Raw genomic sequence first — 288,358 nt, 5'->3', positions numbered from 1 at the left:
ACCCGCTCTGCTTACAAGTAAATAATATTTGGCAGTTGTCCGGGTCTAAGGCGCGCAACCGCCCCATAATGTCAAGTAGAGATGTAACCCTCACTAATTGTAAGCGTCGCCTGAAATGGCATAAAGTCTCCCAACAAGAAGATAAGTTACAAAGTATTAGGGAGGAGGTTGACGCCAAGAATAGAGAATTGATGTCGCTCTATAGTGGTATGGGGAAGCAATCCAATTTTAATAGTTTTTATCAAGATTCAATAGATAAGCTGAGTTCCTTTTTTATTGTAGAAGGGAAATCCGCTAGAAAGTACGACCAAGCAAGGTTGAATAATCCTTGGTACTCCTCAAACTGCAGGGAAAAAAGGGCGGCTTTAGCGCTCGCAATTAGGATGAAGGACCCAATCGCAATTAAAATAGCCAGGAAAGAGTATGCGAAGGCTTTGGTGGAGGCAAAACGAAACTGGGAGGAGGCTCATTGGCAGGAACCGAAGGAGGCCTCGATGCAGAGGGATGCCACCCTATTTTGGAATATAATTAATTGAAGGGATAGGAAAATATCAGACCCAATCCCCAATCACATTACAAGCCTGCAATGGCAAGAACACTTCTCCCATCTTTACTCAGGGGAAGAATGCTCTGTGCCTACAACCACTGAAACTTCCCCAGTTCTTCATGGAGCCTCTGAGATAATGGATAGGTTTGAGCCCCACGAGGCAGAGCTAGCATTAAATAGCATTGCTCCAGGAAAGGCAGCAGGACCGGATGGACTTCCCGGAGACCTGCTTCTGCATGATCCCAAGCCTTAGGCCCAATTCATCCTACTCATTATGAACCTGGTAGTAAGAGGATTTGCCGTTCCAGATTCCTGGAAAGGACCAGAGGTAGTACCAATATTTAAAAAAGGGAATAGAGAGGATCATGCCATTTACCGGCCAATCAGTTTGATCGACGTGATACAGAAGGTGGTTGGCAGGGTTCTTCTCATGAGGATTAGAACGTGGATAGAGGATGGAAATATCCTGTCCCACTTCCAAGCAGGCTTCAGGCAGAAGGTGGGAACAATGTGAAGAACCGGGTATTTTAGAACCCGGCGGCGCCAGGGGCACGCCCAAAGTCTTCGGGTTCACCTGTCTTAGAATACAGAGACACAGGACTCTTCGTGGTGACGTCAAAGATCGAATTTATTGACTGCAGCCAGTAACAGAAGTCCTAGAAATCATCATGGTATGAGTTCTCAGGAGACTGCTCACTTTTACAAAGCAAGTCATCCCTTTTTATGCCAAAAATCACATTCCAGACAAACACCTAATATTTATGAACTGTCCAATCACATGTATCCACACCAAAAAGTATCGCATGACGGTAAAACCCACTTTTCAGTTGTCCGGCCCATGATCAATCATCGGACATACCCAACATTCTTCTCTAGACAGGCCGAACGAACCCATAATAAAAGAGGCCACAACCCATATCATAAATAGACCATAAAGAAAGAAACAGAAACAGGTAAGAGTAGGATAAGGCATATTTGTGTGTGGTAAAACTTTACGATGTCCTGCGCTCTGATTTTAGTCTTGATCAGCTAGAGGGCAAGAACTGGCTCAACACGGTCGGATTCAGGCAACGAGGTCAGTTCACTTCAGGTCATGTAGAAGTCAGCACAAACCCCAGCTAAAGGGCACGCGTCTTAAAGACCCAGTCAGCTGCAGTCATCGGCCTATGTGAGGGCAACCACAAAATGGCTGCCTTACACAGAATGAAAACTATGGTTCGGAACGGAATCTTCAAATACACTGTGAATCCTTGTGTGTAACATGGCGAAAACACTCGTACTTGCCGAACTCATTAGTTACGGTTCCTTGTTACCAAAATCGTAACGGAACCATGACATTTAAAACACGGGTTCAGAATTCACGGAACCTCAGCCCCTCCTTTTGCCCTTACATAGGCAATTACTCAGTCTATATCTGAGTCTATGTCGATTTTCATCAGATCACCAAGGTGCTGTTGAAGCATTATCTTGTTTCTCTGTGCATCTCTCGAGACAGGCGGTCTCCTGACACACGTAGTAGCACAAAGACCACATATGGCAGGACCGCACTGTACACAAAGACAACATGAGAAAAGAACCGCTAGAGCCGCACCAATGATTATCAGAAGCTTCCATCCCCAAACGGATAACAGTCCCCAAAACCATCCAGTTAACGACTAATCTCCTTCGTCCACATGTATAGACTCGGAGATCTTATGTAACTTGGAAATGGCCTCGTATACCGTCGGAGCATTATCTGGGATAAAAACGCAGCAACTCGATTGGATCACTTTACATACTCCACCTCGATCTGCGAGTATGACGTCTAAAACCATACGATTCTGTAACGTCATAAGGCGATCTGCTTGAAGCTCAGCTGTCAGATTACTAAGGGCACCGGAAGTTTTGTTTATGGTGGATTCAACCACTCTCGTCAATTGCCGTAAGCCTCTACTGTTAGCCATAGGTCCCCAAAACGGTAAGAAACCCTTAAAAAAGTCTCCCACTTCCTGTCCAGCGGTATCTTCCCGATCGAAGACACCTCTAACAACTCTTGTCTTGTGGTAATCTGCAGCGGCAGTATACGTAGGAGGCAACAAGTATCCAACATAACACGTTCCTGAAAAATCAGGGGGCAACCATGTATATGCTCTGTTGTAACAAACAAAATACGTGCCCTTAGCTGCCAAAAACAGCGGGGAAGATTGAGACGTAAAAACATACGTCTGAGTACAAACACTCTTCCCCAGCTGAGCTTTCGGATTTTTGCCATTACCTTGCAGACAAAATTGACCTCGGTGGGGTACGATCCAAATCGGAGGTGACCTCTTTCGTTTCTGCTTTTCACTCAGACTAACACTGTATCCGGTCGTGTTCCATTCAACATAAGCCGATAACTCTACCTTGGGAATACTCCTGTACGTATTGATATCTCTGCTCATATTCATAACTCCCTTCACCAGGGCTTGATTACTCAAGTTATCTGTCATGGAATGCAGAGGATAGACTTCCAGGGCATAAATGAACATCGTCTGAAAAGCCCATAACGACCCATTCTGACTAAACGGTAAGATCAGATAGGGAACAACTCTATCTGTAGTATGTGGCATAAGACCACACACCCAACAATTAGTAATGTTCACTACCAACTGATGTTGATGCAGTAGCTGTACGAATGTGTTATGTACATATTCTGACCTTCTAATCTGCTTGTGTTCAGGTAAAATGTGAAAAGAATGCAAAGAAGTAGTAGTAGGAAAAGTCGTAGGTTGAGAAATGGGTGCAGAAGACACTTGAGTAGTAAAAACAATCCAACCCACCAAAGTTAACGTCATGCTAAAAAACATCAGAATACATGTAATCAGAAAGTACTTGTTATGCATTATTTTACATAGTTTCTTCTTAAAGTTCATTTTCTCAGCAACTCTCTCGATCCCAAAAAACTCCATCCTCTAACTGGGCTGTTCGCGGCGGTTGGTTTTCTTCTGCTAAGGAGTGCGTCTGTCAGTCCAGGGAACGCCCTAAGACCAACCAGAACCGTCGACCTTGTGTCTACACGGCTGCAATGCCAAGTCTTTACACCGCGACCCTACAGCTGAACCCGGATGGCGGTTGGAAAAAGGAAAAAAAAAGGATTAAAACAGTTTTTTGGCTGAGAGAGTGCAGTTCTAAAATCAAAAAGGAATTACTTGTTCTTTATTAGTCCATTATTTCTAGATCGTAGATTATAACAGTTTTTACCAAGCTCTGTCTGGTTTTGAAATAGCAGTTCAGGCTCGGTGGTGTCCAATCTCAAAGATGAAGGCACAGCTGCTTGTAAGACATCATCGTCTTCTTTCTCAGTCCCTCTCCATACCAACTCAGCTTCGCTGAACGGTGTGAATTTTGGCAACCTTTCAGTCTCGGTGTCCGCAATACCTTCGAGGATCCACTGGTCGTACGGCAGAGGTAAAGATACCCTCTTACAGTGTACGCCGTGGATCCAATTTTTCTTCCCAAAGACTTTTACAGATGTTCTTGTAGACAGCAACACCTGATGAGGGCCCGTCCAGCGGGGCTGGTCTTTCTTGGTCCGTTGAAAATTTTTCACGAGAACCCAGTCACCAGGATTGATGGTGTGACCTGGGTCCACAGAGGCTGGTGACAGGTTATCGTGAACCTGTTGATGCAAGACACGCAATTTAGCCGTCAGGTCATACAAATAGTCCACCAACACAGGATAGTCAATATCACTAAATTTTGTTGGTCTCGGCACTCCCCACACATTTGCCGGTCGACCAAAGACAATTTCATACGGACTAGGTCCGATTCGGGAATGCACTGTAGTTCTAGTTGACAAAAGTGCCAACGGCAAAGCATCGGGCCATTGGAGACCAGAACTCGCCTGAATTTTGGACAACTTCAGCTTCAAAGTGCCATCCTAACATTCCACTAATCCAGCTGATTGGGGATGATTCGCAGCATGGAATTTTTGTTTTATGCCCAAACCCTCACACACTCTCTTCATGATCTTCCCCACGAACTCACTTCCGTTATCACTCCACACCATCCTTGGCAACCCAAACCTAGGGAAATATTCTTTGAGCAAGACTTTAGCTGTGGATACAGCAGTGTTATCCTTTAGGGGATAAGCCTCTACCCATCTTGAAAAGGCACAGACAACCACCAGGACGTATTTCAGATTGTTACATCTCTCCATGTGGATAAAATCCAATTGCAACACCTCGAACGGATACGTTGGAGGTGCGAAGTGACCGACTGGAGTTGGGGTTCCCTTGCCAGGATTATGCATCAGACAAACCATGCAGTTCTTGACCAGATTCTCAGCACACTTAGGAATTCCACCATTCTGCCACACTGGAGCCAACAACTTACAAATCCCTTTCGCACTAATGTGAGACAACCCGTGTGCCATCGTAACTACGGCAAGCACATATGCATCCGGCAACATCCATCTTTGGTGTTCTGATAATTCAACCCAACAACCAGTCGAATCCAATCTACCCGTAGTTTCTCTCCACACACTCTTTTCATTTTCAGTAGCTTCAGCCTGGATTGATTTCACACTCTCAATCGTATCTTCACACATTCCAGCTGCACCAACCCATCTCGCAGGGCCTGCAACGTACATTCGACTCATCACATTTCTTGCTGTTTCTTTCGCAACTTCATCCGCAAACGCATTACCACGACCAACATCATCCGTAACCTTCCGATGAGCACTACACTTCACAATCGCAACTTGCTTCGGCAAAGTAAGTGACTCAAGAAGCTCATTCACCAACTGCCGATGTTGGATCTTAGTCCCATGCGATGTGAGAAATCCTCTTTCTTTCCACAAGCGTCCAAAACTGTGTGCTACACCAAACGCGTACTTACTATCGGTATACACATTTACTCTCTTTCCCTCAGATAAAGTACACGCTCTCGTTAATGCAATCAACTCTGCTGCTTGCGCCGAATTATAGCTCACTCGTGCAGTTTCAACGACCGTACATAATGTCGTCACGGCATATGCCGCGGTCGTATCGCCATTTGGGAGCTTGTAGCATGACCCATCAACCCATAGCGTACCATCAGGATCCGAAAGAGGGGTATTTTTTAAATCGACTCTCCCCCTTCGTTTCCTCCTCCGTCCTAAAAAAACAATCATGCTGTTCCTGACCATCTGTGTCCACAGAAATTGGCAACAATGTCGCTGGATTCAATATATTACACCGCTTGATGTGCACATGACTAGCCAAAAGCGTCAACTCATAGCCCGACAATCTCGCACTAGTAAGGTGCTGAGTCTTGGCTCTATTTAACAAAGTATCCACTGCATGTGGAACCATCACAACCAACGTGTTATCCCTCACCAATCCAGCAGGTTGTCGGATAGAAACAGCCGCTGCCGCTGTAGCTCTTAAGCAACTTGGCAATGCTCTAGCTACCGGATCTAAAGTCGACGAGAAATAAGCACATGGACGCTGCTTATCACCGAATTGTTAAAACTGACAATGCACAACCCTCTCTCTCGTGGACATAGAGTGTAAAAGGCTTACTGTAGTCAGGAGTACCCAACACTGGAGCAGAACACAACACATCACACAACTCAGAAAAACTTTTCTGACAATCGTCAGACCAAGGAAGAGGGTTCGGTATATCCTTACAAGTCAATGCCAACAGAGGTTTTGCCAACAAAGAAAAGTTCGAATCCACTGTCTACAATATGACGTGATACCCAGAAAAGCACGTACCTCTCTCTGCGTATTTGGCACAGTCATTCGAGCAATCACTTGAATTCGTTCTGGGGTCAACCTTCTTCCCTCCTTCGACAAGAGATGACCTATGTAGGTCACTTCTTGGCGACAATACTGCAACTTTGAAGGTGACACTTTATGATGCAAGTCAGACAAATGTCGTAACAAAGAAATGGTAGCTTCTTTACAGGTTTCCTCATCATCAGGAGCCACTAATAAATCATCAACATTCTGAATAAGAGCAGTATCAGCAGGCAATACAAGAGTATCAAGCTGAGTTTTTAAAGCCTGGCTATAAATGGAGGGACTTTCGCAATAGCCTTGAGGAGCGCGCTTGAACCGGAAGCTTCGGCCTCCTAAAGAGAAGCCAAAAATATCTCTACTCTCTTCGGCAATTGGAATACTGAAGAAAGCATTCTTCAGATCTATAACCAAAAACCAGGCAGCTGAGGCAGGAATCATAGTCAGCAAAGCGGTAATGTCTGGAACAACAGGAAACTGTGGCACGACAATTTTATTAACCTCTCGAAGGTCGATCACAAACCTGTAGACAGGTGGCTGAGAAGAGTCAGTGCGCTTCAGGACAGGCAAAACGGGACTGTTACACACACTACCTCTCGTTTCTTCAATCACACCTTTCTCAATTAAATCATAAATGATTGCTAAAAGCGCTCTTTCACCATCGCTAGAAATCCTATATTGGGGAATATGTGGCAATTTAACATTCGCTTTAAGCGTTACAAAGTAAGGTGGAATCTCCAAAAGACCCAAATCATTAGGACCAGTAGCCCAAAGAGTATCAGGGAGAGAACGCAATTCCGGTGGAAGCCGATCTTTAGACAAATACATCGGAGAGATCACTTTCTTACCCAATGTAAGCTGTACTCCCGAAGGAGAACAATGCAATGTTGCATTCAACCTTTTCAACAAATCCAAACCCAACAAATTCTCACCACAACCTGTCGTTAAAATGAGAGGTGCTTCCAACTCACAAGGCCCTATAGAAAGAGACAAGGGACTAGAAACTGGGTTACGAACTGGGGCGCCAGAGAATCCTACCGAGACATTCGTTAAGCCAGACAAAGGTGCGCCAGGGAGTTTAGAGTGCATGATAGAACTCTTCGCTGCACCGGTATCCAAAAGAAAAGGCGCTACCACACCTGATGTAACTAATGCAACATAAGGCCCACTCTGATCTACTGGAACCGACACTACTCCCTCTCTTTGTCCATGGCTGTCCTAGCAATCATTATAGTCAGCATTCTCACTCTCAACATAATAGTCATCAGCATAGTACTGAGTCGACTGGCCAGACGCAATTTTCTGTTGATCAAAACAATTCATAGAATTTTGTGGGGGAAAGGAACGTTCGTTCTGAGGAAACGCACCACGTCCTCTACCCCTAGACACTTGCTGAAAACCACCACAACCTCTCGGGCCGGTATACTACTTGCGCGCTGTCGTAAAACAGGACACTCATTTTTATAATGACCTTCCTCCCTACAATACGCACACTGATTCAAGCCCAAAGGTGGTCTTGGAGGAAAATACCCAGCTTTCTGTTGCGGTCTCTGAAATGATGGAGGTTGCTGAAACTGTGGGCGTTGCTGTAACTCTTGTTAATTTGAGCGAGGCGGATACGCCTGCTGCAAAAGAACCTTTGTCTTTAAGTGTTTTGTCTTTTTCTCTACTCTTTCTTTCTCGTCCTTATCCATATTCTCGTAGTACTGTGCAGTCGCCAATATCTGGGCCGACGAGGAAACAGCCCAAGAACTCTCAGAATCTTTCAACTTATTACACAGTTCAGGAAGTAAGTTAAAGACAAACTTATCTACGAGCAATCTTTGTCCACCTTCCGTACTCATATCCTGACCACTATGATCTATAAATGTCTCTTCAAACCTAGTGAAGAAATCAGATACACTTTCGTCCTTCTTCTGCTTGCATGCTGCTAACTTGTCCCAATTTACTCGTAACGCTGGCATCATCGTTTTCATAAGATCTATAATTCTGCCAGGTAGATCTGCCACTAGAGGCTCAGGCTTAGAACCACCAACTTGTCTAGCGTCCGCAGCCGCAATATTGGCCCATGAGTCACCTAATTCAATCGCATGATCCTCATGACGAATCTTTGCCCATAGAGGTTGAGGTACTACATTACCCAACAGCATATCTATGTCGGCTAAATTCATGATGCATGCGTCAACTGTCTGGGACAATTCTTTGTAATAGCCAGCTGGATTCTTACGGGGATCAGGTAGACTGTTTAAGGGCCAAAACTTCTACTCTCTTCCATGGCACATGTACCCATACTCTCTGAAAATGAGGCAGAACAGGCGGATTAGCGTTTGCGTCCCCTTCTCTCCAAACTGGGGGAACCTCTCTCATTGGATATTGTCGTACCTTTCTCCTAACTGCGGAATCAGGCTCAAACAGTCGCTGAGAAGGGAAATCGCTCCTAAACGCAAGCACCATCGCAACCGCATCCTCAATTCCGGGACCCACTATTGTCCCTTTCACAAACTCAGACTGGACATTTAGCAACCCTACCGGGACTGAACCCAAATCATTATCTGCCCATTCCTCACGGAGGAAAGTAGACATTACATCAAACACATATCTCTGCTTGGGTGCTTCCCACTGCAGGAAGACATCCATAACTGACTCTAAATTATACCTTGAAACATTCGAAATCCACCTGCGAACCAGGAGATCCAACACCGTCCGCTCTTCGGGACTAGGTAACTGACTACGCAATTGTTTACGCGCAGAAACGGGGGTCATACTCGACGACCCAAAGAAAGGAGACAAAAGACCAGTAACAGTTTCGGCCATCCGTTGTCGAGCAGAAGGAGAAGCCGTCATAAGGACAGGAGACAAAGTATTTTAAGGCAAAGTAGCAGAAGTCAAAGGTAAAGGAGAGTAAGGCAAAGAAGGTCCGGACAAAACTGATAGCAAAGTTTGCGGCCCAAGAGGAGGCCGGCCGTAGGAGGAAGGACCAGCTGAAGGGGAGCCGGTGGGTGAGCAGGACCAGGAGGTGGAACAACAGGAGGTGGAGGAGGTGCCGTAGCGTTCTGTGCATAAGGGGGTGGTAATCTCAATAGATGCGACATTAAAGGGTCCTTTTCAGGGTCCTTTGTCGCCTTCTCAAGAAGAGGTGGCAATGCTGGATAACATTTATCAATAGCCATATTATGTTGCCTATCTGATACCTCAATTGCTTTATCTTCTTCGTCTTCTTTAAACTGCTTGGCAGCTTGCATTATCGACAACCCCTTTTCTCTCTTATCTTTTTTAGCTTGTTTGATTTCTCGTTGTCTGGCTTCTTTACGCCAAAGGCGAAAGGAGTCAAACATCGCCGGCCGGGCTTTCTTTCTAAACAATTTCGTTTCTAAATTATCTAAAATCTCAGTCTCAAAACTACCATATTAGGGCCATCGTAAAACCCCATCTTTCCTAGTATAACGGACCCATACTTCATTGAACGTAATGGGACCCACGCCATGTTTAGAATAGAGTTCATAAGTCGGTGTTCCAACTGGAGGTATCGGACATGAATTCTCCAATTGGGAATCCCTGTTACAACCACAACAGAATATTCTCCTAATTTTGCTAAGACTAGGCATCTTCGCTCACTAATCTAGCTTCAACCTTCAAGGGATTATCTGCAACGATAGTCTCGTAAATATACGAGTCCCTCGGCTTTGGAAATTGCAATACCCAAATCAAAGACCCAAAGAAACCCAAAACAAAGGACTGGGAGCGACCCACGTATACTTAACTAAGGTATCAGTCACGTCACCAGAAGACCCGTCTATCGTCTCGCCTTACAAAGCTGCACAAAGGGGGGTCCAAGACAGGGCGGCAGTCAGGGCAGCGGTCCTTCGTAGCCGTCTAGAAAGCGGGAAACCTTGCAGCAAAGACCTTCAGTCCACGTTCGACATACCGGGGTCGATGGAGTGGGGGCCCTTCTTCCGGAATTTCCTCACAAAGCTCCTCACGATCTTCAGGCTTGGACCGGTACCGCTTGATGTCGCCCCGCGTTGGGTGCCAACTGAAGAACCGGGTATTTTAGAACCCGGCGGCGCCAGGGGCACGCCCAAAGTCTTCGGGTTCACCTGTCTTAGAATACAGAGACACTGGACTCTTCGTGGTGACGTCAAAGATCGAATTTATTGACTGCAGCCAGTAACAGAAGTCCTAGAAATCATCACAGTATGAGTTCTCAGGAGACTGCTCACTTTTACAAAGCAAGTCATCCCTTTTTATGCCAAAAAACACATTCCAGACAAACACCTAATATTTATGAACTGTCCAATCACATGTATCCACACCAAAAAGTATTGCATGACGGTAAAACCCACTTTTCAGTTGTCCGGCCCATGATCAATCATCGGACATACCCAACATTCTTCTCTAGACAGGCCGAACGAACCCATAATAAAAGAGGCCACAACCCATATCATAAATAGACCATAAAGAAAGAAACAGAAACAGGTAAGAGTAGGATAAGGCATATTTGTGTGTAATAAAACTTTACTATGTCCTGCGCTCTGATTTTAGTCTTGATCAGCTAGCGGGCAAGAACTGGCTCAGCAAGGTCGGCTTCAGGCAACGAGGTCAGTTCACTTCGGGTCATGTAGAAGTCAGCACAAACCCCAGCTAAAGGGCACGCATCTTAAAGACCCAGTCAGCCGCAGTCATCGGCCTATGTGAGGGCAACCACAAAATGGCTGCCTTACACAGAATGAAAACTATGGTTCGGAACGGAATCTTCAAATACACTGTGAATCCTTGTGTGTAACATGGCGAAAACACTCGTACTTGCCGAATTCATTAGTTACGGTTCCTTGTTACCAAAATCGTAACGGAACCATGACATTTAAAACACGGGTTCAGAATTCACGGAACCTCAAATGGACCAGGTCTTTAGATTCTTCATGATCTATTGGAAGTCAGTGCTTTTAGGGAAAGGCAGTTTGTACCTGGCTTTCATAGATCTGAAGACTGCTTTTGACCTGGTGCCTCGGGACAAGCTCTGGCAGGTGGTTCAGCATTTGGGTATCCCGCCCTATATTCTTGATTTTTTTAAAAGGTTGCATATTGGTAATTATGCAAGAATCAGGTGGGGATCCCAAGGAGAGGTGACAGAGAGGATCGTGGTAAACAGGGGGGGTATGCCAGGGATGCGTGTTGACCCCCACCCTATTTTCACTATTCATTAACGGGGTGGTGGGTTACCTCAATGAGGAACCAACATACGCTCCCACATTGGCGGGGGAGAAGACACCAACCCCCTTGTTTGCCGACGACACTCTCTTGATCTCCAAGTCACCACGCGGCCTCCAAAAGCTCTTGAACAGATTTAGCTCATTTTGTAAGGAGCAGGGGTTGACTATTAACACTAGCAAAACCAAGTTAATGACTATCAACCCCTCCAAACGTTTTAGGAATAATATTACTTTAAATGATGCCCAATTGGATGTGGTTGAGTCCTTTGACTATCTGGGAATCCGAATTTCGAAAAACATGAAATGGATCTCCCATTTGGACAAGATGCTTCTAAACCACAAGCGGGTGTCCCGGGCGATTGTCAGAGAACAGCATCTGTCTGCGAGCAGGCCAGTCGACCGGCGCTCGCAATCTATGATGGAAAAGCTTTACCTTCGGCCCTCTACGGGGCAGAACTTTGGGGTATGGAGAATACTGGCGAATTAGCTAAGTCTGAAAATACATTTTTAAGAGACCTTATTTCGCTTCCCGCCTCTACCCCTTTGAAGACCTTATTTTATGATACGGGAAGGTGGTCTATTCGAGATATTGCTCGGTTACGCCCCCTGCTTTGTTGGGCCCGCCTAAGGAGGACCATTGAGCTGTCCAAATATGCTGCTGCCCTCGATGAATTGATGTCAGTTTATACGGGGAACAGAATAAAATGGTTAGCTGATCTTAAGCATCTTATTGGTGACATCGGATTAAGTGAGGCATGGGCCAGCCAGATCCCGCCATCTAAGCAGGATTTAAAGCGTGCTTATTTGGATTGGGTGCAGATGCGTGATCTATCCAATTCAAAGGCTGGGAAACTCACTGAAGGGTTCTTTGAACATAAAAACATCTGTAGACTAAAACCCTATCTTGACTTCATCCAGGTCCCTAGGGACAGGACCCTATATATGAAGATGAGATTTGGGACCCTGCCACTTAACAACGTGATAGCATCATGGAAAGGGCCAAATTCAGTCCCTGCCCCTTGTCCAAGCTGTGCCCATCCCGATGAGTCTATTGCCCACTTCTTCCTAGCATGCCCGGCTTACGGGAAAGCTAGAGCGAAATGGCTCAAACCAGTATGTAAAGTGCTGGGTCTTATGAGCCACGTTGCTGCATTACGCATCCTGAAAACAGATATTTCCTCTTTGAAATTGGTATGTGGATGTAACTGCGGGACCAGGAAAGGGCAGGAGACGTGTTTTTGTGATACCGCTTTTTAATTGGTCGAACAGTGCATCGGTACAGGTTTTGCGAACAGCTGCTCTTCTCGGCGATCTGCTTCTCTCCTTGCGTGTCTTTCTGAATACTCCTTCCTCTCTCCTCCTGACAGGACTCCGCCGTCTAGGGGGCTCTGGAGGCTCCGTGCCGTCCGCCCTCGCCGCCACCAACAGGGGGAACAAAAGGAGAGGCAGATGTCAGTGAGGCGCACAAGGTACTTATCTGTTAACACAGGGAAGGGGGAGTGAGGGATAGCACACCACACAGTGAACCCAGTCGGGTACTTGCTTTTAACCAAACGAGGAGGAAAGGTGCTTGTGACGTCCCCCTGGGACCCGTCCCTCAGGCTTCTCCCCCCCTGTCCGTTAGCCGTCTGGCTCTTTTAATGAACCACTCTAGGAAGCGGTTACGTACCTCTGGGGGCCGTACCCCTCCTGGCGTACGGCTGGGCGGCTCGTGGTGTTGGCCTCCAGGCGTTCCCTGCGCGTCCTCGGCTCTCTCGGTGTCTCCACTCGTCGGCAAGGCGGGGTCCGGGCTGTTCTCCGCGTTCAGCTCCCAGCTCCAATCTCGAGTCGTCCTCTCTTCTCTGTCCGTGAGACCGGCTTCGCTGATCCACCTGCTGCAGCCTGGCCACTCGGTCTCTCGGTCGTCGCGTCCTGTCCTCCTCCGCTCCGCTTCGCTGCTTCCACGTCCTTCTCTTCTCCTCTCCACCTCGCTGCTTCCCGCCTCTCCGCTCTGCTCCACTCTGACCGCTCCTCCGGTGTATAGACACACCTGGTGTTGGGCGTCGTCCTTCTTTATCCTGCTGCTGGGCCCCTCCTCCGAATCACCACCTTGTAGGTTAAAGGGCCAGGCGTCCTCCTCATCGCAGCTGTAGGAGTCGCGGCCGGTCCACTCTGAATACTGCGTGGGCTGTGAAGAGAAGAGGGGGGGGTCACAAGTGATCAAGTCGTGCCCTACAGCGGGGCGCTCAAGGGGGACCCCGTTACAGTGGAGTAGCTAAATATTTGGGGTGAGCCTGGCTGATACGAACAAAGTCCCAGGCAAGAATGTAATAGGTCTTCAAATCTGACAGACATGGGGCGACAGACCTGATGTAATACCCCCTTAAAAGAATAAGAATGTTAAGCTGCTATTCCCTTCTTTTTTAGACTTGTGATAATGGATTCATGCATTCAATCGTCATTTTTAAGCTTGTACATATTTTTGTTTTTAATGGTTGTAACTCAATGAACATTACGATGGTTTTAAAGGATGGTTGTTTATTCATTGTAGATTTTATATGTTATGCTTTTATGATAAACTTTTTATCGAATAAAGCTACTTATAATGCCATGAAGACTTCATCATCATCATCATTATCATTATAATCTTTATTCGAATTTAAAGATAAAATCATAAAAGACAAGTCAATAAAAAGAATAGAAATTGTCAACCACAAAATCACACTTGCTTTAAAACTCCGAGAGAAAACGTGTAAGAAAGAAACAAACTGTGGATGAATTTAATAACTGTAAATACAGTAAAGCCAGCCTGACTTGAGTAAAATTAATTAATTTTAAAACTGGTCGCAAAAACTTATATAGTAGGATATAGTATTTTGAGCAAATCATAACAATGTGTAATGTGTCATTGACCGCGACATTATCACAGTGACTTAGAGACCAAGCCGAATCCTTAAAACAACCATGATTGAAAAAGACTAATCACGGAAATAAGTTCAGCCTGAAGACTTGATTGGTTTGTGGTTGCAAATGTGGTAACAAATGTTCAGAATGAGAAGAAATCTGACCCACCATCTGCAAAAACTGGAGAGCCAAGATGACCAGGAGCTGTAGGCACAAAATGTAAATATCCTTGTGAGAAAGTGAATTTTTAATTGGAATGGAATGTACCTGAGCTCAATCGCTGTTAGCTACAGCATAGAGCAGACAAGCTTATTTTAGAGAAAATGTGTAAAGCATTTAGAAGAACTAAAACAGTTAAAAAGTCAAAACAACAACACAATGAAAATTCTACTACAATTTATAAAACCATAGTAAAATGTAATAAAGAAAAAGACACCAAAAAGATAAAAATCCAAAAAAGGAAACCGGAGATATGATTTTGAAAGATTTACGAGAAAAAGCACCAAGAAAAAGTAAAGCATCAGTCAGTACTCCTTGTGTGCGTGTGAATGGGACCTGGGTGCAAATTTAGCCTAACCATGGTGGAGAGCGGGATGGACATGCAAAGCTGGTTCATACCAGTGAATGATTTTACCTTAGGTCTTAGTGTCTGATATAGAAGTCAATATCCTTCAGTGGGGTAAAGTTGCATTTTGTGCTAGAGGAAGACTCCTCTCAAGGCTGGATAGTTGTTAAATGAGGTCCTGCTGAAGCAGTTGGTTTTAGCTGGATAAGCTCTGAGCTTGAAGAACCGGGATTTAGAACCCAGCGGCGCCAGGGACACGCCCAAAGTCTTCGGGTTCACCTGTCTTGGCAAACAGAGACACGGAATACTTCTAGGTGGCGTCAGAGATCAAATTTATTAGCTGCAGCTAGTAACAGTAATCTCAGCAATACAACACGGTGTACAACTCAAGAAACTGTTCAATTTCATAGAGCAAGACATCACCTTTTATACACAATATTCTCATTATAAATGTACACCCACTGCGCAAAATTCTGACCAATAGGACACATTTTCTAACTGAGTAGCACATTAACAAAAACGCACTTTACAGTAACCCAACCCAAAAGTTAATTATTAGGACTGTCCCAAATTCAATCTTTGCAAGCCGGAAAAATTTATAATTGAAAAGCACAACCCATGTAATGAAAAGTCGTAAGGAAAGAAACAATTCAGATGCTGATTAGGATAAGATATGTGCAAGGAAACTAAAGGTTAACGAGGTCCTGAACATTGATTGGCAATCTCAGACAAGAATCAGCCAAAGAGATTGGCTTCGTGAAGGGTCAGTTTCAGGTGAAGAGGTCAGCATCCTGCAGTTCACTCACAAGTCAGAAAAGGACCTGTTTAATGCATACATGAACAATGAGGCCCATGCAACTTTGTTCGTTCGGTTACCTCCACGGCCTACGTGAGGGCAACACAAAATGGCGTTATGAACAACGCAAACAAAATGGAGTCCGGTCCCGAAAACCACAGAACCTCAAGCTGGAAACACATACTTTCACGCCCAGGGAAGCCCTCTCAATGGTCCGATACTTTTGGCTTACTTTGCCCCGCCAATATTTCTCTGTTCAGACTTAGGGGCCGATTATGATGGCGGACGGACCTGAGTCCGTCCGCCACCATAGAGTAGGGGGGAACGTCCGCATGGGCAGGGGCGTTCCCCCCGTGACGATTAGGATGTGACCGCCAGGGTGGCGGTCACATCCTCTATCCTTAACATTGCGGCGGGTGCAGCTTCAAGCTGCACCCGCCGCAATGTTAAAAATGCATACTTTGCATTTGTATGCAGAAAGCGGCAGGCACCGCGCGGTGCCTGCCGATCTCTGCATACAAATGCAGGGGGGTACCATAGGTACCCCCCATGTGCACCCTCCCTTCACCTAGGGGGCCCGCAACGGGCCCCCGCAGTGAAGTACCACATGCTTTTCCACGGCGGAAAATCCGCCGCGGAAAAGCATCTTTTCAGGCATTTCCTAATATGGTGGACGGTGTCTGAGAGACACCGCCACCATATTAGAGCTTTTCCACCGCGGGACCACGGCGGAAAAGCTGCGTACGGACTTCCCGACCCCTCTGCCATCCTAATCTGGCGGGGGGTCTTGTGAATCACCGCAGCGGTGAATCCGCATCCTCGGGGCCGGCGGTGGCTTCCGCCGGCCCCGAGGATACGGATTCACCGCAATCATAATAGGCCCCTTAGTCTGTTTTTTAAAATCAGAATCCTCTAGTGGGGCAGAGCTGCAGGCTGCATCCGGGAAGGTCACACCAAATTTAGATAGGCTTGCTGCAAGGTTCTTCTGAACAGGTTTTTTGAGTGACAAAACACTCTGATCTGTACTAACTTGATTTTGTTGCCTACTGAGGTTGAGCCTTGGGCAGAATGACTTGAGTGATTGGTCCCAGTCCTGCAGAGGTCTGGAAGTCCCAGCGTTTTAGAGATTGATAGAGAAGTCCAGTTAGACAGAGCCAAGGGTCCCATGACCTGTGGGCCAGCAGTAAGGCAGACGCAGGATCTTGTCCAGGGCCAGTTGCAACTGGGCAGGTAGGCACTTCAGAAAAAAGGTCCATTGCAGCTTATGCCCCTGTAGCCACACAGTATTTCAGCCAGCTTACACTTAGCATCCACTTCTTCGTCCTGGGTAAAAGTGGGAACAGGTTGAGGCCTCCACGTCTCCTCAGGTTTCAAACAGCAGGTGCAGTCTTTTGTCTGTTCTTCCATAAGTTAAGAAAGTGTTCTAGGGAGCTGATGATGAGGTATGTTTATGGACATTTTATTAACCAGTGGATGTTAGAGACTCCTGAACACTACCTACCCAATGGGGGGATAGTTGTCAGGGGTAAGCCTTCCCACGTTTGCAGTACATCTTGTGAGTTTTACTGAAAACCTGCCCAGAATGCACTGTTGCAGGGTGAATCTGAGATGGCAAATGCCTGGGAGAGAGATTGTGTTCCAAACAGGGGTGTGTTTAGAGAAATGAGTAGTCCCCTCTACCTGAGCTACACCAAACTGGTCTGGAGCCATCTCCCCTTACCACTGGGCAGGTGTCAATTTGGCTTCCTTTGGCCTAAAGAACAATGGCTTCCCCTTCCTTAGGTCTTCCCTTACACTAAGCTATGAATCAGCAAGCTTCACCTCTGTCCCTTTCAAGTTAATGAAGTTCTTGGAAACTCCCCAGCTGTCCTTCCTGAGCTGATAGGGATAACATGCCCCACACCTGGCCCCTCCTCTCACCAAGCCTAAGCCACTGTATATGCTCTGGGGGCAGTTTTCACACCTCAATAAGGTTAAGCACTGGCATGGCAACTGTTGCCAGGCTAATGCAAATAAGCTTTGGAGGAGTTTCATGCAAGGCAAGGAAAGGTAACTTTCTAAAAGTGAGAGTGAAGTTTAAATCCCTGGTAATGGCGCACTCTGCCCTCTATGGCCATGGCCCGGCACACTTAAGATCAAGATTCAGTTCTCACCGGCCGGGCAGCTTCATCCTCTATCAAGCTAATGGCATGCATTCCTAGGGTCCTCAAACAAAGGGACGGTGCCAGCCCCTGTCACGACTTGAGGCTGTGGCTCGGAACCTACTTCCAGTGGAGCTTCGTGCTGTCCATGATCCAAGTGCATTTAGAAAGAAACTGAAGACATTTCTTTTTAAATAGGATCTCCTGAGCCGTTTAACTACCTTGCAAGGCACACGCAGGGACACTCCTTGGAGTAGCTGTGCGCGCTACAAGTGCTAATAAATAACTTTTCCAAAATGTTTATTGAAACTCTAACTGCACAATTGAATTGGATATGAATAAATATTAAAAATAGTGGTTGAACGATTTCTCTAGCATGTCCCAAACCCAAAAATCTGAATTAATATGTTAATCTGCACTCTAGTTTTCCTCATTGACCAGCCAACTTACCACAGTGAAAATAGCTTTTGGGGCCTTGTCATAGTAAAGGCATGGTGAAATTGCTGGTTACCTGTCCTATTTTTAAATACCATACACCCTACCTTGTGGGCTACTAGGCCTACTTAAGTGTCACTTACTAATATTTAAAAGGGAGTTTTTCCCCCTGTCAAAACGGTTATTTTAACAGGTCAAGCTGCAGGTTTAAACTGCAACTGTCAGGCATCAATAGCTGGCCTGAAGCCATGTTTAGGTCGAGCCTGAGTCAGCGTGCATGCACTGTCTGCTAGACTTGTTGTTGTGGAGCATAGAAGTGAAGCTACGCCCACTCTCCACTAATATTTTTCATTGGTTTGTGTCATTGTCCTTCCTAAACGCTGGCTTGCGAGTTGTTGTTAGGGTTGTTAGTCCCTCCTTGGTACCTCCTTCTCTGCATTTGTAAACACCCATGGCGACTGACCTCTTTACTTCGGATGCGACAGGGCATGTCTTATTTCGTTTTTAAGCATCTTTTCTTTAATGGGTTTCTCCTACTGCGTGGACGGCGTGCTTTCCCCGCCATGCCTGCTTTCACTTTTATGCAGTCCGGGACAATGGCGGGAGAGGTCTCGCATTTACAAGAGTTTGAGATATTTCCATTGAAAATGACAATAGCTTAAACTCTCGTAAATGCGAGATCGATTGTAGTGCAAATGCTTGTTCAGAGATGTGTGTGTCTGTTTAGGCTCTGAGAAATGTCTTTCATAGTTGAGTTTCTTGGAGAGATTTCTGAGTCTTTTTAGCTTCATTGAGAAACAACTGCCCATGATTGTTCAAACTCTGAGAGGTGTCTGATAGTAATTGTTGTATACCTTTGAGAGATGCCTTTTCAAAATGATTTAGCTGCCTAAATCGAGGTCTGACCGTGATTGTTAAACGTCTTTGAGAGATAAGTCTTTGATTTTTTAAGCTGCCTGGGAAATGGTTGTTTCATTGTTTAGTCTCTTTATGAGATGCTTCACACCAGAGAAGATCTGTACACATACAAGAACAGACAAAGATAACGCAATATTGTGAATTAATGCGGCACTTGGAGAACATGGGTTGTCGCCCGGAACAACATCCCTGTCCTCAAATGGCACAGGATACTTGTGCTCCCAATCATGGGCCTGCCTTTTTTGTGGTAACTGAATAAGTCCATTTGGTGCAATTGAAACAGACAAAGAATACAACTCCAGGAATGCTTCGAGTTGTCCAATGAAAATGGTGTCCTGTGTGACATGGTCTAGCGTCAGCTGTAGAACAGGACAGACAGCTGTCCCGGCAGATTTCAGAAAATTAAGCACATGTCCCGGTTTTTTGAGAGGGTCGTTTAAAAAGTGTGGGAGGTATTTTTTTATGTTTCGCCAAGCAGGGATAGTTAGTTGTTATAGGAAAGCAATTTAATTAACAGGCATGCAACTGGCTTTAAAAATTGCATTTTATGTATTTTCTTACTGCCTTTGCTGTAATTTTCTGCTAAGGAGCACTGTCATTCTGTGCACTGTGTTGAAGTCAAAATTGTAGTTAGTCTTCTACTTCTGGGAAATGTCCCGGGTTTTTGCTGTAAAATTCTGGTCACCCTACCTCCCCCTCAATACCATATCACCTCAGACTCCCACCAACTCCTGTTTGCCATCCATATCCTCGCGTTCCAGACCTCTCGTCACAGGCTGCTCGCCGTCACCTTTGGTCTTTGCAGACCCCCTTACTCTCCACTACATTCCCTCACCCGTCACCCCGACCATCACAGAACTTCGCCTTTTCTTCATACACCCCTCAAAACACTGGACCCGTGGCCCTAGGTAACTACGTAGATCCTCGTCTCCCCTCAAACTACCCAGACTAATTCATCATAAACCTTACCCTCAGACCTTGCTCACACCTGTCACACCTCCATATCACCCCAAGCTCCTTTAGACTCCTACAGTATCTTAAAATTCCTCTCCATGCATTAAATCCCCCCATGCTCCGAGACCCGCCAAAACAAAATTAGGCTCCATTACAGCAGCCTACCTTCTTACATACTTATCCTATCCTCTTCAGCGCTTGGCACGCTTAAGACGCTACACAAATGGTTAACATAGATATGATATGAAATGAATTTGTACTTGTAAAGCGCACTTATACCCCAACCGGGGTTTCCTGGCGCTGTACGCATACCGCTGTGGAATCCTTCCTGGCTTTTCCCTGTGAAATGTCCACTCCTGGGCACCCCCAAGGTGAAGCCAGGCATCCCAGCGCCGTTGGGGCCATTGTGGAGATTAAGCAAGCTATTGCCCAGAGTTGCAGAGTGGGGCCCACGATTAGAATAGGCACCGAGGCGAGAATTATCAGGTCCGAGGAAATTGAGCCCAAGACCCGCCGAGGCGGAAATTGAACCCTGGTCCTGGGCCAGACCTCTGCATCAGGGTCTGCCGCTCTAACCATTGAGCCACACTTCTCCACAACCGATCAGATCATTTCAGATCTCCTCAGCCCCTCCAAAACTCCCCTGCCCATTCTCTTGAAGACTCCTCTGGTTTAGTCTATCTACAAACCCACTCAGGTTCCTTCTAATCAATTCCAGTCTCACATATTCACACCCACACTACAGATCGCTCAAGTCCTCTGAACCCACAGACCAGTCACACAAACCTTCTCACCTAAGACGCTTAGGATAGTCTTAACATAGAAACCAGACTCCCTCAAACCATATCCGATCTCATCCACTCCATACAACCCCGCCCCCCAGTTCCTCTCAATGTTCAGCCCCCTTTATACTCTTTCATAACGTCATAGCTCTCTCTTGCTCCCGCCCCACAGAGTCCAAGACCCTTTCAACTACAACTCCACCTTCGACCCCTCATAAGAACTTAAACCCATGCCCTCTTGCACTCTCAATCTACTCAGCAGTAGCCTAACACACTAGCACCTCACCCCCTCCTTCTAACGTAACCCTCCACAGACACCCCAAGCTCCCCTCTTCCACCCTTTCCTCCACACTGCCGGTCGCCCCGGGGCTGGGAGCAGGGCATGGACCTGTCGATGCAGGTGTACCGCTTCAACTCCTCACCAGGAGCCAGCCTCAGCACGGCCCGTGAGCATGCAGCCCCCGGCGGTGACTGCCTAGCACCTCACACCGTTCATTGTCGAAAACTGGAGAAGATGGTGTCTGTGATACTCCCACCTGTTGCCCCTCAACCCCGTGCACTCAATGTTTATAGGAAATAATTAGGCCCCCACAGTTTTATGGTATTTATATTTTGAGTTTATATATCTGTAATTTTCTATATTTATTTTTTATTCATATATATATATATATATATTTATTTTATGTTCACGAACCAATACAATCATACCTAGTGTATTTCCATATTTCCACACCTTCCAACTCACACAGTGCCACTCTGTGTCACATCATATATCGGTCCCTTGAAACAGTCACCCCATGGGGAGCCCCTATCATATGGTGCACATAAAGTTATCTGGAAACCCCTGCAGAGAGCAGGTGTCCAGCTAATTCTTTGTAGGCTCTGCTCAGCTGATGTTTATACCAGGATGTGAAAGTTGCTAGGTCATTGGTCGCTGCATCAAAACATTGTTTTTTATGGTGTGGTAAGTGGGAGGCAGTGACTTAAAGTGCATCAGGTTGTGCTCAGCACAAAACCCTGCCCCCTCCAGAGCCCCCATGCAGTGAAAAAAATGGTGATTCTGTAAATGTGTACTCCTACTTTGATGTCTATTAAGTTTTAGCATTATAATCACCTAAATATATCAGCAGTATACACTCATGATAACGTTAGTATTATAGTATAAGCAAGAGCCCATATAAAGTAGTTTAAGAATATTTCGACACTTTTTACTATCACCTACTCGATAGCACATGCGCTGTCTGTTACAATACTTCTTGTCAGCTTAGTGGGGGACTTAGAACTCACCCATTGCTTACCATTGGTTGGCTTTATTGTCACTCTCATTTGCTTGCTTCTTATTGGTTAGCTTGTGTGACCTTTACTTCTGCTTCATGTATTTGACACTCCCAGTGTACTTCCATGGTTTACTCTCTGTGCTTCTCCACCCCCCAGTGATGTGTCGTCATTGTGTGCTATGACCCTGCATTTGTTTCTTGCTCGTCTGTTTCTCTGCCACAGGCCCACATTGCACTGTCTCTTCCATTTGCTTCCCCCGCTACACGTTCCTCTCTCTCCTTTTGCCACCGCCACTGCACCCTCCATGTTGTTTCCCTCAACCGGGGTCCCCCAGTGTTGCTCCACCCCACCATTCTGTTGCTTCCTTAACCTAACACTCCATGATTTCATCCGCGCCTCCCTGTTGCTTCCCTTCCCACCCGCTTGTGCTTTTTTTTAGGTCTTGCCTAGGCAGCGCTTTCGCTGTCTCTTTAAAACATGCTGTATTCAAGATATTCAAAACACACAAGATGATGGACGGAATGTTGCACAATGGCAAAACATTCACCCCCAGTCACAGATCTGGGTTTAATCCATCATTATTTTGCTCACCAAGCCACCCCAGTTCAGACATGGCCATATGCAAATCAGCCTTGCCCCTGTGCCTCATGGGAACAGTCCGGACCGAACTGCCAAGCCATGTCTTCCCTGGACCAGAACCAAGCATTCTAGGACCTTTTTCTGGCTATCAGCCGTCTTCAGCCAGGATAGCTTGACTCCAGTGGCTTAGTGAGCATGGGACCCACGTCTGGGCATACCCTTCCCACAAAGGGCGAACAGCAAAACACACAAGATGATGGACGGAATGTTGCACAATGGCTAAACATTCACCCCCAGTCACATATCTGGGTTTAATCCCTCGTTATTTTGCTCACCAAGCCACCCCAGTTCAGACATGGCCATATGCAAATCAGTCTTGACGCTGTGCCTCATGGGAACAGTCCATACCAAACTGCCAAGCCATGTCTTCCCTGTACCGGAATCAAGCATCCTAGGACCGGTTTCTGGCTATCAGCCATCTTTAGCCAGTGGCATAGTGAGCACGGGCTTGAGTTCGGGCTTGACTGTTCCCATGGGGCACAGGGTCAAGACTGATTTGCATATGGCTGGGTTCAAACTGGAATGGCATGGTGAGCAAAAAAATTATGGATTTAGGCCCAGATCTCTGTACTGGGGTGAATGTATGACATTGTTCTGCAATCTGTCCATCACCTGTTGTTTTTGCATTTGTCACCCCGAGTGGGACGGGTATGCTCAGACGTGAGTCCCGTGGTCTCCATGCCACTGGAATCAAGTTATCCAGGCTGATGAGGGCTGAAAGCCCGAAACTGGCCCTTGGATGCTTGTTTCCAGTCCAGGGAGGACCTGGCTTGTCAGTTCGGGCTTGACTGTTTCCATGGGGCACAGGGTCAAGACTGATTTGCATATGGCTGGGTTCAAACTGGAATGGCATGGTGAGCAAAAAAATGATGGATTGAGGCCCAGATCTCTGTACTCTGGGGTGAATGTATGACATTGTTCTGCATTCTGTCCATCACCTGTTGTTTTTGCATTTGTCACCCCGAGTGGACGGGTATGCTCAGACATGAGTCCTGTGGTCTCCATGCCACTGGATTCAAGCTATCCAGGCTGATGAGGGCTGAAAGCCCGAAACCGGTCCTTTGATGCTTGTTTCCAGTCCAGGGAGGACCTGGCTTGGCAGTTCGGGCTTGACTGTTTCCATGGGGCACAGGGTCAAGACTGATTTGCATATGGCTGGGTTCAAACTGGAATGGCATGGTGAGCAAAAAAATGATGGATTTAGGCCCAGATCTCTGTACTGGGGTGAATGTATGACATTGTTCTGCATTCTGTCCATCACCTGTTGTTTTTGCATTTGTCACCCCGAGTGGGACGGGTATGCTCAGACATGAGTCCTGTGGTCTCCATGCCACTGGATTCAAGCTATCCAGGCTGATGAGGGCTGAAAGCCCGAAACCGGTCCTTTGATGCTTGTTTCCAGTCCAGGGAGGACCTGGCTTGGCAGTTCGGGCTTGACTGTTCCCATGGGGCACAGGGTCAAGACTGATTTGCATATGGCTGGGTTCAAACTGGAATGGCATGGTGAGCAAAGAAAAGATGGATTTAGGCCCAGATCTCTGTACTGCGGTGAATGTATGACATTGTTCTGCATTCTGTCCATCACCTGTTGTTTTTGCAGTATTCAAGATATTGGCATAAAGCTCAGCCCACTTTCTGCCCATCTTTTTAATTGGCTCCTGTCCCTGTCCTTTGTAAATGGTGGCTTTTTATTGGTCAATAGGCTTAGCAGTCCCTCCTTAGTACCGCCTTGTCTCTTCTGGTAACCTCCCATGAGGACATCCACTGTTACATGTGTTGTTACTCCTTAGGTTTTAATTACAGCCTCAAGGCACTATTTTCTTAAAGGACTTCAGGCAGTACACAGGCTTGGTCCTAAGCAAGACTGGAAGTGGTTACTTTACTCGGTGAACAACCTTTACAACGAAACTTTTACAACGCACTACCATTACAACGCGGTCATTACAACGCAAACCATTACAACGCATTGCGCTGGGGGGCGCTCTAGGATAGGGAATAAGTTTAATTTTCTATCCAACACCTTCCCTAGTGTCCACGGGGACTGGAGTTGGAATAGAAAATTAAACTTACCACTATCCAGCACCTCTAAGCGCTATGCGTTGTAAAGGTTTGCGATGTAAAAACCGTGTTGTAAAGGCAGGCGTTGTAATAGCCTGCGTTGTAATGTCATACATCCACTTTACTCACTAGCACATCTCACATTTATATGGGACCTGCACAATGTAATTAATTTTGTTTATTTATTTATGTACTTACCTCCATTCAGCAGTATTCCGTGGTTTACTACCCCCACCCAGCCCCTCCCCCGCCTGCCTCTCCGCCCGCAGCACTCCCACCAGGAGCCGCTACTGTATGGAACAATTCCTGGTGAAATCCGACAGACACCTTACTATACCTGACTGAAAGCAACTGGACCCAACTATTTACCAGCAAATTGGGTGTAACACCCCAAACACTACCTCCCCGAAGCTGTTGCCCTGGCAAAGGGGGCATTCCAAGTCTGAAGTCAAAATCTTAAGGCAAAGTTTATACATTTTAAGAATCACCATGAAGGCATTGCCGTGACCTATAAGGAAATGTTAACGTCTGCATTTGTTTAGCTCAGTATGGCGCACAATATTTTCAAAACCGCAGTGAAGCACATACAATAATTTGAACATATTTACTTTGTTAAAATAAAAAGTCAAACTTATAACAAAATTTGTAGGGATGTACAGAAAATGTATGTAATGTCATCTCATATTCTGATTCAAACTTAGCAAAGAAAATCATAACGAGCTTCATTGTAGAATGCAGAGTACCTGATGTCTTTAGTTAAGCTTGGTTTCTGCACAGCAAAAGCCAGCTCTTTACATTTGATCCCTCAATGACAAGAAATATGTCTGCTTGTGACAAAGAACTGCACTTTGCCCATGCAGTCCTGACACCAGTGGTATCTCTAAAAGTGACTTTTGGGGATGGCACACAATGGGCCACAGATTAAACTGGCGGGACAGACTACAAATACATTATAAGCATAGGTTCCAATTGTTCAGACTTTAACTGAAACACATCATGTTGTACACGTGTGCATAACTTTTGATTCATATCATAAAAAATGCATGTCGTATGAACGTAGGTGGGACTTCAAGGTTAGTAATATACTAAAACGTGCAGACGTTACATATATATACATTTTTTTTCATTTAGAGTCCCAGTGGATTGTCACAGATTGCTTGTTGACCTTACTATGAATATGGGATAGCCTTAATCAAACACTTTTAGCAGTTAGTCCCCCAATGCCAGAGCATATCTAAGGGTACAGCCATTGAAGTCACTTAGAAGTAGATAATGGAATCAAGTCCATTGAAAAGAACAACCACGGTCTAATGTGAACGAGGGCAACCGCATGTCCAAGGCCTGAGCACTGTTTCGACTTTTTACATTGATTCACTTGATTTTATTCTTTCAGTTGCACTTATTGATGCTCCTTCTGCCTGTTGGCCCTTAAGAGGGACAACATAGGCCTTGGACATGAAGAGCTTCCCTCGCTGACATTAGACTGTAGCTGATCTTTTCAATGGAATTGATTCTGTCCCATCATTTGAATGTGCTGCCCCCAGGAGGCATGGGTTTGAAGCTGCCCTGGGGGCAGTGCTGTAATTCAATAGGTCACACTGTCCCTGTCAATGGGTACATTGAGGCGCAAACAGGGACAATGCACCCATTCTGTAAGATGGGCCCAGCTTTTCATAACCATATTTAGATGATCACAGCAAAAACATTGAAATCACTTGAAAGACGAAATTTACAGACTGAATCACCTAAATAGGAGAACCTACAAGTGATTCATAATGAGAGGCATTGGCAAAGCCAGCATCTCTGGCTTTTTTTTTTGAAGAACACATCACATGCCCTTGAAAAGCTGTAGATCATCCGATCTAAGCTTCAGTACCTTTACCCAGTTCTGGAGTGAACGGGGTGAAAAGCAAGAATGATGGAACGACAGAGGAAATGACAATGGAGTGAGAGTGATAAGTTAATTGAAAGGGGCATAATAGGACAAAGGATGATGGGGTGAGGTTAAGCAAGTGACATGGGATACATGGTGAATGTGGTCCGTTTGTAGCCCTGCCCTATCAACAAAACCTACAAGACCGCTATGCTTCCTGTAGGCTTCCAGTGTGCACTCAACTATGTACAGGTGCTCAGGGCCTCTGCTGGGGCATGCATAAAGAGAAAGACTTTCCAAGATTTTTAAATCATTAGCACTAAAGAAAGCTTTACATTGGTGCGGGCTGTTGCAGTAGTAGTAGTACTATTGCTCTTCCATAACAGCTTTGATGGTGACTGCTGGAAGCGGGAAAGTGTGACTTCTGGAGCAGGCGACGGTTTGCAGTGCTGTCTGCTTCCCTGCTGGTGTGAAGTGCATTATTTAGATGCACTTAACACCTTCAGAAGCCCTTTCAAACACCAAATGTTATCCATTTCGGTGATGCAGTCTTTTTTGCATTTCATATATTTTACTTCATCTTTTTAAGTCACAGCCTGCCAGACAGCTCAGCTATCTTGCTCTGCTAAAGACATCTTGAGGAAATTATGAAAGTTGACCTGGGAATACATCCCACTCGTTGCTTACCATTGGATTTGCGGTTTGTAACTCTTGTTTGCTTGCTTTCCATTAGCTGGCTTTATTTGCTTTAGGCTGTCCAGGTTCAGTTAGTTCCTCCCTAAGGCAAAGCCGTGTTTACTGTATTCTTCTGCTAACTCACTTTCTGTATTAAACAGGCCTTTAAATCGTGTTCTTATCTCATAACATTTGCTGAGCATTCAAAGACCGAGATCAAATGTTAAGCTGTGTCTTCGAGGGAGCCTGGCGTTTATTATGCTTTCGGCTGACTTCAAAGTAAGGGCATTTACAGAAAAGGGGCTCCAAATTGTTTTCCCCATGGATCCCGCTCGTGCTCCTTCTATGCTCCATTTACAAGGCTGTAACATAACTCTTAATAGCACATGATGTAACATGTATATGAAGGACTTTTTTTAGGCACGGAGAGATGTGACTTGCCCAGAATCACAGGATGTTGCAGCGGCAACACTGTCCCTGCTTGTCTATTATACCAACTGCTAGCTGCATTGATTCTGGGCGAGGGGCATTTTAAATTTTTCATGAGAATTGAAGGTTGTTATATTCTGAAACACAGAAAAATGTGTCCAGCACTCACTACAAAATGCATTTTTCCCTAGTTTGCACTATGCAACAGGTGATGGTGACAACAGTAGGTGATGGGATGAAATAAATGCACACTTAATGCTCAGCCAGCACTGTCTATAAGCACACCATCAATACATACATAGTTAACCCCTTCGCTGCGGCGGCAATTCCGCCGCAGCGCTAAGGGGGTGGGGGGCCGCACGGCACTCCGGCGCTTGTGACGGAGCCGCTCCGTCACGAGACGCGGTTGCGCTGTGCTCATGACGGAGCGGTTTCGTCACGGCCCCGCCCGCTCAATAGAACGCTCAGCGCAGGCGCGAAATCGCTGCCGCGCAGGCGCTCCGAGCGGGCCGTGACGGAACCGCTCCGTCATCAGCACAGCGCGGCCGTGTCTGATGATGGAGCGGTTCCGTCACCAGCAGGGGAGGGGTTAAACACTCCATACAAACCACACTGAAACATTGTCCTTCCTCCTCCAAACCTCCTTACAGTGCCTAACAGGCAGCCTCGTGGCAATGTACTAATCTGACATTAAATAGCCCAGTGGGCTCAATTCATCTGACAGAGACCTGAAACTGCATTTTCTCACTGAAAGCACCAGTAGACGCTAGACTTCTGTCACACTGGAAGCATCCCAGTGCATTGCGCTTTCTCTTGATAAGCTGCCCTGCAGCACCCAAATTCTTCATTGGAACACCTAGTCTTTGCAGCGCTTAGAAAGGACAAAACACTGTAGCACTGGGCAATGCATGCAATCATGTTATTATCATTCTGATAAACAGCTAGTCCAATATGTTCAAGCTTTCCGATGGTCAGATAAACAGCATCATGCTGTATAATAACAAACAACCATGTGACTGACCCTTGCTATTCTTCTTACTAGCAACCAAGCAGCATTTGACTTTCTTGTAACATGGCGGATCCCTTGCCCCGGGCTGTTTTAACAGTAGTATTCCATTCCTTAAGGATCTGGACTATTACACATTGCAAACAGCAAAACAAGGCAAATGATTTTCTCGTTACCTAAGAATGCATTCACGTCTGGCGCTTTCTCTTGTGAAAGAGCAGTTTATTTTCACATTTTATTTAAATAAGAATGTTGTTTATTTTTAGGTGGGGGTGTTCCAACCAGCGATTTAAATTGACTTCTGGCACTTCCTAGCTTGAGTTAGAGTGTTACTGTATAGATGGCATAAATGCCATGGGGCCTCACGCGCAACACCGTCAGCCTGAGATAGCTTTCTAGCCAACAGGACTTTGCCATCTGGAATTAGTTACCTGCCCTATCTGTGACACCATGCACAAAGTTGCCAAATGGCCCCACATGATAATGAAACCCTAGGCTACTTTGGGCTTCAGACACTTCCCATTATAAGGCAGAGACTGCATGCAATAATGCAAGATTGGATCAAACATATTACGGCGTTAAATGTTCAACCCACCATCGTGGACTCAGCTAAGTCATTAGGAATAACCTTAGACAGTAACCTCAACATGCAAAAACATATCAGCAGTGCCACAAAGGGAGCAAACTTCCAGATAAACACACTGAGGAAACTGAAACCCTTCCTACCACACAATGACTTCAAGCAAGCTGTACAGGCCCTGGTTATTCTTAGAGTGGAATACGGATGTATCTCTCTCTGTGGCCTACCCAAAGCTTCAACTGCACCACTAAGGGCGTCTATCAACGCCGCAGCAAGACTCATAACCCAGTCTAAATGCAGCTCCCACATCTCCCCGAACCTACAATCCCTGAACTGGCTACCTCTGGAGGCTAGAATTCAATTGAAAATTGTGTGCATGACGCACAGAGCCATGCATCACAAGACACCCAGCTACCTGGCACAGAAACTGATGATCTCAGGTGGATCCAGATCCTCAAGAAATGCGGAAAAATTACTACTGAAACCACAAATATTTCATAAGAAAAAACTTATAACAGATGCTTCTCTGGGATGGCGCCTAGAATATGGAATGCCTTACCCCCAGAAACCAGACTGAACCCGTCCACTACCTCTTTTAAAAAGGAAGTAAAATCCATCCTCATGGCCAAATTCACATGAGTATGGTCTTTTGAAACCCTGTGACGAGATGCAAACACGCCCTCAACTACAAAACATTTTTGGATGTTACAACTTACTATGCCGTTTTTACAATATGCTTTGTAAATATGTGTGGATATGTTATATTTTCATGTATAAGTAACTTTTAATGGTTGTATATCGCTCTGATATCCGTCAGGATCTTGTTTGCGCTCTATAAAACTTTCAAAATAAAATAAATAAATAAATAAAATGTACCAGAAAGCAACCTGCTCTTGGGAACAAAGCCAGGACATCTTGTCTAACAAGGGTTGCTTTTCGCTTAGTTTGGTCCTTTGGAACGTGAGATTCTGTGTACCAATGCCTGTGCATACATATTTATTTGAGTTTTCTTTGTGTACTACACAGGAATAGATGCTGCACTGCACAATAATATATATCCTGTCCTGCAGAGCAGTATAATTTGAGCACAATGTTAATAATTAATCCCACAATTAATGCCCACCCGCTATTTGTATTATTGAATTTGCAACTCCATGCTGGGCATCCGCCAACTTGACACAGTAAATTAGAAGTAAACAAAAATGACCACCCCAACATCATGACACATATGTATGTGTGCATGCATGGTAACGAATATATGCATACATCACAGGGGCGTAGCTTCAGAGGGTGTGTTTATGGTGTTACAATCACCCCCCAAATAAATCTAATGTCTGGTAAATAGTTGGGTTCAGGTGTTTTTCAGTTGGGTATGGTGATGTGTCTGTCAGATTTCAATAGGAATTTTGACAGACACACAGACAAAAGCGCACACTGTTTCCCTCTCTCTGGTTTGAAAGTCTTACATTTTTTGGGTTAGTTTGTAAAATATCGTGTTTTCCCTCACTTAGTACCCATACCAATCTGCATTCCTCTCTTTTTTTACTGCCCCTTAAGCCCCTCTCATGAGCCCTGCTTGTCGTTTGTTACATTTTAACATTATGTGCCTGCATGATTGTTGGAAAATCTGATGGTTACTGTCCCCCACAATCTCACTGACCAAGCTACGCCTCTGATACATCATCACACTGAGACAGAACATGTTGCAATTTTTTTAATGCTCTTCTTTTTCAACAATGACAATTTTTCTTTTTGTTGATGCTGTTCATCATAAAAAAGAAATGGTGAGAATAACTCAATATCCTTGACATGCAACTCTAACATGCTAATATAGACAGGACATGAGGAGAAAGAGAAGAGCCCTAAAGAAAGGAAGGTTCGTTTAAATGAAAACAGCCTGTGACCAGGAATGGGTTCAGAGATACTGAGTGACCGTCAAGTCTACAAGTTTCTATTCCTAAGGTCACACTATATTTATCCCCTGAAACATTTTAGCTGAGATGAAGATGCTAGACACACTGTAATACTATACCACTGGTTCAGCACAGGATTCTCTCGAGACAACTTTAACACATCACAAAAATCTGTCTGCAATGGCAAGTCAGAGACTCACACCCAGGAGTGGCAAACAAATAAAAAAAGCACAAAGGGACATGTATGACATCTGTAGCATGACCTTCTGCATAAGAGGCATTAACAGTACATAGCTTGTAATTGATTAAAAAGCATAACCATCCAACTACTACAAATGCAAATGATGCACCAGCCTCAATGCCCTCTTAGTATGGACGCACACACATGTTTCAATGCAGACTCTCACTGCTTCCTGGGTGCCTTCACAAGGATGCCACAGATGTTTTGCCCAAGGGTAGTGACCCTACTACAGTCGCTGTGTAATGCTTGAGGAGTCAAAGTGATCAGGGCTAACCCTTGAAAACACAGTTAGAAATGTCACACCTCAGTCAACACCAAGGGAACACAGGATTTACATGAGTACATGTTCGGATCCAGCCACTGAAGGCCGGGTACTTGCTGCAGGTCTTCCTTAAGCACCCAACAAAGTTACCAACAGATGGCTATCCCTCCTGGATGATCGAGGTGAACCCCTGTTACAACTGCTCAGGCATTGGATGGTCAGACTATCCTCTGCTCTGGCAGTTTCCACAAATACTGCTAGATAGAGGAGGGTGGTTCTGGTCTGGGGTTGGCATTGCTGACACATAAATGCGTATGGACCGCACATGGCCACACATTGACCATTGAGAACACAGTGAGTACCACATTTTCTCCAGTGTCTCTTGGGTACTGGTGTAACACATATTACCATGCATTTGCTTGTTCCCACAGACTCTTTAGCCACGTCAATGCACTCAGTAAAACTCACTGGGTCTTGTAAATGGGTCGAAGAACAGATGCCAGGGTAAGTGTGGTGGACGCAGCACTGTTCAGACCAAATAGAATCGACAATTACAGCAGACGCCAAGAAGATTTGGGTGTTGCTTACAACCAAGCTTGCACACCGTGCTGAGGCTGAGTGCTGGAGACACTATCGCCAACAGTCTCAGAGTGGAATAAAACAGACCCACAAATGACTGCCCAATACCCATGCTGTCACCAAAAATATCTAATGGACATCTCCCAAAAACAAATAGTATCATACATATCTCTGCTCCTTGTGATCATGCACGGCCAATCAACCGCTGCGTAACTTCACATATTTCTTCAGACTTTTGATTGATCAGCCAACGTTCTATTCGTTCCATGCCTATTACCCTTCACTCTGTGAATTGTCATTTAGTGCCTTCCGCAGCATGCTCATTTATTCTGCTCTGAGATGCATGTTGCTGGTGGGTGCATATGAAACACATAGATGTAGATGCACATTGTGGGGCTCAAGAAAGACCCTAATATCATATGGCTCCTTTTATGGCCATGGCATTAATGGAATGAACCAGGATGGGCTATTGACATGTTTGCAACTGCACTGTTGCCGTCCATCACGGATCAGACGACTCTGTGCGGCTGGTTTGGCTAAAGGTAAGATGATTTTAGGTCAACCTTCTCGTCGTCCAGTTCCACAGGCCTGTGGGTTCCATGATGTACCAGTCCCAGCTGGTTACCCAAGAAGCTAGACAGTGTCTTTAATTGAACAGTGGAGTGTGTCGGTGCTGCTTACATTTTCTTAGAGTTACAGAGCGCTAAGCATCTTTACTGCCACGGTGCATACAGTTTATTTCAGGGTTGCCACACACAAGGGTGGCTTCTCCGCTAATATGGAGAATCGTCGCTCCACTGCACTTTGAGCAGGAAAAATAAAACGATAATGTAGTTATTATTGTTTATTTTTCTCAGGTTCGGGGCTGGGTTAGGGCGGGGCGGGGCTGGAGGCACAGGGGGAGGAGTGGTTTACACACTCCAAGTGTGCATGACTGTTTGGCATGCCGTCTAGGCCCGGACAAACAGTCCTGTGCATTTTGTATGTTTCCCACCAGGCTGCATAACACAGCCTGGTGGGGAACACGCAAAGGCCCCCAGTTTCCATCTGAGTGCCAATCCACAGCACTCAGACCAATCACAGTGCTGCATTGCAGCGTTGTGATTGGCTTAGGGGGAGCCAATCAAAATGCTGTATTGCAGCATTGCCTCCCACCGCCTGATATTGCCGGATCACCTTTAGAGGTTCTGATGCAGGATTCCAGGATGGATGCATTTATCTGTCTTGTGGCTGGATGTGACCAATTTCGGGGTCTAACAAGTCAGTAAATAAATGTGGTAGTGGGTTAGCCTCCAAACTCATGTATAGCCCCCTGTGCTGATGTGAATGTCAAACTGCACCAGTTTTACAAGTTATTCAAGGCATAAACCTGGATTCAGCAAGTTTTGCTTATGTCATATATTAATGTATGTGGCATTGAGGGGAGACACGTCTTTAGGCATTCATTGTCAATGTGTCCGGTTCGTTCATTCATTGACTGGCACTGCCACTCCTCAAAGGTGGACATGTAAGCTTGGAGTGTGTAATATGCCCCACTGCACACTCATCAATGAGATGGAGGCGTGCCTCCAACACAGCATGTGCTATTTATAACAATTACACAATATAATAAGCAGATATCACGATTTAAAGCACTACAGCTGGATAAGCTTCCCCAGGGATCACCCTTGCCTTCTGCCTGCATATACTTATGCCCTACGGGGACAATGTGTACTCAGTGCCTGATGTGGTCAGGATTAGAATGTAAACCTAAATTGTGCAACATACATCATGCTTAAATTTGATAAAGTGTCTTCAAAATTAAAAAAGTGTGTTTCCTAAACACGGAGTAGCATTTTACTTGAGTGTATCATTTTATATCACTGTATTGTGGGAAGTTTATTAAACGAAAGTTTTTAAACATGCACTGACAAACTGACAAGTGCGCTCTGTTGAAAATTTTATTAGTTAACCCAAATCAGGATAGCCTATATTTTTGGCCTCAGTTATTACACATGGAAAAATATTATAGGCTATTTAAATAAAGACAAGGGGGCAGATTTACAAGCCCTTTGCGCCCCTTTTACGCTGCCGTTGCGTCACTTTTGTGACGCAGCGGTGGCGCAAAAGATGTGCCATGATGCAGGGTACTTACAACGTGACGCATCTGGGAGATGCGTCCCGTTGTAAAGCCCTGCGCCAGAAGGAGGTGTTCATGCGCAGGTGGAGGTGTTCCTGCGCAAGCGGGGGCGTTCCGGCGCAGGAACGCCTCCTAAAAGTGGCTGAGTGAAATCTACAAGATTTCACTCAGTCAATTTTGGGCCCATGCTGCGTCAAAACCCTGAGCCTGCTTGAAGCAGGTGTAAGGATTGACGCAGCATTAACAAGATAGGGCCCCCCCGGGCATTGCTGGAGCTGCGTCGCGCTGGCGACCCAACTCCAGCAATGCGCTGCTTTTACGGCACAGATGCGTCACGCATCTTTTCCGTTTTTGCCCCATGGTGCGCCGCATTATAAATGCGGCGCATCCATGGTGGCGGAGGCACGGCGCACAATAACTGGCGCATCCCTGCAGATATGCAGGGATTCGCCAGTTATTGTAAATCTGCCCCGAGGGGTTTTTGTACAGCACGCAGTTCAATTTAGGCCATGCCCCTAATTTTTCAGGCCACCCCCCCTTTAGCAGTTACAAGTTGGGCAGCCAGACTGCAATAGGACCGCAGCTACCACCAGGGATCTGTGATCCCTGGCAGTCTTGCAGCAGTCTGAGGCCCGCAATATGCTGGTGGTGCCGCACTCGCACCGCCGAGCAGATTACGAGTTTCCTCACTGCCACAGTTTTCATGGCGGTGAGCCCTCCATGAAAAGTGTGTTGGTGAGGAAACTTAGGGGGTTTTACAAGGCCACCTGGTGGCTCTGTACACGGGGGTGCATGCAGGGGTGCACATGGTTTGCCCCCTGTCCCTGCATGGCAGGGACTTCTCAGTCCATGCCATGCAGGAACGCACTTTGGTGGTCCCTCTGCAGTGCATTTCTAAGGCTCTGCTTTGAACCTTACAAAGGCACTGCAGTGGGACTGCCATCACAGGACTGCCGCAGGATTTTAAGTCATAATCAGGCAGGTAATTCCGAACAACTTTGATGGTCTTGGAGATGGACATTGGCGTGGCAGACCGCTCCAAGACAACCAAAGTCGTAATCTGGCCCAACGTCATATTCATGGGAATATAGGTTTGAATTGTAATGGGCTCAAGTGTAGTCTAACCTAATACAACAAAGTTGCACACTATTTTGTGTAGTCTATTGTATTTCGTTTGAGACGTGAAGGAGTAATCCTGTTCCCAGGAGAAAAGCTGATTGGATGAGAAGAGGAGAAGATGCAATATGGACTGTAACATTTACTTTGACGGTTTATAATAATGCATGTTCTTATAGTAGACACAGGCTCTTTTCCCTACCACTTTCCAGACCTTTTTGCTGATTATAGTTGCTACTGCATATTTATCCTGCCTTATTCCTTATTGCTTTGAGACTCTGCAGAGTTTTCCTGAACCTCTCTTTATGGTAAGTTCTGTTTTGATTTACTTGACCTTTGAATATTTTTTAGCTTTGTGCTTGATTTCAATCTCTTTTGGACTTGAACTCTTTATGGGTTCCTACTGACACCCTTTGTTGGCCCATTCTTGGAAAAGGGATTCTTTCCTTTATGAGAAACGCTTAATGCATTGAATTTTGATTGAATTAACCCTTATTTATTTATCAATTCTGTAAAACATTGATTATATTGAAACTAATAAGAATAAAACTTATGATTCTGAATAAATATGATTTACTTAACTTTGATTACTAAAACCCTTAAAATACTTAAATGCACATTATTGACTGAACTTACGATAGTAAAGGGGATTGATAAAGTATGTGATGATTCGCTTCTGACCTTCTCAACCTCAACATCCAAGGGTGTCAACCTATTGAACAGGGTGAACAAGAGGGGATTAGCCCTCTGTGAAATGATAAATCCCATCATTTATTTAAACGTAACTTATCTAACAGTGGATTTGAGGCTTGATTCTCATTGTTCCTTCCTGGCTTTGGTATAGAGATTAATAATGCCTTCCACAGGGAGGATCAGCTCCACAAGTGCAACACCGTACAAGGTTTCTAGGCGCAGTGCAAGGATATCAGCAAAAGCTAGGTAAAACTCCAAAGGGAGCCCATCTGGGCCCAGGGATATGCTCGTAGCCAAAGATGGAATAGCTTCTGTAATCTCTGCAGCAGTGAAGGTGCGCCTAGGTCTCAACATTGCTCAGGAGTAATTTCGGGCAGGGGGGATAGTATCTAGGTACGCAGAAGCAGTTTGGGATGTTATGGGGTTGGTTGTGCTATATAGTGTTAAATAATGCATGGTAAATGCGTCTTAAATTTCATGCTGCATGAGGAGCAATGTGTCCAGGCCTGTTCTGATAGAGGTGATAGGGCAAGGGGCCTGGTCCCGTACCCGTCAGGCCAAGAGAGTGCCTTGGCTGTCTGCCTCAGTGTGTGTACATGCTATGTATGCCTTAAGGATGACCCTGCACAACTGTTCAAAAGGTTCTAGGGGGATAGATAAGGGAGTTTTCTACAGTTAGGTGTTACTGCTCATGCTTGCAACATGCTCCTACTGCCACACCAAAGCAGTGCCCTCTAATTGTTACCTTGAATGCATCCCATTAAAGTGGCATAGATGATGCGGTACCTTAGTTTATGTCAAAGAATTCTATAGCCAATCTTCTGAGCTAGGCGCAGAAAGCCGCACCCTTAAGTACCTCCAGTTGCATGTGCCAGGTAGCATTTGGTGAACATGGTTAGCCCCAGCTGGTTGCACCTGCAAGGAATTGTGTTCAGATATAGTTTTTTTTAGATCATCTTAATTTTCAACCAGGGGACCTAATATGGAGGAAAATAAGATTCTGTCCAGGCCCACATACAGCCCACGAGGAGGGGAATAGAATGAATGAACCCTAAGGGTTGGGTTGTGGTGCCACTAGATGTCTAAAATGCTCCAGTAATTGACCCAATGCGAGGGGCTTATAACGTTGCGAGCAGTGGACATTTGTGGGAGGAAAAAAACCTGTCAAGTGTTGTGTCAAAAAACTCCCCCCCCGACCCTCCCCCAGTATTCAGGGAAAAAGTACCCATTGTACAATCTGTAATGACAGCAAAGCCTAGAAGGTGGTCTGTTCAGCGTTCAGAGCATATAAGCAACCAAGAACCAGGAGGGGCCTGTCGAAGAACCCGTGCTGTAGCTCATATGCACTCCTTGTCGATTGCTGAAGCTAATAACTGATTCAAGTGAGCTTTCCCTTGGTATAGGCTGAGTATCCTGCAGAACTGACCTACACCCTCCATCTCTGCATGCAGAGGGCTTCCTGACTCGTTATGTGTGCCTCTTGTAACAAAGACATGTGTGTGTCTCTATGCTTCAAATAGGTGTAAACAGAGTTCTGCTTGCTAGCTGTGCTCATCCCTTGTATTTCTTGCTTGCCCACCTTGCGGCCAAGTATACAAGCAATGAGCTGGCACTAACTTTGAGAGAAAGCATCCTAGCCCGCAATACCTATGAAGTAAGGGATAGTAAGCTGATAAAGGGTGCGGCCCACAGTACTCACTCACATAGAATAGTTATTTTGGGGTGTGCCTATGTGTGAGGGATGGTGGAATAGCCTTTACTGTAAGAAAATATTGTCTAGAAGGTGTACCAGTCCATCTTTCTTAGTACTTGCATCGATAGCAATTCAGCTAATGTGTTCACTCCTAACTGTGAATAGCATGGTGTCTACCCCGCTATGTTGCTGGGTTTCTGTGAAGTAGTCACTGTGGCCATTGTCCTGTTCTGTTTTTGTAGTAGGGGTGGGCGGAATTTGAGTAGCAGCGCTACGCAAAGCTCCACAAAACTGTAAAAAATCTCTGCAAGCATGCAAAAGTTCAGTAAACATAGGGAATTGCTTGTTCCGCCTGTCCGCGATGCTTTTTTCCTGTTCGCTAATGCTGTGTGCGTGATTGGGGAGAAATATCTTGCGAACACGCATTTTCAAAGCCCAAACATGCAAAAAATTCTGCAAAGCTGCGGATTGGGAAATTTTTGGGCAATTTGCCTTTTCTGCGGAACGTGAATTTACCCAAATTCCACGAGTGGAAAGGATTTTACAGCCCAAGCCCACTTTGTAGTAGGTGCCCTTGGGCAAATAGCATGTCATCTGACTTTTTGGTCTGAATGCCACAGCAACTTCACATGGGATCATATCTCATGTGCAAGGTTGAGCATTCCATCTTATCTGACACTGAGCATCTCGTTAGCTTCAGCCTAGCTCCTTTTTGTAATTTTCCTGGTGCACCCATCACACACACAGTGTATGTTGTGGTGCTGCTGGTGGTGTAGTCTCCGGCAGTTGTGGATGCCTCCTAAGTTTCTTCAGCCGTTGTGACAGGCAGTAGTGGCTTGCACCGTATGTGTAGCACTAGAAGGCGGAATTCAGTTAGTGGGTCCTTCGGATGTCTGGAACTGCTGCTTGCAGTTGAAGTCATTGTGGGTGCTGGAAGTCACCAGCTCCTGGAGATTTTTTTATAACTCTGTGCTTCAAGCTACTCTCCGTGACACAGGTGCCTTAGTATGTGGAATCCACTTGACATATTGTCATATAACGTGCAGCCGTGTAGATGTTCTGAACTCTTTGCTCTTACTTGGTGGCAGTTGTGGATCTGAGTGGCTTTGAATCCGGTTTGCAGGTGTGTTTAGAAATGAGATTGCTTGGCAAGGCATAGGTGTAAAATTAAAGCTGGTATAATCCCTCTTTGTGTTGTGTACCACCTATATTTGGTTAGGATTTTTAGCTATTAGTTTATGCGCAACGAGCACTGCATAGGGGACAGGAAGTGATGATGATGGAATTAGGTTAAGATGCGGCATCCCAGGTTTACAAAAGCTTGTGGTCTCTGCCTGTCCTGGTTCGATGTCTTTGCTATAAAACTGGTACAGAGGCCAAGTGCTTGGACACTGCTGACTTTCCAGATATGGTAGTGAGTATCTTCAAGTGACATTGAGCATCATTCTTGACTTGGTGCTGGAGCCAACACTGGACGATGTGTATGGAAAGACTTATTTCCAGGGGTTCCTACTTGCAGTCCAGGTGTCAGTGTGATGGTTGGTAGGTGGGTGGAATCTCATCAACCCTGTGTGCTAGTTTTTACTTTACAAGCAAACTCCATGTGTATTTGTTATGTTGGTAGCTCTGGCTCCTCTACTGTGTACCCTTCTGTGCTCTTGATGGAAGGACTGCTGTTTTTTCTGTGAAATTAATGTTTCGGATCCATGAACTCCATAGGTTTGCTTAGAGACAAACTGTGAAAGACCTTTTGAGTAGGACAGAAACATATAATATAATTTACCTTGATTGACCTATAGCTTATATTCTTTTATCAGTAAAAAATAAAATGTACATTAATTCACACATAGCTAAACACAGCCCATATATTAATGCATACATAAAAGTCATAAAAAATGAGATCTCTCTAGTTACTCTAGAACTAAAGCTTTGTGTAACAATATAATTACTGGTTTAAACACTGTATAGCCCCTTCCAGTGTATACAAAGCAGAACTCATGCCTACAGGGCTTACCCCAAGTTAATAATGCCCAGACTTTTCCTACTGTATTTGTGGTAGTGTTGCACCACATATACCCTCTTCCTATTGGCTTTTGCATAAATGGTGGGAGAATCAATATGCAAAAGCACCAACGAATTAGTGGCACAGATCTCTCACTCCATAGTCCCTCCTTCAGGGCACGCAGTCCCAAAAGCAGTGAGAACTATGCAATTCCAGATAACTGCCTCCCTCAAAGGCAGGGAGGATTCCTGATGGTGTTGCACTGTGTAGATGAGACCGATACCTTAGTAACCCAGTTAAACTCCACACCATTTCAGTGGTGTCGACTTTGGTTATTGGCTGATCCAGCTTAAGACTGTCCTACAACAAGACCGCACAAACCCAAATGGACAGAAAAGCCCACCTACACCAGAGCACTAATTCACAATGAGAAAAGGGTCATGGAGGAACTGAGCAGCAATCCTTGGGGTACTAAAGATGTTCCTCAGGCCTGGACACAAGGTCAGCAGCCCCAGAGGAAACACCACAGTTACAGGTAGTAGTTAGTATGATGCTGACATTGAGAAGCCCTAGAGATTCCTAAGCATATGAGAAGTCTAGGGCGGGGCTGACTGGCCCAGTATCAGCGCGATGGACTGAGCTTTAGGAAAGCTGGGGTCTGGCAGGGGTATACAGCATTTACAACGAAACTTTTATAACGAACTACCATTACAACGCAACTTTTACAATGCAAACCATTACAACGCATAGCGCTGGGGGGTGCTCTAGGATAGGGAATAGGTTTAATGTACTATCCAACACCTTCCCTACTATCCACGGGGACTGGAGTTGGAATAGTAAATTAAACTATTCACTATCCAGCGCCCAAAAGCATTATGCGTTGTAAAGGTATGCGTTGTAAAACTTGCGATGTAAAGGTAGGCGTTGTAAAAGTATGCGTTGTAACATCATACATCCCTGGCAGGGGGGTGTGTTGTTGGCCCTGTTACTCATTAGCATGGAAAGCTGTACATTTTAGAGCATCTTATGTGTTGTTTAAGTTCTTAATAAACCCATCAATACGTGTAACTATCTGACTCTCACTCCACACCTGCCTGTGATCCCCTCACCATATGTTTGCCAGATCCAGAATGATTTCTTTCCATTGGCTAAACGTTAATCCAGTAAACAGAGTCAGATCTCGGGCTTTTTAGGTTGCTTTTCTAATGATACCTTCTGTAAAACAGTAACAGCCTGTTTGCTCTTTTGACCTCGTGTGCTACTCTAAGAAAAGCCTGGTGGTGAACTCTTGAAACAGTTGCAAGTTGGAACTGTGGGTGTGCCTCTCTGCTGATGAAAACGCTCAGATGACTTGACTGTCAAATGTGCTGCTGTTGTAAAAGGCCTTTTCATAGGCTGAGAATCCAGATAGTGGCCAGCAAATGATTAAGTACATGCAAATATATCTTCCAAATTAAAGTGCGTGTTCCTTAATTATCTGTTTGAAATCGTCTTTGGTAAAAAATCACAGCAGGTAACCTCTTGCATATAGGTTCCACTACACTCGTCATTTTTCACAAGGTCCTACACATTTGGCATCTGATGGGCTTTTCAAACATATACAGAACAGAAAGTCACGCCGGGGTTTGCTCTTCTTAATAGCGAGACTAACTCAGACCTCTGCTGTAATAGTAAATCAAGAGACACTGAGAACTCTATTGGGAATAACTCTTGGACTCGGTCTGAGATGTGACTGATAACAATCACATTAACTCAGAGCTCTCCTCCTTCCAATTCAGACTGGCCTAGTGGCGAATGGGCTGGTCTGAGAGGTCAGTGTGTAGGCCAGTTTTATGGCCAGGTAGGCTGGTTTGTACAGTTGATTTCCCTGATATTACTACTTTTGTAGCTATCGCCGAAGGTGCCCGCTTTTATTTTGGTGCCCGGGTCAGAGTATCCAAACTGCAGAATGCCATCACGCTGCAGCCAGGGAAGAAACCCAGATTTTATTCCTATATAAATTTGTACTCGTTTTTCAAATCACGTGCCATTTGACAGTCTTCGCCTGAACACAGTGCAAACCTACGCGCAAAAACAACACATCGCAATATCTACAAATTGACTATTTTCCAACTTATCTACCTCAAGGTTACCTGCTCTGCGTGCCCATTCCAGCGACTCTACTGTTAGCACAACATAAAAAAACGCAAAGACTGCAATAATCTCTAATGACCACTAGATGGCAGTGTTTCCCAATTTTATGAAAGCCTGTGCCCATCTGGACTCCGGCCAATTGATACTTATGGCCCGAAGAGCGAATAACTTAACTTCACGACAAAAAAAAATGTTCCTACGCCCTACGCAGAACTAACAGAAGTATCAGCTCGGAAGTCGTTTGTTAGGTCTGGTCTGAAGACAACCTCACGTTAAACAAGCATTGGCATAGCAAATAGGTCTCTTCTTTTGGACCTTATAAGTGTTTAGCCAGAGCTATTGGCTTTGCCAGTGTCTTTAACCCGTTTGGTGCTGCGGAAGGCCCCTGGCCGTCCCTTGTGATGGTGGGCATTGGAGGAGGACGGCCAGGGGCCGTCCAAACCCCGCCCACTGATTAAATTGCCTGCACCGCGGCGAAATTCGCGCCCCGGTCAACGGGTTAAGCTATGTTGTAGAGCATTGTGGTTGCTGTGCAGCATGTTGAAACGTTCTAGCAAAAAGGTGTTATAAGCATTTTTGTTACTTTATATATAACCAAGAAGACATTATGTACAACTGAACGACCCTATTAAAAAAGAATTCGCTTGAAAAATGTCTTCTAGTTTTTTTGTTCTTGCAATGCTGGCAACTTCTTCCTGCCTGTTCTAATGCTTGTTTGGTATAGCTTTTTTTTTTTTATTGGGGTTTGGTGACATAAACAACGGAAGAGTGGAGTTTGGTAAACAGTAACTGAATTACAACATGAGCAGTGGAAGGACACTAGGGGAGAATCAGCTGATGCCAGATTCCGAGGGATGACTGAGGTGGTGCTGAGTGATGCTGAGGGAGTGCTGAGGAGGTGGTGTGCTGGTGCGGAGGTGATGCTCAGGTCAGGTGATGCTGAGGTGATGCTGAATGATTCTGTGGCGCTGAGTCATGCTGAAGTGGTAGGACTGCAATTGTGCTATGGTGGTGCTGAGTGATGCTGAGCTGGTGCTGTGCTGAGGTGATGCTGCACTGATGCTGAGGTGACATAACATAATATATAGTTAAATAGCATAACTTATGTGAGGTGGTGCTGTGATGGTGCTCAGGTGATGCTGAGTGATACTTAGGTAATGCTGAGTCATGCTGATGTGGTGTTGAGTCGTGCTGAGGTGCCGAGATGGTGCTCAGGTGGTGCTGAGCTGGTGCTCAGGTGGTGTTGAGCTGGTGCTCAGGTGGTGCTGAGTGATGCTGAGTTGGTACTGTACTTAGCTGATGCTGATGCCAAGGTGGTGCAGTGCTGATGCGGAAGTGGTGCTACATTTGTGCTGAATTGCTGCTGAGGTGGGGCTGTGCTGGTCAATAGGTGGGGCTGCGCTGGTGCTGAGATAGTGCTACGCTGATGCTGATTTGGTGCTGTGCTGGTGGTGGGACACTGATGAGTAGGTGGTGCTGTGCTGGTGCTGAGGTGACATAACTGATGCTGAGGTGGTGCTGTGGTGGTGCTCAGGTGATGCAGAGTGATGCTGAATTGGTGTTGTGCTGAGATGCTGTGCTGATGCTGGGATGGTGCTGAGCTGATGCTGAAGTGGTGCTGCATTGGTGCTGAATTGCTGCTGAGGTTGGACTGGTGTTGAGATGGGGCTGTGCTGTTAATGAGTTGGGGCTGCGCTGATGGTGGTGCACTGATGCAAAGGTGGTGCTGTGCTGATGGTAATATGGTGCTGTGATGGTGCTGAGGTGGTGCTGTGCTGATGCTGAGGTGGTACTGCGATGGGGCTGTGCTGGTGCACTGATGCGGATATGGTGCTGATGCTGAGATGGTCCTGTGCTGATGTTAAGGAGGTGCTTCACTCGTGCTAAGGTGGTGCTTTGCTGGTGCTGTGGTGGTGCTGTTGCTGATGCTGAGTTGGTGCTGCGCTGATGCCGAGTTGGTGCTGAAAGGATGGTGGTGCACTCATAAGGAGGTGGTGCTGTGCTGGTGCTCAGGTGGTACTGAGTTGGTCCTGTGCTGAGGTGATGCTGCGCTGATGCTGAGGTAGAGCTGCGCTGATGCCTGAAGTGGTGCTGCATTGGTGCTGAGTTGCTTTTGAGGTGGGGCTGCACCGGTGCTGAGGTGGGCTGCACTATTGGTGGTGTACTGATGTGAAGGTGGTGCTGGTTTGATGCTAACATGGTACTGTGCTGATGTTGAAGTGGTGCTGTGCTCATGCTGAAATGGTGCTGTGGTGGTGCTTTACTAATGCTGAAGTAGTGCTGCGCTGATGCTGTGCTGGTGCTGAGGTGGTGCTGCACTGGTGCTGAGTGATACTGAGGTGGTGGTGTGCTTGTATGGAGGTGTTGAGTGATACTGAGAAGATGCTGAGGTGATGCTGTGTGAGGATTTGGTGATGCTCAGGTAATGCTGTGCTGTGCTCAGATGGTGCTGAGTGATGCAGAGTTGGTGCTGTGCCGGTGCTGAAGTAGTGCTTCATTAGTGCTAAGTTGCTGCTGAGGAGGTGCTGTGGTGGTACTGAGGTGGTGCCGCACTGATGCTGTGGTGGGGGTGCGCTGGTGCTAAGTTGGTGCTTTGCTGGGGTGGTGCACTGATGCAAATGTGTTGGTGTGCTGAACGTGAGGTGGTGCTGTGGTGGTATTGAGTAATACTGAGGAGATGCTGCACTGGTGCTCAGGTGATGCTGAGTGATGCTGAGGTGATGCTCAGTGATGTTGAGGTGGTGCTGAGCGAAGCTTTGGTGGCACTGAGTGATGCTGTGCAGGATGTGCAGGATCTGCACAGGAGATGCTGCACTGGTGCTCAAGTGATGCTGAGTGATGCTGAGGTGATGCTCAGTGATGTTGAGGTGGTGTTGAGCGATGCTTTGGTGGCACTGAGTGATTCTGTGCAGGATCTGCACTGATGCTGAGGTGTTGACACTGAACTAATGCTGAGGTAGTGACACTCTGGTAGTGAGGGGGTGTTGCACTGGTGCAGAGGTGTGCTTGTGCTGTGTTGGTGCTGAGTTGGTGCTGTGCTGGTGTTGAAGTGGGTCTGTGCTGTACTGATGCGGAGGTGGTGCTATGCTGAGCTGAGATGATACTCTGCTGATGTTGCGGTGATGCTGTGTTGTGCTGGTGTAGAGGTGGTGCTGTGCTGATGCTGAGTTGGTGCTGCAGTGATGGCGGTGCACTGATGAGGAAGATGTTCTGGGCGGATGAAGAGATGGTGCTGTGGTGGTACTCAGGTAATGCTTTGCCAATGCTGAGGTGGTGCTGCGTTGATGCTGAGGTGGTACTATACTGATGCTGTGCTGGTGCTGTCCTGATGCTGAGGTGGTGCTGAGTGATACTGAGGTGGTGCTGAGTGATGCTGAGGTGGTGCTGAGTGGTGCTTTGGAGGTGCTCAGGTAATGCTGTGCTGGTGCTCAGGTGGTTCTGGGTGATGTAGAGTTGGTGCTACACTTATGCTGAGGTGATGCACTAGTGCTGAAAAGGGTGCTGTGTTGGTGCTAAATTGTTTCTGAGATGGTGCTGTGCTGGTGCGGAGGTGGTGCTGTGCTAATGGTGTGGTGGGGTTGCTCTGGTGCGGATTTGGTGCTGCACTGGTGGTGCTGCACTGGTGCTTAGGTGATTCTTAGTAATGCTGAGGTGGTGCTGAGTGATTCTGTGGTAGTGCTGAGTGATGCTGTGCTGGATCTGCCCTGATGCTGAGGTGGTGATGCTGCACTGATGCTGAGGTAGTACTACGCTGGTAGTGAGGTGGTGTTGCACTGGTGCTGTTATATTCCATATAGGTACTATAATATAGGCTTCTATATACATGTTACCCTTCACCTATATTCTCTCCCTACATTACACTTGTCACGGTTTACAGGGACTGACCTTTTACCTAGATATTACACTGCATTCAGAACGCGGGTTTTCCCTAGTTCGAAATCTCATACATTATGCATGAGGGTTCTTGGAAGCACAGCAGGACTGCCATCTCCTGTATAAAATCAGGGGCCAGATCCCAGCTTTCACTACCCTTTTTGACTGCTTTGCCAATTAAGCAAACACACTCAACGCACTGAGGAACAATTCTCTCAAACCATGGTACTGTTTGCCAGCATCAACATCGGGGCCACAACACCGTAAACATGCATAACACATCATAATACAGGCCCACAGCGATGATTGGCTCTTTTCCAAACAGATGCTGAATCCCAACTCATCCATTCAATTCACCAATGTCTGCACGGACACCAAGCAGCGCGCCTTTGCCCCAACAAACATAACACATATCCCCCGCTACCAAGCAAGTTCGAATAATTCACCTGACTGGCCAGCATAGAAACTGTCTAATTAACAAGGGGAACGGCAACCAACAAGTGAAAGAAAACAGGATGAATTACACAGCAGGTACTTTAGAAAGAGCTCACCTGTTAGAATGGCCTTCCAAAATCACTCTTCTATGTCAATTACTGCACGTAGTGGAACGGAAAACATCCAAGCAGTAAAGGGTCAGAACAAACATGCCTTAAGATACCACTTTTCCAGGTGAAATACGCATGCGCGGGCGGCCGCGCATGCGCATTTCGATGGGAGAAGTCGGCGCAAAATAGAAGAGGGAGCCCCAGGACGCCGCAGACCAGGTAAGTGCTTTTATGTACTTTTATTGTACTCGTTACTTAAAATTATGTATGTAGAAGAGGGTGGGAGGGAGGTGGGTGGCGGGCAACTTCGCTCCGTCCACGGAGCATGCGTAGTGTTGCCTACTACGCCTACTTTGCAAAATGCAAAGTAGGCAACACTACGTACACTCCGTGGGCGGAGCGTAGTCTTGCGCCCAGGGTTAGTCTATTGTATATCACATGTTACCAGAGTCCCTCACCCGACCCAAAACGAGTTACTCTGCACCACTATGAATAAGCTCAATATCATGGTGATGACAGATGTAGTGAACAAGGCGGACTTGTCCGCCGAAACGCATTTGGTTGTTTTTTTTTATTAAAAACCCTTGATTTCCAATCCATGGAGTCGGTGCCTGTTCTTTCAAAGCCAAACCAGGATTGGATCCAAAATCTATGTATAAAGTTCATCCCGACGTCATCCTTAGGCCGACACAGTAACACAGCAAGGTAGGACCTATGGGGAGGATCACTGGCAGAATATCGACAACACTAATATCGAACCACAGAAATATTAGGACATAAATATCATTGTAAAAAATATCGACCTCCTATCTTCATAATGGTAAGTACAAAAATATAGAAAAAAATATTGTTGTTAAAATTATCAAAGTACCAAAGATAATTTTTTTATATGTATAAAAAATACCATAAAATAAATTAAATAATACATTTAACTTAAACAAATATTTACATTTGTAAATTTTAACAATTATAAGTAATACATGTGATTTAAAAATAAATTAAACACATTTATAAACAGGAATATATATATATATTTACTTAAAAATAATTAATAATTAATATTTTTAATTAATTATAAAATGTTAGAAATGTATTAAAAAATCTTTAAAAATTATAATATACATAAAAATATTAATATATGTAAAATTATTGAAACCTACATTTTACACTACATTTAGTGCAACCAACAATAGGGCAAGTGTTGGACAGCGGAGGGGAATAATTTACTAGTCCCACTCCAGTGAGTGCAACAGTAGGGAAAGTTGTGGATAGCGGAGAAGTATAATTTACTATTCCCACTCCTGTGAATGCAACAGTAGGGAACGTGTTGGATAGGTGAGGGGTAAAAATTACTTTTCCCACTCGCAGCAAGTGCATCAGTAGGGAAAGTGTTGGATAGCATAGGGGTATAAATTATTATTCCCACTCCTGCGAATGCAGCAGTAGGGCAAGTGTTGGATAGCGGAGGGGTAAAAATTACTATTCCCACAGAACAAAATTAAAATCTAAAAACAAACAAAATATCAACTACAATACAAAATGTAATAAAAGAACCAAAAACAAAACATGTATAAAAATTTACAAAACATAGAAAAATATTATAATCTTTCAAAAATCTAAAATTGACATACATAAATGTAATATTTATTTTCCTTCCCTATAACACCACACAATTTACAACACACATCTAAATTAAACAAAAAAGTGTACCTCCAAAATTAACACAATTAATTACCAATTAAACAAATATTAATAATTAAAAAACAAATTTTAAAATGTAAAAGCGAATGTGCTAACCAAACATTACAGCTATTGAACCTAAAGCCCCAAACTAAATAAAAATCAAACAATTACCAAAAATATTTATCAATTAATAAATTAATATTAATGATTAAGTAATGATTAATTAATTTAAACTAAATTACTTTCCACCCACCTTCTACCCCAATAAACACCAAAACAGACACCTAGAAATATTTACACAATTTCCATAACTAACTTTACATTAATAAATTAATATCAATTAACAACAAATTATTAATTAATTTTAGGAAAATTACTTCCCAACATTTACCACTATAAACCCCGCAACTCACACATCAAAATTATTACACAATTGGCATATTTACATGTTAATGAATTAATTAGCATTAATTGCCAAATAATTCATTCATTATAAATAAATTCCCTCCCACCATATTCCCCTATAAATGCCACCACCAATTTTGTAAAACAATGCACAAGTAACATAATTAATTACCAATTAATTAATAGCAATTACAAAGGAAAATATAAATAATTATTAATAAATTAATTCACACAATTAACACTATAAAATAAAAGTAATTAAATATTCTATCATAGAATATTATTAAATGCATTAAAATGAAATTACTTCTCACCCTACTTCCATATCAACTGACAAGCCGCTCCTAAAAAAATAACACAATTAACATAATTACCAATTAGTTAACAATAATTAAAAAACAAATAATAAATCATTATTAATAAATTAATTCCTACAATTAACAATGTAAAAAATAGAATACATAAATATGAATTAATAAAAAAATATGAATACATTAATTATAATTAAATTACTTTCCACCCTACTTCCCTATCCCGCTCCCAAAAAAATGACACAATTAACATATTTACCAATTAATTAATAATAATTAACAACCAATTAATACATAATTAATAATACATCAAGTCCCACAATTAACCATATAAAATATTAAATAAATAAATATTAATTAATAAAAAACGTATTAATAAATTAATTATAATTTAATTACTTCCCACTCTATTCCCCTAGAACCCTACAACCCATTCCTAAAAAAATGACACAATTAACATATTTACCAATTAATCAATAAAAATTAACAGCCAATTATTACTTAATAATAAATTAATTCTTACAATTAACACTATAAAATCACAAATAAATACTAATAAATAAAAATGTATATTCAATGTATTATGCTTAAATTACTTCCCACCCTATTTCCCTATCAACCCCCAACCCGCTACCGAACTAAAACGCAAAATTTGATTGAAATAAAATTATTAACTTCTAAAACTTTTAACACAGATATTAAAAAACAAATGTATACTTAGACAAAAAATAGAGCACATACATTTAAAATACATACTAAAATACATAACACTAACTAAAAAAAATTATATTTTTTACAACTATATTTTTGCAAATGATATTAATGACTTCGATATTTTAGAAAACAATATTTCTTACCTTAAACTCGATATTTTTGACCACTATATTCTTGCAGTCGATATTTATGTATCTCGACATTTCCAACTCGATATTCTGACTCTTTATCCCTGGGGAGACTTATGGGTATATATACATCATATCTTGCTAAGATAGATAGAGGAGACTGAGACTTCCCGGCCGACACACAGACCAGAAACACTGAGGTTCCTGCATGCAGACGCTCCAGCTTGCAGTGGTGTAACATCCCTCGCAGGGTGTCCAACTCGAGACCATGACGGGGTCCCACAATCTCACTTAAGGTAATGGGGTTGACTAGATCCTAGAAGAATTCTTGGCTTAACACCTACACCAATGCTAGGTACATTTAGGTACATCTAGATAGGGAAGCATCATAGGATTACACATCTTTTATCATGTGTTTTATATACTCAAATGTATTCATGATTTTAGTAAGATGGTAGAACTATACCATCCATACACTTTCATAGTACTGTTAATCATGTATATCTTATACTGTCTAACAGTTGTTGTAACACACCTATTCTAGACCAGAATAACAACTGTTCAATAAATGATTAATGGAAACGCTCAGCTTGTTTCATTCTATGTATCTCTCTGAGACAGACTAAGTAAGCACGATGAGCTGAGCGAAAGATAGTACATTGTTTCCACGGTCCTGAGGGACCAGGGTTGTCATGTTCTGAGGTTGCCAGAAACTATTCTCTCCTTGGTAAGAGCAGATTATAGTGGCACTGTGAACTAGCTGATACAGAAAGGCCAACATACCTGGTGGGGGTGATCAGAGTTCGTCTGACACTAATCCTACAGTGTATGTTGTCTAAATGTGCATATCCTGTATATTTTTTATAGTAACTACACAACATGGCGCCACCAACGTTGGTTGGGTACTTATTTAACAGTAGAATCTGAGTAGTACAGTCGTGCTATTCCCAGAAGTCCCTATTCACAAAACACCAGAGACTTCTGGAGTGGGTAGGCTAAATTCCGCCACAGCTGAGTAGGCAAACATCCTATTTATTTGGCTGTAGGTTAATCAAGCTTGAAGGACACAAAGTTCCTAAAATTGTGCAAACACCTTCTCTTAAACTTCCTGGAATAGTTCTTCGTCTCTAAAACAATGACTGAAGACGAGGATAATGCTGGAGAAGTTGTGACAAAGACAATGCAAATGCAATTCTGATTGCAGGGAATTTTAGAAACACACTCACCTTGAAACTGCTTACACATGTTATAACAGCCAGGGGTGGCACACAAGCTTTTAAGAGTGAGGCACACAAATCTAAAGGAACAGAGGTATTTTATTCATAGGTTACATTCCCAGCAGTAAATTCAAGAACAAAAACATTTTGCTTCTACTTCTACACAGAAGGTGATGCACCTGTGAAATATTGTCAGTTTGAGGACATAGAGTTTCCGCTTAGTACAAGGAACACTTAAACTGGATTAAAGGTGCCCTACCCCAAGAAGATTAAGACTCGGTCCGCTTAGAAAGAATAGGAGCGACATTGCCCATATTGGCAACTTATACACCACATTCTGACATTGAAACAATGCCAGGACCAGACTTATTCATATTTCACAACGAATTAATAAAGCTTTACACAGAAACATGACGCAATACGCCATAAGGACATTCACTGTCCAGCCAGCAATGGTAACAACAAATACATCTCACGCTCAAAACAAAGTGACTAAAATTATACCACAAACGTTACATGCAGTACTTGGTAAAATGCCCGCAAAACGTGAACAAATGCCATTCTGGATAGCACAGAAAATAACACAGCTAGAAGCAGTATCCCCGAATACTAGTGCTTATGAAAAACACAGAATGCTGACAATCTGCTTACCCATGGGGATAACACCACAGATAGAGGATTGTACCTGTGGGGTACAGTTTTCGCTGCCATATATACCAGAACTCATGGTATACCTTCATTAGCAGTAATACCAGATGTATTAGGACAAATACAAATTGAGTACGGAGCAAAGCTTGCTCTAAACTTAGGGATGAAGTTACTAGGTAACTATGCCCAGGTATCAGTTATAATATTAGCAAATATTAAAGGGGAGGCAGCATCAGTTGCCATCCGCCAACTCCTAAGGGAGTTCAGTCCTTTAGAACAGGAGCACAAACTGCCCAAAATAATTGAAACTGCGTATGCAGAGTTAGGCAGGGACCGTTTGGGTGGAAAAGCATTAAAACCACAACTGATGGGTAGTCCGGAAAAAGAGACTTTGAAGCAGACACCTACTTCTTCTCAAAAGAAATGGGACAATAACAAAAAACAAAATGTTAAAGAAAACAGATCTCAGTCCAGAGGTAGATCTCCATAGGAGCCCTCCGAAAGGAGGTATAACCTTAGAAACAGGGATAACATTAGGAAACCTGACAGGTATAAGGATACTGATACACCTTCCTCTCGTTCCTTTCTGGGTTCATCGAAAAACTCTGAGAGGGAAGGACAGTCAGACAACCAAGAAGAGTTCAAAAAGAAGGTTACAGGTCTAAAAGATCAGACATGCCCAGAATTCTGAGGATTCGACTACTGAACGGGGAATGGGCTCTGATGATGCTAGTCAGTACGGCAGAAGTAACAATAGCTCCCCAGAACCTGATGGAATTTCTGGTGACCGCGTACTTGAATGATTATATCATGGTGGAAACACCTGATACTAGGGTAAGTGTCCCCCATAAATTGTATGAAATAGCACTCCAGAAGGAGGGGGACAAATGTAGGACAGTTAGAGGTCTCTTTTGGGAGAACCTGACGTTTGGCTATGACATTTTGTTAGCTGAACAAGATTGGCTGACAGCATGGCTTCATCGATTGCCCTCGGGGAGAAACGGTAATTTTACCAGCATTTCCAACCACTTTCCCAAACATTTAAAATATACATATGTGCTGGAGTGGTCGGTAGCCCAGGCTCCAGCATTATACAAAAACCATGTTGGATGGGATGAGGATTCAACCCACCACATTATTCCACTAAAAAAACACTCCAACTGCACAAAGGCAGTATCCTATAAAGCAACAAGCTAAAAAACAGGTCTGGGAGATCTTAGATCGCCCTGAATATCAAGGGGTGATTGAAAGTTGCACCTCTCAAATGAATAACCCTTTGTTTCCGGTTTGTGGGAGGCCACTCTGTTGTTAAATCACATTAACTTCCCATTGTTGTTCCATCAATGTAAGTTGATAATAACCCATTTTAAAGTGATGCTTTTAGTTCTGTGTCCAGCACTATTACGCCTCTCTGTCACACTTTCCCTTCTTCACTGTCTATGGGACCTCGCCTTTCCTCAGTCCTAGGCCCAGCATCCCTCTATCCTGGAACTGTTGTTCGGCACTGTTACAGCAGTGTTGACTGGTCCATGTTTGAATATGGACAGTGGCCATTTGAGTCTTTACATTTCCCTTTGATGGCCAGCATTGCACAGTATTTAAAAGGCCCAAGTGTGCAAGTGTGATAGGCCAGTGGTGGTTGTTTTTGCGTGACATCCATTCCTAATTTTTCTTTTTTTTGCACGTAGATGCCCTGAAGCTCTGCCAAAGTGCTGGTGCCTGAAGCCACATGTTGCTCAGCTGTGCTACCGGCCATCTCCTGTCAATCACAGTGTGTATGTGTGTGTACTGATGTACTGGGTGTACAATGCCGTTGGAGGGAAACAACAGATGGAAGCCAGAGCTGAAGCCAGATTGAACAAAATGTTTGAGAAATAGTCTTGGATACCGATGTGTGGGTTTGTGTGTGCATTTGTGTGCAAGTGCACGTGTGTTCATCTCAATACATTTTTGAAAGACGTGAAAAACAAATGGTGGATTCTGCAGCACAATTTCCACATATATTTGCCTAACAAGCCATCCAGATTTTCTGAAGAGGCACTAATTAAATATTCCAGTACCTTAGCTATGTACCAGCCAACTTCGGCCCTGGGGCAAAACAATACATTGAGGTACAACAGTGAATCTATCTGCACAATGTCCTTAAAAAGTGGTTTAATGCCTATACATTTTCAAAATCTATACAACATCTTTCATCACTTTCGCATTCCACCTACTTTCATTTTCCAACCTGACACTTTTAAGTATATTTATGACTAAAAATCTACCTGAAAGAGGCAGAATAGAAAAATAAAACGTTATACAAATCCAACAATCACAGTCCGAAGAGAGTGAAGCTAAACAAATCTTACTTGCTCATCCAACAATGATTTTCTGTATTTACAGAGGACTGGCAGCATAAGAAGGCAGACAGGTAGCATCAATCTTAAATGCACAGGCCTCAGACTGCAGTAGTGATAATATCAAAGACGTTTACCAATATATACCATTTTAAGCCTATAAACAGATTTAAAAAATAATTTCTGCAGAAAGAAGTTCTCTTTACTGCGAACAAAACAAAATCACAAATTGCCTTCTGAACTTACCAGTAGTTAGCACTTCAATATCAATAATGCATCCAGATGGAGCAAAGGCCAGATACACCAAGATGGTCATCCATGTCAAAGATTTGGCCTTCTGACTTAGGGGGTGAATTACATCTTGGCGGTATAGATACTCCGTTGCAACGTTGATGTAGTATCTAAACAGCCAAGAAAATGGTCCAACTGCCAGACTTAGATTCAGGTGGTCCACAGGTTAAATCAGGGCAGAGAATACTCCGTCCCTGCCCTGATTAAATCCCTCTGATGGTCCTGTGGAGTTAGGGCCATCGGAGGCAGACCTGTAATTCCGCCCACCAGATTTAAATGGGTGCATTTAGAGATCAGTTTTCACTGTCTGTTCACTGCCATTAACATCCCACTAAAAAATGCTAAATACTCCTCTTGCCATGGCAAAGGACTCTCACGGAAAGGAGAGCATTGTCTTTAATTTTTCAAAAAGAAAATCCTGTGTACAACACATTTAGAGGGGAATTACCGGCACATTAATATTGATTAGTATTGTTAAATGGCACCGAGTTAAAAAGCCAGCTAATCCAGACCAGCAAAAAATTTGGGGCACAATGACAACAAGCATTTGCAATGCAATCGGTCACGCATTTGTTAAAGTTAGAGCTGTTGGAGTTGAAAATAACAATGTTTTCAACTTTTTATTTTATTTTATTTATTTATTTGAATCAAGTTTCTAATTACAATAATTGTTTTGTAATCTCGTACCTTAATATGTGCCATCTTTTGATTTATTAATTGATGAAAATCCCCAAAAAATCTGGCAAGTGGTGCATTTTTATTGTATTTATTTGAAGGTATCCATGTTGTAAAATTGAATGCAAATTAGAACAACCTGCCAATATATTTTTTCTAGGCATAGGCATTGGTTAGAACATGCAGTAGTTCCGCATACCTTGCCACACTAATCTCGATTTGCGTTAAGTAAAACCGAACAGGCTTCGGAGTCTACCAGTTTAAATTATATTTACAAGATATGTGCGAGAATGGAGGCGGTGTGCAAGCCATTTAAAATTAAGCAAGTAATAGTTTAAGTATGCTTAATGTGTGTTTTTCTACAATATGCTTTATGTAATGATCCTGTGGAATACAACACGCACGGCTGAGATTGGGAAAACGTGCAAACCACCCATGTATATAAAAAGCAAAGATGTGCTGACAAGCATTGGGACACGTGTATTCGTGCGTGAGTCACACAAGATAAATACGTAAGATGTTGTGGACTACACATACGCACACGCATAACTTCCTGTGTTGTTTATGTGTCTAGAACTGCACTGCTGTGAATCAGTCCTAAAATGCTTCTGATTACTTTCTATGTGTTTCACGTTCGAACCACCAACCTGCCCATCACTCACCCAGGTTCAAACAGGCACTACCCTGCGGCTTCCGGCGGATAACGGTGGAATCTGCATTTCTCCATCAGCCAGAGGACTGGCCACTGCACTGTATGTGGAGCGTCAGTAGGCAGCTGGGTCTGCTCGTTCAGAATTATCCCAGCGAGCACTGATTCAGGGGGCATTAATTGTTGAGAGATAGCCGTTGTGAAATGTACTGCACATAGCAAGAGTACTGACTTTGTGTCCCTGGGTAATCGTTATGCTGATGAAGTTGCACGTTACTGTGCCGAGCAGGGATACTCTTTTACTGAACAAACTGTTGAAGGGGCCAACAAAGAACTGAGTTAAGCATGATGCTTGAGGTGGCTGATACCTGGGAAGAGTTGAAGAACATGCAAGAACAGGCGTCAGACTATGAGAAAAGAGTGTGGGGGATAGCTGGTTGTGTCAAGGGAGAGTTGGACTTGTGGGTTTCGGCTGATGGGAGAGCAGTGTTGCCGAATGAACTGGTGAGTCAGATGGCACGACAGATACATGGTCCTGTGCATCTGGGAAGAGACGCGATGATGCGTGTGTTCAGGCAAACTTGGTACAACCCGGAATTCCGAACGGCTGCGGAAGCAGTATGTCAGAGGTGTGTTACATGTCAACAAATGAATGTGGGGAAAAGAACACCAGTCTCATTGAGTCACATTGGGAGGTCCGCCGGACCTTTCAATAGGATGCAACTGGATTTCATTGAGATGCCGAGGTGTAATCGCCTCAGGTATGTTTTGGTGATTGTGTGTGTGTTTTCCAGGTGGGTTGAGGCATACCCAACTCGTAGGTGCGATACACTCACAGTAGCAAAGTTATTGTTGAGGGAGCTGGTACCACGATTCGGGGTTCCGACCTCTTTGGAATCGGACAGAGGGACGCATTTTAATAGCGAAATTGTGAAAATGCTCTGCTCTCCACTGAACATTGATCAGAGACTGCATTGTAGCTATCGACCAGAGGCTTCTGGCATAGTGGAGCAGATAAATGGAACCCTCAAGGCCCGAATGGCGAAAGTGTGCTCATCTACGTCCCTGAAATGGCCAGATGCATTACCGTTGGTGCTAATGAGCATGCGTAGTACACCAGACAGGAGGACAGGTCTCTCACCTCACGAAGTGCAGGCTGCTGAAATTCCGGCTTCTAGAGACCTTTGTCACGACCTGTGTCCGGGTGACTGGGTCCTGGTGCGGAAACACGTCAGGAAAAGCTGCCTGGATGTGCGCTGGAGAGGACCATTTCAAGTTATCTTGGTGACGAACACTGCTGTGAAGTGCGGAGGATTGCCAAATTGGGTCCATGCTTCTCACACCCGACGAGTTCCAGCACCCCTTGAAGAAGCAGCTCCTCTAGTAGACGAAAATCCGGACGTGGAAGAAAATCCACTAGAGGGGACAAGTCAAGCTGTGGGGGTGTCTGAAGAAGCCGGTAACTCATCTGATCAAGCTGAAGAAAATCACGACAACAGTGACACTGAGTCTGCCTCTGAATGGGGAAGTGGCTGTGAAGGCGATTTGAGCGCAGAGCAAGCTGAAAGTGGTGATGAGCAGGGTGTGCCAACGAGAAACAGAAGAGTGAGAAGTGCAGAGGCTCATTGGCCTGAGAGGCGGAGGCGGTTGAACGTACGACTGGCTTCCGAAAGAGATCTTGCCCCTGTATCTGAAGAATCAGACCCGGAAGAAGGAGAACAAGAAACAGAGCAAAGAGGCCCACGAAGGTCACGGAGGGTGAGAGTACCTTGTCGAAGATACGCCACTCCTGAGTGGACCTATCCTGTGACTGATGCCCGGTGTACTGAGATCCGGGAGGGTGAGGGCGGTGACAGTGTCCAGTACGAGTCCCAATGTTAAGTTGGAGGTGGTGCTGTTGGTACCAGGACTTGAGATTGAAGGCGTACTGACACTCACCATTCCTAATCCCCCTTACCTAAGCAAGATACGTGATGTAATGCTGAACAGATTGATTTTTCCTACATTTGGTCCAGAAATACCATCTCATGAATCGATTGTGCTCCGCATGGAAGTTCTGGAATACGTGCTAAGTGCAGTTGGAGCAAACATTATCATTGATTATTAAAGACTTTTGAACTAACCTAGAGCCGAGTGGAAGAAGAAGAAATTTAGGGACTTTCCACAGAGGACGGAGAAGGGTTATGGTTGTCCGTTGTTGATGCAAAAGGAGAACTAAAACGGGGATTTCTGCTTTCAGAGGTGTGGTTCAAGAGACTCAAATAACAAAGAGAGAGACTTTGGATTGTTGTTGAGAACGAGCTACATTGTCCCGAGACCATGGAGGCTGGAAACCCGACTCGTAGGGCTAAGTGCATTGTAGGCACCCTGGTAGGAGGAGTGATACTCCTTATTTTTGTAGTAGTTATAGTTTCCTATTTGGCACCACAAGAGCAGGCAGTGAAGGTTGAGGGAACACCGACACCTATCACTCCTAGCAAGAAGGAGGTCAAAGTAGGAGCAGAGAAGGCTTTGCTAGCAGAAGAGAGTCGTAGGTTACATGCAGATCTGTCCAAGGGCAATTTTAAACAGAATGCGTATGAAAAATTGTTGTATGAATACATTGATACGATGGGTGCGAAAGACTGCTATGTGTGCATGCGATTGCCAGCTTCAGTAGATGAAGGTATTAGATACCATCACCTTCCATTGACATATGGAATTTCATGTAGTCTGCTGCTTAGCATATTTTATGGGCGAAACCATTTTGAGTATTTCTTTTCGAATTACGATGCTGTGCTTCCAGAAGTCCCTGCTTATAAACACCTGAATAAGTTTGATTATTATAAGTCAGAGGATAGACTTGGATATTTCTTCATTCCAACACAAGAGTTAGACAACTCATATGCTCACCGACACAATTTGACATGCTTGCTATCAGAGACGGAGAAAAAGTTCATAGAACAAGTGGAGGACAGGTACAAAAGGCAGAAACAGTTGTGAGATTCAGGGCAAGGTAAAGTTGATTGGATGGATGAGGAGAAGCAGCACAAGTCAAGAGGGAGTTATGGTCCGATAGCTCTAGATGAAGTGCTGAAGGGGAAGTTATGCATTCACAGACCACAGACGTATTATGAAAATGTATATGTGGGTCAGACTACCTGTGAACACACTTTCACATTGGAGTATTACACGAAGGATTTCTTGCAGAGCGTGTTGCAGGTGATTCCTACTGTTTATTTTGTCTGCGGAAGGAATGCGTATGTAAGATTGCCGGAAAAATGGTATGGAACGTGTTATCTAGCGATAATTTTTCCTAAGATTTACCATACTGAGGATTTTGCTCTCTTGGAGGGAGGAAAGCAAAAGAGGGGAAAGCGAGGGGAAAGTGCTGGTGCAATAGTTGGAGATGTGTTTGGAGCAGTGATACCCATGTTGGGAGTGATTTTGAACGACGTGAAGATACGGCGGTTGGCAACTGTGGTGGATGAACTGTCAATGAGTACAGCTAAGTCATTAGTGTTGGTTGAGGGTGAGATGTTGTCGATAAGGACGATGGTTTTACAGAACCGTCTTGCTTTAGATGTCCTTCTAGCAAAAGAGGGAGGAGTCTGTAAACTTTTGAATTTCCAGGAATGTTGCACATATATTCCAGACAATTCTAAGGATCTGGAGAAATATATAAGTAACATTACTGCAATTCATTATTAAATTGAGGACTTGACGCAAGAGAATGTGTGGGAGAAGGTTGGCAAGGGATTTGGAAATGTTGGAAACTGTGAGGAAAAAGGGTCAGGCAGATCAGGTCGATTACCCCTTTTCAAGGTTTGCCCGGCGTTAGCCGCCTCTCACCCAACTCACGGTTACCAAATAAAGAGGCAGGCGCTGGAGACTGGAAGGCAGGAAACGGAAGTTTTATTCCGACGGAGCAGAACACGTCAAATCAGACAACAGGGAATCTTCTCAAGGTGCTCTAACCGCATCTCTGAGGCCTGGCCTCTTATACACAGGTTTATGGCTTTATTACATTTATGACATCCGTGGTATTGCTTTGAAGTTCAAAAAGGCATCTTTGGAATCCCCGGTTCAGGCCCTTTCCCACACATATCTACAGTAGAGGTCCCCACCCAAATCTCAGCATGATGGCTATCGCGCAGCTGGACATTCCGCTGGGAACAGGAATGTGGGCGATCGGTCGGATCTAGGGGTGTGAAGGCATTGATTAATCCCCGCTCCTTTGATGTGGGGCGAGGTCCTACTGCAGGGGGCAATAAACTGCATCTGTTGAGCTAAGTGATGGCCTGGGGTCAGGCCGGACAATCGGGCAGGGAGGAAGATGTTATCAAAAGGCCTGTTCTATGAATGAGATGAAAGAGTGAGGGGGGTTCAGCACGGGATGTGGCTCGGAGGCAGGGTCGCGCTGGAGGTGCGTTTATGACCCAAGCAGGAGAGACCGGGGGCTGTCGGGGATGCTTGCGAGGCTGGGGAGTGAGGGGGAGAGAGAGACGCTGGCTATCGGGAGTGGGCAGAGAGGCCATGGCAATCAAAATGGTTGCTGCTTACGCGCACGTAGGGATCTGAAAAGGACAAGATGGCGCCGATAATGTTTACACCACAATGCAGATTTTAACAGTCCTCCCTTTTCAACATATCTAGCCAGCTTGTCAATTTATGTCTATCCCCATTATATTACGTATTTCGATATCATACAAAGCTTTCATACGTTCAGCTTCGAAATTCGGAGTCTTAGGGCACATGCAGTTAGCAATGAGTGAACACAAAGGTGGCAAGCATTGAATACCTAAGCAACACCCACACAGTTCCACGACCGGTATCAATATAAATGTAAACAACCTCCATCCCCAGTCCTTCAGAGTACCCCAAAACCAGCTCCCAAGCGACCATCCTTCTTGCTCCTGGTGAACCTCTGAGGAAAGTCTGTGGAGGTGCTCGATTGCTTTGTAGACTGAGGGCGAGTTATCTGGCACGTAGGTGCAACAGCTGGATCCGATGATGCGGCATGCTCCTCCACGGTCAGCTAGAACCACATCTAGAACAAGGCGGTTCTGAAGAGCCACCAGGCGGACTGCCTGATGCTCGGCTGTATTGTTAGTGAGGATGCCAGCCGTGATGTTCATGGTCGTTTCTACTGCCTGGGTCAAGTGTCGGATGGCGCGGCTGTTTGCCATTGGGCCCCACAGAGGAACAAGTCCCTTCACTGCATCCAGGAACTGTGCTCCGGTGGAGTCGGCTTGTTCAATGTCTCTTGCGCGCTTCTGCCGGTGATGGTTTGCTGGGGCCATGTACGTTGGAGGGAGAACGAAGGCGATGTAGCAAGTACCCCCCCAACTTTTTGGAAGCCAAGTGTAAGCTTTGGTGCCACAAACAAAGTACATATTCGGAGAAGCAACAAAGGAGGGGGGATCAATTGAGTCCAATGTTCTGGTGATGTGGCAGGAACTGCGACCCACCAGCTGTGTTCCCAGGCCTTCGAGGCATACGAGGCCCGTGACATTGATAACAGACAGAGCCACAGTCAGAGTGGCAGCAGTTCGTTTCCGTAGGTAGGAGAAGGTGGTTCTGGCTGGATTATGGAACGCACACAACAAACAATGAGAGTAGGGTCTGAGGGCGAGTTTACCGACCAACCAGGTACATGCCCCAAAATACAGTATTATCACAACAAAATACACCTGGGGGTCACAAAAAAGAGTCAAAACAGAGTGGATCACAACACCAATGCTACACAAAAGACACCAGTGAGGACATCATCCGTGTTAATGAAATGCAGGCCAAGTTGAGGCTCAAGAGCATATGGAGAAATAGTTCCCATCAGAAGCCACACTGTACCGCCCTCTTTCTCATCATTTGGATTCTCCTCACCCAGGAGACAGAATGGCCGGTCAGATGTTACCGTAACCGATATGTGTGAGATAAGGGGTGGTGTATATAGTACAAAAATTTTTTAACGTGGCTACTATGAAGGCAGTGTTAAAGTGGTAAGAGTGTTAAGTGAGGGAAAAATATAAAATTAGGTGATCAGGTGGACAAACAACATTTATTAGTGTCTCCCAATCCCTAAGGTTTAAAAAGCAAGTGTAAGTGCGGGTTTTAAATAATCACCGTACTCAATAGTGGTCAACATGTTTCTGCATTGTATTGAACATAGTTTCGAAATGCATTCTTCAGGACCGGAAATATAAAAACACTGCTACTTAGATTAAAGAAATTAAGAACAAAATCACCTGACCTTCAGGTACATACTCAACCGTATACCAAATATGATGGTTGAGAGGCTTCACCCCACCTGGCTACAGCGCAGGTATGAGGAGCACCGCTCTGTCCGTCGATGTCTCCTGGCAGTCAACTGTACAGACAGTACAGTTGACTGCCAGGAGACATCGACGGACAGAGCGGTGCTCCTCATACCTGCGCTGTAGCCAGGTGGGGTGAAGCCTCTCAACCATCATATTTGGTATACGGTTGAGTATGTACCTGAAGGTCAGGTGATTTTGTTCTTAATTTCTTTAATCTAAGTAGCAGTGTTTTTATATTTCCGGTCCTGAAGAATGCATTTCGAAACTATGTTCAATACAATGCAGAAACATGTTGACCACTATTGAGTACGGTGATTATTTAAAACCCGCACTTACACTTGCTTTTTAAACCTTAGGGACTGGATTATGGAACACCTGCATTTCAACTCGTTCCTTGGCAGGGATGTCCATATGGAAGGAGGAACCAGAGGTCAAAGGACAAAAGGGAGCAGATGTCCTCCTGGTTTTGTTCAGCCAGAACCCATGGTAGAAGTGTGACACTGTTTGACCAGAAGTGGCGTTGTCCTTGTAGCTCTCTTGCAAGAGGATCAACCAGGCAAGGCAGGAGCCATGAACTGAGAAAGGGGAAGGGATGAAAGGGATGGAGTGTCCGGTGGCATGCGGGAGCAACCCGCAGATCCAGCAGTTTGTGGCGTTGGCGGCAAGGTTGTGTTGGTGCAACAGTTGCACAAAGGAATTGTTCCAGAACTCCTTACGCCTTTCTCGGAGTTGAGGCGAAAGGGAGATCAGGTGATGCTCTTTCATAGTGGTTGGCTGTGCAGTGGTCAGCAATATCTGATGAGCGGGTGCGCTCTCTTCCACGATCCAGAAGGAAGTCATGAGGAGGAGGCAAAAGAGGAGGACAATGAAAAGGGCAATTGTCTTTGATTTGTGCATACTGTCAGTCTTTGGGTTCCTGTAGTGGGTATTTCCGGTTGCTTCCATCATCTTCTTATCTGGCGCTTCCATCATCTTCTTATCTGGCGATTCCATCATCTTCGAGGTGCTCGGTAGTGGGCAGAACCGCAGACTTCGTTTAGCTTCTCTCCGGGTAACCCTTGGTTGTGTTTAGGCTACCGTTCTGAGATTCAACTTAGTCCGTGGTCTACTTAGCCAAAGCTCCCTCCTTTCGACGCAGGAAATACCCTTCCCTGGATGGCACAGTGGGATCAGAGAATTTTGCAAGTTCGAGTGCCTCGGTATCAGGATAACAGTTCAGTGATGGCCGGTCTTTGTTCAGGAGCTCTTCTTGGGTGCTGACGTTTTCTGTCGTGACCAGGGTCGAAGAGACCTTCTTACAGTGGTGTGCGTGCAGCCAGTGTTGTTTCCCCTCCACTCGAAGAGCCGTCCGGGTGGTGATCAGTACTTGCCAGGGGCCCGTCCACCGGGGTTCCAGACTCTTTGCCCGTTGGAAATTTCGGATCAGCACATAATCCCCCGGTTGGATATCGTGACCCGGACCCCTGGAAGCATCGGGGATGGCCTGCTGCACCTGCTGATGAATGACAGACAACGTTTTAGTCAATTTGCACAAGTAATCAGACAGTAGGACATCCGGGACGTCGTGAATGGAGGTCGGTTTAGGGGCGGTCCAGAGGTTCATCGGTCGCCCAAATACAACCTCGTAGGGGGTCAAATGGTGCTTAGTGGGAGTGGAGCGCATCGAGAGCAATGCCAGTGGGAGTGCATCTGGCCATTTAAGTCCTGTGGTGGCCACTATCTTCGACAGTTTTAGTTTCAGTGTGGCGTTGTGTCGCTCAACTAAGCCAGCAGATTGGGGGTGAAAGACTGCATGAAACCTCTGTTTTACACCCAACCCTTTCAAGATTAGTTGGATAACTTCAGCTATGAAGTGGGGGCCGTTGTCGCTCCATAGAATTCGACAAAGACCGTAGCGAGGGAAAAACTCTTTCAGTAGTACCTTGGCAGTGGTCATGGCAGTGTTATCACGGGTTGGATAGGCTTCTACCCATTTGCTGAAGGCACACACAATGACTAATACATACTTCAGGCTTTGCCATCTTTCTAGTTGGATGTAGTCTATCTGGAGGACCTCAAAGGGATGGTCGGGGACCCCAAACCCTCCCCGGGGTACCACAGTTCCTTTCCCAGGGTTGTGTTGCAGGCAGATAAGGCATTGCTGGACCAGGCGTCTGGCTGAGTCGGGGATTTTGTCGTTGTGCCAGACCTTGGAGATGAGTTCGATCATGGGGGCGGATCCTATGTGTGCGGGGGAGTGTGCCATAGTCAGTATGGGAATCAGGTACGAGTCAGGCAGCAACCATTTGTTTGTGTCTTTTGTCCGCCAGCAGTCTTCATCGTCTTTCAATCCTACCCGTGCCCACTCAGTCAGTTCGTGAGGTGTGCTGGCCGACTGGATGTCCCTAATCGTTTCCCTAGCGTCAGTCCATTTTTCTGCATGTGACCTGGTCACATACATGCGTGTCGTCGTCCTATTCTCAGCTGTGGTTCGGGCAGTGATGTCGGCCAGTGCGTTTCCCTGTCCGACTAAGTCTGTCACCTTCCTGTGTGCCTGGCATTTGATTACGGCTAATCGTTTGGGGAGGAGAACTGCTTCAATCAGGGCGGAGATTAGATCTTCCGTGGAGGATGGGCGTGCCGTGGGACGTCAGGAATCCCCTTTCTCTCCACAAGAGTCCAAAATGGTGAACCACTCCGAAGGCGTACTGGCTGTCCGTGTAAATGTTTGCCGTGGTCCCTGTCGCTATAATACATGCTCGTGTGAGGGCAATCAGTTCTGCCGCCTGTGCGGATCGTTGTGTGATGCGGGCTGTCTCAATTACTGTTTGGGCTGTCGTTACTGCATAGGCAGCTGAGGTGGTGCCGTCGGAGAGTTTGATGCAAGAGCCGTCTACCCATAGCTCTCCGTCAGGGTCTGTGAAGGCGGTGTCTCGGAGGTCAACTCTACTCCTAGTCTGTTCGTCTGTGAGGGTCACACAGTCATGTATAGGGGGGACATTTGGGTCGTTTTCGGGCAGTGGCAACAAGGTGGCTGGGTTCAGTGTGGTGCATCTTTTCAGCGTGATGTGGGGTGCAAGCAGAGTCAGTTCGTATCCAGTCAGTCGTGCGCTAGTCAGGTGTTGCGTCTTAGTCTGGTTCAGGAGGGTGTCAACAGCATGGGGCACTAATACCGTGAGGGAATTCGATAGTACGATCCCCTCACTTTGTCGGATAGAGACAGCAGCGGCAGCTACGGCTCGAAGGCAGGCAGGCAAGGCTCTCGCTACGGGGTCAAGGGTGGCAGAGAAATAGGCACATGGTCGTTGCTTGGGGCCAATAGTTTGAGTCAGGACAGACAAAGCGCACCCCTCCCTTTCGTGAGTGTAGAGAGAGAAGGGCTTGGTGTAATCGGGGGTTCCTAGGACTGGTGCAGAACAAAGCGCGTCTCGAAGTTCTTTGAAGGAAGATTGGCATTCGGGGGTCCAAGGGAGTGGGAAGGGGACATCTTTGGCTAGTAGGGAAAGTAGCGGCTTTACAATGAGGCTGAAATTTGGCAACCACTGCCGGCAGAAGGAGGTGAGGCCTACCAGGGAGCGGACTTGTTTCTGGGTCTTTGGGACAGGGGTTTCTAGAATGGCCTGAATTCGATCGGGTGTAAGCTTTCTCCCATCTTTGGACAAGAGGTGGCCTAGGTAGGTGACCTGGGGTTGGCAGAATTGCAACTTTCTCTTGGAGACCTTGTGGCCATTTTCCGCAAGGAAGTGCAAGAGTTGGATGGTGGCTGTGACTGCAAGTGGAGTGGTGTCGGCCGCCAAAAGGATGTCATCGACGTACTGTATCAACACCACTCCCTCCCGTAGCTGAACGGCGTCCAGCTGTCTCTTGAGGGCCTGGCTATAGATGCTGGGACTTTCTGTGTAACCTTGGGGAGCTCTACAAAATCTATATGAGCGGGATTTTAAAGTGAAGCCGAAAAGGTAGCGGCTGTCTGGGTGGATGGGGATGGAGAAGAAAGCGTTCTTGAGGTCTATTACAGTGAAGGTGGTGGCTGTGGAAGGAATCAGGGTCAGAATGGTGGCGATATCTGAGACTACGGGGTACTGAGGTACAACTACCTTGTTGACCTCTCGAAGGTTGATGATGAAGCGGTACGCTTTCTCATCTCCCTCGCCCTGCTGCTTTACAATGGGTAGGATAGGGCTGTTGCAAATATTGCTGACTACTTCCTCTACCACTCCTGCCTCTACCAGGGACTGGATTATCATTACCAATGCCTTCTCACCTTCGGGCGATATCCGATACTGTGGGAGTTTTGGGAGTATCGCATCTTGGCGAACAGTTATGTGCACGGGGTCGATCATCATTCGTCCTACATCAGCGTCAGTTTTTGCCCACAGATACAGAGGTAGAGAGTCAAGTAAGGATGCATCAGCGTCAGAGATGGAGAACATGTGTCGTGCGGGATGAGGTCTGAGCAAAGTTGGGTTATCGTACAGAATGACTCGAACTCCGTCCTGTAAACACCTGATAGTAGCTCGGAAATGCTTCAGTAAGTCAAGTCCCATAATGGCATCGGGGGTGTTGGAGGAAAGCAGAAACGTCGTGTCAGTGGGGTTACTGTCCAAGTCGAAGGAAACCGGTGAGGATAAGGGGTTAGTGGAGGGCGTTCCATCAAAGCCTATTGATGTTATGCGTGAGCCAGACAAGGGTGCCCTTGGAATCAGTCATTTAGATAACGCACTACGTGTCGCGCCAGTGTCTACCAGAAATGGAGACTTTGTGCCTAGGACCTTAGCGGTGACATAAGGACCTTGCTGGTCAACATAGAGCTCGACTGGATCCCTCCCTTGTCCTAGGCAGTCCTATGCAAAGTTGCGGGCATCGTCACAGTCAGTCTGCTGGCATTGGTTCTGTCGGGGGTGGTCAAAAGTGTTCGGTCTGCCTGATCTGTTATTGCTGGCGTCGTTTGCGTGCCCTCGTCCCTGTGCTCTATTTTTTGGCCCACCCGCTACGTCTTTTGCGTCCCTATTTTTGTACATTTCTAGCAGGACCGGGCACTGGGACTTCCAATGCCCATATCCTTTGCAAAACGCACACTGGTTCTCATCGAGGTCTGTTCGTGGAGCGCCGGGTGCGGGTGTGCGGTCTCTAGGGGGTGGATTTCTAGGATCATTCGACTGGTAGTTTCCTCTATACTGTTCCCTTCCTGTCGTCACTCCTTGCAATTGAGCAATCATCACTCGTTCTTTCAAGTCCTTTTTCTTTTTCTCAGTCGCCCTATCGTTCTCGTTCTTTTGCCGTTCGTAGTATTGAGCCATCTGAAGGATAGCCGCGGGTTTGGAGGCAGCCCAACTACTTTCACTAGTCTGCAGTTTTTGCGAGACTTCTGGTGTCAGGCCTTTTACAAAGTTCTGGACGAACAAGTGATGTCCGGTCGCAGAGGTCATGTCCTGGCCACTGTAATCGGAGAACACCGTTTCGAACCGGGAGAAATAGTCTGAGGCGTCTTCCTGTGGTTTCTGGCAGCAAGCCGTTACTATCGACCAGTCCACCTTCTTTTCTGGTACTATGGTTTTCAGTTTTAGTACTATTTTGTCTGGCAGGTCTAGAATCGATTTCAAGGGTTTCTGTCCGGGCTCTTGCTGTTTGTCTATGCCATCGAGTTGTGACCAGGTATGTCCGAACAGCTCAAGGTGGTCGACTTTCCGGATTTGCTTCCACACATCAGCTGGCAGACATAGCCCGAAAAACAAGTCGATGTCCGCTAGGGTCATAATCGTCGAACCCAAGGCGGTACCTAATTCTGTGTAGAAGGCAGTGGGGTTCTTTCGTAGATCGGGCAAGGACTTTCGGAAAGTCAGGATGTCTTGCCGATCCCAGGTTTGGTAGACCCAGTTGTACACTACCCTCCCTTTCGCATCTTGGTGGTTAATATCGTCGTGTGTTCCCTGTCCTCGTGAGGGGACCCAATAAGGTGCCGCTTCTCTTATTGGCATCATGGTGTCAGTTCTCTCGGTTTGAGGTTCAGTCGCTACAGGGGGCGTGGTGTCGGCCTCTAATCTCTGTTCAGTGAGGTGGCGGAAGACTTCAAGCGTGCGCGAGAAGAGGTCCGCCACATCACCCTCGCCTTGCTCTCCAATGTCGACTTTTCTATACAGAGTCGTTAGGCTTTCAGGACCTTTGTTACGATACCAGTCTTCATAGGCGTTAAGGGTGTGGTAACAGAAACGTGCAACAAATTGTCGTTTGTGGTTATCAGCATATGTATTGCATATATCTGTCACGTAATCTTCGTTTTCTTTCCGTTCTACTAGCGTCTTTGCGATCTTATCAATCCCTGCTCGTTCATCCTTACTCAATCGGTGGAGCCTAGCAGAGTCTTTCTTCTCAGTTTCGGGCTCATCTAATGTTGCTGCTTGCGCTGCGCTGAGTACAAGGGGCTCGGCCGGCGCGGAGGCCGTGAGGACCGAGGCTCTGCACTGCTCTCATCTGTGCTAGGGGGTTGCGTGCGTTGCACTAGAGGTTGGGAAGGGGCGTATGGAGGGGGCATGTAGATGATCGGGGGACCTAGCAGTAGATCATTGTTCGTTCGCTGCTTCGAAGGTAGCTCAGGGTAAAGCGCAGAGGGTGTTCTAACGGGACATTGGCTCGATGTCTCGGATTCTTGCTTCAGTCTAGCTCCCTCTCTTTCCTTTATCTCTTCTTTCAACTTGCTCGCGGCTAAATGAGCTGCTTTTCGCAATTCTTTCTCTAGTCTGACTTCGTTTCTTTTCTTTCGTTGTTCCGTCTCCTTGCGCCACATGCCGAAACTATCAAGCATAGTGGGCGTTGTTTTATTGTTACAAATGGCTGTTTCCAGCACGCTTATTTTTGCGTCATCGAAGGATCCTATCAGTGGCCACTGACTTTCCTGATCCTTTTTAGTATATTTATGCCATAACTTACTATAAGCTACGGCGACTAGTCCATACTTTAAAAACATATCCTTATTAGGGGTGCCCTCCAGAGGAGCCGGATGATCCACCTCTAATAAGCGGTCCGGGCTGAACCAACTACTGAACTGTGGGGAGAAGATAGGCATGACGGGTTACAATGGGGACAAAAGTCTGCACTACCTATCCTTTCACTGCTTACAAAGACTAGACAGAATATCTCTATTCCACGTTATTTGTAAGCAGAGAATACCTCCAAAGAACCAATATCGAACAATTAATGTCCGTTCAATCAAACAATCAGTGGCGAGAAAGAAATAGGCACGACGGGTTACAACGGGGGCAAAGGCCTGCGTTACCTATTCTTCACTATCTGCAAAGGAGGACAGAATACTTTTATCCTTCCCCGTTTGTAGACAGAGAATTCTCGAGAAAACAATCCTCGAACAAACAATGTTCGGGCAAACAATCAATCAGTGGGGGAGAAAGATAGGCACGTCGGATTACAACGGGGGCAAAAGCCTGCGTTACCCACCCTTCACTACCTGCAAAGGAAGAGAGAATACTTTCTATTCCTCTCCGTTTGCAGACAGAGAATCTCCAAGAGAACCAACAATTCGGAGAGTAATACTAGTATTTTCCAATCAATCAATCAAATATTTCACAGTTTGTCGTGTTACACGACCTTACCCGGACCGCATGGACAGTTTCCTGTCTTCCGATTCCAGCGCCCGATCGTCCTCTATCTTCTGTCGTGGCACTCCTGATGGTTCCCAGTCAGGACCGTAGATCACTCGAGAGAGGTCTGCTTGGAACCAGTGAAGTTCGGATGATCGGCTGCCAGACGAGGGTCTATCGGGCAGGTGCACTTCCCGATCGTTGCAGTCGTTCACTCCGTCGTCAGGACCTCTCCCACTGGATCCACGTGTCGCTGATGGGCCCCACGTTTGGGACGCCAATTGAGGAAAAAGGGTCAGGCAGATCAGGTCGATTACACCTTTTCAAGGTTTGCTCGGCGTTAGCCGCCTCTCACCCAACTCACGGTTACCAAATAAAGAGGCAGGCGCTGGAGACTGGAAGGCAGGAAACAGAAGTTTTATTCCGACGGAGCAGAACACGTCAAATCAGACAACAGGGTACCTTCTCGAGGTGCTCTAACCGCATCTCTGAGGCCTGGCCTCTTATACACAGGTTTATGGCTTTATTACATTTATGACATCCGTGGTATTGCTTTGAAGTTCAAAAAGGCATCTTTGGAATCCCCGGTTCAGGCCCGTTCCCACACATATCTACAGTAGAGGTCCCCACCCAAATCTCAGCATGATGGCTATCGCGCAGCTGGACATTCCGCTGGGAACAGGAATGTGGGCGATCGGTCGGATCTAGGGGTGTGAAGGCATTGATTAATCCCCGCTCCTTTGATGTGGGGCGAGGTCCTACTGTAGGGGGCAATAAACTGCATCTGTTGAGCTAAGTGATGGCCTGGGGTCAGGCCGGACAATCGGGCAGGGAGGAAGAGGTTATCAAAAGGGCCTGTTCTATGAATGAGATGAAAGAGTGAGGGGGGTTCAGCACGGGATGTGGCTCGGAGGCAGGGTCGCGCTGGAGGTGCGTTTATGACCCAAGCAGGAGAGACCGGGGGCTGTCGGGGATGCTTGCGAGGCTGGGGAGTGAGGGGGAGAGAGAGACGCTGGCTATCGGGAGTGGGCAGAGAGGCCATGGCAATCAAAATGGTTGCTGCTTACGCGCACGTAGGGATCTGAAAAGGACAAGATGGCGCCGATAATGTTTACGCCACAATCCAGATTTTAACAACTGGTTTGCAAATCTGGGACGGAGTTTCCTTGGGTTTGTACTGAAACCCCTCATCATAGTTGTGGCATGTGTGATTGGGTTGTGGGGTTTGGTAAGAGTGTACAAGTGGTATAGGTCAACTAGATTGGCGAGGTCGATGAGAGTGCAAGAGCAAAGAATGGAGAGGCTGCAGGACAGTCAATATCGGAGCTTGAGAGCGTTGAAGATGCTCAAGCGAGGGAAAGTGGCGGCGGGCTCTGTTTAACTCAGTTCTTACCTCAGGGATGGTGTAAAGGTGATGACACAGGTCATCAAAGGGGGGAACTGAGAGAGCGCCAAACAGAAGAACATTTTTTTTTTGTAGGGGTGTATCATATGTACAAGTAGTCCACACCCGCATATATAGAGGATTTTCCAACCGTGTTTAAATGCAATGTAGGGCTGAGAACTAATGTACGTGGTATTAGAATTAGATGGAGAGTTAACGTTACGAGTTTGAAAATCAATAATGCTTTTATAACATAGAGATGTCGTCTGATGTGAAGTCTTTCACTAATAAGAGATGTGTTGTAATAGATTGTTATTGTGTCTTTAGATCTGCTTATTAAAAATTCATAGTTGTACCTTTAAACGTGATAACATTGCTTGTGATAGAAAATGTATTTTGCTTTTGAGATGGAGGCCTAAAGAACGAAAGATATTATACATGTTAGGCTGTTGGGCCTATAACCGTGCAGAGGCCCAGTTCATGAAAATCGTGTAGGCCTGATGGAAAATGCCTTGCTTAGCATTTAAATCGTAGAAATGTTTTGAAGAAAGCTGTCTTTAGCTAAAGTCAATTGCAACATTAAGAAATCGTGAGCCTATTCACATGTATTCTTTTGGAGGTGCAGAACCAAGTAGATAGTTGAGTAGAAGGGCCCATTGTGTAAGAGTGTTAGGATACTAGACTCAGACGTGGAGGAGTAGCCGAGGAATTTAAGAAAGCAACTTGAAGCGAAGAAAGGCCTGGGACCCAAGTACGTTTTAACGGACAAGGATGGAGAGGTGCCATAATGGAAAATTTTGGAAACCAACACCTTCGAGAGGGCGTACCTGAGGGCGTGTCGTCCGTATTGTGGGGTTTGGTATTAGGGACAGCACCCCGAGGGTGGAGGTCAGAGCAGATGAGCAGAGGGTCGAGAGAGAGCGGTTGGTGGTCGGAGAGCTTAGCTATGACTGAGGAGACTCTAAACTAACAGAGAGAAAGTGAGTGAACTTCTTTGGAAGTCACCACTGCTGACACCTTTATTGGGTTGGGATATTGTTGAGTAGGGATGTCACTTAGTATAGTGTAGGGACAGATTAACCTGAAATTTTAACTTCAATGCGTGCTAAAACTCAGGTTATAGCAATTCTTGTTAGCCTGATGATTCTTGAATTGATTCTTGTGTTATTCTTAAGCCGATTGAGACTTTCCCGTAGAATTATGTTTGTATTAGTGCCTGTTTATCTTTTGAATCTTTTGCTGAGGTGTTCATACCTTCAGTTGTTTTTGGCTTTGTAATAAATCTTCAAATTCAGTCCTTAGTTGGTGGTTCTTTGGGGGAAACAATGGGAATCGTTGAATTTATTGACTAATAGTGGATAGATTGCCTAATTCATTCTATGACAGGTAAAAAGGTCCAGTCGACCTGTAACGGGATTTCCGGAGAATGGTAAGCAAACTCTAGAAGGAAAATCCCGCCCTTACAGTTGGTAGCAGAGTAGGATGGTTTATCTTCTGGAGTGAGGGTAATCTAGAGTAGGTTGAGATTTCCCCAAGGCCCATAGAGAACCAATTACGAAAGTCCAGAGAGTCGCGGACGGAGGATGGCGTCCCATGGAAACTGACGAAGAGTGACGGTGCGGCAGAAAGCAGCAGGTCGTAAGAGAGTGAGTATGAAAAGGGTCATGCGTTGTTAGATTGCGGTGTTACGTTTGTATTGTTGTGTTGTATTGTCTTGCGGAGTTGAGTGCCTGTAGTGTGAAAGGAGATCAGGTTGTGAGCGCGCGCAACCAGTGAAAATCTTAGACTCAAGGGGAGTTTAAGTGGTTCGGGTGTATCGAACACCCATAGTAATTGTCGACCATCGTTAAGGGGGTCATGAGGTACCATTGATCGCCCGCAGGACCGAGATAGGGGGAACGAATGTGTGAGTGCGTGGGTAACGGACGCTGGTCGGAAGTTGCCGTGAGTTTGTAACCTATCAGTGAGGCGATTGTCCGGTCGTTCGTGGACAGACATTTGCCAGTTCGGTGACAATTACAGTTAGACTATCGCCGTACAGTCAAGGAAGTGGTTGCTTGGTCGGAAGTGATCATTTCCAGTGTATGATTGGGACGCATGCGTGACCGGGAGACGAGCGGAGAGAGGAGGGAAACTGCTGCGAAACAGAGGCGAGTGACGTCAGAAAGAGCCGCGCTGGGATAGGACGGTTAGTGTGGATTGTCATCGGGAAGTAAAAGAGCGCTGTAAACAAGGAAACGTTGTAGTTTTCATCATGAAATGCTTAAAAGTGTTGCGAAATTGTTTCAAAGGAGAAAAGAAGTTAGAACCTTGGGGTGGGGAAGAGGCCCCACCCGAGGATACGCCAGCCCATTATATGGCTACGAATGTTGGGTTGCATACCATATTGTGGCTTGAGAATTGGTGTAAGATGACTGACGGAAATGAGGAATTGACTTTTCCTAAATACGGAACATTTAGATTGGAGGTGCTGTATCAGTTAAAAGTGATTATGGCTGCGTTGCGACCTTTGCCCAGACCAACACAATTTGAAGCACTAAATGCGTGGATCAGGGCAGCCCATGAAAAGAACAGAGATAGGAGACAAGAAAGAGTGAATAGATCAGTTAGGGCGGTTCAAGATGTGAGATGGGATGCACTAGCCAAGAGGTGGAGGGTGCAGACCATCGAAGGGGACAGGTTGTACCCGTTATTGGTCAATACGGGGGACGCGCAGAGAAGGAGTACTGAGGACGAGGACAGTGAGACAGACGACAGCCTGATAGAGAGACTGCTGTCGGAGAGGCCACCCCTATATAACCCTGAGGTGGAGGGAGGGCAAACATCAGCAATGGACAGGGAGGCCTCTGTCGTGGACGGTGGCGTCCCAACGGAGAGCGGCTTGAGCTCCTTAGGAGACAAGCTCGGCTCGGTGGAGAGAGAAAAGGCACCTCAGATTTCTCCAAAGACGAGAGTAGTGGGAAGATTTACGGAACAAAAAGTACAAATCGAAGAAGGTGTTGATTCTCAGAGACTGCCAGACGCTCTTACGGTACCTGTTACCATAGGTCCCATAGTATCAGTGTACAATCCAGAACAGACACCGAGCGAGGGTCCACCACAAACAGAGAGAGAGAGAAGTGTCAGTGAAGGAAGGAGTAATGGGGCGGACGGATGGAGCCAATGGCCAAGGCCTGTAGAAAGGAGCACCCCTTTGGCAGCATCGGCAGACTCATCTGGAGAGCAGGGGGATTTGAGAGGACCGATGGACTTGAGAGGACCACGAACAAGGTCGCTTAGAGAATTAAGGCCTGATTTGAGAACTTGGGATACGATTGTAGATACCCAGATCAACAGGTCGAGGAATGATTTTGACCATGGAAACCAGGAAAATAGGGGGGTGTCTCACTGTGCGCCTAGCGAAAGCAGGCAGGAATGGGATCGTGGGAGTGTGGAAAGTAGGGGGGTGTCTCATCACGCGCCTAGCGATCATAGACAGGAGTGGGACCGCAAAAGTTGGGAAAACCAAAGGGTTCCCCACAACACAACTGAAGAAGACAGACAAGGGAGTCAGGACTGTGGCGGGAGGGATTCTAATGGAACTTCTAGCCAAGGTACATTGAGGGCGGCAATAAAGGCAAGGAGGATTGATGTGTTGAGACTCAAATCAGAAGTGGAGGAAATAGTGGAAGGTACATTGCCACTAGAGAGAATCGAACTCTATGAACCAGATGAACTGTTGTTTGTGGCGAAGGATGTCACTCGAAGGGCCAGGACAGCTCATGAGAAATTGGCTGAATTAGCGAATAAGTATGCTGTGGATTTGTCGAGGACGAAAGCATTACAGGGTGGCCATAGGTTACAGTACTCAGACCAAGATCTAGAAGAGAAGAGGGTGATCGGATTAAAAACTCACATTAGAGAATTGGTTGTGGGACTCCGAACATGGGTCCAATTGGACAAATGGGAGGAAAGGTGGTCAAAGAAAAAGAGTGTTAGGCGAAGCGCCATTGAGACATCTCCGGGAGGGGGGTTGATGAACATGGAGGCGTACCCCTTGCGGAAGGTGGCTCACGTTGGATATGTACATGTACCCTGGAGTAGGGGAGATTTGGCTTCCTTTACGAACTCGTTTCCGAAACTGCGTGAGAGTCCAGTGGAATGGTACAAACAGGTAGAGAGGTTTGTTAAGATCTCAAAGGTACTGTGGATTGATCTAAACACACTGTTTGACATTGTGGTTCCAGGAGACCTGTGGATAGCATGTAAGGTCAGTGTTGAATGGCCCACAGTGGAGCCAGACCGAGATGCTGCCACGAATGGACCCTCACCCAGGGTGATGATAAAGTATGAACAGGTGATCACGTGGTTGAAGACTAAGGTACACCACAGGACATTGACTGGGTGAAGATAGATCGGATTAGGCAGGAACCGAAGGAGACAGTTCACGAGTATTATGAGCGATTATTGCAGATTTTTAAGCAGTACAGTGGATTGGATGTGATGGATCCAAAGGACATGGGACAGTTTGTGTCTAAGTTTGTTCTAGGACTAAGACCTGATATCTGCCTCATGAGACAACAACATTTAATTTGTTGGCAGAACAAGCCTCTGGACGAGATCTTGAGGTACGCAAGGTACTGCAGTGAAGAGATAGACTCTAAGACAAAGAAGCTTAAGGATAAACTGATGTTGGTCCAGATGCAGTCGGGAGGACAGGGTCAGTCAGGAAATGGAACATTGGGGAGAAAGGGGGGACAGAAGAGGTACAACGAGGAAGGCCCAAGACCCAGGATAGATCTGGCGACTCTGAAAAAGACGACCAAGTGTCATCAATGTCATGAGGTCGGACATTGGAGACGCGAGTGTCCCCATAACCCAGAAAATCAAGGACAGGAAGAAGAGGAGGAGGAGGTTCAAGCTCCTCCGGTGCAGAAAGTAACAGTAACCAAGTTCAAGCCGGCTAAGGGAGGGATGTCAGCCCCTAGGGCTCCGGTTCCCCAGCCACCGAAGATTTCGACAGGGAACAAGGTTTACAAGCAGATGCCTTTCATAGTCGAAGGGGAGGGGTACTATTACTTTGACCCAGTGACAGGACGGTACCTGAGCGGGGAGGAGGACTGTACCCTTGGGGCAGTTTTGGAGGTAGACCAGAGGGGACCATTCGTAGAGGCTGATGTAGATGGACATCCCACCACCTTTTTGGTTGATACTGGTGCTACCCGTTCTACTGTACGGTCGGCAGTAGTCCCCAACTTACCCCTTTCAGGACAGACTATACAAGTTGTAGGCGTTGCAAACAGAAGAATGACAAACCCACTGACTGAGCCAATCTCAGTGAAGATCGGAAGTTTCATGGACAAACACCAATTCGTAGTGTGTGATTCCAGTCCTGTTTGTCTGTTAGGGAGAGATCTCCTGTGTAAACTCAATTGTACCATCTACTGTACACCCAGGGGAGTGGAGTTGCAGACAAATGATGATGATGCTGCCTTTAAGGTTACAAATGAGCGTGTGTGCATAGAATTGTATCCTGCTTTAACGGTGGAGGAACTCCCTTGGGATTTGAGGGATACAGTCTCACAGGAAGTATGGGACTTTACAGGAGAGGAGATCGGTTTGATTAAAGGAGTAGAGCCAGTTAAGATTCAAGTAAGACCGAATGCTGAGTTCCCAAGAACACCCCAATACAAGTTGACTCCGGAAACTATTGCAGGAATAAAACCTGTGATCGAATCCATGATTAGACAGGGAATTCTGAAGGAAGTCATGGGCAGTCCATGCAACTCCCCGATCATGGGTTTGCAGAAGCCTAGCGGGAAGTTCAGGATTGTCTAGGACTTGCGAAAGGTGAACAACATAGTTGTTCCATGCTGTCCAGTGGTACCGAATCCATCAGTGATACTGTTCCAGATACCGTTCCAAGCTGAATGGTTTACTGTGATTGATCTGTGTCAGGCTTTCTTTTCGATTCCATTACATGAGGAGAGCCAATTTCTTTTCGCGTTCAAGCTGGAGAATCGCGTCCTAACGTGGTGTTGTATCCCTCAGGGGTATATGGAGAGCCCATCGATCTTTAATCAATTGCTGAAAAAGAATCTTGAGGGTCTGGTACTGCCGCAGAACTCCGTTCTCGTACAGTACATAGACGACCTCCTTGTTGCGTCAGAGACAGAAGATGCTTGCAGAATTGACACCATTACTTTGTTGAACCATTTGGCAGAGAATGGACACAAGGTATCCCCCAACAAGTTACAGTACTGTTTGTCTGAAGTACAGTATCTGGGTCACAGGATAGAGAAGGGAAAGAGGAAAGTGTCACCTGATAGGATTGAGGCGATCATGAAAATGATGGTGCCTTCGACACAGAGAGAGGTTAGGATGTTCCTGGGTATGGTTGGCTACTGTCGCCAGTGGATTGCCAATTTTTCCCTGAAGGCGAAACCATTGCAGAAACTGACGCACAAGGATGTAAGTGATCCGGTACCATGGGACAAAGATTGTATGATGGCTTTCCTTGAGCTGCGAGAGGACTTGTGTCGCGCTCCGGCTCTGGGAATGCCCGATTACACCAAACCATTTTCACTGTTCTGTTGTGAGAGAGAGGGTTGTGCTTTGGCAGTTTTAACACAAGATCATGGAGGAGTCCGTAGACCAGTTGCTTACTTCTCGGCTACCTTAGACCCAGTAGCCGCAGCATTGCCCGGATGTCTTAAATCCGTTGCCGCAACAGGTGTCAGCATTGAAAGGTGTGAAAGCATTGTGATGGGGCATACACTGATTATACATGTTCCACACTCAGTGGAATTGTTGATGACCAGGACCAAGACGCAGCACTTGACAAATAATAGGCTCAAACACTACGAGCAGGTTATATTTGCTACGGAGAATGTAACCCTTAGGAGGTGTTCGGTCTTGAATCCTGCTACCTTGATGCCATTACCAAATGCCTTAGACGATGATTGTGAAGACCATGATTGCCTTGATGTGACTGAACTGTGCACCAAACCCAGACCGGATATTGTTGATGAGCCACTGGTTGACCCTGATGAAATTTTCTTTGTTGATGGCTCATGTGTAAGGGACAATACTGGTCAGTTGAGAGCGTCTTTTGCTGTTTGCACCATTTCTGGAATAGTTGAAGCGGCCTGCCTGGAAGGAGTACACTCCGCTCAGGTGGCTGAGATAATTGCGTTGACGCGTGCCTGTTTCGCAGCCAAAAAGATTCGGATCACCATATATACTGACAGCCAATATGGGTTCGGTGTGGTTCATGACTTCGGTCAGTTGTGGTCTCAAAGGGGTTACATGACATCATCAGGTTCCCCTATCAGGAATGGTGAATTTATCAGATTACTGCTGGAGGCTTTGCAAGGTCCAGCAGAGATAGCCGTTGTGAAATGTACTGCACATAGCAAGAGTACTGACTTTGTGTCCCTGGGTAATCGTTATGCTGATGAAGTTGCACGTTACTGTGCCGAGCAGGGATACTCTTTTACTGAACAAACTGTTGAAGGGGCGCAGGAAAGAACTGAGTTAAGCATGATGCTTGAGGTGGCTGATACCTGGGAAGAGTTGAAGAACATGCAAGAACAGGCGTCAGGCTATGAGAAAAGAGTGTGGGGGATAGCTGGTTGTGTCAAGGGAGAGTTGGACTTGTGGGTTTCGGCTGATGGGAGAGCAGTGTTGCCGAATGAACTGGTGAGTCCGATGGCACGACAGATACATGGTCCTGTGCATCTGGGAAGAGACGCAATGATGCGTGTGTTCAGGCAAACTTGGTACAACCCGAAATTCCGAACGGCTGCGGAAGCAGTATGTCAGAGGTGTGTTACATGTCAACAACTGAACGTGGGGAAAAGAACACCAGTCTCATTGAGTCACATTGGGAGGTCCGCCGGACCTTTCAATAGGATGCAACTGGATTTCATTGAGATGCCGAGGTGTAATCGCCTCAGGTATGTTTTGGTGATTGTGTGTGTGTTTTCCAGGTGGGTTGAGGCATACCCAACTCGTAGGTGCGATACACTCACAGTAGCAAAGTTATTGTTGAGGGAGCTGGTACCACGATTCAGGGTTCCGACCTCGTTGGAATCGGACAGAGGGACGCATTTTATTAGCGAAATTGTGAAAATGCTCTGCTCTCCACTGAACATTGATCAGAGACTGCATTTTAGCTATCGACCAGAGGCTTCTGGCATAGTGGAGCAGATAAATGGAACCCTCAAGGCCCGAATGGCGAAAGTGTACTCATCTACGTCCCTGAAATGGCCAGATGCATTACCGTTGGTGCTAATGAGCATGCGTAGTACACCAGACAGGAGGACAGGTCTCTCACCTCACGAAGTGCAGGCTGCTGAAATTCCGGCTTCTAGAGACCTTTGTCACAACCTGTGTCCGGGTGACTGGGTCCTGGTGCGGAAACACGTCAGGAAAAGCTGCCTGGATGTGCGCTGGAGAGGACAGTTTCAAGTTATCTTGGTGATGAACACTGCTGTGAAGTGCGGAGGATTGCCAAATTGGGTCCATGCTTCTCACACCCGACGAGTTCCAGCACCCCTGGAAGAAGCAGCTCCTCTCGTAGACGAAAATCCGGACGTGGAAGAAAATCCACTTGAGGGGACAAGTCAAGCTGTGGGGGTGTCTGAAGATGCCGGTAACTCATCTGATCAAGCTGAAGAAAATCACGACAACAGTGACACTGAGTCTGCCTCTGAATGGGGAAGTGGCTGTGAAGGCGATTTGAGCACAGAGCAAGCTGAAAGTGGTGATGAGCAGGGTGTGCAAACGAGAAACAGAAGAGTGAGAAGTGCAGAGGCTCATTGGCCTGAGAGGCGGAGGCGGTTGAACGTACGACTGGCTTCCGAAAGAGATCTTGCCCCTGTATCTGAAGAATCAGACCCGGAAGAAGGAGAACAAGAAACAGAGCAAAGAGGCCCGCGAAGGTCACGGAGGGTGAGAGTACCTTGTCGAAGATACGCCACTCCTGAGTGGACCTATCCTGTGACTGATGCCCGGTGTACTGAGATCCGGGAGGGTGAGGGCGGTGACAGTGACCAGTACGAGTCCCAATGTTAAGTTGGAGGTGGTGCTGTTGGTACCAGGACTTGAGATCGAAGGCGTACTGACACTCACCGATCCTAATCCCCCTTACCTAAGCAAGACACGTGATTTAATGCTGAACAGATTGATTTTTCCTACATTTGGTCCAGAAATACCATCTCATGAATCGATTGTGCTCCGCATGGAACTTCTGGAATACGTGCCATTGGAGCAAACATTATCATTGATTATTAAAGACTTTTGAACTAACCTAGAGCCGAGTGGAAGAAGAAGAGATTTAGGGACTTTCTACAGAGGACGGAGAAGGGTTAGGGTTGTCCGTTGTTGATGCAAAAGGAGAACTAAAACGGGGATTTCTGCTTACAGAGGTGTGGTTCGAAAGACTCAAATAACAAAGAGAGAGACTTTGGGTTGTTGTTGAGAATGAGCTACATTGTCCCGAGACCATGGAGGCTGGAAACCCGACTCGTAGGGCTAAGTGCATTGTAGGCACCCTGGTAGGAGGAGTGATGCTCCTTATTTTTGTAGTAGTTATAGTTTCCTATTTGGCACCACAAGAGCAGGCAGTGAAGGTTGAGGGAACACCGACACCTACCACTCCTAGCAAGAAGGAGGTCAAAGGAGGAGCAGAGAAGGCTTTGCTAGCAGAAGAGAGTCGTAGGTTACATGCAGATCTGTCCAAGGGCAATTTTAAACAGAATGCGTATGCAAAATTGTTGTATGAATACATTGATGCGATGGGTGCGAAAGACTGATATGTGTGCATGCAATTGCCAGCTTCAGTAGATGAAGGTATTAGATACCATCACCTTCCATTGACATATGGAATTTCATGTAGTCTGCTGCTTAGCATATTTTATGGGCGAAACCATTTTGAGTATTTCTTTTCGAATTACGATGCTGTGCTTCCAGAAGTCCCTGCTTATAAACACCTGAATAAGTTTGATTATTATAAGTCAGAGGATAGACTTGGATATTTCTTCATTCCAACACAAGAGTTAGACACCTCATATGCTCACCGACACAATTTGACATGCTTGCTATCAGAGACGTAGAAAAAGTTCATAGAACAAGTGGAGGACAGGTACAAAAAGCAGAAACAGTTGCGAGAGTCAGGGCAAGGTAACGTTGATTGGACGTATGAGGAGAAGCAGCACAAGTCAAGAGGGAGTTATGGTCCGATAGCTCTAGACGAAGTGCAGAAAGGGAAGTTATGCATTCACAGACCACAGACGTATTATGAAAATGTATATGTGGGTCAGACTACCTGTGAACACACTTTCACAATGGAGTATTACACGGAGGATTTCTTGCAGAGCGTGGTGCAGGTGATTCCTACTGTTTATTTTGTCTGCGGAAGGAATGCGTATGTAAGATTGCCGGAAAAATGGTATGGAACGTGTTATCTAGCGATAATTTTTCCTAAGATTTACCATACTGAGGATTTTTCTCTCTTGGAGGGAGGAAAGCAAAAGAGGGTAAAGCGAGGTGAAAGTGCTGGTGCAATAGTTGAAGATGTGTTTGGAGCAGTGATACCCATGTTGGGAGTGATTTTGAACGACGTGAAGATACGGCGGTTGGCAACTGTGGTGGATGAACTGTCAATGAGTACAGCTAAGTCATTAGTGTTGGTTGAGGGTGAGATGTTGTCGATAAGGACGATGGTTTTACAGAACCGTCTTGCTTTAGATGTCCTTCTAGCAAAAGAGGGAGGAGTCTGTAAACTTTTGAAGGTCCAGGAATGTTGCACATATATTCCAGACAATTCTAAGGATCTGGAGAAATATATAAGTAACATTACTGAAATTCATTATGAAATTGAGGACTTGACGCAAGAGAATGTGTGGGAGAAGGTTGGCAAGGGATTTGGAAATGTTGGAAACTGGTTTGCAAATCTGGGACGGAGTTTCCTTGGGTTTGTACTGAAACCCCTCATCATAGTTGTGGCATGTGTGATTGGGTTGTGGGGTTTGGTAAGAGTGTACAAGTGGTATAGGTCAACTAGATTGGCGAGGTCGATGAGAGTGCAAGAGCAAAGAATGGAGAGGCTGCAGGACAGTCAATATCGGAGCTTGAGAGCGTTAAAGATGCTCAAGCGAGGGAAAGTGGCGGCGGGCTCTGTTTAACTCAGTTCTTACCTTCAGGGATGGTGTAAAGGTGATGACACAGGTCATCAAAGGGGGGAACTGAGAGAGCGCCAAACAGAAGAACATTTTTTTTTTGTAGGGGTGTATCATATGTACAAGTAGTCCACACCTGCATATATAGAGGATTTTCCAACCGTGTTTAAATGCAATGTAGGGCTGAGAACTAATGTACGTGGTATTAGAATTACATGGAGAGTTAACGTTACGAGTTTGAAAATCAATAATGCCTTTATAACATAGAGATGTTGTCTGATGTGAAGTCTTTCACTAATAAGAGATGTGTTGTAATAGATTGTTATTGTGTCTAGATCTGCTTATTAAAAATTCATAGTTGTACCTTTAAACGTGATAACATTGCTTGTGATAGAAAATGTATTTTGCTTTTGAGATGGAGGCCTAAAGAACGAAAGATATTATACATGTTAGGCTGTTGGGCCTATAACCGTGCAGAGGCCCAGTTCATGAAAATCGTGTAGGCCTGATGGAAAATGCCTTGCTTAGCATTTAAATCGTAGAAATGTTTTGAAGAAAGCTGTCTTTAGCTAAAGTCAATTGCAACATTAAGAAATCGTGAGCCTATTCACATGTATTCTTTTGCAGGTGCAGAACCAAGTAGATAGTTGAGTAGAAGGGCCCATTGTGTAAGAGTGTTAGGATACTAGACTCAGACGTGAAGGAGTAGCCGAGGAATTTAAGAAAGCAACTTGAAGCGAAGAAAGGCCTGGGACCCAAGGACGTTTTAACGGACAAGGATGGAGAGGTGCCATAATGGAACATTTTGGAAACCAACACCTTCGAGAGGGCGTACCTGAGGGCGTGTCGTCCGTATTGTGGGGTTTGGTATTAGGGACAGCACCCGAGGGTGGAGGTCAGAGCAGATGAGCAGAGGGTCGAGAGAGAGCGGTTGGTGGTCGGAGAGCTTAGCTATGACTGAGGAGACTCTAAACTAACAGAGAGAAAGTGAGTGAACTTCTTTGGAAGTCACCACTGCTGACACCTTTATTGGGTTGGGATATTGTTGAGTAGGGATGTCACTTAGTATAGTGTAGGGACAGATTAACCTGAAATTTTAACTTCAATGCGTACTAAAACTCAGGTTATAGCAATTCTTGTTAGCCTGATAATTCTTGAATTGATTCTTGTGTTATTCTTAAGCCGATTGAGACTTTCCCGTAGAATTATGTTTGTATTAGTGCCTGTTTATCTTTTGAATCTTTTGCTGAGGTGTTCATACCTTCAGTTGTTTTTGGCTTTGTAATAAATCTTCAAATTCAGTCCTTAGTTGGTGGTTCTTTGGGGGAAACAATGGGAATCGTTGAATTTATTGACTAATAGTGGATAGATTGCCTAATTCATTCTATGACAGGTAAAAAGGTCCAGTCGACCTGTAATGGGATTTCCGGAGAATGGTAAGCAAACTCTAGAAGGAAAATCCCGCCCTTACATTGTCATTAACATCGAGGCCGCAGAATCTGACAAAAATCAGAACCACGCTTTTATTTAAACTATTGGAGTAGGCAAGCACCTATATCTAAGGAGATATAGCCTGTTTTTTGGAGATCTGAGACGCCTCGCAACATATTTTGGGTCAGGGCCTGCTTATTTTGTGCCTCTCCACTGCCGAGCAAATAACGGTTCCTGAGGTCGGCATGGTAGTCATGACAACCTGTGAGAATTGCCTGTCTGCAAAAAAGCTCGGAAGTTGTTGAGCAGGTTAAAGGTACACTGTTCTGCAGTACGCGAATTTCACGGAATTCACAGTTGTTAGAAAGGCGAACCCGGGGGAGGCAGAAGATGTCTGACTGACCACCCCTAGGTCTACCCCTCCTTCAGAGAAGGGGCCGAGCGATGTCGAGAGGCCTCCGACGGGAGGGCCCTCTCCTAGAATCGTACAGCAGAGTAACCACACCAAGGCAAACTAAGTATAAGTATAACAAACAAGGACAATAAACATATAAATGGAGAAATGAGTAAGAACACAAGGAAAGATCCAAACGAGCCTGCAGATGTTTACTGTCAACTAATTTTTACTCCCGAATATAAGACACAGGGCAGGCATGATACACTAAATAGGAGTAACATCTTGAAACTCATGGCAGAAATTAAAGAACTAAGTAACATAAAATCCACAGACCTGGAACTGGTACAATTTCAGAGAGAGTCAAAAGATATAAGTAACGAGCAAACATTGACCACTTGGAAAACCCCAGGGATTGTCCAATTAATATTAGGGTGCTCAGACCGGTTTCTATCATGGGGCATACAACTATCACAACCCACTGCCCCGCGTTATCCGCTGCCGTTAAAAAAAGAAAATCGTACACGGTTTACCAGGAAATTTACAGACCTTGCAATCCAGAAACCAGTCTATTCAATATTACACAACGCCCAAGGTAGAAGCAACCTAATGTTTACTCAGGGAGTAACAGAAGAGGAAAAAGTCGAGAAATTTCAACACTCAATGGATCATTGGAAGTGGCTTCCCAGTATGCTAAACGACAAGCGGAGGTATTGACCAAATAAAGAAACGCCGAATCAACAAGCACACGGGGGAATACACGTAATATCATGGAACATCGCTGGAGCAAAAAGACTGTTGGAGGAAGGACAAGCATTAGATGAGTGGGCAAACTGCGATATCATCGCTTTACAAGAAACCTGGTTGCAAGAAGATATCGCATTGGTAGGTTTCATCCATTACACTGTAGCTGCTGAAAAATCCAAAACCCATGGAAGAGCCATTGGAGGCTTAGCAGTTTACGTGTCAACCGCCTTAAATATCAATTCTGAGCAGCTTCATTCTTCGGACCCAAGCATTCAAATAATTAAATTATCAGGTCAAAAGGCAACCGACAACAAGACAACAATCCTGATTAATTATTACACTCAACCGAACTCAAAAGTCAAAAAGAAAAAAAATGTAGAGCTGTGCAACGCAATAACGGGACTTCGCTCCACTGAGCCCTCGTGGAATATAATATTAACTGGCGATTTCAATTCGAATTTAATATACTCCACTGAGGAAGACAAAATACTATCTGCAGACAACATGTACTGGAGCGTTCCACAGCAATCATGCAGCGTGTCGAGACCTCGTAAGGATCTGCTCGGCTTACACCTTGTGACAGAACTAGAGTATCTAGGTATGCGCGTTTTGAATGGCAGGACCAACGAAGATCGTCCTCCGAAAAAAACTTACTACGGTCCACATTCTCATTCAACGTTGGATTACACAGTTGTAAGCCTACCATTAATTCATTTAGTAGAATCCTTCTATATTGAATACACGCCCTTGAGTGACCATGCGATGCAGCACATTAAATTTAACCTCCGTACGGAAAGATTCCAACCATCATATATACTGGAGGGCCACCTAAGCACAATTAACCAAAAGCGCATTAATTGGTCGGAAGCAAACAAAACGGTCTGGTTTTCAACAATAAAGGCCACAATGAAAGATGTGGGTGACGAGCCAAAGAATAATATCCAGGCATGGAATCTTTTTCTGGATAAATTGATGACAAAAATGAAATTACCGGGTAAACAGGCCAAAACAGTAAGGCTCAACAATAAACTACCGAAAACACTACTAGAACTAAAGAGGACCTTGCGAAGAACTCAAAAGAAGCTACAGATCCAGGATAAAGATGCGCAGCATTGGGACACTTTTTACGCGCAAAAACGACTATATAAAAAGATGGTCTGGGAACACAAAAGGAAGGCTAACGACAATTTCTGGACTAATTTGCTGTTTAGCTCAAAGCTTTCGAATTCGAACAAATTCTGGAAAATTGTAAACGAATTAACAAGACCGCGCAATGTATTGACCTCAAATGTCCAGGAATCCGATTGGGTCACCTTTCTCTCCTCCAAGTTTAAAGCTCACCGAGCAATAGCCATCGGGAATACAGAGCTATCATCGTATCAACAAATAAGGACACTGGAAGAAGCCTACACCAGTCAATCACCAATTACTAACCAGCCTAAATACCCAACTTCTGTCGTATTATACGGAAAAAAATCAGTTGAGGAGATAATGAAAATAATCAAGAGGGGCAAAAGTAACGGGGCCCCTGGGCCAAACGGCATACCGCAAGCTGCTTTTAAACATGCACCGGAATACTGGAGCCCATTGCTTGAGAAACTTTTTGCAGACATTCAAACATACAACCTAGTGCCTGAGAGCTGGCACGGTTCCATCACAATGCCAATATATAAGGGCGGGGAGAGATCAAACCCTGGTAACTACAGATTAATCGCCCTGCAGGACGTGGAAGCCAAATACTTTGCATCGCTATTATTAGTTGATCTGGTAAAGTGGTCAGGAGGGAGGGACTTGATCCCACTTAACCAAACAGGATTCAGAGAAGGGATCGGAACTATAACAAATATTTTATCCATCTCCATGATCGCGGAAAAATGTAAGCGCATCAAACAGGATCTGAATTTGTGCTTCATTGACCTCCAAGCAGCCTTCGATAGTGTGGACAGGAACCTATTATGGGCGAAATTAAGAGCCTGGATGATTCCTGAAAACTTACTAAGGGGTCTGCTGCTATTTTACTCTGACACCTGGACGCAAGTAAGGCTAGGAGATGGGTCACGACTATCAAAAAAAGTACGTACAACATCTGGCTTAAAACAGGGATGCGTCCTGGCTCCGCATCTGTTTAATCTATTCATTTCGGATCTCTCAGCAATGCTAAACGGATGTAACGCCCACCCGCCAAAATTAGGCGACCTACAATTGACACATCTGGCTTACGCCGACGATATCGTCCTCATGAGTCAGACAAAGGTTGGCTTATCAAGACAGCTATCGGTTCTATCAGCTTTTCTGTCTGCAAATAATTTGGCTCTGAATTTCTCAAAATCTAAAACAATGCTAATTACCAATCGGCATATAACATCACACAATGTTTGGCTAGAAGGACAACAGCTGGAAAGGGTGACAAGTTACAAATATTTGGGATATTACATCGACGACAAGCTCACTTTAAAGGCCCAGAAAACTTATGTAACATATAGATCAAGAGCTTTAACATTTGCACTTAGTACTCTATCGAAAAAGCTGGAAGGTCCTTCCTTAAAACCTTTACTTACGGTGATTGCCAACAAAGCTCTTCCAACCCTAGCCTATGCTAGTGTAGCAATGAATGGCAAGGACTCCGTTCTCCTAAACAGTTTAATTACCAAAACTTACAAACAGGTACTACAACTGCCGAACTCTGCTTCACCAGCACAAATTCGCTTAGAGTTTGGACTAAAAAATGAATGCTTGGGACGGCTTTACTCATGCCTAAAGGAGTGGTATCGGATCAAAAAGAAAGCCGCAGCTAACAATTTGAACAAATATCTATGGCAGGAATTAGAATCTCAAAAAAAATCAGAAGCAAACAAATATCTGACAAGTGCATTGGAGATAACATGCACCGCTAATCTTTGGGACAAAAACTTGCCATTTTCATCATTCAAACAGGCACTAAATAAGGCCGCAAAACTTCACTCTCTGATTATGGACAAAGGCATTTTCTCACATCGCTCACACTCTTGGACCTTGATCAATAGTTACAGATCCTTAACCCCAGCGGCTTATCTGGACGCAACATACTCTGTCTTTATCAAAAGAAAGCTGATGGCATTGAGGTTCGGCAAATTTCCAACATTGGCCGACGAGCCAGCCTGGAAACATACAGAATCCGTCTCTTGCCGCCTCTGTGGGCATGTAAAAGAAGATCTTATTCATATAATATGTATCTGCAAACCATTGACAACAGAGCGAAGGCGCTTTCTAAGGAACATTCCTGGCAAGGAAACTACGAACTTGTAGGTCTGCAGTAATTGGCTGTCTGGACGCAACGTCACCACAAACTAATTGCAAGATCGTAAAGTTCTTGCAGATCTTTGAAAAACTTGTGAACGCAATGTAAAAACTAAGATTTTGTTTTATTTTTTTTTTACAAATTTTCAGTTATTCGTTTAATTACAAGTATTAGGTTTTAAAGAGATGACTAAACTCAATGATCAAAATTTTAATTTAAGCTGAGATGATAATGGAAATGTGTTGTATCTGACTTTATTCAATGATTACATTTTAAATATGCTTAAGACCTATAATGGACATTTTTTTTGTTAAGGTTTTAATTAACTGAACAATAAATAAATAAAACTCAAAAAAACTCATAAAACTCACACCACTACAAATATACACCACACGTAGATAGAGTTTTCAATCTTTATCGGGCAATAGGTATCGTTTCAATATATACAGCAGATCCCGAGATCTGGAAAGTCTCGTGGCCAGGGGCAAGGTAGCGGGACAGTCTTATAGATGGTCGGTTGCAAGGAGACCCTACGCACAGCTCTCAATCCTCGAGCTGGGGGGTTCCGGAAGGTTGGGCCGCGGCAGCGCCAGCAGGCTCCAAGATGGTTCAGCGAGTGTGGACCGCGGCAGCGCCGGCAAGTCCCAAGATGGTTCAGCGAGTGTGGACCGCGGCAGCGCCAGCAGGTTCCAAGATGATTCAGCGAGTGTGGACCGCGGCAGCGCCAGCAGGTTCCAAGATGGTTCAGCGATTGTGGACCGCGGCAGCGCCAGCAGGTTCCAAGATGATTCAGCGAGTGTGGACCGCGGCAGCGCCAGCAGGTTCCAAGATGATTCAGCGAGTGTGGACCGCGGCAGCGCCAGCAGGTTCCGAGATGGTTCAGCGAGTGTGGACCGTGGCAGCGCCAGCAGGTTCCGAGATGGTTCAGCGAGTGTGGACCGCGGCAGCGCCAGCAGGCTCCAAGATGGTTACAGCAAAGATGGACCGCGGCAGCGCCAGCAGGCTCCAAGGTGGTTACAGCGAAGATGGACCGCGGCAGCGCCAGCAGGTTCCAGGTAGAGCAGCAAGGGGAGTTCGTCTCAGGGTCAGCCGCGTCAGCGTCAGCAGGGCTTCTCGACTCCGGGATACAACTGCCGTCCTACTCCGGGGCTGGCCCAGATATAGGTCTGGAGTCCTTTGATGTCCGGACCCTCTCGCCTGGGGGTCAGAGGGGCCGGGATGATGGTGTCCAGACACCCAGCAGGGGTTGGGACCAGCGCTCAGGGAGGCCGGAGGTCGATCGAAACCAGGCATCCGGGGATGGTTGGAGAGCCATCGAAACTCCCCTCTCCTTGTCTCTGGTTGAGTGGCCACTCTACCACCCGGAGGGTTCTTGGTGCCTCGATGGCGGGCTCGCTGGGGGCCGTGGCCGCGGCTGGTCCGGGACCACGTGTCTGTGACGTGATGGGCCCAAGATGGCGTCAGGCCTGGAATGTGGGTCCGGGGTGGGCACCGGACCGGTAATGCTGGGGCGGCCCGAGTGTGTCGTGTCAGTGGTTGTGGGCCGCCGGGTGGCGGATCTGGTGGTTTGGAGGGCGTGCAGAGGTGTGCCCGAGGCCGACCCGGGCTGGATGGAGGGCCGATGTCGTCCAGGGCCCGCCATGCGGGAGGGGTAGGACCACGCCACGAGGCCGGGTCCAACAACAGTGTTGCGAATTTCCATTTCCACACCCCTCAATCTGCCATTTTTCGCCAGCGCTACATCCACTCCTAAAGTTCCCAGAAGTCTTTCAGCTCCTGGAAACGCTGTATCATAAGCAGCACTCACTCATGGGAGGGAGAGTCACTCCCCAACCCCAGAATCATAAGCATTGGTACAGTGGGGTAGTAGGCTTGCCTGACGCGCCACTGGGTTGATGTGGTTCTAGGAGAGATGAAATGAGTCTGCGGCTCTCCCCAGGTGGTAAGGCATGATGGTCTGCGCGAGGGGGAGGAGGCATGGTAAGAAAATAGTGCTCACAGTCTAAATAAAATATACGGTTCAAAAATCGAAGTAATAGGGGCCAGTAGCCATGGAAGGATACAAATGACAACATGGCCATCATAAGGAGGGCAGCCGCGGGCCGTGGAGGGAGTTACGGTGGGGCAGGGAGGCGGGGAGGGGGGAGGGGCAGGGTGGAGGGTGCTAAAAACCGGCATATGGATAATTGCAGGTAAGTAAACAATTTAATTAATAAAACGAATTTCGTAGCGCGCAATGCATCGCATTTTGCGATGCAAGGCGCACTACCAAATTCGTTTTATTAATTAATTAAAAAAAGATTCGATAGAAATTGGTCAAAATACGTTTTTAAAACCCACCCTTTTCAGAAGCAAGATTTGGTAATATAGGAAATTACTTACCGTCCTCGCAGTGATGGTGGTAAGATTTAATGGAATAAGGATAGCCAACTCCCCCCAACCTGTGGCTCTACTCGCATTGGATTGAATCACAGGATTGCAAAGGGTAAAAAAAACATTAATGTGAAATGCCTCTCCTGGCCAGGTCTCTTGGCAAGATATTATTTCATAGTTATTAATAAAGGACGTCCAGTCTTGAGTTTCCAGTTTGCTTCATAATCCTTTGATGTTTCATGATACTAACTTGATTTTCGTTATTTCAGAGGCCCAGTGCTAGTTGGGACTCTCTCTTGCTTAGAATAACAATTTCAGGTGTTCCTTATCTGAACCTTATGTCGTCTACTCTGCATCGTGGTCATGGCATGTGTTGCTCCAAGTGGCAACGGATGGTCATTTTGATCTAGTGCCTGGAGAGGTTTAAATGCATCTCTGGTGGCAACATGCACCCACAAATAGTTGTTTGTGGCTATTTACTGGTCTGTAAAAATAGCCTTGGAGACAAAACTTCGTCCCCCTGTCTGGGGTATCCCCATGTTGTAATCTTTTACATCTATTGTCAATCCACAAGATCTTTCTCACAATTAATGTTTCCTCACATAGATCATATGCCCCTCCTGAATGTTTCTAAGAAAACTGGCAACTTTGTTTCTTAAGTCATGCCATTCTTCAGTTTCAAACTTAGGTATAACGCACCATTCTCTAGAACATTTACATATGGGGTACACACAGGTGGCAACTGAAGGTGGACTGTACGCTTTTCCGGTGACCTTATAGTAGGCTAGTACGATGTTTAGCAGTGTTAGGGGTGTTTATCACTTTCACCCCCTTATTATTCGTAGCTGGGATCCAATTTGTGCCCTGAAAATGTGATATTTCTTAGATCTTCCATGATTTACTTGATCAGAATCTCTCTTTCTTGTATCATATTCTCTGCTGGACTCTTCAAGAGTGTGGTCATCATCTTTCGGGGACTGATTTTGCTCAACCATCCACACTGGGGTACTTTGACAATTTCGGTTCTAGTCCTTTTAGTTTGTCTAAAACCGATTTACAGAAACCTCTAAATGATTCCTTCACCATTTACAGACAGTTAGAGAAATGATTCATTTGATTTTACACAAGTTTTTTTAATTCATCCGATTTATCACTAATGTGGCTTACTCTGTTATCCTTAGAGAGGGTCGTAGCATGAATGGTCCCAATGTTATCAGTTAAGCCCAATGCCAAACTCTTTCAGTTTGGCCGTATGGTCTCGTTTTTGGGGGGAGGAGAATGCAGTGATGCTACCACCGCCACTGAGGAACTACTTAAGAACAGACGCGGCCGGTAGTGGGAGTACCGGCCGTGCGGTGACGTGGGGAGGGGGAGGGGCAGGGTGGGGGGTTGTAATGTATGGATTACGGACTTTAAAAGGTAAGTAAACATAAAAATAAATAAAACGAATTTCGTTGCACACACTGCATCACCAAATGCGATGCAGTGTGTGCAAGGAAAGTCGTTTTATTTCGCGGCTGCTTACGCAGTTGTTAAAAAAGGCAGGGGTTAGAGATTGATTGTTCCCCTGCCGTGGCGATGGGGCTGTTTGCGGACTCTCTTGCAGTGCCCGAACTCCCAAATGATTGTGCAGTTACAATCATATCATTAGGGGCATGGATAGCCTCGCACTGTGCTGCAGCGCGTCTCTCTTCCACCAGTCCCGTTTTATTTTTAATTGCTCTCATGGCACTTGTAAGATACGTGGCAGTAGTGTTTGTTGAGAACCTTAGCTTTTCCTTTCCACACTGTGTGGTGTTGGCTATCTTCTTCCCCATAATAAGTAGCAGATTTTCTTTTCGTTCTAAGCAAGAAAACCAAGAGGGGTGGCCCAGTCCAACCTCTGACAGGCACAGATAGGCCCATCTTGACTTGGTCTTCATCAGGAAAAACCCCAGGCACGCCCCACATGCGTCCTTTCAATGGGTGGGTCAAATGCACTTTGTAGGATTGAGCCACTCAATGCTCCCACCTACTTCAATCATGTGCACAGGTTTCTGGACCCTGGAGTACATTCTCATGCAGCAAGATAGCATTAATTTAATTGTCTATTGTAAGAAATTCTAATTATGATATACAGCGTGCGGATAGCTTCTAGTAGTGTAACCCTCTAAAGGATAAAATAAATAAACAAATAAAAATAAATAAATAAAGACCATCATTAAATAATTTATGGATACGATGGCCCTGGGAAGATCCAGGGGAACAAAACTTTGATCAAAACAACAAATGGTATGATGATAAATTAAAAAAGGTGAGCAGTGCAGTGATATTAGGCGTGGTGTGTAGGCCTGGAGGAAATATCCTTGAGAGGTACTGGACTTTGAATTAATAATAATCAGGAAATAGACAGACTACCCTTCAGTTCAAGAAAAACTTTTTCTCATGCAAAAATTCAAGAAGCAGTAAATTAATTGAAACAATATTCTAAAATATATTCTCTCGGCCTTTAGCTATCAAGAAGCAGTCACTTAAGTATCCCTCAAACCTAAGTTCTAAAACGCAGAAACTTTGCACTGCGCCACAAAGCACAGCATTGAATTGCACTTTATTTGACCACATGTGCAATCGGGAAATGGAGCAAACAAATTTTGCTCCAGTCCATATTGCATAAATATTTTGTACCAGCAAAAAAATGAGTTAGGTATTGAATGGGTAATACATCTTTTGCCTATACATAATTTATATGTGTTATAAAGATTTAAACACAGAAATAAAATTCTTGACTAACGCTCTTTAAAGTATAGAGAGAACATTGATTTTCACCTATTATTAAAACACATGGTCAAATGAATAGATCCTGTGATTCCTCCTTTAGGAAAAGTTTCATGTATCACATTTGAAAAACGGAGAAAATGTATAGCCAGCCCTTCTTGGGGCCCAACTATGATGCGGTTAGGAAATCTTCCCAAAGGAATCGGTTTGGAAATGGTTTCTGACCGACTCGGATCGGGAGAGTCCAACCGACCGGGTATGATGCATCCGGATGCTTCCAGATATGATTTTGTTGGACTCCCATTGACCTCTATGGGTGCCTATGTTCCTAATCGCATCGTAATCTGGCACTCGGTCGGGAAGACACGTTCCTGATCCGATTCGGAAGGAGCAAATGCTGGTAGGAGGCCTTCCTAACCGCATCGTAATCGGGACCTTAGTGTGCAAACTCAGTAAAAATATAGTGAAGTAAGTTTGCACCATGTGTTACTGTCGTGCAAAACTTTAGTATTTTACAAACGCCGTCTACTCCACTTCTGATTACACAGTTACAAAAGAATTAGCCTCGTATTTGTGCAGTTTTCCAGTAATTTCTCTCCAGAAATCTGAGGCGGGCAATAAGCCAGCCACACTCTAACAGGCCGTGTGTACTACAGAGGCCTGCAAGGGACAACCTAAAGATGTTGCTCAACCAACCAATATTCGGATGTTATGATTTGACTTAAGGTTTTTATGTGGTGAGTGTGGCATTGAAGGCCATGTATTCTGGACAGCAGCAACCCTAGTACCGGGTTCCACACACTCAGAACAGCTGAACGAAGTGCTATTCAATGTTACGTTATCATCAATAGTTAAGAACTGAGCTCAAGACATTTTAGGACTTAAAAACATATGCTCTTTAGCTTCAATTCACGTTTGAATTCAAATGTTTGCTTTTTTTTTACAAAACTGGACGTATTTTTTTATTTTCCCTTCCAATGTTAAGTCTTTTTTTATTCTTACCAGATTCATACTTATTATGTCATTTTCTTAGTTCGTCATCCCACTATTTACATATTTTTTTGAATTTTTTTATTTGTATTTCCCATCTTTAATGATCTGGTCGAATACTACCACAGAAAGGACGCATTTTGGTTTTGTCAAAGTGCTAACAGGAAGATTAGTTCACCTTCATACTGGACTAAGGCTCTGACGTCTACGACTACTTAACAGCATTCTTGGTGAAAGCTGCATTGACAGTCGCCATTATTATGAAAGTGCATTTACCGCTCAAATGCCCAAATCATCAAGGCAACTGCAGCCTTAATCGCCAGAGGTAAGGGTAGTACTTAACATTTCCAGCAGGTGGTGCCATTGCCCTTTCTGCTTGCTTAGTAATGTTTTCGACGGGAAGATATTGAATATGTTCCAATGATGTTGCCACAAGTCAGCAATGTGGTAATTCGCATTATATTCCCACAGAGTTACACTCCCATAAGCGTGTTCTCGAGCTGAGCTACACATTAAAGATGTACATTCAAATATGAAGTCAAACAACATATTCAAAGATTACTCATTGTTCAAAGTCAAGGTTTTTTTATTTGGATTTTCTCTTTGGTAACACGACAAACTATCTATAAAAAAATGTAAAGCCTGACATATTCTTCTTGTTCAAAGGTCAGCATAAACATAAGGATTGGAATGCAAATCGTAGACGCAATGAAGGCTTCCTATCAGAATTTGCCCTGGTTCATTCGTGACTACAGAAGTAATGTCCAAATATAAAAATAGCAACATTCCAAACTCCAGTTTGATGAAAAAAAACTCTTAACTTGAATCATGTTTACTTAAAATGGTTACCAGGGGCCATAATATTCATAGGGCATGCTGCCCCCGTGTGAGCCATGACGCAACTTTAACCAGGTGCGCCTGCTGCACATAGGTGCAGTACAGAGTACACTCTTACAGATGATGTGCTGCCCCCCCCCCCCCCCTCCCCGGGCAGTTTCAGACTTCTGCTTTCCCTTGGGGGCAACGCATTGGTGAAAGGAAGACTGGCTGTTTGATTCAGCCAATCCATCTTTCACAGTGCAGCGGCACCAGGCCTGTTTTTAGGACGAGCCTGTGAAAGGCATGCGGTATTGGAACATGAACTTGAAGCCCCCCCTCTCCACTCATATTTTTCATTGGCCTGTGTCGTTGCCCTTCATAATCGCTGGCTTCTGATTCATTAATATGGTTTTTAGTCCCTCCTTAGTGCTGCCTTATCTTCATTTGTAACCTCCCAGGAGGACTGGGCCATTTGCTTCTTTTGTTACACGGTGTGTCTTAGTTTGTAAGCACTATTTTCTTTAACCCCTTCGCCGTGGGGGTAATTCCCCCACGGTGCGGGGGGAGGGGGAGGCACCGCGGTGCTCATGACGAGCCCACCTCGTCATGAGGCACAGCAGGAGCTGTGCTCATGACGAGCTGTTCTCGTCACGACTCCGCCCACTGATTGATTCTCCTGCACAGGGGGGGAATCAATTGCGAGTGGGCGGACCGCAACCGTTACAGCTCCACTGTGCCTCATGATGAGCTGAAGGGACTGAGGAGGCTTGGGTCCTGTCACCATCCGGCCTGGACCGCTCTTAATTGAGTAAACAAACAAAATGGCCGGACAGCCTATGTGGAAATATCGATACACGACCTGGTACCATGAATTACCAAGGGGAACAGACTTGTGTCTGGAATTACTTTTTTATTTTATAAAAAGGTTTTTGAAAAAAAAAATTTTTAAGCGTCAAAAGACACAGCAAAACATTCAACAAATTACATCAACAATACATTACATAAATACACACAAATAAATGAAATTATCAGTCAATGAGATCCAAAAAACAACATTTCTTGGACGGACAACTGTAATATGCCTACAAGTAAGTAGTCTATGAGGCACCAATCCTAGATATAATACAAACAAGTGGTCTAGCAGTATGGAACACTGGCCTACTTGTTTAGCATCTGCAAGAAAAAACCAAGTGCATTTCTACATCAAGTGCTAGAGCAATAGGAATAACATGGAAGCCAATTCACGATTTAACATGCATAATTTCATTCCTATTGCGCCTTCCGACATTGGTATCTTGCAGGAAAAAACGTCGACGCGTTTCGAACCCGAGTGTGTTTAAGGGGTTCTCATCAGGACATGGATTGGGGGGTCGTTGTCCCTACAAAATAATTACAAACATTGTATCAGAGAAAGACTGATCCAGAAGTACTTCTCGCAGAGACTCACACATATAAAAAAATTTTGGGGTACCTTAGTGACTGGGCGGTTGGAACAATTCCCTGCAATCAAAATAAGGTATAGATCTGCATTAAAATCATGCCTCAACAGTGTCTCTATATTAAGCGGGTGGACTGCTGCATCCAAAACATACCTTAGTGATGCGCCTAAAGAGGTCACTGGGAAGGGTGCCGGCACACGTGAATTATACACAATTCCGCGGTCAGAAAGAGCTGAAAAAGCGAGGAGTTCCTGTCAGTGAACCGCATCAGTTACGATATAGTGAAGAAGGTTCATATTAAATCAAGCCATACCTTCAAATAACGGGCATGAGTCCCTCCATAAGCGCTCGAAAAAGCGGCGGCTGCCGCCTGCACTCGTGCGCTGTTAAGATAAAGAACGAGCGTTTTAGTAAAACGTTCCGATTCCCTTTCTTTCTAGTCTGAGGGAGTACGAATAACATTGTGTATGAACTTACTTCTCTCTCGTGGTTCAGGAACATGGAAAATAGGCACCCAACTCCGAATTCACCAACCGTTAGTGGCTGAAGGGGGCGTGACTAATTGTATTTATCCCCGCGCACAGCGCGGTGCATCGTGGGAGATGTAGTTCTCGCAGCATCTCGCATCAATGGCAAGGACGTTTAGAGAGATAGAGGAGGCATGGATGGATCAATTAGCGCGTTGGTCCAGCGGCTAAAGGATCTTTTTTCTGATCCACATAGCGATGTGGTCTTCCATCGCTACACGATCAGTAACGGGTAGCAGCAAAAACGGGTGGCAAACAGAGACATCATTATAGGTTACTGAATTCGTTCAAGTCATTTAATCCCTCCATAGCAGTGTTAAACTTCAGGATAAGGTATGCCTCCTTTTGTGCCAGCCGTACATCAGGGTCGCCACCCGCTCCTGGGATATTTTTTATGCTTGCAAGAATAGTCCATTTCAGGTCATTGACCGAGTGTGCCTTCTTCAGAAAATGGGACACCAGTGGGGCTGTCATTACTTTGTTATTTATTCGCGACCTATGTTGAATTATGCGCTGACGCACTTCCTGGGTAGTTTTGCCAATGTAGACCTTGGCGCAGGGGCATGTGATGGCATAGACTGCATACTTGGTCTTACAATTCGTAAAGTCTTCGTGTCGCCAATGCTTTTTTCCATCCGTGAAGTGGCTGCCTTCAATCGTGAGGCTACATACTGAACATGTACCACACTTATGGTGTCCTTTCACTGGTCCCATGTTGAAGAGTGTGCTCTGTGTTTCCTTTTTCGGAATGCTTCGAGTAGGAGCAATTTGTTGACCAATACTCCTGTTTTTCTTCAACGCAAACAGCGGTTTGCCAATCTCAGGGATGATTTCCTCGACGAGGTGCCAATTGCTCCGTATGATCTTTTGTACAGGATTGGTGTGTGGTCCAAACGTGGAAACACAAACCATCCTGTCCAGGTTTGGTTTGGCCCTCTTCTGCAGCAGCTGTTCTCGAGGAGTCCATCTAGCTCTTTTCATCGAGTGTTTGAGCAATTTGGCTGGGTATCCTCTCTCCTTCAGCTTAGTCGTCAAGGCCTCACCGTGTATCATAAAGTCTTCTGTAGAAGAACAGTTCCTTCTGACCCTTAGGTACTGCCCATAGGGTAAGTTGTTTCGCAGACTTTTTGGATGATAACTGTTGTAGTGGAGGCAATTGTTTTTGTCCGTTTTTTTCTTGAACAACGTTGACTTGAGACCTTCGGGCGTGGATTTGATCTCGACATCCAAGAATGGCATGGTTTTACAATCATACGACAAGCTGAATTTGATATCTGGACTTCGATCGTTTAGCCAGCCATGGAATTCTTCCAGTGATTGTGGTGTACCATTCCAGATGCACCACACGTCATCTATATACCTCAGCCATTGCCCAATGTGGGCTCTGTACGGATTGTTGTTAAACACGTACTTTTCCTCGTACTGGGCCATAAACAGTATGGCCATTTCTGGTGCAAAGGGACAGCCCATCGCCGATCCCTTGATTTGTAGAAACATCTCATCTTCAAATACGAAAAAGTTCTTTTTTAAAGCCAGAGCTGCCAACTTCACAATCAAATCGGTCGGGACTCTATGTGGACGGGGTCTGGATTCCAGATACATTTCAATCACGTCGACCCCATCTTGCTGTGGAATTTGGGTATAGAGCGACGAGACGTCCATTGTGGCTAACAGTTGTATATTCGGGTCAAATTGCAATCCTTCTGTCTTATTTATGAAGTCCATTGTATCACGTAGATACGATTTCACCTCAGTGACGAATTCTTTCAGAAACACATCTACAAACTTGGAGATAGGCTCCAGCACTGAGTCACACCCAGATACTATAGGTCGTCCTCGGGGTATGTTGGGATCTTTGTGCACTTTTGGAAGGAAGTACAGATGTGGAGTTCGAGGGAATCGTTTGACTAGGTATTCAGCTTCTTTTGGACCTAAAATTCCACTCTCTCTTGCCTCTTTCACCAATCGTGAAATTTCATGGGTGATTTCCGACGTTGGATCCTGTGTGATACGCCGATACCAGTTTGTGTTGTACACATGGCTTCTTCCTTCGGCCCTGTACATATCTTTGGACCATAGGACCACCGCCCCTCCTTTGTCCGCCGGTCGGATCACCGCCTCTGGTTGACTTCTCAGTGCGGCAATGGCTTGTCTTTGGTCATTTGATAAGTTTCTCGGAATGAATTGTCTCTTCTTTTCCAAGACATTCAGAGACGAAAGCACCTTTTGTTCGAAGATGATGATGTTTTTAGCCATGTTGTTGTTTGGGGGACAAAAGGATGATTTGTTCCGCAGGCCGGAAGCTTCCATCTGTGGTTGGTCGGTAGAGTCTCTAAAGAACCATCTAAGCCGGATCTTTTTAAAGAATTCAATTATTTCCAATTTCACTTTAGTGAAGTCAATCCGTGTGTCTGGCACGAATGAAAGGCCCAATTGAAGCAGTTCTTCCTCCGCTTTGGTCAAAATTTTAGTCGAGATGTTGATAATCGAGGAATCTTTTTTTACGACTTGTAGTTTCGCTTCCGCGTGGACATTTCCCATTCTGGTTGTTTGAATTTTGCCCGCTGTTGTTGTTGACCTTGCCCTAAAAAAGGACGTTTCTGTTGGTTTCTATTTGATGTTCCTTCCCCTGAGTCTGATTCAGTAGATGTCCCTGAAGAAGAGGTTTCAGAAAAAGTAAGAAATCTTTTTTTGGATCTACCTTGGAAGGTATTGAGATACCGAGTGGAGTCGGAGCGGGTATAAAAATCTTCTTTCAGATAAGGATAAACCGTTTCCAAATTGAAGGTTTTTTTGTCCTTTTCAAATTTTGTTGTCTTGAAATTGATAGTGTTGTCCTTGAATGTTGTTATTTCCTTCTCTATTTTTTCTAGGAGAAGTTTCGCTTCCGATTCAGTGTGGTTATCTTTTATATTCTGCAATTGCGCCTCGATTTCTTTTATCTCTTTCTGACAGATTCTATGCGCCGTCTCCACTGTGTGGACCATGAGGTCCCTGCTACATTTGGTGCTGATGTAGCTGAAACCCTTCTTATACACTGGATCGTCAGTGAAAATGACGGGCACGTTTTTTACCTGCAGACCCCATGGGATTGTTCCAGCTCTTAAATTTGCAAGTAGAAATTGACCGTGCAATTCTGTTCTGATGTGCTTTTTTTGTAACCTTAGAAGTTTGTCTGCCACGTTTTGCTGCTTTGCCGTACCGCTCAGTGTGAGCGATGTGAATAAAGTTGAGTCTGCGAGAAGCTTTTCGATATGCTCTTCACTGAATGACAATGTGTCTTTTTCAGCCATATTATTTATCCAGTAAACTGGATCCTACTAGTGTGGGTACTTTCTAACAATGTAACTTGACTAGAATCCTTACGGGTAGCGACCCGTTCTTTAGCAAAAGGGACTGAGGAGGCTTGGGTCCTGTCACCATCCGGCCTGGACCGCTCTTAATTGAGTAAACAAACAAAATGGCCGGACAGCCTATGTGGAAATATCGATACACGACCTGGTACCATGAATTACCAAGGGGAACAGACTTGTGTCTGGAATTACTTTTTTATTTTATAAAAAGGTTTTTGAAAAAAAAACTTTTTTAAGCGTCAAAAGACACAGCAAAACATTCAACAAATTACATCAACAATACATTACATAAATACACACAAATAAATGAAATTATCAGTCAATGAGATCCAAAAAACAACATTTCTTGGACGGACAACTGTAATATGCCTACAAGTAAGTAGTCTATGAGGCACCAATCCTAGATATAATACAAACAAGTGGTCTAGCAGTATGGAACACTGGCCTACTTGTTTAGCATCTGCAAGAAAAAACCAAGTGCATTTCTACATCAAGTGCTAGAGCAATAGGAATAACATGGAAGCCAATTCACGATTTAACATGCATAATTTCATTCCTATTGCGCCTTCCGACATTGGTATCTTGCAGGAAAAAACGTCGACGCGTTTCGAACCCGAGTGTGTTTAAGGGGTTCTCATCAGGACATGGATTGGGGGGTCGTTGTCCCTACAAAATAATTACAAACATTGTATCAGAGAAAGACTGATCCAGAAGTACTTCTCGCAGAGACTCACACATATAAAAAAATGTTGGGGTACCTTAGTGACTGGGCGGTTGGAACAATTCCCTGCAATCAAAATAAGGTATAGATCTGCATTAAAATCATGCCTCAACAGTGTCTCTATATTAAGCGGGTGGTCTGCTGCATCCAAAACATACCTTAGTGATGCGCCTAAAGAGGTCACTGGGAAGGGTGCCGGCACACGTGAATTATACACAATTCCGCGGTCAGAAAGAGCTGAAAAAGCGAGGAGTTCCTGTCAGTGAACCGCATCAGTTACGATATAGTGAAGAAGGTTCATATTAAATCAAGCCATACCTTCAAATAACGGGCATGAGTCCCTCCATAAGCGCTCGAAAAAGCGGCGGCTGCCGCCTGCACTCGTGCGCTGTTAAGATAAAGAACGAGCGTTTTAGTAAAACGTTCCGATTCCCTTTCTTTCTAGTCTGAGGGAGTACGAATAACATTGTGTATGAACTTACTTCTCTCTCGTGGTTCAGGAACATGGAAAATAGGCACCCAACTCCGAATTCACCAACCGTTAGTGGCTGAAGGGGGCGTGACTAATTGTATTTATCCCCGCGCACAGCGCGGTGCATCGTGGGAGATGTAGTTCTCGCAGCATCTCGCATCAATGGCAAGGACGTTTAGAGAGATAGAGGAGGCATGGATGGATCAATTAGCGCGTTGGTCCAGCGGCTAAAGGATCTTTTTTCTGATCCACATAGCGATGTGGTCTTCCATCGCTACACGATCAGTAACGGGTAGCAGCAAAAACGGGTGGCAAACAGAGACATCATTACCTCCCCGGGCAGTTTCAGACTTCTGCTTTCCCTTGGGGGCAACGCATTGGTGAAAGGAAGACTGGCTGTTTGATTCAGCCAATCCATCTTTCACAGTGCAGCGGCACCAGGCCTGTTTTTAGGACGAGCCTGTGAAAGGCATGCGGTATTGGAACATGAACTTGAAGCCCCCCCTCTCCACTCATATTTTTCATTGGCCTGTGTCGTTGCCCTTCATAATCGCTGGCTTCTGATTCATTAATATGGTTTTTATTCCCTCCTTAGTGCTGCCTTATCTTCATTTGTAACCTCCCAGGAGGACTGGGCCATTTGCTTCTTTTGTTACGGTGTGTCTTAGTTTGTAAGCACTATTTTCTTTAACCCCTTCGCCGTGGGGGTAATTCCCCCACGGTGCGGGGGGAGGGGGAGGCACCGCGGTGCTCATGACGAGCCCACCTCGTCATGAGGCACAGCAGGAGCTGTGCTCATGACGAGCTGTTCTCGTCACGACTCCGCCCACTGATTGATTCTCCTGCACAGGGGGGGAATCAATTGCGAGTGGGCGGACCGCAACCGTTACAGCTCCACTGTGCCTCATGATGAGCTGGGCTCGTCATAAGCATGGAAGGGGTTAATAAGTTTCTCCTACTGCAGGCAGGACATGCTTCCCTGTGTGCCATGTGCGCTTTCACTCTTCAAGCAGCCCAGGAAATGCCGGCCGCTTCTTTGAAATGAAATAGGTCTCACATTCACAAGAGTTTGAGATATTAGCATTGTAGATGATACTGCCTTTTATTTATGTGTTAATTATCAAAACAGATATATAAAAGGCATTCCAATAGCTTAAACTCTCGCAAATGTGAGAACTATTGCATTGCAAATGCTTGTTGAAGGATTGGCTGCACCATCTGCAGATGGATACCTGGGGATCCATGGGATCTCCTTTCGCCAATTTCAGAGGCTGCTTCAGGGGACTGCACCAACTGTGTGCCACCACTTTCGTGCGCACAGTCACCGGTTTGCATGGCGGTCTCTTTACCTCTGCGCCTGAGTCCATAATACAAAGTTTTTTCTGGGTTGCATGGGGGTGTGGTCCCATGCTATCAGGGTGTGGCCCCATGGTCATGAGGAAATGACTTTGCCTCTGCACCTGCGTTGTAATATTATGGACACAGACGCAGAGGCAAAAAGACTGTCAAGTTTTGCACTTAGTGTGTGCCACATAGAGGTGAAAGGGGGGTGACAAGGGACCCATGAACCACTCAGACATCCCCCTTCAGGAGGATGCAGTCACTCTCTGCACCTGTCTGAAGGTGGAACTCTGCCCCCTTTGTAAAGCAGGTCAGGTTGCGGCTGCTTCAAAGAACGGAAACACCTTTAACTAATGCACTGTCACCAGGGCACTATCCCTGTTTGTTACCTGTCACCTAGTTAAACATGTGCCGTGGCAAAAACAGGCACAGTGTGTCCTATGTATAATACAGCCCATGACTGGTGCACAGTGGTCACCCCTGGTATATTGTGGCCAGGCTGATGTTTGGGAACAGCATAGGAAGTGGAAAGTTTAAAAATGAATATCTCATTGCTGATCCTCACTGACTCGAGGGCATGTTTTGCAGAGGCTGTAACATAAATTCCTTGGTGCCATACTGCATTTACTTGCTGCTACAGCCCGTATTTCAAGAGTCATGTGGAAAAGTTTTATGACCCATATCATTAGCATTTTTTATGATAATATTAGTACAATATACAATTTTGCTGCCTAAAGCCGCAGCCTGTATTATCGCAGTACCCTACAGATTGCGTCTGCTATCTGGACCTTGAAGGTCTCTTAAACCAGTTGTGGTACTGATTTCTTAGTCAGAATTCACAGCCAAATCTGCTGATTAAAGCCTGACAATTGTAATATCTCTCTTCATTTTGACTAAAAACACCATATAACGGGTCTAAGCATTCTTAATGAATGTTTGGCAGATGTTTCACAGCTCATGTTTCACAGAAAAGAGGTATTAACTGAATTATTTATCATAATCCACAGTGCTGAATTAATTTATGGGATATTTAGGCTTCCTAACAAGTAAAAATAATGGATGGTTAACACAACATTTTGTCTTTCTTTCAGTGCTACCTATAAAATACTGCACAATGGTAGTGCTGTTTAGGGCATTAACCACCTGACATGCTCACCCTTGCAGGCATATCTTTGATGCAAACATCTACCAATTATTCCTCTACAGTCTGTGAAAATAAACATTGTACATGTAGAGGAATGTCAGTAGAAAGTAGCACTGTCTGCTTAGCACTTTATTTTCTTTCTTTTTGTATCTCTTGTTAACCCTACTGTATAGTGTCAATGTACTACAAAAGAAAAAGGCATTTTAGAATAGCTGTTTTAGTGTCCTTACATTGTGGTTTGAAAATAACATTTGACTTATAATACACATTGTTCCATAAAACACTTTTTAAGTATTAGCACATTATCCATAACAAAATTCACATTTCTCAAACAATTGACAGTCATATCTGCAGTCTCAGGCCAACAATGAATCCTAAACAAATGATACTAAGGGGCAGATGTATCAACATAACCATTTGCGATTTCTAAATAGCGTTTTTTAAGGAATCGCTATTTAGAAATCGCAAAATGGGATGTATGTAAAAAATCGCTATTTTTTAGCGATTTCTTAATCTTCCTTATTTGCGAATTCGCAATTAAGGAATAATTTCCCATTCATTCCTATGGGCCAGGAGGCCCATAGGAATGATTGTGAAATTAATCTCATTTTGCGATTCGCAATTAGCTAATCGCAAATTGGGAATAATTTCAAAGGTGCAGGGGTGTCTCAAGGACTGCTGCACCCCTGAAATGTACATGTGTGTGCATATGGCGCACATACATGCCCTATGGGCATGTGTGTGCATCACATGCCACCTTCAAAAATGCCACATAGTGCATTTTACAAAGAATTCGCAAATTACCATCAACTACAAGTTGGTGGTAATTTGCGATTTCTTAACCCAAATTTGCAAATCAAAAATTCTACATACATAGCATTTAAGGAATCGCAAAATTGCGATTCCTTAAATGCTATGGCAAAATAAGGAATCGCAAATTTTTGCTATTCCTTAAATTGCGCATTTTTGATGCATGCCAAAACATGCAAATAGACCGTATATATTCTGCGAATTTCGGCCTTTGCGATTCACAAAAGGCTTGATACATCTAGGCCTAAGATGCTACAAATCTTTTTTTTTATTTTTTTAAAGACCTTTATTTGGTGGATCACATCAAACATCCCTTGCCTACAACCCCTCGGGCCGGCAAACAGTAAAAAGCGTCGTAGGTTTCATATAACAAAAGACACAGCCCAGTGCCGTCAACCCGGGGGTACGGCGGCGTTGCAGAATGTAAATATATGGGACCCCGAAGGATCATGAGGGATTTGGAAGGTCACATTTTACATTTTAGCACGCATAATAAGGTCAAAGTGTCTATATTTTATCAAGAAAGAAAACCAACAGTAAACAAACCCCCCCTTAACTTGGTCGAAAGGTTACATTACTGTAAGGTTCAGAGCAGTTGTGGTGCATGTGTGGTGCCTAAAACGCAGTAAGTACTTGGAGCCAGGTAGCAATGGTCTTTCTTATATTTCCAATGTGCTAGATTGTGTGATTCGAGGAGGCTCACATATATTCCCCCTGTACTCGTTCCACCTGGACCATATTTCTACCCATTTTCGAGGACAGCCTCTTGTGACATACACTGCCTTTTCCTGCAGCATGCACCAGTCCATGTCGCATTGCCAGTCTCTCAGTTTCGGCGGGTTCGGATCACCCCACAGCCTCGCTATGTTCCTTTTAGCCACCATCAGCCCAAGCGTTACCCAAAGCCTCCCTTTGTGTGACAAGTCAGTAGGTTCCCAAATGTTGAGCAGACATCTTTTGGCCTCCAGTCGAATTTCTACCTCCCACACCTCCTGCATGCAACGCACCACCCTCCCCCAGTACATTTGCACTTTTTGGCATCCCCATATGATATGCAAGAAGGTACCCTCTGCACCACATCTCCTCCTGCAGAGACCGTCCCCACCCCTTCCCATCAACTGCAACCTCGTACATGAAATGTAGATTCTGTGTAGTATTTTCAGTTGAATTAGGCGCAGTCGGGCTGATATCGCCACCTCACGGGGAGAAGCAAGAGCATATGTCCATTCCTCCTCATCAATTTCCAACCCGTCCGCTGTCCATTTCTCTTTCAAGGGAAGGAGTAAGTCGGGGGAGTTATTGAGTAGTTTCATATACGTGAGAGATATAGCATGTTCTGGCATAGGGCCATCTAATAGTCTGTCTTCAAGGGGGGAGCTCGGGGCAGTGTGGTGTCAGGTGGAATGTTTGTCTGAAGGGAATGTCGCACCTGTAGGTACCTGAAGTATTCGGTGTGTGCCAATTCGTACGTAGCCTGCATGTGAGCGAATGTGTGAACACCTTTAGGGCCCCAGATGTCTTTTATTTGGGAGATTCCGATCAGGTCCCAGTTCCTGAACCCTTTAGTACGACCCAGGTTTCCTAAAGTTTCGGAAGCCCAGAGTGGTGTAGCCATAGTGAGGACCCCTGACCAGCCTAGTTTTTTCTGAGCTATGTGCCATATCTGTACCGAGTGTTGTGTGGGTCCAGTGAAGTGATGTTTGCCCATTTTAGAGTATAGCGCAATTTCATAGTTCCCTCCAGGAAGTTACCATCTGTCCATCCCATAGGCCGGATCATTGCTATCCCCATAGGTCCCCTGATTAATCGCCGAGAGATGGGCCGCCCAGTAATATTTACGGATGTCGGGGAGGGCTATGCCACCGTCATACCACCCCAGTGTGAGTTTCGACAAGGCAATACGAGGGGCGCCCGCCCATAAGAGGGTACGCTGAGCCGCCTCAATTGCTGCGAAGTAGGCGTTAGGCACCAGGTCCGGGTAATTTTGGAGGGCGTAGAGGAATCTAGGCAGCGCCATCATTTTGAATAAGGCAGCTCGGCCTAGTAAGGACAGAGGCAGGTTTTGCCATGACTTGGCCTCTCTTTGGAGACGCCGCAGGGGAGGTTGAAGATTGCGTTCGTAAGTTAGGGCCTTGTCCTTGGAGATGAACACTCCCAGGTATTTGAAACCTTCCTCAGCGACTGTGATGGGACACGCGTCGGGAAGCTTCGGGGGACTCCCACTGAGAACGTAGAGGTATGATTTGCTCCAGTTGACTCTGAAGCCGGAATTCCGACCAAAGCTCGCGAAGATGTCTAGTGCAGCAAGGATCGACCGTCGGGGCTTGGAGAGGTATAGGAGAATATCGTCTGCAGAGAGGGATATTTTATCTTCCCATCCCCCCGCCCACTCTATCCCTCGCAGGTACACGTCCTGTCTGATCCAAGCAGCAAGAGGTTCGAGGGAGAGGGCAAACAGGAGGGGGGAAAGGGGGCAGCCCTGTCTAGTTCCTCGCTCTAAAGTGAAGACCTCCGACACCCTGTTGTTCACTAGGACCTGTGCCAGCGGTTCCGAATAAAGGAGACGAACCCACGCCGTAAACTGGGGCCCGAAGCCCAATTTACTAAGGACAGCGAACATGTATGGCCATTCTAGGGTGTCAAACGCCATGGTGGCGTCCAGGGAGACCACAACCGCGTCCTCCTTCAGTCTATGGCTTTGCCCAAGCACCCCGTGTACGCGTCGGATATTGAGGGCCGTATTTCGGTGTGTCATGAAGCCTGACTGGTCAGGATGCACCAACGTACTCAGCACTGGTTTAAGTCTATTGGCGAGTGCTTTAGCCAGTATCTTTGGCTCAGCGTTGAGGAGGGAAATTGGCCTGTAGGAGGCACAAGACTCAACAGGTTTCCCCTCCTTTGGTATTGCCACTATGGTAGCAATGCGCTGGTCACGTGGCAGTATTCCTTCCTTTCTGCTGGTCTCAAACATGGCTTTAAGATGCCTACTAATAGTATCAGGTTTAATCTTGTAGAGTTCTATCGGGAGTCCGTTGGGACCCAATGCTTTCCCTGGTCGGAGTTCCATTATCGCGCGCTGTATTTCGGCCTCCGTGAGCGGGCTGTCCATGGTCTCCCGCTCATCCTCAGAAAGACACGGCAGTCGGATATCAGCGAGGAGGGCTATGGAGTCGTCCTCCGGACGGTCCGATACCTTCGTATAGACCTGCTTGTAGTGTCTGGCAAACTCGTCCACTATATCTCGAGGCTCTGTGAGAATCGCTCCGGACTGCGTATGAATTAACGGGACTATCTTCCTGGTCTGCTGCTTTTTATCTAGCCAGGCGATGAGCTTCCCGGCTTTGTCGCCCTGGTCGTACAACCTACCCATCCTATGTCTGGCCACCGTCTGGGCTTCCTGTGATACCAGCGATCTATACTCTGCCAACTTGATCTGCCACTTATGCCTCACCATCCTGGCCCCCTTTTTGAGCGCCTCTGCCTCCAGTTCTGCAAGGTCAGCTTCAACTGCAGTGACCTGACTGCGCTGTTCTCGTCTTTTACCTGAGATGGCTGACAGCGCCTCCCCCCTTATCACCGTTTTGAATGCCTCCCATACCGGGACAGGGGAGTCTACTGATCCCAAGTTCTCTTCAAAATAGTGGGCAATAGAGGTGTCAAGTTTCTCCCGCGTATCTTCGTTTTTTAGGTGCCAGGGGTTTATCGGCGCTACACAACCCTCCCTCCTGGATCCAAACGTAATATGCGAAGTCACTGGCGAGTGGTCCGAAATGCCCCGAGTTAAGAGTGTGGCTTCTCGTACAATAGTGTGGTGCTGCAGAATGGTGAGGATGTAGTCAATGCACGAAAAGGAGTGATGCGGCCCAGAGAAGAAGGTGAATTGGCTATTCGTGGGATGAAGGTGGCGCCAAACGTCAGTGAGACCGAAGGCCTCAATAAAGTCAGTTAACCAGTGTTGCCCTTGGGGTAAGTCTCTGGGGGGCTGTCTATCCAGGGTGCCTGACACTACTGAGTTGAAGTCTCCGCCCAAGACTAACTGACCTTCGGGAAGAGAGAGCAGCAATTTGCCCAGGTCTGCAAAAGCTAGGGCCTGCAAACCCGGCGGTACGTATGCCGAGAGCAGGTTCAGCGTGTATCCCTCCCATCTTCCTGTGACCACCGTGAAGCGGCCCTGCGGGTCTGATTCAGTGCTGTCAATATGGAAGGGCAATGAGCGGCGTATCAGGATCCCCACCCCCCTTGAACCTGAGGTGAAGCCAGAGTGCGAAGCAAGTGTGTATCCCCACCTGTTGAGGGCATGGCATGTGTTACCTAATAGATGAGTTTCTTGCAGCATTACTACATCCGGTTGGTGTCGTTTAATGAGTTGCAGGACTATAGTGCGCTTTAGTCTGTCCCCAAGTCCATTGACATTCCAGCTCATGATTTTTAAGCTCTTTTCCCATTTACTAACCATAGCCATTGCATTGGAAGCCTCCCCCACTTAGCACCTCTGAACCAATAAGGACATCATGAACATTTACTGTGTACGACCATAACAAACCCCCAACTCCCCAGCCTTCCCCATGTCCCCCCCAGCGGAGAGAATCTCCATCTCCGTTCCCCAACCTGGTTCCCCCCCCGAAGAAGTGGTCATTGCAAACATTAATAGGTACAGCATAAGATGGACCCCATCTTCCCATCCCTGTGTCTGACCCCCACATCCCTCCCTCCTCTGAAAAAACAAAAACCCCCCTCCCTGCCCCCTGCTCCGTGGGTTCCGAACTACCCACCACCCCAATTAGCAGAGCGCCTGTCGCCCGACCCTATCCCGGTGAAACACCGAGGAACTTTAACTCGGGGTGAATGTGGCCCGCTCCGTCCCGGCCTCCCTCCCGCGGTGCCCCAGGTCAGTAGGTCCCTCAGGCCATGAGTGTAACAGTACAATTAAGGAGCCCATCCCAGAAACCCTGAGCAGGCACCACGTTGTTCCCCAGGAGTGCCCAGGGCGTATCAAAAAACACACTTCATACATTACTGTCTGGCTTCTTCTCAGTTCAGTGCGTACTGCCTCATCTTGCCGCGTTGTCCCTGGGTGTGTCCCAGCGGGGACTATTAGACCTCGAACGCCAGGATCGTTGACTCTGCTCAGCATTCTCCGCTCCCCCCGCCGCTGACCCCGGAGAGGAGTGTCCTGTGTCTCGCCACTGTCCGCCGTCCTGCAGAGGGTGGGCCACCGCCAACGACGTGTCTATCCATTCCTGTACTGCCGCAGGCGAGGTGAAGAAGTGGGACCGGCCGCCGTGTATAATCTTCAGTTTAGCAGGGAAGAACATCATGTATCGAATTCCGTGATCTCGTAGTGCTGCCTTGACCCCTTGGAATGAGCGCCTCTCCTGTTACACCTGCAGCGTAAAGTCCGGGAAGAAGCGAACTGTGGATCCCTCGTACTGTAGGTCTCCATGTTGTCTGGCAGCCTGGAGGATCGCATCCCGGTCTCGGTAGTTAAGTATTTTGGCTATGATTGTTCGTGGTGGGGCTCCCGGTTTGGGCTTAGGAATCGGGGCCCGGTGGGCCCGCTCCACGGTGAAGATCTTGGATAGTCTCTTGGGTTTCAGCTGGCGGAGTATTAAATCTTCAAGAAAGAGCTCCGTACTATCACCCTCAAGGTCCTCCGCCACACCCACGACGCGTATGTTGCTCCTTCGAGCCCTACCTTCCTGATCATCGAGCCGCAGTGCCAATTGCCGGTGATGGTGGACAAGCTCGCTGACCCTGCGTTCGAGCTTCCTCTCCGATTCCTGCAATGCTTTAATGTCCACCTCGTTGGTTTTTGAGCGGTCTGTGGTTTTCCCCAGGTCTGTTCGGAGCAGGTTTACTTCGATAGTGATCTTGTCCATCTTCGTTTCAAGGCTTGTACCGAGGGTCTGGATTGCCGCCATTATGGACGTCAGGGAGGGTTCCTCCTGTCCCGCACTCTCCTTTGTGGCCCCTACGGGCTGCGTCGGTGGTTTAGGTACAGTGTATTGGTCAAGTTTGTTGGTTTGGGTCGCAGGACCCCCTTTGGGCCGCGTATTTGTTCTGGTGCCCATGGGATCGGTTGATCCTGCACCCACCGTTGTGCGGGACAGCACCAGCTCCGGTCTGCTTCCCTCCGCCGCCAGACAGCAGCCAGCACCTGGGGCCCCCTCCAAAGAGACAGCGCAGCGTGGGGCCTGTGGTATGGGGCGTCCTCCGCAACTCCCTCGCCGCGTTTCTCAGCTTTTGGACCTGTAACCATGCACCTCTGTTCCAGCAGCAGGGAGGTGTAGCAGTGGTAAATCCGCCACCACAGCCGTGGATGTGTGCCCTGCCTCTAGTGGGCGCCGCCGTGTGACACTCAGCGGCCGCGTTGTACAGGCAGGCTGCAGGCCGCTCAGGCCGGCCGTCTCTCCCCGCTCGGATGGCAGCAACGCGGGAATGAGCAAGGCCCTCCCTACTTCCAGGGCCGGTGCCCAGCTGGCCGCCCTGCACCGCTATTCAGGCCTTCGGCTCACGGTCCCCCCGCCACCTCCAGCCTGGAGACCCGTCCGGGTGCAGCCGCCCTCAGTGTGTGTCTTATGGCCGCAAGGGGTTTCTCCGATCAGCTCACTGTGTGTGGGAGCTACCAATGATGTGGCTCAGCCGTGTCCTACCTGCACTCGGTAAGGTCCACCCCTTGTACTGGTGCAATGTCGCAGCCCTTCCCCTATCTCAGTGCCTGCCAGCCTGCAGCCCACGTGGTAGTCAATGGGCCCCCCTGCGATCACCTGGCTCAGGAGTGCCTCTCAAGTGGCTCCGCTGCCCGTCAGTCCCGCTTCCGGATGTAGGCCGTGGTACTGGCCACCTCAATGGCGGCTGGTCCGGTCCCGACTTCCTCCGTGGACCCGTCGGGTGCCTGCAGCTCCTCTGCAGCGTCGTGTACGAGGCGCTCCACGCGGATGGTCAGCCACTCCGGCTCAGCACCGATTGCGGTGTTTCGCGCCGGCCATTTCTCCGGACAGGCCCCAGACCGGGCCCTCGAGTTTGGCAATCGCCGGCATCCAGGCTCCACACCCTCTCAGGGCCGTGCCGCGGGAGCTCCGGCCGCAGCGGTGCCTTCCCCCGGGGGACCCGGGACTCCGCTGTAAAGGCAATTTCGTCGACTCTGACCTGAGGGAGCTGGGGCTTCAGTGGCAGCACGCCCCAGCGAGGATATGTTGGACGGATTTAGGGGACAGTTACGGTCCCGGCGGGAGCTCCGAGTTAGGCGGCCATTACAGTCGGCGCCTGGCCACGCCCCCCCCGCTACAAATCTTTTTAAAGTGTAAAATGAATTCATAAACCATGAACTATAAAAAATACATAACAACTAACATGTAATATGGCCCTGCACTGTGACCATGGGACTCAGGTACTGATAAATACCATGGTTCTTTGCTGGGGGAACGTGGGAAGCAGTGACTGTTAATGTTGGACAGTCCCACTGTATATAAGGCTTGTCTGCAATAATCGCGTGGCTACAGCTATCTCTTTTCATATGGTATGCCATCTATCATGTATACACCTCTGTCTGCTTTAATTGATGACATTTCAAACATAAATTTAAAAAAGCACTATTGTTTGATACTAAACTTGAGAAAGATTTTTGAAATAATTGAGTTTAGGATGTGTGTTATACAAATAAAACATATACATAGTTTCAAATCCTGGCTTTGGCTCTTGATTTAACTTTGTCTGAGTCTGAGCAAATCACTTAATGTACCTGGTCCTAAAAATGTGGAATGGAATGTGTGAATTATATTCATGTAATCGTCCTTGATGTACCTGATCTACAGATCATAGATTGTTTCTTATTCCTCCAAGTAATGTGCAACACTTTGTTGCTTTCTAGCTATGTTTGTGCTATTTAAAAACCAATACATACATAAAATAGACTATTATGTTGTCTCCTGTACTGTAGAAATATTGGCAATTGGGACGTGGCTTGAACTTCGCCGAAGATGGGCGCTTGATAAGAAGCTCTGGCACTTGTTGGAGCCTTCCTCGCACTTTTGCGAGTCACAGTATCTTTGGAATGGCACATTGAATTCCCCTGCTATGGTTTGCAAGAAGCATTGTTTGAACATACCACTTGAATGAGTAAAGCTTTCCCTGTATTCTCTTCATGTCCATTTTTATGAGCATCACTTGCAACCACCATCTTGTTTTTCAGCACACCTCACCAAAAGCTGAAATAATGCTTCTACAAGGGAAATTTGGCCTGTATTGTTGAATTTCCCAGATATTGTTTCAGAGACTGTAACAGTTTTAAAGCATTTAGATGTTTTGGCTGAATCTATGACAAAATATCAACTACAAAAATATCGAGGTACAAAAATATCACAACAAAAATATCGATGACAACAATATCGGGATCCTATCTCTAACTAGGTAAGTACTAAAATATCGAAAAAAATATATTGATGTCAAAAATATCGTTTTTTAGAAAATATCGGTTTTTTTATTAATAAAAAATGTAATAATAACAAAATAATATAAATATAATAAACATAGTAAAAAATATATTATAATATTTCAAATTAATAAATAATGTAATAAACAATATTAATAATACCAATATAATACATAGTATATACTTAATTAATATTAACTCTGAAATAATTATTTAAATAAATTATAAATAAATGAAAATATAATAAATTACAAATAAATTTATATACATAAAATAATAATATAAATAACAATTAATAACAATGTAAAACTAATTAAAAAAAAAAATTGGATAGCTTACGGCTAAAAAGGACTATTCCCACTCCAGAGAGTGCAACAGTAGGGAAAGTGTTGGATAGCATAGGGATAAAAATTACTATTCCCACTCCAGAGAGTGCAACAGTAGGGAAAGTGTTGGATAGCGTAGGGGTAACAATTATTATTCCCACTCCAGAAAGTGCAACAGTAGGGAAAGTGTTGGATAGCGTAGGGGTAAAAATTACTATTCACACTCCAGAGAGCACAACAGTAGGGAAAGTGTTGGGTAGCGTAGGGGTAACAAATACTATTCCAATTCCAGAGAGTGCAACAGTAGGGAAAGTGTTGGATAGCATAGGGGTATAAATTACTATTCCCACTCCATAGAGTGCAACAGTAGGGAAAGTGTTGGATAGCGTAGGGATAAAAATTACTATTCCCACTCCAGAGAGTGCAACAGTAGGGAAAGTGTTGGATAGCGTAGGGGTAATATTTACTATTCCCACTGCAGAGAGTGCAACAGTAGGGAAAGTGTTGGATAGTGTAGGGGTAAAAATTACTATTCCCACTCCATAGAGTGCAACAGTAGGAAAAGTGTTGGATAGCGTAGGGATATAAATTACTTTTCCCACTCCATAGAGTGCAACAGTAGGGAAAGTGTTGGATAGCGTAGGGATATAAATTACTATTCCAACTCCAGAGAGCGCAACAGTAGGGAAAGTGTTGGATAGCGTAGGGGTATAAATTACTATTCCCACTCCATAGAGTGCAACAGTAGGGAAAGTGTTGGATAGCGTAGGGATAAAAATCACTATTCCCACTCCAGAGAGTGCAACAGTAGGGAAAGTGTTGGATAGCGTAGGGGTAATATTTACTATTCCCACTGCAGAGAGTGCAACAGTAGGGAAAGTGTTGGATAGTGTAGGGGTAAAAATTACTATTCCCACTCCATAGAGTGCAACAGTAAGTGTTGGATAGCGTAGGGATATAAATTACTATTCCCACTCCATAGAGTACAACAGTAGGGAAAGTGTTGGATAGCGTAGGGATATAAATTACTATTCCAACTCCAGAGAGTGCAACAGTAGGGAAAGTGTTGGATAGCGTAGGGGTTCAAATTACTATTCCCACTCCAGAGAGTGCAACAGTAGGGAAAGTGTTGGATAGCGTAGGTGTAATAATTACTATTCCAACTCCAAAGAGCGTAACAGTAGGGAAAGTGTTGGATAGCGTAGGGGTAAAAATTACTATTCCCACTCCAGAGAGTGCAACAGTAGGGAAAGTGTTGGATAGCGTAGGGGTAAAAATTACTATTCCCACTCCAGAGAGTGCAACAGTAGGGAAAGTGTTGGATAGCGTAGGGGTAACAATTACTATTCCCACTCCAGACAGTGCAACAGTAGGGAAAGTGTTGGATAGCGTAGGGGTAAAAATTACTATTCACACTCCAGAGAGCACAACAGTAGGGAAAGTGTTGGATAGCGTACGGGTAACAAATACTATTCCAACTCCAGAGAGTGCAACAGTAGGGAAAGTGTTGGATAGCATAGGGGTATAAATTACTATTCCCACTCCATAGAGTGCAACAGTAGGGAAAGTGTTGGATAGCGTAGGGATAAAAATTACTATTCCCACTCCAGAGAGTGCAACAGTAGGGAAAGTGTTGGATAGCGTAGGGGTAATATTTACTATTCCCACTGCAGAGAGTGCAACAGTAGGGAAAGTGTTGGATAGTGTAGGGGTAAAAATTACTATTCCCACTCCATAGAGTGCAACAGTAGGAAAAGTGTTGGATAGCGTAGGGATATAAATTACTTTTCCCACTCCATAGAGTGCAACAGTAGGGAAAGTGTTGGATAGCGTAGGGATATAAATTACTATTCCAACTCCAGAGAACGCAACAGTAGGGAAAGTGTTGGATAGCGTAGGGGTATAAATTACTATTCCCACTCCATAGAGTGCAACAGTAGGGAAAGTGTTGGATAGCGTAGGGATAAAAATCACTATTCCCACTCCAGAGAGTGCAACAGTAGGGAAAGTGTTGGATAGCGTAGGGGTAATATTTACTATTCCCACTGCAGAGAGTGCAACAGTAGGGAAAGTGTTGGATAGTGTAGGGGTAAAAATTACTATTCCCACTCCATAGAGTGCAACAGTAGGAAAAGTGTTGGATAGCGTAGGGATATAAATTACTATTCCCACTCCATAGAGTGCAACAGTAGGGAAAGTGTTGGATAGCGTAGGGATATAAATTACTATTCCAACTCCAGAGAGTGCAACAGTAGGGAAAGTGTTGGATAGCGTAGGGGTTCAAATTACTATTCCCACTCCAGAGAGTGCAACAGTAGGGAAAGTGTTGGATAGCGTAGGTGTAATAATTACTATTCCAACTCCAAAGAGCGTAACAGTAGGGAAAGTCTTGGATAGCGTAGGGGTAAAAATTACTATTCCCACTCCAGAGAGTGCAACAGTAGGGAAAGTGTTGGATAGCGTAGGGGTAAAAATTACTATTCCCACTCCAGAGAGTGGAACAGTAGGGAAAGTGTTGGATAGCGTAGGGGTAACAATTACTATTCCAACTCCAGAGAGTTCAACAGTAGGGAAAGTGTTGGATAGCGAAGGGGTAAAAATAACATACTTATAAATAAATGTTTTATTTAAAATACTAAATATATTAACTATTAAATAGATATAAACCATTTACAAATACCAATACATAATTATTAAAAACATGATAAGCAAAATATATGTAATTTAAAAAATTATTAAAAAGACCATTTAATAATATTTAATTAACAATTACTAATTAATTAACAATTAGATAATTAACAAAAGAATTAATTAAAGAACATTACTTAATTACATTTAAATTACTTCCCACCCTATTCCCCTATAAACCCACAACCCACTACAGAACATAATTATCAATTAATAAATTAATTAAAATTAATTACCAATTAATTAAAATTAATTACCCAATAATAAATATTAATTTATAATTCCTACTAATTAATACATAATTTAACATAGAGTGCAATAGTAGGGAAAGTGTTGGATAGCGCAGGGATAAAAATTACTATTCCCACTCCAAAGAGTGCAACAGTAGGGAAAGTGTTGGATAGCGTAGGGGTAATATTTACTATTCCCACTCCAGAGAGTGCAACAGTAGGGAAAGTGTTGGATAGCATAGGGGTAAAAATGACTATTCCCACTCCAGAGAGTGCATCAGTAGGGAAAGTGTTGGATAGCGTAGGGGTAAAAATTACTATTCCCACTCCAGAGAGCTCAACAGTAGGGAAAGTGTTGGATAGCGTAGGGGTAACAATTACTATTCCAACTCCATAGAGTGCAACAGTAGGGAAAGTGTTGGATAGTGTAGGGGTATAAATTATACTATTCCCACTCCATAGAGTGCAACAGTAGGGAAAGTGTTGGATAGCGTAGGAATATACATTACTATTCCCACTCCATAGAGTGCAACAGTAGGGAAAGTGTTGGATAGCGTAGGGATATAAATTACTATTCCACCTCCAGAGATTGCAACAGTAGGGAAAGTGTTGGATAGCGTAGGGGTATAAATTACTATTCCCACTCCAGAGAGTGCAACAGTAGGGAAAGTGTTGGATAGCATAGAGGTAATAATTAATATTCCAACTCCAAAGAGCGCAACAGTAGGGAAAGTGTTGGATAGCGTAGGGGTAAAAATTACTATTCCCACTCCAGAGAGTGCAACAGTAGGGAAAGTGTTGGATAGCGTAGTGGTAACAATTACTATTCCCACTCCAGAGAGTGCAACAGTAGGGAAAGTGTTGGATAGCGTAGGGGTAAAAATTACTATTCCCACTCCAGAGAGTGCAACAGTAGGGAAAGTGTTGGATAGCGTAGGGGTAACAATTACTATTCCAACTCCAGAGAGTTCAACAGTAGGGAAAGTGTTTGATAGCGAAGGGGTATACATTACTATTACGTAGGAGTAAAAATAACATACTTATAAATAAATGTTTTATTTAAAATAATAAAAATATTAACTATTAAGTAGATATAAACCATTTACAAATACCAATACATAATTATTAAAAACATGATGAGCAAAATATATGTAATTTAAAAAATTAATAAAAAGACCATTTAATAATATTTATTTAACAATTACTAATTAATTAACAATTAGATAATTAACAAAACAATTAATTAAAGAACATTACTTAATTACATTTAAATTACTTCCCACCCTATTCCCCTATAAACCCACAACCCACTACAGAACATAATTATCAATTAATAAATTAATTAAAATTAATTACCAATTAATTAAAATTAATTACCAAATAATAAATATTAATTTATAATTCCTACTAATTAATAAATAATTTAACATAATTAAATTACTTCCCACCCTATTCCCCTATAAACCCACAACCCACTACAGAACATAATTATCAATTAATCAATGAATTAAAATGAATTACCAATTAATTACAATTAATTACCAATCAATAAATATTAATTTATTATTCCTACTAATTAATAATTAAAATAACATAATTAAATTACTTCCCACCCTATTCCCCTATAAACCCACAACCCGCTACAGTACTAAAATACAAAATGTAATTAAATTACATAAAATTAAATTAAAAACATAATAAATACATAATAATATACACAAAAATGTTTAAAAAACTCGATATTAGTAACATCGAAATTATTAACATCGATATTACTTCCATCGATATTTTTAACTTCGATATTACTAATACCGATATTAAATACGTCGATATTACTTACCTTCTATATTTTGTCCATTCGATATTAAAACTTCGATATTAATGTATATCGATATTAAAATTTTGATATTTTGTCTGCATACCGTTTTGGGTGTAGCCTTTCATTGACTTTTCTACACGTTGGCCCTGCATTTGTTTACCTACGACTTCCATCTTACTTCTTCAGAGTACCTCAAAGTCATATGAGTTTCTATAGAATGTTCAATTACCGCTGAGGGCGAATACATCAGAAAACACCTGTTTTTCCTTTTGTCATTCAGCATCTTAATATCAATTGTAACACTGTACTTTTCTTAGGCAATTTTCCCTTCATGTGAGACTCTAATAAGTTATTTAGTACACAGCCCCATATATGCCTGATAATCATGCAGACCTGTGCCTTAACCATCTATATGCCTATTTAATTCTATATCATATTCTAATCTAAGAGGAGTGATCCTCTTCTTTTTGGACTGTACAGATCTTCTTTAAGTCCTCAATACAGCCAAAACAAAAAGACATATCACGGGGGGCGTGGCCAAGATGGCGACGGAGTAAGACGTCTTTGAGAGTCCCTCCGGCGCCGACCTCCGCTTAGCTTTGCCCTGCACCTGGAGCGCCGCCCGCGCAACACCCCTACTGCCTGCTGGGCGGCCTGAGGAGGCAGAGTGAGGTCCGGTGAAGCGCGCTTGACCGCCGAGCACCTGGAGGCGACGAACGGCCGCCCGGAGCTCTGAGGCCCTGTGATCCCCGGCCTAGAGGTGAGAGGCGGGCGGACCCTTTGCATCACTTCAGGGGCGAGCAGCGACGGCCGCGGGCCGCGAGCACACGACTCCCCGGAGCTCCTGCCTGGCGGACCCCCCCGACTGGAGGTACTGCCTTTGACCCCGTGGGGGGCTGCTTTGTTGCACTACCCGGGACCGCTGCTGCGCTTGGGAGACGGGTGCTGGCGGCGGAGAACGGCGACGAGAGTGGTGGCGGCCGTGCTCCCCCGTGCTCCATTCCTGCTTTCCCCTGGTGTGAGGCGGCCCCACAGCGGAGCTTGGCGGTGGGGCGTCTCGTGTGAGGAGCGCACCCCGGGAGCCCTACCTCCGTGTGCTTCGCCTGCACGGCCCGACCCGGCGGGAGGCGCCGCCATTTGCGAACCGGCCCTGCGGGCCTGTCTGGAGCGGGAGTGGTGGAGAGAAACCCCGACTGGGATCCCTCGACGGGGGAGAGCGGCTGGCTCCCCTGCGCCCCGACTTGGACTGTCTTGCCTGGCCTGTCCTTGCCTCTGGTGGCCTGGTGACCGGGGGTCCCCACGGAAGCTGCCACGACATCGAGGCGAGTGGAGAGGAGGACGGAGCTGGCTCCCGGCCTACTAGCGAGGGGTGCAGGCCCGGCGCAGCGTGGGCCGGCGGTTCCCGGTCCCGAGAGGTCTCGTGGCCTGTGGGGCCTTAAGAGAGCAGCGGCTAGCGGCGTTGGCACACCCGGAGAGTGGTGGTACCGCGTGTGGTATCTAGTCCCGGCCGGCTACCCTCCTGTCTCTGGCGCAAATTCCCAAGGCGGCCTGCACCACACCTTGCATTGCTTCGGGTCCACCGCTGACTCAGGAGAGGGGGCAGCTCACTGGGGCCATAATGTCCGCGTCCCAACATAAGGGGAAGGCCGGCAAAGATGTGCCGCAGAGAGGGGCTCAACAGCCAGCGTCCCCTGAGACTAGTGCGTCCTCCGGACACTCTGACGATGAGGCTCCTGCCACCAAGGCCTTTATGAAGGAACTCTTTACCGCCATCAAAGACGACATCTCAGAACTTCGCTCCCAGTTAGCCTCTGACCTCCGCGAGGTGAGACGGGATGTCGACAGCATTGGGGAGAGGGTGGCCACCCTGGAAGATCACGACCTCGGCACGGCTACTGACCTACACCATCTGCAGCAGGAAGTTCTTCGCCTCACTGAACAGAACCTGGATCTCCAGGCCCACACCGAGGACTTGGAGAACCGCTCCCGCCGGAATAACATCCGCATCCGTGCGGTGCCATGGGACGGAGAGGCTGGGGACCTGCGAGGGTATGTGGAGGCGCTCTTCCTGCAAGTTCTTGATGAGGCGGACGTTACCGCCGTCAGAATGGACAGAGTCCATAGGGTTGGCCTGCCCAGGCGAGGAGGGGGGCCGCCCCCCGACATTCTGGTATGCGTTCACGACTTTCAGCTAAAGGAACGCATCCTCCGGAAGGCCCGGGATCTCCCTTCTATACAGCTCCGTGATCATCGACCCCAGTTGTATCAGGATTTGGCAGCATCCACTCTCCAGAAGCGGCGGGAGTTTCGGCCTATCACTTCTCACCTCCGGGAGCAATCCATATCCTATTCCTGGGGCCACCCCTTCCGTCTCATCTTTCGATGGCAGAACAGACTGGTGCAGGTGAAATCCCTTCAGGAAGCCAAGGACGTCCTGGGCATTGAAGACACGAATCCGGAGTCCGTGGACGGAGATGCACCGTCGAGGCGGAGACGCCGATCATCATCTTGGCAGAGAGTGGGACGAGATAGAAACTTGGGTCGGCCCGATCCTACGACCAGCTTGCAGGAGCGGGGGGCGGTGGTGGCCTCCGTCGCCTCTGTGGCGGTGCCTTCGTCGCAAGGTAGCTCTGGGGCAGCCTGAACTTTGGTCTTCGATTGTTGGCGCCGGTGGGGGCCATCCGCCTTCAGGTACTGTGGGTAATTTATACTTTTTGGGAAGACACCACAGACCGGCCACAAGAGGACCCAATCCTGGGCCCTTCCCCCACGAGAGAGACAATTACGTTTACCTTGCGTGGAATCTTGATGGTTTGTCTGACCACTTGGGAGGGTTTTCCTTGGCGTGGGGGGGAGTTAGATGGGGGGGGTTATTGGGGAGAGGGTGGAGTTGGGTGTTGGGTTGAACGGGGGGATGTTTAGGGGGGTGGTGATGACAGGAATGCGTGGATTGCCGTGCCTGATGCCTTTGCTTGGGGGCTCTTTTCTTGTCCCGAGAGATTGGGGTTCTACGGGGGTTGTAAACCGTTTCCTGATCCTGCTGGCCCCGATTCAGGGTGGCTCTTGATGAACCCCGGGAGGAAGGATGGGGAGTGGAGTTGGCTGATGCAGGAGGGGAGGGGGGAACGCGAGGGCGGGAGGGGCGCTGAGTCCTGGAGGGGCTGGGGGGAGCGGGTTGGAATACTGGGTGGTGGGGAGTGCCGAGTGGACTGCAATGCGAGTGAATTTGCTCTGTTTCAATGCCACTTAATATTGCTACTTGTAATGTGAAGGGCCTGAACTCTCCGCAGAAGCGCCAGAAGGTTTGGAAATACTTGATTGATCATCAGCTGGATGTGGTGGGCCTCCAGGAAACCCACTTGGCGCGTAAGGATGAGCTCCGTCTTAAGCATAGGCACTTCCCCTTTATATATCGGTCCTCGGCCTCCACCAAACATAGGGGGGTGGCCCTTATGTTCCGGGCAGCCCTTCATTTTCAACCACTGGGGGTGCAGGGTGACAAGGAGGGCCGATGGCTGCTGGTCAAGCGGTTGTTGCATGAAAGTCTCTGTACGTTTGTGGTGGTATATGCTCCTAATTCAGGGCAAAATAGTTTTCTCCAGGTCCTGCTGCGTAGAGTTGAGAACTTTGTTGAGGGTTATTTGATTTTCATGGGAGATTTTAACTTGGTGTGGGACAAATCCCTGGATAGTTCCGGCACTCTTAGAGCTGACGCCGGCTCATTCTCCGCAACCACACAGCGTAGGATGGGTGGAATGGGTCTGATTGATGGCTGACGTGCGCTGCACCCTCACTCCCGAAACTACACTTTCTTTTCTTCTGTCCATCGCTCTTATTCTCGTCTAGACCATATCTTTCTGAGCCAGGCCCTTCGGGGCGATGTCCGCGACTCCAGCATATTTCCACTCTTGGTCTCAGACCACAGTCTGCTGGTCCTTGGGTTGCACTGGGCGGCGAGGGGGGACGGCCTACGCAAATGGTATTTCCCAGCTGCCTTAACCCGAGATGACACTTTGTGCAAGGCACTGCGGGCGGCTATCCGGGACTTCCGGACTCTTAACCCCGTGTCGGACACGTCCATCTTCAATACTTGGGATGCCTGCAAGGCTTCCCTGAGGGGCACGTGCCTCGCCCTCAATGCTAATCTCAACAAATTGCGGAGGGCGGAGCGGGAGAGCCTGGAGGTGGAGCTTGCCTCCCTGGAGTCAGCACATAAGTTGAACCGGCTCACCCTTCGCGCCCTCACGGCGGTCCGGAGTAAACTGAGGGCCCATTACAACAATAGGGCAGAATTTACCCTACTGCGGCTGCGGCATGTTTCATACGCGCAGGGGGACAAGGTTGGGAGACACTTGGCCCGGCAGCTGCGAGATAAACGGGAAAGAGAATACATCGGGGGCATGCGGGACGAGACGGGTGACCTACTTCACCTGGATGCGGAGAAGGCGGCCTTGTTTGGCTGTTTTTATGCTGCCCTCTATAAGAGCGATGATCTCGATCCTGGGGCACAGAGGAGATATCTGGCGGACTTGACACTGCCTCAAGTGTCTGCTGACCGGAACGACCTCCTAACGGTCCCCTTCTCCCGGGAGGAGGTACTGGACGCCATCAAGGCCCTGAAGCCTCACAAGGCGCCGGGGCCGGATGGGTACACCGCCCTTTTTTATCAGATCTTCTCCACCGAGATTTGTGACTACCTGGTTGATCTCTTCAACGCGATGGCCGAAACGGGAAGCATCTCTGGCTCTATGGCCGAGGCGGTGATATCTGTCATTCCTAAACCCGGGAAGGACCCCTCTAGTTGCTCCTCCTACCGACCGATTGCTCTCCTAAATATCGATGCGAAATTATACTCAGCTATCATTGCACGGCGCCTCTAGGACCTAATGCCGGTCCTCATCCACCCTGATCAGTCGGGCTTTATCACTGGAAGGCAGACTCACGATAACTTGCGTCTTGTGATTCATTTGATTGAAAAGGCCAACAGATTCCGCCTCCCGGCAGTACTGGTGGGACTGGACGCGGAGAAGGCTTTCGATCGTTTGGACTGGGGGTTTTAGTTCCGTACCCTGGCTGCCTTCAGGTTCTCGGATAAATTTATCCGGATGATCCGAGCGAACTACAGTACTCTCCGCTCCAGGGTGACGGTTAACGGCCACTTGTCCCCCTTTTCCCTCCACTCCCGCGGTACCAGGCAGGGCTGTCCCCTCTCCTCTTTGCGCTGAGCATTGAGCCACTGGCGTTGGTGGTGAGGGAGCACGAGGGGATTCGGGGTCTTCCCTTCACTGGGGAACAACATAAGATTTCACTCTTCGCGGATGACGTTCTACTGTCCGTTGGGGAACCAGCCCGCTCGCTCCCACATATCCAGACGACCCTGTCCGAGTATGAGGAGGTAGCCGGATTTAAGGTTAACTTTGGCAAGTCGTATATCCTGAACCTAACACTTCCGCCTGCTGAACTGGAGCGTGTGCGGCTCTTGACCCCCCTGTCCTGGGCGACCGGCTCCCTCTTGTATTTGGGGGTCCACTTGACGCATACCATAGGGGGCCTGTTCTCTGCAAACTTCCCCCCACTGCTGATGTCCATACGAGCCGATTTAGCCCGCTGGAAGCCCAAATACATCTCGTGGTTAGGCAGAATACATGCTATCAAGATGGTCCTCCTCCCCAAATTTCTTTACCTCTTTCAGGCCCTGCCCATTCCATTGGATCTAGACTTTTTTAGGCACCTTAAGACTTTGATGCTCCGCTTCATCTGGCAAGACGGGCGAGCCCGGTTTTCCTTTTTTACGCTGCGCCGATTACGGTCGGAGGGCGGAGTGGGTCTTCCCGATATGCACTTGTATTACAAGGCTGCTCAACTGCGAATTCTTGTGGAGTGGTCCCAGCAACTCTCAGAAAAACACTGGCTGCATATGGACAGGAGTGTCGCGGGTCGGTCCGTATGGGACCTGGCTTGGAAGCCCAAGGGAGATAGGCCGAGGAACGCCTATATCAGTACCCCCACTAGCACGGTATTGAAAGTGTGGGACACAGTCTCTAGCGATGATCGATGGACGACGTTCCCATCGCTCTTCACCCCCATTCATTTCAATCCGGCCTTCCCCCCGGCGATGCAGGAGGGTCCCTTCCGCCTGTGGCGAGAAGGGGTCTGTAGAGCACTTACTCATCTATTCCACGGTGCCGTCCCGCTTACCTTCGCTAACTGCATGAGAGACTATGGGGTTCCTCCATCAGAGCGGTATCACCATCTCCAGCTCCTCCACTGGGCTACCTCCGCCGGGGTGGGGGACGCGGCCACAAGGCCGCCGTCCGCTTTCGAGGCCTTCCTCCTACGCACTACCACCATGAAAGGGGCCATCTCCTCCCTGTATAAGCTGCTTCTCCAAACGGCGGCTTCCCCTCGCCCACGTTATATGGGACATTGGGAGGAACTACTCGGTAGAGACATCGCCGATGCAGACTGGGCGGGCCTCTGGCGGGACATGGCGGCGCACAACCGCTCTGTGGCGCTACGGGAAGCCCATCTCAAAACGCTCATGGACTGGTACTTGTACCCGTCCAAATTGCATCGCATCTTTCCGTCCTCTTCGGACCGCTGCTGGAGGGGTTGTGGTTTCCTGGGGGATTTCCGCCACATCTGGTGGTTTTGTTTTTTGATCTGTTATGAGACACCCCTGGCACATTTGGATGGGCTCAGACATTTGGACACGGGATGGCCTGTTTCTGATCTGGCTGCCTCTCATGGCACGGGTTATGAAGTTGATTTTGGAGTTTTTATGCAGCACTTTCTTTCGAGACTATTTTGATCTACTAGCTGCTTGCCTCTTGTGTTATTTTGCCATTGAGTACTTGCGCTACAGGGGTGTCGCTTATTGTATTGTTTTTCTTTATTCTCTTCTGGAAAAAACGAAAATAAAAATTTTACAAAAAAATAAATAAAAGGCATATCACTTGGTCAGTCAAAAAGATTTTCAGTTCTCAAGCTGTTTCTAATGCCATGGCCAACAGAAGAAAGGAGTGTCTCAATCTTCGTCCTGCACTATGAACTCTGGGTTTTCAATGTAGTCTTTTCCATCTGTGTCATTTTATGGTCATCTAACAAAATAAAAAAAATCATATGAGCATCCAGCTGATCTTAAGAAATGTATCAACTCTCAGTTGATGGATAACATGGATACTGCTGGTCCTTCTACACGCTAACATATATACATATATATATATTAGGCTCACGTTTCTTTGTCTAATCAACCTACACTGTTATACTACATCAAACGCTATAATGTATATGATAACATTACTTTTTTGCTCCCTTACAGATCCAAATTTGTTGTCCTATTGTACCCTCATCATATGTTCCATTTCGTCGTTGTGGTGAGTGGTCCCCTATCGGATGTGCCATCTTCTTCTGTGTTGTCACCACCCTAGTTTTCCTCTTGCTATTTATTCAGGTATGTATTAGCAGTTGTCAATTTCTGACACGTACTGTTGCTTCTTGGTTTTTCCTTCAATTCTTCTCTTCCTTTCCCCTTCTTGTTTCATTTCCTCCTGTATCCTCTTTATTATTTTATATATTCCTTCACATAGCTCCTTCTCTCTATTTAGATTACTATATTCCCATTCCACATTTGTTAGTTGTATAAGAGTTTACATGGTTTACCTTTTCACTTACTGTTCTAAAATTCAGAGTACTCTCATGAAACGAAAAAGGTTTTGTTAGTCCTATATAAAGACAGAGAGTAATATCCCACTTAGCAAAATCTGAACCGGATGTAGTTTTACTCCAAGAAAATCAGTTAACTGAGTCTGAAGCACTCAAACGTGGTTGGGTAGGTCATGTATTTGTATCCCCTACTATTACTAAAAAAATTTGTGTTCGAATTTTGAGTAAAAAACCTTAAATCTTGTTGCACTATCCTAGGACGAAGATGATTAAGGCAAATTGATTATTCTAAAACATTGATTAATAATATTCCCCTAACGGTTTTCAACATCTATGCCCCAACACAACCTGATAGTATTATCATTTTTTTTGGCCTGAGATTGCTAAACAAAATGCTTACAGTGTAATGACACCTACTTCATTCTAGGTGGAGATTGTAACCAAGTCATACACCCGCTCTTAGTCAGACAATCATCGGTCCAATTCTCCCAGGATTAAATGCATAAGCAGTTTCATTCTACTATTTCCAATAATTCATTCATTGATTCATGTAGACTTTCTAATCCCACTTCCCAAGAATACACTTTTTATTCTGCTACACCTGACAACCTTACAAGACTGGACCATGTTTGTATTTCTAAGCCTTTGGAACAACATTTAATAGAATCCTTCATTAGTCCCATAGTACTTTCAGATCATGCCATTGTAGATTCAGATGTAGATTTGGTTTCTCCTCAATCTACCCTTCATAGCCGGAGAATCACCAACTCATTGGTAAAAGATATCTAATTTACTACCTCATTTACTACTGAATTTTTCTTAATTAATGACTCTCCTTCCATTTCCCCTGCTTTTGTTTTGGACTCTTCTAAAGCGGCTGTGTGTGGTTTTATCATAAACTACGCATCCAAGAAAAAGAAAATTCAAAATACAAAATACAAATTTCTATTATCCTCCATTAAAACCATGAAACAAAAATATTTCTCTTCTAAGTTAAATACTGACCTTTAAAATGTACTACAGGCTAAATTAAAAAATTAAATGGTAATACTCTTTCCATTAAGGACACATCTATTTTATTGAGAAGTAATGCTCCTTATTACAGTGGGGAAATAAAGTTAGTAAATTGCTGGTTAATTATCTAAAGCTGACGAAGAGAGGTCCAAGATAGATTTTCTAATTTATTTACATAGCACTCCCTTAACTAAACTTAAGAATATTTTAAGTTAACTATTACAAACCCTTGGCCTAGATGTATCAAGATTCCATTTTGCGAATCTTAAATAGCGATATTTAGCGAATCGCTATTTAGAATTCACAAAATGGAATGTATGTAAAAAATCGCTTTTTTTTTAGCGATTCCTTATTATTCTTTATTTGCGAATTCGCATGTTGCGAATTCGCAAATAAGGAATAATTTCCCATGCATTCCTATGGGCCAGGAGGCCCATAGGAATGATTGTGAAGTAATTCTCAAATTGCGAATTCGCAATTTGCTAATCGCAATTTGAGAATTATTTCAAGGGTGCAGGGGTGTCTCATGGACACCCTGCTGCATCCCTGAAACTTACATGTAACTGCATATGGCGCACATACATGCCCTATGGGCATGTATGTGTGTCACATGCCACCCTCAAAATTGCCAAATTTTGGTTTTTGAAAGGATTTAGCAAATTAACACGAACCTCAAGTTGGTGTTAATTTGCGATTCCTTAACCTGAATTCGCAATTTAAAAAAGCTTCATACATGGCATTTAAGGAATCGCAAAATTGCGATTCCTTAAATGCTTAAGCAAAATAAGGAATCGCAATTTTTTGCGATTCCTTATTTTGCTAATTTCACATACATTTCAAAAGATGCAAAATGTCCGTTTGCGATTCGTTAAGGCCGAACGAATAGCAAAAGGCTTGATACATCTAGGCCCTTATATACTCATGAAGCTCCAGCACAGAACTCTAATATTGACAAATATTTACATCAAACCCAAAAATCTATTTCTTCTCAAATAGATTTTATTTCTGCAGAGGAAGATCTTACTTCAAATGAGACTTACTAGGCTCTAAATTTACTCAAAAATGGGAAAACACTGTCACTGTAGATTTCTTTCTACACTTCTCTAACATTTTAATTCCCCACTTATTACAATTGTTTAATTATTTCATTGACTCAAACTCTAATTCTGGTACTTTTCAAGAAGTCACAATATTACATAAAGAAGGAGAAGACCCCACATTATGCAAAAATTACCATCCTGTCTCGCTAGTAAACATAGATTATAAGATTTTAGCAAAAATGTTAGCAACTCGTTTAGAGACTTTTCTTCCACGTCTTATTGGAAATGAACAGTCAGCGTTTATAAAAGCTAGGTTAGTGTCTGACAATACTGGATTATTGCTTAATGTTCTTAGTAAAGCGCCTCTTCTTAAAACATCACTTGCAGCAATAACAACAGATGCAGAGAAAGCATTTGATAGGATTAACTGGAATTTTATTTTGAAATCTTTAGCTTGGTATGGTTTTGACCCTCCTTATTATAGCAATCTCCACATGCATCTGTGCTGGTGAGTGGGACAGAGTGTTCATACTTTACTCTTCAACGTGGTGTTCATCAGGAGTGTCCACTTTCTCCATTATTATTCTTACTTTCTCTTGAGCCCTTCCGTTCCCATGTTATCCTCAACTCATCCATTTCTGGTTTCTCCTATGGCAACCACCAGCTAAAGCTTGCAGATGATGTTCTTTTTCTTTCGTCTCCCGAAAAATCCTTACCTACATAACCTAATGAAATAACCCTTTTTTATGGTTTCAGTGTATAAAATCAATAAAGACAAAACTGAAGTTCTTCCATTAAATAAAAGCACTTAAAAAATCCATAATTGAGTCTGGTTTCCAGTGGGCATCTTCATCTAAGATCAAATACTTAGGCATCTAATTTACTAATTCCATACATGACTTGGTATATATTTATTTTAAAGAACTCTTAACAAAAATTGATAAGTTACTCTCCTCATGGAATCCTTTACATTTGTCTTGGAGGAGTCTTCTAGATTCCATAAAAATGCTGATTTCTCCTCTTTTGCTTTATACTATATCTATCTTACCAGTATATATTCCCAAAGCCACTTTTAAAAAACTGAAGTCTATGCTTTCTAAATTTTTATGTATTAACAAAAAAGCAATGGTCCCCTTATGTCTTCTACACAAATCAAAACTTGATGGTGTTATACATTTTCCAAATGTTATTATGTATCATAAAGCATTTGTTTTGCATCAGTCTTTCTTTTGGCTCTCTGAATCTACCTCACCTTTGTTCCCTTTATGATATGACATAGAAAAAGCAACCTTTCATCCCTTTTCCCCTACAGAAGCTTTTTTGGCATAATACAATTGTTAAAATCAATAATAGACCGCTCTTTTGGCGTGCTTGGACAAAAAAAGTAATTGTGTGGATTTTGCAGTTATCTGAAAATGATGTCCCTCTCTCTTTTCCTCAATTTTGACATATATTTAAATGTCCCCAAACTTTTCAAACTCATTTCTCTTGCTTATTAACGCAATTTACTCTATTCTCCCTACAGGACACTTCTCTCATTTTACCTCTAAAATCTTATCTAACCAATCTCCTTATATCCCACCCTAAAGCTTCTGTTATTTACAAAATTCTTTTATCCTCAAAGTCATACTGAGCCAAATAGAAAACTGAACTGCTTTAAGGAAAAGATCTTGGAGAGACTGGCATTGGTTTTTGGAATATAATATGGTCACATATCTACAAAGTTTCCAGAACAGCTAATATTACTCAAACCCTATTTTTTATTTACAATAGGCTTTACTATACTCCATACACTATTCAAAATGTTCCACAAACCCTTCAGTTCAACGTTGGTCTTACGAATTCCCTAAAAGTGTATTAATGCACATATTATCTTGGTGTCCTAACACTCTATCCTTTTGGGATAAAGTTGGGGCACAAATAAAACAATATTCAACTTAAAACGTCCCTTTAACAGCCTACATCGTTTTTTAGGACCCTTAACCAATGAGTTTTCACTTAAATTTTCGGGTTGTTAATTACTGGACATTTTCCTAACAATTGCCTTTCAAAAAATTGCTTTTAATTAGAAATGCTCACCTAAATTAATCATATAAGATTTGGTAAGATTGAAGTTTTTCCCATCATAAATGAGATACTATTTATATGTCCCAGATTACCAATTCTGCTAATACCCAATTGTTATGGCTAGCCCTGACTACATTTCTAAATAATACTGTTCATTACAGGTCACATACTACTTGTATATTATCGGAGAACTTCCAACTACCATACATTTTCTCTCTTGGATGTTCTTTATACTTCCAAGCTAAAGGTTAATATTGTATACTTGTTATAATGTTTTTTTTTGTAACCTCGCTAGAGTTTTTATTTCAGGTTTAAAATTACGAGGACAATTCTTATATTTACATGTTTTCATGTGCATTGTTTCTCCTTATTATTTCCCTTCCCCCTCTCCTCTTCCTCTCCACCTCCTTCCCTCCTAAATGTTTAAAAAGACTTTAATAGTTTCACTGAATTCTCCTCTCCATTGTAACAATATTATAAATTACCTTAATGTTAATCTTTTCTGTTCATCTTGTTATTTAAATAAAAGCGATTAAACACCAGACATATTGGTAATATATGCAGTGAACATGACAAACTGAATTGTTGCTTGGTTCACTTATTTTAGTGCCATTTGAGAGGTACTTGAATGTTTCTAAGTTAAGACAAATACTTGTAATATGTCACTCATACAGTGATATAATCTAATGCACTGAATTGAAGCACTTACAAAATGTTAAAAAGATATAATCATTTTTGAATTTTAAATAAGGCCTTGTCACATTTTCACATGAAAATTGTATGGCTTCGCTTATGCTTTGATGATAAGGGCCAAGCCAGATGCCTCGCTTATCTCCGGCTCAGATATTCCTGTGAATATACTGTCTTGTCTGCCTCTTCAAAGTAAAGAGGAACAGAAACTTCTCAAAAAACAATTTCATATAATAGATTACAATATGTCAGTGATATATAAACTGTCCCGCACCAGACCAGTGTTTTTTAAAGTTTATTTATCTAAAATACAAGAATATATATTCAATGATTCTTTTTCCCTTTTTTATATGTTGTATATATGTATCAATATTCTTTATACAGAAAAACAAATACATACATTAAAATATTTATGTGTATTTTCTAGAGAAGCACTCAAAACAATACTATAATTAAACACGTACATACATGACACATAATTTTTCTCAGTGCAAATAACAACATTCACGAAATATCCTAAGACTGGGACAATACAAAAACAAGTAAACAATTAACATACAGAGCAAAAGGCATTCACAGAATAAAGTAAACAACAATTATTCATCATGGAAGTGTATTTAAGTTCGTCAATACTAAGCATAAAGAGTGTTTTTATGACCAGGAATGCGTGTTATTCAGGGACCCTTTTTGTTTCGTAGTATTGTCTGCCTCTTCAAACATGAAAGGAGTACTGCTCTCAGAGTTTCAGCTTCAGATGATGAGGGAGTCACCTCTCTCAACCTGGTTATGTTTTTTGAGTTTGGCTGCCTTCTAGGTTGCAGGTCTTCCAGTAAAGTCATGTAACTTTTATAAAGAAATGATCAGTCTCTTTTTATGGTGCAACAGCATTACTCACTTAGGCATTATTTACTTTTAATATTTATATAGTGTCGCCCTCACCTCAAGGGTAAATTAGTAAATTACAGATAACAATAACCAGGTACATTAAGATGATCAAGAGAAGCAATAAGAACAAACTACCATATGTCAAACATACCAGCATAGGAAAAGAAGGAAGTAGTCCAATGATTAACTCATTAGGGAGTACCTTTGGAAAGTAAGCAAAATTCCAAACCTTAATAGAAGAGGTGGTAGAGAGAAAAACATCAGTCACCAATATAAACTAGCTGTACCTCATTCGCTGGTCTTTCTCCTTTCCTGGATCATCGATCCCAGTCAGTCTGCAGACTCCATTCTGTTCTCTGCAAGGTTCCTCACTGAGCCTGATTCTTGTTCATATCTACCTTACTCCTCTGTCTGACCCTATTTGTGATTTTTGTTTTGTCTCATGTCTTATGCAGACAATACAAAGATTGTTGCATACTTCGCTGTCCAGTCTTCCAACTGTGCCAGATATTTTGTATATATGTTTGCCAGCTTTGGCTCTCTGGATAAACAATAACTCTCAAACTGAGAAGTGAAAAACTGAGCTGCTCCTATTTGGCATGGCCATTCTTATTTGGTTCTCCTCTTTTTGGCCTTCTAAGCGGGGTGCAGCTCATCACCTTACTGACTCATACAACGTTTAAAATCGGATCAACATCTGGTAGAGAGGCTCCTTTAAAGCCTTCCCCACATTGTCCTATTTCTTATCATCTTAGAGGACTTTACTGGTTGCCTGTGGATCAGCCCTACAAAACTCCAGCCAGTTTTCATACAACACAAAATTATATAATTCCATAAATCTCTTCTATGGTTCCAAAGCATTAGAAAGCTTTACTCTCTAAAGATGGTCAGAATCAAACTATCTTTAAATTTCATGGGAAACGGTTGTTTCCCATTAATAATAATAATAATAATATTAATAATAAAAACATTTTATATAGCGCCTGGTTACACTAGGAAACAGTGTGTCCCCGCGCTTTATGAACAAGGACTGGACAGCTACCGGGAGAATAGAAAAGAAAGAGGGGGGCTCATAGCTTCGGGAACAGATAGGTTTTTAGTTTTTGACAAAAGATCTTCTCTGATGACTCCATCCTGAGTTCAATGGGTAGAGAGTTCCATTGTTTACTGGCCAGGTATTTAAAAGATCGACCGCCCATACGCGCCCGGTAAATTCTGGGCACTTGAAAGAGCATACAGCCTAGAGATCTTAAATGGCGTTTGGGTTGATACTTGGTCAGTAATTTTTGGAGAAATATTGGTCCTTTTGCTTGGGCAATGCGGTGAGTCAGGCACATAGTTTTAAATACAATGTTCCTTGCATTCTTCTACAAGTCTTCCTTTCTGTGAGCAGGGTTTAAATATTGCTCTTATCTTGTAGCATTTGCTGTGCATTCAAAGACACAGGGATCAAATGTCAGACTCTGTCTTCTGAGGGAGCTTCATGTTTACTTTTCTTCTCTGACTTCAATGTGAGAGTATTTATGTGACAATGTTGTGGGGTCCTGGGAAAGAAAAGGTTTTTTCTAGCTCACAACAAAATCTAAATGTCAGTAAATGAACAGTGCAAACATTTCAGAATATACCAGAATTAGGAAAGTCTAAATTTGCAGGTGTGGTGGAAACAAATATTTTAATTCAATCAAAATAAATCAGTACACTAGGCAATGCTATTCCACGCATTATCATTTGTGAACTGTATAGTTTCAGCAATTAAACTGTATGTGCAAATGTAATGGTCATTTCAGTTGAAAATGTGTTGTAATGGCAGTGCGCTCCCACACTCATGCATACTCCACACTACGCCACTCCACACTACACCACTCCACTCTACAACACTACTCCACTGTCTGCCCGTCCACTCTAAGCAGCACTACTCTACTCTATGCCACTCAACTCCCTCTTTACTCTTCTCTATGCCACTCTATGCCACTTCACTCGAGACCACTCTACTCCACGCCACGCCATGATACTTTACTCCACTCTACGTCACTCCATGCTATCCCCCTCCACTATGTGACACTTTATTCCACTCCACTCTACGCCCCTTTACTCTGCTGATTCATATTAACTCCACTTGAAGCCCCTCTACTCTATGCCACTCTACTTTACTCCACTCTACACTCTATAACACTCTATGCCACTCCACTGTATGACACTGTATACACTCTATAGTAAGTAAAGTAAGTAAAGTAAAGTCCACATTTGTAAAGCGCACAATCACCCGTAAGGGTCTCTAGGCGCTGGGGGGCCGTCGGGAAGATTAAGCGAGCTATTGCCCAGAGTCACATGGTGCTGGGCTGACCTGCCGCCGGAGCCGGGATCGAACCGTGGTCCCCAGATTCCAGCGTCAGTCGCCCTGGCCGCGGCGCCACACCTCTTCTATGCTACTATACACCACACCAGTCCATGACACTCCGTTCCACTCTTCGCCACTACTCCACACTTTGCCACTCTATGACACTCTACTCTATGCCTCTCTCCTCTACACCACTAACTTTTAGCCATGCTGAACAGCAGCAACGGTGGTGCCCAACACATTGGCAAGGCCAATAGCTCTTGCACAGGTGAGTCCTGTTGGCTTTGCCAATGCAGGTTCATTAGACGCTTTTGTCCCACTTGTTCTGCAATGCTATCGGGAAGGCATTGACAAAGTCAAGAGGTTTTACCTTCATGGAGAAGATGGGCATGTCCGCAAACATTAAACCTGTTGGCATTGTCAATGCTTAATTATTGTGATATATTTGCAAAGATTCCTTTTTAATTGTATCTTCTTGAAAGATCGTTCATCTGTCCCTTGGTTGTCAGGATCCATAAATTCCGTGCCCTGTGCTGTGCCACCCAGGACTAGATGATGTGCTGCTCGTGAATTTAATGCATCCGTACAAACACTGATTTGAGTGGCCCTTGTCTTTACAATGCAGCCATTAACCCGTCAAGTCACAGTTAACGAGGCTCGCATTGCGTGCGTCCTGCTGAACCCTGCTGCCGCAACCCCGCCCCAGGAGAACCTCCAGTTTACCAGCTACACATGTTGTATGATGGATGGGCCCAGTTGAGACATATCAAAGAGTGTTTGCTTTGCATGTTATCAGAAAAGAAAATTCCATCGCTTAAACATGCCCACAGAAACTGGAAAACTCATTTACAATGTTCCTAAAATATAGTAGGATTTAACAAGATTTTCCACAGCAGTTCAGTAGAAGTTGAAAAAAAACGACATCCAAGCAGCTGGACCCAGTCAGCATAAACTGTTTAAACCCCATCGTGCATCCGCAAGTAAGATTGCGTTGGAGTCTGCATGAAAAAAGTCTGCACTGAAATTTTTCAGGCAGAGAGAGACTAGCTTCAGAGAGCAGGGCGTGTTGATTAACGGCCTCGGACGGTGGGGCGAGTCCAGGTCTTGCTGGTGTGGGACTGGCCGTTTTTCGCTGCTGTGCCTCGATGTGTTTCCGCGCTCCTCGGAGCGCTGGCAGATGCTGTTAGTGCCTGGATGAGGGAGAGTGCTGCGCTCTGACAGGATAGTAAATGTTTTCATTCCAGAGCCCCGGGGTCAGGTCAGGGTTTGTCTAAATGGCTTTTGTTGGCAGTAATTATCAGATTAGCTGATCTCTTTTGCAACATGTTTGGGGCATTAGCATTAACCCTTTTACTGCCCACCCAGAGGGGTGGGGGAGGGGCGCAGTGAAAATATAGTCGGCCTAAATAGGTCGCATCAGGGTAGGCAGGTCACTGAGGGGCAGAGAAAGGAAACGACTTGCAAAGGTACCAAACAAACCTTTATCGAACTGCCCGTTAAAAATGTGACAGCTGTGTCCGTGACCTTCCACCCCCTCTCTATAAACGTTGGAGGCCTCCACAGAAGAATACGGGAATGGCCTACGTGGATATCGCGCGCGACGGACTCTCCTTTGCGCTCATTGTTATTTTGGGCTCCCTGTTACCCAGGGGCGGCTGCTGTCAGAAATCGATGGTGTGACAGATAGGAACTGCCAGCTGGAGGCGCGTGCTCTCATTTCCAGCCGGGAGGTGGACTTTCCACATCTCAAAATGCAAAGAACTTCATAGTATGTCTTCTTCGGACCCATCAAAATACGAATAAATGTTGACACGTTTTAGAACCTTCAGTTGTTTCATTGGCACTAAGGGGCAGATATACAAGCCCCTTGCAACAATTTTGCGCTGCCGTTGCGTCACTTTTTGTGACGCAGTGGTGGTGTAAACAATGAGCCACATTGCTGCCCATTTACAACATGACGCATCTAGCAAGATGTGTCACATTGTAAAGCCCTGCATCACATTATACCTGTGTCAGGTATGATGTATGCAGGGTGGGAGTTCCCGCGCAAAAAAAATGTAGAACTGATACAGCGAAACGTATAACATTTCACTGCGTCACTTTACGCCTTCACCGCGCCAAAATCCCTATGCCTGCTAAGACCAGGCATAAGGAATGGCACACTGCTTTTTAAAGGGGGCTCACCTATCTGTTGTGGCGCATTGCTGGAGGTACGACACTTTTATGAGCAACTCAAGCAATGCGTCACTTTTGGGTCAACTGATGTGTCAGAAGACGCATCTGTCAATCCTTGCTCCATGGTGCGCCATATTGTAGAAATAGTCCATCCATCGTGGTGCAAGGGTTTTGTATGAAGGCGCAGGGAAACTGACGCATCTGTGCATATGCGTTTGTTTCTTGTAAATTGCCCCATATATCCTGGCCCGGAGCTTGAACCGAGCCCTCTGAAAACATGTACTTGAAGAAAAAAAGTTGTGTGTGTGGGGGGCAGGACGGGGAATGGGTGTGTGTGTGTGTTGGTATGGAGTGGTGAAGGGGAGGTGCAGGTGTGGATACAAGCCATTTTAAGGCAAATGTTATCTATATTTGCGGTCCTACATTACAGAGTATGTGGACAATAGAGTAGGGTCCTCTACTTGAACTTGGGTTCGGACCCCTGATACAAATTGCAATTATAAACAAGATAACCCCTTTAGTAGATGACTTAAGTCAAAATCTGAATGCAAGGTACAATTGAAGACAAGGTACATGCAGTGTTGCATTTTTTTATTAGAATTAAAAGAGATAGATAACAGCATCAGAAAAGGAGATAGAGGTATAGGGTTTTGTTAAATTGCAGTGGGTAGAAAATTAAAAAAATGGCAACCACCAAGTGGAGTGTGCCACATAGCTCCATAAAGGGGGAAGTCTCTGTCACTTGATGATGTATTCCTGTTAATATAGAGATAACAAGACCTGATTAAGAATATTTAAATATACCAAAAAGGGGCGCAAATGTATTTGCAAATTGCACAAATAAAATGTTTGTAAAAAATGGCATTTAAGAGTTTACAGATAGGTTCATTGAACAGTCCCCCCAACAAATAACTACATAAAGAACACGGAGTATTGAAGGCAAGATGGCGTCGGTGTGAGAGGTCGCAGCAGTGCTAGCTCCTGGACCTGAGTATGTCTCTGATAATATTGCCAACCTACAGCCAACCTACAGCCAACTATAACCTACAAACCCTTCGTTTGTCAGCATGCTTTGATCTAAGTGAAGCGGTGCAGATGCTATAGACGTTACAGGCTGTCCCAGGCTGTCCCAACCTCAGTGAAGCGGCCCCAGGCGTGCCCTTTCTTTGGGGGCCAAGAATCGGATATGCACATGGATATGGATATGACCTTATTGATATGGCTCCGCGGCTAGTGACCTGACATCTACTATCCACAACTATCTATTGATGGGATGTCTAAGTCGCTATGGAAGGCGTTCTAAAGGCGTTCTAAAGGACTGATAAAATAAGGAGCATATAAGGCGTATAAAGCAGTGCAAAAAAACTCAACCAGACGGTGGATGGCGGATGGAGATTGCTCGATGTTCGCTACTCCTGGGGGGTAATTGCCAGATATAAGCCCACTTTACGGATTTCGACCTGTGGGGGTTCGCGCTGCTCTTTGCAGTTCTAAGCGGCCCCTATGCAGCCCTTCAGAGTCCCTCAAAGCGCTGGAGAGTGCTGAAAAGTCCTGATCCGGTCAAAAAAACTTTGACTCTGGCAGCTGAATCTTGGTGAATTTTGGTGCCGGCAAAGGTGTCAGTAAGGAGGTGGAAAAAGGCGAGAGAGAGGAGGAGGTAAGCGACAAATCAAATCAACAAATCGACTCTAAAGCGGCAAGCAATAAGCGTTTCAAGCTTTCCGAGCGCTTCTAGTGTTTTCAGTGTTTCCAAGTGATACAAACGATTTTAAGCGGCTCTAGCGATTCAAGCGGCACAAGGGGAGAAAATAACAGAATAGGCGGAGGAGACATTAAAGACCTCTTACCGGGCTTTCATTTACGCTTCGCTCTGCCACGGTGTCCGCTTGCTTCTTGCCTCCATGTCCCATGCTCTGCTCCCTGCTCTCTTGTCATCTGCAAACACAGCGGGCAAGCACAAATAGCTAAGAGAGTACGTGTTGCACGTGTTGCCAGGGGAAACGACGTTGACGGTATAAACGGGACGGAACTAAAAAAAAAAAAAGAGAGGAGTTTGTTTGAAAAAAAAAGAGACGCGCTGCACAAAAAGATAAAAAGATAAAAAGACTAAGAGACTGAGAGGTAATTACTCAAGGAGATCTCAAGGAAATTGGAATAATTAACACATATATGGGCCATCTGGTAGCTAATCAAAAGGACTATATAGCCTACTCAGTCACACATGTGGGAAAAAATATATGTACAAGCGCTAAGACCTCTGGGGAAAAAAAAGTGTATATTGGTGCCTCAAGTCTACTCAGAGCTGTCAGAGCGGCTGGAGGAGGTAGAGCCTCAAGTTGGCTCCGATTTGGTAGAGCTGGTAGAGGTGATAGAGGTGGTAGAGGTGGTAGAGGTGGTGAAACCAAAGCCCGGGTCGAAATTAGAACTAGCACTGCCAGTGCTATTTCGTTAGTAATAATTACAGCATCTGAAATTGCTGTAGAGACCTTGATCTCACGGTTCGATACGATCATGGAGAAAGACAAAGGAAGAGATAATCAAGATGCATCAATCTCTCCTGGAGCTCACCAAGCCCAAAGCCAAAACCAAAAACAAAACCAAAAACAAACAGAGACTCAGATAAAGACTGACCCAAAAGTAAAGACCCTGGCTCAGGGAGGTCAGAGTGATCAAGAGAAACAAGAGAAACAAGAAAGACAAGAGAGGATAGAGAATTCAGATGGCAGAGGAAACACTAAAGAGACCTACAATTTACAAGGATCCCAAAAAATAAAAGAAACACAGAGGCGGCCTGAAACCAGGGGTTACAAGGCAATGGAAAATAATGATGAAAATAACGGCAAAATAAGAGCTGATAAGCCTGACGGGAGAGATAGGATCAATGAAAATGAACAGAAACTTCACAAAGAAACCGAGAAATCAAAAAAGAAAGTAAAGGAGAAAGAAAGAGCGAAAGAGACGGAAAAGGAACCTGCAAGCAGAGAGAATCTTGACCTTTTGGAAAAAAAAGCAAAAAGACTTCAAACGATTAAGAACTTAAAAGCTGCAGCTAAAACTACTGGTTATTCAACAGGCTCTCAGCCCAGAATCTCAAATATATTTAGCCCAGCAAGCAAAGATAGATCACAGAGTTGCTCCCCTAACGAAACTGTATCAATTACTATGGATCAACAAGGCTTGCAAAATAAGGCCACCGCTGTCACAGGTGCAGTTCAAGCAGCACCTCCAGTAGAGCATCCAGAACGGGCCAATATGAGGGAAGAAAGCAGATCCGGCCCCAACATAGACTCAGCTTCGAATTTAAGCCCAGTGATGGAAGGACATGCCTCAATAGAAGTTTTGAATATAAGCCCAGCAACTGAAGGGCGTGCTTTAGCAGAAGTCTCGGACGGATCTGAGTCAGAGATCTATGAGACTGGAGTATCAATTTCCAGCGAACCCAGTGAATCCAGCGAAGAGAGTGATCCTGGCAAGGATCTCATACAAGAGGAACAGGTCAAGAAAGTACCCTCTCCAACAGATACAAATACTCCAATATACGACAACACATCAATAAAAAAATTGGGGAAAAAAAGAAACAGACATAAGAGGCACTCAAAAATACTTTATGACGAAACCACAGATCCCGGTAGTAACCCAGAATATACCACGGCGAGAACTAAAAACACACGCAAAAGCCCCCACCGAAAATCAAATTTTGAATCTGAAAGAAACAAGAACATCACTGACATCCCGGATGAAGATGAGCAGATGAAGCATAGAGAGCCCTCACTAAGCGAAGTTTTCGAATCAATAAAAACTTTTCACCTAGATGTAAAAAAAGATAGCCAAAGGAACCATGTCGCTATCCAAAAATTGGACGGTGCTATCAATAAAGTTGGTAGTACATGTTTGGAGATCTCGGATAGAATGTGTTCGGTAGAAGTCCGGGCGGAAAACCTGGAATCAGACGTCGGTAAGCTACAACTTCAAGCAAAGGAGCATGAAGGAATAATTAAGGATCTAATGATAAAGGTTGAAGAGCAAGAAAATCGAGCAAGAAGAAATAATCTTCGATTCCTTGGGATTCCCGAGGGCTCGGAAGGAAATGATCCTAGAAGCTTCATGATCAATCTGCTAAAATCTTCTTTCCCGGAACTTAACTCCTGGGAAATGGATAGAGAAGTCTGCCGAGCACATCGTTTTCCTCTATCATTACCTAAACATTCAGATAAATCTCCCCAATACCCTAGAGCTTTTCTTGTCAATTTTGGAAATTTTCTGGTACGTGACACTATATATGACTTGGCTAGACCAACGGCCAAAAGAGAATATAAGGATTTTAAGTTTTTTGTAAGACCAGATTTCGCGCATGCAACAATAGAAAGACGATGGCGAATGCGACAACTATTCGCCCCTTTTGAAAAGCTAGGAGCAACGGTTTATCTGCAAAATCCGGCGCGCCTCAAAATATTCTACAAGGGCTCAACGAGGAGCTTCATAAGTGAAATTCAGGTGGAGACATATCTTAAAGAGGTTGAAGAGAAAGCGAAACAAAATAACGGAAAATAATGGCAAATAAATAGATGAGGAAATCTAGTGCTGACAAACTTTTATTACTATTTGTTATATGGTTGACATTTTCTAGAATGAAATATTATTAGGTCAGGGTGCTAGCTCAGGCGTTCAGACCACACGGCCACCAACAACTGGGTGAGTCCAAACCCAGGTTGCCTCAAAGGGTGGCAGGAAGGGGGGGGAGAGGGGGGGGGGGGCAGGGAGGGGGGAGGGAGGTGTGGGCGGCGGGTGAGGGAGGAGAAAACAAAAAAAAATTGAAGAGAGTTTGTACTGGTAATATGATCATAAATGTAAGAACAAATTGGAAATTAAGGATATGCTCCTATTATGCATGTACTTGCTATTTGGATAGGATGAAGAAATGGCAATATTTGAAAACTTGGTATGCCTAAGCTAAAGATTGGATCTCTCAATATAGGAGGATTAAATGATTGGAAAAAGAGGGGCAAGTTTGAACAATATTTAAATATGATGAATCTAGACATAATATGTCTACAAGAGACCCACTTACCTTGGATGAAAAAACATTGGTTAAACTTTAAAGGTTACGAACTGTTGTCATGCACATCCCAGACCTCCATGATAAGAGGAGTGGCCATAATTGGCAAAGTTGGGCTAGTGGGGGCCAAAAGGTGTAAGGCAGACTCACTAGGCAGATGGGCCATATGTGAAATGAATTTAGGAATTACTATCTGCTCTGTATATGGGTCTAACACTGATGAGTCTGAGGTCTTTAGTCGCATCGAAAACGAACTAACGGACTGGCACACCCCCATAGTATTATGTGGGGATTTTAACATCTCAGCTAATTTCTCGGATGGTAGCCCATACACCGGTAGGAAGCCGAGGGTGTTTAGGGCGATAACATCAATGATGCATTCACACGGCCTAGTGGATGTGTGGGGAAATCTAGTGACGGGTGACCCAGGGTTTACTTACTTCTCTCACCCCTTCAATAAATACTCGAAACTGGATTATTTCATGATTTCGAACACTCAGTTAAAGAATGTCCAGATAAACAAGCTTCCTAAAATTTTGTCAGATCACCATCCACTGGTCTTGATCACGGACATCAACAAACCATACAAGGTTCCTAGGCCTTGGACATTTGATAAAAAATTACTATCAGATATGGATTATGTTAAACATATGAAAATATGGTCCCAGGCCTTTTTTGATGCTAACAGGTACAGTGCATCAAGGGGAGTGGTTTGGGACACCTTCAAGGCAAGACTAAGAGGAGAGACCATAAGCTATAATACTCGGTGTGGAAAAAGATCAATAGGGAAAGGGAAGTGTTGATGGGAAAGTTGAGCGAGGCAGAGACACAACACAGAAAGGATACAATTTTAGGGGCTCAATCTGTCGAGAGTCTACAGAGAGTAAACTCCCTAAAAGCAGAGATCCAGAAACAACTAGCTATAAAGGCGGCAGCCAACTATCAGTCACATAGATCACGCCTCTACGAAACTGGGGAACAAGCAGGCAAAGCACTTGCACTTCGAATAAGGCAGGTGGCCACTAAGAACATAGTGACACAAATTGAATATCAGGGCCAAACATATGACAAATCAGGGGAAATTTTGGAGGCTTTTAGGAAATTTTTTCAAGAATTATATCAGGAGGAGGCGGGTGAAGAGGTTCCTAATATAAGTTGGCTAGACATGGGCAGCAAGCTAAAACAGGCCCACAAAGAATCTTTGGAACAAGATATCACTATGTCAGAGTTATTGGAAGCCCTACAGGATCTGGCAAATGGAAAGGCTGCGGGCCCGGATGCTATACCGCTAGAGCTGTATAAAAGCTTAAGTGAGGAAACAATACCGTTGCTTTTAGATTTATTTAAAGGAGTCATGAATACAGGTATAATACCAGAATCCTGGCAAGAAACCAATATAGTGATCTTTCACAAAAAAGGCAAACCAAAGACTAACCCTGGTTCTTACAGACCAATATCTTTGATTAACAGCGATAACAAGCTATATGCAAAAATTATGGCCGCACGTATGGGGAGGATCATTGCGACCTTGGTTTCCCCCTGGCAGCATGGGTTCATCCCAGGATGGGGTACTATCGACCACATTAGGAGAGCTATCACCCTATTTGACATCGGCGCTGCTAGGGGGGAGGGGGTCGCAATGATCCTCCTCGATGCAGAGAAGGCATTTGATTGCGTCAGATGGGGCTTTCTCTGGAAGGTCCTGGAGGCAAGGGGGTTTGGTCCAAGATTCTGTCAAGCCATTCAGGCTATGTATTCATCACCTATGGCAAGAATCCAATTAATGGGTGTAAGATCGGGTAAAACCAACATAACAAGGGGTACAAGACAAGGTTGTCCGTGTTCACCAATCCTTTTTGCGCTCTATATAGACCCCTTAATTACACAAATAATGAACAATGTGTTCATTAAACCGGTACTCACTAATGGGTATCAGACCAAACTTCTCGCATATGCGGATGATTTAGCAGTAATCACCAAAGACCCAGAGTCAGCTATGAGGGAAGTAGTTAATATAACCGATTGGTTTGGAGATGTGTCGGGGTACCGACTAAATGTAGATAAAACAGAAGTACTATGCTCTAAAAAAATAGTCAAGTTGGATGTTAGATATGTGGATTCGGTGGTTTACCTGGGTATAATAATAAATGCAGAATCTGGTAAAATAATTAATGATAATTACACACCGCTCTTGCATTCGATGGAAACAGATTTAAAAAGAATGGATGCATTACAGCTGTCGTTAATTGGGAGGGCTAACGTTATAAAAATGACAATGTTTCCTAAGGTTCTTTATAAATTAAGGTCAATCCCATTTAAAATGGAAGAGAAGATTATTAAGAAGATCGAGGATATATTCATGAAATTCCTGTGGCAATATGGCAAAACAAGGCGATCAAATAGATATATGTCATTACCTCAAGAAAGAGGAGGGCTGGGATTGCCAGATATAAGGGAGCTATCATTTTGCCTGTCTCCTTACAGATATGGCAATCCTATTTCATCCAGGGGGCCCAACCCTTAGGCAGGCAGTGATACCATCAATCTTTCAGTTACTGTTGGGAAGTGAAGCAGCAGGGGTTTTACTGCGGAGAACACAGAGAAGTTATTACAAGAAATTTGGGTATAGGTCGCTTGAAGATGTCTGGTATATGTGGAAAACTGTTAAAAAAAAACTAGATATACCTACTTTTCATCAAGGCACACCACTTTGGAATTCAACACTTTTTCCAAACCTTAGCAGGGATGGATCGTGGCGTCATTGGGAGAGTCAGGGTATTGTAAAGCTGGGGCAAATAATGATTGGAGATCAATGTAGAACACTTGAAGAACTTACGCAACAGTATTCATTGCAAGGTTATCAAGAGTTTAAATACTTGCAGCTTGTCAATAGAATTAAATCAATTAGGCCACGTATTAATCTGACAAGGAGATATGAATTATTGGAATATCTGAAGTCGGGGGGTCACAAAATTAGGGATATATACAAATATTTAGTGAAGCATCAATTGATGATATGGGCAAAATGGAAGCTGCATGGTCCAAAAAATTGGGGGATCCGGAAGTAGATCTTGATAAAGCTCTAGCTATGGATAAAAGATTTCTGCGTTCCTCAAATCTTAGGGCCCAACATTATAAAACCCTGTTCAATCTATACTATACACCGGAAAAATTATTCTCTTGGGGGAAGGCGGCAGATAGCAATTGCCCAAGATGTGGAAATGGCTCAGCTGATATCATACACATATTTTATGGCTGTGAAAAACTAAAAAACATTAAAACTGAAATAGAGCGGTTTTTAGAGGGGCTGCTTGATGTCAAAATTAATCTATCCCCAATCCTGATAATAACTGGATGCGATGTGAAATTAAATATGAGCACTGAAGCCGAAGCATTAGTTTTTATCGCTGTAGCAATCCTTAGGATTTTAATTAGTGCAGCATGGAAGGATAAAGAAGCACCTACGTTTCAAATGTGGATGTGTAGAATGTTGGGAATTCACAATATCGAGGAAGCACTATATGAATTAAAGGGAGCAAAGATAAGGGAAATGGGTGTGCGACTTTGGGCCCCAGTTGCTGCCTGGAGGGCAGCAAGAGTGTAAAATGAAAGACTCATTGGTATTGGAGCTGTTTAACTTGTTTATTGTTCCTTTGTATGTATCTATTTTTTTTTTAATTTGTAATTTACTGGTATGAACTCTCAATCAATAAAAATTTTTTTTTTTAAAAGAACACGTTTCAAATCAAGAATGATGTAAATATGGAATTTTAGAAAACTCTGTAAATGAAGACAAAAAAACTTGCAATAGTTCTTTTTTGGAATAGGAAAACCTGCTTGCCACGCTTCTCTGATCAAAATCACACTTTCATCTTTGATTTTCAGAATACATAGTTTCATGTGAACGCCAAAACATGACTTGAAAAGCCAAACCTACTATACCAAAAGCCAGAGAGCAAGGAATATCAAAGAACCCATTTACTCTGACGGACCACACCCACACCTACCTTTATTTTGACTTTAAAGAAGATTAACTCCTCTGTTCAAAGAGCCCCTCCTTTCCTAGAAATCCGGTTTTTAGTTAGTCTTTCTGGTAGACTATGAAAGTAGTACTTAGAGAACTTTATGTGTCTATTTTATTTTGTTTATGGTTCATTTTTCTGTTAATTTTGTGTTTGTAAGTCAAGGAAAATTGGAGGTGTTCATTTGTGGTACTCAGGGACCCCTCCTAATTGTTTCTATCTCTTCTTGCGGTTGTGGTTCCGTAGAGATGTAGGGCATCTATGAGGCGAACCAGCACTGTGGTGCAGGTTTTTTTTCACCTCACACTTACTTGAAGGGAGTCACAAGAGGTTTCAGCCAAGAAGAATAGGTCCCATGGAACCAACTGGGTAGGACACAGTTCTAGTTTATTTCGTATCTGACAGGAGGAAGGAAAGACTTGGAGGGCACGATGAACCTAATACCAGGTAGCCAAGGCGAGGTGAGGTTGTTAGTGAGTGGCGCATGGACCCACTTTACTGTATTTATATTAGAATTCCACCTGTGGTTGACCAATGGAATAATCTTTTAAAAAGGTACAGTGTGTAAAGGAGTGACGTTTTTGTATTGGATAGTGTGACTCAATTAGAGCAGCGTTTCCCAAACTGTGGTCCGCGGACCCCCAGGGGTCCGTGACACATTCCCAGGGGGTCCGCAAGAGGCAGTTTTAAAAGAAATGCAAAGTTCCCTGTCTAATTAGCAGTTTTAGAGCAACAATAAAAGTGTCAAAATAACGCCAGTGATTAATGCACCTGCTAGAGAGATGAGAGTTTTGTCCAGTGCAGCTTTGAGATATCTAATGTAGCGCAGAACAGAGGGTGCAAAGAACGTGTACCATGCATTTGAAAAAAACCACGTGTTTTTTATAGGCATTGGTCATTGGGTTGCTGCTTTTGTCACAGATATTTTTTTTACCCTGCAGTTCATAGTTGACTATTGTAATCTAGCACTGTGACCTATAAACCGTCATCAAAGAACTGCTTGCAAACTGCATGGTACAAGTTAGGAACTTATGTTTTTTCCAAGTCTTTCATTATCCTGATGCTGCTAAAAAGGTTTATATGGGCGGAAATACATTTTTATTTTTTAAAGTCAATGCTAACCACTAGCTGATGTTCTGAATCCCAAGTTTGCGCATCTCCGGATCAAGCACTCCTGCCTACTAGTATGAATGACATGTGAATCCTACACATTGTAGTACCCTTTGCCTTATGTAACATTTTCTATTCACTGATTTACACGTATGATTCATTGTCTCTATATGTATGTGATGTAAAGTGCTCCGACATCCTGCAATGGTATGAGAGATGCTATAAAACAAATGAAATACATGTGACAGAGGGGCTATGGAGAGATGAGAGGCACTGCTGAAGGATGATAATAAGGGAATCATTGAAGAACCCCAACAAAGATTGTCGTATCCTGGTGTATAGTAAGGTCTTCATTTACTATTCGTTAAAAGCCAATACAATTTAATATATAAATATATATGTGTTTTAGACTGCGCCAATGTTTCCTAAATTTCTTGGAGGGAGAGCCTCCCAAAGCCCCCTTTGTAGTGGTCAGGCTCACTCACTGCACTTGGTGTGCACCGTATGGCGACTGGTCTGAAAACATTTGCCAGGGCTGCTTTGGGTTTCCAGTCTGGCCGTAGCAGGAGCCTTGTACTGCGAAATAAAACCAACCATTTAAAAGTTAGTCACGGAGATGCAGCACCAACTTTCCCATTAAAATGTTTTGTTTTTTGCAAATTCTTTGAATATAAAATACTAAGGGGGATATTTACAACAGAAGTGGCAGAGAGTGTCGTTAGCCTCCTTGTCTTAACGACACGCTCCGCCACTTCGGAAACAGCGGGCTGCACCATATTTACAAGAATATGGTGCAGTCTTTGTTTCCCCCTGTGCTGGTGCTACACTTAGCAGTGTAGCGCCAACGAGGAACCCTTGCACAAGGGTGTGTGTATGCAGTGGAAGATTGTATATGTGCAGGAAGGTCCCGCTTCAATCTTGAAATTGAGGATTTCTCCTTGGTTTCCCAAGTTAAGACCTGGTTTTCCCTGGCTTAATGTTGGCACTACCTCCTATTTATGCTGCCCTTGTAAATAGGGGGCAGCGTCAAAATCAATGGGTGTTGCGGTGGAACGCTCACCGCAACACCCACTGCCCACCCCTTTCACGCTAGGCATTGTGTGACAGGGGACCTTATTTACAAGGCAGCGTTAAGCCATGTTAAGTGGCTTAACGCTGCCTTGTAAATAAGGCAAAGCCTCTATTGCCATGGGAACATTGCAAAAAGTGATGTTCCCATGGAGATCGGGGCTTCTAAATATGCCCCTAAAATCCTTAGTAATTCAAGTATTTGTTTTGTGTGCACACGTGTTTATTTTTTCTAAATTACTGTTTTAATGTTTGAAATTTAAATCATAGAAATTGCTTGGGGGTCCCCGGCTTCCAGCGGTGACTCAGTGGGGGTCCTCAAGAGTCAAAAGTTTGGGAACCACTGAATTACAGCATGTCATTTCAAGTTGGTCAAGTGATCTACCAGGGATGTATTACTAGGAATGCTATCTTTTCTTGGCTCATTGAAGAGATGGAAGGGAAGTGAGTCGAGAAAAGCAAATATGTGGCCATATCTTCTTCTAATGAAGAAGACTGTAGTAGCAGATCCAGAAAATGTTCTAGCAGGAGACCCATTCTTTTTGCACATGCAACCAAAGAATACAGTAAACTTGATGTTGAAAGGATGGTTCAGGAAGCCGTTGAGAAAGCTCTGGCAGCTGAGAGAGCTAAGTGAAAGAAATACAAAAGCAGTATAGAGAACGATTCCTTTTCTTGCTTTTCTTCCCCAAAAGCGGGTACTTCTGTTAAGGGCAAATATGTTGGGGAGAAGCAGTGAAGGAAATTCTGGCCTATTTTAGAAATAATTTAGACTTTCCTCTAGTTAAGTAGGAGGATCAACATACTGTTAATCTATTTCCTCTGTGTGATAAGCAGCCTAGGGCAGCACTTCCTTTGCATGGGACGTTAAAATTGTGATTCTAAGGGTATGAAAGGACTTGGACCATTTGGCAATTCCAAGGTTAATGCACAGGGGCTATTTGATGGAAGAAGCAGAGATGGCATTACCTCACGCTATCAACATTAATGCCATAATGGCAACATTGTCAGAGAAGACTTAGGTGAGTCCGGAGGATTCTTCTCCTTCTGACATTGTAGATAAGAAGACAGAAGAGACTCTGAAGAAGGAATATTCAACCATTATTTAGCGATGAGAGCTGGTGGTTATTCAGTCCATGTAGCCCAATCTTTGGTTACAGACTATGCGACCGTAAGAGGAATTGTCTTGCTCAGTGTCAATCACAAGCCTAGTTTCCTGTGGAGGTGATACAAGTTCATACGCTAGTTCCCAGCTCCTCTCCAGTACTGGAGGCCTGAGCCACAGATAACTCAGCCAGATCTGGTAGTATTGTCTCTAGGCGAAGGGTATAGAAGCCCTGAAGACAAGGAAAGGTTAAGAGGAGGAGGCCACACTTAGTGAGAGGGCCTGAGAGCGGCTGCTGACCTAGAAGTTCTGCCTGCACTGTCACAGCAACAGAAGACAGGGTGCCCTGAGCAGGCAGATCCCCCTCAAGATGCCACAAAACGTGTCACCCTTGAGGGGGACTGTGAGTCCCCCTAGAAGTCCTGTATTTTCAGGCACCTGCTCATTCTCAGGGTACAGACATGTAAAGTCAGTAGTGAGAGTGGCAAGAGGGTACCCTCAACCTGAGATTATAGCCCGACTCTGAAAACCCTAAGAGGCAAAAGGGATATCAAGAGCAAGTGGCTAAATCCTTATCAGCCTCAAGGCTGGGTTTGAAGCCTGTCCCAGGCACCACATTGGAACTTCCACCAGTCTGTGAATGGCTAGGGCCCTGGTTCTTGACACTAACAGCTTTAAGGGGTGTCTGCTGGTTACTTGCCTTTCAGACATCACTTGCCCTAACTAAATCACCTTGTTGGCCATGGTGGTGCTGTTCAACTGCTGGGTTACTTATGTGGGTAGAGCAAGGTTAGCCTTATCCCGGGTGGGTCTGCAGATGAGAAGGTTTGCCATTGACCAGGATAGTGACTGGGGCTGAGCTTGACAGAGTAGCAGTACTGTCAAAGGCGGAATTTAAGGCAAGGCCTAAAATTGTTAACATGGTCCACCTTCCCATAGGAAGTGGACTTGGCAGGAGGATGAGAGGCTGTAACTGACCTCACCAAGGCAGCACACTTTTCCACATCCTCTCTGTTAAAATATCAAGAACTACCAACGGAATGACTGTTGCTCCTTGTCTTTTAGCTTAAGGGGGCCTGTTTAGGAAAATGATATTTGTGCTCCTTTTTGTGTGTTCACACCCATTTGTTTGCTATATTTTATTGTTAGTTTTTGGACTCTGCCAACTGAGACACTGATGTCCAGTGCCCATTGCATGGGTTCTGACCCCTAAAACGTGTCAAAATTAGCTACACTCCTGACTGCTGTATTTAACTTACTTATAAGTCCCTAGCATATAGTACAAAAGTATAATCACCGCCCGTAGGTTAAAGGTTACTAGTGGACTGCAGCATACATTTTGCTACCACTAAAGTGACACAAATGCTTAACCTCCCACCACCAGCCACACATATACCATCATCTTAGCCAATGTCCCCCAGCTTCCACCAGCAAAAAGGGAACCTTGGCAAGCCCTCAGAAACAAAACTTTAAATTGGCTGGAAAATAGGACAGGTTTAACAAACACCCTCTTTAGGGAATTCAAGATGGTGAGGCAAATCGATTGGGTGGATAACACCAGTAAACCCTATGAAGGAGACTGCATAGTTCTCTCGTTAGAGTCACCAGCATTGGTCAGAGAAATTCTATAGAGAACGCACAAGTTAAACCCACCTAATAATGGTATCCAAGTTCTCCCACTGGGCTTCTTTTATCAACCAATAATTACAAACACCCCAGTAAACCAAGGAATTCATATTTGGCCACAGGATGGCCCCCGTTATAACCTAGCTGTGTCAAATAGATTCGGACCCCTAGCTTCTTTGGATGAGAAGGACTGACAACTAACCAGTAGGTTTCACCCTGGAGATAAGAATACCGTTAGTGCTGAAAACTCAAATGCTTTTATCCTGAAGGGTCTGATCCTGGATGAGCGAGAGGACGGAGGGGAAAGTAATTTAAACAGTACTAAGGTTCTCGAGGGAGGTCAGCCAAAAACCAGTGACCAACAGTTAGGGGCATGCAAAATCCTTTTTTGGAACGTTGCAGGATTAAAGAGTAAAGTGAATGACCTGGCCTGGCAAAATTGTATCAGTAAATATGATGTGTTATTCTTGCAAGAGACCTGGGCCATTGACAATGTACACATAAATGGGTTTAAAACATACCACACTCCTGCAATACAAACATCCAGTGGAAGGCCAAAAGGGGGACTATGTGTTTACATTTCGAACTTGCAGGCGGCGCATAATATTGAAATGGTTAGCTCCGAAATTTATTACCAAACTGTCCTAATACATACGGACTCTAGCAGCACACTGGTGTTAATCAATTTTTATAATAACGTGGAAAAAGGTCAGTTGGGAGCTCTCCTAGAGAAGCTAAGTAGGGATCTTAATAGTTCAAATTTAAACAATGACTCTAAGATTATTCCTATCTGGGGCGGGGACTTTAATACTAGCTTGTGCCCGCTTGCTGAAACGGGGAAGTGTGGTTTAACTCTAGATAGGGATGATCCGCCGAGTCACTTCCAACACTCAGACAAAGGTATCATGAAAGTTTACAAGAGCTGAATGCATAAAGTGATAGGCCCTGTAGTAGAAATGTATAAGACACAGGCAAGGGGCGCGGCCCTGTATGGGGTAGGGTTATGGGGCCACTGTCCACCCACCTCTTTATCATTGACAGAGAATTCATTTCTCAGGCAATTGCTGGGTCTTCCCACCAGCGCTCCATTAACACCCCTCAGGATGGACAAGGGATTAACCCTATAGCAGATGTAGCCTCTTCTAGACCTCTCCTATACTGGCGATGCCTTTGGAGTACCCCTGAACAAGCCGAATACAAAGAGGAGTTGAAATACGTTATGATGCTACAAGGTGCGTGGAAACTCCCCTTGGCTAGCATATATTAGGAACACTTGCCAGGCTCTGGGGAGGGTAAACATGTGGACACCTGCTGGAGAAATCTGTCCTGAGAGCCCTAGAAAGGCACTCCTCGAGACCTGTAGAGAATTTAAACAGGCCCAACTATGGCGGGGTACCAAGCTTGGTAGCCTAACTTCTAGGTTCTCAGAAGTAAAACAGCAATATAGACTAGAACCGGCGCTAGATTATATGCAAACGTTTCTAGCAAAGAAGCTTTTTCTCCAAGTTAGACATGGGGTGCTCCCGCTTCGAACATTTACTAACAAGTGGCATGGCGCCCATATTCTAGATTGCCCACGGTGTGACCTAGCTGAGGAAACTGAAATGCATGTACTCTTTTTCTACCCCGCCTATGGGTAGTGAAGGTCTCAGTGGCTGCTACAATTGTGTAGGAATATGGGGTCTAGACATTGTTCAGAGGTGTTTAGGCTTTTTAAGTATAATACCGGCATACCTATCGTAATCTCCATCTCGTGGTTTTTATACTCCATGAGGTACATTCGTAGAGCTATTCTAAAGAAAGTCCCTATAGGAAATTCTTAAATGTACAGCAATTACTAGTCAAGCTATGTTATGCACCTTTTAAAACAATGTGGGACGTATACACTGTATTACATGTTTATCCCTACTTCAATCTATCTATTGTGAAGGTGTTTTACAACTTTTATAATTTTAGCTGTGAAGAACCGGGTTATTTAGGACCCGGCGGCGCCAGGGGCACGCCCAAAGTCTTCGGGTTCACCTGTCTTAGAATACAGAGACACGGGACTCTTCTTGGTGACGTCAAAGATCGAATTTATTGACTGCAGCCAGTAACAGAAGTCCTAGAAATCATCACGGTATGAGTTCTCAGGAGACTGCTCAATTTTACAAAGCAAGTCATCCCTTTTTATGCCAAAAATCACATTCCAGACAAATACCTAACATTTACGAACTGTCCAATCACATGTATTCACACCAAAGGTATCGAATGACGGTAAAACCCACTTTTCAATTGCCCGGCCCATGATCAATCAGTGGACAAACCCAACATTCTTCTTTAGACAGGTCGAACGAACCCATAATAAAAAGGCCACAACCCATATCATAAATAGACCATAAAGAAAGAAACAGAAACAGGTGAGAGTAGGATAAGGCATATTTGTGTGTAGTAAAACTTTACGATGTCCTGTGCTCTGATCTTAGTTTTGATCAGCTAGCGGGCAAGAACTGGCTCAGCAGGGTCGGCTTCAGGCAACGAGGTCAGTTCACCTTTGGGTCATGCAAAAGTCAGCGCAAACCCCAGCAAAAGGGCACGGGTCTTAAAGACTCATTCAACTGTAGTCATCGGCCTATGTGAGGGCAACCACAAAATGGCTGCCTTGCACAAAATGGAAACCATTGTTCAGAACGGAATCTTCAAATACACTGTGAATCCTTGCGTGTAACATGGCGAAAACACTCGTACTTGCCGAACTCATTAGTTACGGTTCATTGTTACCAAAATCGTAACGGAACCATGACATTTAAAACACGGGTTCAGAATTCACGGAAACTCAGACCCTCCTTTTGCCCTTACATAGGCAATTACTTAGTCTATATCTGAATCGATGTCAATTCTCATTAGATCACCAAGGTGCTGTTGAACCATTATCTTGTTTCTCTGTGCATCTCTCGAGACAGGCGGTCTCCTAACACACGTAGTAGCACAAAGGCCACATATGGCAGGACCGCACTGCACACATAGACAACATGAGAAAAGAACCGCTAGAGCCGCACCAATGATCATCAGAATCTTCCTTCCCCAAATGGATAACAGTCCCCAAAACCATCCAGTTAACGACCAATCTCCTTCGTCCACATGTATAGACTCGGAGATCTTATGTAACCTGGAAATGGCCTCGTATACCGTCGGAGCATTATCTGGGATAAAAATGCAGCAACTCGATTGGATCACTTTACATACTCCACCTCGATCTGCGAGTATGACGTCTAAAACCATACGATTCTGTAACATCATAAGGCGATCCGCTTGAAGCTCAGCTGTCAGATTACTAAGGGCACCGGCAGTTTCGTTTATGGTGGATTCAACCACTCTCGTTAATTGTCGTAAGCCTCTACTGTTAGCCATAGGTCCCCAAAACGGTAAGAAACCCTTAAAGAAGTCTCCCACTTCCTGTCCAGCGGTATCTTCCCGACCGAAGACACCTCTAACAACTCTTGTCTTGTGGTAATCTGCGGCAGCAGTGTACGTAGGAGGCAACAAGTATCCAACATAACACGTTCCTGAAATATCAGGGGGCAACCATGTATATGCTCGGTTGTAACAAACAAAATACGTGCCCTTAGCTGCCAAAAACGGCGGGGAAGATTGAGACGTAAAAACATACGTCTGAGTACAAACACTCTTCCCCAGCTGAGCTTTCGGATTTTTGCCATTACCTTGCAGACAAAAATGACCTCGGTGGGGTACGACCCAAATCGGAGGTGACCTCTTTCGTTTCTGCTTTTCACTCAGACTAACACTGTATCCGGTCGTGTTCCATCCAACATAAGCCGATTACTCTTCCTTGGGAATAGTCCTGTATGTATTGATATCTCTTCTCATATTCATAACTCCCTTCACCAAGGCTTGATTTCTCAAGTTATCTCTCATGGAATGCAGAGGTTAGACTTCCAGGGCATAAATGAACATTGTCTGGAAAGCCCATAACGACCCATTCTGACTAAACGGTAAGATCAGATAGGGGACAACTCTATCTGTAGTATGTGGCATCAGACCACACACCCAACAATTAGTAGTGTTCACCACCAACTGATGTTGATGCAGTAACTGTACGAATGTGTTATGTACAAATTCTGACCTTCTAATCTGCTCGTGTTCAGGTAAGATATGAAAAGAATGCAAAGAAGTAGTAGTAGGAAAGGTCGTAGGTTGGGAAATTGGTGCAGAAGTCAATTGAGTAGAAAAAACAATCCAACCCACCAACGTTAACGTCATGCTAAAGAACATCAGAATACATGCAATCAGTAAACATTTGCTATACATTACTCTACATAGTTTCATCTTAAAGTTCATTTTCTCAGCAGCTCTCTCGGTCTCAAAAAACTCCATCCTCTAACTGGGCTGTTCGCGGCGGTTGGTTTTCTTCTGCTTAGGAGTGCTTCTGTCAGTCCAGGGAACGCCCTAAGACCGACCAGAACCGTCGACCTTGTGTCTACACGGCTGCAATCCCAAGTCTTTACACCGCGACCCTACAGCTGAACCCGGATGGCGGTTGCGAAAAGAAAAAAAGATCAAAACAGTTTCTTGGCTGAGAGAGTGCAGTTCTAAAAACCAAAAAGGAATTATTTGCTCTTTATTTGTCCCTCATTTCTAGGTCGTAAATTATAGCGGTTTTTGCCAGGCTCTGTCTGGTTTTGAAACTACAGTTCAGGCTCGGTGGTGTCCAATCTCAAAGATGAAGGCACAGCTGCTTGTAAGACATCATCATCTTCTTTCTCAGACCCTCTCCATACCGACTCAGCGTCGCTGAACGGGGTGAACTTCGGCAGCCTTTCAGTCTCGGTGTCTGCAATACCTTCGAGGACCCACTGGTCGTACGGCAGGGGTAAAGGTACCCTCTTACAGTATACGCCGTGGATCCAATTCTTCTTCCCAAAAACTTTGACGGACATTCTTGTGGACAACAACACTTGGTGAGGGCCTGTCCAGCGTGGCTGGTCGTTCTTGGTCCGTTGAAAATTCTTCATGAGGACCCAGTCACCAGGATTGATGGTGTGACCTGGGTCCACAGAGGCTGGTGGCAGGTTATTGTGAACCTGTTGATGCAAGACACGCAATTTAGCCGTTAGGTCATACAAATAGTCCACCAACACAGGATAGTCAATATCACTAAATGTTGTTGGTCTCGGCACTCCCCACACATTTGCCGGTCGACCAAAAACAATCTCATATGGACTAAGTCCGATTCGGGAATGCACTGTAGTTCTAGTTGACAATAGTGCCAACGGCAAAGCATCGGGCCATTGGAGACCAGAACTCGCCTGAATTTTGGCTATCTTTAGCTTCAAAGTGCCATTGTAACATTCCCCTAATCCAGCTGATTGGGGATGATTTGCAGCATGGAATTTTTGCTTTATGCCCAAACCCTCACACACTCTCTTCATGATCTTCCCCACAAACTCACTTCCGTTATCACTCCACGCCATCCTTGGCAACCCAAACCTAGGGAAATATTCTTTGAGCAAGACTTTAGCTGTGGGCGAGGCAGTATTATCTTTTAGGGGGTATGCCTCTACCCATCTAGAAAAGGCACAAACAACTACAAGGACGTATTTCAGGTTGTTGCATCTTTCCATGTGGATAAAATCCAATTGCAGAACCTCGAAGGGATACGTCGGAGGAGGCGCAAAGTGACCAGCTGGAGTTGGAGTTCCCTTACCAGGATTAAACATCAGACACACCATACAATTCTTGACCACATTCTCCGCACATTTGGGAATCCCACCATTCTCCCACACTGGAGCCAACAACTTACAAATTCCTTTTGCACTAATGTGAGACAACCCATGTGCCATCGTAACCACCGCAAGCACATATGCATCCGGCAACATCCATCTTTGGTGTTCTGATAACTCAACCCAACAACCAGTCGAATCCAATCTACCCGTAGTTTCTCTCCACACGCTCTTTTCTTTTTCAGTAGCTTCAGCCTGGATTGATTTCACACTCTCAATCGTATCTTCACACATTCCAGCTGCACCAATCCATCTCGCAGGGCCTGCAACATACATTCGACTCATCACATTTCTCGCTGTTTCTTTCGCAACTTCATCCGCAAACGCATTACCACGACCAACATCATCCGTAACCTTCCGGTGAGCACAACACTTCACAATCGCAACTTGCTTCGGCAAAGTAAGTGACTCAAGAAGCTCATTCACCAACTGTCCATGTTGGATCTTAGTCCCATGCGATGTGAGAAATCCTCTTTCTTTCCACAAGCGTCCAAAACTGTGTGCCTGTAACGATCGCCACCGCCCACACAGCCGCATGCACCAGTTTCCATGCGAAACGCCCCGTAGGGAAAAACTACAAGTCCCAGAAGGCCATCCAGCGCTGGGGGTTGAGTCAATGGGAGGACCTTATATAAGCTCCACCTCCTGAACATAACGGGGCTTGTCAATCTTGATCCGTATTCTCGCAGTAGCTGATACTTTGTTCTTCCGGAAGTTGTATGCCTGAAGTCAGCGCCAACGAAGAGCCAGCGTGGTCAGTTTACCTTCCTGAAGTCAGCGCCGACGAAGAGCCAGCGTGGTCAGTTTACCTTCCTGAAGACAGCGCCGACGAAGAGCCAGCGTGGTCAGTTTACCTTCCTGAAGTCAGCGCCGACGAAGAGCCAGCGCGGTCAGAGTTCCAGAGGAAGCATCGTTGCAAGCCGTGTTTTGTCTCGCAAGTATACCGAAGGAGAGCGGGCTCGCCTCCTACTATTGTTTGCCTTGTTAAGCATTGATATAGTTTGGCTCAGTTCCGGAGCATTTTTCATTATTGTTTCAATACTATTGGGGTTACAAAGTACTGTCAGCGTCTATCGACGCTATCTATACATTGGGCTAAAACTTTACATAAGGAGCATTATGGTTTACAAGAAGCGTGTCAATTAACGCCGAATGTCATCAGCCCTCATATCTTTCACCTACACCTTAGTAGTGTGTGTAAGTCGAGAAGTGAAGTTAACTTCTCCGTATTTCTGGCAACATATCTGCAAACGTGCAGAGTATCTTTATGGATTCCTGTTTTGGATACATGGGGGGAGAAGCTGGTGAGTTGCAGAATCTAGGGGGGAAACATCAGTGCAGACAGCAACGGGTGTGGTAGTGATAATTATTCTCTGTCCTCTCCTCTGTCTGCAGAGTTCTAATACCAGTGACCTCGTGGGTTATCATCCAGACGATACCAGAAGTGCCAGACCCCTGCTGCTACACCACCTCCCGGCCCCTTTCTGTACATATTCAAATAGTGGAGTTATTCCATTGTTGGGTTTTGTGCAGTACGGAGTGGGGAGGACTATCATCTATCGTCTCTGCGGGCATCAGTGTCAGGTTAGTGGCGCTTGCGTGTTCTTGCGCTGCTTTCAATCCCGACAGATTGACAAGCCCAAGAATACGGCCCAGCCTAGACGATGGATACCAATACCATTCTTACTTCCTTGTTGGAGAGCTTTACTGAACTACAACAAGAAGTTCAAACCTCTCATGCAGAGAACCAGGCCTTATACAAAGAGGTCTCCGACTTACGTAGAGAGATGTCTGATCTTGCGCATAAGGAACCGGTTGCAAAACCGTTGATTAGGCCAGCGACCTTGCAACCGCCGTCTTCCTTCCAACCAGGGGGTTCGTTTGCGGCCCCTCCCACTTCCACTTCCACAGACACAAATCCTACGGTCCATATAATCCAGAATCAGGGAATACCTCTAGCTCCTCCCGAAAGGTTTTATGGAGACCCTCGAAAATTTGAGACATTTTTGAATCAATGTCGTCTTCATTTCCTGTGTAAGCCTGCGGTTTTTCAGGATGAGGCTTCCAAAACCGCCTTCATGATGTCCTACATGGGAGGGAATGCGTCCAGTTGGACCATCCCCTTACTGGAAAAAAATGACCCTGTTTTGCATGATTTCTCCGACTTCTGCCTGGAACTACGTAAATTATTTGACAAGAAGTCTCATATGTTGTCCCTAGATCGTGAATTGATGACCTTAAGACAAGGATCCCAGGATCTGTTGTCATATATAACTACGTTTAACCGCCTTATCGTAGAAACAGACTGGCCGGCTCAGAAACGGATTTCTTTCTTTTACCAAGGCTTACGGGGAGAATTGAAGGACGTATTAGCACAAGTAGTGTAATTGCCCTCTACGTGTGAGGAATTAATAGACCTGACCGTCCAACTGGATCACCGGTTGCTGGAAAGGAAAGGGGATAGAAACAGGGGAGACTATAGATACTCCTATCCCTTGGTTAAACCCCGGCAGGGGAATGATGAAAAAGTAAAGACACCAGAAGGACCGGAACCCATGCAAATCGGGGGAATCCGTGGTCCTCTCACCCGGGAAGAAAGGGACAGGCGTCGGAGACTCAAACTTTGCCTGTATTGTGGCAAAGGTGGGCATTTCATCAATGACTGTAGAGCCAGGAATTATGTTCCGGGGAGGAATTCCCTTCCCCGAGTACAGGCTGCTCTTAACTCAAGTGAGCCGACGGAAAACTGAAGGTCTCGGATCAGATCGAGACCTCTGATTTGAGACGACCACCGAACATGGTCTCCCCTTATGTGGCTAATACCCTTCACCCTGCAGTAGCTCATATGAACATGAGGGTTTCTTTATTGGTAGCTAATCAGGACACCTTAAGAGTGGATGCCTTGTTAGACTCGGGGGCTACGGGGAACTATATCGACCAAGAATATGCCTTTCGCATGGGTATCCCTTGTGAAAAGAAACGTACTCCTGAAACTGTTAAAGCAGTGGATGGTACTGTACTTTCATCAGGTCCTGTAACGTACCATACGCTTGCTTTATTAATGAGAATAGGAGAGGATCATTGTGAGTACATCCAGTTTGACCTCATAGACGCCCCGCAGTTCCGTCTCATTCTGGGTATGCCCTGGCTCACGCTGCATGACCCTATGGTAAGCTGGTCATCTCAGACAGTCAATATGACTTTAGAATATTGTAAGGAACATTGTCATGAAGGAATAACACATGAAGTCCCACTTACTCCTTCACCCGCTGCTTATTTATCTGGTGCATGTTCCGTTGATTCCTTTTGCTGTGCTACGGTCTTACCTAAAGAGTACCGTGAATTCCACGCCTTGTTTGACAAACAAAAGGCCACCCAATTGTCCCCTCATCGCACCTACGACTGCCGGATAGATCTCATTCCGGGTGCGGATATCCCTTGCAGCCGGGTGTATGCCCTGACGGAAAAAGAGACACAACATCTAAAGACCTACATAGAGGACAATCTGGCGTCCGGGTTTATAAGACACTCCACTTCTCCTGCTTCTTCGCCCATATTCTTTATACCCAAGAAGGATTGCGATGAGTTGCGGCCTTGCATCGACTATCGAGCCATAAACAGAGTAACCATCAAGAACCGTTACCCTCTGCCCCTGATTCCTGTTTTGATGGATCAGTTGAAAGGAGCACGCTACTTCACCAAACTTGATCTCCGCGGGGCTTACCATCTAGTCCGTGTGAAGAAGGGGGACGAGTGGAAGACTGCATTCAGAACTAAGTTTGGCCTTTACGAATATCGGGTAATGCCCTTTGGCCTCTGCAACGCCCCTGCCGCCTTCCAGTTCTTTATGGACGAAGTGTTAAGGGGGTGTTTGGAGTCCTTTTGTGTGGTTTACATTGACGATATATTGATATATTCTACGTCTCTGTCAGACCACATCACACATGTGAGAACTGTATTGGAACGGCTACAACAAAACTCTCTGTGTGCCAAGTTGGAGAAATGCCTGTTTCATGTTCAACAAGTTGCCTTTTTGGGATACGTAATCGATGCTCAGGGGTTTCGTATGGACATGAGTAAGGTCAATGCTATCCTAACTTGGAAAACGCCACGGAATGTTAAGTCGGTACAGAGTTTTCTTGGTTTTGCCAACTACTATCGACGATTCATTCAAGATTTCTCAAAGATCATACATCCTATCAGTGCCCTTTTGAGAAAAAATGTCCCTTTCACATGGGGAGAGGAAGCCGAGAACTCATTCCAACTCCTTAAAGAGAGGTTTACCCAGGCTCCCATTCTTCGGCATCCCGACCCGAAGATGCCTTTCGTGTTAGAAACGGACGCATCCCAGTACGCCCTCAGTGGAATCCTGTCACAACGGCACCCTACCACCGGTCAGCTTCACCCCGTGGCGTACTATTCCAAGAAACCCACAGCTTGTGAAGTAAATTATACCATCACCGACAAAGAGCTCCTAGCCATCAAGAGAGCATGTGAAGAATGGAGACATTACCTCCTAGGGGCACTACATACCGTGGAGATCTTCACAGATCATCGTAATCTGCTGTTCTTAAAAACAGCAAAGGCCTTGACGCCTCGTCAACTGAGGTGGACCCTCTTTTTCTCAGACTTTGACTTTGTGATCAAGTATAGACCCGGGACCCGCAACGGGAAAGCGGATGCGCTATCCAGGCTGGATGATGAGGAAATAGCTGTTCCCTCTGAACCCCCTTCCATTCTTAAGGGGACTGTACATTCAGACAATTCTATTGCCTTAGTCACCTCCGATGACTTTTTAGAAGACGTCCGTGTCTCCCTAACAGACTTGGACATTACATCTTGGGTACAAGAAGAGCGTGCTAACCGGTGCGAGAAAGATCAGTTAGCGTATCATCATCATGCCTTGTATATACCCCAAACTGTGTTGCAACGCAAAGTTTTGGAATGGGCACACGATTCTGTGTTAGGGGGACACATGGGCATTCACAAGACCACCGCTACTGTGGAACGATCCTTTTGGTGGCCTAGCGTCCGAGCGGATACTAAGGAGTATGTCAAGAACTGTGCGATCTGTGCCCAGGGAAAGGCCAGTCATATCAAACCACCAGGACTGTTGCAGCCATTACCGATTCCTCCCAAACCATGGCATACTTTGTCTATGGATTTTATAGTGGAGATGCCCCCTTGTGAGAAACAGACAGTCATTCTGGTGGTGGTAGATCATCTCACAAAAATGGGACATTTCATCTCTTTACCAGGTCTGCCTTCATCCAGTGAATTAGCAAGAGTCTTCCTGCAACACATAGTGAGACCACATGGATTACCGAGTGTGTCAATCACAGATCGGGGAACACAATTCACTTCTCGTTTTTGGAAGGCCCTATGTACCATCCTGCAGATAGATGCTCGTCTTTCGTCTAGTTATCATCCGCAATCGGACGGTAAAACGGAACGTCTGAATCAGACCCTTGAACAATAAATTTGTTGTTTTTCGTTGCAAAACACTTCTGATTGGACCGTCCTTTTGTGGTTAGCGGAATTCGCCTATAACAACGCGGTACATTCCACTCTGGGATGTTCTCCGTTCTTTTGCCTCTACGGCTTTCACCCGAACATGCTTCCATTTGAGTGGCCGGCGGAATCCTTGGTGCCTGCAATCCATGAACACCATGCTCATTTTAGGGCAATATTGATCGAGGCTCGAAACAATCTGAAAGAGGCCCAGATAGCCCAGAAGTGTTTTGCTGATAGAAGGCGTTCCCCGGAACCTGAGTATAAGGTAGGGGACAAAGTCTGGCTTTCAACGCGCAATCTGCATCTGAAAGGTCTTACGAAATTGAAGCCTAAATATGTGGGTCCTTATGGGATTTGTGAGGTCATAAATACAGTGGCCATGAAACTCTTGTTGCCTGTTTCGTGGACAGTCCATCCTGTGTTCCATGTGTCGCTCTTACGTCCTTGTCTTACGAGCGTGAGATTGCCTGAACGTCCCCGGCCTGTGGAGGTTGAAGGACATGAAGAGTATGAGGTGCAGTCCATCCTGGATTCACGCTTGGTACGCGGCAGGATTCAGTACCTGGTGGATTGGAAAGGTTTTGGCCCTGAGGACAGGACCTGGGAGCCTGTGGCCAATCTACATTGTCCCGACTTGGTGGTACGGTTCCATAAGCTGTTTCCCGGTAAACCCGGCCGACCGCCGGGACGGCGGTCCTCGAGAGGGGGTTCTGTAACGATCGCCACCGCCCACACAGCCGCATGCACCAGTTTCCATGCGAAACGCCCCGTAGGGAAAAACTACAAGTCCCAGAAGGCCATCCGGCGCTGGGGGTTGAGTCAATGGGAGGACCTTATATAAGCTCCACCTCCTGAACATAACGGGGCTTGTCAATCTTGATCCGGATTCTCGCAGTAGCTGATACTTTGTTCTTCCGGAAGTTGTATGCCTGAAGTCAGCGCCGACGAAGAGCCAGCGTGGTCAGTTTACCTTCCTGAAGTCAGCGCCGACGAAGAGCCAGCGTGGTCAGTTTACCTTCCTGAAGACAGCGCCGACGAAGAGCCAGCGTGGTCAGTTTACCTTCCTGAAGTCAGCGCCGACGAAGAGCCAGCGCGGTCAGAGTTCCAGAGGAAGCATCGTTGCAAGCCGTGTTTTGTCTCGCAAGTATACCGAAGGAGAGCGGGCTCGCCTCCTACTATTGTTTGCCTTGTTAAGCATTGATATAGTTTGGCTCAGTTCCGGAGCATTTTTCATTATTGTTTCAATACTATTGGGGTTACAAAGTACTGTCAGCGTCTATCGACGCTATCTATATATTGGGCTAAAACTTTACATAAGGAGCATTATGGTTTACAAAAAGCGTGTCAATTAACGCCGAATGTCATCAGCCCTCATATCTTTCACCTACACCTTAGTAGTGTGTGTAAGTCGAGAAGTGAAGTTAACTTCTCCGTATTTCTGGCAACATATCTGCAAACGTGCAGAGTATCTTTATGGATTCCTGTTTTGGATACATGGGGGGAGAAGCTGGTGAGTTGCAGAATCTAGGGGGGAAACATCAGTGCAGACAGCAACGGGTGTGGTAGTGATAATTATTCTCTGTCCTCTCCTCTGTCTGCAGAGTTCTAATACCAGTGACCTCGTGGGTTATCATCCAGACGATACCAGAAGTGCCAGACCCCTGCTGCTACACCACCTCCCGGCCCCTTTCTGTACATATTCAAATAGTGGAGTTATTCCATTGTTGGGTTTTGTGCAGTACGGAGTGGGGAGGACTATCATCTATCGTCTCTGCGGGCATCAGTGTCAGGTTAGTGGCGCTTGCGTGTTCTTGCGCTGCTTTCAATCCCGACAGTGCCACACCAAACGCGTACTGACTATCGGTATACACATTCACTCTCTTTCCCTCAGATAAAATACACGCTCTCGTTAATGCAATCAATTCTGCTGCCTGCGCCGAATTATAGCTCACTCGTGCAGTTTCAACAATCGTACATAATGTCATCACGGCATATGCTGCAGTTGTATCACCATTTGGAAGCTTGTAGCAGGATCCATCAACCCATAGCGTACCATCAGGATCCGAAAGAGGAGTGTCTTTCAGATCGACTCTACCCTTCGTTTCCTCTTCCGTCCTCAAAAAACAATCATGCTGTTCCTGACCATCTGTATCCACAGAAATCGGCAACAATGTTGCTGGATTCAATACATTACACCGCTTGATGTGCACATGACTAGCCAAAAGTGTCAACTCATAACCCGACAACCTCGCACTAGTAAGGTGCTGAGTCTTGGTTCGATTTAATAAAGTATCCACTACATGTGGAACCATCACAACCAACGTATTATCCATCACCAATCCAGCAGACTGTCGGATAGAAACAGCCGCTGCCGCTGTAGCTCTCAAGCAACTTGGCAACGCTCTAGCTACCGGATCTAAAGTCGACGAGAAATACGCACATGGACGCTGCTTATCACAGAATTGTTGAGTCAAAACTGACAAGGCACAACCCTCTCTCTCGTGGACATAGAGTGTAAAAGGCTTACTGTAGTCAGGAGTACCCATCACTGGAGCAGAACACAGCACATCACGCAACTAAGAAAAACTTTTCTGACAATCGTCAGACCAAGGAAGAGGGTTCGGTATATCCTTACAAGTTAATGCCAACAGAGGTTTTGCCAACAAAGAAAAATTCGGAATCCATTGTCTACAATACGACGTGATACCCAGAAAAGCACGTACCTCTCTCTGCGGACGTGGCACAGTCATTTGAGCAATCGCTTGAATTCGTTCTGGGGTCAACCTTCTTCCCTCCTTCGACAAGAGATGACCTAAGTAGGTCACCTCTTGGCGACAATACTGCAACTTTTAAGGTGACACTTTATGATGCAAGTCAGACAAATGTCGTAACAAAGAAAGAGTAGCTTCTTTACAAGTTTCCTCATCATCAGCAGTCACTAATAAATCGTCAACATACTGAATAAGAGCAGTACCAGCAGGCAACACAAGAGTATCAAGATGAGTTTTCAAGGCCTGGCTGTAAATGGAAGGACTTTCGCAATAGCCTTGAGGAGCGCGTTTAAACCGGAAGCTGCGGCCTCCTAAAGAGAAGACAAAAATATCTCTACTGTCCTCAGCAATTGGAATGCTGAAAAACGCATTCTTCAGATCTATAACCGAAAACCAGGCAGCTGAAGCAGGAATCATAGTCAGCAAAGCAGTACAAAGGGGAAACTTGTTCTGTTGCTTTGTCGACTTCCGGGCAGCCTTCGATTCAGTGGATCGCGGGAAACTTTGGGAGTCCCTGATTAAATATGATATCCCAACTGACCTACTAGTGATATTAAAAGAACTACATAGAGGAAACTGGGCCCAAGTAGTAAAAGATACACAGGGGGCACTCACAAGGAAAATAGCTATAGACAATGGTCTCCGACAGGGCTGCGTGTTAGCTCCCCTACTATTTTCAATCTTCCATGCAGATTTGCCAGTAGTATTGGAGGTGGAGAAGAGTGCTAGCCCCAGAATGAGTGGTAAGAAAGTATCCTGCTTATTGTATGCAGACGATCTCGTCATTACAGACCAGACAGAGTTGGGGCTACAGAGGAAATTAACAGCCTGATTCATCAAGGGGCCGTTTTGCGTGGCCCTAATAGCGAATCATAGCGACTCGCTATTGAGGACACGCAAAACGGTATTCATGTAGGAATTGCTAAATAAATAGCGATTCCTACATGTTCTCTATTTGCGAGTAGCAATTTGCTACTCGCAAAAAAAGGAATAACTCCCCATTCATTCCTACGGGCCAAAAGGCCCATAGGAATGAATAGGGAGTATCCCTCATGTGCGAATAGCAATTTGCTACTCGCAAATCAGATAGCGATTTTAAGGGTGCCAGGGGTGTCCAAAGGACACCCTGTAGCACCCCTAAAATGCACATTTGAACAGGTGTTGCGCACACACATGTCCAAAGGACATGTGTGTGTGTAACATGCAAAAGAAAAAAATGCACTAAAATGCTTTTTACACTATTTACGCAATTTACCACCAAGTCAGACCTGGTGGTAAATTGAGACCAAATATTGCGATTTCGCTATTTCTATTTGGTTGATGAATTGCATTTAAGGAATCTCTATTAGAGATTCCTTAAATCCAATTCCTCGCAAATATGCGAATTCTTAAATAGCGATTTTTGCATTTGGGATGATGAATCCCAAATGCAAAAATTGCACTCGCAAAAGGCAAGATTCTGAGAATCTTGCCCTTTGCGAGTGCAATTTAGCTTGATGAATCAGGCTGTAAATGCCTTTAACGAATACTGCAAGAGTAAACTGCTAATAGTAAATATGGATAAAACAAAGGTTATGTGTCTTGGTAAAAAGCCAAAGAGCTTCTGCTGGTATCTAGATAAAACTAAATTAGAAATAGTAAAAGAATATAAATATCTGGGCCTATGGTTCGAATCATCCTTAAAATGGAACAAACAAGTAGAAACCAAAATGCAAAAGCTTCTTCTTCTATTTATGGTTTGAAAAAATGTAATAACATCTATGGAGATATGTCACATAAAACTATGTTAAAAGCCTTTTCAGCCATGGTCCCCCCACAAGTTTTATATGGGGCAGAGGTCCTATTCTTTAGCGGTAAAGGGGATTGGAATCGGGAGGAAGGTAAAGCTGTAAAAACGCTACTGTCATTGCCAAAGTCAGCCATGCTTCAGGCAATTAGACTGGAAACAGGATTGATAGGGTGGAATACCCAGTCCAGAATGGCGGTGGCGAGATTTTGGAAACGTCAATCTCTAGAGGAAACTCAAAAGGTGTCACATTGGTGTAGTAAGGAAATACTACATAGCAATCTAAGATGGGCAGCTGAGGCAAAAAAGAAGATAAAAGAGACAATTTGTTGCCTAGACGTGGGTACAACCCAAAACCCCTTAGAAGCAGTTTTTACAAAAGCGACACTTAGAGCACAAGGAAGGGAACACTCGAGGTTGCAGGACTTAGGTTATCTAAGAAACAAAAAATCGGTAAAAAACATGATAGAAATATGGGAAACCGATACAGGATACCCATACCTAGATGCACTCCCGAACTATGGTTTTAGGTGGGATATTTTAAAAATGAGAATTGGCATCATCCCCTGGCGTGTGGAGGAAAAAGTCACGGCAGAAATGGTGTACCCTGATGGTTTATGCAAGTGCGGTTTGGGGACTAAGTGTGAGATAATGCACATTCTCCTTGATTGTTTCATGTATGTTGAAATGAGAAAACGGATTCTGCGACCCATTTTCAGAAAATATGATACAAGAATGAGAGCCCAAGCAATCAATTTAGTGCTAAAAATTGAATATTTAGATATAGCCATAGCCCTGGGTTACTACCTGAAAGAAATAAATCAAACGGTCAGGGGAAAGCTCAAAGAAGTGTAATGAGAAACCCCAGCTAGTCTGTATACAATAAAAGAAGAAGAGTAACCTGGGCGGGACAAGTGCGTTGGGTTTTAATATCTTTTAATCCCCTTACAGCAATGGTGGTCTGCTGAAGATAATGATTAGCCTTAATTTTAAATGTCCACGACGATTTAGTTTTTAAGAAGACGTACTGTATGTTTTATACTTTTTAAAGATTTTAACAAAAGTTGTACATTGCTTTACTAATAATTAATTATGTATAATACCCTGAATTTTACTCGATTTGGTTTTAAAGATTAAGGTCTAAATAAACAGAGTTTTTCTCTCTCTCTCAGTAATGTCCGGAACAACAGGAAACTGTGGCACCACAATCTTCTTAACCTCTCGAAGATCGATCACAAACCTGTAGACAGGTGGCTGAGAAGAGTCAGTGCGCTTCAGGACAGGCAAAACGGGACTGTTACACACATTACCTCTCGTTTCTTCAATCACACCTTTCTCAATCAAATCATAAATGATTGCTAAAAGCGCTCTTTCACCATCGCTAGAAATCCTATATTGGGGAAGACGTGGCAATTTAACATTTGCTTTAAGCGTTACAACATAAGGTGGAATCTCCAAAAGACCCACATCATTAGGACCAGTAGCCCAAAGAGTATCAGGGAGAGAACGCAATTCCGGTGGAAGCCGATCTTTAGACAAATACATCGGAGAGATCACTTTCTTACCCAATGTAAGCTGTACTCCCGAAGGAGAACAATGTAATGTTGCATTCAACCTTTTCAACAAATCCAAACCCAACAAATTCTCACCACAACCTGTCGTTAAAATGAGTGGTGCTTCCAACTCACAAGGCCCTATAGAAAGAGACAAGGGACTAGAAACTGGATTACGAACTGGGGCGCCAGAGAATCCTACCAAAACATTCGTTAAGCCAGACAAAGGTGCGCCAGGGAGTGTAGAGTGCATGATAGAACTCCTCACTGCACCGGTATCCACAAGAAAAGGTGCTACCTCACCTGATGTAACTACTGCAACATAAGGCCCACTCTGATCTACTGGAACCGACACTACTCCCTCTCTTTGTCCGTGGCTGTCCTAGCAATCATTATAGTCAGCACCCTCACTCTCGACATAATAGTCATCAGCATAGTACTGAGTCGACTGACCAGACGCAATGTTCTGTTGATCAAAACAATTCATAGAATTCTGCGGGGGAAAGGAACGTTCGTTCTGAGGAAACGCACCACGTCCTCTACCCCATGACACTTGCTGGAAACCACCACGACCTCTCGGGCCGGTATACCACTAGCGCGCTGTGGAAAATGACTAAAATTAGGTATACATAAGCGGCGTTCATTTATGTGCACCACAGCCACTGTTGACAGTAGAGTGAAAATCGCGAAACAGTGGCCACGCCATCTTGTCCCTTTTAGGCCCCATCATGCACGTAGGTGGCAGCCATTTTGTGTGTCATGACCTCTCTGCCCACTGCCAATAGCCTGCGCATCTCTCCCCTCACTCCCCGGCCTCGCAAGCATTCTCCCGCGCTCTGATAACCCCCGATCTCTCCTGCCGGGGCCATAAACGCACCTCTAACGCAACCCTGTCTCCGAGCCACATCCCGTGCTGAACCCCCTCGCTCTTTCATCCCATTCATAGAACAGGCCCTTTTGATAACCTCTTCCTCCCTGCCCGATTGTCTGGCCCGATCCCAGGCCATCACCTAGCCCGACAGATGCAGTTTATTGCCCCCTACAGTAGGACCTCGCCTCACATCAAAGGAGCGGTGGTTAATCAACACCCTCACACCTCCAGATCTGACCGATTGCCCACTTTCCCGTTCCCAGCGGAATGTCCAGCTGCGCGATAACCACCACATGCTGAGGTCGGGGTGGGAACTCTACTGTAGATGTGTGTGGGAACGGGCCTGGACCGGGGATTCCGAGGATGTCTTTCCTGGCCTTCAAAGAAACATTACGGGTGCAATGTATGTAATAAAGCCATAAACCTGTGTATAAGAGGCCAGGCCTCAGAGATGCGGTTAGAGCACCTCGAGAAGATACCCTGTTGTCTGATTTGACGTGTTCTGCTCCGTCGGAATAAACTCCTGTTTCCTGCCTTCCTGTCTCCAGCGCCTGCCTCTTTGTTTGGTAATATTGAATGGTATGAGAGGCGACTATCGCCGGGCAAACACTGAAAGTTCTTGGTCGACATCGGCCCTGCCTTTTTTACAATTAGCGTCCCAAACGTGGGGCCCATCAGTGACACGTGGATCCAGTGGGAGAGGTCCCAACGACAGAGTGAACGACTGCAACGATCGGGAAGTGCACCTGCCTGATAGACCCTCGTCTGGCAGCCGATCAACCGAACTTCACCGGTTCTGAACAGACCTCTCTCGAGTGATCTACGGTCCTGACTTGGAACCATCAGGAGTGCCACAGCAATTACGAAGAATAGAGGACGATCAGGCGCGGGAAGCGGAAGACGAGAAACTGTTCATGCGGTCCGGGTAAGGTCGTGTAACACGACGAATTGCGAATTGATTGTTTGATTGTTTGAAAATACTAGTATTACTCATTTGATTGTTTCTTTGTTTCTGAGAGATTCTCTGTCTGCAAACAGGGAAGAATAGGAGTATTCTCTCTTTGCAGATAGTGAAGGGTAGGTAACGCAGGCCTTTGCCCCCGTTGTAATCCGTCGTGCCTGCTTCCCTCTCCATTTGATTGATTGTTATCCAAGCATTTACTGTTTTGGAATTGGTTCTCTTTGGATCATTCTCTATTTGCAAACAAGCACAGAGTCGCAATACTCTGTTTAGTCTTTGCAGATAGTGAAGGATAGGTAACGCAGGCTTTTGCCCCCGTTGTAATCCGTCGTGCCTATTTTTATCCCTCATTTGATTGATTGTTTGACCGAACATTGATCGTTCGGAATTGGTTCTCTTTGGGTTATTCTCTATTCACAAATAAGCACAGAGTCACAATATTCTGTTTAGTCTTTGCGGATAGTGAAGGATAGGTAGTGCAGACGTTTGTCCCCTTTGTAACCCGTCATGCCTATCTTTGCCCCGTTTGTTGGTAGTTGGTTCAGCCCGGACCGTTTATTAGAGGTAGATCATCCGGCTCCACCGGAGGGCACGCCTAATAAAAAGGACATGTATATAAAATGCGGATTAGCCGCTGTATCGTTGCAACGAACTATGACATAAAAATCGTTAGGAAAAACAAAAGGAATCGAGCAAAATCAGTAGGCCACTGATGGGATCTTTTTGACCTCGCTAAAATAGAAACATTAGGAACAACCCCTCATGAGAAATATGAAACTAGTGAGAAGAGCCGAACTCGACGCCATGATGGCCGCAAGACAGCTCGGCTCCGCCGCCCACCCCGCCCAAATAACGACAAACCCTATGCAAATATTATAAATATATACAACACTCCAGCAAAGTAACATGTTAAAACGTTTTATTATACAACTATTTACATGGCAGCCAGCTGCAACATCAATCCCAATACATTCGCCGTCTGCTTGACTCGGTTCCTGTCCCTCCTTCCTTAAAAGTAGCAATGTTGGGCTACTTTGGGCAGCTTTTTAGTAGGTTTTGGGCTTTAGAAAGTCTACAAAAGCCATCAGCCGGCGAGGTAGCATCGGTGGCGGCCTTGTGCGAATATCCCGGAGGTGACACCACGCGCCAAGGCCCGTCCCCAGGACGTCCAGAGGTGGTGTCCAGCAAGTTGCGTGCGGGGGATGCCTTGCTGATGGCTCTCCTCCCCCCCCCGCACCCTCTTCTGTTGCCGGGCCCGGCTAGCTCAATCGATCGAGCATGAGACTCTTAAACTCAGGGTCGTGGGTCCGGCCATTTTGTATATCTACGCCAGGAGATGGCGTGGGGCACCCGCGGAGAGGTGGCGCAGACGGCCCCCCTCCCCCTCCAGGTAGAGGTTCCTCTCCAACACTAAGATTGCCATTAGCGTTCCACTCAACGGGCCCCCGCGGTTGACTGGCCGGGGGACCCGCTCCGGTGGCCGTGGTGAAAGGCGGCTGCTGCGGGACTCACAAGATGGCGGCCGGCTCCCTGGCCCTCGACTCCCGCGGGCTTCCGGTGGGGGCAACCGCCACTGTTGCTCGACTATCCCCCCCATGGATATGCCGCTGCACCGGGTGACCGCCGCCTTGTCCACAACTGGTGCCGTGGGAGATGCTGATTCGGCGCATCGGTGGAGGGACACACCTGCTGTCCCGCTCTCTGGAGTGGCCACAACGTTGCCACAAGATGGTGGTGCTCTCATGCTGACGCCAGCTTTTGTCCGAATTACTAAGAGACACTGTAGACTGCCAACTCGATCAGCTCCGGTGGAACCTCAGCGTGACCCGGTAGGGAAGATTTTGCCTTCCTCACCTTTAAGTCGCGGTTCATGCCGCCTGCCCCTTCTGCTGGCGTTAACGGAATTTTTGAACTGCCGAAAGGGGTTCTGGTCCGACCACTTGTTATTGGAGGCATTTGGACTATACTCTGAACCCGCCCGGCCTCGACCAAAATGGCGCCAGTATAGGCGGGGCTTGCAACTCCTTATGACGTTCTAGTTGCTTAAACATTGATGTTATGGGATATGTATGCGGTCTTTGTGCACACGGGGGGCGGGGAAGGGTACTGACTGAGCCTGCGGACAACCCTATTGATGTGTTTTTTTGTCATTTTTGATTATTGTATTATTATAGCTTCGAAGTAATGTTATTGATGATACTCGCCCATGGTGTACGTATGGACGATTTTATTGTAACTAATCCAGTTATGCTTCCAACTATAAAATAAACCTTCACTGGTCCTGCAACCGTTAGTCGCGTTTAGTTTTTCAATTAAATAACTCGTCCTTTACTTACTTCTATACTACAGTGTAATGTCTCCTTACCCCATGCGTTTCCCGCCTGCTCCGTGACCAGCCTACATGGTCGGAGGCCCGTATTTGAATGCTGATATCTTCACAAATAAAGTTTTTTTAAATATGTGGAACCAGCCTCATAACAGTCACTTAGATTGGTAGGTTCTCGAATAAAGGCTACTATTCTCAAATAAATAAAGGGCAAGTAAGATGAAGCAATTTTGGTTATGAAAAATTAGAAAGACGTGGTACATAGAAATAATGCGAAAAGAATAGTCAGGATCTGTCGTATTTTACATTCCTGCAGCATAAGCAATAAGTAAAGATCCTGATATTTAGATATATCTATGAATAGGACAGTAGACCAGTTCCTCTGGGCTTCAATGCCGAGATGCAAGGTACTGCATCCCAAAGAAGATAAGTCAGGTACGTGGTAGGTAAAAACATTTTCGTGTTTATGCGCGCTGATGTGCTTTGAACGCTGTCACCCCCCCCCCCTCTTTTCTTTTCTGCAGGTTACATCGGAATTTCAGCTGAAGTATGGAGAAGACCTAAAACCGCACCGTGTCCTGCGCAAGGAAAATAGGCTAGCTCTGTGAGACGGTACATTATATGTAGGAGCTATCTCTGGGAGCATGAAAAATTGTATGGTATGAATGTGCGCATGGGCCCTGATTTGTGTCGTATGAATGCTTATGTGTGGCGCACGTCTGGGTTGACGAAAGAATGCTTTTTGTATGACTGAGGTGTTGATCGAACGGTCAATGGGATAGGAAAATTAAGCCCGAACATGGTACCTGCATGTGAAAAACGAATAAAAATATAGCACTTTCCTTACTTAGGAACGACTCTCTCTGGAGCTAGCGAATGGGAGAGTGGCCTACGCCAGAAACTTGAAGGCTTATTTCAATACGACGAACCCAACCCCAACCGATATCCCAAATGTACACCCAAAATGACGCGCACCAGTGAGTCGATTTATGTGCTGACAAAATAAGAAAAGCTAAGAGTACCCCGGGTTGGGGTCCATCCAAAATCCCCCTCAGCCCAGCTATTAGGGATATTGTTATTTTTTAGATTTACCCCTTCTTCTTCCACCCTCATAGAAAAGTCAGAATTGTACCATCGCACGTCCGACTGACACCCCTCCTTTACCTCAGCTTGGATCATCATTTGCTAGATGTTGGAAGACCCCACCGTGAGTATAAGCACGACTGGACTGGTGTCCGACCAATTAAAAGGAGTAAAAGTATTTTTGAAACGAGGTTACCAACATAAATTGTCTACTATTAGGAAGGAAGGTGAACAAAGAGCTCGACCCCCAAATGAATTAATTGGAATACTGAGAATACGCAACACGCATAAAAAAAAAGTCCTTTTGCCCAAAAATAGCTCTATGTTTTGTCTTAGGTTTTCGTACTTGATGTATGTACTGTCGCGCCCTATCTGATATCCATGTGTACGTAAACTAGGAATTAATGTTTTCCCTCAGCTTGTGTTTTTACACGTAAAACTGACCCGAACCGTTCTATATGTGTGTGCACTGAATAGCCTATGATTATACACGCTTTTCCTCTCTCTCTCTCTCTTTATGTTGTACGTGTACTAATAGCCTATTTGGTGCGCACGACGCTCTCTCCCTCTGAGGGCTCCCTTGCTCCCTCTTGAATAAATGACGACACTGTACCTCGCCGGTACAGGTATAATTGGCTTTAGACATGACAGTGTTTGAACAAATTGACAGAAACAAAACGATCGTATTTTTGCCATATTACTACCTCTCCTTTCTGTAAAATGATGGAACTTAATTGGCTAAGAAAGAAAGGACAGGTAAGACGACTGATGTCCCCTAATCTGACCCTTAAAAGGGAACTATATGTCAGTGGCTTTTGTTTTAGTGCTTTAGTAACACCACCCTCATCATTCGGATTACCACCGCCCATTTCACAAAAGTAGAATGTCCGAAACGTCCCCGTTTTTCCAGAATGGTCCCAGTTCTGTACCAGCCGTCCCAGAAAATCTTAAAGACTGTAGCTGTAAACCCATGATAATAGCACTTCACACTTTTTATAAATTAGCAGACCTTGAAGAAACATATAGCTCAACAGGATTTGTTTTAGACAAACACGAGTCTCTACTGGAGGAGCCGGTTTGAATTCGATAAACCATGTAAATTTTAGATATCAGACTTCTTGCCATGTTCGCAAATATAACAGAAGTAGAACACCAGACAGACATGATGTTTGAAAATAGAAAAATGCTTGCCGACATGCCCTACAGCATTGATGCATGAGTTAACAGCATACACCGATGTAAGGATTACAAAGCATCCACCCTATCGTGACCAATAAACGTTTCCCCAACTACTTGGGGTTGGGAGAGAAATTAAAGTGTGTAAACGTCTTCCCCTGCCAGTTCTCTAAGACTTGTTTTTTTTGTACTCATTTAAAGATAACGTGCAGTCGTCGGAGGAGAGGGGCCGGACGTGACGCACAGCCTGGCTGCAGATCGGGGAATATCTATGACCTCGACTAAGGTGGAGCCACAGAGCAAAGAGTTGCGGGACAAGGCACCATTCTCAACGTGGAAAGTGAAGGAAAGAAGGGCTGTCCAGAAGCCCTGCATGTTGACGAGCTCGTGCCGAAAGTCCCAGCCCATTGTGCCCCACTGATGGGCCCACTTGCTTGAAATTTCTCCCTCCTTGGTCCGTCTCAGATCTGATCCCACTCCACCCTCTCTTCCCTCGGCCTCCCAAAGCACGCCCCCATCACCCCCTTTTTTATGGAGTTTTTTTTAACTTGACTTGGAGAAGAAACACAGCACAAAAAATAGAATAGGGTTTGTCACGAAGGAAGAACGGAATGCGGGTACACCGCCTAAGGTACCTATGATAGATTAGTTAGGGAACAGGACAAACACAGGACTGTGGTCCGAGAGCAAAGAATGGCCACACCCTGCAACGCGAGATCTGAAGTAGAGCTGGACGCATAGCTCCACCGCCGGTGCTCAACAGTGCCAACGAAAGAGGAAGAACGATGAGAGCCTACCAGTGATGGCTCGCTGTAAATAAGACACTGGGAAAACGAACCCTTTTTGAACATTGCCACCCCTTGACTGTCCCTTGTATTAAGTTGGATTCCTCTCCCAACCACTTTGTATTGATTATCTCCCAATTGAACTCTCGAAACCTTACATCGGTCACTTTCAACTGTACATGGGTAACTAAGAAAGCGTTAACTCTGTATCATGATGATTATAGAACACCAGTCATACACATGAACATGCTGTCTAGTTTTGATCCTCACGGAGTCCAGACCACAAGAAATGTACTTAATAGCCCTTATTCAGCCAGAACATTTTTGTATGACATCATGTTTGTATTCGAACGAAATCCCCTACATCATCTAAGTAATGTCCCCATCTCCAGGTCTAATGTATGACAAAACTAATGTAATTTTGTATGTACTGCCTCCCCGCCCATCACATTGACTACATATGGTTATGTACGAGTCTGTCTACATTGATAGCAGAATTATTTCCACCTGCCTGTAATGCATACGGGCTACCAAAGCGAATTATATAACTAATGTCAGCTTGTACATCCTCACCTATGACATGAACAGGAATGAACTAACTTATGATAAAAACTGGGGACTGTGGAAAATGACTAAAATTAGGTATACATAAGCGGCGTTCATTTATGTGCACCACAGCCACTGTTGACAGTAGAGTGAAAATCGCGAAACAGTGGCCACGCCATCTTGTCCCTTTTAGGCCCCATCATGCACGTAGGTGGCAGCCATTTTGTGTGTCATGACCTCTCTGCCCACTGCCAATAGCCTGCGCATCTCTCCCCCTCACTCCCCGGCCTCGCAAGCATTCCCCCGCGCTCTGATAACCCCCGATCTCTCCTGCCGGGGCCATAAACGCACCTCTAACGCGACCCTGTCTCCGAGCCACATCCCGTGCTGAACCCCCTCGCTCTTTCATCCCATTCATAGAACAGGCCCTTTTGATAACCTCTTCCTCCCTGCCCGATTGTCTGGCCCGATCCCAGGCCATCACCTAGCCCGACAGATGCAGTTTATTGCCCCCTACAGTAGGACCTCGCCTCACATCAAAGGAGCGGTGGTTAATCAACACCCTCACACCTCCAGATCCGACCGATTGCCCACTTTCCCGTTCCCAGCGGAATGTCCAGCTGCGCGATAACCACCACATGCTGAGGTCGGGGTGGGAACTCTACTGTAGATGTGTGTGGGAACGGGCCTGGACCGGGGATTCCGAGGATGTCTTTCCTGGCCTTCAAAGAAACATTACGGGTGCAATGTATGTAATAAAGCCATAAACCTGTGTATAAGAGGCCAGGCCTCAGAGATGCGGTTAGAGCACCTCGAGAAGATACCCTGTTGTCTGATTTGACGTGTTCTGCTCCGTCGGAATAAACTCCTGTTTCCTGCCTTCCTGTCTCCAGCGCCTGCCTCTTTGTTTGGTAATATTGAATGGTATGAGAGGCGACTATCGCCGGGCAAACACTGAAAGTTCTTGGTCGACATCGGCCCTGCCTTTTTCACAGCGCTGTCGCAAAACAGGACACTCATTTTTATAATGACCTTCCTCCCTACAATACGCACAATGATTCAGACCCAAAGGTGGTCTTGGAGGAAAATACCCAGCCTTCTGTGACGGTTTCTGAAACGATGGAGGTTGCTGAAACTGTGGGCGTTGCTGTAACTCTTGCTGATTTGAGCGAGGCAGATACGCCTGCTGCAAAAGAACCTTTGTCTTTAAGTCTTTTGTCTTTTTCTCTACCCTGTCTTTCTCGTCCTTATCCCTATTCTCATAGTACTGTGCAGTCGCCAATATCTGGGCCGACGAGGAAACAGCCCAAGAACTCTCAGAATCTTTCAACTTATTACACAGTTCAGGAAGTAAGTTAAAGACAAACTTATCTACGAATAATCTTTGTTCACCCTCCGTACTCATATCTTGACCACTATGATCTATAAATGTCTCTTCAAACCTAGTGAAGAAATCAGATACAGTTTCATCCTTCTTCTGCTTACATGCTGCTAAATTGTCCCAATTTACTCGTAACGCTGGCATCATCGTTTTCATAAGATTTATAATTCTACCAGGTAGATCCGCCACTAGAGCCTCAGGCTTAGAACCACCAACTTGTCTGGCGTCCGCAGCAGCAATATTGAGCCATGAGTCACCTAATTCAACCGCATGATCCTCATGACGAATCTTTGCCCATAGAGGTTGAGGTACTACGTTACCCAACAGCATATCTATGTCGGCTAAATTCATGATGCATGCGTCAACTGTCTGGGACAATTCTTTGTAATAGCCAGCTGGATTCTTACGGGGATCAGGTAAAGACTGTTTAAGGGCAAAAACTTCTACTCTCTTCCATGGCACATGTACCCATACTCTCTGAAAATGAGGCAGAACAGGCGGAACAGCGTTTGCGTTCCCTTCTCTCCAAACTGGGGGAACCTCTCTCATTGCATATTGTCGTACCTTTCTCCTAACTGCGGAATCAGGCTCAAACAATGGCTGAGACGGAAACTCGCTCCTAAACGCAAGTACCATCGCAACTGCATTCTCAATTCCGGGACCCACTATCGTCCCTTTCGCAAACTCAGACTGCACATTTAGCAACTCTACAGGGACTGAACCCGAATCAATATCTTCCCACTCCTCACGGAGGAAAGTACACATTACATCAAACACATATCTTTGCTTGGGTGCTTCCCACTGCAGGAAGACATCCATAACTGACTCTAAATTATACCTCGAAACATTCGAAGTCCACCTTCGAACCAGGAGATCCAACACTGTCCGCTCTTCGGGACTAGGTAACTGACTACGCAGTTGTTTACGCGCAGAAACGGGGGTCATACTCGACGACCCAAAGAAAGGAGACAAAAGACCAGTAACAGTTTTGGTCATCCGTTGTCGAGCAGAAGGAGAAGCTGTCATAAGGACAGGAGACATATTTGAGGTGATAGAAACGTAGCAGTAGTAGTAAGAGAAGTTGAAGGTACATGAGAGTGAGACAAAGAAGTTTGAGGCAGAACTGATAACAAAGTCGGCGGCCCCAGAGGAGGATGCGCCGTAGGAGGAAGGACCAGCTGAAGAGGAGCCGGTGGTTGAGCAGGACCAGGAAGTGGAACAACTGGAGGTGGAGGAGGTGCCGTAGCGTTCTGTGCATAAGGGGGTGGTAATCTCAATAGATGTGACATTAAAGGGTCCTTTTCAGGATCCTTTATCGCCTTCTCAAGAAGGGGTGGCAATGCTGGATAACATTTATCAATAGCCATATTATGTTGCCTATCTGACACCTCAATTGCTTTATCTTCTTAGTCTTCTGTAAACTGCTTGGCAGCTTGCATTATCGACAACCCCTTTTCTCTCTTATCTCTTTTAGCTTGTTTGATTTCTCGTTGTCTGGCTTCTTTACGCCAAAGGCGAAAGGAGTCAAACATTGCCGGCCGGGCTTTCTTTCTAAACAATTTCGTTTCTAAATTATCTAAAATCTCAGTATCAAAACTACCATATTGGGGCCATCGTAAAACCCCGTCTTTCCTAGTGAAACGGACCCACACTTCATTAAAAGTAATGGGGCCCACGCCGTGTTTAGAATAGAGTTCATAAGTCGGAGTTCCAACCGGAGGTATTGGACATGAATCCTCCAATCGGGAATCCCTGTTACAACCACAACAAAATATCCTCCTAATTTTGCTAAAACTAGGCATCTTCGCTCACTAATCTAGCTTCATACTTCGAGGGATTATCTACAACAATAGTCTCGCAAAAATACGAGTCCCTCGGCTTTGGAAATTGCAATACCCAAATCAAAGACCCAAAAACTAAGTATCCAAAGAACCAAAAACAAAGAACTGGGAGCGACCCACGTATACTTAACTAAGGTATCAGTCACATCACCAGAAGACCCGTCTATCGTCTCGCCTTACAAAGCTGCAGAAAGGGGGGTCCAAGACAGGGTGGCAGTCAGGGCAGCGGTCCTTCGTAGCCGTCTAGAAAGCGGGAAACCTCGCAGCAAAGACCTTCAGTCCACGTTCGACATACCGGGGTCGATGGAGTGGGGGCCCTTCTTCCGGAATTTCCTGACGAAGCTCCTCACGATCTTCAGGCTTGTACCAGGACCGCTTGATGTTGCCCTGCGTTGGGCGCCAACTGAAGAACCTGGTTATTAAGGACCCGGCGGCGCCAGGGGCACACCCAAAGTCTTCGGGTTCGCCTGTCTTAGAATACAGAGACACGGGACTCTTCTTGGTGACGTCAAAGATCGAATTTATTGACTTCAGCCAGTAACAGAAGTCCTAGAAATCATCACGGTATGAGTTTTCAGGAGACTGCTCAATTTTACAAAGCAAGTCATCCCTTTTTATGCCAAAAATCACATTCCAGACAAATACCTAACATTTACGAACTGTCCAATCACATGTATTCACACCAAAGGTATCGCATGACGGTAAAACCCACTTTTCAACTGCCCGGCCCATGATCAATCAGTGGACAAACCCAACATTCTTCTTTAGACAGGTCGAACGAACCCATAATAAAAAGGCCACAAACCATATCATAAATAGACCATAAAGAAAGAAACAGAAACAGGTGAGAGTAGGATAAGGCATATTTGTGTGTAGTAAAACTTTACGATGTCCTGTGCTCTGATTTTATTTTTGATCAGCTAGCGGGCAAGAACTGACTCAGCAGGGTCGGCTTCAGGCAACGAGGTCAGTTCACCTTTGGGTCATGCAAAAGTCAGCGCAAACCCCAGCAAAAGGGCATGGGTCTTAAAGACTCATTCAGCCATAGTCATCAGCCTATGTGAGGGCAACCACAAAATGGCTGCCTTGCACAAAATGGAAACCATGGTTCGGAACGGAATCTTCAAATACACTGTGAATCCTTGCGTGTAACATGGCGAAAACACTCGTACTTGCCGAACTCATTAGTTACGGTTCATTGTTACCAAAATCGTAACGGAACCATGACATTTAAAACACAGGTTCAGAATTCAAGGAACCTCAGCTGTTTTAAATTACCATGCCTACTATTCTCTTTCTAGTATCTAGTAGATAAGAACAAAGTCTTAGTACAAAATAGGTATTTTTAACCCTTGATGAAATAGTCTTTTGCTACAGCACGTGTTACTGCTCCCCACTTTGCACCTACTGTTTAAATCATGTATTCTTTGCACATTGCACAATTTCCTGCTACAGAACACTAAGCAGGCCCAGGGGAGCTAACTCAAGAATGCAGTCAAAATTTGCACATTTATAGTATTTTTAACAAAAAAAGGAGAAGCAAAGTATATTGTTTTTACAATGATGTGCTGCATTGTGTTATAATGTATCATATTGTTCTATGTGCTTTTACGGCCTGTATGGCCGAAATAAAGATTTTCTGAAACTGACCGACTGCTACTTTGTTGTCCTTGAGTCTTTCATATCTGGGCAGTTGTGAAGGTTGGTTTGCATTGTTTGTCGTGGTACACTACCATTTCCACCACTCTGCTCAGGTTATGACACCTGCTGATTCTCGCACTGTGACTGATTATATACTTTTGCATCATGGGCTCACTCCTATAGGTAAGGCTGGACTGAACATTTCTGGTACTTTGTCCCCAAACTCCGGTATGAGTAAATATGACAGGGTGAAGAACAACACATGGCTTTGAATGGAAATGGCTGATTTCCAGAAGTTTAACACATCTGAGTATTTTCAATCTTTCCAAGATTGTAATGTCACTAAGGGCAAACCAATACTGGTGTCTGTAGTTAGCTCAGTAGCTGCTTTCTATGTCCAGGGGAGGGGGGAGATAGAGGTGGGGAAAGTAAATGCAATCTCACAAAAACCCACTCAGGAGGATTAATAGTGCTCCTCTGATCTTACCCTCTAACATCTATTTTGTCTGTGGATCCTAAGCTTATGTCTGGCTTCCTAGGGAATGGTCGGGCAAGTGTTACCTCCCTTTTCTTCTTCCCCCGGTGTATGTTGCTCCGTCCATTTACCATAAGGATCATCAACTGCAGCATAGGACTATATACTTACCCTGAGTCAGATGGGTCATTGACACCAAGGATATAAATAACACGGATACCACCTTACAACAGTTTGAGGATGTCATGAAGGGTATCGTACCTTTTTGGGGCCCCATGTCCAATAGCCTTAATATTTGTCTGTTAACAAGGGTTGCTGAAGGGGTTAATAATACAACAGCTGGTATACTGACAATCATCCCTGCTGAGCTTCAGGCTACGCGGTTAGTTACCTTGCAGAACCAGATGGTGTTAGACATAATTCTTGCAGATGGGGGTGGGGCCTGTTGCATCAATGGCAGTAGCTGTTATGTATACATACCTGACCACACCCCCAATGTGTATGCTCCCATACAGAAATTGCATAGACTCTCATCTGACATACGCCAATAAAATGGTACTTGGACTCTCTCTGGGTGGTTCTGGGGTATATTCAAGTCCTGGGGTTGGAAGATCCTTATCTTTCTAGCTGTGATTGCTGGAATATTCTTCACATGTTGCCTTTGCATACACTGTCTCCCGACCTGTTGCACTTATTGTATAAATGTTCTCACCCCTAAACAGAGAAAGTCAGTTCATAAAACTAGCGCTGCTATCATGTTGCAAAAGGATATTAATGATAGGATGCAGATTGATTAAGGCATTTTTGGGTCCACATTATCCCTTGCTACTTCTATTCCCGATACTGAGTATATGGATTGCTCCAAGTGTTGATGTCCTTTGCTTCTTCGAATACTACACATTTTTCCTTCACAATATTAAATGGTTTAGCGAATGCTAAAAGGAGGGACTGATGATATAAAAATGTTTTGCTATTTTGCTTTGTTCTAGTGTTGTTAGCATTTGTGGCACCGTTTTATGTTCAGCCGCCATTTTGAATCATGTCTTCAGCTACTTATTCTCTCACTCGAGAAGCTGGCTGTGGAAATGTTCATTTCTCCAAGGTTAGTCTTTGCTCTGCTAATGAATACACTGTTCTTATTAACGCATTCCTTTCTCATAGATAGAGGCCTTGTCCCACTAGCCTAGCGATAGACACGAACAGAACAACCTTGGCAATAAGATAATGTGTGCTCAGTCTCAGAGTCGAAACTCGTCTTACTGTACTTCTTTGTTTTAGCTGCACCTGCTAGTAGATTTCCATTAGGGGCGGGACATTCTTGGTTTAGAAACAAAGAAAATGTATTTCTATGTTTGCTGAAGTCAGTCCCACTGCAGCGAACCTAGGAGGCTGGTCAGACTGGACTCCGCTCGAGTGTACCTGAATAAAATATACTTGGTTTATATTCTCTACTGTCTGACCAACTCTTCATTTGTATGAAACTGCTGAGAGATGGTCGCAAGTGACCCGGGTGGCCCTAATCCAGTCCCTTCCTTCCCCCAAGCTGTATGTAAATCACTCTTGATTCTGCCCCAGTAGGAACAGTTCAGCCCAAACTGCCAGGCCATGTCCTCCCTGAACCAAAACACAAGCAACCTAAGATCGTTTTTGCCCTGATTAGGGATGTTCAGTTGGAAAGACCATATCAGTTCAGAACCTGGATGGTCATAGTGTATGCCAGTGTGGGCCATGAAATCAAGTGTGACTCACAGTTGCAGGATGTGGTGACCGAGCATGCAGAGACTCAGATGCCACTTGATATCTTGGCCCACACGATGGCCATCCATTCTCTGAATAGACGTGGTATTTAGAATTAAATTAACCCTGAAGAAGTTTATGCGAAAGAGCCATACAAAACATATGTTGGCTAGAAGCTCTTGATAAATCAAAGAACAGCTCATGAACAATTCATGCAAGACTTTGTTGTGGTGTAGGCGGTGGCTGTGGTTTTGGGAACATTATCTACACTCAAACAAACTTTTAAAAAGTTTTAAACTTTTTGTTAAACACAGCCCTATGTCCTTTAAAGAAAATGGACTGCATTTTAAAAAAAATTAAAGCAATCACAGCTTGGTTTGGTGACCCAGGCAGGCCCAACACACACAGGCCCTTGGGTCTAAAGGGTGAAGTTAGGCTGAAGGAATAAACACCCAATTCAAAAGGCGTCCCTTTAAAGGACGGTTTCCCTCACCCACCAAAGGTGGCATGCTTCATCATTTGGGAACCTTCCTCACATCATTAAGCCTAGTCATGATGCGGGCTACAATCCCCTCACTGAGAGTGAGGAGCTCAGGGATGTTTTGTATACTAGGAGGGTATTTACTAACTACCCAATAAGAGCCTGAGGACATGGTGAGGAGCGCAGTACAAAAAGTGAAGTGAGTTAAAACTAACTACCGGGTTCGCCACATGTCTTTATTCAGGTGACCTTGTGCTAGTATTAAAAACATAAAAGCATGACGGGAAACATGAGACCATCTCGTGTTGCTTAAAGATCAACATGATTCGGCCAGTGAACTCGTCAGTGTTGTGGCCTTCTTCAGGATCTAATAGGTGCTACTGCTGTGAAGGAGGTGTGTGGATATACAAAACCAGTGATCCATAGGTTTTCGGGGTGGTGGATTTACTGGTAGTTTTCAGTGGTGGATTTACTGGTAGTACCTGTTAGGAGACATGAAGAAATCATACAATAAGATTTGTAAAGTTTTGAGGAGAGGAGGTGTTAAAGTAATCCAACACCCTGAAAACCTATGATCGCTGATACAACCAGCCAGACTACCCGAAAGGGCAGTCGCACAATGGATCTCACCCTATAGAGGCGGTAAAGGTAGGGGCTAGTGTCACTCATTTCCTGTGCCAAGTCTGCCAGGCAAAGTGGACGGATTCAGGCAGGGAAAACGCAGAATAGCCCCAATACCCATGGAGAAAACTCCCTGCATGTCGGGCCATGTGTTTTATGTATTAAGAAAACATTCTCCCATTTTGTAGTTTATTTTCTCAATATGCAACGTTTGCAGAGTGGCCACATTATACATGACACAACAAGCCTTCGGTACTGTGAAAAGAGCCATGGCCTTGGTGGCTCTTTTCACAGTAGAGTGATTCCTGCCAGGTGGGTGGAGATCTACAAATAAGTGGATGGACCTCCACCTTGGGGGGAGGAGTGAACCATAGACCGGTAATACTTAAAGTACGACCCGGGGGCAGGATGTAGACCTCCTGCCTTTAGATGCAGCACCTTGGTCAAAAGTAGCACTGGGTTACAATTTCCTTGACTTAGCACTAACATCAAAAAGATGTTAAATACCAGGCAAGCATTTATTTAAAAGTTAGTTGAAGTTAAAGAAAGGAAGTTAACCAAGTTGACCTGCATCGTTTAACTTTAGAAACACCTTCTTATTAAAGACATCTTGCAGCAAATGTTTAAAAATGTGATAAAGTCTCTTCAAAATGTAAAAAGTATATTTCATTATCATGCAGAACCTTTTCACCTTAGTACACAATAAGTATTACCGGTCTATATGTGGAGAAGTGTGGCTCAATGCTTAGAGCGGCAGACCCTGATGCAGAGGTCTGGCCCGGGACCAGGGTTCAACTCCTGCCTTGGCTGGTCTCGGCGGATCTTGGGCTCATAATTCCTCGGACCTGATTTCTCGCCTCGGTGCCTACTCTAAGCATGGGTCCCACGCTGCAACTCTGGGCAATAGCTTGCTTAGTCTCCACAATGGCCCCCTACAGCGCTAGGGATGCTTGGTTGCACCCTGGGGATGCCCAGGAGTGGACATTTCATGGGGAAAAACCAGGAAGGGTTCCCTAGCGGTATGAGTAAAGCGCCAGGACACTCAGGAGTATCAGTGCGCTTTACAAGTACGGCTACATTTACATTTATATCAGTGCATTGAGAAATATTTTTTTTGAGTGATTGTTTTTAAACATGAATGTAGAAACATTCATTCTACCCTCGGCCCTGACAACAATGCCAATAGTGAACTAAGAGGCAAGTCAGTTGTTATGTGCACTCTTTGAATGGCCTGGGTTCCTATTATACATGAACAACATTATTGTTTATTAAATCAAACACAGGAGAAGATTTGTACAGCACACATCCTGAAGTCATGTATTTCGAGAACCTCTTATATGTGATAATAGAGAAAAAGGAGGGAAAGTTAATAAAACTATTGCCTAGGATCAGACAATTTGGTTAAATAATAATAATAATCCACATTTGTAAAGCGCACAATCACCCGTAAGGGTCTCTAGGCGCTGGGGGCCGTCGGGAAGATTAAGCAAGCTATTGCCCAGAGTCACATGGTGCTGGGCTAACCTGCCGCCGGAGCCGGGGATCGAACCCTGATCCTCAGATTCCAGCGTCAGTCGCCCTGGCCGCGGCGCCACACCTCTCCCTGGGGAAGCCGGGATTAATCCTGGGTTTTCTCATTTCACTTTGTGCAATTCAGCTGCTACATGTATAGGGTTTGGTTCCCCTTCAGTGGCCTTACCGCCAACACCCATGCCCCCAAGCCCATAACCGCCACCATGCTGGTATTAATGCGGCCCTCTGTCACATGACAGACCAAACTTTTTGGCCCCTGGGAAAATGTTTGCGAGTACCCATGCCATAGATCATAGCCATCCCCTTCTTCCACCACCCTCCCCCCCCCTCCTGGATGATCCACAGACTGTCTTTCAGGGGCTAAATAACCTCTTAATACTCCAAACTTTAGGCTACCAAAACCTTACATTTATCGAAATATCTGCCCACAAAGTGTAGAACAGCATCTAACTAAAGATCAAGTACTAAACCACAAACATGTTAGAATAATAAATAAAGTCTACCCTAGAATATGGCGAAGTGAGTTTGGCTTGATTTGGAAATAAAACGCAGGTCGAATATTTTGCATTGAAATGTTTGGCAATCATCTATACAGTAACTACCAGTTATGCATTAAGACATTTTCTTGACTATCTTTTCATGTGGAACTTTCAATCCATGTCCCCACCTCATACTCTTCCCCAGAAGCTGCAGCTCATACATACACACACAACTGTTGTTGCCTGTAGCAGCCATCAGCTGCTTTGCGCGCGCCACCAACCTGCCCTCGCCAGTAGCACACTAACTGGGTCTTAATTATTTGGTGTTGTGCATGACACACTAATTAGGTAACCGTAACTCCAAGACGCGTCAGTTTGGTTGATAGAAATGAAGATGTTATAATGTAATTTAAAAATAAACATGTGCAAAAAAACACATACATGAATATATGTGTTTTCGTATTGCATGCACAGGTCTGCATGTCCGTCCGGCGGAATTTTCCTCATTTGCATGTCTGTTCGACAACATTCGACCCTTTCCTTCAGTGTGTGACCAGCTTTTTTTAAGAAGGCGAGACAATGTTAATTATTCATCTTCGTGGTAAAAACCTTCTTTCAATGGGGGAAGAGGCCGGAGGGTTTACGCTTCAGCCGGGCTCTGCAAATGGCCTGTTCCTGTGTTTGCTGATAACCGCGAAGGTGGAGCCTGACCCAGGAAGCACCGCGCGATCCCTGGAGATAAACGCCTCTCAGCAAGAATACGGGGTTGACCTTTGTCTGCTCGAAGTCACAGAATTCTCAGCGCTACTTTTACTTATTCTCGTCTCCCCACAAATACTGCGTCTGTTCAATCTCACAGCTGGGCAGCTACAGTATGCCTGATTTACTGGCCTGCCTGCTGCAACAGGGCGCTTGGACGAGGCCTCCTTGGAGTTCACGAAAAGACAGACAGAACCGTGATTGTAAGAGGGAGGTAAATAACTTTACACCCACTTGAACTCATGCGCCTTAGAGCAAAGGGCCCCAGGCAAGATACAGAGCGCCCCATATGTGGGGCTTAAGGTGTTTGGAGTAAGTACACTTCTCTGCAATCAGTGTATTTACCAATTACAATATTTCAAATATTCCAAATGGACTAGAACCAGTGGCATGCAGATTACAGTAAGAAAGAACTCTGCAATAGGCACACTGCCCCTGTTTGTCTCATCACTCACATTTTAACCAGTATCGTATCGATCTTGTTTTTTTTGAGGATTTCCTTTCAATTTTATTATTTTGTTTGTTATTTGCGTCTGTGTTCACGTTCTTTTTTCCTCATTGCATTCACTTAGTAATCTTTTCTCTTTTTTATTTTTTGCTGATTTTCTCACTTTTGATTTGAATACTTTTTATTCTATTTCTTGTTTCACTTTTTTTTTATAGCTCAGGCTACTTCGTTGTTATCTGCTTTCCAATTTAAATCGTTGTATGTTGTCTGCCATGTAATGTCTCTTCAATCTGTATTCTCAGCATCTCTGTCCTTTTATGACTACATTTTCTAGCTCAGCATGTTTTCCTACTCTTTTAATTACCTCTGCAGTGACCTTACCTTTCTTCTGCCATTGATTGCTCTTTGAAATCTCCCAGTCTCTTTTTTCTTGTCTTGCCCCTATTACCATCCACTTATTTGTTTCACCACTTTTTACGTTATGTTAATTGTAATATAGCGCACGATTTACCGCAAAGAGCATCTCGGCGCTGCCATCGGACACAAGCAAAAGTGAATACAATTAAAACAAAGATGTTTTCAGCAATTTCCTAAATTTGTAATTAAAAGTACAGAACTTCTTTTTCTCTCTCCGATTGCTCACGGGCGTTGCAGACATCATGGTCAAGAGTAGAGCTCGGCAAAAGATACTCACGGTGCTCTTGGTTTTGACTTTTGAGCCTGTAAAGATCTCCGCGCAGTGAGCAGTGACATGTGACCTGCAGCTGCGCGCGAGATGCCACGGAGGGGCACGAGGTGTGGGCCCGAGTGTCGGCTCAGTGGGTTTTTACCTACCTGGGCCAATGGTAAATCCGCCCGTTCCTTTAGTTCTTGAGCTACTAAATTGCTATTGTAAAATCTCGGGTCGCTGTAGGGAGTTGTAGCTTTTACAGTCGTGCAGATATATGGCGAGCTGCAAGAGGGGAGTAACTTTAAGTATGGGCGAAAGGGGGGGGTTCTACATTAGTGATGCGTTAAGAATAACTTGTCATGTGTATAGCGCTTCATATTGCTTGTCTGCCGCCTCAGAGTGCTTTAATTAACAGGTAATCTAATTTAATGGAACACAATTTACCAAACACGGAAGGAACACATTCTAGCCCGAATGTTGTATATGTCCCCATAAGTCTCCAGCGAGTGCTTACTCATCCTGCTCTGAATAAAAAGTGTGAGGTGGGCAGATGGAGACAGTTAATATGCCAACATTTGAGTGCAATACTTGAGTTGATGCTTCTATGTTCCATTGCTTAATCTGTAAAAAAGAAAAAAAGTACAGAAGCCCAAAGTATTTCTTGGGAGCCCGCCTCCATCACTACCAAATGCCAGGTGTGACGATTACTGCGTGGTATTGATTTCCCCTCTTGCCTCTTTCTTTCACAACTCTACACTTCTTCTGTCTCTCATCTCACTCTAGTAAGTTCTTTTTCATCCATGTTGTTTCCCCTTGTCCATGTTTTTCTATCTTTCTCTCCCTCCTTCTTTTGTTTCTGCCTTTCTTTCTTTTGCTCTGGGCCAGAGTTTTACAAACAAATGTCATGGCCTCCCCAAAATGAGTGCAAAATCCTTCCCCATCTGCAACTGCCCATGGCATTGGCCAACAAATAACTGTGCTTTCATATTCTGTAGTGATCCTTTAAACGAATCCTGACTTAGGACCACGAGAATCCTAGGGTAGACTCACCCTGCCATGCCAATATAATTCTAGTTAGTGTACCTTTGTTGTTCTCTTTCCCTAGACCCGCCACTGCTATATCAAGAATATTTATCAATTTCTATTTTCTTCAACATTGGATACATTTGTCTACCTTGCCTTGACATCTGACATTTGTAACACCTTATACAGTTATGCCGGTTTCATCTGTGCTTTTTTTAAAAATGTCGACGTGGCTTGGTTCTACTCGCAAAGATGTAGTAACATTAACACTCTTTGTGGATAGCAAGTGGTAGTTTTCTTTTTTTGTTTTAGTAGCTGCTACAGTTCCTTAATACTGGTGGCATTGGTACCCAGAGAACACTGTCATCATTGCTTTAATAAGTTGTTTATTTTTACCTTTAATGTAAATTCACATGTTTAGTTCCCATGTCATATGTTGGTAGTTTAAACTAGCTTCTGCTTAATGTTTGTGTTTAGAGTTTGTTAGACCTGCCTAAATCCGCTGATATAAAACGTGAACAGCACTTTACCTTTCACCTTAGGCAGATAGGTTGTAGCTGACCGATTGGAATTTAAACGTTGGTAAATGAATGAGGCAAAATCACAAAGATATGTACCACTAACTCTTGCAAAGTAATATTTTGCACAGGCATTGTCTACTTTCACTTGTTGTGGAAGTGCATTATTACCTGTACTTTGTCTCCAATTGTAGTAATGAGTTCCATAAAGCTAAAACAAAAAGTCCCAATGCTCGAGGCTAGACACTGCTTTAAGCGTGCGGATTTGTACTGACATATGTATTGCTTTCACTGAAGATGCAGGTTTAGACGTCGCAAATATATAATTTTAAGTGGGAAGTGGTTGTGGGATTATTTCTAGTAAGTGGATTCCACTTACTGTTAATTGACTCTCTACACTGTACTTCTAATATGACACTTGCTTATGCTCTTATTTATCTCTGTAGTAAAAATTGTTTGTAGAAAAGACGAGTACAGCAGTTCGACAGCCATTTCTTACACTCAACATAAATTCACAGTTCTTGTTTAACCTCACAGGACCGTCTACATCTATATGTTCCATCCAACACAACCAACATGCACTAATCTGGGAACACACACGTCAGCAATGTGACCCTGCAAAAGATCGGTCTGTTATGAGCTGTGGAGAAATCGCTTCATTGTGGGAATGGATCATAATATGTGTACTGTAATTCTCGCTTGTTTTTAGGTCTCGCGCCTAGCGATACACTGCGCAGCAAGAGTCGTTTTGACAGGGTTTTCGAAATGGACCCTGGAAATGAACATGCTTGTGCATGTTTTTTCCTCTTTTGCAGCCTGCTATTGGCCTTTGCTTGCGTGGTTGTTTTAAAGCTTGCACACAATAGGCCAGAGGCGGGCGCATAGCTCCGCCCATGGCCTATTGTTATCTATTAAGCGCATTTATGCGTGTAATAGACACCATATGGCTCGATGTGGTGCGCACGCACCACTCACGGCTTTATCTGGTTTACGAAAGTGAAAGCGATCGCTTTTCTTTCTTTGTCTGTTTTTGTAGGAAGGACTTCTGACACAGTAACGAAACCAAATAATCCCATTTGTAGAATATCGGAGCACTTCCCCTCACATGTAGGCAGCACGCACAGATTTAGTATTTCATGTATAAATTTAGTATGTGTACGTTGCTAGGCACCCCTAGTGGAAATGCTGTTTCGAGGTCACCTGTAGCGGCGCAGAGGCCGTGGAATGGTTGGGAAGCAGGAACGAGTGTGCACGCGTTGAGGGTACCATGATCAAACGTGACTGGGGGGATGTTGGAATGCAACGGGGTCTCCTAGCGAGGGGAAGGGGCCGTGGAAGGTGGGCTCTGTCGGATCACGGGGGTGATGTGCTGCCGGCTGCGTAAGCTGGGCCTCACAGGCTCCCATCCAACACGTTCTTCTGATGTCCAAAATGGGTGCTATTGGATTGGGTAATAACTTGTATCCTCGGTGTCTGAAATATATGTTGGTGGGGCTTATGCTGTACATTGATCGGGCGTGTATATGCATAAGATTACGGAGAGGGCCGGGCGTGTACAAGCATCGGAGTGTGGAGGGGGGCCGGACGTGTACATGCATCGGAGTGCGGAGGGGGGACAGACGTGTACATGCATAGGAGTGCGGGGGCATCGGGCATGTACATGCATCGGAGTGTGGAGGGGGGGCAGACGTGTACATACATAGGAGTGCGGAGGGGTGCCAGACGTGTACATGCATAGGAGTGCGGAGGGGGGCCGGATGTGTACATGCATAAGAGTGCGGGGGGAGCCGGATGTGTACATGCATAGAAGTGCGGAGGGGGGGCCAGACGTGTACATGCATAAGAGTGCGGAGGGGGCCGGGGTGAGTGTATGTGTGAAATGTAGAGGCAGGAAGCAGTGCCCTGAATGTTTGGCTCGGGGTGCAGCAGGGGAAGCCAGCGCCTCACCCATCTGTTAGCAATTGTGCATTTTCACCCTGCTCAGCAGAACCTTGGCCTTTAGCGGAATACACTGTAAATGTAGATATAGTAGTACTTGTATAGCGCACAAATCGACCCATGAGGGTATCTCGGCGCTTGTACGCATACCGTTGTGGAACCCTTCCTGGCTTTTCCCTGTGAAGTGCCCACTCCTGGGCACCCCAAGGTGAAGCTAGGCATCTAGCGTTGTTGGGGCCGTTGTGGAGATTAAGCAAGCTATTGCCCAGAGTTGCAGAGTGGGACCCATGATTAGAATAGGCACCGAGGCGAGAATGATCAGGTCCGAGGAAATTGAGCCCAAGACCCGCCGAGGCGGGAATTGAACCCTGGTCCGAGGCTAGACCTCTGTATCAGGGTCTGCCGCTCTAATCATTGAGCCACACTTCTCACTAAAGTGCAGCTCCGGTGGCATTCACCCCACCCCACTTTCGCGTTCTGCTGAACTTGTATTTTTATTACACCTTTATCTAATGAAGTCTTATGTCTTTGGGTGAATTAATTTGAACCCCCTCCTTTTCGCTCAAGCAGGTCCCCACTCCCACGCAAAAGCACACAGTCTGGAGGAAATGTACAGCCACTTTGTACCCCCTTCACCCACTTGATGATTTATTGAGACTTCATTAACTGCGCCAAATATGAACCTGCAGTGTTTCTCACCCCGAAAGAGAAATAGTCACCTAGCCTGGATTCCCGCATGCACTTCACCTCCTCGAAGAGGTATTTCAGCAGCCTTAGACACTCCTTGGACGCCTCACCTACCTGGCGCAGGCCCAGGAGGCCCTCTCCTGCGGTATGAAGACCGTACACCCTAATACTCCGTATTTTCACTTAAAGCCCCCGAACTTGGAGTAAGACACATGACTCCACCTCAATGGGACACCACATTTCCATTCCTGGACTTGGCTTTTAAATATTATTTTATTTAACCATGTGTGTTGGTCCATTGAGCCAAATTAGAATGAAGGAGCACTACAACTCCCAGCATCCCTGATATGGTAAATAAAAACAGAGGACTGAAAAAGTTGTGTGCCGGTGACATGGAGTCACCCGGCCGCAACCAGTGTGGTACCCCATAACCTGAGGAAGGGGAAGGGGACTTGAGCGCCTTTCTCCTGTAACTAATACCCAAGCAGGAGGGAGGCCTATCTAGAAAGGTTTACGCTTAATGTTGATAAAAGCTATTTTTCTGTTTATGTATATAATTCCTCAGTTGCCCACATGGAATTGAAGAGGAGGGGGTGGGAGACTGCGGCAGCAGAGTTTGGAAAGTGCGAGGCACAAAGAGCACGCCATTAGGGTCCGGCCTCCCGGCTCCTCGCCACGCCCCCCATACTCACTGCGGCCGGGTCAGCACAATGGGCGTCCGGTCGCGGTAATCACTTCCGGGGCAGTGGTGACGTATTTCCGGCGCAGGAAGGGGGTTGAGACGGAGGCCTATTTAGGCCTCTGGGATACCATGCCCGGTCTCTTTCCCTCCTGTGCCGGACCACGGGACTGCCATCATCTTCAATCTCCCACCCACCCGTCACTCTGATTAATGGTTGAGGGGAGGTTTGCAGGAGGAAGCGTTAGCGGAAAAGAGGCCACAGAACATTGACACATTGACTTACAGGGTTAACTGGAGTCCTCCTTACGTACTCCCTAGGCCAGCACTGAGGGGAGAGACGGTAAGCTCTCCGCAGGGAGAATGGGGCCACCGCCTGGGGAGGCAAGGGCGCCAGGTCATGAACTAGGGCAGCCGGCCCTTGGCATTCCCTACGAGCCTCCTGGACAGCCTGGTGGTAGAGGGGTGGGCCCCGAATATGGTGGACAAGGACCAGAGGGCTGGGGCCCACCACTCAAGGACGCAGGTGGGTTGCACCATGGGTGGCATCTCAGATTTGGAGATGCGAGCCAGAGGGCCCCTTAGTGCTGGGGAAAAGTAATTATCCATAATTAATGTTTATGATATTTTGAATGTCGATATTAAAAGTATGATATTAATTTTATCAATGTAGAATATGAAATATGTTTTGTCATGTTTACGATTGTTGATAATTAAACATGGCCAATTTACACCCACTTTCTGGTAGTACTAAATTTGATTGTGGGTTGGATCACTTGGGGGCAGGGCGGGGTAGCATCCTTGGGGGTTCGGGTCCTATGAATAAAAGGATAAAAGGCATCTTGTCAGTGCTTCACTAGGCCACCTTTCATCCTTCCCAACACCCACATAGGCCTCTTTGTCGGGCTCCCCCCATATCCGTGACATCCCACTCCTCAGACCTCCGGCGATCCCTCCCCTCCCACTCCCTCTACAGCCAACACACAGGAACATTCACATAGCCGAGGCCGGCAGCGCAAAAAACTAAGAGTAAGGGAAAGAATTACAGACGCGAAAATACAGACCCTTTCCCCACCAATCAGATTTGGATATAAAAGTGAGGTTTCCGTAAGTAAACAAGAGAAATACAGAGTGGCTCGAAACATCCAGAAAATGAGTGTATGGTAAGGGAAAGAGGGACATCGTGAGATGCAAACAGACGCATGCAGGTCAGTAGTGACAAGCGAGTGACTTCCACGTTGACAGAATGGGGGTGGAGGCATTGGGCACAGTGGGTTGTGTGCGGGCACTCCAGTGACATACGGAAAACTAGGAAGAGGATGTTGACTGTGGTGCTACTGCCAGAGCTGCTGATTTTGGAAATGGGAACCACGTTTGAGTCTGGGCATCAGCTCAACAATACTGTGATTCTGGGCAAATCACTTACTCTCTCTGGGCCTGAAAAAACATAATGTGACCTGGTGTAATGCAACCGGTGCAAATGTCAAGGGCTACAATCCATTCGGGTCGAGGCCACGCTATATAATAGTGCAAAAAGGCGCCCCCTGGCTATGCAAAATGTAGTGATGTGCCCTACACTCCCATAACTTTAAGACATTGAAAGGCTTTTGGCTGACAGGGAGCAATCCAAAAATAATTTTAATTGCAAAGGATGCAAAGCCTGACAATCACAATGTGGATTATGTTTTTTTTCTTTCTCCAAATGAGGATAGCTGTGCTGTGGGATTAAAACGGGCTAATGAAATATGTTCTAAAATATAAAATCAAATTTATTCAAGTAGTCCTATTAACTGTTGGTCAGCCAGACCTTGATATGGCTATGGCCAAGCAGCTGTGACTCTGGTGATGGGAAGTGTAATAAGGTAAATATTGTTTTTAATAGCTTTATGAAAGTATATCTTGTTTTGTGTTCTGTAGATGTTCTGGAAGGGTAAATGTGCCTTCAAGGGATTTGTTTTACAGTCTCTTTCAATTATTCATAGAATTAAATCTCAGGCCAATTAAATAGTTGCCTCTTCTCATTAGTAGATTTCAATACCTGGTATCACAATTTGATTATTTCATGCATTGAGTCAAAGTCACAATGAACAACATTAATTGTCATGCAGGACAAAGGGCCTGTATAAAAATCAGAACAAAAAGCGGGTGTATATAGAAATTGTATTCACTTTATGTATTTTCAAAATAGGGTAATAAAAGATATACAGACATTGAAACAAGAAGGTAACACTATAGATTCAAACGCCGTCACTGTAACAATTGTAGACACTTTTCTTCTCCATTAAAATTACTACAAAGTGATGGAATATAAAGCGTAGGTCGACGTTTCGGTCTCTATTTTTTCATAGATGAGACCATCTTCAGAACTGAACAGTATTATAACAGTTGACCCCTCGTCTAGATCAGAAAACGGATTATTAGAAGTTTTCTTCTGTCTCAATGGTATCTGAAAATGATGACGTCGGTGGTAGATGGTCAAAATAAAACTGACAGGGAAATCAGTCACAGGAAAGCCTGGCCTTCAAGGCCTTGTGGAATGGAAGTCCATGCTGCAGTAGGTGCAGTTCGAGAGGTAGAGTGTTCCAAAGTTTGGGGGCCAGAAAAGAAGTGGATCAGCCACCTCAATGAGTTCTGCGAGTCCTGGGGATCTTCAATAAGTGGGCTGAAGAAGGTCTGAGGGCTCTTCCAGGGAGATATGGGAGGCTAAAGGTCTTAATAAAGAGGGGCCCTTTGTATTGATTGCCTTGTTCATAATGCATAGGGCCTCAGCGTTCCACTGGAAGCCAGTGGAGATCTCTCAGAGCCTTGGTGGCTGATTGATGTTTGGGGATTTTCATCAGGAGACGTGTGGCAGCATTCTGCATGGTCTGCAGCTTCCTGATAACATAGCGGGGTGAGCCCAGAAACAGAGTATTCCGATTGTCAAGAGGGGATAACACAAGGGCCTGAATGATCACTCCTCTGGCAATGAAGGGAAGAAGGTTAAAAACCTTTTGCAGCAGTCTCAGGATACCATAGCAGCTGGCAGCATATATTTTGCCTTGATGGTCCATAGTGAGACCAGAATCAATTCATATCAGAAGTCTCTTTATCAAATTTTTGGGGGTGGGTAGTTTATTTAGGCAATCTGTGAGAGGACTAAGGACAGAGTTGCTGAAATTATTGCTTAACAGCATGACCTCTTTTTTGTCTTAAGTTTTAATTTGCAACCAGACGTCCAAGTGGATACTTCCTGAAGACAAGGAGTGAGGGTAGATGGATAAAGCTAGAGCCACGGGAGATCGACATAACCAGCTTGGTGTGGTCGGCATAGGACACCAACAACAATCCATATGATCGAATAATATCAGCAAGGGACGTGGATAGGGATTAAGCAAAGTAGGGCTCAGGAGGAGCCGTGCTGCACCCCACAGCAGGAAGGGAGGCTTGATGAGAGACAGAACTCATCCTGGACCTGGAAGGTGCGATTCTCCAGGAAAGAGAAGAGCCAATCTAGTGCTTTGCTTTCAATTCTGACTTGAGAAATGCTCTGCAAGAGAGTGAGGTGGTTCACTGTATCGAACACTTCCTCTGCCGTTGTGGCGAGTATAACTTCTGATTGGCTCTGCTTGCACTGTTGTTTTGTAATGCTGATTTTCCGAGGATGTGATCATAGCATTGTTCAGAGCACAAAGACTGACAGCTGTCATATTATTAGAAAATCTGGATGCCAAGAAGGCTTGATAGTGAAGAATAAAGTATTGTGCTTCATTTGATATAGACAATGCTGCTAGCAAAATAAAACAAAGGCCGGACTGGCGGACCAAACCTTCAAAATTCAGGAAAAGACTCGAGTCCAAGATTCCAACAGTGAGTTACAGAGATGCATGAAGGAGACACTGCAGTCAACAGGACTCATGAGGAGGTGCTGTCTAGGACTGCTAATAACTCCCGTACACAGGAACAGGATTAGAAGCAAAAGTACCACGTAGCAGAGGAGGTCCTGCTATGGGTGCGGGGGTTAGAAACTGAGCTTCCTGCTGCTAAATCTGCCCGGACCTTCCACCATCAGCTGTATGCTGCTTGGTTGAGTCCAGTCACAGTGGCAGTGTTGGGTTGGCCTATGAGGCACTCTGGCACTGCTAGGTGGTTCAGCCTGAAAGGACTGTATATGGGACAATGTTTGTGGTCCTGTCACGACCCACAGAACCCAAAAATCGATCACACACTGACCCAATCAAGCTGACAGTTTGGCAGTGTCAGAGTGCTGGGCAGGCCGGTCCAAAATTGTCAAATGGTGGAGACAAATTCAAGTACCGCTGTGTTGTGTTATGCATCTGTGACACAGCCGAAACTTGCCTTCTGAGGGAACGGAATGGGGGTCAGGGCACAACACAGGACCCCACACTAGCATTATAAATTAGTATTATTCCACTGAAGTAATTTGTTCATGTTTCTTTTAGTTCTGCACATCAAACCTGTTTTTAAGGGCCTTTACTCTCTTAGGTCAATCTGTTTTCTTTTCCTAAAAGATTCCTTAGCCTTGTCACACACCACTCCGTCAGTGAAAGCTTCTTTTACTCTGCGATATGACATGAAATATTAGGATGTCTTCTTCAGTTGCTGGCAGTTTAGGAGACCACAGGCGTTTCCACGATATTTTATAAACAGCGGATGATGTCATTTGTTTGGGCAAATGGTTAGCAATGATGCAAAAAGACGATGTTAGTTAAAATTATGTAGACAACATCTCTCACATTTGGCAATGTTAGACTTTGTTGTTAATACTGAAATGTCCATTTTTGAGAATAAATATTATAACCAACTTTTTTGTTATTATTTTGCGTTTCTCTGTCAGTGGGGACAAATGGGTGTTTGCACATTTAACTAACAGATTGAGGAAAGTTTTACGAAAAACAAAACAGTAGGATCCATCTCTGTAACTTTTAATTCTATGATGAATACTTTAAAAAACACTCATGGATTACACTCTGCAGAAGGGTACACGAATCTTACATGCTTGCAGAATTAGTATTTTAGTTAATATTTTTATTATATTTTAGTTTTTGTTTCATAATTTTGATGAATGCACCAGGGATTCACTGGTTCGTGAGGACTATGAACATTATACCTTAATTTCAAAGCATTTTATGTTTGTTTCCCTTCTGCCCAGGGACAGTGGTGCTTGTTCTCCAGCCAACTGACTTATCTACTGTCTTTCTTATTACCTCGACGGACACCTTTAAAAGAGAGAGAGGTGTTTAAGTATTTTACCCCTCAAATAAGATTCACCAAAACTAATGTCCTAGATGTGAAGTGCCGGAGAGGAATGTCTTGTGAGAGGGGAGTGGAGGACATGCTAAAGTTTAAGCATCCACACCACAGACATTGGGGCCTAAGCTGAAATCACCACACTTATTTCACATAATATGCAGAAAAATCACCAGCAGAAAAAAATAGTCAAACCTATGTAATACTTGTATGAAAGGCTTGTATGAAAGTCAATTTACTTTCAGACAACCCTGTTTCTATATGTATGGCCCTTTCCAACTTGCATTTAAAATGAAAAAACGACCAGTGATGTTCAAGTGTGCGAGGTGATCATTGATGATGTGTTGGAGAGGTAAGTGGTGTGAAGGAAGTGCCTGGTGTGGTGAAGTTTCTGGTGGGTTTTAGGTGAACTTCAAAGTGTATGATGTGATGGAGATGTGGTGATAAACTGTGAGGGGTAAACTACATTTACAACGCATCATTTACGAAGCATGCCATTACAATACAAGCCGTTACAACGACTTGCTGTAGGGGGCAGAAGGTGTTGGATTTTTAATTCAACACCATCCCTACTATTGCACACACTGGAGTTGGAATAGTAAATTATACTATAACAAACTCCGGCAGCCCCCCTACAACAAGGGTTTTTGTAACGACTTGCGTTGTAATGGCATGCGATAAACAACGCATCGTTGTAATGACTTGCATTGTAATGGCAAGCGCTGTAAGTGCATGCATTGTAATGAGTGCTATTACAGTGAGGTGAGGTACATGGTAGAGTGAAGAGTGTGGTGGATGATACTGGTGTAGAGTTTCTCATTAACAAAAGTCTTCCTAATATTTGTTTAAATGTAAGCTTGAAAGACTGTCTTAATGACCTGTGGTTATTATTTGTGTTAGTTTGGGAGTGATGGTGTGGTGGAGTGAGAGTTGTGGTCTGTAATTTAGGTGTGTGGTTGGTGGAAAGGTCTGTTGTGGTGAAGTCTGTATTGGAAGTGCACTGTGAGCTGGGTGACATGTTGGAAACATGGAGGTGAAACGTATTGTCAGTAGTGAGCTGGGATGCTTATGGTGCTGTGGAGGTAGTTTAATGTTATCTCGTGTGGTGTAGGTAACCTCCAGGGGAGTGGTACATTCAAATGCAAATGTGTGGTGTGTAAAACATTGACGTGTGGAAGTGACCAGTTTGTTGAGAGTGAGTGGGGTGATACTAGTGGTGTGTTGAACTAAGAGGCTTTAGGAGAAGGATACATACATGTCTTCTATGCTCATTGGCTTAGAATGGAAGGCAGAAAACCAGCAGTGAATCAGCATGCATATTTACTGTTACACACAAAAAGACATCAACTGTTTAGCGTATTACAGCCAAATATCATTGTGTACCTGCTGCTGCACAGCAAAGTGGCATCTCCTATTTAGTGACACATAGAAATCTAGCACCTTCTGCTTGCCGTCACACAGCAAAGTTTTAACTCCGTTTGCTCTCTTGGAGCAAAGCGGTATTCCTTACCTGCGGGTGCATAGCAATTAAGCATTCTTCTGCCCTTGCATGCAAAATGTTTGCAAGATGTGGATAATCAAAAGGGATATGTTAGAAATGGGATTTGTGGTTGGCTAATTGCTTGCTCCAAAGCCAGGCAGAAACCACCACTCTAGTCAGGGCAAGGGAGTTACACGTCAAAGATAACCTCTGCTCACCCCTTGGTAGCTTGGCACGAGCAGTCAGGCTTATCCCGTTGGCAGTGTGTAAAGTACACAAGGTTATATAAAAAATAGCCTTTGTATTATCATAAAACACATTAGATGGTAATCACACATTATACACTGTGCCAACTGGTCCTGTGCAATATTTACAGGGGATTATATACACATGACAGGGCCACAGGGACCACTGTCAGAATCATCACTTAGTAGAGATAGTAAAAGTAAGAGTTATCATTAACGTAGAACACAACCAGTAATTATAGCACAAATAGTAAATGTAGCGCACAACTAGTAACTACTGGTACAATGAGGAACTTAGCATGAGATCCTGCAATGTAAAACAGAGGATGCATAAATTACCTTGCACATGAATCACCTTAGGCATAAAACCACATTAGGCCCAAACCTCATTAGCATCACACATTAGGCACCAACCTCCCATGTAAGGCACATTAGGTAAGAATCATGGAAAACACAGTGTATGCAAAAAACAAAGAGAGTAAGGGATTTTCCCACAACGTGGAGGGGGATACTCCTGGTCCCCTTGACCCTGAAATAAACAAACAAAAGATGGAGTACCACCACAGGACCTGTCAAGGTCTCAATGGAGTGTGGGGAGAGGGAGTGTACAAAAGAAAGATGTTCTTTTGTTAGAAGACCCCTCACTCACCAACTTGGTTGGTGACATGCTTCATCATCGGGGTCCCACCCGGACACCGAATGCCGTCCGGGTGTGCTGCGACACCTGATTACAGTGGAGCAGGTAATTTTTTTGTGAATGTGAAGTGAAAAAAAAAGGTGGGTTAAAAATTGGCCAGATATAACTTTATGGAAAAAACTTTATTCTAAAGCTACTGGACAATGTTAAAACAATTTTTCGATACTTGCATTGGTTAGGTTGACCGACAGTATCTGTGTAGGTGCAAAAGGATAAAACGGTCTACATGTTTCAACCTGTATTGGGAATTGCCAGGTTTTCGTCAGGACTAAGTGTGAGTGACCTGGGCAGTATACACACGCTAAGGTGTACCCAAAACCTCGGCCACAGTGACCTAACTGCGTACTTACAGTTGGTGTCCTTTCATCCAAATCAGTGAGAGGAAAAAACTCGAATACTAAGTGTTCAGTGCCTCATGGTAGTCGGCGTCAGGCCGCTACTCCTGAAGCACGATTGTGCCAGGGCTGTGGCATCTGCCAGTATGCCTATTCGCCGACCGCTGCTCCCCGTCATTGAGGTATCAGAGAGACTCCGCCATTAAGTGCAGAACTCTTCCTCGGGGGCACACAACCTGGAACTGGCCCCAGGCCAACTGGCCTCTCACAAGGCTCAAATGCCCTATGTCCAACAATGTCAGGGTTGGCTGCAAAAGCAGCAAAGTAAAGTGCACAGATGCACAAGCCTAAACATGGCAGCTGCCAACTAAGTGCTGGGCAGCTGTGAAAATGAGCGTGGGCACCGAGGTCTCCCCTGAGCTCCTCTCTGGGACTCTAAATGACACTGTCCCCCAAGGTCGCTCTCGCAAGGCAGCTGGAAAAATTAGCAAATAAAGTCTGGCACTCCTGGTGCCTCTTGTGCCCCCACTGGGGCTTCTCCACAAAATATGCCCTCACGTTGCAGCGGCCCGCAACTGCGGTGCTGCTGTGAAGCCAAGGAAGAAAGGGCACAACTGTGCCTGGGAGCCGCACTTGGGGGACTCTTGGAAACAAATGCCCCCAACGTTGGAGTCCCGCTCTGGGATTCAGAAACACAACACTGGCACTTAGGCTCCCTCACCGGTCTCCTCAACATGCAGGGCTCTCTCACCACACTGAACCCTGCGTGCGTGCGTCGCGCTGCTTCCTCCCCCGGGCCTCAGGGTTTCAGGACAGACGGCCGGCACGGGTGAGTCTCCTGGGCTTCCCTCACTCTCGGGAGCCCCGCTGTACGATGCGCCTGGCTTCATCTGGTTCCCCTTCTCTGGACCAAGACTTCATTCTTCAGCCTGCGATGCTCCCAGACTGCTTCCTCCTTACGTGTCCAGGCAACAGGCAGGCGGGGTAGGCTCCCTCCTGGATTTCTTCTTCTGGGCGACTCTCGTTGTGGGGAATGTGCGGGGCTCCCACCAGCTCATGGGAGCCCCCGCTCAGGATTCAGCGATTTCCTGGTTCTGGTGCAGGCCCCGCCCACAGTCAGGCGGCGCCCACCTGACTTCCTTTTCTGCGGCGCTCCTCTCAGCAACTTGGGTTGCGGCTGTGATTTTGCTGCCAACACGCGGGGTGGGCACCCGCTAATTTGTAAAAATATGCACACCAAAAAGCTTCCGAACCGCCGGGTGGGCTCCCGCAAAATAAGGGGCAATGTGGGGGAATCCCACCCGTTGCAGCTCCGCGCTGCAGGCCAAATGCGCTCCTCAAAATGAAAAATAAAGCGCTCACAGGCGCTGCAGTCCAGGGAAAGCCCTTTCAGGAGGAAAAGGGGGGGGCAAAGGCTGGGCCCAGGCAGGCCTGCTCACAGGGCCTTCCAGCAGGGAGGCAGTCCCTAGTGGCGGTTCCTCCTGGAGCCCAGCAGCAGGCCCCCCTCAAGGACCAGCACAACACTGAAAGAACCTCTTCATGGGGTCACAGCCCCTTCATTTATACACCCTTTTCCTTTGTGTCACAGCACAGGGCTTGGGGATATCAGTTAGGACTAGTTTGGGGGAGCTTTGGAGCACTTTGTTTTGCTCAGCTCCTCTCTCCTTTGTCAGGTGGGGGCCTAGGGATCAGACGCACTACAGGGGGCGGAGCCAGCATTGTGGAGGGAAGGCACAGCCCTTTTCAGGTCCCAGGTGCAACTCCTCCCTCCCATCTGCATGCAGATCTCTCTATTCACCACTGGGCTGACTCCCCCTGTCTCCTGGAGCCACCCAGACCTCTCAGCTCCTGTCAATCACAAGCCAGACATGCAATTCACATCAGGCAGACAGACACACAGTAAACAGAAAGGCCAACTTCTAAAAGTGGCATTTCTCCACCAGTCACCGTAAATCTGTGCACACCATTGCGCAGCGTATATTCTAACGAGTTCACACATACTAACCTCACCCCTGGACTCCTCTCATACCAGGAATTACCATGAACACACATATCCCCCATTCATTCCTATGGGAGGGCAGGCTAATCCCACCACACGCACTCCGAGCGCGCGCGCATGCACTTTACACTGGGCCACAGTGCTAAAGTGCGCAGAGGCAAAAACTACCAATATCAGGTCACAGAAAAGGCAAAATGTTTAGGGGTGAACCTGCCAAAAGGGCCAATTCCAACAGGATATCTCTGATGGAAGCATGAACTTGTAAACTTTGTATCCAGATTAAAGTGAGTCTTGTTGGTGTCGGCTCAAAGTGTTGGTGGATGTTTAAATAGACCTGTGTCAATCTTGCTCATCTAAAATTGAGATGTATTTCATCTTTTTCAGTCAGTCACATCGCTGGACATCCAACTAAGGTCCAGTGAACTTATCCTGAATCCAAAGGTGTTGCAGTCTTCCTGTGACTTGGGTTTTCTGTTGGACACAAGCCTGACCCAGACACCACAAGTCAATAAAATGCTAAAGGCATGCATCTTTCACCTAAACGTTCTTTATAGACACCCCCTTTCCCAGCACTCCCTAATTGAGTGGAAATAGTCATGGTTGTTCTTGTATCCAGGGTTGATTAAAGGAAAAAACTCACATGTCTATTGTGATCTTGTGAACCACGTTCAGCCCAGAATAGGGCAACTCACCACAGTGAGAGTTGGTTGGCACAGGAACATCTTTCCTATGTGTAAAATCTAGATGTTGACTCTGAGGGTCCAAACATATGAGATTCAAGGGTCTTGTGCATTATCCATATGGCTTGTCCCTTCCTGGTTTTTCTTTACTCTCACTGTTTCCTAAATACCTACTCAGATCTACAACAAACCAATGTGTGGGCATCACCCTTTCACAATGAGTGCAGAAGGCAGGACTTGTTCTTTGATGTGGTAATCAATGAATCTTCCTCCAGTCCCAAATCCACCACATCAAGTACCAACATAAGTTCTGAAAAATCAACAAACTCTTGCACAATGGCCATTAAATAACTCTAGGGCACCAAGCTGTCACTTGAGCATTTAAGGACCACCAATTTCCAATGTACTGCATTAGTCAAACTTACCAAATGTAAACTTGTACCTAAGCCTGGAGTAAATACAATAAAGGTCAATAGGTATTAGTCCATGCAATGCCCCACACCACTTACTAACCTAGGGAAACAGTTCTTTAAAGTTTGGAACAAATCAAAAGCATTGCCATGGAAGTTTGTCACCCCGCAATTTAACACAGATTGACACCACTTACATGCACAATTAAGGCTTGAAAACTTTGGAAAGTACAACATTTAGGGTCCGATTCCGATTCAGTAAACCAATCGTATGACCAAATCGAATCAGTAGCCCTTTCTGTACGACTCGTACAATTCCGTCCGAATCGCGTAGTACGAATCCATTGAAAAATATACGAACAAATATGAACAGCAAGGGAAAATCCGTATGACACGGATCCTCACAGTGAACCGTACGAATCTTAAACATGCTGTACAACCCGACAAGTACGATCCGGCCCGGGGAATGATAATGCGATTCGTACGGAAAACGTTGCGTATGAGTGATTCGTACAGAGAACCACACAATCACATACGCACCGTACCCCTGCAATCATGGGGTGTACGCACCGTACCCCTGCAATCATGGGGTGTAAGCACCGTACCTCTGCAATCATGGTGTGTACGCATCATACCCCGACGCACCGTACCCCTACGCACCGTACCACTGCAATCATGGGGTGTACGCACCGTACGCCTGCAATCATGGGGTGTACGCACCGTTCCCCTGCAATCATGGGGTGTATGCACCGTACCCGGGAGGTCCGTTTCGTACGCGGTTCGCGTCAAAATCTGCTTTTCCGGATGTTTTGAGCTCCCGTAGTAGCAGATTAGGCTTTGCCTCAAAGCCTATACCATGATCCACCCCAGCAACGAAAAAGTGGTGCAAAGTATTTTGTTGCACTTTGAAAAGTTCACTTTTCCAATGCAAAACACCTTTTGTGCTGTAAAAAGCATGCACTGCTTTGCACTGCACCAAATAAACCCCCAAGCCTTGATAAATCTGGGCAAATGTTTGTAAAACGGGCAAGCATTTACTCATTATTTGCACGATATGTTGAACTTGAAATGAGATTTTGGGATTTACATACCATTTTGACATATTTAGTTGTTTTATTGTGGTTTGGAGAATACAGCATTTTCTTCAGGGTGTTTGTGAGGATGTGGATGTATTAAATGATATTGCTGTGGGGCCTTATTGTGTAATACACTCGTAAAAACTGTCTTGGGTCCAGTCAGGCTCATTTTTATACCTTAAGCTCAACCCAGGTAGCTGTGGCTTCAAGCAGTAAGGCTTGACAAAGGAATAATTTGTAAAGCATTTAACAGTACCAAAGAGCAGAATGAGAAAGTCACACAACAAGAAAGAAACATGAAAACAATCTATAAAAAAAGAGCATATTTGTATGAATTTTTAGAGACCTTGATGATCAAAATCCACCAGAGGGTTCCAGAGATACAGACTTTTGAACTTTTTAAAATACTTTAAAAATAGAACCGCAAACAAGCATTGGTCAACAAAAACTTTGTAAACTTTTAAAAAGTTTGAAAGAGTTTGTTCGTTAACTTGGGTGACAAATCCGACAGGATGGAGGTCTAGGTGGCCAGAGAGGATACTTTGAATAGTTACCTGGCCTCCAGAGCTTTTTTAAGGCAAGTTCCAAGCTCTGTAGGATGACCAATATAGACTACAATGGAGTGGTCCTGATGCTGGGATGCAGGCTAACGATGCTTAAAGGATGCTCCAGTTGAGGTGCGAATGACGGGGTGTCTTTGTGGTTGTCCCTTGGTCCTCACGTGATGAAGGGCAACTCTGGCCACAGCTGTCGAAGTCCCTCAAAGTCCTCTTCATTGCAGTAGCAGGACAGCTGATGCTAGGCTACTGTTCTTGTTGCACTGTGGTTGGGGCAAAATCCTTAAGTGAAGGCTAGTGCCCCTTGGGTACAATAAAACTGGACTCTAATAGCACTCCCGGGTCCGGCAGACATGGGTGAAAACTTTAGCTATCTCAGATGTGTCCTTTTGCGTGCCCAGCGACTGGTAGGGGCAAAACCTTTAATGTGGCTACCAGCTTGTCGCTGTGGGCTCTTTGAGCTCTTGGGTCCCTGGAGCTGGTTCCAGGTGATCAGCCACCTATACCTTTGAGTCACTGAAGTGAGACTGGACAAGGAAACAACTTTTCCCCATGCCAAGAGCTGCAGGAACAATTTCAACATTACTAGCCCATAGTGCAGCAGATGCACTCCTGTCCGTGCAGCCTCTCTCCATGCATCTTCCAGGGGTAGCAGGGCAGTCCTTATTTGGCTTTCTTCAAGTCAAGAGTGATCTGGTGAGCAGGGTGACAGGAGTACCATATTTTATCCCAGGAAAGTGCCCTGAGGGGACAATGCGGTCACTAGCCAATGGGCTACTGGGTCCCCTCCCACCTAGTGATGTGTTCCCTGCAAAGTGTGGCATCTAGCTATGCCAGAGTGCAGTATTTCAGTCACACTCAAAATGTCGGGACCCTTCCTCAGCTAACGGGGCTTAGCAGCCCACCCTAGAGGTGTGACTACCTGTGGGCTACACGCCCATGGGAAAACCGGTTTGGGGATGGGGTTTCCCTCCTTGTCCTAGTATCCAACTTGTCTCCAGGAACAAAAGGTATTCTGCTTGGGAGTGTTGTTGCAGGAGGCCCATCAACGGCGGCTTGCCCTTTGAAGCTTGCCTTGAGGGCTAACACCCTGAGTTGCATTCTTCGGCAAGGAGGTAACACCTCATGCTGCATTGCCTGTGTTCTTTAGCCTGATAGTCGTTCACACGTCTTTCCAGGTGGGCAGAAAGTTATCAGTGTGCTAAGACCTTTATGAGGCCACTGGACTAGCTGGATACAGAGTGGCAACTTTCTAAAAATCTTATGTGACATCAATCTCTACTTGAGCATTATGTCAGATTTAATGCCACAATTAATTTTAACCTTACAGTACCCACTTAGTCCCATTCAGAAGTTAGCTAGGCTGGGATGCCAACCAGTAACTCTGTGTTAGCCAATAGGGCTAATAGCCTTATCTCTGCAAAATGACAATTTAGAAGTGTTGCTGCTAAAACATATCAAAAATATATGTCTTACTTAATAATATACAGCTCCCTGCCATAGAACCTCATAGGCCTTCCTTAGGGGATTCTTACTTATAATCTTAAGGGAGTGGTGGCTTTGTCACTGGTTTTAATAGTATACACTGCTCTTCCTCTCTGCAAAGGCAGCCTGGGAGCTATTTTGTCTTTTGTACACTCAGGGTGGCACAACCAGTGCTGCTGCCCTAGGTGAACACTCTGCCGTGCTTGCCCTGGGTAACATATACTAGAGACCTATAAGTACGTCAGGACTTGCCAATTGGGTATTGACAATTCAACATATTTTGGTTAAGGTTTAAAAACATTGGCACTGAGGTCTGGTTAGTGGGCCTCAGTGCACTCTGAGGGTCGAGAAACCAGCAGCAACAGTGCAAAAACGTGAGGGTGAACATGCAAAAATAGCCATTTCCATACAATAGCTCATAACTGTGCAATCTTACAAAAAATAGCAGTGTTCATATCGAAAATTCATACTTTGTGCTGGAAATCGAAATGAATCAGTTGCAGGGGCTCAAATAGAATTAGCCCCGTGAAACTCACTGATTTATTTTCCCACACGAGGCTGTCACGAATAACATCTTATTTTTCACAATACCATCCTCATTTCGCAGCTTTCAAACAATGGTCAGAAAAGGTTATTTTATCTTTTAAATAAACCGGCAGCCGACCGCATGACGAAGTGCTGGAAAGTCAGGGCTAAGTTTAGCGCCCCCACCTCGCCTCCGAGGCCCAGGCTGCTGTCAGAAAAGCGTGGAAACAGCAGGCCGCTCTCACGCAAACCCTCCATAAAGAACGCCTCGTCGCAGGCACCTTGACCTGCAGATTGGCTCCGAAGCTGCCTCCCCGCGACAACCCTACTGCATCTTTCTGCTTGACTGATGCATTTCCCAGGCTTTTTACAGCCGCATTTTGTGAGCTCCAGGAAACAGCCTCTTCCTACTTATAAACACAGCACTGGGTCACTGACCAACGACATTGCCACTCCACCGTCACTTTCTGTCCATCCATCAAGTCCTGCTGTCAATCTGGTCAGGTTTCTCCTGGGCTGGTCCAACTACGGGGAGGGGAAGGGGGGAAGTCACACGCGCGCAACCCTCTGCTGGTACAATTCCAGCATGCTGACTAATTTGCTGGAACCAGTGAGGACGCACAATGGACATTCTTTCCAATGAGTTACAGAAAAATTCTAAAAGGTCACCAGAAGGTCAGGTAAAGGACAAGGCTGGTGTTTTTCGGATTGTCAGCATTGTTTGGCCATGAACCCTGACTTTAAAAAAAAAACAGTTTGTAATGTATTTGCTACACCATTAATTTAAATGTGGATTTACTGATATGTACTGGGCTTATACGACTATACAGCTGATTGAATAGATCTATAAAACATGCAACGCTGTGTGACCTCAACAAGAAATTCCATGTATGTGTTAAGTGCAGGAAGGCTCTTGGCGTGATATAATGGACACATAAAGATCTTTTGCTCTTTGCATAACCTTCCTTATTTAGCCATATATTTCAGATAAACTTAACAGACGTGCAATTTTTCTACATAACTTGGCTCTTTGTATTCAAAACAGTACTTATCGATCATTCGGTGCATGCAAAATTCTTGAACTCTTAAAAAATGTGGCACAATTCAATCGTGCCTTATTGCACACGATGTCGTATGAACTATTGGCAGATATTCTTTTTACAAAGGCACACAGAAAAAATCTAAAGCAAGCAAGCACAATGATAAGCAATGCCAAGCGAGTTGTCCAGTACAACATCAATCGATTTACAGAGTTGGTAATTGGTGATTTCGTTGTCCATAAATCACACCTACTATTGTAGAAAATGTACGTGAGGTGGAATTGACATGGTATCACTTTAAAGTTAAGCGAGGGGTGTGGGTCATCTTAGGGGAGGGCAGGTTCATTATGAAAAAGGTGAACACCAAGAGGCAGATTTACAAGGCACTTGCGCCACGTTTACGCCGCCATTGCGTGACGCAACGGCGGCGTAAACGTGGCACATCCCTGCGACCCATTTACAACGTGACGCATCTAGGTAGCTGCATCACGTTGTAAAGCCCTGCGCCACTTGTGGGCGTTCCGGCGCAGGGGGGGCGTTCCGGGGCAAGTGCGCCTCGCAAAAGTGCCTGCGTGAAATCTACAAGAATTCATGCAGGCACTTGTGCGACGCTACTACGTCAATTCCTTACGCCTGCTTGAAGCAGGCGTAAGGACTGACACAGCACGTTAAGTATAGGGCACACCCGAGCATTGCTGGAGTCGCATCGCACTTGCGACGCGACTCCAGTGATGCGCCGCCCTTACGTCACGAGATGCGTCACGCATCTGCCTACCCTTGCGCCACGGCGCGCCGCATTGTAAATGCGGCGCATCCGCCGTGACACAAGGGTTGTTTTGGGTGAAGCATTTGTTCCGGCGCTACCCTGCTGATTTGCAGAGATGCGCCAGAATTCATAAATATGTCCCCTAGTCTTACTCTTGGTCGCTTCATTGTCACGCTTAACTTTAGTTTCAACAATGGGCAGGCATAAATAGGCCAAGTGAGTGTGGAAAGCACTAGTACACCCCCATGTTTGCGCATAGTGGTGGGAAAGGTTTTCCTTCATCAGGGAAAATACTTTTTCAATCGAAGAAAAAAGCTAAATAGTTGTATATGTAAATATAGATTTTTAGTGTAGCAACTTACTCTTGATGGTTCTCTGCCACGTGGCCAACCTACACAAATATGTAAGGTGTAACAGAAGTGCTCACTGAACTCTACAAATTGCTTAGTTTTCCTGGGAACTCATGTGGATTTTAGTGAATGATCAAAAGTAAGAAATCTTCTCAAAACTTAGGAAGACAACTATGACGAGTAGATTTCTTGCTTTTAGGAATACCATTGGGAATCAGATGATTATTTCCTACTCTTAATAGCTTGGGTTCTAAGGCATGTTGAACAAAACACTCCTTTTGCATGTTTTAATCTGAAAACCTCCCTAGTAATGCATTGCAAACAGTCAGTGGTGCACCACCCTATGTCGTTTCACAATTCCATATTCAAAGTCATTAGATTAGCCCTGAAACCCATATGGTGTGATCAAACACAGGGGGCAAATGAGGGATCTTTCACATTAAAACAATCTGCAAGTAAAATGATGACTTTTTCTTATCAGGGTGAAACCCACACCCAGAGAAACATTTTCAATACCACACATTTCTTAATAAATCAGGCAGGGCAGAATGTTTATGGGTATCATTGTTCTTTGGGGTTCTACTGCCTAAGCACTTGATGTGTATTATTTAAAAACATACGCTTTCCTTATGCACTCCTAGGCAGAGAAGACTCGATTCACATAGATTTTTTTTCTCCAAAGTGTATCACAGGTGTGCACAAAGGCACTGTCAACATGCTGATATGCAGTTCTTTATATGTGGAATCTAAGGCTCATAAAGTACAGCTATGATGCCAGTTAATCGATCACTGTGGTATATTTTACAACGCTGTACCAATCAAATCAAATCAAAGTTATTGTTAGTTTATGAAAACCATACCAGAACTATAAGATAAGGTAAACTGTTTAAATAATGTTATTCAAACAGAGAACATTGTCCATCCTTTATAAAAACAAAGTTAATTACTGAGGAATTAAAATATTATCCAAGTCTCTTTGATGGTGTAAATTATCCAGCTTGTTTATTACAACAGACATCAGTTTCAGAAAGTCAGCTATCAACTGGCCTTCAGGGCAATTAAAGCAGGCCAATATTGCATCCTGACAGGTATCACCCTCAAGCCTTCTTAAATGGCGGCATAATAGTATTTTCCATTCATCGTTAAGAGCTGGGCAGCAGCATAATCTGTGTGCCAAAGATTCACATTTGGAGCTGAAAAACCGGCAGCTACTATTTCTTCTCTTGTATTTCCACTTTTTTAAACATTTAACCAATATCAAACAATCTGTAGTCTTAGATTCCTTAATCTTGAGATCCCAGGAGATTGGAAGTCTTAAATTCAGGGCCAGTTGGTCTTTGGTGGAACTGGAGAGAGCAAAGAAGCTGTTATGTCTTGAGATAAGTAGAGTGACATCTTTGTCCTTTGATGCAAGACTGAAGTTCTTTGAATGTATTATTTTAAAGCAGGGGTAGGTTACGCTTTGTTTCCAAATCGTGCTCATGTTTAGTTCCTATAGAGCTGAAGCTGAACCTTTTTTTTTCTCCAAGTGCAGTTACTAGGATCCCGGCTCAGACCTGCTTTTTCTGTGACAGTAGCGAAGGAAGCAAGCCTTCTAAATGAGAGTTTGATTGCAGCTGGTGAACTCAAAGTTAAATTGATGTTGAGGAGCAGCACTTGACAGATTATACAGTTTTTTGAAAATATCATTGTGTGCTAGGTTCAAGCAGTTGCCAGGTTCTAAAGAGGAGGCTTCTCAAACATATGAGAGAGACGGTAAGAATTTCACTTATCACTTCTGGGAGAGGAAGAAATGACGAACAAGCCATATTTCTAGCTAGATGTTTTAAATCATACAGCACGGGAAGGAATTTTAGTGTTCATGCTTTGTGAATATGCTTTTCAGGAACCTCGTGCTTGGAAGTGGACTTACAATTACTTACAATTGTCAGTACCAACAGTTGGTCGAAGCTGGCTCTACAAACAAATCTGCTGCTACTGCATTTTACCATGGGCTCTGAAGAGAATTAAAAGCAGGGTGCTGAACTAGCTTACTACATCAGCAGCTCTGATAGACTTAATACCACAAACTGAAAAAACAAAGTAGTTAACAAAGACCCATCTATCCTCAGGAAGCAATTTTAAAAAAGCACCGTAGAAGATGCCAAAGACTCCAAGAAGTCCTATGAAGTGCCAATGCCAGATGGTAACATTAGAAAGACTCTCCCTCCGGTACAAAAGGAATGAAGACTGTGCTGAGGATTGTGTCCCTACCATAGGATCGCTGGTCACTTTATCAACGATTGCCCTCACTTGGCGGGAAACTACAGAGCCTGGCTGTAACAGATGAACCTATGTCAGATTCCCACCCAAAGTAAGAGGTTCATCCAGAACCCTGAACTAATAGCAAGAGTGCATTTGCAACTCCTGACAAAGTTCTTAACCATGAAGGAACCTGGCCTGGAATCTGCTTGTTCTAATAATTTGTGGGCCATCGAGTTCTTCCATGGTCAGTCGTTTCATGAATGCATCATTAAATATAAATGTGTGATTTTGGTTCACACGTTTTATGCATAAAATAAATAATTGTAATAATATTCAACATCATAATTAAGATTATTAAAAATAATTAACTCTCATTAGTTATTCACACGTGAATGATAATAAAGAATGATTAGAGATAAACTCCATGAAGTGAGAATTCACCATTTACACATTTCTAACACACATTAATAAAATATAGCCCCCGTCCATTAGAAATCACAATCTATATTATTTATAAAAATAATATTATCTATAATGCACCTTTTCAGAATGCGTTTACGATGCAGTAACTAAAATGATCTTGATTTTTCATGTTTCTTGAATGTGTAGCTGGTACACATTTATACATTTTCTCTCAGAAAGTGTCATAATCGGGTTTTCTCAATGTCACTCAAGTTTAAATGTACTTTGGTCTCCATCACACTCAATGAACTTCCACAACTGCAAAATGATGAGGCTGAAGTCATTGTATAGACTGATGATAAAGCTTTGTTGGATGAAGGAGTCTGTTTAGAAACATCTAACCTGGTTATGGCATTAGAGAATAGGTATATGAAAAATAAACAATTCGACCTCATGGATGCCGCTACATTCATTGTGATTTTAGCATTTACCTGGCTCTGCAAGTATAATCATCAGATTAATTGAAGAGAGTAGAACCTTTACTTTTCTTCCCAGTGTGATGAATAGTTTTCCATGACAAAATCAGAAACAAATCCTGCCCGTAACAAATGGTGCTTACCAGCTTATTTCCCTCCATTAACCACCCCATAATACTACCAAATGTTTGAAGATTCCCTCAGTAAGAAGGGGACAGTTCAGCTATCACCACATCGGTCCCATGACTATTCGATTGATTTTCTCCCAGAAGCGACCATCCCTCATGGTTACATTTATTTTTTCAACCATTTAAGAGGGTGAGGTACTTTGTACTTATTTAAAGGTAAATCTACAGAAAGAGTTCATCAATGAATCCACTTCTCTGGCTGGTGCTTCCTTCTTTATAACAAAACCAGCAGGAAATGGCCTTTACAACACAGGCTTAACTACGCATGCTGTTAATGCGCTAGTGTAACAACTCTTGCCTTAACCACGCATATGCATAGTTAAGGCAGTCAGTGCTCTAGATGCAGAGTGGAGGGGTGGGGAGAGGAGAGGAACAGGAAGGATCGGGAGAGGAAGGACCGGGACGCGGCTTGGTAAATAGGGCTGGGGCTAGAGTGGGGGTTAGGTTCAGGGTAGTTTTAAAGGTTGGGTGCCAGTTTTAGGGCTCAGGGCAGGCTGTTGGGGTTGGGTAGTGTTTAGGATTGGTGGCCGAGTTTTAGGGCTCAAGGCAGTGGTAGGTTTTTTGGGCTTAGGGTGGTGGATAGGGATAATTTTTAGAGGTAGGGGAGTAGATTGCAGGGATGGGGCCAGGTTTTAGGGCTCAGGGCAGTGGGGCTGGAGTCAGATTTCTACTACAGATTTACCTTTACCTATCATGCCTTTACCACAAAATTCTTTGCAAACGCATGTGTGGTAAAGACGCGGTTGCTTTTAAGACCGCGTTGTTAAGGGCATGCATGGTTTAGAGAGTCGTGGTTCCTTTATACAACCAAACCAGCAGTTGAGTACGTCCATGCATTTACTACAGATAACTCAATGACATTCTGATACGTAATAGATACCCTTTATCTCTCATCTCTGTTTGTTAGACCAATTAAATCAGCCAAGATAGTGTCAACACTGATTTTTAGGGGTCTTTACAATTTGTTGAAAATGTGACAGGGAAATGAGTGAATGATTGCCTTTAATACCCAAGACAGATATTTTGAACATTTAGTCATGTTGTTTGGTCTGTGGAACGTCCCTGAAGAGTTTAAACATTTTGTCACTGACACTTCTAGGGATGTGTTGGAAAAATGTTTGCTAATTTATTTGGATGGTATTTCGATATGTTCATAGTTCCTTGAAGAACACTGGAAACTTGTAAAGGAACGGTTGTTTTGTTTGCCAAAGTTGAAAAATATATCTTTGATTTTACTGAAGTGGTCTTTCTGGGTTTGAAGATCTCTGACAAGGGAATCCATAAGGACCAAGACCAAGTCAAGGTGGTACGAGGGTGGCTGTGTCCCATGTCTGTGAAAGAGATTTAACAGTTTTTTGGATTTGTCAGTTTTTACAGACTTTTTGTAGAAGATAGAGAACTATTGGCTATCAAAGACACTTTGGCCCATTGTCATTTGTATTTTAAGGGGTTCAGCATCTGAATACATTAACACATGAACTCAAGGAATGCTAGGTGGTCTCTTTTTTCAGATTTAACTATGAAATTACGTATTTACCAGGTAACAAGCACTAACAAGCATTTGCAATGCAATAGGTCTCACATTAATTAAGTTTGAGCTATTGGCATTGCTAAATATTGCAACACCAATTGCAACAAAAGTCTATAAATTGTAGGTAAAAAAATTGTTTTTATTTTTGTAGCAATGGTGGCATGCTGCGCTTTAGATGAATATGTTTAAAAGTAAAGTGCGCCATACTGCGATTGCTACAATAGTTAATTGTGGATGCGTTAACAATTGATGTGTGCACTGATGGATGGTGGTGTGTATGTGCCTGTACAAATTGTGCACTGATGGCTGGTGGTATGTGTGCCTGGTGGAAGTGTGCAGGTGTATGTGTGGTTGTGTGTGTGGTTGTGTGTGTGGTTGTCTGTGTGTGGTTGTCTGTGTGGTTGTGTGTTTGTGTGGTTGTGTGTGTGTGTGTGATTGTGTGTGTGATTGTGTGTGTGGTTGTGTGTGTGGTTGTGTGTGCGGTTGTGTGTGTGGTTGTATGTGTATGTAGTTGTGTGTGGCTGTGTGTGTGGTTGTGTGTGTGTGGTCTGTGTGTGTGGATGTGTGTGTGTGGTTGTCTGTGTGTGGTTGTATGGTTGCGTGGTTGTGTGTGTGGTTGTGGTTGTGTGTGTGGTTGTGTGTGTGTGTTTGTGGTTGTGTGTTTGGTTGTGTTTGTGGTTGTGGTTGTGTGTGGTTGTGTGTGGTTGTGTGTGTGTGGTTGTGAGTGTGTGTGGTTGTGTGTGTTTGTGTGTGTGTGGTTTTGTGTGTGTGGTTGTGTGTGTTTGTGTGTGGTTGTGTGTGTGTGGTTGTATGTGTGTTTGTGTGTGTGTGTGTGTGTGTGTGGTTGTGTGTGTGTGTGGTTGTGTGTGGTTTTGTGTGTTGTGTTTGTGTGTGGTTGTGTGTGGTTGTGTGTGTGTGTGGTTGTGTGTGTGGGTTCTTTTTTCAGATTTAACTATGACATTATGTATGTACCAGATAACAAGCACTAACAAGCATTTGCAATGCAAAAGGTCTCACATTAATTAAGTTTGAGCTATTGGCATTGCTAAATATTGCAACACCAATTGCAACAAAAGTCTATAAATTGTCGGTCAAAAAAAATTTGTATTTATTTTTCTAGCAATGGTGGCATGCTGCGCTTTAGATGAATATGTTTAAAAGTAAAGTTTGCCATACTGCGATTGCTACAATAGTTAATTGTGGATGCGTTAACAATTGATGTGTACACTGATGGATGGTGGTGTGTGTGTGCCTGTAAAAATTGTGCACTGATGGCTGGTGGTATGTGTGCCTGGTGGAAGTGTGCAGGTGTATGTGTGGTTGTGTGTTTGGTTGTCTGTGTGTGGCTGTCTGTGTGGTTGTGTGTGTGTGTGGTTGTGTGTGTGGTTGTGTGTGTGGTTGTGTATGCGGTTGTGGTTGCTTGTGTGGTTGTGTGTGTGTGTAGTTGTATGTGTGGTTGTGTGTGTGGTTGTGTGTGTGGCTGTGTGTGTGGTTCCATGTGTGGTTGTGTGTGTGGTTGTGTGTGTGTGTGGTCTGTGTGTGTGGCTGTGTGTGTGTGGCTGTGTGTGTGTGGTTGTGTGTGTGGTTGTGTGTGTGTTTGTGGTTGTGTGTGTGGTTGTGTGTGTGGTTGTGTGTGTGTGGTTGTGTGTGTGTATGGTTGTGTGTGTGTGGTTTTGTGTGTGTGGTTGTGTGGTTGTGTGTGTGTGTGTGGTTGTGTGGTTGTATGTGTGGTTCTGTGTGTGTGTGGTTGTGTGTGGTTGTGTGTGTGTGTGTGGTTGTGTGTGTGGTTGTGTGTGTGTGGTTGTGTGTGTTGTGTTTGTGTGTGGTTGTGTGTAGTTTTGTGTGTGGTTGTGTGTGTGGGTGTGTGGGTGGTTGTGTGTGTGTGGTTGTGTGTGTGTGGTTGTGTGTGTGGTTGTGGGTGTGTGTGTGGTTGTGGTTGTGTGTGTATGTGGTTGTGATTGTGTGTGGTTGTGTGTGGTTGTGTGTGGTTGTATATGTGGTTGTATGTGTGGTTGTGTGTGTGGTTGTGTGTGTGGTTGTGTGTGTGTGGTTGTGTGTGTGTGGTTGTGTGTGTGGTTGTGTGTGTGTGTGCTTGTAGTCTGAAGTCCGACATTTCTGTAAGGTTTGTAAGCATTTCCAGACAGATAAAAGGAGGAGCAACTGCATGAGGGAGTATGGCCTAACGAGCAGAGCTGCCGACTTTGGAACTGTGACAGCATGTTGACTCTCGGCTCCGCTCAACATCTTGTGATTCTGGGCAAACGGCGAAATCTCTCCATGTCTCAAAATAAAAAATGCTTTCATGTAGTCTGGGGCTCATGTTGTCAGGCTCCTTCTTCCGATATCTTCAGGATTGTACCGATGCTATTGGGGTTCCACCTCTCGACGGCCCCGGAGTCTGAAGTGTAAATACACAGACTACCGGGATAGTCCAGTGAGGGAAGGAAAGGAAGGGGACAGCAGGGAGGGAGGCCTCAAATGACAATAGCAGATGCTTAGAACACACCAACAGGATTCACAGGTCTCAGTATCTTTTCCCCTCCCTCCTAAAACACCGTACAGTGTACCCACACTCCTACCTGAAAAGGAAAATACTGATGCCTCAATATATGGAGAGATTAGGGTGAAACCAGGGATTTGGTTAACTGTAATAGGAAAACAAGAGAATACATTGTAGCTTCAACATATGTACCTGCTGTGCAATCATGTGGGTTCCATACGTGACATACCTAGCATTGATTGAGCACCTTCCATGTGTAGCCAACCCCACTGACAGTTCACCCCTAGATTCTCTCTCCTATATAGACAAGAATATAAAAGGTTGTGAAGAAAATAATGCTCCTTAATGACGTCTGTTCCACAGTTTACTAGGAGCCAAAATGTTCGGGAAACAACCGTTACATCGCAACTTTTACAACGCACTTCTATTACAACGCAACTTTTACAACGCTGGATCCATTACATCGCATAACTTTACAACGCATGACATTACATAGCAGATGCTATTACAACGCATGCCATTACAACGTAAGTATAGGTAAGTATATAATTTTATTGTATATTTTATTTAACATTATTTAATTAATTTAATTAATATTAAAAATAAATAAATATATTAATTTATGTTTTTTTATATTGGGTTTGGGTTTTGGGGTACAGGGGTATTTTTAGGTTTCAGGGTTGGGTTTGGGTTTTGGGGTACAGGGGTATTTTTAGGTTTCAGGGTTGGGTTTGGGTTTTGGGGTACAGGGGTATTTTTAGGGTTCAGGGCTGGGTTTGGGTTTTGGGGTACAGGTTTTTTTTAGGGTTTAGTTTTAAAATACAATCTTTTATTTTATTTAAAAAAAGTAATTTTTATAATTTTATTATTTATTAAAAATAGTTCTTTATTATTAAAAGTTCTTTTAAAAATAAACTTAAAGTAATATATGTACTAAATAATTATTTAAAAATAATTTAATTTATTTAATTAATTAAATTTAAATTAATTACATTTAAAAAAAAATAATATACTTACCTATACTTACATTGTAATGGCATGCGTTGTAATAGCATCTGCTATGTAATGTCATGCGTTGTAAAGGCATGCGATGTAATGGATCCTGCGTTGTAAAAAATGCGTTGTAACGGAGTGCGTTGTAATATTTCGCGTTGTAACGTCATACATCCAAAATGTTCAGCTGCCAAAATGCTGACTAAGACCCCAAGCAATCCGTGGGTAATCCAACAAGAGGTTTGAGCCCAAAACCGCTCCTCGTGGTAAGCAGCAAGACCACCAATGTCTCGCCAGTCACATGTGTTGGACCCGGCCTCGTGGCGTGGTCCTACCCCTCCCGCATGGCGGGCCCAGGACGACATCGGGCCTCCAGCGAGCCTCGGTCGCCCCCTTGGCACGACCCTACACGAACTACCAACGAGAGCATCCACCCTGGCAAACCACGGCTCTCCCCCCTGGAACATGGCAAACCCTGCACGCCCCACCACTACCGGTCCGGCTACCACTCCGGACCACCCCTACAGGCCCGACTCCATCTTGGGCCCATCACGTCCCGAGCAAGTGGCCTCGGCCCGACCCCGGCCAAGGCCCCAGCGAAGCCCCGACATCGAGGCACCAAGATCCACCCAGGGGGTAGAGTGGCCACTCAACGGATCCAAGAGGAGGGGAGTTTCGATGGCCCTCCAGCCGTCCCCGGACGCTTGGTATCGATCGCCCTCCGGCCTCCCTGGGCGCTGGCTCCACCCCCCTGCTGGGTGTCTGGACACCATTATCCCGGCCCCTCTGACCCCCAGGCGCAAGGGTCCGGACATCAAAGGACTCCCGTCCTATATCTGGGCCAGCCTCGGAGTAGGACGCCAGTTGTATCCTGGAGTCAAGAACCCTTCTGACGCTGTCGCGGCTGACCCCGAGAAGAACTCATGACCCTGAAGCCTGAACCATCTTGGAGCCTGCTGGCGCTGCCGCGGTCCATCTTAGCTGAACCTTCCTTGGAGCCTGCTGGCGCTGCTGCGGTCCATCTTAGCTGAACCATCTTTGGAGCCTGCTGGCGCTGCCGCGGTCCACCTTCGCGAAACCACCTCGAGGCCTGCTGGCGCTGCCGCGCCCCCCCTCTCCGTTGAAGACCACCTGACGAGGCCTGCTGGCGCTGCCGCGGCTCGACCTCTCGGAACCCCCGGCTCGAGGATTGAGAGCTGTGCGCGGGGTATCCCTTCCGTCACCAGTACTGAGACTGTCCAGCTACCCTGTCCTTTATTTACGAGACTTTCCAGATCCCTCGATCTGCCTGTACATATCGCTGAAGACAAGCAACCTTTATTCTTGATAAAGCCTAAGAACTTATCCTCTTGTGTGGTGTCCATTTGTAGTGGTGTGGTTACTCTGCTGTACGATCCTAGGAGAGTACCCTCACCCAGGAGGCCTCTCGATAACGCTCGGCTACTTCTAGACGGAGGGGTGGACCTAGGGGTGGTCAGTCAGACATCTTCTGCCTCCCCCGGGATCGCCTTTCCAACATTGGTGGCAGGCGGTGCGATCCGAGCCAACGCAAATCGTACAGAGAGTGACTCAACCACTACCACCAGAAACACACCGCAACCATGACTACTCAAGAAACCAGACCGACCGCAGAGTTCCGAAAAGAAAAAATGGAAGAGTACAGTCATAAGGAATTAAAACAATTCTGCAAAGACCTGGGCATCGCTACCACTGGTCTAATCACCAAAGAAAAATTCAAGTCGGCTCTACAAACATGGGTGGAGGCAGGAGCGACGCCACCCCAGAGCGAAGATAACCCAGAGGCCGATGCACTCCCAGCGGGGGAAAGACCCGCAAACCTAGACACGAGCCTCTCCCACGAAGACGCCCGAGAGCGAGAGAGGAACCGGCTCCACGAGTTGGAGCTCGCCCGACTCCGGCTAGACGGAGAACTACAGCTAGCAGAAAAGAAGATAGCCCTTGAGCAACTACGGCTAGAAGGAGATCTGGAGGAAAAACGAAGGCAGAGAGACCTCGAGGAGAAGAAACTCATGTTCGAGCACGAACGTGGCCTTAAAGAACTCGAAATCAAAGCCAAAACGAGAGAGGCCAGCGCCTCCGGGGGCAAGACCTCGCCCCCACCTGTGGACACGAAGGTACACATCCCCAAGGATGTTGTCAAAGAGTATTATAAAAACGACGACATCCAACAGTGGTTCAAAGCGTACGAAGTAGCCATGACCGCCCATCGAGTACCCCTCAAGGACTGGGGCGCCGGCCTGTGGGGGAAGTTCGTCAATGAAGGGAGGGACGCCCTGCTAGAGCTTCCCGATGCCGAGATGACCTCCTACTAACATATGAAAACCACCCTCCTCACTCGCTACGGACTCACCCCCGAAATGTACCGGCAGCGATTCCGAGACTGTAAGAAAATCCGCGGTACCACATGGGTGGAGTACGTAAACTTTTGTAGCAGAGCCTTCGAAGGGTGGATTAAAGACAGTCGGGTCACCACCTACCAGCAGTTGGTCGACCTCATTCTATGGGAACACCTTTCCAACAACTGCTTCATCGAACTCCGGCAACATCTCCTCGACAGCAAACTGACAGAGCCCCGAAAACTCACTGTCGAGGCTGATAGATGGGTGAGCACCCGAGACCCCCGGAGCCCGATGGGAGACTACGGCCGGGGATCTCCGGGGAACCACCGACCACGAGGCGGCGGAGGAGGCCATAGCAGGGGTCGAAACGCCCCACGGTGTCCTCCTCTACCTCCACTTTGCCAACCCTGGGCCGAAGGGGGGCCCCTCCAGCCCGACCAGGACCCCGCCAGAACGTTACCTGCCACAGATGCCAGCGGCAGGGTCACTATGCTAATGACCCCCTCCGCCCGATGAACCAACGACCCGGCACCACCGGACCGCCAACCCACCAGATCGCGGCCGCCGCCCTGGGGGAAGAAAGAGGCGAGGAAGAAGATGACGACACCGAGCAGGCCGCGTGGGAGCCCGCCGCTATGTCTTTGGTGTGCCTGGGCGAAAGAGACATGATCCCCCGAGCCCGATCCCAGGCAACACACAGAAGTACCGCCAGTGGGTCACCATTAATGGACACCGGGCCGAGGCCCTCCGTGATACTGGAGCCAGCGTAATGGCGGTCCGCTGCCATTTGGTAACACCTGAACAAATCCTACCCAACGTCCTGTGCCCAGTACGGTCGGCGGACAACTCCGAGAGCTTGTGCCAGATGGCACGGATCCCCTTCGAATGGGGAGGGGTGTCGGGCATGCTGAAAGTAACTGTCCGGGATGATGCCCCTGTGGACTGCCTCCTCGGGAACGACCTGGAAAGTTCCCCCTGGGCCCACATCGAGCGGAGAGAGCATCTGGGGATGCTCGGCCTTCCCGAGTGGGCCTGTGCGACCACTCGATCCATGACCGCTCGGGCCTCCGCCCCGAACGAAGACACCCCGCCTGAAGAACCGGAGTGGCCCGCACCTCCGCCGCCCGCCGTCCCCGAGGACGCCGACCCTGAACGCGGGCCCCAGGGGCCCGACCCTGAAGACCTCACCGAGCTCGGCCACCTTCCAGAACTAGCTCAATGGCGCCAAGAAGGTGGCCCCACCCGCGAACAGTTCCGGCAGGAACAGAAAACATGTCCCTCCCTCGAGGGAATCCGACAACAAGCCGCCACTCAAGCCACTGGAAACCCCTCGGGGTCCCACTGGGTCTATTGGGACCACAACCTCCTCTACAGCGAGCAGAAGATTGCCGAACTGGGAGCCAGCCGGGTACTGGTAGTCCCCCTCTGATTCAGAGACTTCCTCTTGAACCTGGCACACGACGTGCCCCTCGCCGGGTACCTGGGGCAGGACAAAACCTACAGCCGCCTGGTGACCCATTTTTACTGGCCAAAAATGCGCAACGATGTAAGCAACCACTGCAGAACCTGTCCGACCTGTCAAGCCAGCGGGAAGAGCGGGGGGAAAGTCAAGGCCCCGCTCCAACCTTTTCCCGTGGTAACCACCCCCTTCGAGCGAGTGGGGATCGACATAGTGTGGCCCTTGGACCCCCGCACCTCTCAGGGACACCGCTTCATCCTCGTTCTGGTGGACCATGCCACCCGCTATCCAGAAGCCATCCCCCTCCGAACCATCACGGCCCCCGTGGTGGGCCGAGCGCTAATGGGGATCTTCTCCAGAGTTCGCTTCCCCCGAGAAGTCGTGAGTGATCGGGGCACACACTTTATATCTAAATATATGCGGTCCCTGTGGCAACAGTGCGGGGTCACATATAAATTCACCACCCCGTATCTCCCCCAAGGAAATGGACTTGTAGAGCGGTTTAACCGAACGCTGAAGGGGATGATCAAGGGCTTAGAAGAGCCGCTACGACGCAGATGGGACGTACTGCTGCCCTGCCTCCTGTTTGCCTATCGGGAGGTGCCCCAGAAGTCCCTGGGGTTCAGCCCCTTTGGACTGTTGTATGGGCATCCTGTCCGAGGTACCCTCAGCCTGGTCAGAGAAGGCTGGGAGACGGGTGTCCGAGACGCTCCACCGGATGTCTACCGGTACCTCCTGACCCTCCGCAACCAGACTCGGAAGTTCCGGGAACTTGCCAAGGCCAACCTTGAGGCCAGTCAGGAGGAGATGAAACGCTGGTATGACCAGAACGCCTCGTCCATCGAGTTCGAGCCGGGCCAGCAGGTCTGGGTCATGTCCCCGGTCGAACCTTGCGCCCTCCAGGACAAATGGACGGGGCCCTTCAAAGTGGTGGAGCGCAAGAGCCCCGTCACTTACTTGGTGGACATGGAGTCCCCCCGGAACCCCCTCCGGGTTCTACACGCCAACCGGCTCAAGCCTCACTTTGCCCGCACGGAGCTGAGCCTGCTGCTAGCTACAGATGCCCCTACCAGACCTCCTGAGCACCACTGAGAGGGACGGCTCCGCCGAAGGGGTCACGCTCTCCTCTACCCTGACCCCAGAACAGCACCAAGACTGCCGTAAACTGCTGGGGCAATTTGCAGACCTATTTTCCCTCACTCCCGGGGTCACCCGGTGGTGTGTCCACGATGTCGACACCGAGGACAGCCCACCTGTACGACACCGGGCTTTTCGAGTTCCCGACCGAGTTCGGGCTTGCATTCAGTGCGAAGTTGCCAAGATGCTAGCTCTGGGGGTAGTCGAACCCTCAAACAGTCCCTGGGCCAGTCCCGTTGTCCTGGTCCCCAAAGCCGCTGCCCCCGGCGCCCCCCCGGAGCTCCGGTTCTGTGTCGACTACCGGGGGCTGAATGCCGTCACCAGGACCGACGCCCATCCCATCCCCCGTGCGGATGAACTGATCGATCGCCTGGGGGCCGCCAAGTATCTCAGCACCTTCGACCTCACGGCCGGGTATTGGCAGATCGGCCTCACCCCTGGTGCACAAGAGCGATCTGCCTTCTCGACCCCCGACGGCCACTTCCACTTCAAAGTGATGCCCTTTGGCATGAAGAACGCCCCTGCCACCTTCCAGAGACTAGTGAATAGAGTACTGGCAGGGCTAGAAGTGTTCAGTGCCGCATATCTGGACGATATTGCGGTATACAGCCTGCACTGGGACGAGCACCTAACACACCTCTGGGAGGTCCTGAGGGCCCTCCGACGGGCCGGACTGACAATAAAAGCCAGCAAGTGCCAGATAGGCCAAGGGTCTGTGACCTATCTGGGGCACCAAGTAGGGAGCGGCCAGGTGGCTCCCCTCCAACAAAAGATTGACGCCATCGTGGCCTGGGAGCCCCCGGTCACTCAGACCGCAGTCCGAGCCTTCCTAGGGCTCACTGGGTATTATCGTTGATTCATAAAAGACTATGGGAGCATTGTGGGGCCCCTCACAGAACTGACCTCCAAAAGACTACCACAGAAGGTACACTGGACCCCCGAGTGCCAAGCAGCCTTCGAGACTCTAAAGACTGCCATGTGCACCGCCCCTGTGCTCCAGGCCCCCGACTACAGCCGAGAGTTTGTGGTCCAAACCGACGCCTCGGAGCACGGCATTGGGGCGGTCCTATCACAAGTAAACCCTGAGGGAGTCGACCTTCCCGTGGCCTTCATCAGTCGGCGCCTGCTGGCTAGAGATGGAGCACCATCGAGAGGGAAGCCTTCGCCGTCGTGTGGGCCCTAAAGAAACTCCGGCCCTACCTCTTGGGCACCCACTTCCGGGTACAGACCGACCACCGGCCCCTGCGGTGGCTGATGCAGATGCGTGGCGAAAACCCGAAGGTACTGCGATGGTCCATCTCCCTCCAAGGGATGGACTTCACTGTGGAGCATCGCCCTGGCAACGACCACACCAACGCTGATGGCCTGTCCCGCTTCTTCCACCTCGGCGAGGAGAACCCCCAAGAAGATGGGTGACTCTCCCCTGCCTTCAGCTGGGGGGGACACGTGTTGGACCCGGCCTCGTGGCGTGGTCCTACCCCTCCCGCATGGCGGGCCCAGGACGACATCGGGCCTCCAGCGAGCCTCGGTCGCCCCCTTGGCACGACCCTACACGAACTACCAACGAGAGCATCCACCCTGGCAAACCACGGCTCTCCCCCCTGGAACACGGCGTACCCTGCACGCCCCACCACTACCGGTCCGGCTACCACTCCGGACCACCCCTACAGGCCCGACTCCATCTTGGGCCCATCACGTCCCGAGCAAGTGGCCTCGGCCCGACCCCGGCCAAGGCCCCAGCGAAGCCCCGACATCGAGGCACCAAGATCCACCCAGGGGGTAGAGTGGCCACTCAATGGATCCAAGAGGAGGGGAGTTTCGATGGCCCTCCAGCCGTCCCCGGACGACTGGTATCGATCGCCCTCCGGCCTCCCTGGGCGCTGGCTCCATCCCCCTGCTGGGTGTCTGGACACCATCATCCCGGCCCCTCTGACCCCCAGGCGCGAGGGTCCGGACATCAATGGACTCCCGTCCTATATCTGGGCCAGCCCCGGAGTAGGACGCCAGTTGTATCCTGGAGTCAAGAGCCCTGCTGACGCTGTCGCGGCTGACCCCGAGAAAAACTCATGACCCTGAAGCCTGAACCATCTTGGAGCCTGCTGGCGCTGCCGTGGTCCATCTTAGCTGAACCATCCTTGGAGCCTGCTGGCGCTGCCGCGGTCCATCTTAGCTGAACCATCTTTGGAGCCTGCTGGCGCTGCCGCGGTCCACCTTCGCCGAAACCACCTCGAGGCCTGCTGGCGCTGCCGCGGCCCCCCTCTCCGTTGAAGACCACCTGACGAGGCCTGCTGGCGCTGCCGCGGCTCGACCTCTCGGAACCCCCCGGCTCGAGGATTGAGAGCTGTGCGCGGGGTATCCCTTCCGTCACCAGTACTGAGACTGTCCCGCTACCCTGTCCCTTATTTATGAGACTTTCCAGATCCCTCGATCTGCCTGTACATATCGCTGAAGACAAGCAACCTTTATTCTTGATAAAGCCTAAGAACTTATCCTCTTGTGTGGTGTCCATTTGTAGTGGTGTGGTTACTCTGCTGTACGATCCTAGGAGAGTACCCTCACCCAGGAGGCCTCTCGATAACGCTCGGCTACTTCTAGACGGAGGGATGGACCTAGGGGTGGTCAGTCAGACATCTTCTGCCTCCCCCGGGATCGCCTTTCCAACAACATGTATATAAAAGACTCTACAAACACGAGAGTCTAATCAAGCTCGTTTCTCTCCCCGCTTCGAGACGGCGGAATGCGCGACTCGGCCAACGGGGAAAGCGGACTCAAATGAGCTGCTAGATAGCTCCTAACACAAACCAGAGAGCGTGCCGTTTAACTCTCGCTGAGAGTTCCGATCGGCACTTCAGCTGAAACCTGCACCCAAATCCAGAACGGGGTGCAATTAGATCAAGGTAAGGTAAACAAATGTTCTTACCGCCTTTCCGAGATACCAACCACTCGCAACCTCAATGGAAGAATAATCGGCAGCGACAGCTTCACCGGTAAGGGTTTTGGTTCCGGTGAAGCGTGACTCACGTTGCAGATGCAACGTGCTGCTCGAGCATGCTGGGAGTGGTAGTTTTTCTGCTATGAATGTCGGGAGTTGTAGTTTTCACCGGTGCGGGCCTCCACAACAGCGCAAGAAAGGGCAGCGCTTTACCGGTGACCAGACCATGACACATGTAAAGCGCACTAATGGCCTTAGTTTAGGACTTCGCACTATATGAAAGCTACCGTAAAACAGGTAGTGCCTTGACTCTAACAAAGCACTGGTGTATAATGTGCAAAGGTTGAATAAGCTTAATATTTAGTCTCGTATATCGCTTCAGCGACTGCATTCAACAGTGTGTTTCACTCTGAGGGCTAAAGTGGCTTTCTCTACAGTAAAAGTCTGCTTATGGATAACAATCAGGCTAGAAACATGTCGCAAAAGTCATTTGTTAGGATAGGTATCAAAAGTCTAATTTATTAGTGAAAATAGATTTTTGATGAATATACTGCGAAGATCAATTCTTAAAAATGTATTTACCCCTGTCTGAGAGTCAGGAGACTAATTTAATTCTGCTATTCTCCAAGGAGAGTAATGAGCTTTTTGATGAGGGTGAAAAGTATTTCCTGGGAGTTGAGACAACAGGCATGTGCCTGGTGGCAGGAAGGATGGCAAACGGTGATCACTTTCGCTGCCGCTTTGATGTTCTCAGTGGCCGCGCGGCTCACTGAGAACATGAAAGCGGCCGCGAAAGTGCTCCCAAAGGCTGTAGGTGGATAAATGGTGCGCACGCAGACTTTGGGAGCACTTTTGAAAGCCCCTACTTAATATCTCGCCATAGCATCGCTAACGCAATGACTTAGGCGAGACCTAAAAAGCAGACGCTTTGCCACATCTGTCCACGCTGATTGCCGCATGCTTTTCCCTGATGTTTCAAAGATTTAGTCTGCTTTCATTTGCAGAAACATTTGTGTGAAACAAAAACAACTTATAATTCAGATGGGCCCAGTGAGACGTGTCAGAGGACCACCCGAAATAGTGTCACACTAATAATGAGGGCCTTATGGTCATTTCCCATTTGCCAATGCTCCCCTATCCAAACACATAGTGGTATTACATATTTTGCCCAATAGTAACTTCAATTGCGCAAGTTAATATTTTAACTTAGTACCTTTCAACGTGGGTTCCTTTCCAAACAGAATCTCCTGGTGTCCTTGGGACATGCTCGAACCAGTGCTGTCATTGATTTATTCACCATTTCTACTCAGTGATTCACAATTGGGTTTTGCCACATGTAGTGTAGCAAGGCTGGCACGGGCCCTAATGCAAGTTAAGAAAATGTGCCCCCTATGGCTGTGGTTAGGTAGTAAGAAAGGTCAGACAGCTTGGGGTGCAGTGGGTCTCGAACACCAATAGCCACTTGTACTAGGGTACCGGCTGCACTAATATAGCTATGATCCTGCTCCCCTGTACCTCGTTACTTTTCCGTATGCCTGTATCATTATCTGAATATCTCAGTCCGTCGCTCTCCACCATTTCCTTTGTATCACCCTTCCTTTCACTCTCTTCCACTTCTGTTGAATCTCTCCACTTTCCTTACAACCTGTGATTTTCCACTGATGGTTGCATGCTCCACGATCCTCTCTCTTCTTTTCTTCCTGCATCTTTATTGCCCAATTTTCTCTTCTCCCTTATCTTGTCACTTTTTCCTACTGCCTCATATTCTTCTGCTGTCTATAAGTCCCTCCTATATCTCCACGCTATCCATGTCTCATTTCCTTTGCATCTTGCTACATCATACCTTTCACTCCATTGTCATTCCTACTTGCACCTCTGCACTGTCTCCTGCCCCTCTCTCCATTCTAAACTAATGGTTCCAGTCTGCACTGCCTCTTACCCTTCATCTCTGTCTATCTTTTCTCCTGCATCACACCAATGCTTTTTTATTCCTCTTCTTCTTTCCCGCCTATTCACTCTCCTTTGCTAATCACCCAAGGAGACCAACGTGAGACTTTGCCTGACATCCACTCGAGTCCCGAGCCCCGCTGTTACGACTGGCCGCACTCGCTTCGCGGGTGCCGCTGCGCGGGTTGAGACGCCGCCGGGAGAACCTACCCCGTGTCAAGGAGTGTGCTGGGGCGGAGAGGCTCCGTGACATCACAGGTGTGCAGCGCTGCTGGGACTCGCTCTCCCAGAAGTCCCTGCCTGACCTCTTCCAGCTGGGTCGCGCCCCCTGTTAGCCCCGCCCCCCCGGACGACACATTGGGTTAAAAATGACCTTCCTCCCTGCCGCAAGCGGGAACCTTTGCTAATCACCCAAGGAGACCAACGTGAGACTTTGCCTGACATCCACTCGAGTCCCGAGCCCCGCTGTCACGACTGGCCGCACCCGCTTCGCGGGTGCCGCTGCCCGGGTTGAGACGCCGCCGGGAGAACCTACCCCGTGTCAAGGAGTGTGCTGGGGCGGAGAGGCTCCGTGACAATACAGGTGTGCAGTGCTGCAGGGACTCGCTCTCCCAGGAGTGCCTGCCTGACCTCTTCCAGCTGGGTCGCGCCCCCTGTTAGCCCCGCCCCCCCGGACGACACATTGGGTTAAAAACGACCTGCCTCCCTGCCGCAAGCGGGAACCTCTGCTAATCACCCAAGGAGACCAACATGAGACTTTGCCCGACATCCACTCGAGTCCCGAGCCCCGCTGTCATAACTGGCCACACCCGCTTCGCGGGTGCCGCTGCGCGGGTTGAGACGCCGCCGGGAGAACCTACCCCGTGTCAAGGAGTGTGCTGGGGCGGAGAGGTTCCGTGACATCACAGGTGTGCATCGCTGCAGGGACTCGCTCTCCCAGGAGTCCCTGCATGACCTCTTCCAGCTGGGTCGCGCCCCCTGTTAGCCCCGCCCCCCCGGACGACACATTGGGTTAAAAACGACCTTCCTCCCTGCCGCAAGCGGGAACCTTTGCTAATCACCCAAGGAGACCAACGTGAGACTTTGCCTGACATCCACTCGAGTCCCGAGCCCTGCTGTCACGACTGGCGGCACCCGCTGCGCGGGTGCCGCTGCCCGGGTTGAGACGCCGCCGGGAGAACCTACCCCGTGTCAAGGAGTGTGCTGGGGCGGAGAGGCTCCGTGACATCACAGGTGTGCAGCACTGCAGGGACTCGCTCTCCCAGGATTCCCTGCCTGACCTCTTCCAGCTGGGTCGCGCCCCCTGTTAGCCCCGCCCCCCTGGTCGCCTGATCACCTCTGAACTTTAATATAACTGAGCCAGTCGCTCGCGGCGCGAGGGCGCCGGGCGAAGCCCGGGCAAAGGGCGGGCCCTCTACGGCCCTCATCGGCCAGAAGAGACCGGACTGGGCCAGTAACCCTGATCAAATTTTCGAGCTGTACATATCTGCCACTTGACAATCTGTACACAAAAGGGTGGGTTGCTTGATTAGATCTTACTCACTTTATTGTATTCATTGTGCAGGGTTTTTTTTTTTTTTTTGTCCTACAAAGGCGGCTACATCTATTTGAGACGGTTACCTCAAGAGATACTTTATAATTATCATGGAGATGCGTGAGACAAGAAGTAGGGCAGTAGCGGGGAGGAAGAAATTAACAGGCACTCTAGACGATTTCATTGTAAGAACAAATACACTGATAGACGAGGGGATTTCATTGATGGAAAGAAGGGTATCACAGGACCTGGCTTCTGCAAAACGGTCCTCTATGGGCCATTTTGCTAATGTACGGAGCCCTAATAGACCAGAGAGTGACACATTACTTATGGATGTGATTAGTACAGCTGTTTCTCAAACCCCTAATTCTACTCAGACTCCCCTTGTTCATACCTTACCATCCCCCCAGCCATCTACTAGTGTCTTGATACATATGGCAGCCTCACCTAAAGATAAAAATGTGGTGTTACAGGGGGTAAAGGAAGGGGCAATTCCAAAAAAGAAAGTGAATCAAAATATGCCTATTCAACCCCGTGGTAAAGATTTATCCAAAGATACAAGTAATGCATTTATTACTACTGATACTGATATACACGGAGAAGACGGCCTGCCCCCAACACAATGCCCTTAGCTATTTTAGATGACACCATATTGGACGACTCAATGGCTGATTTAATCTCCAATAGCCTTAGAAATAGTTCCCTAGAGGGAAGTGTTAATACTAGCAGGGGACAAGAGAGCACAATGTTATATATGTTAGAGACTGTAATGAAAACTCTATTAACCCCACTGACAGAAATTCTCCAGGAGATTGAGAAACAAATTCAAGAACTGAAGAGAGACACACATATGCAGTATAATACCCTGGCCAAACGGATAGCCGATTTGAGTGCGCCCAAGGCCAAAGCCATAGCAACGACATCTAATAATTCTGGCCCTATATTGACAAAGGGCGCCCCAATTAGCACCTCATCAAGTACAACCAATCCTGAAAAAGGTAAACTCCCTAGTAACCAGCTATTAAAAACTCAATCATTACTTAAAAGCTCAGCCCCACCTGCTAAGAAAGTACCAGCTCCACAAACTCCTGTCCAATTACCTGATAAAGGCCAACCAGCTAAAACTGATGTGCGTAGAAGTGAAGTATAAATCTACCTCCAAGAGCATCACCATATGTTGTGGTTCTAACTGGGGTCCCGGAACTGGGAGCACAATCCACTGAAACCAATGGGGCACTCTTAAATAAGGTTTTCCATTGGCTTAACAAAAATTACCCTCTCCCGCCAGCTACTAGCAGTAACATTTTGATGGTAGAAAGGGTACCGTGGATTGGGTATAACAGAAAAAGGGCACAGGGCGACTGTGTGGTGATAACTTTTGAAAATCCCCGCACTGTGGAGTACATCACAACGAGGGCCCCTAGAAACTATGACTTGTCCATCGTGGCTAGGGCATTACCCTATTTCTACTCTCAAGAGGAACATCCAGATAGCAGATGGAGCTGGACTAGGGACAGCCGTTATCCAAGGGGTGGAAATGGTGTAGATAGGAATCATTATAATACACAATGGGGAGGGGTGAATGAAGATGGGTGGACCGTGGTGAAACGTAGGGAGAGGATTCCTCATTTCCTCCCGCAAAGGCAGGATCCAGGATGGTTTGGACAGCAGCAATTTCCTCCCCCACTTACCCCATGCCATAATCGCTTTGATTGTCTTGAAATGGTGGATTGACTCCCAGAGGCGGAAGAGGTATCTAAGCCACCTATTCCTGTAAGCCGGGGGGAGATTAACTCATCAGGGCATGATGTGTTATGCGAAATTCGAGTGGAGCCCACGATAACACAAGGGAGGCTGGGTGGCCAAGCAGGGGATGTAGTAGAGGTGTTGTCTAAAGAAGATTTTTGTAAGGTGGTCTTTTGGAATGTGGCAGGCATTAAACAAAAAGTCCTTAATCCATCCTGGGATGATGTAATTAACGGTGTAGCCATTTTAGCCCTACAAGAAACTTGGGTTATTGCATTGATACATTTAAATGGCTACAAAACCTATTTTACTCCTGCGGTGGGGGGTCCATATGGAAGACCTACGGGGGGATTGATAACGTATATATCTAACTTGTTAGTATATGATAGGATTTCTTTCTCCCCTGGATCCAGTTATTACCAAAAGATAGTGATAGACACAAAGAAGGGTCTTAGGATTGTCTTTTTAAATTTCTATAATAACCTCCCAAGTAGCATGATTAAGGAAGTACTAGCTATGTTAACTGAAGATATACAATCTGAAATTGATAAAAAAAGGGGTGAAGTAATGATATTATGGGGGGGTGACTTTAACTGCTCATTGTGCAAAAAGGGTCAAAAGGGTATATGCGGCCTGATGTTGGAACAGGATATTAATTTAACGCATTTCGAATATACCCTATTTGGAGATTTAGTCAATAAGATGATTTTTTAATTATGATTTGGGGTTTACGAATGAGATAGCCCACCACCCAACGTCATTTGCTCCAACTTTTGTGGGTAGGGGGGCCTCAACTATCATTGATTTTAGTCTCTGTACAAATAGCTCTGCTGGAAGATTGACTAGCTCTAGCTTAATGGACTTAGCATTAAGTGATCACTTTCCACAGGCAGTAGAAATGGAGAACCTATTTATCTCATCCCAAAATGTACCAAGCTTTAAGTTTATGGCGCAGGATGTGAAGTTAGGTACTCAAAATGGTTATACTCTTAAATGGAGTAAAGTGGTCCCGGATGATTTTTTGTCTAAAGTGGTGAATAAGTGTATGAATAGCTTTTTGATCTGCCTGGATGAATACGCAGAGAGTAATGATATTTTAGCTCATTTTAAAATTATTGCTACTACAATTAAAGAGGTTTTGTGGGTTACACGTAAACATTGCCTAAAGACTAATAAGAAATGGTTTGATAAGAAGTGTACCAAAGCCTTAACCAATCTTAAACATGCAATTCATCAGAGACCTCGGGATGTAACTCTAATCAGAGAATTAAGGAAGAACTACAACACAGTACTGAAAGACAGGAAGGATCTGATAAAAAGGGAGGCATGGGATGAACTTTGTTCGGCGTCACAATCGAGGGATCAGGCTGCTTTCTGGAGGGTTATAAATACTCCGCTTCTTTATGATAATAAAGCGCGCATGGAAATTGCCATTACAGAAGATGAGTGGGTGGCGCATTTTTCCTCCCTCTATATGACTGCTGAACTAGTGCCCGATACAGGTTCTGATCCCATGCTGCTAAATATGGATCTACCAAAAGATCTGGTTGTAACTCTTCCCGAAGTCCTTGCGAGTCTGAAGGCAACTAAGGGGGGTAAGGCGGCTGGACCCGATGGCATACCAGCTGACGTTTATAAGGCTAATACTGATTTATGGGGGCCAATGCTGGTCCAGCTTTTTAATGTTGCTTTGGCAAAAGGCCTAATCCCTACCTGGTTTACGTCAATCATTGTCCCGATTTTTAAGAAAGGAGATAGGCAGAATTGCACATGTTACAGGCCAATATCTTTATTAGATTCCTCCATAAAAAATCTTGGTAGAGTGGTTTTAGTTAAGCTGCAAAGCTGGGCAGAAGAAAATGGGGTGATAAGCGATTTCCAATACAGATTTCAAAGGGGTTTAGGGACTATAGAGCAGGGGTTAAATTTATTTATTTTACAACAGAAATATATAAGGGTTAAAAAACAACGTCTATACCTCACCTTTGTCGACTTATCGTCGGCCTTTGATTGTGTGTCCCACAATAAGTTGTGGGAAATAATGGCTGAACTGGGGGTAGATAATGCTATTATATGCTTTCTGAGAGATTTATATTCCGGGGCCACTGCAACGGTCCAGTACGGGAAGGAGGGTGAATGTAGTAGACACTTTGGGATTGGTCGTGGTGTACGCCAAGGGTGCGTTTTAGCGCCCTTTTTGTTTTTAGTATATATAAATGGTCTGGAGCTTCGCCTCGTGCAGGAGGGCAGGGATATGCCTATGGTGGGAAGGAGACCTGTCCCTGCACTACTGTATGCGGACGACGCAGTCTTGATGGCACGCACCCCAATGGCACTCCAAACTTTGGTTACATCTTTTAATAGTTTCATGCTTAGCTTGGACCTGAAAATTAATTGCTCCAAGACATTTTCTATGTACTGTGGGACAAGAACAAGCAGGCATTTGAAGCCTATTTTTATAAATTCCAATCCCTTAGAGAAGACCTCTACTTTCCCGTATCTGGGCATCTTGTTTCATGAAAGTGGCTCATGGACCAGTGCAATTAATGCAAGAACCCTGTTGTTTTCTAAAACTGTTATGGCCCTAAAGTGTTTTATAAAAAAGTTGGGGAAAAAACCTATAAGGGAAATTTTAACCATCTACAATGCCACTTGTATAGCGGTAGCTATATACGGTTCGGGATTATGGGGTTATTCTAATGTCAGCACGATTCAAACCGTGGAAAATAAGTTTTTACGGCACATCTTGTCCATTCCAGAAAGCATTGCAACTTTTATATGCCATGCTGAATTGGGTTTGGTGTACATAACTGACATAATTAAGATCCAGCCGATTCTTCTTTGGCACAGGGTTTGGACAAGTGATGAATGTGTGGTCAACCAGGCTATCTTAAAGGACGTTCTAGTACTTGATAACATTAATAATTTTAAATGGATATGTTATGTTAGAAATTTTCTTGAAGAACTGGGCTGTGTTCAATATTTTGAGGACCCATTATCTATGGTACACATTTCAAGAAGTGGACTAAAAAACTTGTGTATCGACCACCTCATGGAAAAAAGACGGTTAGAGGAGGTGAAAAAAAAGACTGTCTTTGCCCACCAGGCGATCATAATTGGAGAAAAACTACAGCCATATTTATCTTTATACATGTCCAGCCATGAACATTTCCTTTTAACCCGGTTTAGACTCAACATTGTTTTTAGGTTACTATCTTTCCCTGAGATGAATTGTTGGCTGAAAGATTTGTATCCCTGCCCATGTGATGATGTGTCCCCGCAATCCGACATTCACATTTTATTTTTTTGTAAATTTTATATTTATTATCGTAGAAAACTTATCACCCCAATTCTTAAAGATCTAAATGTATATAGATGCCGCCTTGCGCTTTTAGAGTTCCAAAAAATGAAAACTGTTTTTATGGTAGCGTCACTCTCCGAATTTCTTAAATTGGCTTTTAACTGTCGTAAAACCCTTTTGTATTAATTAATTCTTATGATGTATTTATGTCTTTTAATATGTCTTTCTGCTGTGATTTTAAATAATGGTTATCCTACCCATTGTAGATAGTATTTTACATGCTACTTTCATAGTTATTCTCAGTTTTTTTAACCGAATAAGGTACTTTTGAACCTTGAACCACTCTCCTACAAAGCCCTGTATTCTCTATATCTCTGGATCTTGCTTTATCTCGTTACTTTATGCCTTCCACTCTACCCCACTTTCCCCCTATCTCTAGGCTCTTTTCCCCCTCTAATAATTCTAGTATTCCTTTATTCTCTCCTCCTCTCTCTATCTCTGTATCTTTTGCCCTCACTCCACTCTTCTGTATCTCCCCACTCTTCTTCCTCTGACCATCGTTCTTCTTCTATCTATCATTCCTCTCCCTTTCCTTTCCTTCCCTGAATCTTTCTCCGATCTCTCTCTCTCTCTACACCTCCACTTCCCCCTCCTACACTTCCTATTCTTCCTTCACTAAGCCCCCCTGTTCTCCTTATTGACTGTATCTCTCCACCATTTCATTTGCTTTCTCCTCTAACCTCACTGCCTTATTCTTTCTCTCCTAAGCTTCAGGAGTAAACACCACGACTGGAACACAGAACAAAATTTGGGCAGGTAACTGTTTATTGAATTGCAGCTATGGTGAGGTAGTCCCTCCCCATGCCCAGCTTCAAGTGAAAGCCATTAGCCTATAATTGAGAGGTATTCAAAGTTAAAATGATCAAACAAAGGTCAAATGCAAGTCAACAAAAATATAACATTTTATTTATTAACATTTTTAAAGCCTGACTTGTGGATGGCTGTGAAGTACAATCGAATGGCAACGTCTCAGACTAAGGTGTTTCTGTTGCCAATGATATTTATGGGCAGTTGATTATTACGACTCTCTTCTAAATCATGCGTTTCATTAGGTCTCGCCTAGGCAGTGCTTGCGCTGTCTCTTCGAGACACATCCCTCTCTTCTGTTGTTACCTCCCATGATGACAGCCCCTTTTACATGTGTTACTCAGTATGTTTTATTTACAGTTTGTCAGCGCTACTTTTTTAATGACTTTCTCCTAGTTGCTGTTGCAGACACCACTGATGTTGAGTTTCAACTTGTTACATGGCGGCTGCACTTTTTTTAACAGCACCACAGCTGTTATTAACTCTCAACGAGGTCCTGTTTTATTATCTTCCATTTGCAGCTTCAGCACTGCATCTCCCTGTGGGGGTGCCCTCCCTCCCACCACCCAAAAAAAGTGGCTACCTATTTTTCGCTCCTTCCGGACCCATTGCCTGACGCTCTCCAGCTTTTTATTTCTGCAACACGGCGACAATTAGAAGTAAAAAATATTGAATGTTTAAATTAATTTGGGGGCGTGGCTGAATAGCGGACCAAGATGGCTGCGTAGCATCATAGCTCTGCCGAACTCCCCGGTAACAAAGGCCATCCTGGAGCCCTCACGCCTATATGCCCCACGGCACTGATGCTACTGCACTCCTCGTTTGGGCTGGACTGTTCCCATGAGGCACAAGGTCAAGACTGATATGCATATGGCCATGTCTGAACTGGGGTGGCGTGGTGAGCAAAATAACAATGGATTAAACCCAGATCTGTGACTGGGAGTGAATGTTTTGCCAATGTGCAACATTCCGTCCATCACCTTGTGTATTTTACTGCACTCCTCAGGGCATCCTGAATGCAGCAGTGTCTCCCTCCCGGACATCGGAGGTCAGGGACCGCTGCACCCGTGTTGTGCGTGCTGAAACCTACTTTACGCCGCCGAGCTATGGTCTGGATTGCTGCCCGCCTACTGTCTGGGACTGGGGGCTCTGCCCCTTCACTTTGGCTTGTTCGTGCTCAGGCGATGCTGGCCGGTGGCAAGGCACGCACGGGAGACGTGCTGTTCCCTTACGGCAGAAGACACCATATGGTGCTCCCAATCTACACGGGCTCCCCAATTGGCAGAGGGTAAGCCCGCATGTGTATCCCATGGCCACGACATGCCACAACCCTTGCTGGGGCCTCAAATTACTTCAATGTGCCAGGCAACAGGACGCGCCCTCTCCCTTGCGGGTCCCTGGCCCTCCACACAGCCTTGCACACCAAAGCGGTTCTCCTCCCATCACCGGGCTGCGAAGTGGGGCATAGAGGTGCCGCCGTGGACCCATGGAGGCAGGGGCCCTCATTTCTTTTATCGAGATGCCAGCGGGGGACCAGCCCCCCCTTTCTGTGTGACTCCGGCTGAGGTGGGATCCCCGAATAGTGGCAGAATTGGCCTGGAGGACTCGGCTAGCAACTGCCAGAAGGTCCCATTAGGAATAAACATGCATGGAGGCTGTGAGGGGTGCATCGAGGAGGTTGCTCTCTCCTTAGCAGACCGAGCCTAGATTGGGGGCCTCTTTGAGATGATCAGCGCCAGCGGTCCCAGGGCTATTGCAACACCAATCCTTGTGGCCCCTTCCCAAGGCCATGGGCAAGGGAGATCAGAAACAGCGGAAACTCACCTTTGTACAGGCAGGTTGAGGAACTGATTCTGCGAGCTTCACGATGGTGGAGGGAGGTGATCAGGCTATTGCCCCCGCCGCATCCCAATGTGCAGGGCAGTGAGGCACTCATGGCAGAACTTTAAGCGGGCTGCCACGCACTGGACACTCGCTTTGACGCTCTCAACAAACGCCTCGACAGAATAGGGGCCGACTGGATCAGCACAAGAACCGACTTGACACTGCGGAGGGCAGGATTTCAGATTTGGAGGATGGCTCGGTCCAGGCAACAAAACGGCTGGAGAGGATGGAAGTTTTATTGAAGAACATTGCCATAAAGAATGAGAACCTTGGGGGAGACGCAACGTTCGTATTATGGGTGTGCCTGAGTCAACGAACACGGGACAAATAGGTGGGTTTGTTGAAGGCCTACTAAGTGGCTTATACGGACGGGAGTCTTTCACGGCTACTTTTGTTGTTGAAAGGGCACACAGATCCCTCGGTCCACGACCTAACCCTGGTTATCCGTGTCGCCCCATCCTCGCACGGCTTCTGAACTTTAAAGACAGGGACAGTGCATTGCGGATGGCACGAAAACGTGGCTCTGCCATTTCCTTGTACCCAGACTTCACGGCGATGGTTCAAGAGGCTCGGCGGAAATCTGCAATGATCAAAACCACGCTGTGCATGGCTGGTCTCTGATATGATACGCAGTACCCTGCAGGTCTGAAAGATGACGTAGATGGCAGGTCAAGGAGTTTCGAAACTCCGGCTGAGGCCCAAGAATTTCAAAGAATCTGAGCCAATACTGCACCACGAGGAAGTCGCCCACACCAGAACAATCTCCCCCGATGCCGAACTCTGGCTCCAGTATGGAACTGTTTTCAGCGAGCTGATAGACTTGACCATGGAATAAGATTGATAAGTATTGACTGTGTTTGTTTCATCTTCCTCCCTGTGTTTTTTTTCCCTTGCCACGTTAGTTCAAGTATTGGACTCTGGGTCCTGGTTCTTTTGAACTCCTCTTTCAATACATGTTTCAAAGTTTCCAGGGATGAAGCGAGGCGTTGTCCCCCCCCTAGTGTGTTCGTACATTTCTTGCTATGTCTACATTTTGTAATACTGATATTTGCTTTAAACTATTACTGGGTTGTGGGATTTCCCCTAGGTTTCGATTGTGGGGATGGGTGGGTGGGTGGGGGGGGCGGTAGTTTCTTTGGTTATATGGTATAATTTCTTTCTGACACGATTGGTTTATCATGAGTCCTGTTGCTACAATTGACACATGCATTTTTTTTCACAGCTATGACCACTTGTGATGATGGTGGGTAGGCTGTTCACTATTTCTGACATTACCTTCTTTACATGGAATGTGCGGGGTCTGAACAACGGCAGGAAGGGGAAGCATGTGTTATACTATTTGCAGTGCCATAAGGCCGATGTTGTGTTTTTGCAGGAAACACATTCGTCCCTCTCCTCCCCTACCACGTTTGCCTCTAGCTGGGGTGCGCACTGCTACTTTGCGAATTACAGCACGTACTCCAGGGGAACTGCCATACTTATTCACAAACGGCTGCCCTTCCGACTATATAAAGTAAATACTAATAGAGCTGGCCGTTTCACATTGGTGACAGGGAAGCTTATGGGTTATAATATCGCTTTAATGTGTATTTATGAAACAAATGTGGATGACCAGGTTTCTTTCACTCTTTGCATGCCCTGCAGCTTCCTTTAGGTGCTGACTATGTTTGCCTAGGGGGATTTTAACATTCTTTTGCAACCCACATTAGACAGTATGGCAGATTCTCAGCCACGAAACCTCGAGCCAGCAAGATTCTTAAGGACATCTGTGACACGATCGGCTTGGTGGACATATGGCGCATGCGTTGCCCCAATGACAAGGCATGTACTCACTATTCAGCCCCCCATGACAATTGGACACGCCTGGACTTTTGGCTGGTCTCCCATACTATGGCTCCCTGGTTTTGTTCCATGACCCTTTTGCCTAGAACATGCTCTGATCACTCATCGGTCATCATGCATCTCTGGATTCCCAGACCAGAGGGTAGTGAAAGGCAGTGGAGGTTCCCGGTCTTACAAGATCCGGTATTCTCTGCTGAAATTCGAGAGTCGATAGAGACTTATTTTGATCTAAATGTGGGTTCTGTCAACACGTGGGTGACTGTGTGGGAGGCATTCAAGGTGTATATAAGGGGGGAATGCATTGCCAAACACGCAGGGGTTCTGAAATCATTGAGAGACACAATTGCTTGCATAGAGGACCGTCTAAAAATCTTGGACGAAGAATTACTTACACACCCAGATCTGGCTAAGCAGGCCAGTCACCTGTTGCTATTGACAGAATTCAGGGACACCGCTGATAGCGAAACAAAGTTTCTAGGGAAATACGCCACTGCCAGGAGGTATGGAGAGGGGGACAGACTGGGACGCACACTGGCGCACTGTTGTAGCCTTGTGTGGGGAAGGCTTATATTGCATCTATCCGTTATGATGACAGGCAGATTCACACGGATACAGCTGTGACCAGAGATGAGTTCCATAGATATTACGCAAATTTATATACTATACGTGCGAGGCAAGACAACGACGATTACAGGGCTTACTTAAATGAGATCGTCATGGTATGGCTTGAGGACCATATGCAGAAGTTCTTAGCAGAGCCATTCTCTCAGGAAGAAAACTTTAGCGCCATAGATGCCCTAAACGGCACCACAGTGCCAGGGCTACATGGCTTCATAGGCATATTTTACAAACATTATAAAGATATACTTGCCCCGTACCTTCTTGAGGTTTATGACGAAGCCCTAGAAAAGAAATCATTGCCACCCACACTCCGTGAGGCAGTAATAGTCTTGCTGACCAAGCCTGGTAAGGTTCCATTGAGCTGCGGCTCTTACAGGCCGCTATCACTTTTGAATTTGGACTACAAAATCATTGCTAAAATGATTGCGTTAAGTCTTGCGTTACTCTTACATCGCATCATATCTCCAGTGCAATGTGTCTTTGTCCCCCACAGGTCCACTGCACTGAATTTGCATATATTGTTTGCAGTGCTACGTAGAATTGCAGCAGATTTTCCGGTGGTGGCGGTTCTGCTGGATTCAGAAAAGGCGTTTGACTCCTTGGAATGACATTTCATATGGGCCGAGATGAGGAAGCTAGGCATCCCCAAAGGTTTTATAGACCTCACGGCACTACTTTACGGCTTCCCCACAGCGAGACTCCGTCGGAACGGCACACTATCCACCCCATTTACTCTTACACGTGGCACCCGGCAGGGTTGCCCGTTATCTCCTTTACTCTTTATATTGGCACTGGACCCTCTGGTCCACCACTTTCAAGAGAAGCATCTCCATAGAGGTATACAGTTCAATACTGGCCCCCTCCTCATCTCGCTCTATGCCGATGACATTGTGTTACATGTCCGCTGCCCGCAGGCCAATCTAGACGGCCGATCAGGGAGATCCTTCGCATTAGTGGATACTCAGGATTGGGTATAAAGTGGAGCAAGTCCGTGCCGCTCCCTTTAACGATGGGCACCATTGAATGGGAATGTGAATTTCCACTGAAATGGTGTCATGCCTCTTTCAGATATTTGGGCATTCAGATACATAGAGAGGCAGAACAAATGGTCCGGCTGAATTACGGCTCAGTCATTAATAACTTTGAAGCGCAGATAGAACGCTGGCTACGGCTCCCGCTTCCTATGTCCGGCAGAATTGCACTTATGAAAATTATAGTTCTCCCGAACTTTTTACACATGTTCCACAATATCCCCATCCCGCTCCCAGATAGTTTTTTAAGATCCTCAGGTCACACCTCGTCAGGCTTCCATGGGGAGGCAAAAGACCTAGGATACAATGGGAAACCCTGACTTTGCCATATGTGCTTGGGGCCCAGGACTTTAGAATGTATTATCTAGTGGCACAAACCAGCTTTGACCATTCATGGTATCACCCCGGCACGCGCTTTCTCTACGGTAGGCCTGAATCTGGCTTGGCCCTCCCGACTCAGCTCCGCTCAACGCCATTTTACCCCATGGCTTTCCCACGATCTTAAGGACATTCAGACGGTGTCCATCACGAGCTGGGCGTGGCGTAAACTGTCACGAGTCACTGGGAGCCGATCCCTGTACTCTTCTGAAATCCCTATAGCGCACAACCCATGGCTCCCTATTACAGAAGAGAAATCAGTTTTATGGGTGTTCAAATCCCACTCCCTGATAAACGTTGGTGACCTATTCCCGGGCGGGTATAGAGTCAACAACGCTGAGAGGGATGTGGGGTCTGGATTGACCTTTATGGATCAGTTTATTTTCACTAGGGTGCACAGGGCTCTGCATGCTAAAATAATGAATATCCGCTTGAACCACACTCCCTCGGACATTTATCCCTTTTAATAACAAACCCCAATGGGAATCAATTGATTTCAAAGTTATACAAGTCAATCATGGCTCTGGTAAAGTGCCACAACACTAAGATTCAAGCTGCCTGGGAGATGGACCTGGGTCATCCTATCTTGGATGACCAATGGGCTTACTGTTGTGCACAAATTAGGAGAATCTCCCTCAACAACAGGCATAAGATGATACATTTTACATTTCTATGGAGAGCGTACATGACACCGGGCAAACTTCACGCTATTGATCCCTCGTGACCCCATAACTGCCGGAAATGCAACAGCCCTTATGCTGATTTTCCTCATTTGACATGGACTTGCCCCAAGATTTTGGAGTTCTGGGTTGCCATTTTCGAAATAATATCACGGATGACTCTACTGGATCTAGACCCCACCCAGGAGGTTGCATTTCTGAGATACGTCTTCAACATGCCCAAGAAATTACGCAAGTTTATTGCGCTTGCGCTGCTTTTGGCTAAAGGCGAGATTGCTCTTAGATAGGGCAGCAAGCTGCTTCCTACAATGAGTGCATGGCTTGCCAGTCTCACATTTTGTAACACAAACTGAGAACTATATGCTACACTACGCCCACCCAAATCCCAACCAAAAGACATCTGGGGTCTGCTCAAGACATATTTACAGAACTTGGAGCCTGACGCCCCAAGCTGTACTCCTGATGGCATAGTTTCGACTGGTGTGAGTTGAAAAGCAGAATATGAAACCATATTGTGTATAGACTTCAGGTAATTTCTGTGTATGTAGTTTCACTCGCTCTGTGATGATGTGTCAAAGGCAAAGACTAACATGTAAAGGTCATACATTGTAATTTTTGTGTCACTCTATCCTATATTTTGTGGACAACATTGCATGATGATATCGTACGATTGGAGCTGTTAACAAATTGTGAAGGAACAGATGTACAAATAAAACTGATATGTATATGTCGGAAAATGGTAAATAAAGTTTGAACAAAAAAAGTTTCAATTAATTTTCTGTGAAAGCTCAATGTCTAGAAAATTCATATTTTTATACCAAAGTCGTTGAACGTTTCTGTAATTATCTGGCATATATTTCTTCTTAACTGTCCTTGAAATCCTAAAAAATCAACTGAACTAAATAGCAAATGATCCCATTTTAAGATGACCTCCCTATTCCTTGCCAAAATGGCATTGGCTTTAACCTGACGGCTTCTGCCCTCTCCTGTTGCCCACGAGACACTAACTACCGGGGCGACTATTTACCTATGACGCTAAGGGGTTTTCTTTAAAGTTGGACATTGCAAAAAAAAATTCCACGAACCATTATGGTTGTTATATTTTTCTCCGCAAATGTTTTAGTAATTTATAAAACAGTTTATTGTTTTATAAACTTCGAAACTGTAAGATAAATCATATTTGTATACTTCTTACCAACATTGTAATGGGTGTCCAAAAGAAAGGAATGGAATCCTATATTTATTGCGTTTACAAATGTTACTTTCTTTCAAGTTTAGATTCGACCCTCTTATGATTGAACACTGACGAACGGTGTTCAAGATAGTCGCCTCCTCCTGTGCCGGAACCATTTCCGACGTGGCTGTTTCCTATCTTATTATCTCCACAACTACCTACATTTTCTAGGTACTGTTTTCATCATGCAGTCCCGGTCACATGCAGGTCCGAACTGGGAACCAAAACCGGCCCTGGCGAAGTGCTCGCCCCCTCCCCTTCCCCGCGGGGGGAGGTGGGGTTGCCGCCGAGCTCTTTGCCAGGGCCAGTTTTCTGCCGATTTTGTTACAGGGACGGTTTTTTAGCTATGCTGCAAAAACGGCCCTGTAACAAAAACGGCCCTCAGGGACCCAAAACCGGCCCCCACCCGCTACGGCCAGTCCGGGCCTGGTCACATGCTTTGCATTTGCATGTAAACCATAACTATTTCAAATGTTTATAAGTTATTTGTACAAAGAGATGCTGAAAACATTCGTTTATTCCATAACTTACTGAACCGCTCTTTGGATGTATTTAATTGTTCATTATTTAGCACCGATCTGTCTTTGTGAAAGAGAGGTAGCTCGTCTCTGGCTCCCCTCATTGCACCTACCTTTACGCTGCTAATTGTGATGATAAAACAAGCAGTTGCAATGCAATAGGTCTCGCAAAACTGATACTTTGAGCTTTTTGTTAAAAAATATCCTAGGAGAAGCATAATTAATAAAATTAATTACACTAAGCGAGGAAAGGGTGCAGTACCACAGGCTGTTACTATTGATTGATTGATTGATTATTTATTGATTGATTATTTAAAATCTTTACAAAGAATGAATGCACAGTATAAACATTTCAATTATGATAATACTATAAAAAGAAGGTGATTTTAAAAATGAAACATAAAACTTTTTAAAATAGTGCATGTGAATTATAAAACTGTTTAAATTTGTAAATTCATATGTTTAAAAGTATAGAAGAGAGAAATATGAGCAATATGACAGTTAATATTATAAAAGTTCGAGTTTTTTCCATGCAAGTGTTAAGAATTTTGAGAAGGCAGAGTTAATCAGTATGTCGTCTGGGCAAAGACACTGGATCAGTGCTTGTCTGCAAGTCCTTGTTGATCTTTCATTGAATAACCTTTTAACAATGTTAGTCTTTCATTTTTTAATGCCGGACAGAGACACAGTAGGTGTATAATGTTTTCTTCTGCTGTGTTACACAACCAACATGATATGTTATTTTTCAATTTTTTCCATGGTAGTGCATGCGATTCTCCGTGCAAAATTCCGAAACGTGCTTTTATGACTATGTTTTTATATTTCCAAGTCCAAGCTGCGTACAAATATTCTTGAGCACTCTTTTTTTGTAACCATTTATTATGGGCCAAGCAGGCTTCCTTTTAACCAGGGACTCTTTGTCATTTATCAATGATAGAAGATCAGTTGACTTATTCACAATTTTTTTAAAGGATTCTTGAGGAATAGTAGTCATCCAAATCCCATTGAGCCCAAATTCATCCAAAGCCTTCTCGAGATATTTCCAAACAGATGATTTGTTATTGCCCTCTATTTCTTTCCATAAAAGCTGTGAGGTAGATTCTCCTTGTCATTTTTTACTCTGTTCCATACTTTAATAACATTACCCATTCGAGCATATAGTTGGTTGTTTAAACCGAATTCCAGTCTAATTTGGGATTGTGAAGCATTTTTAGGTAAACAAAAAAGGGATCGGAAAGTTTTCGAGATTTCTTTGTTTATTGTTACTGCGTCTTTTCCGTTTAACGCCTCACTACCGTAGGTTAGGGAAGGTAGCAATTTTGCAGATATGACTTTAAGTAGAGGTTGGTAGGATAAATTACTGGTGGATTTTTTTATAATCCCAAATGCACCTGTTAGGGAGTTCGCTTTCCTTGCGATATCCACTTTCTGGGGTTTAAAGTTACCATTGTCCTCAAAGACCACTCCCAGATATCTATAGGTCTTAATTTGTTCCAGTTTTTCCTTTCCTAAGAACCATTTTGTGTTATACTTCCTTCTCACATTTTTTGAAACAACCATAACTTTGGATTTTAATTCATTTATTACCATTTTGTTTTCTATTGCGTACTCCTGTATGCATGTCATCAAACTTTGCAAACCCACCTTTGTTCTACTTAAAAGGATGACATCGTCTGCATATAGCAGATGATATGTGCTTATCTGCAAGCTTGGGTGGGTGTGCATTAATCTTGTTTAAGGCTTCCGTTAGATCAGTTAAAAACAGATTAAATAATAAAGGTGCCAATACACTACCTTGCTTCACTCTCCCTAGTGTTGGTATTTCCTCAGTTAGTGATCTGCCGTTCCCAAAACGAACTCTGGCCCAAGTTTTTGTATACAGGACACTGATCATATATATTAAAGGGGGGGAATCCCTTGTGCATGTAACTTTTCCCATAACAGATCTCTGTTGACACAATCAAAAGCTGAATTAAAATCAACAAAACATAAGAATAGTGAATCATTACTTGCAAGTGCTTTTTCCATTAAAATCGATAGCGCCAGGATATTGGAAGATGTCCCAAGACCTTTAATGAAGCCAGTTTGGGTTAGCGGAAGAATGCTATTCCTTTTTACCCAGTCAGATAAGATTGTTAGCAGATGGGCTGCAAATAATTTTGCATCGGTGTCCTGTAGCGTTATTAAACGATAGTTTTCCGGAAGCGCCCAATCTCCTTTTTTGAATATCGGTGATATTAAAGAGCCTCTCTAGCTTTCCGGTATCTTCCCTTTATTAAATACTTCCTTAAAGACCTTTACAAGAAGTTCTGACCATATTTCCGGATCTTCATTATATATAGCAAAGGGTATCCCATTCGGTCCTGGTGCTCCATCTTTCTGTTTCTTTATTAGTTTAACAATCTGTTCTTGTGTTATATCCATCTCCAATTCTTGCCTTGTTATTGCAATTTCCTTCCACGGGCTGTGGTACTTGGTCCCGTGTACTGTTGGGTATGGATTTAGATGGTGACTCAGAAAATTTACCCATTCTTTTTCAGTCAATACTGATGAGACTACAGCTTTATCTGGCCTTGTTAAGCTGTTAATCATCTTCCAGAATTCCCTTGAGTTGCTTTGGTTACTAGCATGAAATATACGAGTCCAAAGAATGGTATTAGCTTCAGTTTTTTCACCCCATATCATCTTCTTTAAATTTTTATTTGCCTCTTTTAGGGCGGTTTTAATTTCTTCTTTGTCTGGGAATTTGGTCAGGTCTTTCCTTAATCTATTTCTAGTTTGTTTCATTTTCCGTACTGCATATGGGAGATTAATATGGGTTACCCTTTTCACTGCTTTAGTCATTTTGCTATCTCTTAGGTTATTGGGATTACCTTTGCAGGTAGGTAATCTGGAAGTAAAACTTGTCCATTGGTCGATTGCTGATGCAAATGGTGCCTCTTCACTGCATTCCCTGAGCCGTTTTAGTGCCAGATTGCTAGATAATCGGTTGTTTTGCGACTCTGTTTCCCAAATTAATTTTTTATGATTAATGATTCCAATATTTCCTTCAGTTGTTAGATAGATTTGGTGATTTTTGTTTTCGAATGTTGTGGTGATGATTTGCTGACTGTGATCACTCTCCAGGACCTTTTTTAGATGATTAGATGTACAATTGCCAAAGATATTCAATGATACCATAGTATAGTCGATACGGGATTTAGTACTGTTGGTATAATAGGACCATGCTGGTGGTGAGTCTGTTGGAAATCTTCCATTGAGTGTTCGTAGCCCTAAGGCTTCCATATCCTTTATAAAGTTTATACCCATTAGTTGGTAACATTGTTTACTTGAGGGCTCTGTTATTTGAACCGGGATAGACCATTGGTGGTCTTGTGACTGTGTTACTTCGTCCCTTGTGAATGGTATTAGATTAAGATTAAAGTCTCCTGTGATAATAAAATCCATAAGGGGGCCCTCCATCCTTTGTACGAGCAGGTACGTAGAGAGTGAAGCACACATAGTTTTCCTAGAGGAAGTCGTTGGAGAGATGTATATATTGAGCAAATTCAATGATCTTTTTTGTTCGTACATCCTATACCTTACTAGTATGGACTGTACCTTAGTACTGTTTGTAAGTATTTCCGCATGTTCCGCATTAAGATCGATTGAAATAAAAGTTGTAAGGCCGCCTGCCGGGCGTCCATAAGTGCTTTGTTTGATAGCAGGTATATAGTATCCTTTGTAACCTTGAATTATAAACGGGGCTATTGCCCAGGTCTCTTGTAGCAAAATTATTTGATAATTCATGAGTAATTCAGTTATGTTATCTAATTTGTTAGTTACACCGTTTACGTTCCAAGAACAAATTGTTATATCCATGGTGAATTTATTTGGTTTTTCAACTGTTATTTCTTGTTTTGCTTGTCATTGTGTAGTATTTCCATGTAGGGCACTTTTGATCCATGAATCATTTATCCCATTTTTAATTCCATCGCTATTTTCTTTTACCAGATCCAGGGCACCTTTATCTAATTGTTGGTTTGGATTTCTTAGAACAGAATAGGTTGCATGGTCCTTTTTACTTTTTTCCGGACCTAACAGATTTAGTGATCTCAAAAGTGGTGTGGGGTATTCTTTTGGCTTGATTCTATTAACCATTATTCCCCATTTACGGAAAGTGTCTTCTTCCTTTATAATTTGTTTAGCTACGGTAGGGGAAGCGAGTGTTATTACTGTTATCGGTAATTGGCCGTCTGGATTTTCTAGGAAACCAACAACATCAATATCTTTAGTTGTAATTTTTTCCAGAGATGGAACTGATGAAAAAAGGCACAATAAGTTTCCTCTATTGAGCGTATCTTGTTGTCCTCTGGACTCATATACTGGTTTAAAGATTACTTGTTCCCTCTTCCGGTTTTTTGCTTCCCCTGTGTTATTTGTGTTCAAATCGGTTTTGACTAAATTTATAAGTCGTTTGTTATTACCACTTTTAACTATTAGTAATTGATCTTTTTTTGTTGTTTCGACCAAAGTTTCTGTTGGTGGAATAGGTTCCAATGATTTTGCTGGTACAATCAATGGGAGTTGTCTTGTATTTATGGTTGTTTTATTTGGTGTTGGATTCTGCATTTCTCTTACCAGTTTAATTGATGAGAGTTCAGTCCTATTTGCTACTTCTTTTTTTGTTTGGGTCACTGTTTGTTGTTCCATGAGTTCAGCATACTTTGTACATGAGTTATTTTCTTCTTGCACAGTATTACCTATATCTTGTTTTATTGAACCGTTTGCATTGTAACAATTCAGTTGTATTTGAGTCTTCGTTTTTGCGACATTATCAGCCGAAAGCTCACTTAAAACACTTGTATGGCCAGCTGTGCAAGTTTTCGGTCTGTTTTCTCCATGGGTGATAATTTCCGTTTTCTTATCCTTATTTGTGCTATTTCTATGTTGTGTAAATATATCGTAATATTTTGTTTTTTTTGCATTTCGTTGTGTTAGCGAGTTATTGCATATTTGCTCGTTTATTTCCCTTATTGTTTGGTGTCCTTTATTTCCCTTGGGGGGTGCATTTTGTAGTGTTTTGTCTAGAGGGCATTGACCTAACTGATGCACTAGCTTTGCTTTGTTTCGGGCTTTGCGTAACTTTTTCTTGTTCTTTTTTGAGATAATGAATGGATTTTGGTCCGTGTTGATTTTATCCTCAATGTCGATATGTCCTTTATAGTTCTCCGCTTCTTGTGTAATTGACTTCTCGATTTCAGTGTGTTTGGCGTTCTCTGGAGTATTAAGTATTACTGTGTCTGTGAATTGATTCGCGGTTTGTAATTCAATTTGGCATGGCTTGTTCTGTTTTATATTTTGTTTACTCTCTGTTAACCCCTTCGACGGTCATGACGAGCCCAGCTCGTCATGGAGTTTCCATTGGTTTCAATGGAAATTGCATTGAAGCTCAGAAATGAGCTTAGCATCCAAGTGGTTAAAGAACTTATATCTTTATTTTCATCTATTGTCCAATTTTGGCCCCTATTCAGCGTTGTTTTAGCATCTTCTAGTATGGTACCAATAATCTCTGGAATAGTTGCAAGTTTGTTAATTATTGGTGTATAAGGACATTCTGCGTAGGATGTTGTTTTGTCTGCCTGTACTCTGGTTATTGGAGAGTTAAGGTTAGCTAATTTGAGATCTATTCCTGCAACTGTTTTAGCCATTGTGCCCAAAATGTCAATTTGGATATCCATTTTATTAGACTGAAGTGATAGTGCTTCAATTGTGAGTGCTGAAGTTTGATAAAAAATATCCCAAACTGAGGCCAAATCCTGATTGTTAATGGTTTTGATTTTTTCACTCCCCCGCGATTTCTGATTGATACTAGTGAGGTCTTTTTCGTAGCTACTATTATAATCTTCGCAGTATCATGATTGTACTGGATCAGATATACGTCTTCTTTTGACTCCCATATGTTGTATTATCTCCTTGTCCATATTTGCTTTGTCTGATTGTTTCATTAGAACAGGCTGTTACTAGGTGACCCTGTGGAGTTGTAGAGGGACCTCTATCAGCCACACAAGGTACTGCACCCTTAACGTAATTGTAAATAGAAAAATTGCAGCGGAGCATACATTTCCATTAGGCTTTTTTTGTTAGCTTGCATTAAAAAAATGCTCCATTTAAATAAACAATAGGGCATTGTTAAAAACGCTAGCTAACAAAAATCTCACAATCAAAACAAATAGAAACATATACTTAGCTGCAATCTTTCTCTTTATAATTGCATTAGGGGTGCAGTACTTTATATGGCTGTTAATATTTCCCTTTACAACTCTGTGGCACTGCACTATTTCCTTGCTTTTTGGAATATCTTTTATTACTTATGCTACTACTGGAATATTTTTTAACCAAATAAATAAATAGAAAACCTTAGCACCTGCAACAACAATAGCTCAGAGTTTCACTAATGTGAGACCTATTGCATTGCAAATGCTTGTTTTTTTTACTGTATTGAAGTGAAACATTGTAAAGCTCTAGACGGACACTACCTGCTTTTGGACTCCTGTGGGGAGAGTTTCCATAATCAAATGCTTTGGCATACTTTTGTGCACGGATAACTTTCCTGAATCTAAAACGCAGTGACTACTTAAGTAGTAGAGCTGAGTGGAGCTGGGGAGCGGAGCAGAGCACCGGACCACAGGGTGCAGATCCCCGACGCCGCAGGGCAAACGCGGCCGCCAGCGAAACTACACCTCCCAGGATCCTCTGGGACGCCGACTTCCTGCTTTGACGGTTTTCCGCGCCAGGAGGCGCATAAGTAACAGCTGCCCCTCCGGCACAGCGGGGCTTGAGCTGAGTGGAGCTGGGGAGCGGAGCAGAGCACCGGACCACAGGGTGCAGATCCCCGACGCCGCAGGGCAAACGCGGCCGCCAGCGAAACTACACCTCCCAGGATCCTCTGGGACGCCGACTTCCTGCTTTGACGGTTTTCCGCGCCAGGAGGCGCATAAGTAACAGCTGCCCCTCCGGCACAGCGGGGCTTGAGCTGAGTGGAGCTGGGGAGCGGAGCAGAGCACCGGACCACAGGGTGCAGATCCCCGACGCCGCAGGGCAAACGCGGCCGCCAGCGAAACTACACCTCCCAGGATCCTCTGGGACGCCGACTTCCTGCTTTGACGGTTTTCCGCGCCAGGAGGCGCATAAGTAACAGCTGCCCCTCCCGCGTCGCGGGAAGCGCGCGGGCAGCGCCGGGAGAAGCCCGGGACAAGGGCGGGGCCGTCTGTGGCCGTCCGAGGACGACCTGGGACGGGACGGGCCACCTCCCCTGGTTTGGACTTAGCTATTTAAGGTACTGTGGACTATTACGGACTTTAAAACTGTCCTCCACTGGACGAGATCGGGGGGCCTATTCTAACGTTGGTAACTCCCCATTGCTGGTATTATACACCGTTTCTTTAAAGTGTCTAGTCACACGGGTTGTACCAACTGTTTGATTAACTGAGGGGAAAGCTTCTATTATTTTTTTTTTTTGTTGTTGGGGTGGTGAAAAAGGCGGCAGTGCCACACAAGATCCTCATGGCTAGCCAACCTAAAACGCGTTCGGCAACCAGTAAACTAACGCGGGGGGAGACTCTTAACCAATCAATGGATGTCGTTAACAATGGGGTGTTAACTACAACTAAAAAGCCTACCGCAATAGACTTGATGTTAAGGTCGGTTACGGGGCAAATTGAGCGAATGGAAAGGAGTCTCTCCGCCTCACCTATTCCCGTACTCTCGAGCCCCCTACAATTAACAGCCCTTTCAGTAACAGATAGTTTAAATACATCAGTTAATGCATCTGTTTTGAGTAACCCGATTGAGGGGGTCCCCTGTGCCCAACCCCCTGCCCGAGTAGGGCAAGAAAGAATAGACATCCAAGGGAACAAGGCTGGTATCAGCCATGACAAATCTACAAAGCAAGGGAGGACCAAGGGCCCGAATAAGAAGAGGAAGGCTGTGAGGGTGGAGGTTAGTGAAAAAAATGGGCAAACTCCTAGGGGGAAAGTGGTGAATGCTGAACCGAAACTAAGCCCGCCAAGATGGTTTGAGGATGTCATGGGGGACCTTAAGAGTTTCTTTGAACAATCTATTGCCTCTCACTTAAAGCCTGTGATCAGCAGGGTAGATAAGTTGGCAAATGAAGTAGCGAAGCAAAGTAAATCGCTAGAGTTGCTGTTAAAGAATAGTACACATGTTGGGCTCACTGATTCCCGAGGTGTTGTACCTAACCCCAGCACCAACGATAGTCGAACAAACAACTGTGTGGCTCATACCTTGGCCCAGATACATAATGCCCCAGTAACCCCCCAGGGACGCAACACGGGTCTAGCCCAGCAAGCATCCGCTACAACTACCAATCCGATTCCTCCCCAGCTACCGACGCAAGGCCGAGTGGAGAACAAGCAGCTAAACTCGAACCTCCCTAGCGTATTTAATGAATCCCGAGACCCTGCCCCGGGCCCAGATAGCCCTCCACCACCACACATAGATCTCCCACCTGAGGCCATTCCTTATGTGGTCGTGTTCGCAGGAGTACCAGAACTAGGTCCATTAGAAAAAGAAACACATAATCAATTACATGCAAAATTGGCAGGCTGGTTAAATACACACAGACCTCTGAACACAGGTGTAAATGGTGAAATAGTCCATGTAAGGAGGGTGTCTTGGGTTGGGGGAAGGAATAAGGACATAAGGGGCGATTGTATAGTGGCAAACTTTAGGGATCCCAAACTTGTAGGTCACATCCTAAGACTCCCGAATAGGAACCATACAAGTACTATTCGTGCGGTACCACTGGGCTGTTTTTATCCTAGAAAGTGGAGCAGCATGAACAATGTCAGTGGGTTTCCAAAGTGGCGGGATGGAAAACTATCTAATAACATTCCACAATATACAAATAAGATGCGAATCCCAGAATTTATGACCCACCTTCGCCCTTCATATGATCAACCTCAGTGGAGAAATAGGTTTTCACCCTTGCAGGATCTTGAAGAAAATGATTGACTACTGCCTGGTGGTAGGGCCCCCACCTCCAGTGCCCCGGGAAGGGGTAAAGATGCCCTTTCTTTGGAAAATGTACCTATTGCAAGCCAAAGCATTACTAGGGGAGGTATAAGGAATCTGGACCTGTGGGGAACTGTGTCTATAGCTCCCCAGATACAGAGGGAGGAGTCAGCTAGTTCTCCTGTGATTTTTTCAGAAGAGAGGAGTGGGCAAGACCTGGTGGGCTCATTAAAAAGAAAAGAGGAGAGGGGAGGATTAAGTTTTATCTCCTGGAATGTGGCAGGTTTGGGGGCCAAACTGAACTCAGTGGACTGGTGTGAGTACATTAGGGGTTTTCATATTATAGTCCTCCAAGAGACTTGGGCTCTAACCCCAGATCATTTACAATTGGAGGGCTATAAATGTTTTTTTGGGCCTGCTAAAGAGTCAAGCTCAGGAAGGGCTAGGGGTGGTCTAGTCATTTATGTTAATTTAGAAATAAAGGGTAATTGGACTCAATCAGGCTGGGTGTCTGATACCCTGCAAGCAATAAGATTTCAGGGAGTAGGACAGAGCTTCCTAATCCTGAACTTTTATAATTCAGGACCCGTGGAGGGTCATTTTCCTGTAATAATTGAACTGGAAACAAGGTTAAAGGATGAATTAGAGTCAGGGAAAGCGGGACTTGAACCGACTGTTCTACTAATGGGGGACTTTAATTGTCACCTTTGTCCAAGTTTACTTACGTTTTCCCCTGACTGGTCATCATGTCCGAGGGAAACTGGCCCACATTTTGACCATGGCAGAGAAGGCTCTATGCTAATGAAAGTCTGTGAATCCTTTGCCCTGTCTCATACCATGGATTTATTGTCAGTCAAACCAGGAGAGGCTGTTACACCGACTTTTAAGGGTAGAGGATGTGCCTCTGTTATAGACTTTATAATGATCTCCGCTTTCGGTAAACATAGTATTTTGGAGGCTCAAATTGAGTGGAGTCCTTTCAGTGATCACAACCCCTTAACTCTCTTATTAAAATACAACAATATTGTAGCTAAGCCGCAAAAAGGGGACACAGTAATGTATCCTATAGACCAAGGGAGGCGGTTGAGATGGTCCACGATCAACCCACTAGATTTTTATAGCTCCCTAATAAAGAATGGTAAAAATTATATTGATGTTTGTCTGGACTTAGAAATGGGAGATAGGGAGGTGGTCGTAGCGTTTGAATCATTAACAAAGGTGGCAGAGGGACTTTTGAAAACTAAAAAGCCCCTCAAAGAACATTCCTCTCCCAGATGGTTTAATTCAAAGTGCTCTTTGGCTCTTAGAGAGCTAAAACAAGCCCTAAAGGACTCCCCGAGAGACAAGACGGTAATAGCTCTCTGCAGGCAAAACTATAAGGCCCAGGTTAAGGTTAGGAAGTTGGAACTACACAAGGAGGTGTGGGCAGACCTTAGAGAAGCAGGGGAGAACAGAGACTTTACTCAGTTTTGGAGAATCATAAATAGACCAGGTCTCCAAGACTCGAGTGCCTTAACTATCGGTACTAATATTCTCCCAGGTGACTGGATAGCCCACTTCCAAGGTCTTTATAACCAACATGATGAGTCATTGGTGGCAAAGCAGGACTCATGTTTTGCACGTAGTAAAGTGGCTCTGGAATTTTCACTCCCCGAGGTCCTGAAGGCCATCCAGGGACTGTCTAGAAATAAAGCTCCGGGGCCGGATGGGACCCCGCCGGATCTCTTCCTGAGCAAAACTGACTTGTGGGCACCTATTTTGACCAGAGTCTTAAACGCGGCCATTAAAACAGGACTCCCACGTTCTTGGTCTACAGCTGTGATTGTCCCTATCTATAAGAAAGGCTGTAGGGACAATCCACAATGCTATAGGCCAATTTCGTTAATTGACGTCTCAGCAAAACTTCTGGGGAGAGTTATATTAAACCGGTTATCTGAGTGGACTGATCTCCACAACACCCTGGTGGAGACTCAATATGGATTTAGAACGGGTAGGTCAACGAGTGACCAATGTCTTAATCTATATTTGTTGGCTGCTAAATACACTAAAAGTGAAAATGGTACCCTGTTTATGGGGTTCATGGACCTAGCAGCAGCCTTTGATAATGTGAACAGATCTAAACTGTGGGCTCTGATGCAGGAGCTGGGGATGGAATCAGACTTGATTGACATCCTAAGGGAGCTTCATTGGAACACCACGGCCAAGGTCCGCTACAGCGCGGGAGGGGTGAGTACTGATCCCTTCCCGTGCTCTAGCGGGGTGAGGCAGGGGTGTATCCTGGCTCCCTTTTTATTTTCTCTCTACATTAATGGATTGGAGAGTGCACTGCTGACTTTGGGAACGGACTGCCCGAGAGCAGGACGGCGTCAGATACCTGTACTTTTGTACGCGGATGACGCCGTCCTCCTTGCTAGAACTGCGGTCGGCCTGCAGTGCCTCATTGAGGGGTTTGGTAGCTTCATGGAGAGTTTGGATCTCTCCGTGAATCTCAGCAAATCTTTCATCATGGTGGCAGGGAAAAAGCCCCAGAAAAAGTTTTCTTTCTCATTAGGAGCACATGTGTTTGATTTTGTAAACTCCTTTTCCTATCTGGGTGTACTCTTTGATGGTCAATTGGGGTTTAATCAACTACTGGAGGAAAGGTCAAGGAAGCTGGTTGCGGCAAATGGTTCAATCCTTAATTTTGCCCGCAGGATGGGACGTTGGTCTCCGGAACAAGTCGTAACATTATATAGAGCAGTCAGCATTTCGAAGGCCACGTATGGGGCGGAGGTGTGGGGTTTCAGGGATGCTCACTTACTCCAAGTGGAGGAAGATAAATTCTTAAAAAAATTGTTAAGATTGCCACAGAGCGTTCCTGCTTTTATCACACACAAGGAACTGGGACTTCAGTTTATAGCTGATTTGATTAAGCTCAAACCTATTCTGTCTTGGCTTCGGATTTGGCAAAACCCGAATGCAGGTCTTTCTAGATTGATCATCATAGACTGTGTAAAGAGAGATAGGTGGTTGCTAATTGACTGGCTCAAATATGTTAGTGATGCCCTAAAATCCATCGGGTTAGAATGGGTTTTTTCAGACCCCACTAAAATTAATAGCTCTTGCAGGTCTAAGATCGAAAAGCACTTATATGTTAAATATGAGCAGGCCAGAATACAAGAAAACTCTGCTAAAAAATCAGTTTTAGCCTACTCTCTTGTCTGTAATGAGAGGGGTATGGAACCCTATTTGTTTTTAATGCACAATCAGCAAGAGAGATTTTTAATTTCCCGTTTTAGGCTCAATTTGTTGCCAAATATTCTAGCCTACCCATCGGGTTTTACTCGGACAATTGAGCAGAAGGGTGCCTGCGGCTGCGACAATAGGTCTCCGCAGGACACCCTTCATTTTGTATTATTATGTCCTTTTTATAGTTTACCCCGCAGAGGATTTCTTGTAAATATTTTAAAGGAGGCGAAAATCTCCCAAGCCAAAACTGCTCTGTTATTCCTCCAAAAAGCTATGGACACAAGGACTCTCTGTTGTATTATCAGTTTCCTGAAGATTGCTGTTAAATTGAGGAATACGAGGGATTGAACTCAATGGGGCTGAAACTATGAATGAATTAATGTTTTTTTAATTGATATAAGCCCCCTGGACAATCTTTTTTTAATCTCTGTAATCCTTATTCTTCCTCTTTTCTACAATTTTTTATTGTGATTAGTTTTAACCAAATTGGTTTTTTCTGAAATTGTATTTGCTGAATCGGATTTTATATGTTTTGTGTATGTACTTTTTATGATAGTTTTTAACTATCGAAATAAAGATGATTCTGATTCTGATTCTGACTACTTAAGTATAGGATGTTGGCAGAACCGTTATGAAGGCAATCCATGGTTGTCTGGTGAAGCCGGGGCCATAGGAAGTCATTACAGGGGGTATTTAAATTCTGTCCAGGAAGAAAGCAAGCGTTATGAAATGTACTACTAAAGTTACACAACCTACTCTCGTTTGAAAAGTTGCGTATGGACTTTAATGCTCTGGGTGTAGTGTAATTTGAATTGCTTTGGACATAATTAAAACGGTGGTTGTGTATTACATATAGTGTGTCACAAGCCTGCCTCTTGGTGCTCGCTTCCACTTTATTTGAGGATGTGCATTTTTTCTGACAATATCAACACTCACATGATATCTATGTACATTCTCTCCCCTTGGACTCTAGACGTGTGCTCCATTCTGCTGCAGTAACTTTCCCTCCGCAACTATAAGCTGGTCAAAGGCGCATAATGTGACTTTAATAAGGTGGCAAAATTGGCATCTCCACTGAAATCTATTGCTGCTAGACTGTGAGGTTCATTTAGCTGCTGGTAGCTTTATAGAGTACATGTTTGCAAAATTGTTGAATCAAATGATTTAGCGTGTGGCAACAGTTCTATTGTGCTATATGCTAATTAAATTTCCCTCGCTATCTGTGAGTTTGCACCTATAGTTTGCAGAACATATGACCTGTCATACATTAGAGGTGCACATTTCGCACAATTCTTTTTGATGCACCCTGAGACCCGTGAAGACAAGGCATGCACACGTTGTGCCTAAGTCCCCATTCTGCAAGGAGGGAGCACTCGGATCAGTTGCACATTGCACACTTTCTAATGACCTCACCTTGTAGCTGCAGCAATTAACTGTTGTGCAATTGGCAACAGCGATTGCACCTGAAATATAAACAAAGAGGTTGAGGGTAATGAATCCTCTCGGTATAAATTTACAGTCCAGTATAATTTTTTATTTTAAGGAGTGCGAAAATGATGCTTAAGGAAACTACAGAGCGGTGAAGAAGAAACTGGATTATTCTGTGGTGAAATAAAGAATAATGCCGAGTCGAACTGGATATGAGCACTGCAGATTTCAAAAGAAATTACGTGAAAAGCTCAATGCTTAATTTATGCTGGAGTTTGCAGGTGGTGGGCATTGGCACTCATTTTTGGAGACTTATTTTTCATCATTTCAACTTTAACCCAGGGCAAGTGAGAGACACAAAAAATGGAGAAAGGATGAAAAGAAAGGCAACCATTGACAAAAGAATATTATGAAACTTGCAAGGCCATTTCTCTTCATATTCCAGCTGCCCTGGTTATTAAAGAGCTTCATTAAATGGATAAGACCCTTCTGTTATGTTAAGTTTTTTCGTAGAGCACTTAAGCAGGGGCAAACCTAGGGCTAGGCTTATGGGACCTATTCGAAAAACCACATCGCTGGGTGATTAACATGAGCCTTAAAAATTTACAATTGAGCAAATATTTTGTTAGTGTGCACCGAAAATAAACAAATCTTGTTAGAAATGAGCAGGCTTGTTTTGTAGGCCTAACTCTTCCTTCACACACTTCAGTGCATTTAATGCATGAACAATGACCTTTTTAACATACAACAAGGCCTGTAGTTGTATGTAACATTACAAAAACTTAAAAATCCATGCCCCACGTCAGGCTAAATAAAGGCCCAACAGAATGAGACCGGCGACGGTGGGCGCCATCTTGAGGGAGGCAGGGAGAGCGCTCTAGTCGCGCTATACTCCCGCCCCCCTGGAATACTTAACTCGAGTCTTCCTCGCGCTCGGTGCCCTACAGTAGCTCTCCCCAGTGAGGCAACTGGGGCTGCGAGCTGCATTGATTCCTGACAAAATTGTGGTGAATTATTGCACCTTTTAAAACGGCGAAAAGCTTTTGTGTACTTTTTTAAAACTTACTCATTTTACTGTTTCTATATTTGGGGGACTTGCCTGCAGTTAAGGGGAATTACTTTGTTAGGCACACTGACACCTCTGACACTGAAAAACTCCGCATTTCGGCATTGCCGCTTTTCTCCAATACCGGCGACGGTGGGCGCCATCTTGAGGGAGGCAGGAAGAGCGCTCTAGTCGCGCTATACTCCCGCCCCCTTTTCTCCCTATATAATGTGTAAACCGGCCAGACGGCGCAGCGGGCGCGCCGAAGCCGCGCCGAAGCCGCGCCTAAGCCAAGCCCGTCTGCGCCCGTCCACGACCGGATCGCGCAGGGCGCAGGGTACGCTGTCGGTCTAAAACCCGCCATCAGGTATGATAACAATTATTTACTGTCCCTACGCCCTCCACTCGCCTGCCCTCATATTGACCCCCTTTCCAACCCCCTGTTATGTCCTTGCTGTGAATGGACCCCCCTTATACCTACAAATGGCGTCGCCGACACGCACGACCCTCCAAAGACCCGCCTCACCCTTTTTAAGGGAGGTCTGGTGAATGCCAGGTCTTTAGCCCGCCATTGCCAAGATGTGCACGATTTAATATTAAACCAAGAGCTTGATGCCTTGTTCATCACTGAAAGTTGGCTCAATGAATCCTCCAACCCTGATCTTGCTATTGCCCTCCCCCCTGGTTTCACCATTTTTAGGAGGGACAGACCCTCAGGCCGAGGTGGTGGGATAGCACTAATTATTAGGGATACTTTTCCATGTCACACATTTGACCTATACCACCTTAAAGACGCTGAAAGCTTGGGCTTCTCAATTAAAATCACTGCCTCGTTCTCCCTCTCGGCCGGACTCCTCTACCGTCCTCCGGGCAGCCCTTCCTCATTTCTCAACTCCTTGGATGAGGCCCTCGGCGCACTCATGTTACAATACCCTAATTTCATGCTCCTTGGCGACATGAACTTACACATGGAATCATCCACTGACCCCCACACTATCTCCTTCCTACAGTCCTTGAACATCTTTGGACTCTCTCAACATATCAACATGGCCACCCACAGTGCTGGACATACCATTGACGGCATCTGTTCTAATATTTCTACCCTTTCCACCTCCCCTCCATTGCCCCAAATCTGGACCGACCATTTTTTCATCCCTTTTGACCTCACGACACCTACTGCTACCCTAGTTAGCCCTAGACATACTCAAGCCACCTTCACAGTCAACTGGAAGAAAGTGGCTGAACGTATAAAGCTTGAGTCAAAACCACTGCCCCTACCCCCCACGCTAACTGGAGATGTCGAAGTTGACTCATGCAACTTCCACACCTGGATGCACCAAATAGTCGCGGTTAACACTGAACCCAAAAACAATCAAGGAAAGGGACCCAAGAAGAAAAAACCCAATGCCCCATGGTACACCAAGACCCTGGCAGATAGTCACCTCCATTGTCGGAGACTAGAAAGACACTGGAGACAAACATATGACACAACCTCCAAAACACGCTATGCCCAACAGAGGAAAGCATATCTCTCTGACATTAAAGCAGCTAAAAAAGACTATTTTACTAATCTTATAATGGAAGCGCGCCAAAATCAAAAAACCATCTTCACCATAGTCAAGTCCTTCACTCATCCGAAAGCTCTCACCACCGATATACCTCCCTCAGAGAGTCTTTGCAACCAAATTGCAGACTACTTCGTTGACAAAATTGTCAACATTCAGAAAGACTTTCCTCCACCCCCGACAACCATCGTACAAGTAACAGTTAACTACCCTCCTCTCTCCACTTTTAAACCAGTATCCTTGCAACAGACAAGCAAGGCAATCCGGGCCTGTAAATCAGGAGCACCCACGGATTCCTGTCCCCCAATCATTCTTCACCATCTGATTGACACAGTCAACCCTTACATTAATGGAATCATTAATGAATCCCTTGAATCCGGAATTGTACCTGCCGAATGGAAGAAGGCTACTGTCAAACCCCTGTTGAAAAAACAGAACAAACCATCCACAGACTTGACTAACATGCGCCCCATCTCCTTACTTCCTTTTCTGGGCAAAGTCACGGAGCACTTAGTGCATGAGGAGCTTAAAACCTTCACAGAAGCCCATAACATCTTGCACCCACAGCAATCGGGCTTCCGCTCCGGTCACTCCACCGAAACAGCTTTGATCGAGCTTGCTGACTCTATCAAATTCCTACAGGATGAGGGCAAGCAAGCTGTCCTCATCCTGCTGGACCTCACAGCAGCATTCGACACTATCTCGCATGTTATTCTACTCAATCGAATGCGAGAGATTGGCGTGACAGACTCAGCCCTGGCCTGGATTTCTTCATTCCTATCAAATAGGTCCCAGACTGTGGCACTAGGACCACACCTTTCCTGCGAAAAGCCAATCACATCTGGAGTGCCCCAGGGGTCCATATTGAGCCCTCTTTTTTTCAATATCTACATGGCACCCCTCTTAGCTGTGATAGAATCACATGGGATCCTGGTCACGTCTTACGCTGACGACACTCAATTGGTCGTCACCATTGACAAACAGCGTACTGACGCAGAGCTCCGGTTTAAAAACTGCCTCTCTGACGTCTTTGAGTGGCTAAATACTAATCATCTTAGATGCAATAGCGCAAAGACAGAGATCATCCCAATAGGTAAGAACCCTTCTTTTTCCCCTAAAGATTGGTGGCCCACAGGATCCGAGGCCCCTCCTAGTGCAGTTACATCAGCTAGAAACCTGGGCGTACAATTCGATTCTTCCCTTACTTTTGACGACCATGTTAAGATCACTGCCGGTCGATGCTTTGGATTAATAAAATCTCTGAGGAAATTTTTTGATTTCCTCCCAATTGCAGCCAGAAAGTCAGTCGCGGTAGCCCTTTTACTTTCCCGACTTGACTACTGCAACGGCCTTATGGCCGGAGTGAAAAAATCTACCCTCAGAAAGTTGCAGAGCTTACAACATGCTGCAGCTCGACTGGTTTTACAACTCCCCAGAAGGTCATCTGCGTCTGCAGCCCTGAATTCACTTCACTGGATGCCACTGCACAAAAGAATCTTTTTCAAATTGCTTCTCACAGTTCATAAAACCATGCAAAACACAGGACCCCGTTACTTTGTAAACCGTTTCAAGCGCTATAACCCTTCGCGCTGCTTGAGATCCTCTGGGACCAACCTTGTTCAAATCCCCAGATTTAAATATAAGACCAGAGGAGGAAAATCCTTCAATGTTCTGGCAGCCAAAGCCTGGAACACCTTACCCGCCGACCTTAGAGCCATTGACAATGAGAACAATTTCAGAAAACTTCTCAAGACATGGGTCTACAAACTACCAGACTCCTCTGTCTTGGCAGCCATTTAGTTCTCTCTTCCATTCACCCCACTTTTTCAGTTATTCCTTGCAACTCGCCCAGCGCCATGATGCTCCCCTGGGAGCGAACGCCTGCGCTTTACAAATGCCCATAAATATCAAATATCAAAGACAGCAAGTGTATGGAGGTGGTAGAGGGAGGCATGCGATGGAAGCAGCCTTGGTATTCAACAGCCCCAACATTCAGCACCACCGATGTGGACTCATAAGAAACCCTTTGGGCAGGCTCCTGCATTTCATTTTTTTTTTTACAAGTCTAGCTCTGCATATCCTGATTTTTGTCTTTTCATTTACTCAGTGCTGATCCTCGAGCATGCATTTCTATTTTACATATTCATACCTTCCTATTTTTCCTGTGCGTTGTAAATCAGGTGCAGTGAGAAACCTCTTCAAGTCATTGGCCTACCTGTTGGCAGGCCACGCTTATGGAGTGCATTGCAATTTATTTGCATGTGGTTTTAATTTTTCTTTTTACTCCAACTTGGCTTTGCATGTATTTCTTTTTTTTTTTTTGCTCAATTGGAAGAATACTCTGTTTTTTTCCGAGCTCAGCTAAGCTGCTAGCACACTGCAGTAAGTGCAATCTCAAGCTCTATGGGCCACATGCATAATTGTAAATTGCCGTCGCAACGGGGCAGATTCACAGAATCTGCCCCTTTTTGACAGCAATTTTTGCATTTGGGAAGCATCAAATAGCTAAAAATAGATGTAGAGATAAATTACAAAATAATCTGATTTCAAATCACGTACATTTTGCTAAGAGATTACATTTAAAAAAACGAACCTATTGCATTCTTAAATCCATGCAAATAACAGACTTTAAAATATGTACCGACCTACTGCATACTATATGAAATATGAAGTTCTATCTCGGCACCGGATTAATTTCCAATGGAATTGCTTCTACAATCTTCCAATTACCATCTTTCTAATTTAGACAAGCCGCAGCATCAGAATTCTGCAATTATGCCATGTTAATTTCGAGTAAAGCGCAAAATGCAATTGTTTATAACTTATTTTTAGGTTGAAGCAGCAGTAACAGAATACAATTTAAGGGGAGTATAAAGAGATTTCAAATTCCACGCTATTCTACAGATGGGCCCAGGGCGACACCTAGTTACTTGGATATATAAAGCCATACTTGCGCCGCGGCCAGGGCGACTGACGCTGGAATCTGGGGTTCAGGGTTCGATCCCCGGCTCCGGCGGCAGGTTAGCCCAGCACCATGCGACTCTGGGCAATAGCTTGCTTAATCTTCCCGACGGCCCCCAGCGCCTAGAGACCCTAACGGGTGATTGTGCGCTATACAAATGTGGATTATTATACGAGTTCTTAAGCAACTCACACTTGCATCCCTCAGGGAACAATGGGAAGCCGACTTTCACAGGCCTTTGCATGATAGGGAATGGGACAAAGCACTAGCATGCACCAAGAAGGTCTCCCGCAATTACCGCTTCAAAAATATACAATTGCATATCCTGCATCGGGCATAACTCACTCCTGCAAAACTCCAGAAATATTTCCCCAATGGTACCTTCGCCTGCCCTAGGTGTCAGGAACCCACTGCCTCCTTTTTTCACATTATGTGGGTCTGCCCGCCCCTCCACAGCTACTGGCGGACCGTCCATACTACCCTTGGAACAATCACGGGACTCCGGGACCTCTACACGTAGGAAGCTAGCGCCCTTGGTATCGGTAAGCGTCACAAGAACATGAAAGTCGACATGCGCATTGCCTCCTTAGTACTCCTCCTGGCCAAACGGTGCATAACTATGCACTGGAAGGCACCTGACGGTCCCCCCCTGGCGGCCTGGGTGGATGCAGTCAAGAAGTGGGGGGCAGCGGAAGAGGGAATACTGAGAGAGAAGGCAGCTCAGGGAATTCGCAAGCAGCCAATATCCATGCCTTGGGACCTGCTACTTCACTCCTTTACACATGAAACGCGACAGTGGCGGAGGCACGGGGGGTGGTTCCCCTAGGCCCCCAATGATCCCAGAGGATGCTCGGGAGGGCACGCAAAGGGCCCGCACACCTAACGGGTCAGACATAATGGCTGCCAATGACCCATCACCACACTCCCGCACAGACAGCTCCTAGCAATGTCCCTCCCTCCCTCCCATCCGCTTCGGCGTAATTGCATAATGATGTTTCACAGTAGTGCAGCTCTCAGGCTTTAACACACCTGTAACCAGAACATACGACGCAGTGCACCCCAGTTTTTCTACCTCAAGTTTATACATGGTTAGAATAAGGCTGATATTTTAAAGTCCCTGCAAACTCATGTATGGGGAGTCGATGCACCTCACATCCACAGCGCGACACGGAGAGCAACCTGTGGGTAGGTAATATGTATATGGATACAGACCCGTGTGGGTCATCGCCAATTAGTAGACTGGGTGACCGGATACAACAACCTTCAACCTATGCATTAGTATAGCACAGTATTAAGTCCCGGTGTGGGATCACTTGTATGCCAAAACCATCGGCAACGAATGATGTGCTGTATGTAATAATATAAAATGCCAATAAACATGTTTTACAAAAAAAAAGAGATTTCAAATAAAGTGCACCCTGCAATTTTTATAAAACATGATTATATTGTGACTTCTCTAACTTATTTAACGTGTCAACTCATCCAATCATGTATCGATCGAATCACCCTCATTACAACCCAATTAAAAAGTAAAGAATATTACATAACTGTAAAACAAGGCTCTATGAGAAAGTGCAAAGTGACAAGAGCTAACTCCTTTTATGCAGTTTATGCATGAATTTTCCAGACCTTTACATAGATGTTATATTGTATAGTGGAAAGGGCTTTACATATAAACATACTATTTTAAATAAGCCAATTTATTCTTTAAAATATAAAAAAAATTACCAAGTCGATAACAGGGACTTGTATTGTTGCATCTCTGCACTAGGATCGTCAGCTCCTTTACTAGGCGAATCTGCTGTTCTCTTAAAACTGGAAGCAATATTTGTTTACTTACTTGACCAAATGCATTGCAAAATATATTCAAATGTGAACGTGACATTGTATTCAGTTGGCAGAAGGACATGTATTTGGCGTTCCTAATCACATGAGTTTCGACCATTGGCTTCTATCTAATAAAAGCCAGAACTTGTCCCAGTCTAAGATCCAGAATCCATTTTATTATTTTACACCTTTTTATATGTTTCAAGTACGGCTGTTCAGCAAATGTGTAGTCTCTAGCCAAAAGGCGAGAACGTTGAGGTCTTTCACTGCAATCCTCTAAATCCTTTATCTTGGCTTCTGACCTGCACCATTTTTTTGTGTTACTCGCTTCATTCCTTGTGCGAATCCCTCAACCACCTTTGCTATTCTATCAGTATCCAGGTACAACAATATCTTTTTAATGTTATCCATCAATGAAGGTGTAGATGCTGTTCAATCAATTGTCATAGCGAACCCTCTGCTGCTTTCAAGATGCCATTCCAGTAGTTCAATACTCTGCTGTTATCTGAAACTGATATTCATTAGGCCGAGCTTAACTCTTAGTGCACTATTCACAGAAGCTCTCAGTAAACCAGACCATTTTTTCCAAACATTAGTTTCTATTCTGTTAATACATTTTATGCAATTTGGTTTATGCATTGTTCAGGAAGAATGTTGCATCCATACAACAGTAAACCAGTTATTTTGCATTATAAGCCTCCCGGTGAACTTCCGTTAACCTGTGACCTAATACAGAGTCCGCCTCCTTTAATGTTCCTGCAACTGCTTTTACTCTCTGTTCTTACTGATCAATGTGTGAGTTGAAATTAAAATTGCACTTAAAAGCCAGACGTAAATACCTATACTTAGGCACAATTTTTAATTGTTCACCGCTAAGCCACCAGTGCATTTTAAATTTCCGATTCGAATGGTTGGAGAATATCATTATTAAATAATTCCTTTCACGGTTGTCTGTCAAGCCATTTAGTTGTCGTTGTTGGCATAACAGAACTGTGTCATCAGCATAAAAAATGGACACAATGGGTTTGACCCCTAATTTTATAGGGGATGAAAGAGTTTGACTTAATGCTTCAGGGGCATTAGCAATATATACAGAAACAAGCATTTGAAATGCAATAGGTCTCACATTAGGAAAGTTTGAGCTATTGGTATTGTAAATGTCAATTTTTTTATTTATGTGGTGGTTTTGAAAATTGCGAAATTAATAGCTTTGTCATTTACAATGCCAATAGTTATACATTTCGCAAATGTGACACCTATAGCATTTGTAATGCAATATGTGTTGTATTTACGCGACTTAGATGTATTGATATTACAAATAACAATGGCTTTTCATTTTTTTAAATAAGTAATACTTAAATAAAAGTTATTGTAATTTATAATGACAATAGCTTAAACTTTTGTAAATAACTTTTGTGAAGATTATGTTCAGTGTATTTTATTGTGACGAAAATCCAAGAACTGAAGTGAAATATTAACATCTTTTTGTGACATTTGTAATAAAGCTTGAAACATTGAGAGAACATATTTGAACTAGTTGTTGTTGAATGGTTGCACAGATTGATGTGGTGGCGACAAGTGATTCTGTGGCGTTCAGTGATGCTGTGGTAGCGCATAGTGATGTTGTGGTGGCCCTGAGTGATGCAGTGGTGGCCCTGAGTGATGCTGTGGTGGTGCTGAGTGATGCTGTGGTGGTGCTGAGTGATGCTGTTGTGGTGCATAGTGATGCTGTGGTGGTGCAGAGTGATGCTGTGGTGGCGGTGAGTGAAGCTGTGGTTGCGCTGAGTGAAGCTGTGGTGGTGGGAAGTGAAGCTGTGGTGGTGGGAAGTGATGCTGTGGTGGTGGGGAGTGATGCTGTGGTGGTGCAGAGTGATGCTGTGGTGGTGGTGAGTGAAGCTGTGGTTGTACTGAGTGAAGCTGTGGTTGCACTGAATGAAGCTGTGGTGGTGGCGAGTGAAGCTGTGGTGGCCCGAGTGATGCTGTGGTGGCGCTGAGTGATGCGGTGGAGGTGCTGAGTGATGCTGTGGAGGTGCTGAGTGATGCTGTGGTGGCCCTGAGTGATGCTGTGGTGGCCCTGAGTGATGCTGTGGTGGTGCTGAGTGATGCTGTGGTGGTGCAGAGTGATGCTGTGGTGACGGTGAGTGATGCTGTGGTTGTGCTGAATGAAGCTGTGGTGGTGGGGAGTGCTGCATTGTTTGTGGCGAGTGATATTGTTGCGGTACTGAGTGATGCTTTGGTGCTGCTGTGGTGGCGCTGAGTGATGCTGTGCTGGTGCTGAGTGATGTTTTTATGGCCCTGAGTAATACTGTGGTGACCCTGAGTGGTGCAGTTTTTGGCCCTGAGTGATGCTGTTTTTGGCCTTTAGTGATGCTGGGGTGTCACTGAGTAATTTTGTTGTGGCACTGAGTGATGCTGTGGTGGCCCTGAGTGATGCTGTGGTGGCTCTGAGTGATGCTGTGGTGGCCCTGAGTAAGGCTGTGGTGGCCCTGAGTATTGCTGTGGTGCTGAGTAATGCTGTGATTATGGAGAGTGCTATTGTTGAGGAAGGCTTTGAATCCAAAGTGGGAGCACACTGCTAATATTACCTTGGATTTTTATCTGAATACAAGCAAACAAAACCAGGTCGCGTGTGGAGTGCACTTGGAAATATTACCATTTTCGATTCACTCATGCATGTCTATGTTTGGAATTTGTCTTAGTTACAAGCATTTGTCTTTGTCCTGTGCATCAACAAATAAAGCAAATAAAAAAACTGACCCAATAGCGCTACATTTATTTTTAAGTAGACTGTAAAGAACAATATAACACAAATAGCAATAAAAGGTGAAAAAACGAGGCAATAATACGAACCATCCAAAAACACCAGAGAGAGCACAAGGTAATAAAAAGCAATGTTAAAACAGTCACAGTAAAACCAAAACACAAATGAAATCCTATCCGTGTCCATGTTACCCTAAAAATAAATCCCTTTACAATTTTTGTTAGATTTTGAATGCCTCCATTTTTGAGTCATCCATTTAGCAGGCGTTCACCCATATGCCAAAATTACGGGACTTCAACAACACAGTGGTAAATGCCCTGCGGAGGGGAAACCGGAATTAAAGAAGATGGCTCTGTCTGCCTTCTGCCACAGTGGCGCCTCGTCTGTTTCCTTCTAACACGTCTTAGAGTAGCATTTGAATGTAAGTGCTACCAAGCAGCGCTGTCTGCATTTTTTGAACTTCAAACACTAAATAAAGGGTTTCCGACCTTGCTGCTGGAACACCGGGAGTGTTCGTTTTTCAAAAGCACCCATTTAACAAACATTGGATGAATGGCAATATTCCCAAGCACATGGCATATTTCCAGTTTAGTTTGACTCGCGCACCGCTATGTCTCTGAATGTGTTTCATTCCCAATGAAAGAAAAGCCGTGCACGAGTGAATAATTAATGTAGGAGAATCCCCCTACCCCAAAATGACATAAAAAAACAAGACATGCGGGAGCGGGGCTATAGTAGGTGTGGTAAACGATGCGTTAGGTGTGGGTGCATAAATTGTTATGCCCAGCTAAAAGGAGGGTGAGGTACCATCAGGGCAACTAAGTGAAAGCTCCGATTTGGGATGAGAGGAAGAAACGAAAATCCAGCTCCGGGGCAGACCAGAAATAATGTTTTACGGCTTGTGCTTGCCTAAAGGGTCTCTGAATATACACTTTTGTCTAGAGCTGTAACTCCTAATGTTCACTGCTTTGATTGGTTTTCCTTTGAGAAACGTAAAACCAACCTGCAGTGGGCAAAGAAATGCATCATTTGATTGCACAAATAACGCATTGTGGTAAACAGCATATCCCCGCCCCAGCACTTGCGTTTTTGTTTCCCCCAAACCCTCAGTTCCCATCTTTATTATGCAGACTGAGGCGACGCAGGCGATTGTGGTGCTGAGGTGAGTGCTGGAGTTCGAGGCAGGTGAGGGAAGGGGACAGGATGTACAAAGCGACACGGTGGAGTGCTGCAGAGCGAGTCAGCCCTGCCGAATATAAGCTGCTGGGGGCAGGATTTAGAAAGCGACATGGGGAGTGCTGAGGAGCGAGTCAGCTCCACCAATGGTTATTAGCTGCAGGGGCAGGATTTAGAAAGCGACATGGGGAGTGCTGAAGAGCGAGTCAGCTCCACCAATGGTTATTAGCTGCGGGGGGCAGGATTTAGAAGGCGACTTGGGTGGAGTGTTTCAGTGCAAGTCATCTCCACTCATGAGTATTAGTTGCCGGGAACAGCAAAGTGTATGTGTGTTTTTAAGCAGAGCAGAGGTGTACGAGCTGCGCCGTGTTAAACATTAGAAAGGTGCAGCCAGTATACTTGAAGATAAAACGTGACGCACTGCAAAAAAAAACAAAAAAACAGAATTGTTTTAAAAGTTGAGTTTGGTGAGCAGCGCAGAACTACTGAAAGGCACGCATCTGCTATTGTTAAAGATAAAGCGCAGAAAGAAAAAAAAAGTGACTAGCAAAGTTGAAGCACGAGAACCTTCAATGAACAAGCATTGGCCAGAACAAACAAAAAACAAGCTCTCGGCATTGCTGTGGCGGGGGAGCGGGAGCGCATTCCTTTGAAGTCTGAAGCGGGGGCGGGGGGCGGGGGAGCGGCAGCCTTTGAAGTGTGATTGGGGGGGAGCGGCAGCCTTTGAAGTGTGATGCGAGGCACAGACAAATGGTGGTGTGTCACGTGTCTGGACTCGTGCACGCGCCTGTCTCACATGAACTGTGTATAATCCGCCATTTTGGTAGACTGTTCTTTTGCCCTTACTAAAATCTCACCAGCAATGCGCAAGCGCATTGGCAGGCGAGACCTAAAAAGGAGAGGTGCCAACATACAGCCTTGGTGTAGCCCATGAGGCGTGTACATTTTTCAAGTCAGAGATCCACTACCACACTCATCCAGGCACATTCATAGGAGCATAAAGTTATAGTTTAGAAAGATGTGTCAATTTCATGTGGCTCAAGATGAGAAGCGGAGAGCTCTGAACCCTCAAAATGTCTGTACATCTTTCAATAAAGATAAGCTGTATGCTCACCTAACACTAAGTAAGACCATTCAAGATTACTAGATATTCTTGGTCCTTCCTTCACCAAGGTTAATTTTCTGTTTTAGGATAAACACTTTGCGGGAACATTTTAATCTGATTGGACTTTCTGATAGAGCAACCTTCAAACAACCTCTCTTGTGACATGGTGTGCTTGAGCAATAGATCTGGAAAATGGCCTCCCTATGGGAATGATGTTCAGCTAATCCACTTGCAACCAATGAAGCATCACCTTCCTGGCTGCCAGGCACTGTTTCAGTGATTCCCTGAACAAGGTTATATTATCCTTGCGAAGCCTGCACACTCCAGGCACTGAATGCAACTCAATGCTATGGAAGGTAATCACAGTGGATGGGCCGCAAGTCTTGCCCTGTGCTGGAGGGACCCTGAAGCCCTCCAAAAAGTTAACAAAGCATCTAGGATCTCGGAGCAGTGTAGTGAATCCACAGGTCTAAGAAAGAGGAAGTCATCCAAGTAGTGCAGAACCCACCTGCCACCCATCACTTTCTTAAAGACCCACACCAGGAAGCAATTGAACTTTTCAAAATATGCTCAAGAAACTGGGCACTCCATTGGCATGTATCTATCAAAATAAAACATGTTGTCGAATTGAAGCCCAACAAATGAAAGTCAGCCGGGAGTACTGGCAACAGACAGAACGCTGATTCAATATCTGCTTTTGCTACCAGCGCACCTGTGCCCAGCTTCTGCAATATTGTTATGGTTTGATCAAGGAACCGTATTTTGCGGAGCACAGCGCAGGGTCAATATCCTCATTCACAGTGCTCTCTCTTGGGACTGAAAGATTGCAGATGCTGCAGAACTGTCCCAGTTCTTTCTTAGACACCACCCCTAACTGAGAGCACTCAAAATTTTCAAACAGTGCACAATCAAAAAGATCAGCGCGCTCTTTGGCAATTTGTTATCTAGCCACCACTTATCCACGTGTAGGGATTGTTGTTTTTTGGCTAAGGGGACTGCTAACACTCCCTCCGCAGGGATTGTGAAACCATAAGTGAAGTCATCAAGCAGCATTTGCTCATCTCTGGAAGTTGTTGCAATTGTTCAGCAGTACAGTCAAAGCCTGACTGTTTACTCATGAGTGAGTCTTCTGAAAAGGAGAGGGGCCATCGCTGCTTCTGCTGGCCCCTCTTCCTCCCCTTCTTAGAGCACTTGAATTCATGGGAACTGGAATGCCGCAAAAGCAGTGATTATGCTTAAATTTACAATTCCCAGGCAGCATGGTGCAAGCTTTTTTGTTATAGGCCCAGCATGCGCCACTCTTCTCACCACCCCTTGGCCCCCAGACCCTGTCTGAAAGGGCTGATGTGAGCTGGTCTCTGGTCTCCTGACCATCATGTGGCAGAGCCAAGCATTCAGCATCAGTCTGGTCACAGTAAAGTGTCTTGAAAGTGACCTTTTTCCTCCAAAACGGTCCTGTTATAATCTTTCCAAAAAGTACCCCCAAACTCATCCTGAGCACAAACAAGTTTGTTCTGATGACAGGATAATTAGGGCTCTAGCTCAGGGAATTATTTCACCGTGACCGCGTGGAAAATAGTGAAGCCTTTACCCAGTTCAGTAGAGTCTCCTCAACCTTCTGCCCATGAGGGGGCATGGATCAATCCCTCCAGTGTGAACACTCTTTGCAGTGCTTAGCCTCTTCTCTCACCGGGGTCTCAATGAGCAAGTCAAATATCTTCACAAATGCCCAGCTCCATATTTTTTCTTTCCCTTCTGCAGTAAGATGACACCGTGATGATCATTTTCTGATCGCACCTCACTTAAACCTGTATGATGTAATACGGTACCTGCAGATGTGGTACCTGCAGTGGCCGTCTCCTTTCTCATTTCCAGATCCTCTGCTATGGATGTCCCATCCCCAGCTGTAGGGCTTGGCTCTTACCACCCACAGAGGTACCAGATGACACCTGCAGGGAGGCCAGTGTGACCCCCAATGGGGCAGCTGACTGTGTGGATTGGGTTTGCCCCTAGTCACCAGACTTGAACTGTGCCACCAACCTCTGTGCCGTCTCCATGTTGTGCCCATCAGGTGCTGCAGCCACTACACCCCCCAATAGAATACTAGAGAGCTTGCTGAACACCCCATCGCTAGGACTCGGTGTTAGACCCGGCTTCCTTGGGCACCAGGGCACTCAGGGGTAACTGCGCTCCAATCGCATCAACTGGAGTGTTCCCTCACTGGTGTCCTGGGGCCTCAGCACTAAGGGACCCAAAACTGGATAACCAAGTACTCCTCTCCAGCACTTGACTCTCTCAGGGTAGCGAGACAGAGCAGTCCAAGGCTTACTCAAGGAGGTGAGGTGGGGTTAGACATTCAGAATACAGTGTAAACCGTACCACCAGCTGATAAACTCAATGTCCAGTCAGTGCTTTACTTTTTATAAAAGAAAAGTACTTTAATACACATAAGATAATTATTCTACACATAAAACTAGGATAAACAGTGAAAACCAGAAGTCTCTACAACCCTCTGGGACAGAATTCTGACCCCAAACAGTATTATAGCGCCTAGACACCAAGCACTATAAAAACACAGTTAACATGAAAACACACAGTAAGCATTGCATATTACAGATCATGTTACACAGGGCTGCTCTCATTCACTAGAGCCGTGATACCAAACTTTGTATTGAAAGGATATAGTTTCAGCATATGATATGTAGTCAAATGTTCGTGATCAGCCCCATAACCCCCCACCCAAAGCAACAGAAGTGCCCTCCCATTGTGAGTGAGGACACCGCTCTAGTGGTGTCAGGGATCTGATCACAGGTGACGGATGTCTTGGCACAGTTTACTGGAGTCCCACTAGTCCAGTAGCCACTGGCTAGCTGTAGGAGGGTAGTGGCTGGACAGAGTGCCAGTTCACTCTAATACCCTCATAGATCACAAAAAAGAAAGGTAGGGGCCTGCTTCACAGGCCTCTATTCACAGTTACTGCTTGTACAGGCTCCCACAGCGCAAGGGAGGAGCCTAGAGGGGATTTGATCTCACCTTCAAAGACTAGAATCAAGCATCCTCCTCTCTGGCTCTCGTCATGTGCTGCAAGCTTCTTTCCACCAGCCTTTGTGATGTGCTGTAAGCTTCCTTTCCACACCTTGGGTGATGTGCCGCAAGCTTCCTTTCCACACCTTGGGCAGCTGTCTGTAATTTCCTTGGTCCAAAGCGAACGCTCCTCCAAGGCTCACAGAAACAGCTGGTCCTTAATGTTGCTGATGCCTTCCTTCCAGACCGCAGTGAATAGAGTCTTATCTCCTGCCTTCACACTGCGGGGGTCACGGCTGACTAACTTCAGTGGGCTCTGGTGTGGCCACTCCTCAGTCATAGACCAGTCTTGAACAACAGCTGACCACTCAGGCCAGACTTTTATCACCTCTGATTGATAGGCTCATCCAATCAGAGGGACTGCTGCTTTTGCATCCTGAATACACCTTCAATCACAAACCATTCATCGCGTGTTCAATGCATGGGTAAAGCATGTACCAGGTCCTGTTCTGGTATCAGGCTGTGCAACTCCCTAGAGAGGAATTTTAATTAACTCCAGCCCAGGAGGCCCTGACCAGTGGGGGAGGGTCCTCTCCACACAGTTAGTGCAGCTAAACCCAGATAAGAGCTGAGTGTCTCCCCCAGCCCACCAGGCCTTTTCAAGGAAATAGGGAGGGGCACCGGGGAGCTGAAATATCCAGCAGAACAGCTCCCATTCCTCACACTGGCTCAAATCACCATCCTTCCCCTGTACACCCACATGCTCTCAACCATACATCAGTCAGACAAAGGCAACAGGCCCACAGGCATGGCAAAACTGCACAGACTTGGTCAGGAGGGTGCCTAGGGACTCACCCCTCCTGACTATAGATGTATTGCAAAACAACAGTTGATGGACAGAATGCAAAACAATGTCATACATTCACCCTAGTACAGAGATCTGGGCCTAAATCCATCGTTTTTTTGCACTCCACACCACCCCAGTTCAGACATGGCCATATGCAAATCAGCCTTGACCCTGTGCCTCATGGGAACAGTCCAGCCCGAACTGCCAAGCTATGTCTTTACTGGACCGGAATCAAGCATCCTAGGACCGGTTTCTGGCTATCAGCCGTCTACAGCCAGGATAGCTTGACTCCAGTGGTGTGGAGAGCATGGGACTCACGTCTGAGCATACCCATCCCACTCGGGGTGACAAATGCAAAACAACAGTTGATGGACAGAATGCAGAACAATGTCATACATTCACCCCAGTACATAGATCTGGGCCTAAATCCATAGTTTTTTTGCACTCCACACCACCCCAGTTCAGACATGGCCATATGCAAATCAGCCTTGACCCTGTGCCTCATGGGAACAGTCCAGCCCGAACTGCCAAGCCAGGTCTTTACTGGACCGGAATCAAGCATCCTAGGACCGGTGTCTGGCTATCAGCCGTCTTCAGCCAGGATAGCTTGACTCCAGTGGTGTGGAGAGCATGGGACTCACGTCTGAGCATACCCATCCCACTCGGGGTGACAAATGCAAAACAACAGTTGATGGACAGAATACAGAACAATGTCATACATTCACCCCAGTACAGAGATCTGGGCCTAAATCCATCGTTTTTTTGCACTCAACTCCACCCCAGTTCAGACATGGCCATATGCAAATCAGCCTTGACCCTGTGCCTCATGGGAACAGTCCAGCCCGAACTGCCGAGCCATGTCTTTACTGGACCGGAATCAAGCATCCTAGGACCGGTTTCTGGTTATCAGCCGTCTTCAGCCAGGATAGCTTGACTCCAGTGGTGTGGAGAGCATGGGACTCACGTCTGAGCATACCCATCCCACTCGGGGTGACAAATGCAAACCAACAGTTGATGGACAGAATGCAGAACAATGTCATACATTCACCCCAGTACAGAGATCTGGGCCTAAATCCATCGTTTTTTTGCACTCCACACCACCCCAGTTCAGACATGGCCATATGCAAATCAGCCTTGACCCTGTGCCTCATGGGAACAGTCCAGCCCGAACTGTCAAGCCATGTCTTTACTGGACCAGAATCAAGCATCCTAGGACCGGTTTCTGGCCATCAGCCGTCTTCAGCCAGGATAGCTTGACTCCAGTGGTGTGGAGAGCATGGTACTCACGTCTGAGCATACCCATCCCACTCGGGGTGACAAATGCAAAACAACAGTTGATGGACAGAATACAGAACAATGTCATACATTCACCCCAGTACAGAGATCTGGGCCTAAATCCATCTTTTTTTTGCACTCCACACCACCCCAGTTCAGACATGGCCATATGCAAATCAGCCTTGACCCTGTGCCTCATGGGAACAGTCCAGCCCGAACTGCCGAGCCATGTCTTTACTGGACCGGAATCAAGCATCCTAGGACCGGTTTCTGGTTATCAGCCGTCTTCAGCCAGGATAGCTTGACTCCAGTGGTGTGGAGAGCATGGGACTCACGTCTGAGCATACCCATCCCACTCGGGGTGACAAATGCAAAACAACAGTTGATGGACAGAATGCAGAACAATGTCATACATTCACCCCAGTACATAGATCTGGGCCTAAATCCATAGTTTTTTTGCACTCCACACCACCCCAGTTCAGACATGGCCATATGCAAATCAGCCTTGACCCTGTGCCTCATGGGAACAGTCCAGCCCGAACTGCCAAGCCATGTCTTTACTAGACCGGAATCAAGCATCCTAGGACGGGTTTCTGGCTATCAGCCGCCTTCAGCCAGGATAGCTTGACTCCAGTGGTGTGGAGAGCATGGGACTCACGTCTGAGCATACCCATCCCACTCGGGGTGACAAATGCAAAACAACAGTTGATGGACAGAATGCAGAACAATGTCATACATTCACCCCGCGACAGTAGACAAACAAACTTACATTTCCGGGTCCCGCGTTTTTCAGGTTCCGGCGCCTGTTCTTGCTTTCCTGCCTCTGCAGAAACAGGAGGCAACAGCCTCCCTCCCATCCCCTAAGCTAATCACAATGCTGCAATGGCAGCAGCATTCTGGTTTGCTGGGACGCCGACTGTACAGGCATCTATGGGGAGGCCATTTTCTACAGCCAGGATAGCTTGACTCCAGTGGTGTGGAGAGCATGGGACTCACGTCTGAGCATACCCATCCCACTCGGGGTGACAAATGCAAAACAACAGCTGATGGACAGAATGCAGAACAATGTCATACATTCACCCCTGTACATAGATCTGGGCCTAAATCCATAGTTTTTTTGCACTCCACACCACCCCAGTTCAGACATGGCCATATGCAAATCACCCTTGACCCTGTGCCTCATGGGAACAGTCCAGCCCGAACTGCCAAGCCATGTCTTTACTAGACGGGAATCAAGCATCCTAGGACGGGTTTCTGGCTATCAGCCGTCTTCAGCCAGGATAGCTTGACTCCAGTGGTGTGGAGAGCATGGGACTCACGTCTGAGCATACCCATCCCACTCGGGGTGACAAATGCAAACCAACAGTTGATGGACAGAATGCAGAACAATGTCATACATTCACCCCAGTACAGAGATCTGGGCCTAAATCCATCGTTTTTTTGCACTCCACACCACCCCAGTTCAGACATGGCCATATGCAAATCAGCCTTGACCCTGTGCCTCATGGGAACAGTCCAGCCCGAACTGCCAAGCCAGGTCTTTACTGGACCGGAATCAAGCATCCTAGGACCGGTGTCTGGCTATCAGCCGTCTTCAGCCAGGATAGCTTGACTCCAGTGGTGTGGAGAGCATGGGACTCACGTCTGAGCATACCCATCCCACTCGGGGTGACAAATGCAAAACAACAGTTGATGGACAGAATACAGAACAATGTCATACATTCACCCCAGTACAGAGATCTGGGCCTAAATCCATCGTTTTTTTGCACTCAACTCCACCCCAGTTCAGACATGGCCATATGCAAATCAGCCTTGACCCTGTGCCTCATGGGAACAGTCCAGCCCGAACTGCCGAGCCATGTCTTTACTGGACCGGAATCAAGCATCCTAGGACCGGTTTCTGGTTATCAGCCGTCTTCAGCCAGGATAGCTTGACTCCAGTGGTGTGGAGAGCATGGGACTCACGTCTGAGCATACCCATCCCACTCGGGGTGACAAATGCAAACCAACAGTTGATGGACAGAATGCAGAACAATGTCATACATTCACCCCAGTACAGAGATCTGGGCCTAAATCCATCGTTTTTTTGCACTCCACACCACCCCAGTTCAGACATGGCCATATGCAAATCAGCCTTGACCCTGTGCCTCATGGGAACAGTCCAGCCCGAACTGCCAAGCCAGGTCTTTACTGGACCGGAATCAAGCATCCTAGGACCGGTTTCTGGCTATCAGCCGTCTTCAGCCAGGATAGCTTGACTCCAGTGGTGTGGAGAGCATGGGACTCACGTCTGAGCATACCCATCCCACTCGGGGTGACAAATGCAAAACAACAGTTGATGGACAGAATACAGAACAATGTCATACATTCACCCCAGTACAGAGATCTGGGCCTAAATCCATCCTTTTTTTGCACTCCACACCACCCCAGTTCAGACATGGCCATATGCAAATCAGCCTTGACCCTGTGCCTCATGGGACCAGTCCAGCCCGAACTACCAAGCCATGTCTTTACTGGACCGGAATCAAGCATCCTAGGACCGGTTTCTGGCTATCAGCCGTCTTCAGCCAGGATAGCTTGACTCCAGTGGTGTGGAGAGCATGGGACTCACGTCTGAGCATACCCATCCCACTCGGGGTGACAAATGTAAAACAACAGTTGATGGACAGAATGCAGAACAATTTCATACATTCACCCCAGTACAGAGATCTGGGCCTAAATCCATCCTTTTTCTGCACTCCACACCACCCCAGTTCAGACATGGCAATATGCAAATCAGCCTTGACCCTGTGCCTCATGGGAACAGTCCAGCCCGAACTGCCAAGCCATGTCTTTACTGGACCGGAATCCAGCATCCTAGGACCGGTTTCTGGCTATCAGCCGTCTTCAGCCAGGATAGCTTGACTCCAGTGGTGTGGAGAGCATGGGACTCACGTCTGAGCATACCCATCCCACTCGGGGTGACAAATGCAAAACAACAGTTGATGGACAGAATGCAGAACAATGTCATACATTCACCCCACGACAGTAGATAAAGAAACTTACATTTCCGGGTCCCGCGTTTTTCAGGTTCCGGCGCCTGTTCTTGCTTTCCTGCCTCTGCAGAAACAGGAGGCAACAGCCTCCCTTCCCCTAAGCTAATCACAATGCTGCAATGGCAGCAGCATTCTGGTTTGCTGGGACGCCGACTGTACAGGCATCTATGGGGAGGCCATTTTCTCTATATAGGCTGCATGCAGCCTACATAGAGAAAATGGAGAGTGCACATGACTGGTGTGGTCGGCCCCAGAGGACTGACCAAACAGTCAGGGCCCGAAACATTGGGCTAGCCAATCCTGCCCTGCCCTGTTGCAGGACCGCCCACCCACCCCCCAACCAAACCCTTCTTCTGCTTTCTCACAGTGCGAGAAGCAGAAACATAAAATGGTATTTATAATAACATTTTATGTTTCTGCTTCTCGCACTGTGAGAAAGCAGTGTGGCGATACTCCTCCGCCCACATGGAGGAGCCTCCCCTGCTTTGGACACTCGCGGCTCCTCCCCTCATCACCTCGCAGTCATGAAGCTCTTGAAAATGGGAACCAGAATTTACAATCCAGTGGGCCACACCCCCCAACAGTGGGGAGGCTTACTGAGTGGCCCTTCATCTTGTAAAGGTGCCTGTTACCGCAGTGGACCCCCATAATTACTGGTACGACTCAGTTGGAGCACCCCTCGGGCATTCCTGCATGGCACACCCACCCATCTATGAAGTGGCTGTATTTTAAGTAGCGGTAGGACTTCCTATGAGCATAGAACAAATTTATACTTGTAACATTCCAAATGTGGGTGACCACTGATGACATTAGGATGGGGAGCACTGAATAGCCACAGGGATCAGTTTGCATAGTTGCGATTACCTTTTACAGTGAGCATGTTCAGGAGAGGTCAGTTTTGAGCATAAGAGAAAGCTGGTGACAAAAGCTTTGGGTAAGAAATCAGAAGAGACTTCTGCCTTGGCACTGTTATGCTGTGTGTGTCAGACAGTCGTTCCAATAAATAGTGAAAGATCAGGACACTGGTAATCTCTATTATTGATGGGACAGCATGTTTCACCAAGTAGGTTGTTATTTCGCAATAGAATTTAAATAAGTGTTTGCAAAGCTAATAGATCTGGCTTTATATTAGTGAATCAGTGAATATGGGTGTTAATAGAGTAATAGTAAATATCATTTGGGGAATGTAAATCTGCGCATTAATGTGAGTGGGAATGTGCTGGGATTGTCTGTTTCACGCTTGGAATGTTGGAGTGGAATGGAGTGGGGTTCTGTGAGGAGGCGATTGCTGCTTAGAAGGTTGAACCTGTGGAGCTGAAGGAATATATACTTAAAGTCTAAGTACAATTTGTGTTTCGGACCCGGGTTCTTCATTAATGTGGATGTCGATTCACTGATGTCTCCTACATGTCTCCTTGGTTGCGACCTTCTGATCCCTGGAGGTTGTGCTGCCATCAGTGTGAGACCTTCCCTGGAATTCTGTATGTGCAAATCTGAACTCGCCTAGCTTGTTGCTGCTTGTCATACTTATAAAGGACTTTTGCCGATTTTAGTCCTTTTCATAGTAGAGCTGCGTGTTATGAGTGGATTTAGTACTTCCTTCTGACATCAAAATAAGCATGCTGACAAAGTTTTCCTGGCCTGTGACAGCAATCTTGCAACACTGGGGAAGATTGACCTCTATTCACCATGAAAAATGACGTCATATGATGTTTTCGGTGGTGGTCATCTTTGAAGGTTGGGCTGAATCCAATTTGTTTCAATTAATGCCTAAAACTACACTCATCGAGGTTGTATTATGTAGCATGGAAAAAAGGGAGGCACCAATCAGTGTTTAGCTCTCCCTTGAACTCCCCCCCCCCCTCCCCCCCAACACTCACTTAATTGAGAGCAGTGCCGGGAGGCATTTGATCCTGAAGGCAGAAGCATGTTAAAAACCATAGCATTGGGAAATAGTCAATGTTCGCACTAGTACTGGTGACATGGAGATGCTGATGAAGTAAATGTGCGTCTCATATTAGAATTCTGGACAAAAAGCATTAATCTCTGGAAGAGAGGAAGAACACTATTGCACCCTCACGAACCTTCACAAATTTTGTCAGCGACCTCAAAAACCTGACGAGTCTATTTACGATTTTGTAGCAGCTTTGAGAACACGATTCTCGAGAATTCAAGAGGAGATAATTTGTGACGAGTTAATAGAAAACACAAATAACAAGAACATTCAAGAAAGATTACTGTTCACAGAAGACCCTGATTTAGCGACGTCAGCCAGGTATAGTGGGCACTCGGAGCAATGCATGAAATAAATTAGCTCCAGTGCCAGGTCGAATGAGGTGAAACAAATTTCTTATCAGTCTGAGAAACGTGTAGTAAAAGTGGAAGGTGAAAAACCACATCAAAAGACGGAAAATGAAAAAGCCGCCTTGGAAAGCAGACAGTTCTAACATGAAAACAAATCGTGAGAAGGGTGACTTATTTTGCTTTAGTTGTGACAGCAAATTACATTTAGGTAATGCTAAATTTGGCTAAGCCATCAATTAATTTGTTTCAAGTGTGCAAAAAAAATTATATTTTGCATGCATGTGCAGGCGCAAGGCTAAATTGCATTTAATGTTGAAAATAAATGCTTGTGTGTACATGGATCTGAATTTCGAGCTGTGTGATAATTTTCACACCATGGCAGCCACTCAACCTTCAACGGGCAGGTCAAAGCTTCTGTAATATAGGTGTTCGGTGTGCAAAAAACGCTTCTACATTCTGATTCTACATTCTATGCCCCATTTTCCTGTTAAAACCTAAAAATAGGAGGAATTTACCACATGCACATGTGGTAAATACATCATCCCGGTGTAATGGTATTCCCCAGGGTGAATCATTGCAGTAGTGGCCACATCACAATGGCACGATTGATCACAGGAGCATGGAGCCAAGTGAACTCTGTGTGAATGGGGTTAATACCCAGGTCATTCTATTCATCCATGTTCTGAAGCTCTCCAAAGACCACAAACTGGGGTCCAACATAGAGCAATTGGCAATAAAAGGAAGGACATTTGTAGAGTTGCCATCAAGGGCCATCAACGGTGTGTCTTATTTTCAGATATTGTGCCTTGCGCATAGTTTCCACATTTTCAGAGGGTCTACAGACTCAAGCTTCAGTATGAGAACATGGAGAATATGAGATGTGGATGCGACTCTGCTGGACAACTGCCTAGAACGTCTCACACCAAGCAACACACGAAGAGTTGTGACTAAATAGGACCCACATATGCTTCATGGCGAAACAGACACCTTAGTGGGAACAGATTATATGTCTGGATGCCCTTAGCCTGAAAAAAAGGTTATTGAGAGTGTCTAACCTCTAGGTGTAACTTCATAGCTGCCATTAGCAGAAAGTAATGTAAAAAATGAATTTGCTTATGTATTGTACCTTTATTATTTTTTTTACTATTTATTTATTTATTTATTTTTTTATTTAGAAACTTTTTTTATTGGCATACAAAAGAAGGTCGTACAAAAATATATATATACAGGTCTGAGTACAATGGTACAACTATGACAGTCCGTTCGTGGCAGCGCGATTGTTCTCCCTCCACTGGAGGAGAAAAGAAAGAAGAAGAGGAGAGGAGAGGGGGGAGGGGGGGTGCGCACGTTATTGTCCTTTATTGTCCTTTATTGGGTCTTCCTCAGGAGCTCGTCGAGCGGGTCCCACATGTGCAGCTTGGCTTTATGTTCTTTTGAGAAAGTGCCTGTGATGCTGTCGGCTCCTCTCAGGAAGGTGACCCAGTTGATCCATGTTTTGAAGTTTGCTTTGGCTGTGTTTTTCCAGTTCGTTAGGATTATTTTAAGGGCTGCTGTGAGGAGTAGGTCTAGGAGTTCTCTCTCTTCTCTACTTTTTAGGTTCGCTGTTAGGTGCTCAGTCGCCAGGCTGACGAAGCTGATTTCCAGATCTGTTTTGAGCATATCGTTCAAGAAAGTGTTGATTTGTGCCCAGAACCTCTTGACTTTCACGCAGGTGAAGATGAGCATTTGTCTGAGTCTGCGATGCCGACCTTGTGGAGTTTGGATGGCGTCCAGTAGGCGCTGTGGAGTAGCCAATATTTTGTTTGCGCTAGCTGTGGGGTAATTTTGTTTGTTGTCGCTGAGCTCCACATTTTTGCTCGCTCCGTTTCATTCAGTTGCCTGCCCAGGAGCGTCTCCCATGTGTTAGTAGCTTTTTTGTTCTGCGCCAGCTTGGATGGGCTCAGGAGCTTATAGATCTTTGCCGTTTGGTGGCCTGTTGAGTTGAGGAGCTGCAGGTACTTGATGATTCCCGGCTCTCCTCCGCATAGGTTGGCCTTTGTTATTGCTGTCTTAATTTTTAGGAAGTTATAGAACTCCTGGTTCGGGAGGTCATGTAGCTGCTGTAGGTTCTGGAACGTCAGCGGTCTTTGCCTGGTCTCCGTTTGGCTGGGTGTGCTGATGCCTTTCCCGATCCACGTGTCGTTATGCAATGTCGCTCCCTGGTAGGTCACTTTAGTGTTGAACCAGATGGATTCCCATGCTGTGCCTTTCAGTTTCTGCGCCATGTGCCTGTCCACCTTCAGCAGGGCGTCTCTCGTGTGTTTTAGTATGGCCCTGGCTTTCAGTGGGTGCCGGTTCGCTGTTAGGAGTGCTATTGGCTTGAGCCCTCCCAGGATGTCCTGCTCGACCTCTAGCCATACTGGCATGTACGTTTGTGTGGCATCTACCCAGGCGATACCCTGTCTCGCCAGACATGCCGTCTGGTATGTCTTGAAGTTCGCCAGGTTAAGGCCTCCGAGGTCTCTTGACAGTCTTAGTTTTTGTAGGCTTATCCTTGGTTTCTTGTTTTTCCATAGAAAGATATTTATGAGTTGGTCCAGTTTTTTGTGGAATATCTCTGTCATTGGGAGTGGTAGCATTGTTAGCGTGTAGTTTATTACCGGTGTTATCATCATTTTGATCGTTTCAATGCGTCCCCACCAGCTGATGTACTTTGGTGACCATAACTCCAGCCTCTCTTTTATCTTCTTCAGCGTGAGGTCTTCGTTGTGTTGCAGCGTTGACGTGAGGTCTCTCCCAAAGTGGAGCCCTAGATATTTCAGTGGTTTCGTCTGCCATGCCAGGCCGGATTCGCCTAGGACTTCTCTTGTGGTGTGGACGTTCATTGGCTTACACTCCGATTTCTCCTTATTGAGTTTGTAGCCTGAGGCTTCTGCATATTCACCTATTGTGGCCATCAGAGCTTTTATCGACGTGGAGGGGTTTGCTGTTGTGATTAGGATGTCGTCGGCGTATGCCGCTAGTTTGACTGTCTTCTTCTTGAGCTTTACGCCCGTTATCTCTGTGTTGTCCCTGATTCTGGCTAGCAGGGGTTCTAGAGCGAGCAGGAAGAGTCCGGGGGAGAGAGGGCATCCTTGTCTGGTGCCTCTGCCCAGCGTGAGCGTTTCGGATGCGCTTCCGTTTACCACTATTTTTGCTTTTGGTTTGTTGTAGAGGGCCATGACCATTGCCGTGTACTTCCCGCCTAGGCCAAAGGCTCCCATGCAATTACCCAGGAAGGGCCACGAAACTCTGTCGAAGGCTTTCTCCGCATCCAGCGCTATCATGACCGCCTGTTCGTTGCTACTTGCTGTGTGGTTGATCAGGTGGCACAGTAGCCTTGTGTTGTCCTGCGACAATCTGTTTTTTATGTATCCCACTTGTGAGGTATGGATGATGTTTGGCAGGATCCTGTTTAGTCTGTTGGCTAAGACCTTTGCGTAGATCTTGCAGTCGACGTTTATTAGCGATATTGGTCTGTAGTTCTGGGGATATTGTGGGTCTTTCCCCTCCTTGGGAATTATGGTGATGTTGGCTTCGCACATGGACTCCGTCATCTTCCCGTTCTGGATGCATGTGGAATATGTTTGTGCCATCAGTGTCTTAATGTGTTCGCTGAAGGTTTTGTAGAATGTTGCAGAGTAGCAATCCGGTCCTGGCGCTTTGTTCCGTTTCAGTTGGCATATGGCTGCTTCAATCTCTTCTTCCGATATGTCGGCTTCGAGCGACTCCCTCTCCGTCTCCTTTAGTTTCGGCAGATTGGTTTAACTGAGTAGATCTCGTCCTGCATCTTTGCTTAGGGTTTGATCTGCAGTGTACAGTTCTTGGTAGAATTGTCTGAAGACCTCTAGTATTCCTTTGTTCGTTGTTTGGGATGTGTTCGTGCGATCAGTTATTGCTGCTATCGTGTGTTGCCTTTGTTTTGCCTTTAAGTAGGACGCCAGCTGCTTCCCTGCTTTGTTTGCTGCGCATAGGTTGACTGACTTGAACTTCGTCAGCCAGGAACCCGCTCTTTCGCTTAGGATCTTGTTCAGCTCGTATTTCCTTTTTGTGAGCAGGGTGAGCGTGTTTTTGTCCGTTATGTTTGCGCAGTGACCTCTCTCCAGTGCTGTTATTTCCTCCTCGAGCTCAAGGATTTTCTTGTTTCTTCCTCTGTTCATCCTGGCTTTGATGTTTATCAGTTTCCCCCTTAGTGTCGCTTTGAGGGCGTCCCATACGGTGTCTTTCCCTACTTCGCCATTGTCGTTGTGTTCGAGGTATTCTTTGATTGTGGCTTCAATTTCTTTGACGTTCTCTCTGTTCTGGAGGATGTCATCGTTCAGCCTCCACCTCCTCGTAAATCGCTCTGACAACGACCCACCAGTTCTAGTTCACATCATATACCACTGCAAAATAAATAAACAAAATATTGTTCCAACGTGTGTACATCACAATCCGAGTCCTTCTGATATAATTACGATTTTCACATCTTTTGCTGTAATTTTACACATTGGCATATTTTGTGTGCTTCTGCTCCTTCTGCTGCATCTTGCGGGGATGGAGTGTTTACCGTGGAATCTACTCTGAGATTCTACAGAGACACGACATTCCTGGAGAGGCAGTTGATGAGAACAGCAGGCTAGGATCTCCGTCCTGTTGGAGAGCTTAGAAATAAATATTTACTTCAACTTACCTGATCGTCTCTTCCGTATTCATCGTCAACATTTTGGCGACGATTGCCTGCTCCAACTTGCCACCAGTGCCGAATGAATTCATGCATATCCTGAGTTTCTTCTATTCACTTCCATTTCTGAGCGCAACGATGGACGTACTACGGTGGGCTCCAGGCACTCAAACCTTTCCTGAGGGACGTATTGTGAGTGTCGTTATCGCCCCATTAAAGTATTGTTTCTATATTTAATTAAAGCTTTTCTTCGTGAACTTTTCTGTGCTTGAGCAGTTCACGCTCGCGCTTCCTCGCTGTGTTGCTTGGTTACGCGGTTGCCACCCTGAGCTTCAAGATTTCTTCGTTCACGTCAGCATGAATACGCCGACATGACACCATCTTGGATTCCGATCATTCTTCTTATTACCGCAGTCATTGTCAGCTGTACGCTGTGAAAGTTAACGTAATGATACTCTTCTTTGTATTATTAAATAGTCATGCTGCGATTGTGCCTTCGATCTGTTATTGTCTACAACAGTTCGATTTCTCGTCAGCTGTATACGGTGATCTGCACACCTTATTAGCAGATCATACTGGGATTTCTGGTCTGTAGTTATAAATCCAGATCCCAAATCTAGTCGAATGGATCGTTGGTACCTCTCATTGAGTAAAAGGCAATCCACTACTAGGTTAATCAATTAAGAACTTAAACCACTCTAAAGAACCACTTACCATGAAAAGTTTTAAAAGTTTATTGTAAAGCCAAAAACAGCTGGAGATACAAAATTCTCAGCATAAGATTCAAAAGATACACAGGTACTAATATAAACAAATATTCTCTAAATGCTCTTAGTCTACCAAAGAATATTACTAAAGCCAATTCAAAAGTCAACAAAGTTGCAAGAACAGCTATAACCTGCAACTTGAGAGTCATTTACAGAAAGGAAAAATTCAGGTTAGACTGTCCCTACACTAGACTAAGTGACATCCCTACTTAAAAAGATCTTAACCTAAAAAGGTGTCAGCAGTGGTGACTTCCAAAGAAGATCACACACTTCCCTTAGTCTCTGAGTCAAGTTGGTTTCTTGCAGTTCCCCTATCTGCCTATCCATCCACTCTCTTAGGCTTCTCAGACCCTCTGAACTATCTCCTCCCCGGGGTGCTTTCCCTAATACAAAATCACATTTCCAATAGGAACGCCCCTTGAGACGCCCCTCACGTGGTATCGATTCTGGCGGCAAATTCCAGTCCGATCCTCCTCTGGGCCCTTCATTAAAGTTGACCTTGCTTCCCAGTCTTCTTCTCCAGCGAGACGGTACCCCCTAAAATTCCTGAAGACTCCTACAGGCCTGTGCCTGGCTCTCTTGAACAAAAGACCGTTCATCATGGTACTGATTAGGGCTCCTCGCACCTGCAACGGACACATGTACTGTGGGCCTCAAATTCCGACCTCCACCGTATCTTTGGTCGTAAAACATGTAAAAGGATTCACAGTTAGTGCCTAGCACGACTTTCCCCTAACGAGCACATTTAGATCAAAGGAAATGACTTTATCTGTTCAGGCCTACTCAAATCACATAGAACGGGCTTCTGCTTCTCTGAAAACATTTAATTTCTTCACTTAAACAGTATTCTAACTAACACACTTTACTATAATGCAACACATCTATATAAAACATATATTTCAATTCTATGATTAATAATGCTTTGGATTATAACAATATCAAAGTCCATATCTCATGATAATGTAGCAGCACTTATTCATTTCTTGTGAATTGCCATGTGGCCTACACATTTCCATGGTTTGCAGAATTACATTTCTTTTACACACTGCTGCATAACGTGAGACTTTCAACGTCATTCTAACATCACTACAAGATTCTATATTAGCTTTTCACACAAATATATGCATTCTTAGCCTAATTAAACATTCTTATATATTTCCACTCTATATAGGTGACACTCATATATATCATTAGCTAGACTAATGTAACGTGCTTGTAAATATGGCGCACTTCTACATTTTTTCTTGGTTGGCGCTCTCTCAGTCCCCCCTTTGATGACTTTCAGGAGTCATCACCATCAAAACACCATCTCTAAAAATGTAGGATCTTTCAGACTGAAGTTGTTGCAATACCCCCTCGTTTCATTGTCTCTAGAGCCTTCAGACTCCTGTACTGAGTATCCTGCATCGCAGTCAGTCTTCTCTCCTGTTCTCTCATGGATCTCTGCAATCTGTTTGCTCTATACCATTTGTACAGCCGTACCAATCCCCACAAAGTGATTACGCAAATCACAATTATGATGATGGGTTTCAATATGTACCAAATGATACCCTTTCCTAGGTTGGCAAACCAACCTCTAACTTTACCCATTCCTTGGCCTACTTTTTCCCACACATTTATCTTTGTCAGATCCTCAATTTCGTGGTGTATTGCAGTAATGTTTCGTATGTACTTTTCTAGAGGTTTTGAATTGTCTGGAATGTAAGTGCAACATTCCTGGACCTTCAAAGCCTTACAGACTCCGCCCTCTTTGGCTAACAGAACGTCTAAAGCAAGTCTGTTCTGAAGAACCATTGCCCTTATCGATTGCATCTCTCCCTCCACCAGCATTAGGTTATCTGCCAGTACTGCTAGATCCTTATCTACGACTGTTGCCAATCTTCTGATCTTGATGTCATTCAGGATTATTCCCAAAAGAAGAAATGCAGCACCAAATACATCCCCAACTACCTCCTCAGCGCCTAGATCTCTTCTCCCTCTAGTTTGTGTTCCTCTCTTTTTAGTTTCTAAATCCTCAGCATGGTATATTTTGGGGAAGACAATTGCTAGATAGCATGATCCGTACCAATTATCTGGTAGCTTCATATATGCATTTCTTCCACAGACAAAATATACGTTTGGGATCACCTGCATCTCTTTCAAGAAATCCTTGGAATAATACTCTAATTGGAAAGCATGTTCACAACTGACTTCTCCCACAAACATATTCTCATAATATGTGTGACTCCTGTGTATACACAGTTTCCCCTTTTTCTCTTTGTCTAAAGCTATTGGACCACTGCTACCCTTTCTTTGATGTTCCCTTTCTTCTTTGGTCCAATCTGTTTTCCATTGTCCTGAAGCTTTTAAGATCTTTTGTCTTCTGTATCGATCATCCACCTGCCCTATAAACTTTTTCTCAATTTCGGACACTTTACAAGTCAAATTATTTCTTCGAGCATGTGAAGTATCTAATGTTCTCCATGGAAGGAAAAATTTCTGTAACCTGTCTTCACTCTTGTAATAATCTCACTTATTGAGATGTTTATAATTTGGAACCTCTGGCAATACTGAGTCAAAGTTCGAGAAGTAATACTCGAACCCCTCACGTTCATAAAATATACTCAACAACAAACTACATGAAATTCCATAGGTCAAAGGAAGATGATGGTATCTGATGCCCTCATCTACAGAAGCTGGTAATTGCATACAGACGTAGCAATTCTTCGCCTCCATGACATCAATATACTCATAAAGCAGTTTGGCGTAAGCATTGGATTTAAAGTTCCCCTGGGATTCATCTTCATGCAATCTCTTAATCTCAGCATTTAACATAGCTTTCTCTTTCTCAGTGTTTTCCCCCTTTACACCAGCAACAGTAGTAGGCCTTTGTGTCGATACTCTTTTTGCTTCTAGTCTTGCCTTTGCTTCGTTTTCATGTCCCACTACATATGATATAGTAACTACTAAAACTATAAGAAAAATCACTACCACTAAAAGTGTGCCTACTATGCATTTTGTCCTGCGGTTCGGGTTGCCAGTCTCCATGATCTCAAAACAGTATAGCTCTGGTTTACGTTCTCAGCCAAAGTCTCTTACTGGACTCCAATGTCTCTTTTCTTTGCACAATGTCTCTCTTTGAACCACACCTGGAGCTGATATTTCCCTCCGCAAGAACAGTCATTGAGTTCTGTAGCAATAGACAACCCTAGCCCTTCTCCATCCACTAAAATGGAAGTCCCTATTTTCTTTCTTCTTCCACTCGACGCTAGGTTATCTTTCAATCTGTATTTACAAAGTTCTTTGCAAACTCTTTAGTAATCCGAGACTATGCGTGTTCCAAGAACTTCCACCACTCGCTCAAATATTTCCATATGAAGAAGGATTCCCTCGAGTATTGGACACCTTGAACAGCAACACGGAAATTCAACTGTCTCTAAGACCAATTTTCTTATTCCACTCAAGAGAGGAG

Source organism: Lissotriton helveticus, chromosome 5_1 (genome assembly GCF_964261635.1).
Source record: "Lissotriton helveticus chromosome 5_1, aLisHel1.1, whole genome shotgun sequence".
Lineage (NCBI taxonomy): Eukaryota > Metazoa > Chordata > Amphibia > Caudata > Salamandridae > Lissotriton > Lissotriton helveticus.
Note: the sequence above shows the minus strand (reverse complement) of the source record.